At 45.8% G+C, this 287,213-nt stretch overlaps 4 protein-coding genes and 1 long non-coding RNA gene across 13 annotated transcripts; 3 read left to right on the plus strand and 2 right to left on the minus strand.

Annotated features, from left to right (window-relative positions):
• Positions 1–423: 423 nt before the first annotated feature.
• Positions 424–46,036, minus strand: KCNJ5 (potassium inwardly rectifying channel subfamily J member 5). Of its 2 annotated transcripts, none has more exons than XM_075774538.1 (4): positions 45,360–46,036; positions 20,252–20,426; positions 11,548–12,494; positions 424–1,251 (listed from the first exon to the last, which is right to left on the minus strand). In XM_075774538.1, exons 3-4 carry the CDS (start codon positions 12,485–12,487, stop codon positions 905–907), a joined length of 1,287 nt encoding a protein of 428 aa, XP_075630653.1. In that variant the 5' UTR covers positions 12,488–12,494; positions 20,252–20,426; positions 45,360–46,036; the 3' UTR covers positions 424–904. The 2 variants fall into 2 exon arrangements, with proteins under 2 accessions (XP_075630653.1, XP_010309543.2); XM_010311241.2 differs by lacking the exon at positions 45,360–46,036 and adding an exon at positions 20,545–20,999 and having other exon boundaries at positions 434–1,251.
• Positions 37,145–54,859, plus strand: KCNJ1 (potassium inwardly rectifying channel subfamily J member 1). Its single transcript, XM_075774540.1, has 4 exons — positions 37,145–37,279; positions 39,235–39,315; positions 39,749–39,816; positions 52,054–54,859. The coding sequence occupies exon 4, from the start codon at positions 52,073–52,075 to the stop codon at positions 53,186–53,188; it is 1,116 nt and encodes a 371-aa protein (XP_075630655.1). The 5' UTR covers positions 37,145–37,279; positions 39,235–39,315; positions 39,749–39,816; positions 52,054–52,072; the 3' UTR covers positions 53,189–54,859.
• Positions 54,860–63,155: 8,296 nt separating this feature from the next.
• On the minus strand, positions 63,156–151,833 carry FLI1 (Fli-1 proto-oncogene, ETS transcription factor). 6 transcript variants are annotated; one of them, XM_075774361.1, is made up of 9 exons: positions 151,736–151,833; positions 148,993–149,101; positions 101,365–101,576; positions 92,554–92,708; positions 88,906–89,109; positions 82,272–82,340; positions 67,730–67,792; positions 66,397–66,444; positions 63,156–65,747 (listed from the first exon to the last, which is right to left on the minus strand). In XM_075774361.1, the coding sequence occupies exons 2-9, from the start codon at positions 149,056–149,058 to the stop codon at positions 65,218–65,220; spliced, it is 1,347 nt and encodes a 448-aa protein (XP_075630476.1). In that variant the 5' UTR covers positions 149,059–149,101; positions 151,736–151,833; the 3' UTR covers positions 63,156–65,217. The 6 variants fall into 6 exon arrangements, with proteins under 6 accessions (XP_075630476.1, XP_075630478.1, XP_075630475.1 ...); XM_075774363.1 differs by lacking the exon at positions 151,736–151,833 and adding an exon at positions 151,141–151,500 and having other exon boundaries at positions 149,020–149,101; XM_075774360.1 differs by lacking the exon at positions 151,736–151,833 and adding an exon at positions 151,141–151,500.
• Positions 74,077–75,315, plus strand: LOC142604881 (uncharacterized). Its single transcript, XR_012838719.1, has 2 exons — positions 74,077–74,537; positions 74,575–75,315. It is a non-coding gene; the product is annotated as an uncharacterized LOC142604881 (long non-coding RNA).
• Positions 151,834–190,921: 39,088 nt separating the features above from the next.
• On the plus strand, positions 190,922–267,327 carry ETS1 (ETS proto-oncogene 1, transcription factor). Of its 3 annotated transcripts, XM_075774767.1 has the most exons (10): positions 190,922–191,043; positions 197,500–197,582; positions 199,590–199,734; positions 242,729–242,848; positions 243,470–243,670; positions 247,051–247,128; positions 248,035–248,283; positions 251,723–251,983; positions 261,766–261,884; positions 262,345–267,327. In XM_075774767.1, exons 2-10 carry the CDS (start codon positions 197,511–197,513, stop codon positions 262,558–262,560), a joined length of 1,461 nt encoding a protein of 486 aa, XP_075630882.1. In that variant the 5' UTR covers positions 190,922–191,043; positions 197,500–197,510; the 3' UTR covers positions 262,561–267,327. The 3 variants fall into 3 exon arrangements, with proteins under 3 accessions (XP_075630882.1, XP_075630881.1, XP_075630883.1); XM_075774766.1 differs by lacking the exon at positions 190,922–191,043 and having other exon boundaries at positions 199,593–199,734; XM_075774768.1 differs by lacking the exons at positions 190,922–191,043; positions 197,500–197,582; positions 199,590–199,734 and adding an exon at positions 219,312–219,694.
• Positions 267,328–287,213: the final 19,886 nt, after the last annotated feature.

The raw sequence follows: 287,213 nt of genomic DNA on the forward strand, positions 1-287,213 counted from the left end.
AGAGCAGAGAATTTTGCAAACTGTTACTTACCCAGTCTACCTACTCCAGGGACTCTGTCTGAAATTCCAGAACATTTCAAACTCCCAGATGGCTACTTACTTTGTTTTAAATCATCAGCTGGAACTGAAACTGGGACATCCAGGCCAGAAAAAAACCTTCACAGATCACTGGCAAGATCTAAACTTTCTCTGGTCATGGATAGCCTATGAAATGAGTCAGAGATTCCATGAAGAGAGTACACAAAGATAGCACTTCAGTTCGCAAAGACAGTCAAAACCACTGGATAAACATGCTACAGGTTTGAGGGAAAGTTGTCCTCTTAGTAGCAGACATTTTGCTGGAAATAAATCACAATGACTGTGATCCTGGAGGAAAACACTAAAATCTATTAATAAAAATCATGAAGGCAAAACACTTCACTACATACAAGAGAGGGTTTTTTTTCCTCTTCTTTTAATTTAGCAGTAACAATGTCTACAATACATCGACTCACAAATTAAGTGAAGGTATGAAACCACATTCTTCATACTGAGAAGGGACATTCTGGAGTTTTACTTTTTAAATACTCTCTCAAGGGGGAAAGGTTCTGAACGTCCAATGAACATCTTTTGAAACAACCAGTAGTGGGAATTTCAATTTTAACAGTGATTATATTTAGTGAGCCTTGTCCACAGAGATCAAAATGCTTTGCAAGCAAGTGCAAAGCTCAGAACCTCACTGTACAGCTAAAAGGGTAGGGAAACTGAGGCACAGTGCTGTGCAGTGACTTGCCAGGACCAAGCAGCAGGCAGCAGAAATCTGGACATAAATTTCAGCTCTCTGACTCCCAGTCAGTTCCTGACTCGCCAGGCCACAGCCTCCCAGTATGTGTACATGGGTATCTACTGTCCAGCAGTTCACGTGTTATACAGGTATATCTTCTTTCACCTCTCCTGCTGTCCCATTGGCTCCATTCAATCCTACTGGTTCCCTATTTTCTTCCTCTTCTTCTTCTTCCCCTTTTGCCATCACTGTTTCTCTGCCTCCGCTCAGGAGGGTGGCACTGGAGAGGTGGCTGAGGAGCTGGCCTTCCCGGCGAGATTCAGCCAGCTCTTTGGCACAGCACACAGGAGTGTTGGTCTCGTAAGTGCTATGGAAGCTGTTATAGTCGACTTCGTAAAAATCCTTCTCCAGAGTGAGGACAGGAGTGAAGCGATGTCCCCACAGCACCTCAGTGTCCATGTAGGAGCTGCGAGCTTGGCAAGTCATCCCTGGGTAGAAACAGAAGGATGTTAAATGCAAAGCTTCCTTACATGCTCACCCAACCACTTCTTTCATTTAAAAGCACTTTCATGTTAGCTCCATACCTGATTGCTCTGGGACACAGAAAAGGTCTTTGCTTAATAAGCCTCACAAAAGCCTCTATCATGAAAAAGCTGAGCACTCAAAGGAAAAGGGATGGATTCATCACCGCATCTTCAGGCTGTTTCCTGAACCTTGTGCTTATGAGTTTGAAGTCTGGCACAACTAAGCAACTTCTCTCTGTCCTCACATTGCTCTGTTGAGGTGTTGCTTGCACGGCTGATACTAACAGCACTTCTGCTGAACCGTGCTAGAATGACATCCAACCCTGGTAGTGCTCCTCAAATCCCGACCCACACAGCCCCTAAGTCGAATGAACCACTGCCCTGCACTCCAGCTGCATCTGACTCCAGCCCTCTTCACCTAAAGCACTATCAGCAACTTCCTCCTGCACTTAGGCCAAGGCATCAAGACGTATAGCCCAAAAGGTGGAGAGGGGCACAACTCCTGGTGATTTATATGGCAAGCTGGCTTTTAAGTATCTCTGGAGGGTTCAGTCCAACTGTATTGGGTTGGCAGAAACAAAACCCACAACGCCACACAGTCAGGCTCATAAGCATATTGAATTCCGTGTATTAGTGGATTGGGGATTGAATGAACAGTGGGCAATATGAAACTGGTATTTGTCAAGCTGCTTCTCAGCCCCAAGGATCAGAGTTTATTTATTTACTCTGAAAAAGTTTAAAGAGAAGCTTTGCAGAGCAGGGATAAGAGTTCAGCATTGGCATAACTGCGAACAAATTCTCTTGGAATCACCTGCCGACTTCTCTTCCAAATATTTGTCTTCTCTTTGTCCTAGTTATGTTATGAGTTTGGAATTAATTCTGGTGAAATTTGGAAAACCTGACCTCACAAAGTCCACCCACTGTTTTCTTTTGGAGAGTGAGAGATAAGCCTGACTGGAATACACTCAAAACATGCACTTAATCCAGTTCCTGGCCAATACTTCCAAGTCTAACCCCTGCAGCCCAAAGTACACAAACAGAAATCTAAAGCAACGCATAGGGGGAAAAATATCAGTGTCAGATGCTTCAGGGAAGAGCGCATCATCTATTTTCACCATGTGAGCTCAACTAAGTGACTGAAATCTGAGAGTAATCAGAAAACTCCTTTCCTTAAAAAAAAAAAAAAAAAGGCACCTTTGTGAAAAGACAAATATTTTGTTTTCATAATTGCTACAGTCCGTTAAAAGACACCTACACGAGCGAGTTCTCTGGAAAGTTTTATTTGCCTCATATTGCTTTCCTTAGTTTAAAGCTATCAGGCCAGGAGTATATTAGTTGCTTTTGGTTCTTGAAAAGGGAAAAGAGGGACAGTGATACGGGCAACACTGAGAAATTTCCAGTTCTGTATCACAGACTGAAAAGCCAATTTTTCCCCCCAAGAAAATCTGCAGGAGTATTTACTTCTGGGCAGGAACAACAAGTACAGAGTTAGTCATAGTGTTCTAGTGTGCCTGCTTCCTGGACCGGAAGGAACTGGGAAGTGCAGAGGCTGCTATGAAAAATACAGTAATGGAAGAAAAAATTCCCCCAAGTATTTTTACCTTAAGGAGAAGCTCCATTCAGGTACAGTGTCTTTTTCAGGAAACTTCTGCTTTTGCTTTACAAGTAAAAAACAGTGTGGAGACCACTCTTGACTATACAGTGACACTACATCACCTGCCCTGGACTCCTCAGTCCTTGAAGCAAAGACTGGTTAATCTTCACGCCCTTGTTTCAGCTAACAAAGAGCATCTCAATGCGTAGGCAGCTCCTTGACTCCTCCTAATTTCTGAGTCCTGCTATGGTTTTTCTCAGGAGAGCTGTGTCACTGACACTTGCCATAGTGTTGACCTCCCTGGGCTCTTATTACAGGCTGGTTTGAGGGTCAGTAATGCAGGGCTGCAGGGCTAATCCCATTTTCTGATCCTCCCGCATGCTGGGAGGCCAGGCAACCAGCAGCATGTGCATGTACGGTAAGGAGACAGTTAAAATGAACTAGCCCTTTTTCCTTTAGACTAAGCTGGTTTTGCACCAGAAATCATGAAGGCCTTCAAGTGCCTCCTCCACGCTTTGAGCGCTTTCAAAGCCCTGCAAAGACAGCAGGAGAGCAGACCACTCAGGCTCTCAGGCTTAGGTCCTGTGAATGAGCTGGTTGATTCTTACCATGGCTTTCCATGTGCTGCATAAAGGTACCGTGTAGCTGTCCCCAAGGCCAAGATGGGGTGTGCCTGGTAAATGTGGGGGCCTGAGGCATCCTAAAGGAACTCCTGCCTTATAATCAGGACCTGAAATAGCTCCTTCCCTGGGGGCAGTACCTGACAGTGAACCTGAGCTCCAGAGACACAATCATAGTTATCTCCTGCTGTAAGTATTCAATTAAGGAAGGAACAATAGAAAGCTTTCAACAACCAAATATTGCACACTGCCAGCTTCCTGCAGTAGCTGCTTTCTGTAACCCCAGGGGTACACAGAGCCAGCACAATAAGACAACTTGTAATTGCTCCATAATCCCGTTCAAATATTTCTTTTTATCACATGTGCAGTGGTGTTTTAATTGCGTGGGGACATACTGCTTGGCAACTCCTACATTACCCAGTAAACAACAGCATTGTCTCTGCTTCAAATTCCATTAAGTGCCTGCTTTGCAGGCTGCCCTGTGCTCTCCAGCCTGGTTAATTAATGCATCTGTAATGTCCCTAGCTAATTATTGCCTCTGTAACTGTAAAAAGATGACAGAAGAGGTGTGGAAACAATAAACCTTACTTTTATTAAGAGCACATGGATGCAGCCACTTTCCCCTTGCACGCAATGTGCGCTGTGCCCTCTGTGTAACACCTTTCCGACATGGCTGTGGGCTCTCTGCAAAAACCAGTGGTTTCATTTCCCATGCCTTGCTCATCCGAGTCCATGGGACATCTTGGGTGTAGTGAATTGCTCCGTGGCATGCTCGTACCCATCAAGAACCACACCAACTTTGCTGTTCTACTTCAGTGCAGTAGCACCATCATTTGGAATCCTACTACGGCTGCCCGAAGCACTGACACTTCGGAGAGTACAAGAAACTGAGGAATATTTCAAACTCTCAGAATTTCTTGCAAAAATAATGATAGTATTTATGGCCCTGATAAAAGCTGCTAATCCTTTTCTTAAAGTAGATATAACTACACATTTTGGATTTAAATGGTACAGATATTTGGTATAGAAAAGTGATGTTTGGTGACTTGGGTATTTCATTTAAATAAGTTCATGTCAAAATAATATCCTCATTGCCCCTTTGGCAGTCTAAGTCAATGTGCTTCAAAGCTTCTTTAAAAATAAAGTCATTGAGATTTTTATTTTTCAAGTGTATTGTATTTTCTGGATAGTAAGACCATTAGAAGTTTAATTTTCTCCTAAATGGTTTAAAAAATGAAAAAGTATGTTTAATATAAATTTGTAGAATCTGTCAATTGTGGAAAATGTGAAATGGCATGTGAAATCTTCAGCTTTCAAGTTTTAGTTACAGCTTCCTCGTCTCTTAATTCAGCAGCTTAGCTTTCAGTTGCAAACAAAACTCAGTTTGAATTGAAACCAGAAAAAGGTTTGTACAAAGTTATAAGCAGATGCACCAAATTTTCCATAAAGCTGGAACCAGTTCCAGGCTTTTTAGAAAGCTGGAGACCAGAGGACTGTCTCCTGGTTTCAAGTTCTGCAATAAACATTTCATAGAATTTTAACGATAATTTCATTATAGCAGAATCCTAAGAAGTGGATTTTTTTGTCTGTCGGCTGGAGTCACTACATCACAGGATCAATAACAAAGTTTGTGCATGTTCCTGTTTAAGGCAGCCATAGATGCCTTCCTAAAAGCTCGTTTCTGGTTTCCAGTAGATGAAAAGATGCAAAATATATTGCTATGTGTATTAAACCAGGTGTTTCATTACATTCGAGACCTGAGAGAGTCACTGAGGAAAGACTGGTGTGTAAAATAGGTGTTAGGGAACTCTACCAATAAGGCACTTTTCTGTCATCAAAATCAGTTGGGATCAAGCAGCTTACATTTTATCAAAGGCAAAGGAATGTTAATGCGTGCCGACAAAAAGCAGTTATTTGATGGCTCACTCAGTAAGGAGCTTGCTTTTTCTGCAGTGTACTCAATGGGAGTTGCGGATTTTAGAACATTTCATCGCTTGCAATGCCCCTGATTATGCAACTGGAGCAGACGCTTCTGGCTCTGCCACACTGCTAGGAAAAGTGGCGATTGCTCCTCATTTCCAGGTCTTGTATACCCTTAGGTTACCAGTTAAAATCAAACTTGATTATCACAAGCCAAATCTAAAGTGCATTTGCAGCTGTTTGGTTATCCAGAGATGAACCAGCAATCTCTCCAACTGTTGGAGGATGCAGATTTTCGTCAAACATACCGGCATAGCCAGTACCTTTGCTGGCAGTTTAATGGGAGAGGGCAAGGGGACCACAAAGCATGATCTACCAGCCCAAGAAACTGCCCCAGGCTTCAATTTGATCATATCAGCAGTATAGTTGAATCTTTCAGTACTGCTACGCGGCCTGAACTTTCTTAGCGGGTAGAGATATCCCAGCCCCTGGGGCTGTCAAGACAACATTTTTCATCAGCCTAAAATTAACTCTCCTCATTTAAATGCCACAGAGCTCAGTGATTATCTGCTGGCAAAATGTCATGTGGATGTTGACTGTATGTCTGCCATATTTCCTAGGCTCTCTCTGCAGTTCAGACACAGATACTGCTGCAAGTGATTTCACTTCTCTGTCCTTGTTTTCATACACTATTGTATGCAGAGTGAGTTTTCCCCTTGTACTGGATGCACTAAAGCTGCATAATACATACTCTGCTCCTTGAGCTGAGCTCCACCTACGCTACAAGAGTACAGAGAAAGAACTGATGGACTCGGAGGTATAGTGACAGACTGATGTAAGTTAGAATGGCAAGGAGTAGTTATAAAAATTTTAAGTTCTATCACTCTAATTAGGCAATACATATCTTCAGATTAACATCAGCATTTGGATAGTTATAAAATTTATTAGTCCCTTTACATTAATTAGACCAAAGAACACTGTAACCTCCAAAAAGTCAATATACCTCCAACTTGAAAAGGAATATTAGAAGGTAGGAGCATGGTCCTCCAATTATTTGTGCTTGTCTCCATGTCTGGGCTTGATTCACTTTGATTTTTATACCAGAGGAGAGTAATAGGATTTTAATTTATCTGAATCCTCTCCAGGCATGCAAAAGCTCCTGGGCACTAGAAATATATATATATATATATATATAAAGGACCTTATGATTTAAAGACCTTGGATTCAATTGCCACGTCTCTACCAGACAGAACCTGAACACCAAGCTCACACCGTGTAACTTTAAGCCCCTCACAAAGGCATTTACAGCGACTGCAGAGGCACCTAAGATGACTAGCCTGCCAACATCTACCTCCGGAGGACGACTCAGCTCATGAAAAGAATGACTTGAGATGTCTCTCTCTTCCCCATAATTATATAAACAGTTTCTGTAACAGTTCTGCAAGGTCCTTCTTACAGAAAACTTATTTATATGCAAAATGCAAAACAAAACGACAACCCAAACCAGATGATGAATGCACAAAAACCCCATTTAGTAATGTCACCCTTCCTTTGTTCTCCCATGAAAATCATTATTACTTTCAGGATATCTTATGTTGTGACTACTTCTTTTGGTCCTGTTTTTACAGTCAGGAAATTTTACTATGTCCTCTGTAAAGGTAGATAAATTGAGGTGCAAAAAAGCTGCTGTTTGCTGCACTCTCACAGGGACAGGATGAGGTAAATTACTTGTAATCATTAAACCACCTTTTATCACACACAGAAATCTGCATGTCTATTCTTTCCTAAGAGTTTATTAAAACTTCATTTAGTGACTGGACTAATCAGGCATCTGGACTGTCTCTTGTGGCTTATTTAATGGTGGTGCAAAAAAGAGGTAATGAAAACCAGTGAGGACCAAAAGTAAAGTAACCACTGCTATCTGTATGCCTGGACAATAGCAATGCTGGACACGGTAAGTACAGAATGAGGCTTGCAGGACCGCTACTGATAAATCAGGTTTTGGTTAATTGTCTGTAAATAGCAGTAGAAGGGTAAAGTTGGAAGAGTGATGGCTTACAGAAAAAAAAAAATTAAAAATAAAAATCGGACTCTCCAATGTTCTCTCATTGAATCAGCCAAATTCTTCATCATAACCCAGCTGACTCTCCATGCACATAGAAGGGGGATCTGAGTCTCCACTGCTCTCCTAGGTTCCAGCAGCCTTGCTTTATACACCACGTTCAATTCAGGATCAGGAGGATAAGGGCAAGAGGTTTGGCCAACAACAGCCTAGACCTAGTCTGTCGACAGGACGGCTCGCATTTTTTGTTGCCACTGTGGGAAGCAGAAAGGCAGTGAAAGCAAAAATGCATTCACTTTGCAAACAGATTTTCCACCTTCACTTCTTCCCTTTTGCTGCAGGTCAAATTTGGGCCAGCTGATCTTGACAAGTATCCCTTTCAGATAAGGCAAAAGAGAATTAATTCCCTAAAGTAATCTCTGTGACCAATTCATTAAGTAGGCACTGTGAGTGCTGCTGCTGCTTCAAGATGCCCACGAAGCAGCACTGGAAGTCAGTGTCATCTATATTGATTTTGCCTTTACAGTGGTCATTATACTCAGCAATGATCTCACCGGATCTGCCCAGAAACTTAGTCTCCCTTTGGCATTTTTTAATTTCTCGTGGAGCCACAGTGCCTCAACCAAAATATTGATTGGCAAGACCGGTGTCACTGGGCTTTCTGCCGCAGCTGGCTCTGTGGGTTCGTTAGGAGAATAGCTGTGGAACCCTGGAGAGCTCTCAATACAATAATACAATGTTTATTTTCTTTCTCGGCAAAATAAAAACATTGCATTTTAGGCTGGCTGGTATGTTTCTTGTGTGGTGCTATTCTTCAGTGTGCTGTTATTTATCCTTTTAAAAATTCAAGTCAACTTGAAAACAAAAACATGGTTTTAAACCACAATGTTTCATTTTGTAAAAAAACCAATGACTTGCAGTGTTTCAGCTCTTCAGAATGTATTCTACACTTTTCATTTGAAACTATTTACCATCTTTGTCTTCCACTGGATCAGAATTAAACTTAAATGTCAGGGGTAAGAGTTACTTGTTTGAGAGGAGACAATACATTTGTAATGTGTGTGTGGTTGGTTAAAGCTCCTGGAAATAGCTATAAAATTGCTCTCCCAAATGTTTCAGTGAAAAATATTCACGCTTTTAGTCAAGATATTACATTTAAATTTCTTTAGTCATTTGTATGTTGACAATCGCCATTTTGACCTGCTTTCAAAATACCTTATGAAAATACATAGCTGTCTTTCCCCCCCCAGTGCAGGGTGCATTCATGGTATGATTTGCTGTTGTCTGTAAAGGCGGAATAAGTTTCCATTAATTTTTACTCCTGACAACTGCAGAGCTGAGCCACCGCTGAGCCAGCACAAAGGACTCGCTTGCCTCTTGTGCACCATGAACAGGGCTATATATGCTGACCAGTTGTACGTCTGGACACCGAGACGGTGGTTCCTAGTTTCTCATAGGGGTTACACTAAGGGAACAAATGGCCTGTTGCATTTTTATACTGCCCTGAACCTGACCAGGTTGTAACAGTGTCATGATTTAATAGAAGTCATGCTGCAAGTAAATTATACCATTCCTGAAAGCAGCTGGGGCTGGAACAATACAATAGGAAGGAAAGAACCTAAAGAATTTGCTTGGAGCAAATTTTAAGGTATGGAGGTAGGCATAAAATCCCTCAAACTGCTTTATCAACATTAGGAAGTGTGAGGACAAAGCAGGAAAGCACAAACACTGTGCTTCTGCAAGCCACTCTCATTGTGGCAAAATATCACACCTCCCCCTGCCCGGTTGCCATATGTCATTCAGAAAATCATCTCAGCCTCCGAATTAGCTAACAACGTCATCTGAGGTCCACTCTGCTCTAAGTTCAATGCAAACTGGCTCTTCTAGCTCCAATTTTGGAATTTCACAGCCTGTCTTCCAAGACCAGAATAATTCATTTCCACAGATGTATGCTCCTTAATATCATTACACACTGGCCTGTACAACCCCTCTGGGAGAGGAGCCCATTTGTAAAGCAGTATTATTCCTATGCCATGCTTTTAATTTTGAGGTTGTTATTGATAATGACTTCCTCTCACACATATCTAGCAGAGGCTGAGCTTTCATAAGAGGAAGGCAGTGCAGTAGCAGTTCTAACAGAATTCGATAGTGTCACTGTGTGAGGAGGAAAGAGGCTTTGGACAAACAAGGAACTGCATTCCATGTTCAGATTAGGAGGTTCTAGTGTCTAGTAAATGTTTAGGCTACAAAGTAAGCTTCCATTACAAATCTTTGCCTTTTCCACCTACCCTTCTTTTGCCACATCTCTACAATACTCTGCTGGGAAAGAGATCTGCCTAGTAATGCCAAATGAATTCCATTTGTACAATACAGTACTCCAACCTAGGTACAGTGCAATCTATACATAACCTCCCATTAGCTCTGCCTGGAAAAGTCAGCTATTTCTACTCAGCTAATGACTAAAGGGAAATACTGGGAAACTGAATTAGCTCTCTAGAGAGCTGTCTTTAAGAGCGATGGTCTGGGATGCAGGAATTTGAGAGACTATTTACCCTTACATCTGGCTGTTAGGAGACTAACAAGGACGAATCTCTAGAGGGGGATGATATTAATAGTAAGCAAGGGCCAGAATGTGAGACAGGGTGCCCATACCACTGAGTACTCCTATCAAGCCAAAAACTCTTGCAAGTGTTTCAGAGAGAACCCATGCCTCATCAAGATGGAAAAATCCCCAAATACCACCAACAGAAAAAACCTGGGTTCACAGTGCCATCTCATAACTAAAATCCTTAAAGACCAAAGTGCAAAACTACTTATAAAAGCTTTTTTGCATCTCTGACCCTTTCTGTGGTTCCACATCTCCAGACAGCAATTCTCTCCTCAGTGCTGCCTGTAGTCCCATTCCCCTTAAATGCCCCGATTTGACATGCTGCCAACCCCAGACTCAGACAGCCTGCCTGAAGGGAGTGTCAGCATCTCAGGGTGCTTAAACATGCTTGCTGTTTAGCAAGAAGCACAGCAGATAGAGCCTGCCAGCTCCTCCTCAAAGCCTGGAATAAATGAATTAGCTGCAAGTGGTAAAATGACCCCACGGTGCCATGTCTTGTAGGTGAGACTCCACAGTAAACGCATCCTCCTCACTAGCCAGACCCCTAGGAGATACACTGCATCCCACCTGGGAATGGAGCCTGGAGGCTGTCATGGCCATCCATTGACTCAGCTTGAGAGGTACACTACCACCTCCCTTTTCTGCACTTTGGAAATCTGAGGCAAACAACTTTTCCAGATTTATTATGACGTATGTAGGCTTCTTTCACCAACTGCCACAAATATACCCAGAGGAGGAAATTGGGAATCAGCTGAGTATATCTCCTAATCTACCCATTACACAGCATTGTTTTATGCTGTTAAACAGCTGCTGGGTTGCAAGAGTCACAAAAGCAGTTTCTGTATTTTTCCTCTTTGAGCTTCTTTTGAAAAATATATGTCCTGCATCACGTGCAAGTCATTCAGTTTCAGCACATGCTGTTTTATGGGACATAGTAATACTTGGGCACTTCCTTCATAGCCTCCGCACCACAGCCATACCTACAATAGCACAGTTACTGCCAATTTTTTATACAGAGGAGAAACGGAAAAAGATTTGTGCCATGAATTTTGATCTCAGAAAACAGGACCACGAGAGACCTCACAATTTCTTTTAGCCATTCCTTTTTTCCCATGGATCAGTTCTAAGTGTTTATGGATAGCTTCTCGACTAACCCCTTTGTCTGAATGCCGGACTTATAAAAAGAGCATGAAACACTACAACATGAGCTAAAGGACCTGTCTTTTAATTGTTAGCTATCTCAGACCACAATATCCCACCTGAATCAGGCACTAGAGAAGGACAAATAACCAACCTGTTCTCAGTCCAGGTGACATTGACAGCAAAATTTTAATGCCAAACTCCATTTTTCCCCTTTCCCTCTCTACAGTTGGACTCGATGATCTTAAAGGTCCTTTCCAATCTAAATGATTCTATGATTCTATGAAAATTGTGCTCATTTTTGACAAGTCCTTACCTGTTGCTTCCACCATTCCTTCAAGGATGACCACAATTTCAAACTCCTCCTTCTCCAGTTGGGTGCGGGACATCTCCCAGAAGGGGCTCTTCTCATTGATTTCATGCGAGATGATAAGAGGTGACACCAGGAACAATCTGTCATCTCCAGTGTCAAATCCCACGTTGATGTCCGTTTGGTTCAAGGGGATGAACTCTCCTTCTTTGGTCTGTTTGGACTTAATCAGTTTGGCTCTAATGGAAGCCTCAACAATGTGGGAATTTCGGAGGTCTCCAACCCGGAACATGAGACAGAGCTTCTCATCCCTCATGGAAATCACTGCGTTGTTGGAAAACATGAGGGTTTCAGCCCTCTTCTTTGGTTGGCTGATCTTGACAAACATACATCCCACCATGAACGCATTGACAATGGAGCCCAGAATAGCCTGGATCAGGAGCAATACGATGCCTTCTGGGCACTTCTCCGTTATGACCCTATAGCCATACCCAATTGTTGTCTCAGTCTCGATAGAAAACAGAAATGCAGAAACAAATCCACTGAGATTTTCAACACAGGGAATCCAGTTCTCATCTTCAAGATGGTCCAGGTCTCCCCGGATATAGGCAATAAGCCACCATATGAACCCAAAAAACAACCAAGTGATGGTATAGACCATAGTGAAGACAAGAAGATTAAACCGCCACTTGAGGTCCACCAGAGTAGTGAAGAGGTCACTAAGGTATCGATAGGTTTCTTGGACATTTCCATGGTGAACATTGCACTTGCCACTTTTCTCCATGTAACGCTGACGTGGCTTCTTACCTTCTGCTGATATGAGGCGGGTTCGGTCAGTGGCAATGGGGACATCATCCCGAGCCTGTTTGGGAATCTTCTTAGGGTCTCTGGATGTAACTCCGATGTCCATGTCCTGGTTCATGAAGATCCTAGAATCTCTGGCCATGGCTGGGCTGTGGGAGAACAAAGAAATAAAGTTTAAGATAGGAGGGAAAGAGCTGAGACAAAAGCCTGTCTGAACCATTACGACAGACCAGGACAACAGACATTGCAAATATTAATGCTACACTGACAAACTTTGCTCCATGCTGGTACAGGGCTGGAGACAGGCTGATTCTACATCAGGAATGTTCTTCACTAGGGCCATGTCTTTCCTCCTAGTATTGTTTTGGGAAACATTTTGAAAGGCTTCAGCACTTCTCTTGCAACAGCCACTTGCTAAATATAATGCTGCATTGAACTGGATGTTAAATACTGATTCATAATACACAGTCTCTTCAAACATGAACCAGCTACCAGTCATTCTGCTTAATGCACTACTGGAACCTCAGAAAATAGGGTGATGAGCACAGTCTGGGAGTTATGAAATAGGCAAACCTTGTTACGGTGTTTTGGTTTGGGGTTTGAGTTGGGTTTTTTTTTTTTTGGTCCTTAGATTTTTTTTTACACCCAAAATTTGCTTGAGATCACAACTAGAAGCAAAGTAAAGACACATCAACATATATTTTCAAGAGGGACTGGAGATTTTTGGAGCCTCAGGTTTTGGGTATGTACCAAGAGAAACCATAGAAATGAAAAGAAAATGCTGAGCACCACTGTCTACCTAAATCTCACATAAGTCTAAATTATGCATGAAAGTTTCCCTTGCAGTCAGCAGAGAAAGGCACCTTGAGGGATAATTCAGATTTCAGGTGTGCTGAATCACCTTCTGGAAGTACCCACCCCTTCCACAAATTATTCTGGGAGCCTGGGCTCCAAATGTGAAATGGGCTTTTAATGTAGCATCTTGAATTATGTGTCTGAAGGTGGGATGAATCCAGGCCTACTGTTAATCAGATATATCATAACCCACCCCTTTACTTCATCTGACATTAAACAAAAACTCCAGACACTTTTAGAAACGTAACAGACAGCTATTAAAAAGCCCACTGTCGACATGCAAAACTATGCTTAACAAGATACAAATAAATAACACAAAATGATGGCTGCAATGATTTTTGCAGATTAGAATGTAACATCCTGTTTACCGAGATGATTAGATACTCCTTTAAAAAAACCCCACACATGCTCTACTGAAAAATGAGAATCTTGACTCTGAATGCAAGGCACAGACAAAATCTCTGTGAAAGACTACCTAAGAAGCCTTAGGGATATCAAAGATAGAGTAGCAATATTCTCTATGGCGTTCATTCTCTGCATTGTCCTCTGCAAATCCTATTAAAACCTAACTAAATCTATTACTGCTCCCTCTATCTTTAATCTTCTTATGCGTCTGTGAATGAGAAAAGGTGTAGAGATACAATTAAGAGTATCTTGGGAAAGACAATTTTAAGATTGAGCAAAGTAGCTTCATCTTTTCGGTATTAAAAAGCACAAAGGGTGGGCGGGAAGGAAGCAGAGGCAGGATGAATAAATGAAGCAACAAATTTCCACTTCCATTCTGCTGTAGCCAAGTCTGGTTAACAGCAAAGAATTACTCTTAGCCCTTGTATAAGTCACCATCAATCATTACTCCAATGAAGCAGCCAGAGCCTGTTGCTGGAACCATACCCGCTGGCTCTGTTCACTAGGGAGCCCAGCCATCTGTCCACGCCGCAGTCCCAAAGCTTCTTCGTGCTGGCAAATTTGCCTGGTTTGAAGGGTTTGGGCCAGGGCTGAGGCAGTGCAGCCACAGGAAGGGGTAAATAATAGGGATTAATGATGCTGGGATGGGAAGTTAGGAGGAATCAGGTTTGCTGCCCTCACTGCATGTGATCCTGGACATGGGCTAGATAACCCCAGCGCTGTGCTGTTCCCTTCCTCAAACAGCAACATCAAGGATTTGGGCAGAATATTAATCCTTACCTCTATTTCTTTCACTTCTGAAGGTAGGACTCCTGAGAGCCGGCTCGTGGTATATTTAGATATATCTTCAGTCACTTTCTACTCCTTGTGGCAAATTCAAGTCTCCCGGACCGGCTCTCTGCTGCCTGACGGTGTATGTCTATTTACATGCATGCAAAGTGTCTGCTAGATGCTGTCAAATTATAAGGGTACATGTTGATTCTCACTTCACAACATGTGAAAGCATGTGCCAAGTCAGAACAATCACACACTTTTTTTTCCCCCCCCTCTTTAATAGGGAAAGAAGCATCCCATCCACTGACTTAAAGAGAATTAGGTACAGAGGAGAACCTCTTCACTTCCTTCTTATGAATATTACTTTTGATCTTTGTTTGCGTTGTTTGATTAAGTTAAAATTACTGCATTTGGACTAAAAAGCTTTTGAACAATCTATGTGTAGAAATGTAAAAACAGGTAAGTGTTGCATGTTTTCAATTTTAAAATAATTGTTTTAAAGATAATTTTGTTATAAAAGTTACATTTGAAGCTGAGTTTCACTTCCGCTGACACTACGTAAGAGAAAACAATCAATTCCAAGACATTAATCTATAGTGTAAGGTTTCATATTTTAGATTCATACCAAAGAGACCAAAAGGATCTTGAAACATATTAAAAAGAACAGAATAGAATAAAAACAACCAAAAGCCTAAATCCCTAGAAATACCACTCTGGTGAAGCAGAGGGACTGCCCATTAATGAAAGTACAGGAAAACCTGCTTTAACTAAAACTCAAGAGACTGGCAACATCACTTTTCTAATGCTACTGCTCTTTAACAATAGGTCAAGTGAAATCTTTCTGGAAAGCTTCAGGAACACCTTACAAGTGGTCCATTAAGGCAGAAAAATTCCTGCTGTCTATGAACTTTACTGACGGTTTCAGTGGCATTACAATTTGTAATACTTCATCTTAAGCTCTCCCATTGTATTATAAGCATAACCTCAGTATGTGGTTATTGAAAATAATTAAGCACATGAATCTTTGCATTAGACTCTTTAAAAGCAATAATACTGGTTAGCAGTTTGAGCACTGGTTTGCATGTCTGAAGACTAGCCAGCTTTCTGTTCAAAATTATTTCAGTATTTTTTCTCTAATTCTGAGCAAATCGCTGAGTGTCCTTCTGCCTTCATTCCTCAACCGTAAAATTTGTGATATGGATATGAATGGTCTGTGAGATCCTAGGCACAAGAATCTTCTAGGAAATTTGCTATCATTCCCTTAGTAGTTTAACTGCTCTGGGAAACTTTAGCACAAATGACAAGATACTATAAAAGGAGTACTGTACCTATGTAAGGATTTGGTTAACTCCTTCATCGTATAATATACTGCTACTGCTATCAAGCATACACATCTTTTCCAGATAATGGTAATTATGTGCAAGCATCTCACAGAGATTTAGACTTCAGTTTGTAAATCACTGTTCCCTCCAGCAAAGAGATCTGTGAGATGAAATTGCCTCTTATAGTCACACGCACCCTCCTGTTTCACTGGCATTTACCATCTTTGGTTAACCAAGGCCGGGATAATAAAAATGTCACTTTTGTACAAAGCTGCTTTCCTTTTGGACAGGCTACTGCAAAAGGAGATGTGAGTCAGTGTATTATCAACCTTGCAAAGAGGCTTTTCATCAGACTTGCTCTTGCCCAGCTTTTGCCCAGATGACAGTCTCGGGGCAGGTGGTGACATTTAGGGCTCTTAGATTTGATGAAGAAGAGTCAAGGTGGGGTTAGCTAAGTACCTTCAGGAAGCATTGTTTTGCAGAGCTGTCTACAAGCCCTGCCTGACAGAGCTGATGTACCTCCTGATAGCTCCAAGTCTTCAAGACAGAAATTTGTTGAAGACATCGCAGAAGGTAAAACAAGAAAAGTTTGCAAGAGACACTTTCACCTGATGGTGACTTTTTCAATTTAAATAACTGCTGATCTCGCTTAAGTACATGCAAGTTTCAGTGCGGATAGGATTTGCTTCTGGAGAGCTCTAAACTGGCAGGCAGGAGGATTTTGAAGACATGAATTTGTCATTAAGTTTGTGTAAAAGAATACTCCTTTTCGTTTGTTTCAAACCTGATGCCCGTGTTTTCTTGCATTATGAGAATAAATGAGCAACTGTTCTTTAGTAAACTTGCCCCTCTCCCCAAAATAGAACAAATTAAAGTAGTAGCAGGCAAAGAGAACAAAAGCATTGATGGCTGAACACTGAGTGCTAGTGCATAGAGGAAGAAGAAATATTAGGAAAAGATGGCCTTTGACAATCTGGAGATAAACAGCTATTAGATAAGCACTGACTGACAGGCAGGGCTTTGATTTCCCTGGGAAAGGCATCTTTCCCACTATCCTTTTATTTACTGCCTGTGCACAACTGAGACTGAACAGTCAACAATGCCAACAGGAGATTACCTTTCGAGGCATACATATGCACGCGAGAAAAAGAGAGGCACGTAGGTTTTGTGCAAATCATGTCATGCTTCAGTGTTCTGACTTATGAATAGAGATTGTGGTGGCTGCCTCTTTGGAAAGTGCCTGGAGATCCATGGGTGGAGGGAAAGAGGCAAAAGAGTTACGCTATTCAAAACCAGAGCAAAACATTTAAGGAAACTGCAGAAGAAAGGAGACTTGTGGCATTTCACTAACAAACATGTGGTTCAAAAGCTCCCTCATCCAAATAATTGCTTTTCAAAGTGCAATCTCACTCAGCCCTGAAGTAGGAAGATGCCTCTCATGTCCTCTTTGAGTTTTCATTAAGTGGCAGCACTGCTTTTCTAGCATGCTGACAGGAATGATTTTACAAGGGAGTTCCTCTGGGGCTAGAGGAGACACCCACCCACCAGAACACAAAACCGAGTGACTGATGATTAACTAGGCAGCTACGAAGGAAGCAGGATGACTTTGTGCCAGAGCTGGGCTGATGACGGCGCCTGTCTGCTTAGAGTTCATTAGGCTCAGAAATACTGAAACAGAAGTTGTCCAGTCTTTCAAAAGAAAATACCTTGTAAGAAAATATCTCTGGGTAGGAAGTCAATATGACACAAAGACAGACAGAGCTTATGGACATTTGCACTTTTATCCCAGTCTATCCTTCTCCCCAGCAGTGCTGGATAATCACAGTTCTAATATCCCTGAGCCCTTTCATTGTCAGTTGTGAGGCAGCAATGTGGTCCCCCATTCCCAGAGTATCCAAGTGTTTCACAGTGTTCAACACTGGTATCACATGCTTTAACATTTTATTTATTTATCAAGATCTATGGAACAAGGAAGTGCTCTATTTCCCGTATTTCAAGATGGGGAAGTGAGTCACAAAGACACTTGCTTCTTCCACGCTCACATTGGGAGTCTGTGGCAGGGAATTAAACCCAGAGTTTCCAAAATCCTAAACGAGTGTCTGTAATTACTAGACCACTGTTCTTACCTTGCACCAATCCAGCAGCAGTGAATAAATACAGTCCCTATTTGTTTCAGGTGTGTCTAAAGAGTACTCTGAAAGCCTGCATAGCCTGACCTATCAGCATGAATAACCTACCCAGACTGTTTCCAATGCCAAGAAATAATGTTTCTGTTCACTCACGTAGCTACGGGTTTCAAATAGATTTCCCCCCAACTATGGATTAAAGTATAAAAAATCCCATACCTAACACAAGTTTGCAGTTGCTTAAATATATTGACTTCAGAAACCAAACTGCAATGAGAATAAAGACTGGGGTGGCTTTGAAGTTTTTTTCCACAAAAAAAAAGATGAAAACTAGAAAATGCCTTATGAGACGTCATAATGACTCCAGCGTACAGGCTGTAACAATTTGTTACAGAACAAGGACTGGAGAACGTGCAGTATCCACAACACAGGGGATATCTACTACTTGCTATAATCACAGTTCCAATCCGTAGGGTGGATGGGAGGATATAATCTGTGTAACTTTCAACCTTATACTTCATTGAATTAAAGACGTTGAGCATGAAAAGTCCACGTGCAAAGGAGGCAATCACAATATTATGCTCTTAGGTGTTTTTCTTAATTTTGAACAGTCATGGTATTTTCTTTACCAACAAATAAAGCCTGAAAATAAATCAATTTGATCCTTCCACCTCCAGGGAAGTGACTCTGCCTGAGACACTCTGCAGCCTCTCTGTCTCTGTCCTTTTACCCCAGACTCTATTTTTAGGGGGACCTTATGGCATCATTGAAAATTTGACCATTATCTGTCAACCAACACAACTGAACAAAGAAAAAGAGACACTTTTGTTCTAATAAGATACTGCTGTTTCTCCTGCTACTGGCTTTTTACACACAGCACACACTGAATATTGGGGAAAGCAAAACCTCAGTTCTAAGAGAAAATCCTGCCCCAAGAGGGCACGTTCCTGTTCTCCATTGTTTAGATATTTCACCATTATAGCAACTGGGAATCACTATACAGACCTGCAGCTGGCTTAAAAATAAAAAAATAAAAAAATTGAAGGATGTTCACACTTCTCCAGTGACTTGCATCCGAACAGTTCAAAGCTGAACTGACCAAATGCAGGCTCGTTCTGCCCCAAGACGTTCAACAATGCTATTGAACCCACTGTGCAGACAAGAGAAGATGAATCACAGAGAGCCAAAGTGACCTACCTAATACCAAACCGACGGTTAAGTGCCAGTGCTCACCCCAAATGTCCAAGTGGCTCTCTTGACCTCAAACTGAATAGGAAGTGGGTGACATATAAAAGAGCACAGAGATTTGTCTCAGAACATGACTCCAAAACTCTGCCTTTTTCCAGGTCTGTAAATAATTGGGCTGGAACCTTCCAGAGATGGAGAACCAGAAATGATCCTGATCCTTTATCTCCAACTGAGTGGGAACAGCGGGGAAAGAACTGAACCCCAGAAGTGAAATAACTCCCCCAACACAACCACAGCCAGACACACTTCCCACATACTATAGAAAATACTGTTTGCTTGGATTGGTCAGAGAACTAGTGGGAGAAGCCAGTTCTGCTTCCCTCTGAGCTACTCCCCTATAAATCTAAGGTAGTTATCAACTTAAAAGTAAAAGGGTGCAGGAGGAAGGACCTGCTTGACTACAGAATCCCAGAAAGTCAGAGAGCAAGCTTTTTGGGACAGGGACAGTTTCTTCCTGAAACTCTCAGGTCAAAACCAACTGAGACATATGCTGTATAAAAGTTAGCATACTAGTCCCAACCACCTTATGCTAATACAAAAAAGGAAAACTTGGGGTGCCTTTTCAACCGATGCAGCAGGACATCAATAAAAAAATGAGTCACACTTTTACCTCCCAGAAAAATAAACACCCCTAGGGATTCCCAATGCATTAAATTACTTGTCCCCTCCAAGGGCTGAACATGCCACTTTATCGTCTGGAGACTATACTGCAAGGGCTCTTTAAACCCTAAGCTGACTAGTAAGTATTCTAATTATAAAAGAATTTAATCTTTGACTCTAGGTAAGGATTATGGGCTCAGTCCATGCATTTCAGGGCTGCTTACTGATCAGTCTCCCCCTGCCCATTGTATTCCAGTGATCTCCACTAATCTGGTATCTGAGCAGTTCTGCATTTTTAGTGTCTTTTCCTGCATAACACCTTTACTAGATCCAACAATGCTTTTGCCCAAGATCAACATCTAATCCCCAGCTTCCCAAAGAGTTCCCTAGCAGGTGGCGAGTTAGACAACAGCACATCTACTAGCTGTCATCCTGGCAGGTTTGGGGATAGAAACCTGCTGTTCAGCTGACCTAATACCTCAGCCGCTTGTCCTCCTGCCTTCTGGGCTCCTGATCCTTTGCAACCAGAGAAGAAAAGCCGCGAACTGGGAAAACAAACAAAATCAGGTAACTTACTTGCTAAGAGCGGCTGTGCATCAGTCTTGTGCCTTGGCACTTCGGGGAGACTGGATGGTGACAGGGCTGAGAGGTAGGCAAAACAGCTGCTGGAAAAGTGTCCGATCCATGCCATCACCAGAGCACTGGGGTCGTCTTCTGATGCCTGGGCTGTCTCCTTCCTTCTTCCCTCTGCCTGTTACTAGAAAACATTTATGTGGCACTGAAGATTTAAACGCACACGCCCCTGTCCCTAGGTATCCCTGATTTCCCTTGTTCTGTCGGAGCTGCCACGGGGTCCTCCAAACCCTCACCCTCCACTGCTGCAGTGCTACTTTTGCCTATTAAATGCCTGCTTTCCTTGTTCCTGCTCCCTCCCGTACAAATGAATTCTTGGTGTTATAAAGCTTTTTAAAGGGCTGGGGCAGAGGGGAGGGAGAGAAGAGGACTGCATGTGACGGGGAGCATCATCTGTTCTGAATGAGCAGCACAGAGAAAGGTGGCGGGAGTGAAAGCAAAGGGGGGAGGGGTTTAAGCCGCTGCTTTGCACAGAAAGGGCTGCCTGGGGAGGGGGGGAGAGAGGCGTATTCCGTGCCTTGAGAAAATGCAAGGCACTGTGCTCCCCTGGCACCACATGCTCTTCGCCCTCCTTGCCAGTTCCCCAAGTGCCGTGTGTTTACTCCAGCTCTCCCCTTGCCTGGGTTCTCCTTCCCCGGTTACTGGATGGGCTTTCATTTTTTTAGGGGGTGGGGGCTGACGTTCTTGTTTTAAAATCGCACAAAGAGTACCTAAAAAAAAGGAGGACAGGGAATGCAGAAGCTGAATATTTAACAGGGAGCCCATGCGTACGCGTTCATCGGCATTGTGGAAATGCCAGCTCTTCCAGGCTGGACCAAAGATTTGGGAAAAGTGGGGAGAAGGAGGGAGAGCGTGATTCCTCTGGCACTCTTCCCTTGCCTGTCAACCATCAAGCTGCTGAAATGGTGTTTGCTGACTGAGTTGTGGTGTTTGCCTGCAATCCAGCTAGTCCCAGGCAATGCTCTCAAAGCGCTTTGGTGGTTTGCTGTATTTTTTGTCTTTCTCTTTTTTAATTCTTTTTTTTATCATTGATAATACCATGCTATCTCCCTAGCTTAGTAAAATATTTCCTCTTCTGAACAGCAAATGTCAGGCCAGCTGCATATATGAGGAAGATCTGCCTAGCGACTGCAGGTTACCTTCAGGCTTTGTTGCCCGGTTCCCCTAATCCTGTCGCTCTGTCCTCCCCAAATCTCTATTCTAGGACCACAAGGCATTGCAGCCCATCAGAAATGCTTTCACAGAAGATTTTATGGTCAGGAAAAGAGAACTTGTCAAAACCAAAGCACTGTACAGGAATGTGTCAGTATTGCTGGAATCTGAAAGCAGTATTTTCCATGTTCTGCTTTGAATGACTTTCAATTTTTTTTATTTTTTTAAAGTTACACCATCACTAATTAAATATGTCAGCATTGGAATGACATTTTTATTTTACTGTATTGCAATGTATTATTTGCATTGTTGTTTTGGAACAGGAAAAAAATTGAACTAGTGGAACTTCCTGTAGATCAGAAAATCTCATTCCTAATCATCTTAAATCTTGGATATGTAACACCTTATTATGGAAGCTAGACTGGAAAAATAGCTGTTGGAAAATTCAAAGACAGCCACGCTAAAGAGAGGGAAATAACCACAGCTTTGAATATCATTAATAATCATATTGCACAGGGGACTGGGTTAAGAAAGCACATCTCTGTGCACATACCACTTTTTCCCAGTGTTCTTGTTCTCTGATCTGTACATGCAGGTTGGATCTGGCCCACTGGGATAGGAATCTGGAGCCAGACCAAGCACTTAGGCCATTAAAAATGAGTTTTGCAATGTTATTTTGCTTTTCCACTTGTTGTTAGTTTATATTTCCCACTTCACGACAGCATGGGCAATGAGATCAGACTAGCCAGTTTGGCTCCTGTTTCGCATGCATTAGAACAGTGCTACCCCATCTTGGTTGCAAACAGCACAGAGGACTACATTCAAATCAGCAGTAAAACTATTTTCAATTAAAGTAAAAGACATGGTAATAAACTGTTGCTTAAATCCTATGAAATTATGTTAGATCTGCCTGTGCATAACTGTTAGGAGTGCTCCTTTCAGCAATAGTTATTTTACCTTGTAGGAGTATGTCTATGATACATGAAGTATCCTTATTAAAGTGCTATTTGGGGAGTACATGAACAGTTTTGTTTTGGTTTTTAATAAGCATTCAAACGTACTTAAAAAGTACTAAACAGTAATTCATACCGCATGAGAGTTAGTCCCCCCAAAATCATAACGTTGGCTTTCAGAGCAGGTTAAGTCCCCGGATGCTGCTTCACCAGCACTAAGGAGAGTGTCACCTTCATAAAGACATCAACTCTGCTGCTTCTTTTATTTAATTTCTTTTAACAAGACTTGGAATAAATTTTTGTGCTAGGAAAAGCTGTCCAGCCAGCAGCCCTAGAGGAACAGAGTCTCTGCAAGTCTGCAAAGCAACCTGGTCAACGTTAGGAGAAGCCTTCATTCCCACCTCCTGCACAGGTTTACCCAATGCATATTAACTATGAACTATGAACCCAGTCAACAGCCTCGAAGCAGACAGAGGTCTCCCAGGTATGCTGAGGAGTGGGCTCACAGTATAGTTATTTCTGTGGTGTTTGCCTACCTCAAGCTACGCCATTGCATTGCTCACATGCGAGAAATGGCACCGTGTTTCATGCAATGTAAATAAAAACGTTTTCGTGTTTTGAGCAGGCTCCTATTTCTCCTGACACGAGTGGAACTCTGCTAACAGGCACTGCCATCTGCCGGCACCACGTCCTTCCACCGATTTCCCTACAAACAGTGAAAAAAGTGGGGCACGTTGAGTGTTTAAAGTGGAGGCTGGATTTTCAAAGCGCCCATTAATTCGTGAGGCTGCAGAAAGCCCTGTTTCCCCAACATCTCACATGTATTATTCAGCTAGAAAAAAAGAGACCTCTCCGCTAACGAGATTTGTCAGTTCATGAGCAGGCATATAATTTTGACACTCTTCTCGCTTTGCCACAGCTCTGCCAATACCTTATGCAATTACACAGCGCTGTGCTCGCCCCTCTGTCCAGATGTCAGCTCAGAGGAGAGAGTGGGATTGCAGATGCTGCCCAGTGCACGCCGTAAGTGCATTTGTGTGCTGTGGCTGCTGTTTGTCACAGGACCTGAGGCATCAGACGCATTGCAAAGCACAGCAAAGGCCACAGAGAAGGGGGCACTTGAGGGGTATGTACTTCAATCACTGTGATAGGACTTTTAGGAGCCATTTATTTAATCCCCAGAGAGGTAGCACCTTTTGCATGGGTCCATGAGGGCATGCATCTTGGTAGACTTTTGCTTCCTTGTTCCTACACTGTAAACTACTGCATTGTTTCATGTATCATTTCAACAGACATCTTGCAATTTGTACTGATTAAATACCAGCCAGATGTGAAAACAGTTTTCCAGTTGGAAACTACACTTCAGTGAGTCAGTGGCATCAATGTGCTCTTGCTAAGGTGGTTAAGAAGTTGTCAATGGCCTCACAAGTTTGCAATACGTTAAAGAACTCCGGGTATCAGCTTGGTGCAGAAGGGCAGATCTAATAGAAAATGGCAGTACAGTTTGGGTAGACTCTCAGGCTAGTATGTAAACAAGGAAATGCAGAAAGATTGCTTCTCTGTGTCAGTAATAACACAAAGTTCTCTTGGTGTTTGGGATGAAACTCACCTTAGGTAATGCCATTTAGGATGCACTAGTCCAAGACTAAACAGTCATGCTATTTCCTAACTGATGCAGAGAGACAGGTAGTTACCAGAAGGCATCTAAATTAGACCCTTACACAAGAATGGGATGAATGATCCAATTCCCGGAGTGTGTGGATACAAATTTCACTTCAGTGCAACATCTTGATTTTCCTGGGGTTGCTCACAAGCTCTAACAGCTGTGCTTCACTGTTCAAAGGATGTACAAGGCTATTCACAGGGGTGAAATTATGGCAACTGCGGAATGTTTAGCGCCTGGATTTGTAAACAGAACAAGATGTGGAAGAACAAACTTTAATCTCATTTTGGTATAACTAAATAGCTTTCTGAGTACATTATGTATATAAAAAGCTTTCATAAAACAAACAGTTTGGATTTTTGCTGGTTCCTACAGAATGCAGCAGGACAGTCCAATTCTTGAGCTGTCATGAACCAAACAGGGAGTAACCTCCATTTCCCTGAGGTTCCACCGCACATAAATGAGCCATCCCCATCGATGAGCACAGACTGCCCTGTGACATCTATTACCCAAAAGGACAATCTTCAATCTGAGCACCAGTGACAGAATCCGTAGCTCGCTCTGAAATCAGTGGAGGCTGTCATCGGCTTTACATGTATTGAGAGGAGAGGGAGCAACAGTGCCTTCAGGGAGCATTTTAATTTGTTGTGCAATTTGATCTCTGGAATGAGAGCTGTCTCTTTACGTTTGTCAACCATTAACCTACCATCCCACTAGAAGAAAACAGAGTTGTAAAAGCCAGAGCTGGAAACAGCTTCTAAGATAGCCTCATCCACCTCCACTCTTTCCTGGTGCACTCTACTGAACGGGAGCTGAGCTTTCAAGTAAAGCTCTGAAATCTAGATGTGACAGTCACCCACTCCGTCTCGACTTCCTTTTGTGTATTGGGGCTTATTCAAACCCCAAACTCCAAATGAAACTTAAGAAGTAGGAACGGAGGCAGACAAGGGGAAGGAAAAGTTTCTGCAATAAACCCAAACACCCCCGCCTCTGTGAAGCATGTGTGGAGGAGTCTGCTTGCCATTTCTTTTGATGTGATAATGAGGAGCTAATGCTAACCTAGGGAAAGAGACAGCTCTTCTCACAGCTATGTGGAGCTACGGCCTAGCACTGATTTGCGCCAGCCAACGCACATCCCAAGCCTTTGCTATCTTTTAACTTCTGGATTGCCCGCAAGTGTGTTAGTCCAGTTCTTAGTGAGCTGCTGTTATAATTAATACTAATTAAGCTCTTGTTTTGCAGGTGCAGCAGCAGAACCTAAGGCTGAAGGGCACCCAGAAACTAAACTTCCCACTGAAGCTGATTGTAGCTACAGGGCTAGAAAACACTGGTGAGGAGCACTGTTTGAATGTGTGTGAACTTGCACGCGCATGACATCGCTTCGGTGAATAAACTACCACTGCAGCTTCCAGAGCGCCTGGCTTTCGCTGCCTGTGAGCTCAGCAACAACAACAAAAATGCAGTAGTCATAGCACAGTGCTAATAATGGTGAATTTATGAAAAGAATTTCCTTGCTAGGCTGTCAGAATTCAGAAAGGTTCCTGACAAAAGTAGATGCCTTGGTTCTTTCAGGTGGGAATCTTGTTGCATTAACTTCTCTCCTAAAAACATACAGCCTTCCCTTTCCAGAGAGAGATGGGTGCATACAGGGTGTAGTACAGTCTGCCTCTCAAACTCAGCCATTACATAGCCCTTTCACTGAAACAGGATCTTACCTCTATCTTGTGTTTTTCCCAGCAATTGAAAGAGATAGGCAAGAGGTAGAGCCAGCAACTCCTTCATTTAACTACAAGGAATGATATTTAGTTGATTCCAAGGGATTCCACAAATGGTTTTGCATGAGAGTGCTCCAGACAGAGCTCAACCAAAGCCCGGCATGCACACTTGAAGTCCTGGGTTGTGGCCCTCTATGAAACAACAATCCACTGAACATCACAGATCAGCGCAACATAAAACAGTCACTTCCAGCATCTTCTGTGATTACTTTGCAGAAAGCACAATCTACGGGACAAAAATAATATCCTGAAGATAGAGTTTAGGCAATGCACATCAGCATGCTAGTTTATTTAACTGGCATATTTTAATACTATTTGCAATCCACTCTTAGGAATGAAAAGCAACTCAGCATTTGTTAGAGCAGGTCATTGCTCCGAGTTCACTTCAGGACTCTTTTCAGCTCTATTCTGGCTGCAGAAAAAGTGACCCCCACTGACTCTAATGAAGTCTTTTTATTACTGTTTAATGTCGTGTGTGTGTGCCTGGCAGCAGACTAGCAGCCCTGGGGACAAAAGGCCTCTATTTAGCCACAAACGGGTACTGTATGGACAGCCTTCCCCCAGTGCTGCTCTTTTGTTACACCCCAAGGGTATTCAGGTGACTGGAGAGGAGCCAGAATGGTGACTGGCCAGGGAGCCAGAAGGGGTCTGTCAGAGAGGCTCACCAGCACAGTGCACGATAGATTAGTGGTAATACCCTGGCAAATAACCCTTGGCTTCTCTATTTCAGTTAGTGTCGGCTGTAGTGGAGCTTAGAGCCTGGTCCCTTAGCATCTGACTGATGTCACCTGGGACTTGACGCTTCAGTCGTGGCTAACCTAGGCTAGATTTGAACTAGAGATCTAAAGGTGAAAAACCATCAAACCTCATTTTAAATTCACAACATACATGGCTCTGAGTTTTAGTAAACCTTGCAGTAGAATCCTTTTGGTGTGAGAAGGGTAGTGGGAGGGTCCATAAAAGAACCAAAACGTGAATTCCTGCTGCCATAACAAGTAGCATAGTGGTTGCTGACCACACATGACTATAGCAGACCCTGTCTGCGCACTCTTTTCCCCTGCAAGGGCTAGAACTGCTCTACCAGGGGAATTTTTTGCTTTGCCAAAATTCCAGTGCTTAAGCGGAGCAGTGGATCTCCTCTGCAATTAAGTTTTGTTCTTTTATATGCAACAGCCCTTCAAGCCAATTTCTGAGATGCATCTTACTACAACAACTTCTAGGGAGTCTTTAAGAATAAAACCAATTGTTCCATTTCCCCCCAAAGTGTCTATGTCCAGTAAGTAATCTGCATGGACTGGTAAATTCAAGAACTATAACTTAACTTCTGAGCTCTTGGATTTCCACATAATTTACTAACATTAGGAAGATTTTCAGCAGTTTTTCAGTCATTTGGGAGCTTAAGAGAACCATTTCTAGATTATTTTTTTTTTCCCAGACCTTGCAGCAGGATTCAATATTTATAAGGAATTCCCTGCCTCAGTAGCAACAACTGACAGTTATGAAAAATAAGTACACTATAAAATGCATTAATATTTTAAGTCTGCCAAAGACTGCTAGATGAAGATATTTCCAGCTTGTGCCTGACTGGTTGATATTTAGTTCAAGCAAATATCTGACAAAAGGAAACATATCTAGGAGGGAAAGGAGAGGGTGTATGGGAACTCGCAACAGTAAAAGATTTTTCTATGTTTACACAATAAATCAGCAGCAGAATCAGGAAAAGAACCAGTCTTCTGGTTTCTACTCCAGCCACTTATTCAAGGAAGCAACTGTCTATTATGCATTCAGATATTGCTATAGGATTCTGTAGTACATGAATAAAACCTTTCCCCATCCTCCAAATAAAATTTTGAGATTGTGCTGAATCTAGGCTTTTCCACAAAAATGCAAATAATTCATGTTTAATGATGCAATGGAGAGAAAGATAAATCTTGGTATCACTGTAATAAAGTGCCTTTTTATGAACACTCCTGTGTGCTCGCTGCCTGATGATACTGGACATCATCCAGGTCTGTTTACAGTGCCAGCATGTCTGTGTCCCTGACTCCTGGCGCATCTGTACATTTTGTTCTTGGCTTATGTGTATCTATGGAACCAGCTGACCTTGAAACTCTCATCAGAGGGGAAAAAAAAAATAAAAATCAGCAGCCAGAAAGCCTACCACCCCCCATATATTTCACAGTTATCAGAATATTTTTCCCCTGTTCAGTTTGCACAGAGATGACATTCAATAACACTGAAAACGTTCTTACTGTCCCTAGAGAGGCCTGTTCAGACTAAACCCACAGGTAATTAAAGACCTATCAAGCAATACCCCAATACAGGATCATAAATATAAAACTGCAGGCAGTGACTGGCTAAAGCACTAAGGACAAAATGTGCTAAAACTCTCTGACTTGGGTGCCTCCATTCCTGCCACCCCTGTATTCCCTACTCTGCAAGGAGATGGGGAGGGTTCCCCATCGCTCGTTATTACTGCGTGCTGACATAAAACAGAGAGGATGAAGCATTTGCTGTGGGACTAATGTGCCATAGTGCACCGCTTCTGTGACAGCAAGGCTTTGCAGCCATTGCTAAAAATACACACCTCTTTCAGACCACACTAGAGTGCCTCCCTTACATGCTGTAATTTGTGCAGCAACAGCTCACTAAATTTGCAGCAAAACTGTCGGATTTACCCTGCAGTCATCGAGTGAAGCTTCCCTTTCTGGTTGGATTTGCCTGGGGCTTATTCTTTGGCCACTCAATGCACTAACTCAAAACTTCAGATCTGCCTAGTGCTAAAACTGTACAAGAAAAGATGCTTTACCCAGACAGATGAAATTTACTTCACTTTTCTGGTAGTCATGAAATTCGTCCACTGTTTGATATATCTGAGCTTGAGATTAAGGAGATCAGTGTAAACTCAGGCCATTATAAAACTTTCTCAGCAGGCCATACAACCATAGAAATAACTCAGATGACTACACGAGTCACACTGCTCTCTGTTGTAACAGCAGACATAAGGAATTATTGACTAGATCTCCAAGAATGTACCAGTGTAAATGAGGCATAACACCAGAACTGTAGGCATGTCAAAAAGCATAAAAATAAGTTTTCCCAGGAAATATGATGCCATATGGACATGGTCTTTGTTCTGGTTCAGTTCCCCAGGCTCTTCTATGTCATAATGTTTTCTAGCAAGATGACTGGGTTATGTCATCTCAGCACTTAAACTGCCTTGGGCTGTGGTGTTTCCACACTAACGATACCACTGGAACCTGCAGATTCCATACTGTCCCACTCACAGAGAATGGATTCATTTGTGCTGACAGCTTACATACACCTTGTCATACAATAGAGTTATTGAAACTGAATTGCCAGAAAGGCTACGATCATTGCTTTGGATGATTTATCTAGGACTTATTCAGAGCTCTGAGTCAATGCCAAGAAAACTCCCTCATGTGCCTAGACCAGATGTTGTTGTCATCTGAACTATGTTAAATGTGAGATAAAACTACTAAAGCCAACACACGTGTAGTGCTACTATCACCTTCGTGTTGACTCAGAACTACACTCCCCTCTGTGTCGACCCCATCCCCAAAAAATCAGCAAAACAGCCACAGCTGGACAAAAAGTTCAGTTTCTCTGATTTCACCTGTTGCTCTGCAAAATGGTTTTGGCAAGTAAGAAAACGTTGACTATTTATTTTTAATTGATGACAGTAGCCCTAATTTTAAAAGGAAGATGAAGCCTTGTGGTACTCAGCCACAAAAAGGGTAACAGAAGTGCTTAATGCCAAAAGCTTCACCTCCCCCCACACCTTTCTTTCATCTTTTTAAGAGAATTTCCCATCATACACAGAGCCAGCATTCCCTCAAGCAGTCCCTGCATAGGCCAGTAGAGGGTGGTGGGCAGCCACATTGTTTTTTTACTCTCGGGATAAAGCCACACATCTCTCTGAAACTTTATTTAACCATGCATCCTATTTGCAAGAAAGTACACAAGGTGTACGCCGAGGTTCATCTCAGTGTGGATGATAGAGACCTACGGCAAATCTTGCTACAACAGATGAAGGTGCCTGCCTGGGCATAAATAAAGCTCCTCTTCAGAAAGCACCTCATGGCTCTGTGGAACTGGATGTGACAAAAACACATTGTAAAGGGGAAACTTCAGCACAAAAAGACTTCAGTGTATGGATGCATTGTAAGAGGAAGGGCTTACAAGATTATGTCTTCAGCTACGTAATCTTGTCATTGAATCTGTTATGGCATTATCAGGTCAAGAGAGATAAGGACATAACCTTATTCAGAGTTGCCTAAATTCCTGTTCCCTATTCCAGCTCTAAAGCCAGCTGCCTCTTGAAGGAAGCTGTTTATCGCCCAGAGCAACTGATTCAAAACGTAATTCAGAACAGTCCAACCAGAGCTGTGCCCACTATATCACTGCCCCTCAGAGACCATGTTTTTTCCAGCCTGCACATTAAGCCTTACATACATGAAGACACACCACTGACCATTTTCATTGCTCACGCAAAACTAGCAGGCTACAGCTGATACTTCAGGCTGCTTTCTACTACCAAACGTGGTAACAGCTCTCTGCTATCAAGCCTGTTCATATTGCTCTGCCGAGTGACTCGTTTTGATGGGTTCACTCATCTGTAAAACAGTCGTTCTTTACATGGCTATTTCTAACGTCCTGACCTTCAAAAGCAAGGCCTAGGGTTTTTGCGTGATCGTCCAGTAAATGTACTTCTGTAAAGAGAGCATGTAGCCAAAGTACCTGCAGTTCTTTGCTGGGAGAAAAAAACCCCAGAATGGTTCATATTTTTTTTCTTTTGATAACAGCAACCACACACAAAATCAATGGCAACTTTTATGGGTACAATGCTGCCATTAGAAACAAGGACAAAGTTACCACCCAGCTGTTATTACTAGTGGTAAAGAGTCAACAGTGGTTTTACCAGAGGGAGGGCAGGAACTACAGGGGCTATAGTTCCCATTAGCAATGCCCCCGTGGCATACATACTCTTCAGTCATGCTTGCAGCTGCTCAGAAGTACAAACTTGGCTCCTGGATCCAGCCCTCCCTATAGAGACATTGCCTGAATTTCACAAGGCCGGGCTCCATGGGACTGTGAGCTAAACTCAGACAACAATCAATCATAACCCTTTTCCTAGTGAAAGAACAGAACAAAGAGCATAATACATGTAAAGAGGATGTGCTGATTTCTTTACTACCCTGTCCTATGTCTGTGCTGCCACTGGGACCATATTCCTACTCTTGGGAAATAACTAAATAAACTCACTCCACACAACTTGCTCACTTCCTTACTATGCCTAACACTGTGAGCTCCATCCAACCCATTAGCTGCAACGGGAATTCAACAGAGCTCTAACTCTTTCAAGCGATATGCTCTCAGCTTTCTTCATGACTCCCATGAGATCAATGTCTGACTTCAGTGGGTCAGGATATCAAACCAGGCTTTCTACCTTGCTTTGCTTTTCTCTGCCTTGGTTATCATCTGTAAAAAATAGAATGATGACTGCTTCCTGTGTCTTCCTCTCCCTCCCCTGCATTCCAAAAGAGAGGGTGAATTTCATTTATCAATGCTGATAGAGTCCATGGAGACTTGCAGATAAAAAGACTCAATGTGAAGCAGAATATAATGTTCTACCTTGCAGACAGCTTATGCTTTCCTATTTCTTTTCAAAGCACCTACTGACATTGCTAGGCAACTGGGACACTGGCCAAAATAAAACCAGTAATAATAATTAAACAAACAAAACCTGAGTCTAACAGTCTATAAAATGCAGCTGAGGGCTGTCAGGTAAACAGACAACAGATGGAATCAATTCCTAAAGCTGGAAGAAAGAGAAGGCTAAAATAGTCAATTGTCAGTCGAACCAAAAAGTAACCTTAGAGATACATCCCAAGGGGGATGTGACCACCATCCAGAAGGTCCTGCCTCAGAGGACACTAGAGGCATGGTAATATTTAGGAGCTTTTGAGATGCAGCAAGATCAACTCGTCAGATTGTCAAGGAACCTGAAAGAATGGCAGTACAAGGGATGGCGACTGTTGTGCAAAGAATAATGCAGTGCTGAATCCATACAGAACTTTTCCAGTCTTCATCTGCGAAGTACAAAGGGTGGAAAAACTGAGGCACAGACAACAGACTTACCTGAAGTTCATATTCAGTTCTCCAGAACCCTGTTCTTGGTTCTCCAGAACTAAAGTTTGTATTCTATTCTCCGAAAACTGAATTTTGCTGGTGATATTTAACATAGCCCCAGAAAGGCAACTGCAAGTAAGTACAATTTACCCTAATCTGCTTATTCCTGTTCATATAGCTGCTTTCTGGCAGACAGGAGACAGTCCCCGTGCAGGTATGCCACCCCACTCCTTATCAGGCTATCAGGTTTGCTCAAGCAAGCAGGATATCATGTGCACCAGAAAAAGCCTTTGGCTAGACACATCTGTGCTCACAGCAAACCTGGACCTGATGGCCTCAGGGGTTCTCAGAGGTTGATGTAAGGACAACACCTTGAGACCAGCATTTTAGAAACATCTCATGCCCTTGAGAACAACTTAAACGTCCATAAATACCTTTTGAGAGCTTACAGAAGCATGTGTATTTGGCAAACAATGAGAGAGGAAACACACAGAGGATGAAACAAAGTGTGATCTCATTTTAAGGCTTCATACCATTTGATCAATTGCAGCTTAAAACCTCCTTGTTAGAGCACAAGACCCGAGACATCTGTGCTCCTTCTTTTACCAAATTAATAAACATTGTCACTGAGTTGCAGCTAGTTACCACTTTTAATACCATCATATATAACAGAGGGATGAGAGCTCTAATATCTAATACAGAAGCCTGATGCTACTAGACAAACCTAATTGAAAATCTAGAAACAAAACTTCAGTAGGTGTTAACTGGTGACACCAGTTAGTCAATGACTTCACTTTCCTACATACAGTGTTTTAAAGTTCTGTTTTCCTAGCTTCAAGTAGAAAAAAGTATTTCAGACACCCCTGAGTCAGGTGCCAATGTCATTGTTCAGAGCAATCACCAGGTTTGTAGCATCACACGCTCATATTTTCATCACAGATTGCTTTGCTTCGGAGTGCTGAAGAGAAGGGACACGGTGACAAGGACACAGCTGCCAACAGAAGAATACGGTGCTTTCTATCAATACGAGCCTTATCTTTTCCTCTGTACTTTTTAAAAGGAGGGTTCACTGACTAGAAAAAGGGAAGTGACTCATGACTTCACAGCCCTCACTGTATTCTGCACAGGTGATTACACACCCTCTATGCAGCTAAGGACTCCTCAGAGGTGCTGTTAGCTCCCTGAGCCCTCTGTCCTGCTCCCCGTGCTTTACTGTGCAGCAGGCTCGCTCCCCAGCAGCGAAACAGCCTTGTGCTAAACACTCGGCTCACTACAACCAGGAAGGAAAGAAGTGCCTTTGTTGCAGTCCACCCATGCCCTACATTTTCAGGGGAAGTAAGGACTTCTCGGGCACTAACCTCCTCTGCCAAGCAGCTGAATTACAAGTAAATACAAGTAATGAGCTTTACGCCTTCCAGTGAGAAGTCGGCATAATTTCCTCCATGAACAGAGTTGCATAAACCCCACTTTCCCCACATGGCATTATCAGCAGAGGTGTTCCACCTTGCGGGTTTGCCAGGGGACTGGGGGGATTCTAGGCCACACTGCGTCAGGAAATCTTTAGTGCAGCTACGCTCTTCTAGCGCAACAACTTAAAGACAGTGCTAAATTCTCATCCCCCAATTCTCTGTGCTTCCTGAAAAGTTACAGAAAAATTAAGCGTGTGAATGTGTCTAAAAGACACAAAACAACTCATCAGTAGGCAGCCAAGTTTCTATCTCATGCTATGAAGTCACAAGTACTGTTTTCCCCTCTCCCAAGCCCACCCTCACTGCTCTGTAAAGAAGAGGGCAGATGATACGAGGCCTCTGTTGCTGTTCCACTACTGACTACGACTTCAAGGAGTTAAATAACATAGGTCTCTGCCTCTCTGGATTTCCACATGCATTGCCAAGCCAGCGCGACAGCCAGCTTTGCTCTTGAATTTAAATAGCCTATGCATTTAAATTTCATCATTACAGTTAGCAGAGGAGGCCAAGGGCTCCAACTACCTGCTGTCTAAGAATAAGGAAGGCTGAAGTGATTAGGAACCTTTTACTGCTATTAGTAGCAAAGCTTGAAGGTGCTGGAAGGGATGAGGGATATAATCAGCTTCATCTGTTACACTGTTCTTCCATTTCAGATACTTGCCGTCCTAGAGTTTTACACTTTCTTCAAGTTTATCTCCATGCTGGCATGCATGGCTATTTATTTAAGGCAGGGTGTCGGTTAACGCTCCCTGCTAAGAGGAGCAGAAACCCGGTTCTTGTATTTCTCTCAGTTATGATGTTGCTCGTTCCCAGAAAAGGAAGTTTTGGCAATGAATCACAACAGTACCTACATCAGACTGAAGATTCAGTCTCCCCTTACTGCAATATTCATTGCTACACTGCTAACTAGAATATGCTCAGCATTTTACTCATACGAAATGAGACATGACTGGAAGGACAGAATCATCTCTCCTGGGACTCAGAATAAAATTGCACTGGATTTCAAATCCCTCCCCACGGTAAGCACAAAGTAAATAAATACTGTGAGGCTGCCAGCCTAGCTACAGTGAGGTTAATGAATAAACAACCGCCCGCAGTTTGACTTGCCTACTATACTTAAAATATGTGTCTGTGATCACATCTTAGGGAGACCTCCTCTTCTATAAATAATCATTCCAAAAGATAAAGGCATTAAATCTTTTTTCCTTTGACAAAACAGAGATTATCAACATTTATACATAAAAACTGCTATTAGGCAAACCAGCTCTTCATAGAGGGCTTGCTTTTTATAGAAAATGTTGACTTTATTGTGGAAAACAGAACACTGAAAAACAAGGAAAAAATTGCAAATATAGCAAAGGACATTCTGAAAATGTTAGCTCAGTCATACCTTGTTTTCCTCCCCATTTCTTCTTTATAGGAGATGCTCTCAAAACATACATTCCCAGGAAAACAATAGGGCAAGCTCAGGAAAGGGAAGATCACTGGTAATTAGAGGAGCTGCTGGCATACTGAGGTCACTTCTGAAAATGGGATTTAATTGCTCGGTTATGGATGCATTTTTGGAAATGTTACCCTAGGTGAATAAAGTAATCACTTTAACAAACACAATAGCCTAGATTTCCAAGAGTGTCTCAGGTGATTTTTGAATGTCCCAACATAAGAGACAATAAAGAGAAGTCATTTTGCAGTGTACTTTGTGGGAATCTCTTGCATTTAAGAGGTCTCAGAGCACCTAGGAGTCATTTGTCACTTGTGAAAATCTAGGTCATTTACTCCCCCCCTCCTCCTGCTCTTTTTCATGCCAAATATAGAAAGAATTTTCTGGCTTCAGACTGAATAAAGTTGTTAATTACACTCTTTCCTAAAAACCTGCAATTGAAATTCACTTGGGGAGTTTCTGAAAGCTGTGGAAAGCTATTCTTTTTTATAATATTCTTTTGACATGTCTTAGAGGAAAAAGGAAGAAAGCCCATTTGCTTTTAATTTCTCAGTTTTGAGGATAATATTTAACAGAAGTAAATCCCTTTAAGGGCTCAACTACGCTCTTTGAAGCTAGTGGGAAAAAATCCCATTGAGTTTCACTGCAGGAGAACTAGCTTGCTTCTTTGAAAATTTATGTTAAACAATCTGCAGTATGTTGTGTGATGCAAGAAAATTAATTTGTGCCATCGTGAACTGTCAATAGGTGAAAAGAATAGGATTCCTGCACGTACTAGGCCCAGTATAAAAATAACCAGATTATTTCAGAGTATGCCACATCAATTAGCTCCTGGTAAAAGTATCTGGAGCAATTCCATCATGAATTCCTGGTGCTATAAAAGCCTGTATGTGTTGGTATCACTAACAGCATACCTGCCTCACAGGAATGTTAAGGGGTGTAACAGATGGATTAACATGCTTTGGAGATGAAAAGTGCTGCTTGAGTATTATCACATTTATTATTAATGACAGAGCTATTAAAATAATGGGGTGGCTAATAACTGAGATTAATTCCTTATATCAGCGCTTTTTGTCTTCAGAACACTCTGGGGCAAACGCTTGCGTCACTGAGTCACAAAGCTCCTGTTGGTTTCAACTGTGTGAACAAATCTGGCTTTGCCCAAGCATTAAATAACTTTAACACACAAATCCTGTTTCCAGCCTCCTCTAAGACTCAGAATCCTGCCTGCAGGATGTCCTCCACCTGTCCCTGGTAGGTGGCTAGAAGCACTGGGTTCTTATTGCTGTATAACCAAGGGAATATCAGCTTCCAGTCTGGGGATCATAATGCTGAGGGTAGAACTCATTTATTTACAGCAGGTCTCCAAAAGATATGTACATAAACTGCTCCAGCCATCTAAGTCCTCTCACTACTGATGGAGAAGGATGGGCACCTCTAGAAGGCAATGCATCCTTAGATGCCTGTCAGAGTGAGAAGTTCAGAGTTCCTTCTGAACACAAGAGGGAAACAGAAGAATTAGCTTTATTAGGCATTTAATTTTTGTATGCCTATAGGTAAGCGGGATGATTCCAGGCTTACATCACTTGATCCCTTATCAACAGGATGCAAAGGCACTCTACCAAAGGATTGAGAAATACAAGGGATGCACATTTCTTTAAGCTCCAAGACGACAGCAGTGCAGAGAGAGTAACAGCAACTTTACAGTAATGAGTTAACTCCTGCAGTCAGTCCTCTGCAAAGAGTTCAGATGGACTCTGAGTTTCAGCTGAAATCTAGGAAGGAAAGTCTAAGCAGGAATTTGGGCAAGGACACACGCGTCTAATATAGCACAGACCAAATAAATCAAACGGCAAAGGGTTCTGCAGAATATGGGAGGCATCAAGAGGAATCTGGTTCTTTCCAAACCCACACTGCCCACGCAAAGAAAAGGCCTGACCCTCACAACTAGCCAAGACACTTCTGTTGTGCTTGTACTCATGGGACGGGACAAGAGATTCTTGTTGGGTGTCAGTAAGAGTAATGTCAGCTTCTTCACGTAATATCGAACTACTTTCCCTAACTTTGGCAGCTCAACACATCTGCTGTGTTTTTTATCCATCCAGCAGCCATTCCTCTGCCTTTCACATACAATATATAAACCAAGCCACAATGTTAATGAGCCATTGCATATAGATGAGCTGGCAACCAGTCTGAGCTGACACAGCCACACATAAAAGCCAAAGAGGGCCTTGGGCTGTCTTCCTTTGATACAGAGGCTGTTGGACCAAAGTCCTGTGGAAATTGCATGGTTAGAGGACATGAAGCCAGGCAGCTTTTTCTCCCACCTCCCTACTGCAGTCACCTTTACTGCTTAAGACACAAGGTAAGAGGCTCAGTGCCATATTGTTTTCTTGATAGCTGTCTGAGAAAATCCACGGTATTTCCAGATAGACTGTCCCTTCTGTTTCCTTGCACAAAATTGTCACCTAATGACTACAGCATGGGAACAGAGAGTCCTTTTTTGTGGAACAGGATGTTTGGATTCTAGTCTGCTTACTCACTGGCTTACCTTTTCCTTGGGCAACCCTCCTGTTGGTTCTCTGCTTCAGTTTCTGCTCCTATACAACAGGCTACTGAGGCTTAAGAAAATATCGTCAAAGAAAAAAAATCTGCATCTGCTGTAGTCACCTCAGATACAGAAGGCAGAAGATGGCAGTTCAGGAATTACCCTTCTCAGGGAATGCTGAGTGGTATTTCTGACAGTGACTTAGGGCTGGAAGGGCCTTAAGGCATGGCTATGCAAGCAAACTAGGGTGGGATAAGCTGATACAAGTTTACAGCATATTAGCTGCTGCGTGGTAACTGCCAGTACTGTTGTTTTAACCCTCCGTTAGTACCAGCCAGCCTGTCTTCACCTCATAGTTACTTATAGGCTGAGCATGTACACCCGGACAGTTAACAAGTAGCAGCTTACGATTTGTTCAACGTGTTTCAGTTTCACAGCAGTAACGTGCACATAGCACAAGTCCCCTACATTCAGATTCACCGAGATGCTCAGAGGCTATGGTAACAAGTTTCTCAAAACTAGTTAAAAAAAGTAACCACCCTTAAATTATCTTCCATTTTGGGCATGACAACATGTAGTGCATGGTTCACTTCCTTAATCTCACAGTCAATTACATCAGCAGGGAAAAAAGAAAAATCTGCATATGTGTTAGTAATAAATTTAAAAATCTGAGCATACCACTTAAGGGTTGACTTGTCAGAAAATGGTAATTAGCGTTCCAGCTGACAGTGCCCCTTTAATGAATTATTAGTAAAGTTCTCTGAGAGCATTTGATGAACAACACCATAAGAGTTCTTACTTAAACAAACCTATTTTCTGCATGATGCAATTTCACTGCACAAGAGGGCAAAAAAATTCTCCATTTTAGAATCAAATTACAAAAACAACAAAGTAATGGTTTGAATGATCAGGATGTAACAGGTGCCTCTCCTGTACCGACTGCCTTTATTTCCTATACTAAAGCTTTTTTCCATAGGTGCTTATCTAATAATCACCACTACTTTCTGAAATTCTGTTAAAAAAGCCCAATAAGGTGTAGCATTAAAGAGATTTGGTCATCAGCTAACTGTTAACAAGCATTACGCATACATACTACAGTGACTGACCAGCTCAGTTTTAATGCAGATACAGCAGTGCCCAGGGACTGATCCTTTCGGCTAATACCGAATTACACCAGAGGCTTCTGAGCAGTGGCACGTGCATTACACAAACTTCAAATAGTCGGCTCGTGCTGGGCAGTGTCAGCAGCAGCAAGCACACTCCCCTTCTATGCACAGTCTTATAGGTGCCTTTGCATAAGAGCCTCAGCACATGCCGATACATCTGATTAGACATAATTTGCTGTTGTAATGTACCAGCACAGTTCAGGCTGCTGGATCCTGACACTGCTTTGCTGTGCTCCTGATTGAGGACAGGGGAGCTCGATAAGGCAGCACAAAGCACATGGGTGAGGAGGGGTATGCTTGAGATGGATGAGCAGAGGGCACTGGACTCTTGGGCTAGGCTCTCAGGTGGAAAAGCAGATGACAAGCAGCTGGAGGGGTACACGAGGACTTGGAAACACAGCCCTATTTAGTGGGAGCAATGTGTGGAATGGGGAAGGAGGAGGGCAAAGGGCACTAAGTCTTAATCATGGATTTGTATTTGGGTGTGAAGGAGACAGGGGGCTGGGAAGCAGGAAGACAGGTGGTAGAAAGAGGCTCCCGTGCATCATTTCCTTTCACTGGTTTCCAGCTCCCTCCAGGTCTGTTGTTTGTCTTTGACTGTTTCAGGAGAAATGTAACAGAGAGCAGCCCTGGGAATTCACGTTTCTTGCAGAAGCTCTGTGGACCCACCCCTATAGCTGGTAAGCAGTGATATTCGGGTGGTTCTTGAAGGGGGGTGGTCATGGTGAAAGCATTTTCGAGCCATGCAGTTCAGAGCATCCTGCACCTGAAAGCTACTCTTGCATTTCAACTGTAATCAGCAGCTCACCTTAACACTCGATTACTAAGGTGCATCCTTAAGTCTCGGGACGACAGTGTGAATGAGGGAAGTTTGACACAGGAATGTAGATTTACCTTCCAAGCCAAGTTGTTACAGAAGTGCTGGTTGTCTGTTCCCTCAGCAGCACAATCCATCAGAAGATGTACTAGCAGTATATACCTGAGGCTCTATTTCCTGTCTGCAAAACAGGACTGTAGTTCAGCCTCCATACTGGAGAAAAGGAGCTTTATAGTTAAGATTCAGAGTTTTCTGTTAGCCCATCCTGAATATCTTCACAAGTCTTTTCTACAGAACAGGTAGAAAAGAACCCACATTCAGGCTGTGGGTGGCTGATGAGTTTGCACACTTCATACTGAGTGCTCACAGAGGTAAGATGGTTTTATTTGTTTCTTGATTTTACAAGGCAGGGGTTTGACATGTGAACATGCTTTCTCTGCAGTATCCCATGATAAACGGAAAGTAATTTAAGTTGGCTTACACTTCAATAAACTCTTTCAACTACCTTCTGCACTATAGGGAGAAATGTGCACACAGTAACCATGGAACAGGTAACAAACAGCAAGATATTATTTGAAGCCCTAGGAATTTCTGTCCCAAAGAGAAAACCAAGCAGTTATACAAGTGATGCTTGCATCATAGATACAGCTACTGCGGTCTGAATGGCCACCCTGTATGTGAATGTTTCTAATATCAAGAGATAAAACAAGGAAGTTGTTCTGTCTTCCTTTATTCATCTAAGATTTGGAGGTTATGTCTAATCTTGTCACCCAGGTTGCTCATGCAACCTCATGGTGGGCAGGTGAGAAGAGATGCCATAAGGAACAGCTCTGCCAGTCCTCACATACACTCTAGTGTCTCTCTTCAGTTAGGGCTTTTCTAACATTGAAAGTAAAGTGAGGTGAGAGTAAATCTTTCACAGGGTTTACACCACTTCACTAGGACTCTGGAAATCTCAAATCACATCCCAAGGTCTGCTGCATAATTGAATTCTGCAGGAACTAGAGCAGCCGATACAAGATTTTTTGAAAGCTTGTTAATAACTAAGAGTCTCATTTTTGGAAGTAACTTCGTCACACATTCAAATCAGGCACTTAACAGAAGCAGAAACTTAACTCAAAATAGGAGTCCTGGTACCTAGAGCTGCTTGTGTAACTGGTGACACAGGTAAGTTCAAGAGGAGTAATGGGATGGAAGCGATTCACTGAGAGATGCCAGTTTCTCATGAATCTGAGGCACCTGAGCTACTAATGTGGGCACCCGATAAGGTCCCTCAGGTTGGTGGAATGGATCGACACCACAGAAAATAATTCCAGCAAGGCTTAAGCTCCTAAATAAATGGGACAGATGCAAGATGCCTGTGCAGGTTAAACTATATTTTCCACGGGAAACGAGACAGTAATCTATTTGTAAAGGGTATCTAAGAATGCAACATTCTTCTCACCTTTCTGTCTGGTTTTGTCTGGAATATGAGGACCTTCTGCAGGAAATGCATTAGATGCTGAACAATAAGAGGCAGAAAGAGCCACCGGGCAGTTGGTGATAGTGTAATTTAAATACAAAGACTGGGAACTCATAATAAATCTAAACTTGAGACTTTCATTTGCAAAAGTATCTGCAAATCGGCTTAATATTTGTCCATCTCAAAAAGCCATAGTATATTCCCCTCTGTTTCACTTCTTGCTGAGAATATTAAGATCTTATGCAGGCAGAAGCTTTACTTCTTAGATAATAAACAAGTTTCTGCCAAGATAGCAATTGGGCATCTCTCACTTATATTCTCCTAAAATCTGAGCCCCATTAAAATTCTGACTCCAGCAAGCTGATGCCGTGTTGCCAGTCCATGGCAACAGATTCACGAGGTCTCAAAGCTTTTTGCAATCATTGAATTTATGCAAGTTTTGCTTCCATCTTATGAGTAGATGAGGAAACAGACACAAAGGGGAGAACGCTTGTCCCATAGTACACAAAAAAAATCGTTAAAAGCCAGGAACTGAGCTCAGATATTTGGACTGTCTGGGGAATGCTTTACCACTTGACCCTGCGTCCTAGGTCCTGCAGCCAAAAACCTTCTTACTAGGGCAGATTAGTTTGTTTACAGGTTGACACACAATATGTTCACTAAGTTTACTCTTTGCTGCAAAATAGCAAGGAATAGAATGTGCTGAATACTGGTCTCTGACCTTGGTAATAAGTTGATTTAATTGGATTTGATTTTTCAAATGTAACATCTCAAGTCAGCCGTAAACTCTAGAATTAGCATATCACATCTCAACACGGGAGAGATTTTAAAGCAGCATAAGGAGATGAAGTCCATGCCCAATGAATTTCAAATTACACTGAGGATGAACTCAGCCATATGCATGTCAAACCAAAACTGTGCAGGCTCTGAGTGCATCAAGCAAAGTTATTAATGGCTTACATTTGCTATTAAGAATGCAGAGTAGCTATTTTGCACCCAGTTTGTTCATACATCTCTTCACATCAATGACCCATGTGATGGGTCAATAATTCACTCAATGCATACTGAAAGCCAAGAATGTCTTGCAAGTCAATTACACTTATATAAATAATTAGGAACGCAAAAGTAACTGAAGGATTAGAATAGAAAAAGCTCTGCGAGTGACATACTGCATGCCCCAGGGATAGCAGACCCTGTTCCTGTCTTTAGATTTGCAGCTGGTGTTCCCCAATACCTTCAAAGGACACCGTGCATGTCCCTGAAAGCAGAAATTAGCCTTAAAAGGGGCAACTTTGAGTTTTAGCATTTCAGGGAATAATCAGGTACTCATGTAACTAAAAGCTATTTGCTTCCTGCAGGAGTTGTGAAAAAAAAGTAGGACAGTAGGCAAATAGCTGCCTACTGAGATTTGATCCTCAAGATTTGCTCCTGAAATTTGTTTAGCTTTCATGGCATTCAATTGTAATAAATCACAGGAACGTTTTAACCAATCTACTAGGCACAAGCGGAGTCTAATTCAGACAGACAAAATTTGCTTCATCAGACCTCATATGAAAAAGCACCAAATGCCTTTAATACCTCTGACTTCAGCTGGAAATCTCTGAAGTCAGACTTTTTCACAACCCAGGTCTTGGGACCACAAACTGACCTTAAAAGCCATGGCAGGGGCTGCAGGCTATGCTATACATCCCTAAAAAGGCATTGGAACAACATCACGATGCAGCAGCCAAGAAGTGCTGAGGGAAGGAAACTCTTGAGATGAGACTGTAATGGAACAAGATGTATCTAGACAGCTTGGTTGAACATCACAGAAATCAGGCTTCAGAAAACAGAGGTAGGACAAAAATCTGTCAATCACAGTCTGCAGTGCTGCCAACACTTGTGATCGGAGCACTATATGATGAAATCTTCCAAACTACTGATGTCTGATGCTCTTATTGTTTAATCTTATTGATTAAACATGCAGCACCAGTCAGAAAGTGCCAATCTACCTTGCAGCTGCTATATGACAGACTTGCAGGCCCAGTGAGCAGAAAAAGGAGCATGGAAAAATCAACAGGTAGCAGATGATGTGCTTCAATATAAGCTCAGCATGTCAGATGAACAGATACATAAAGGACCTCCTATAGGAGAGAACCTATATTATCCAAAATGGTACAAGAAAATGTGCATCTGTTCACAATGCAATGAATCCTTTCCCTTTTTAACAATTCTATGGTTTTATTGGTTTACTTGCTTTTTTAGATGTACAGTAAGAATTAAGAGGCTACATTCTCCCTCCCAGATGCTCCCATTCCCCATGTTACCAGCTGTAGCCCACCTGACTGATTACAGCAATCAGAGTATTTATACTTCTGAGGTAAAAAGCCAGTTCAAGAAAATTAAGTCCAAAATGCCTATTAGTGGAGAACAAGTCTGGAATGATACTACATTCAACACATCTGCTGGAAAACTTCTGAATGACAGGACACAGTCATTCAAAGGAACCTAACACATGCTCATGAAAGAAATGGTCTGTTAATATTCCTGTCTAAGAGAAACTATAATCGTCAGTAGAGAAATTCAAGAAACAAGGACAAGTCGATTGCAAAACGATGCCAAATCAAAGCAACTAACAGAGAATCAATGGACAGAAAAATAGCAAAAGAACTAATAGTAGAAAAGACCTCTGTAAACTGTACATGTGGGATGCTTACAAGAGTACTAGTTATTAAAGGAAGGGGGGTGAGAAGTGCTATGTAATAAGCAGCACAGAACTCATGCTGCAATGTAGCATGCCTTTAATCTTTGGCAACTGAGACACGCAAAGACGGAAAACTAATTTACACACAGCTCAGTGAGATAAACTATCCAAGGAGAGAGCTACGCACATACACACACTTTCATCTTGAGAGAAAGCCTTCCTCACTTTGTACTTTGTTTATCTTAAGATATGCAATGGAATAAATATGAAAGATGTGCCTTCTATATGGAAAAAATAGTGATGATTTGTATTTATAGCACACCATTGCTCCTGTAAGATTTCAGAATACTTTAAGTGACAGCTGTGTTCAGGGATCATTTCAGTTACTACTGAAGCAACGTGCTACTCTAACAGGGCAGGGCAGTCCAAAAGTTGCTTTGTAATAAAATAACACTCTACAGCATGAAAAATCTTTATCAATATTAAAATAGCCTCACAGTCGCATGTAAAGTAGTGGAATTATTCTTATTTCCTTTGCAGACAGGGAACATGAGTTAGAAAGCAGTGGAAACAGTCTGCGACCACAGAGTCAGGACTACAGCTCAACAACTGCCTATTTCCAGACCAACGAATCCAACTTTCTCCTTTTCACATCCTTAACCATTTCAGGTGAAGCTGCAGAATGCAGCTACCACCTATCATGTCATCTGGTACCTCTCCAATTCTTTTCTCTCCTACTATCTGAGAAACACTTGGGCCTGGGGTTCCCAATGGGAACCTGGCAAAGCAGGGATTTGAATCTGGCTTATCAATACCAAAGTGATAGTCCTATATACGCTGCTATGGTTAGCTTACTGGCAACAAACCACCACAGCATAGTGGGGTTTTGCCAGTTTAGAAATCAGTCACCTTGATAACCACAAAAGACTGGGATACTGAAATGACAGCCTAGCTGAAGGTAAGGACTGCAATAGGGCAGTGCTCTTAACACTGAAAATATTCCCAAACTGCTGACAAGGATAACCACCCACTACACTGTTTACCCTGGTGCTGTAAGCAGGTGAAAGATGGCAGGTGAAAGATGGCAGCTGAGCAATACTACTGCAGTGTGCAATTCATACCATGACTTACATCTGATTGGAGCACCAACAAGCCTGTATCTTAGTGCTTATAGATCAAAGTCTATATCATAAAAACAAAGTGGTTGAATTCAAAGGAACTCTTCCTACTGCAATATGATCCAGGTTAGGTGCTCATTTCCCCTTCCCTCATCTTCCTCAGGGTCACACAGAGGGAGTATTACAGACCTGACAAATAATACATCAAATCCTGTCCATAAGGCTGACTGAGCGTGCAGCGTATGACCACACAGCAGGGCTAGCAAGGCTGCTGAAGCCTGTTCTGAGCATTCTTTTACTGTGTCTTTACTCTGGAGCAGGAATTAGCAACTCCCTCCGATATGAACTACTGTAAGAAGACTTTATATCATGGCAACACTTACTCTCTTGCTTTTGTTCCTTTAACACTGCGCAGAGAGAGCAACTTCATGCTTATCTTGTGCATTGAGTAAGCAAGAACCTTTTTCCAACCACATTGAAAGCTGTTGCAACAGTGCTAAATGTTTTCTGTCAGCGATCCTCCCCACGCCCAGAGCTGGGTCCGGGTGGTATGAAGCCACTATCAGCTTAAATTTACCAACACTTTGGAAAGAAAGAGTGTACATGAATGGAAGCTTTTATGTGACAAGGTAATGCTGAGTACTGAGATACCTTGAGATTAGATGCCGAAGCAGGGTCAGAACTGTCATGGTATTCAGAGGTGGTTTTGCTTTGGGTAATGGCTGGCTTCTAGCTGTGTCACTGATGCCCGAAAGTCAGCTGCCTCTCAGCCATGGGGGCTCCCACAGAAAGCCCTTTTGCCGCACCTTGCTGGTGACTGAGACTTGACATTGCCGATCTGTAGAAACAAATTGCGAGTTAATGATTCAACCCCTTAAATGCTTCAGCAAAGAACAACAAAACAAGAGAACACGCAGAATTGGCTCACATGACACCATCCATTTTCCCTGTGGCTTTTATAGTTGGTGTTTATGCAGTATTGCCTCCCCAGCCCACATCTTACTGCAATATAGTTCTGGTTATAAAGAGCTTCTGCTCTCAGCCATGCAGGTGAGAACTTACTACAGCCTGCCTTTCCCACACATTTAGAGTGTAATGCCTTTTTCTAGCAACAGAGAGGAAAAGTGACTAGACAAAACCTGCCCTTCTCCTTTAGGAAGCTTCAATAAAAAGCAAAATATGTTATTTTCAAGACTTCTCAGCAAATCAAAATGAATTATCTTAAAGCAGATACACAATTGGCATAACATTATTGAATTAAATCCCTAACTTTCTTCTCTTGCAACCACAACAACACATTACATAGAAATCCATAGCAATGAGAATTCTTGTTTCTGACCAAAGAAAAATCCCAAAAGATACAATTTGCTTGAGAAGTAATTTCTCCCAGAAAACAACTTCCTATTGAAAATTTAATATTTTCAGTGGAAACCTAATTGTCTGAAAACAGATATAGTTCTGTGGGGAAATCCTGCTGTATAGTAAAGACAGCTTAGCTCCCAGTTTGCTGTTCCCCAGGGGCAAGATACCCAGCATGACTGCACACCTCATGGTGCACTCTGAAGGTGAAGCGGATCATCTGCTGCATGGGCATTCTCTGTCACAGTAGAAGGTGCTATGGGAGATACAATCCAGCTGTGGAATTAGTTTGGCACTGGAAAAATATCAAATAATGAAGTTTTCTTTAGTCCCTATGAAGTGCTCATTGCTGGAGAGTGCTGGCAAACATTTTCATCTAGACAGAGCTCTTTTACAAATGCCATGTTTCTAGCAGTAGTGGAAAGGGATGACCGTGGGCCAGGGCTGGCCTCTTGCCCCTGCGGCACATAGGGCAGGATAAAATGCTACTTCTGTAAATTTACCAAAGCGGTAATGGTGTTTGCATATATGAGATGTCATTTGCTCTCCAGTCAGCCAAAGTCTTTAGACTCTCTCCCCCAGTAACTCTGATAATGGATTAATTTTGTGTGCAGCACTAATTACAATATTATTAATTGCTAACAATGACAGTAATGGCTTTATTGCTGTAAATCTTTTATTTATACACCTGAAGTAAGTATTTTAACCTTTGAGGACCCCAAACTCTCTTAAGCTTTCAGAAAACATGATTTGCTCAAGTCTCCACTGCTGTGGTGCCTGTTCCTTCACTTATTCATTTGCCTGTGTTCTCATGAATGAATTATTTCTTCAAGTCAGCTATGTGAGGGGAAACTGCAGCCTATCTTTTCAAACCACGTATATACAGCATTGTGTGAGCAATATTCCTGGCTGCAAATTAGCTACTGTTTGTTATCACTGAAACCTTATTGGAAGGGTGACTCCAAGGTGCACCGAAGTGACACTGGGGCTGCTCAGCAGCAGACCACATCAGGTAGCAAACTCTACAAAACACATACAAAGCATAATGAGAAGGAAGACCAAATTTTCAGGCAGAGGTTTGGAAACTCCCTGCTATAGGCTGGCAAGGTATTACAGCAGTCTTCCTGAAGTGACTTATTCCGTTAAGTAACCAATGGCCCCTATAGAGTCCATACATTCCATACATGTCAGAGCACACGTTTCCTTCCCTTAAAAATCAGGACAGTATATATCACTGTTGGGGTGGCTAGGACAAACCTGGTTCACCCAGTTTAAAAGGCAGAAGGATGAAACCTCCCTCCCGTCCTATCTAAAGGAAGAAAGTTAGGCACTTAAGAGGACTTCTTCATTAGGTACTCACATAAAGCTGGCTAGATCATACCTGTGTGCTTACAGAAATCTGAAATGAAAGATATCTGTTCTAAAGATATTTCATATTCACAGTGGATATCATAAATTAATGCACAACCCACAGGTAGGCAGGTACCACTTTGCCTCTCTTGCTGAAAAATGGCCGTCATTGCACCAGAAAAGGGCAGTTTTAACATCTTGCAGTAATTCCACTCAGCAGGGAAGAGGGCAAGGCAGGTGGTAAGATCCTTTGGTGTATCCACTAGAAACTCCAGTTGGACTTCAGGTTGGCAAAACGTAGTCACTTGGACTGGAGCTGTGACAAGACTCCCAGATTAGCGTGCTGAGCTGGACCGAAGGATCACATTTCCCAGATGGCAATGGCATTTTAGGCAAGGCTTTGGAGGTATAGCCACTGTGTTCAGTGCTGAGATCTGCTATCAGGAATAAACACTTAATGACGACATTGCCAGGTCCAAGAAAGGTTACCTGTGTCAGCTTGCCAGTACCAGCAGGTCTGGTCCCTTTGCCAACATGCCCTGTCCCTTTGCCAACATGCCCATCAAAGATACAGGGGGCACAAAGGATGGTGTAAATCAGATTTTTTTTAAAACATACACTTAGAACTAACTGGCTGCTTCAGGCAAGCTTATGTTCTTGCTATACTTACAATTGATTCAGTAGAGGGCTAGTTCTTTTTGGCAGGCCTTGATTCTGATATAATTTTGATGTAAGCAGCAAGACAGGGAGACAAGATGCTGCAACTGTCATCCCATCACAACAGGCATATTCCTGCTCTACCCAGGGCAGCTAGTGAAGAGCAAATGAGCTATACTCTCCAAAGGTCTCAATAGTAAAGCAGCCAGCAGATAATATACCATAAGACTAAGTGTTATGGTTTGCTTTTCTAATAAAAAAGGATTTTATAAGGTATTAGGAATTGGATATTTCACATACTTTGTTCAGAGAAAGTTCAACAAAAAACACAGAAAGTACTGAAAGAAGATCTGAATTTTGAAAAGACCTCATCAGGACTGAAAAAAATAATCCTTTAACTCTGTATCCCCCTTTCTTCTACCTAAGCTTCTTAGAACTTCATCTGAATCCCTAACAAAGATGTATTTCTAACAAAAGCTACAGGTTCAGTGGGCTGCTTTTCATTTATGCTGTCTCCCTCTAATGATTCAGTTCTGCCAACTTTGCTCATACATCCATTGCTGTGAGGGAAGACAGACATGTGAAGCCACAGATATCAGAACTTCAGTGAAATAGCAGGTGACAGAACTTCGTTCTTGTCAGGCCCCCAAATGTTAAACACCTTCTCCTTCCTTCACTCACTGATCTCCTCAAGTGCTGCACGTGGCTGAGATTAAAGCCATTTCCCTGGATTAATGTACTCTGCACAAAGTGTTGCACAAAGGATTTACCCAAAGAACAATTAAAGCGCCTGGTCATTATCCCCCCCCCCCCCGCCCTTCAAAATTTTTCGGAACAAAACAATTGAAAACAAGTAAGAACAGAGGACTGCTCTGACATTTCTGGGTGAGCAAAGGAACTCCAGCTGGAATGTAGCAATCAGGAACTCTAATGTTGTTACCTACTTGCAGAAATAGGAAAAGGTAGAAACGCATCTTTTCAGAACTAATTTTCTGGGCATTTATCAAATATTCTGGGTAGAGGGACCGCTAGATTAGCTAGGAAAGATCAGGAATTTGAGAACAGAAATCTAATAAGTTTCTGCTTACTCTAGTGATCACTGTGAAATACAAGACTGGAACAGGAGACATTGTTTTCATAGCTAACCTTGACATGTCATCTTTATTCATTGAATAGTTTTATTAGTAAATTCCCCACTGTTTAAGAATACAAGCAGTGCAATGCACTTTCGATAAACATACTATGCTTGAGGACAGCGGCAACTTTGCTAACTGCTGCAACAAGGAATTTCACATGCGAGGCAGCCAGCAATACCGTGTTTATTTGGGCCCAACAGGAAATGTATCCTGGTAAATATTAGCTAAGACATAGTTGGGTTACCTTTGCCGATTTAAACTGAAAGGACTTTAAGTGCTGTATTCTACAAGTTGCTTTATATAATCTCCTCTAGACAGTCTGTGATATACTTGCAGTGTGCTTACACAGGAGGGAATTTTTCTCCTGCTGAAGCAAATCAACACACTTAGTTGTGCGTGGGAGCACGAAAGATTTGTTGAAGGGAGAATTCCTTTGTCATCCTGCCTGAAGAAGGGTGTAATTCTTCTGCCTTTGATCTACTTGGGGGTAGCTTAAGCAGGGCTTGTAAAAGAGCCTCTGAAGAAGGCACATAAGATTTAAGGAGGCAGGAAAAAAATGGTGAAGTTTCTCCCCTTCGCATCTATTCACGAGGCTAAGGAGCAAGTCTGCTGTAGCTCACCCATGCCAAAGGTACGCACGTGCAGCTTACGATGCACAGAGTGTGGCATCCCAGCATTTCACACACTGTCTATTCTGGTAATGACAGTAAATACATTATTGCAGAAAAGGACAAAATGAATGCAAATGACAGCTGAAGCTACACATTTTTGCAAAATAAACAGGGGTGTTAAGTTAAATACTGGTAAATTTCTTGGAATAGTATGTTGCACAGGAACATTTTATTTTTTCTCAAACTGTGCATTAACATGAACATATTAAAACTGCCTCAGGAAAATAAAACTTGAGGACTGTTCAGAAAGTGATCTCATTCCCCCTCTTCCTTGGATACGTGCTTAAAGTTTAACCTTTGTCAGCTACATTCTCAACCCATAAATTCAACAGCAAAAGCTTAAAACAGTGAAAAGGTACAACAAAAGTGACGTTCATTTTTTCATTCTAATTTCAATGAGCAGAGGAAAAAGGTGATTTCAGTCTAAGTGAAGGCAGCAACCGTATGAGACACAGAACAAACTCATTCTCAGGGCTGTTGATACAAACAAGGACATTAAATCACAGAATTTACCTCTGGCTTTACAAAATGTAATTAATTTGCACTTAGGCTCCATCATTGATAATTTAATATTTTCCCTTTCCTGCTGATTATCATATCTAAAGGTTTTCTGTGGCCCCCATAACTATGTCTAATGGAAGGATTTCTGTGTCAGCCAACTAAAACATTAGGCAGCTTCTCTAAGTTAATCTAGTTCCCTACAGGGTAAAGGAAAGACTTTGCCAAACAGCAGTTCGTTCCTTCATAAAACAATTGTGGTGACAAGTGGACCCTCAGAGGGTGCATATGGTCCCTTTACTGTCTATTAGTAGTCAGCTGTACAACTGGCATAGGCAATTATCTAACGTATAAATGGCTGAAGTTAAACAAGATGAATTTCACACTAATAACTCACATCAGTATATCTAATCCACTACATGCCAAAGAATTATCCTCATTTTGGATATATGAAATGAGGGCTTAAGGGAGCTAAACAACTCTTGCCACAGATATTTAAGCACATTACTCCCCCTGATATCAAGTGAAATTTGGGCAGTCCATTTGACAACAATTTGAGCACAAGCATTTTGCTCCTAGCCAAAAAAGGAAGCCTGGGTGGGACAGTGATATGACGCAGGGTTTCAGGAGTGTGTTGCAGCATCTTCTGCTTGCGTCTAAAAAACATAAATCACTCTTAAGGGTTGTTTTAGTGTCACCCTCTATGGGGAAGGGTAATGTGGCAGCAAAGTAACAACAGTAAACAATTACAAAGCCCCCAGCACCTCCTGATCTGAGATGCACTCTTCAAGTCCAGGTCCTTCAAAAGAAAACATCCATAGCAGCTGCAGGTCCCTAAAACATTCAGGTCTCTGTGCGGCTGGCGACACTAGAACACCCTTGGTGTGAGTCAGCAGTAAGAATATTTACCCCTCAAGTTCTTAATTTATTTCAGTTGGTTTTAAGCTGAAGCTTTTTGCCCCCAGGAAGTATGATTACAGTGCACAGTTAAATTTGGCTACGTGAGAATTTTGTTTAACAGAGTCTAAACAGGCAGACAGGGGTACGCTTTCAGGTGGGTTAGCACGGAGCAGTAATCAAACATCCTCTCTTGCAAGGAAACACATTTTATGCTTGAAGGGTGATCAACTGTGAAATCAATTATTTCTAAGACCATTCCTAAGTTTTGGGTCAAAATCTGACCCTAGATCTATGAACATAACGGGCAATCTCTAACTCTACAGTGGATCAACCTGTCCCCACACCTGCATGTCTGAATAACTGAAAGACTGGGAACTTTCCAAATGTAGGTTAATCCAAATTTGAGTCTGAACACATCTGGAGTTTTCTCCATCAGTGACTCTTATTCCCTGTGTCTCCTCTTAAGAAGTTACCTGCTTCTCTATGCCTCCACTTACTCAACTGAGCAGAGGACAATATTAACAGTTGACTGATTCAAAGTTTACTGAGCAAGCCAAAATGATTATTCTTTGCTGGAATGCTCCTTAGGCAAGAATCTGTTACTTACCTCATATACTTACTGGAACTTTTCCCCACCAGCTGAGGGGAAAATATGCAAATTATATAACTTTTTCCTAAACAAGTGTCTTGATACTTTGTCAGAATTTACTTCTTGCCTGCAGGTATAAATGAAACCTGCGTTACCCATAATGTTTATTATTTCTTATTCTCCAGAACACTATCGGCAGAGGGAATGTTCAACTACCTCCGGAAACGCTTTACCAGCCACATTAGAGAACGAAGCCGGCGGAGGGCAAGGCTCGTCTCTAAAGATGGAAGGTGTAACATAGAGTTTGGCAATGTAGAACAGTCAAGGTTTGTCTTTTTGATTGATATATGGACAACTATCCTGGATCTCAAATGGCGATACAAAATGACTATCTTCATTTCAGCATTCTTAGGCAGCTGGTTTCTATTTGGTCTCCTCTGGTATGTTGTGGCATACATACACAAAGATCTTCCAGAATTCAATCCTTCCATAAATCACACCCCCTGTGTTGAGAATATCAACGGCCTGACTTCAGCTTTCCTGTTCTCCTTGGAGACCCAGGTAACCATCGGCTACGGCTTCAGATGTGTCACAGAACAGTGTGCCACTGCCATTTTCCTGCTGATCTTCCAGTCTATCTTGGGGGTAATCATCAATTCTTTTATGTGTGGTGCCATCTTGGCCAAGATATCAAGGTCCAAAAACCGGGCTAAGACTATCACCTTCAGCAAGAATGCTGTCATCAGCAAACGTGGTGGGAAGCTCTGCCTCCTTATTCGGGTGGCAAACCTCAGGAAGAGTCTGCTGATTGGGAGTCACATCTATGGAAAACTTCTGAAGACCACCATCACTCCAGAAGGAGAGACAATCATTTTGGACCAGGTCAATATAGAATTTGTAGTTGATGCTGGCAATGAGAATCTCTTCTTCATTTCCCCATTAACTATTTATCATATCATAGATAAGAATAGCCCATTCTTCCACATGGCAGCAGAAACCATTCTGCAGCAAGATTTTGAACTGGTGGTGTTTTTAGACGGCACTGTTGAAGCCACTAGCGCTACCTGTCAGGTGAGGACATCCTACATCCCAGAAGAGGTGCTCTGGGGTTATCGCTTTGCTCCCATTGTGTCCAAGACCAAAGAAGGGAAATACAGAGTAGACTTCCAGAACTTCAGCAAGACAGTGGCGGTGGAGACTCCCCACTGTGCCTTCTGTCTCTACAATGAGAAAGAAGCTAAAGCCAAAGAGAAGAAAGGTTATGACAATCCTGGTTTTGTCTTGTCAGAAGTTAGTGAAACCAGTGACACAAAAATGTAGTTCCAGATATTCATGGAACCATATCTTTTCTCATAATGAATTCAATCTTGAGAGGATTAATAATTTAGTAAAACAAAACAGAAACACAAGTTTGTTTTTACTCTAAAACAGCATTTATCTTCTCAAAAGCCTCAAATCAAAAAGGAACAGAATGCAAATACCAGTGATCTCCAGAACACTATTTAACTACACTATATATATATATTTCATAGAATTTCTATTTCATAGAATTTATATTTTTATACCTATGGGACATTTTATGAAGCTGCTATGTTGGAATGTCCAACTCACTTAAGTTCCCAGAGGCATGCAAGTCTGAAAAAACCCAAAAAGAATGGGATGAAAACATGAAAAGGGGAGACAGAAGACAAAGCTAAAGAAACCTAAGGGACTTAGGAGCCAAAAACCTCAAAAAAGTGTGTTTCTGGTGCCAAAGTCCTCTATGAAAGCAGATTCTCTAGCTCCAGAACACTTGAGCACTTTTGAACATTTTGAAACAATTCCTTCTTTCTTTGAGGTTGGCACATCTACAGAAATGGAGCATTAAGATACAGCTTAGGAACGTAGAAAAGACAAAGTTGGGCCATCCTGCTGCATCTAGAACTCTGTAAAATGCAACTTCTCTCCTGTGAAAGCCTTTGATTCCTTTCAGGGACAAATAGCCAAGTGGAAATGAAAAGTGAAAAAAAAACCCAGAGAAACAGAGACCCACTATGGGAGAAGAGGAATTTTGAGCTTATTCCTAACTGTCTCCATCCTTCAGATACTCTTCTCTCCGCTTCCCCAGGAGCCGGCTAACTGTGAAATTAGGAAACATCTGAAGACAACTGTCCAGAAAGAAGGTAAGCCACAGTGGGGAGATGAAGAACACATTGATTGCTTCACACCTGGCAGAAAAGCAATCCACTGGGAGAAGAGAGGAAATTCCCAGCTCTAGATGTATCCTTCAATGAAATCCACAATGCAAACAGAGATTATCTTTTCCTTTGAAGCATGAAAGTCTTGTTAAAACAAAAACACAGCACAGGAGCCTCCCACCAACAGTGGGCTTCAGATTTAGTTCCAAACCATTCATCTCATCACAGCAAAATGTTTATCCCTATAGGAAACAAGTTCAGCTCAGTGGTAGAGAAGTAGTAGTGAACATTTTCCAGGTATGATTTTTGACATTTACGTTTCAAATGCAATAAGAAGTGTCAGTAACTTTGGTGAATTTCCACTTCCTCACAGCTTTTTTTTTTTCCCCCCCAACTACTTCTTTTGCTGAGAGTTCAAGTGGCAGACCAAAGAGAGAGGTTTTTTGGGAACTCTTCCCAGTGATGTAATTCAGCTCATCTATTTTCAACACTGTGATAAAATGGAAGCATCTTTTCAAAAGCTGCTGAACTGAGCAGTTTTAAAAGAAGGGGAGAATTAAGCAGGTCAAATGATGACAAGACAAAGTTATTTTGCAAAGGAACATAATGTGAGTATGGAAATCAAACTCTGGGAACCAAGAGTGTTCAGGTCTCAGTCCCAGTGTAGTATCAACTCCTTTGTTGGATCAGAACAAATCACTTTAGTACGTGTCTCAGATTTACCATCTGTAACACGGGACAAAGACTTATGCTGTACAAAGAACAATGTTATGAACAATTATGTCACTAAAGCACTTTAAAAGCCAATCCTCAACCGTCTCAATCTTTCCTCTCTTTAACGCACCACTGTTACACCCTTCTTCACTTCTAGATGGTAAAGGTCAGCACAGAAAGTTCTGTTCTCACCACACATCAGAATTACTAAAAATGGCTGCACTATGGCTAGAACTATGGAATGGTAGAACTGCCAGCCAAAATCTTCAAGGTAATTCAGAAAGATTAACCGATATCTTAAGTGTACTGGTTTTGCAACCTTGCAAAATAACATTGTCAACTGTAAAAATATTTTTACAGTCCAAATCACCACAGCGTCTGAGCCACCCCAACCATTTGTGCATCTCAGATTGTCTGCTTGGAGGGATGGTTGGTTTATCCTCCACTCTGAAGGGCACACCATAGCTGCTGCTACGTTTCCTTTATAGGCTTCCTGTACAGTTGCCCTGTAGTCTCCCTGTCAGCATTCAAGGCTTACAAGTTATACCTCTTACCCCTAAGAGAAGAGGTGCACCAAGATGCCCTTAATAGAAGTAGGCTTCACTGTACAAAAAAGCATGTTAATAGGAAATCCATTTAAAATATCAGCCCCAGCTATGCAGTGAGGAGACAGGAACGATTCCTATTTTCTTTAAAGCTGGTTTGGGATGTTAGTTTTTTTTGGGGGAAAAAGAACCCAATACTACTCCAGTGCCCGTCCAAGAGGTGCTGTACATCCTCCAAAGTTTAAAGGGTCCCTAAACAATGCACTTGCAGGCACTGCCCTTGGAAAGCCATCTCAAAATCCTAAACCTCTAAGTTCATCACAGTTTTTCAAACCTCTCACCCTGTCCCTCCACAGCACAAGTATGAGGAGGCATTATTCACATCTAGAAGTATTAAGCACTACCAAGACTCAAATAGAAGGTATTTGATCTCACTGTGAGGATGATTACTTGTTGTTCAGTCTGTTCTAACTGTTACCCCTGCCTCAAAAGCTAGCTATGCTGCCAACAGTAAGGGAAGGGTGACGGTTATTCTTTTGCATGTTTTGGCATTACAGGGGGGGGGAACTGGCTACTCTGCACAAACAGAGAAGATACGAGGGGGACATAGCCAAAGTTGGCAGGGCCATGGTTGAGCTATCAAGCTTACTTAGAGGGGGATCATACTGGCACCTAACTGGGAACCTAGGAGTGAAACCTCCTCCCATGAGCCTGCTGCTGATTGTCACTTCAGGAAGCCAGTCCCCCCCTGCCAGCGGTGCACCAGCAGGAGATAGAGCACTGTAGTCAGAGCCCAGCAGCGGGACAACAATGAGTGGAATTTCCTCTTTCTGTCCGGAGAGAGCTGTTTGTCACCAGAGAGATAAAGGCCCAGGGCAGGGAAAAAGGGTTATCGGGAGACATGCCACACACAGTGCCACTCTGGACAGACTCCATAGGAAATCTATTTTGGGGGCTGTCACCCCTACTGCCATTAAAAGAAAGTTCAGTTAAGAGGATGAAAATAAATTTAATCTTGCTGAGCAGAAGTGGCTGGAGGGAACCACAGACCTGATACTGGAAAACAAAGACTGGCTTCTTTACCCATGACACTGTTTCATTTTTACATCTTCACAGCACTCTCCTCAAGCCTTACGGTTCTCTTCTCCCCCCGACCATCCACTCTGCAGGCTGCCCATACTGCTGCGGCAACAAGGAGTCCTTTCCACAAAGTGGAACATGCAGCGGAGGCCAACAGCCTGGCCAACACAAAGCAAAGGACTGCAGAGAAAGTCTTGTCTCTTCAGGAGAAGAAATCAGACCATGTACTTACTATTGGATTAAGGCCTAAAGAATTTAGCTGTGAAACCATTAGCCAAGCAGCTAGGCTTGGGAATAACGTGTCTGCACTAAACTTAATTTATCTTCTCATTTCACAAACAACATGTTTCTTCCACTGTATTTATTTTACACATTCATTCAAGCTGTGCATAATATTTCAATCGTTTTGAAACAGATTTACCCTCCTGCTGGCAAATGAATAAGGCATCCTGCTGACTGCTGGAGAAAGGGCCATGAATTAAAATAACTGCTTTTAGTAAACTGACATGTGCTAGTTAGCTGTCTCCACACACTCTTTAGTAGTAACTGGTGAACAGAGACCCCTAAATAATAATAAAAAACCCAAACCCGGCAAACCGTTAAGATACTCACACTGACTTGCGTGGTTGGAATGTGGCAGACCACTGCTAACTAGCTCACAGCAACTGCCTGGATAACTTCTGCATGTACACACTTCCTTGTATACTCAACTACTCACCCATAAACAAGTCAGCAGCGTGCAAAGCCCCAACACAAGTGAGAGCAGCTGAGGTGTCATATCCTCTCTTTCCTCTTCCCAGGCAGCAAACTGATGTGGTTAGACCCATGCAAATTCAGCTGGGAAGAGCCTTTATTTCCCCTTCCCTTTTATTTTGCCCCCTTCAATTCACCCCCACCTTGAACTGTCACAGTGCTGGCCCAATTCCTGCGCCCCACACAAACAGGGAGAAACTACAGGGGATGTGAGCAGGGGCCCTGCCATGGCAGGGATGGGGGAAGCTGAGCAAGTTCCTAAATCCTCTGGCGAATCTGTGCCTACAGCTTCTTGCTGCAGCCTGGGAAACTTCCACGACAACATTGTCACTGGCCCTAGACCACATAACACTGTGACAATGTCACTGGCACAAGAAGCGAGGAAGGCAAAAGCCGTTGCTCCACGGCTGCTAGAATACACAAAATGTTTCCTGAGGCCAAGTTGACATTCCTGTGGTGGAAGCATCTGCCTGGGGAAGCTTATGACTTGAACAAACTGCTGCACCAGACAGATATAAATTCTCCCTGCTCCAGGGAGCTGGACAAGCAAGGGGAGGCTGGAAATGAGACAATCTCACTCCGCATCTCAATTTGCATACTGCTAGCCAAGTTTAAGCACAGAAGGTACTGAAGCTCTTGCTGTCCTGGGCGATCGCATCCCAAGCAAGCTCTGCAGAGACGAAGTTACCACATTATTCTGTATATGACAACCCACTACAGAGGCAGGCTGGGATGCTAGAGACCACGCAGGGCTGCTGTCAGAGGGATCCGAGCGAGTTCCGAAGCGTCTTCTGCCTTGCTGCCGCTGGATGGCAGCCCTTACCTCCAGATCCATGCACAGCCAGCTCCATACAAGCAGCCACCCTACCCTTCGCATTGGCAGCGCAGCAAACTTAACACTGCGAACTACGGCAATCTTGAAAGCGCAAAGCAAGAATTTATTGGGACTGTTCCTTATTTTATTACACAAAGTTTAATGCATTTAGTGACTTATTTTTGGCGTGAGCTCTGCTGGCTGGATATATTTAGCCACTTCACAGAAGTGTTGGGAGACTTAACTCACGGCAATGAATTCACAGGTGACGTCTAAGTCGAGGGCTGGGGGCTGTAAACATCACGTCTGCAGCGACATCTAAAGCACCTTTCACAGAGTCTGCAGTAGGTGGGGCGGCTTAGTAACAGCGAGGCTGGGTCTGGCGAGACCTATATTCCATATGCAACTCTGGTCTGTAACTTCAAGCAAGTCACCGCTCCCTGCCTCAGTTTCCCCAGCTGTTAAAGCATTAACACCACAGGCCACCTCGGGAAAGCACCGAGTTCTAGCTCTGTTAGTTTTGCAACAGTGCCTAAAAGAGTCTGTTCAGCTGAAGCCCCCCTCTGATTTGGAAGCGTTCCTCGTACATTACAGAGCCTACAGAAACTCACGCAAAGGATTCACGGCCATTGTAGCGGTGTTACATGTATCGAAATCCAAACGACAACCCTTCCCGCTCTGGCGCCAGGAGCTTTGCAAATACCACCAGAGGCTCCTTAGCCCGTTAATCCCTACGAAGCTACTCTTCCAAAACACTGCGGGCAGACCCCCCAGCCCGGCGCACCTCACGCTGCCGGGTGGGCTCCTTCACCTCGAGGCGCCTGAGGAGAGAGAGGCTCGGGCGGGGGCTTAGAGGGGACCGGTCACCCCCCCACAGCAGGTGGGGGCAGGAGGGGGGGGGATAAACCCAGCCGTCCGGGGGCGCAATACCGACTCAGCGGGAACGGGGCGGGGAGGTGCGCGACGGCGCCTTAGCGCGGCGGTTGGCCGGGCTCTGAGGGAGGGAGGGAGAGAGCGACCGTTAACGGCTCGCGTGCCCGCCCCAACCGCGTGCCGGCCCCACGCGCAAGAGGCCCGCTCTGCATCCCTGCTTATTTACCGCTGTGGTGATGAACGCTGCCGGTGACGGGGGTGACAGAAAAACGCGCGGGGTTCAGGGTATTCGAGGTACCACCGGCCAACGCTCCGGCCACAACCTCCTCCCGCAACTTCTCCACCCTCAAAAGGGCTGGGGATGCTTCTTCGCCACACGCGACAAGCCTGCAGCAGAGGAGGTTCCTCTGGCCTGTGCACAGGGCTTTGCAGCAACAGGGAAGGTAATACGGATCCAGCGTTGGGCTTCACAGCTCCAGGAGACAGAAAGTTAAGGAAAAGCCAAAGCAAATAACAAGTTTGCAGCAGTTCCTGGAAAGGAAAAAGCAAGCTCTTGTGCTGAAATAGCTGCACATCAAACTGCCAGAATCCCTGGGTTATTCCTTCTCCTTCAGCAACTACAACTTACAATAAGAAATACAGATCTTCATCCTCTTCTGCCTTCTCCTAGGTAAAGAGCAGCTAGGTCCCCTCCTCTGAGAAAACCTCCCCAACCAAGAAACCTTATGTTTGCTGCAGTCATTTATACTGGTTGAAGCAGCTGCTCAGCTGCAAACAGCCCCGGTCGTCACTACACACCTGCTCACAAAGCGTTTCGTTAAGGGCAGCTCATTCCCCACTGTGGATCTGCGAGGTTGAAGGATATTGCTGTGGTGGCCTAAAACTGCTTTTCTTTCTTGTCTTTCTTTTTGTAGGTTTAGCGTCGGGGTCTGTTTGCTACTCTTGGAGCCTGAAGAGTTGAATTTTGCCAAGGATCTCTTATTCTCTTCTGGTATAACAGAAGAATCGGAGCTTTACGTGCACAGATTTCTACCTCTGTATATGAAAAAAATCATACCTCACAAACTAAATGATGTGTTATGTGTCATTCTTTGTATGACCTTAGTTGAGGTCTTTTAATTCTTTTATAATATGACAGAAAAGTCTGAGTTTTATTTGCAACAAGTTCTGCTTTTACAGATGAAAATCATAATATATATTATGCTAGGTATTGTGCAGAAGTGTACAAACAGGGTCTTTGAAGTGAATTTATACACCGCAGCCCCTGATGTGTCTCTAGACCACAGCTCTAATTAACACCAAATGCAGCAACACCCAGTCTGGTGTGGGAGAACCTACTTGGTTAGGAAGCGGGCTGAAGTCTAACATACTAATTTCACAGGGGTCATTAAAAATATTGTATTAGCACAGCAGCCTGTAAAAAAATCTATTATTGTAATAGTATAATAAAGACAATTATTCTGGCTCCTTTAACCCAGAATTTACAGACCGATGGCTCTTTTCTTCTGACAGTAGGGGTGGGAAGCAGTAGCTGTGTTCATCAGTGTTTTTATGACAAAGTTTCAGGCATAGTCATTTACTGTCATTGTGAACAGTAAGAACCCACATGAAATATTACCGGCTAAGACCAGCTTCACATCAAATATTTGCACCAACAGAAGTTATGGCAAATTTCCCACGTAGTTAACATCTCACTAGGACTGGAATATGCTTGTTGGGCGGTAGTATGAGAAATACTTCCTTCTCTTTACTAATGGGAAGGTCTTAGCACGGGGAAATCCCTCTCCCTTGCCATAGAATTAGGTGCATGTTAGAAATCCACAGTTGTTTTGGAAATTCATCGTCAGGGTTGAAATACAATTCTTTGGTATGTAAAAGCAGTAAGCCACTCGTGTATATAGAGGATGGGTTCTGGCACGTGAGGATTATGGATAGGAGTAATCTCAGAAGCTTTACACTAGAAGGATTTGGCATCTCCTAATTCAGCGCAGCTAACGAGCGCGTAAGCTGGGAGATCCACCCGCTAGGCTCGTGATTTAGTGGGGATAAAGAGCCTTCTTCAAAATAGAGTTGAAAACAGGTTCTAAACGTGATGTCTGTAATTATGCAGTAAGAATACCTTCGTGTTCTCCCGTTCTCTGATACGCAGGCACTGAGGCAAGTACATCTCAAATAGAAACAGTCATAGAAATCCCAGCTAAAGGAGCTGGAGCTCAGAGACTGTAAAGCCATCGCCAATTCTACTTAATATACAATGTAAAACTAATTCTAGTTTAGCATATTTAAGCTAGATCCTCTGCAGTGTTTGAACTTGGGAAGTGGAACAGAAATACTGGGTGAATACTAGATCCCTAGAAGTGAATAGCTGTTACCACTGATTTCAATGGGAGAGGGGTTTCCTGGTGAGGTTTGAATTCTGAACTTCAACACAGAGAAGATTTTCTGCTATCCCTGTTGACTCTCAGCTCACAACCATGTGATCGCAACCAGCTGTTTGGTAAACTTTCTGATTTAAGCCTGAAATACTTGAATTCCATCTGCCTTGTCCTCCTGGGAAAAGCAAAAAGTAGCATTAGTACTGTCAAATTCCTTGTTTATTTTCACAGAATCATAGAATTGTTTAGGTTGGAAAAGACTGTTAAGATCACCAAGTCCAACTGTTAACCTAGCACTGCCAAGTTCTCTCGGTGTGTCGCAGAAATTTGGTCTGGGAGGGGGGATCTCCCTGCTCTCACCCCTTGAGCTCCCAACATGGCAGTCAGGCTGATATTGGGAGGTACAAATGGGCCACTCCACTCTGTATGTTATATCTTTTGCTTTACCTCAGGAATTTAAACTATTAAGATCTTACGAAAACACTACAAGGTGCCTGGGAAGTGCCGCGCCAGTCTGAGGTTGTCTGGCACACTGGTGTGAGATCTCTTTACTCCAAGATCTCCTTATTCCAAGGCACTGCAGCCTGCAGTGGGTGGCAAACTCTGTCTAAACCTAAATGTTAGCAAATACAAGCAAAGATTAATATCAGGAAGTACCCTGAAGAGAAGGACAAAGAGATGCTGAAAGGACCTGAGCTGTGGATGCTGCTGATCACCTTTCAGATACTGCGAGTTGGACAGCCAGAAATAGATTCTTCTTAAATCGCTGATTGTTTTCAAAAGCCTTTTTTTTCCCAAGGATCCTGCTGGCCAAATTTTGCTATCAAAGACATCTTTGCACTCTGATAACCTTCAGATTCTGCCTTTAGACGTTTTTGTGCAATCTCAGTCTTCACATTTTCCTATTAGTGGCAACTGGGCAGACACGCTGTATCAAAAGAAAATACTTGATATTTCTACTGACGATGCATAGCCAGAATGAATCTGGATTGCACTAAAGTGAAAAACAATAGAGATAAGCAAAAAAACACTCGCTCTTATGACTAAATTGAGGAACTATGGTTGAACACACAAAGGGAACAGCCGTGTGGTGATTGAACACACTAACATCGCTCATTTTCAGAGCCCAGGCTTGCTAATCAAGCTGGTGAAAGCTATTGTACTAGAAACTCAGCAACAAAAGGCTGCGTGTGGAGGAAGGAAATGGTGTTACTTATGCAGTTATGTATTTCTAAGGGTTTATCAAATCAGCAGAAAGATCAAGCTATCTCTCAGGACCACCGTGTGTCTGCAAAAATACAGGAAGTGCCTTTGCCTGACCTTTATACACAATCAGAAGATTCCTTGGCAGTGCTTGTTTTTGCAGCCTCTTACTCCATCTCAGGAATGCTTTGGAGCACTGGCTTTCCCTGGGGTTTGGGGATAGGTGAGAAACATGAGCAGGCAGGCGGGTAATACATACAGCATTGCACATATACATTCTGTCAATGATTTCTCGAGTACCCTAAAGAGCAAACAGACGGAGACGTCTGTTAGGTTGGAGACGGCTCTCGGAGGGAGGCTGCATGTCCTGGCGCTCAGCACGGTGCTGTGACCCCATCGCTGGGGTACCGGGCAAGGGTCTGCTCCCAGCTCTGCCACCGTCCTCGTGCAAGACACTTCACCTCCTCGAGCTTTGGCTGCTCTACCACTTTCTCTCTCTCTCTCTCTCTCTCCATGGACAAAAGATGGAGCCTAGGTTTCTGATTTAGACACTTCAATAACTAAATTAGGTCTGATAAACACAGGCTCCAGAGACACAAATTGAGATCAATATTGGTTTACAGTGATAAGGATTATGATTGCCACTACTGTGGAGTGGCTTTGGTTTCCTTTTTTAGCTAAATTTAATGTAGAGGCAAATCTCATGCTTTATCTGCAGGTATGAGAGGGGAGGGAGAGAGTGGGACAATATGATGCCTTACAGAAGAAAACCACCATTTATTTTGTCACATTTTTATACATCATCCTCTTCATACAACAGTTTCATTGTAACACAATACATTTAAAAAAAAAAAAAAGATTACTTGCAAAATTATATATATTTTCATATCCAAATAGTACATTGCATATATATAGTAGCAAAAGCCCCATTTCCGTGGGTAATTTCTTCATACTTAAATTTTGCGATTATTGCAGTAACGTTACTTATAAACATCCTGAAAGCACTAAGACCTAAACTGATTAGCTTGATCTTATTTTTCCATTTTGTTAAATAATGGCATCAGTGCTTCTGTTTAAAGTTATGAGCAGACTATAATGTTCTGGTTTTGGGCTCTCATCCTGCAATCAGATGCACATGGACCAAATCTTGCACCCACGCAGAGTCCCAGAGGTTATGTCTAGACTAGATATTTGTGATCCTGTTAATTGGTTGCCAGTTAATACAAGTTAGCTAATAGATTGTACATGTAAGTCTCACCCCCCTATAGACATCTGTTCTAAAACACAAATGCTTGTGGTTTACCCTTCTGTTTATGGCACCAAACCACCATTTGTGGATCATCAAATTAACATGTGCAAAATTAAAGAGAGATGGTTGAGAATTTTTGAAAGTTTAAAATTTAAATGAAAACCCCTAGCAAAAGTTTTTCGAAAAGATGTCAAGAGAAGTATTCGATAATTTTCTCTAGGAAGTGGCTAAGATCTTTCCAAGGTTCAAGATTTTGGGGAAAAATAATCACAAAATATTTAAATAGTTGCTTTAAAATGCTGGTGCATGTTTTCAATCAGCTTCAATGCAAATATGTTAGCTAAATGGAGTTAATTTGCAGACAACTATGACAGGCAAATACAAGAAAAAACTCTACTCTAGACAAACCCAGGGAAATCTGGAAGAATTCTGGCTACTTTGGGGGTCAAGTATGGATCCAATTGCAGGACCAAGGCTATCTCCAGCAGATACATTACTCATGTCTTATTTTTAATTTTCTTTTAGCAAAAAGTACAAAGCTACAGCCCAAATGTACAGATTGAAAAAGATGTACAAATTACATTAAAAAAAAAACAAAAACAACCCACAAACAACTGAGCTGATAGTAAAAAAACAAACCTGCATTTGTGACCGAGGTCAACTCGTTTTATTTAATCTTTCTTTTAAAACTGTGAGATATAGGGAAAAATAACTCTGCATAATTTATACAGTAATTTGCCTTCTGATTTGTTGACCACTTTGGATGACGGTCTGACAAACGCACAGCGTTCGCGAATCGGTAGCATTTAGCGATCTCTAAGACTCTGGCAGAGCTCAGGGGCCTGCTGTCATTTCTTTTACTTCACGTTTGCTTTCAAGGAATGTCTGTCCTTGACATTAGGTTACTTTTTGTTCTGGTTTCTGATGTTTCTGGAGTTAATACACAGTCTAATGAAGTTGTACACTCTAGAAAAAGTCCCTTCAATGCCCTTTACTTCTTAAAATATACATGTACATATATATATATGAATATATATATTTTTTTTTAATTTCCAGTTGGGTGAAAATCCTCATCTGCCTTAAAGCTAAGATTCCAGTTGTGGTCCCCTGCAGCCCAACGTCCTCCGTTTAATGGTCAAATTGCCTAACCTCTCCACAGCGAGAAAAAAACCCCATGTAGTCATCTTTTCCTATGACACAGAGTTGGATCTATGTCTTGTCAAAAGCCTTTGAATCCTTAAAAACTTCTCTCATCAGAAAGCTAATAACCATCCCAGGTAATGGAGAGCAATCTTCATAGTCAATTCCTACAGAGGATATAAGCGTGAAAAACCAAAGAAAATGCAGAGTACTGGCCCAAAGAAGCATCCATCTCTCAGTTCAAGACACAAGAGGCAAAGTTACAAAAGTAAAAGGTTTGATCCAGGAATAACCAATATCCAGTTTTAATTCTTCCCCAGAAAGGCCACAATTATCCATTAAAGGTCCCCCCAAAAACCATAAAAATCCCAGAAGTGAAGGAAAAGTCCAACCAGACTGATAAAGGCCACTTGAAGATAAAAGCATCTAGTAATAGCTGCCCAAGTGTGGTGATACATGGGCGTTGGGATGCCGAGGGACGTTGGGGTTTGGATAAATGCTTCCTGCAGGGGAGGTCCAATAAGGTGAGGCTGCTCCAAAGAAACTGGATGATGTGACAGGCATAGAAGAAGGGTGCGGGGGTACAAAGTTCACCTTCTGCTGATGGGCATGGTAAGACTGCATGTAGGAGAGATCTGATGGATACTTGTACATTGACGATTCAGTGGGATGAGGCTGAAGAGCCTGGGCAATGCCATGAAAGTCAAATTTGTAGGCATACCTTTTGCCATGCACTTTGGTCATAATGTTCTTATCATAGTAGTATCGGAGGGCTCGGCTCAGCTTGTCATAATTCATGTTGGGCTTGCTTTTGCGTTCTCCCCAGCGCCGTGCCACTTCATCAGGGTCCGTCATCTTGAATTCCCCATTGGTCCCTTCCCACGTGATACAGTTGGCGTTGGAACTGTCCGACAGCAACTCGAGGAGGAACTGCCACAGTTGGATCTGCCCGCTCCCTGCAAAAGCAAGTCAAAGAGGAAAGGAAATGACATTGTGTTTCCTGCTTAAAAGCATAGACAAAGGCAGGAAACAGAAGGACTATCTCGATCTTTACTGGGAACTGCTCCTTGAAGCCTTAGAAATTCTTACGTAGGAATGGATAAACTGTTCCCAGCAAACAAGTTAGTCAACCCTTTGTTCTGTTCATGAGTTTGAGGTCAGATTAGATTTCATAATGGTCGCCTTTGCCCTTAAGATCTTTGGGCTATTCATAAACAGGCTTTTTCCCGAGCATACCGTTCTGCAAAATTTTTCATTGAATAGTTAACACAGTATATTTCAACTCCCAATTGCTTACTGTTTACCATGGATATTGTTTTGGATACCAACAGTTTTCTTTCCAGTTGGTGATCTGAGTGATTATTTCTTCCCCAGACTACATGACTCCTAGTTTTATTCCGTGTGGTTATACTAATAGTAAAGAGCTTTATGAGGATGTTTCCTTACAAGCATTCAACGTAGACAATGTAGACATTCCATGGCTCTCACAGCAGACCCCAGTGGTAGGGGACAACAGCTACTCATCCAGTACAGACTGGAGCAGTAGATTGGAAGGAAAGCTAACCCCTTTGATAATGGTGGTCTGAAATTTAAAGATGAACTCACCTGGATTGGCAAGACGGCTACTAGTGGGCCCCAGGATTTGATAGGGATCTAAAAAAAAAAAAAACCACCCAGAAAAAGCTATTTTAAAAAATGTTTCATCAAAAAGAAACAAGAACTCATTATTGTTCATTCTAGAAACCAGTTCAAATTTTCCCTTTCTTTCTTTACTCATGCTGACTCTCCTCCTAGGGCCTGAAACAGACTCGATGTGTTCCTTATTTCTTTTTTAGCAAACCACCACCAATTATTTATGGAATCCAAAATGGCACAGTGGTTCTGGCATTGGTTTCAGACTTGTCTGCTTTCAAAGATTGTAATCTCTTTGGAGATACCCTGCACTTATGTGTCATCTAGAAAACATGAAACGTGAAAAAAGAAGTGTGGGATAGTAGAGCAGTAACAAATCAGGAGGATATATATTTCTCCTAATAAAAAGACCTGGAGAGCAGAAGATGTTTTCAAATTCACTTGTTAGCTGTCCAGCTTGCTTCCCTCTGAGGTCAATGAAATGTTCACCCAACTCTCCCTTACTGAAGCAAGCACAGCGTTAAACAAATGGGAGTATGGGGAGTTTTGTCACTGGTTCCAATGAGGCTGAGTGTTTCTTGAAAATCCCACAATGCATTTATTAGGAATGAATTCCTTCCCTTTTTGTGGGGCCTCCTCAGCCCTAATCTCTACACTTCTCCTTTGCTTCTCTCTGGTTTTGGCAATTTGGATCTATAGCATTTGCTCGTGGATTGAATCGATGCCAAAAGAACCAACCCCCTAAAAAAAAAGGGGGGATAGAAAGCAGCTGTGCAAAGCAGAGAAGGTGGTATTTAGCTTTTCACAGGCCCCTTGGGAAACTAGCAGGAAACACTACTGCTTGCTGCCCAACAGGATTTGCTTTTCTTATTTGGTTTTCTTTGACGCAGGGGAAGCCCTGTTGATTCTGTTTGGAGATACTTCCATTGAACATCCCTGCAGCAGAGGTGAAGAGGTAACGAGCAGACACTCCACCGCTGCAGCATAAAGAGCTCCCTGCCGCTAACTGCTTCGTGACCTATTGCACGGCGTGACACCATGCTTCAAAGGAGGTGCAACTGATGCTAGGCACTGCTAGGTTCAGCTGAAACAAGGATGTTGCTTCTGAATGGGGAAGGACAATGCAGTAAAATAGAAACCGTTTGCAACAATTGCTGTCACTGCTCAGTCACAGTTGACTCATTATACTGAGACTTCCCTGTAAGGCTCTGCCTCTTTGTCCTGTGCCCACAGTTGGTGCTGCTTGACACATTTAGTACAAATCTAATTACTTAGCAAATGCAGCAAGGACAAAATCATCAGTTACCTGGCTGGGGCCGTTGCTGGTCTGTTGTCTTATTCACATTTTGCGTTCCTGCAACAGGAAGGCCTGCAAGGACAGGGAAAGATCTTATATGTACTAGAACAGAAGAGGAGTGAACAGAAAACAAGACAAGATACCTTGAACAGGAATAACAGCGATCAGGATGGGAAAAATTTTCTAATCCTAAGAACTGATATTTTTGAAATTGCACTATAAAAGCAAGAGAATTCACTAGAAATTAAAAATGTCACTGTAAAATGAAAATATGCAGATAAGACAAGAAAAAATACTATGTCTTTTCTTGTCACTTAGCTTCCATTCTAGTTTACATCCATCTTTTGAACAGAAAATTGGATATTTTAAAATGTATAAATTCTGATCTTCTTCCATGTTGGAACTTTTTTCAATATTTTTTGGAAATGAGAATTCTTTTTTTAAACCAACCTTTTTATGCCAAAAAGTTTTGGTTTTATCAAATCAAACGTTTTGTTGAAAATATCACGGCCATTTCCATAAATCACTTCAACATTAACATCTGTTCCTCCTCTTCATATCATTTCTCATAACAGAAAACTGTAACTCAAAGAACAGTCTTCACATTTAGAGTGCGCGTAATTCAGAAAGCTGCAAAGCAAAAGGAATTATAATCTGACAGCCAGGTTCTGCCACATTTATTTGCACCCGGTAGTATCTTGTTGAGAGTCAAATGTGTCCATCTTGCACTGCTGCACAGGAAAATGCCCCAGCAGTGGAAGCAGGGGAGAGCATGGCTCGGTATCAGCTGGTTAATTAGCTAGAATATGGTCTTTAGGGCCAGGGAACTGATATTTCTAACAAGACGTCACCTAGAGTGTACTGTGAATTCAAGGACAGACACTATAAAACCAGGAAGAAACAAGAACAGTTGCCTGAGCAGGGCTCATGCAGTAGGGGCCCTATCTGCCTGCTAGGCTTTGTGTAGAATCTGACTTTCTGAAAAGTAGTAAGAAGCTCTCAGAATCTGCCCAAGCTGCCTCTGTCTGTCCCTAAAAAAAATGACACTGGACTACAGGCAGGTGGTTAGCATGGGGTCTATGTTTGTATGGAGGATCTGCTCCTGGCCCCTTCGCAAAACCCTGGAAGTATTAGAGGTTCAATAATCAAAGTATTTGTGCCAATTTCTATTTCTTTTCATAACTTAATTCTAGCACTTATCTTACTGACTGTCCCCAAACTTCCACTGTTCTGATGCTCATAAGACAAACCAGCCATGCCCGTCTTCTCCCACAGTCTCATTTTGATCTTCCATTGCAGAATTTGTGGTTCCCAGGGGGACAACTTACTTTTGGTGAGGCCAGAATTCATATATTACTGCCCCATCCCATTTTCCTGACTGCATCACAGGAGGGATATAATGACAAAAGACAACAGGCACGCAGGGGTTGAGATCAACTCTTCCCAGGAAAAAACCTTGTGTCCAACTGACTTGGTATTACGCAGATCTATTATTTTTCCTCTCCTGTGCTCCTTTGGCCCGCTCACAAAGGCAACAGGGTGTAAATGTAGCGGTTGGGACTAAGTGTTGGGCAATCCTCGAGCCTGACACATTCTGATCCCGAAGTATAGTCATTGCACTCTACGGAATTTAGAGTGCGACTCATCCCATCCAAAAGGAGAATCACTTTCTCTTATCCCAAGATGACAGAAGGCAGAAAAGAAGGATGAGATGAAACCTTTTGTTATTTCACCAAAAATAAATGGCGACTTTAAAACCCAGGGAGGCCAAGGACTTGACACGCACAATAAGGAAGCTATTTTAAGGATAAGGAAAGGAGGAAAAGCATCCTCTCAAGTGAAATTCAAAATGCCCCTCCGGCCACACCGCTGGAAAGGAGTGGGCACTGCCCCAAGCCCTGTTGGGCTGCACAGTGCAGTGGGGCTGCACAGCTCCCTGCGGAAACGTCCTAGGCACTTGCACATTCCTCCCGGCGCTGGGAAAGCTGCTGCAGCTTTGAAATTACAGCCTTCTAGTTATTGGCATGAAAAGGAAAACAGAGAAGGGACGGGAGAGGGAAGGGGAGGGGAAGAGAGGGAGAGACAGAGGAGGAGAGAAGAGAGTGGAATGGGGGAAACAGCTCATGTAATCTGCCTGGTTTTATTTTTATTTTACTTATTTGTTTTTTCCCTTTTTACTAGAAACCGCAAACCCCACTGCAAATAGATCAGACTGAAAAACAAACCACTACAGTTTCAGCCTGGTACAAAGAGCGCGACAGGACATTTCTGAGAGGGGGGAGCAGCAGCCCCAGCCACGCTGTCCCCAGAAAAGACCCCTGTCCCCGCTTCCATGGCCGGGCAAGGGTGGCAGGGCTGGAAACTGGCTCGCAGCCTGGTCCTGCTGGGGAACTTCATCCCCAAGCTCAGTCCTCAGCAGCTGTCATTGTTTTAAATAATCTGCTGTTTGCACGGGCGGTTATTTTCCTTGCTGAAAACCCGTCGTGCAAATCCTAACTTCATCTGAGTGCACCCAGAGCTTGGGCTGCTGTGCTATCAGTGACTGAAATCAGGAGAGCAGAGATGAGGTCTGAAGTAACCGCTGGCTTTTCCCATGTCCTCTTTGCAGCCAGTCTCTGACTTTCATTTCTCCCCTGGGATATCCTTCAGAAGTATTACAACTAGAGCTATTAAAGCAATGTTTTGGGAAATATTTTGAAAAAAACATAAGAGTTCTGCATTGAGAGAGAAAGGCAAAAACCTCAGAAATTTCCACCGATCGAGATGCTAATGTACAGTTTGGTTAGCTCAATCAGAAATGGTTTGCCATTATGGAATTTTAATGGAAATGCCACTCCCATGGTGATCCTGCTATAAAGAAAGGTAGCCATTCATTTTCCAACAGAAAAATTCTCTTCAAAGTGGGAAAAATATTCCTTTCCAAAAAGTAGCAGAACTCATTGGAAATTTTTAATTTTCTCTGATTCTTTTGGGTCAGATAATTGACCAGAGTGAATCAACTTCTACACATGGGTTGGTTGATTCAGATGCATCAGCATGTTTTGAGTAAACAAATAGGCCATCATCTGGATAGATGATCATCCTCCTCCTCTTCCTCCAGATGGAGAAACTTTGTCACAGAGGAGGAGCCTGCTTTGCTCACAGCGTCACAGAAAGAGTGTAAAACGCATCTCCTGAGGGTTATTTTAACCAAAAAAAAATGACACTATTACAATCAGATGTGCTGATCAGCGAGTATTGCTGCAGCTCCTTGGGCTTTACAGGATCAAGGCTCAGTTGTCCAGATAAGTTTGGCTAAGTCTGGTCAAAATTATCATTCAAAACCTCTCTGAATGGGTTTCCTTGTAGTGTACATTTTAGGATGTAAAGCAACAGCTTGGAAGGATGGTGTGCATGTTTAATCCAGGTTTAGCATACCTCAGATGTGTCCCTTTGCTTCAGTTTCCCCTATATAGTACGGATTATAGAGTACAGTGTGGGCATATATAGGGACAGCTACGTTTGTGTTGTTAGGATGAGACACTGCTCCGACTGTGATTTTGCAATGGTAAGAAGGATTAAAAATGATAGTTAGCTATACAGGCATTGCTATTGAAACGTGTTCACTCAGCTTGTGCAAGTTTCCAACTCTTTCTCTCCCTCTCAAAAAAAAAAAAAAAAGGTCCAAATCCACTAAGCTATTTTTGTTTTGTTTTCACAAAAATCCGTGCAACGTGAAAGAACCACACCAGCCCTCCCGGCTTCCAAGCCCAGACTCTAAAGCTGAATGTGTTTAAAACAAAATGGAAAAGGCAGAGCCAGGGAACCTATCCAGAGACTTGAGTTTCTGCAAAAACAATATCGTTCCCAGGACCTGACGCCCAGTGGCTCGAAGAGATCCTACAGAACTCCAGCCAGACAGTTAGTTACAGGGAGAGTCTTATCTGTCATTAAAACCACTTGGATTTTACACCAAAACTTGCCGCGCTATGGAAATTCAATTAAAAGACTTGGACCGAGGTCCTCTTCTGGTGTAAATCAGCAAATAGCTACAGTGAAGTTAGGGGCAAATTTGTACCAGCTAAGGATCAGGTCCCCAAGTCTGTTTTAGACTTAAAAGGCCCAGTGGAGCAACAGTCCTATGACAAATGTGTGTTCAATACAAAATGGAATTAAAGAGCAGAAAATAAATCATAGATGCTTTCAAGAAATGTCATTCTGCAGCTGTCTGGTTTATGTCCAGAAATTCCCCAGAATGAATGCATACTCTATTATGAGTAAGGTAAAGGATATTAATAATGCTTTGCACTTTCACAGCACCTTTCAACTAAGGATCTCACAGCTTTGCAAACATTCGCACTCACAGCGCGCCTGGGAAGAAGGTTAAATATAATTTTATTTATTTACATGCATAAATGCACTTTTCTTAGGCTTTAGCTGCCTTTTCCAGATGAAGCGGCTTTCCCAGAAATCAGCCTGTGTGGAACACTGTGTAGCATTGCTCTCTGGACCTTGGTCTATACTTTCTCACCTCAAATCTCCCTCGGCTCCTACCTCACCACCCTCTGTGCCATTTCAGAGTTCTCATCCTCTGCTGTGTGACTCCCCTTTCAAAGTCTGTTGGTTCCTTGGGAATTAGATATAAATCAGAAATAACACAGTAGTGAAACAGCCTGCTAGGCTACGCAGAAGGCTGAGAAAAGGCTTAGAACATGGCAAAATTAGCAAGATCAAGTCTGGGCATTAGGCAGGCTGTCCTGTAAAGTTCAAGAGATGAGCTAAATTATCCAAACCTCTGCAGTTTCTTCTCGTCAGACTGTCTGATGCAACAAAGAAAGGGCTTGATGGGGGGAAGAAACTGAGGAGTGTGTCCTCTGGTTGAGATTGTGGGACATGGAGGAGGAGGAGGGCTGCCCAATGTGCTCTGTAAGCGTAGGAGGTATGGCATTGCAGTCCAGAAGATAAGGCAGGCTCCACTGAACCGCCAGCCCACCTTTACAGACACCCCCTGCCCCTCATCTCACAGCTTGAGTGCTGCTTCGCTCCTGTACCCCATACCTATGGATGATATTTAGAATAAACAGACTAACAAACCAGCTCAAATATTGCTGGGGGCAGATGGACAGAGACGCACAGACTCTCTTCCCTAGGAAACCGGACTTAAAATCCCCCAGCAGATTTCCACACCACAGCGAAGATGCCTAGCGGTCCTTTCAGCTTCAACGCAGTCCAATGAACAAGCCATTAGGGAATCTGTGTTTAAGATAAGATGTATTAGAGAGCAAACCCTCTCTGATAAGCTTTAAAAAGTTCTTAAAAGTTTTAAAAAATAATGGTGGTTTATAAATCTGAGAGCTTGGGGCAGAGGGGAGAAGCAAGGCGGGGGGGATTTCAAATGAACAATAGGCTCACAGTCCCTGTGCTTCCTGAGCTGCTCGGTAAGTGCTGACAGCCCCTTCATCCTGCTCTCTCCCTAGGAGCTTTTTCAGTCAAACCAGATCCAGGCACTATTTTGTGCTACCAGCCTTGATAAGGCTTTCCAGGATGGGCACTGGGCCGGTAATATCCTCATTTTTCAGGCCTTTTTGTTGTAGGATGGATACAGTGGGGCTGGGTCATTTCTGGACTAAATGCTTTATAGGCACTATAGGGGAATCTTATTTGAAATGCTGTCTATGCTGGAACAGTGCTCTTAATTGCAAGCAGGGCTGGGAAGGAATAGCATGGCATATTTACCGTATTCATGGCATCACTGGCAGCAGCAACAGCTCTTTTCCAGCCAGGCACTGTGTGCTTTATGAACTGCTGGGGCCTCTGACCAAGTCTGACTTGCTAACACAGATGAATAATAACAACAGTAACGACTGCAGCCATTTAGCCATCTTCTAGTGGATTCCTTACCACAGCATCTTGGGGTGCTTTACAAAAAAAAGTCAGATGACCCCAGTTCACATGACGGGAAAAAAAGCCCAAACCTGAAATACAGAAGGAACTGTTCCTGAATATCCTGGTTTATTTGGTTAGGGAGCACAGGCACTGTATTTCCAGACAGGACTTGGCCTTACAGATTTCAATGAAGCAAATCAGGGGAAGGAGAAGGCTGCAAATTTGAAGCGGGCTATGGGATCCACAGGATTCTCCACGCAGAACACAGTCTGGTTTTTGCAATGAGTCCTTCTGCTTCAGTAGGAAGAAAGGATCCAGGCTTGGTGGCTGGAATTTAAATTAGCTTCTCTAAATGGGGAAAGCAGAACCAGGTGTCCTAGGGGATCCAGACTTGTGATTAATCTAAGTGGTCCCTTGGGGTCTATTTTGCAGCAACTGCTTTACAGGGAGAGAGAGAGAAAGGAGGGCACAGGACCTCACCACTTTTCCTCCCAAAGTGAGGTTGTGTGTAGTGGCACTATTCTGGTATCTTGGAAGAGTCCCAATGTAGGCGCATGGGAACAAAAAACACTACTGCTGTAAACCAAACATGTAAGCAAGGTCTGCCAAGCTGCTGAGCATCCAGCCCTCACACTCCCGTCATTTAACCTCCTGGAGATCACATTGAAGAGGTGGGGTTGTGCTTAAAGCCAGTTGGAGAGAAGAAACCTAGACTGTGGGTTTCTGGAGGGTCAAGGAAGCCAAAACCACCTCCAACTCCTCCTAGAAACATTAGACACATTGTTTTAAATGATGGCAGCAAACATAAAAGTTGTAGAGTCTGTAAGGTTCTTCCCAGGCCCACTCTGGCTCCAAGTATATGTACTAAATGCTCGATACACATGGTGCAAAACCTTACGACGTCAGCAGCAAGAGTTTTTCTCAGCAGAAAGCTGTGAAGGCTCTGGATGCTGTCGTTTGTCTGTAGGACGTTTGACAGTGCGAGGCAGAGATGGTGGAACAGAACTAGAAAGCAGAGTATGAGGAGTCCTCTGGCCTTTTCAAATGGATACAAGAAGTGACTCATGCAAGTCGGCAGTAAGCTTCCTGTAACATCTAGCCCTACGGCACACAATCAGGTATGAGTTACACGTGTGTCATAACTGCTTAGACTGAGGCCTCAAAACTCAGCCACAGTATCATTTGTTTTGCAATGGATTACTTTTCAATTTGCTATTTCTGCTAATTAAAACCATTATCACTTAGCACATATGCCATATGTCATGCTGTATGTCATTCACGGCCAGTATTACTATGGCTGTTCTCATGAACATGTTCTCATGATCATTCCTACAGGAAAGATGGTGAGGGACTGTTTATCAGGGGGTGTAGTGACAGGACAAGGGGTAATGGGTTTAAGCTGCAGGAGGGTCGATTTAGATTAGATATTAGACAGAAGTTCTTTACTGTTAGAGTGGTGAGGCACTGGAACAGGTTGCCCAGAGAGGTTGTGGGTGCCCCATCCCTGGAAGTGTTTAAGACCAGGTTGGATGAGGCTTTGGGCAACATGGTCTAGTGGAAGGTGTCCCTGCCCGCAGCAGGGGGGTTGGAAATAGATGATCTTTAAGGTCCCTTCCAACCCATACCATTCTATGATTCTATGATTTTGTAAGACTTTCCAGAGCCTTCCAGCACCAAACTCATTTAGTTCTGCTTCAAGACCACAATGTCCCGCTCCTTGTGCTAAAGAATCTCCAGAACAGGGATGATATGTGGAATTAAGTCATTCTAAGGCTCTCCACTAAGAGGAAGCAACTAGCAGAGTGCGGAATAATTGCAAAATAACTTCTATTCTATATTATCAGACTACTTGATTATTTCACAATTAGAAAAAAAAAATTATCAAACATCTTTACATTGCTATTAACCTGGTTTACAGACAAACTGGCATGGAGACCAAAGTCCAGGCTTGGAACAACATTGGGTTTCGACCTGAAGTCAACTCAAACCAAGAGAGAAGGGACTGTCTGCTGGATTTACATAAGAAATCTGTTGCAGAGCATGGACAGGTTGGGGAATCTCTGCAAGTAGTTGAGAGCCCAGTTATGCATTGAATGAATGAGTAAACATTTCCGATCTAACTCCTATTCTAGATCCAGTGTTGGATGAAAGTACTGTGGCTGAACCCCACTTATTTCCAGTGTCGCACAGGGACCTGGAGCTTAACGTAGTGCGTGCACAGAACTAGGATTCAGGATTTTCAAAGGGGGACTCCTTCAGCTTAGAGTAGTCCTGCTGAAGCAGGTCACTCCGGCTTGAGCTCTGTGATCCCTCTCCCTCGTCAGACTTGGCCTGGCGGGGGGGACATGAAGGAGCTCCTACGCACTGCAGCTCTAGAGCCTGGGGCTCTGCTCCCCTGCTCAGAGGAGGGATCTGGCCTCCAAACTTTGGAGTCGCTCCCTGTTTGCTTTGAGCCACAGGCGACAGCCCCCAGTTGTGCGAGTGTGGCTAGAAAAACATCCCAGAGCCGTGCAGCGGTGGAACTTCCTGATTCACGTCTGAGTTACCCTGTGCAACGCTTACAAAGACACATTATGAAGAAAAGGAGGAAGTAATGAGAATTTTTTTTGTTGTTGTTGCTTTTTTTAATAGCAGCAGCAGAAGTCCCAATGCACAATGCATGAAGACTGAAGTATGTGTCCTAAGAATCCCTCCCAGAGCCAGCTTTGAAAAGCAGTCACTCTCCAGTCAACATACACGTTAACTGAGCTACACAGGGCCGCAGACACGAGCAGCCACATGCAGACAGGCGTGCTACTGAGCAAAAACACAATCGCATACGCTGAAAGGCGCGTTTCTGAGCACGCTTCGCACACGTATATAAGCATTCATCCAAAACACACATATGAGCGTGTACAAATATGCAAGCAGCACTGTGCAGACACAGAAGCGCACGGAGGGGGGGGAAAAACAAACAGCTAACGTGCTTGCAGTATGCACTTACTGAAAAATACACAAATGCAGAAGTAAAGAAAAAGAAACGCATATTCACAGAGAAAAAAGCTAGACGCAGCAAGACATACGTAAGAGAAAAGGGAAGACATGCACGCGCACACATCGCAGCTAGAATTTTTTACAGCATTTGCCCATTTAACTCATTATCAGGAAACAAATTTACTTTTGTCTGAGGAAACGGCCAAAGCGCTTCCAAGACCTTTTCACGGGAGGGACTGCACCCCAGCAAACGTGTAACCCACACACACATGTGCAATAACATTGCTTGCAGTGCACCCTAGGCAAAAAAATAATAGCTCTTTTGCTGGGAGAAAAGGAAGGATAATGGTTACTTAGAAAGTGCTCCAGACAAGCTGTCAGGTTGAATTCAGAGAACTGGAGTCTACTCTGGGACAGCGCTGGCTCAGGGTGATCCCTTGTGAGTTGGGTTTCCTGCCTGCTACAGCTTAAAGACAACGATTCTTTGTTTCCAGTTTTTCTGGTGAAAAAACACACGCCTGCCTCCGAAGAGGGTCAGGGAGAAAGCAGACAAAACACTAACTCTGGAATTTCAAAGGAAAACAATTAAAAAAAAAAAAAAAAGAAAAAAAGAAAAAAATCCAAGAGCGCTAGCTACTGTCTCTCCTGAAATCATAAATCCCTGGTTTGTCCACACAGTCACAATAAAAGAAGCACCAAAAAAGCCTCCTCTTTTCCAGCTACAGAGCTAAAAATGGGATATTTCATCACCAGGCACACAAATATCATCGACAAATGTTTTAGTCTGTACAGACAATTGAGAGGGCATAAAGCTGCAACTGCTTTTTCTTTGACACCACCAAGACCAGAGGGTTTATAACCTTTGCTGTGAACAAGGGGCCTTACTGACACTCGAAAGAAGGGTTTACTGAAACTGGTCAATATTTTTCACATGACAACCTTTTAGACCTGAAAAACAGCCTTTTCAAGAGAAGAATTTTATGCAGGAATTTGAGATTATTTTCCTGTGGGAACCCTGCTTATGCAACCATGCTGCCTGTCGTCTCCTTGCCCCTCTCTTCCCAGTCCCCAAAAACTTTTGAACCTGTCACCCAAAATTGTCACTGAATTTGACAAGCAGGAGAGATGAGTTTTAAAGAGTTCCTAACAATTTAAAGAAAACTGCTGGGGAAAGAGGAAAGAGATTGCGGCCCTGACGGCGAGAAAAGCAGCTGCACGGACTCATATTTTGTACCAGGGAATGTGCGTGAGAGAGATTTTATTAATGCTCCAACAGGGAGCATTAATAAATTAATCCGAAGAAAACATACAAGCAAACACACCTTATACCCAAACATCCTTATTGTTCACACAAATGTTTCTATAATGCAAACAGAAACATGGGACAGCCACAGACTAAATCCTTAAAATTCATCTCCTACATCTGTATTCATGGATTCACATACAAATTTCTTCCCTCTTTGAAAATGCAGGTACCACATCATTTTTTTCCTGTGTTCTGCTTGAACTTAGGTTGGATTTATGCAACTCTGGGCTAGTGCTGGTTTAGCACCATTCTAAGCTAACCATATTGCCTTAGGCTGAGCCTGACATACACAGATGACAGTGCCGGAGTATAAAGACCTGTGCTGAATCCAGCCTTTTAACCAAGATCATACATAACCTGTATCCACTAAATTCTCAGGTGTGATGCGCGGGTGTAGCCTTTATCAGCCAAACCTTCCTTCATCCCACTTTGCCACCTCACTGCACAAACAGCCACTGCACTGTGCAGCAGCACATACTGCAAAGCACCGCTTATACCACACCAGATACTCCTACGTGCCTGTTTAGTCACGCAGTTTTGCACATCAACACGTCATGATTCTGCCTCTTTGGAAACTGCCAGCACTATCCTGCTTGGGTTCAAATCCTGCGCAGCGATTAGGCTTGTGTATTAAACACGCGAGTTATGCAGACCCCGACATACTTAAAAGTAAGCATGGACTTTAAAAATGTGTTGGATTGAGGCCAGAATGCTCACAACCGTACGGGACGTAGCCCTTTGGCCTCCTAAATGTTGTTGTATGTGAATATACTTTCCATTTCCCTGTGGAAACCTACTTAAATGACACCATTTCGAAGGCAAGCAATTTAAAATCTGCATGGACTTGGGCAGATAATGTGGTCTCAGATTCTTCTCCCATGTCTCCGGTACCTACAGTAGGTCAGTCATTGCTCCAAACAGTCACGGAAAATGAAACAGACCATCTCTCCAGTGGAGCACTGGGAGTGGGACACAAATCTTTCCATTCAGCAATGAGAGAGCAACCTCATTTCATTTTCCAGAAAACTGTTCTCTAGCCAAAAAATACTGGTGATTTTCATTAGAGCAATTTATTTCTCAAAGGCAGCTGAAGACAATTTGTACCAATGATGCTAAATACTGTACTTTTGAGTGTTTATGAGGCTGAGAAGCAAAGCAGCTCAGGCAACAAGAGTCCTTCGAACACAACAAGGTTTCTACCTGTCTGATCTGAGAACAAAACGCAAATGCTTTCCGCACCAGCTGTATGAGTTTATAGTATCCGTTTCTGCCATGAAAGCAGTTTAACTCTCCTAAAGCAGCGCTACAGGTTCCTCTGTATGCAGAGCTGGCATTGCAGAAGAGAAGTGAGAGGGCAGAAAATAGAAGGGAAAAAGGGAGCAAAGGCTGCAGCTGCAATCAGCCAAGGCAGTTCTGTCTCCAGAGCCACGGCACAAAACCCAGTCTTGGCCAGCTTGGGCCACAAGTCAAGAGGTGCCCTGTGCTCCTGGGTGACACTGTCCTTGCTATGGCTACAGAACATGCCCTGCTATGTCAGTAACAAGTTAAGGAGAGAGTGGAGCCATATGCTGCATCTGAAACATCTGCATCCCTCTGTGTTGCAGCCATACCTTTTTTTTTTTGCCCTGTAGGTTCTTTTTTTACAGTATGTACATGGAATACGTTGTATAAAGCATAGTCTAAGCATATGCAAAGAGTATGCATTTCTCCATGGAATTTGCACAAGCGTTACCTTTGCGATCTTAGAGAACGTGCAAGAAAAATTACAGGAGGAGTGAAGAAAATAGTATTTTTTTCCTGTCTCTGACATGTATTGTGCTATTTCATCACCTCCTCCTGCTTGCGAATCCTCAAGAGAAGGTGGTTAGATAAATTTGTCTGTTTTTATTCACAGGCACAGAGAGAAGAAGTATTTACAGGATTAGTGGATTCAAGATGCATTAACATAAAGAAAAATGTTCCGTCATTTGAGAAGTTACAGAGACAAGAAAACACCTATAAAAAATCATTATTTTTAACCTGAAATTCCTTTTCCAAAAGAATATCATCATCTTGAAGCAAGCCCATTAAAAAGCCTTAAAATGAAGCAAGGAAAATCCTGTTGTCTAACAGACTACACTGAGGCCGAAGAATTCCACGTCCAGTTTTATGTCCATCACGAGTTTCTTCTGTGATATTAGACAAGACACTTCACACTGCTCCCCCAATTCCTTATCTGTCAGCCTGACATGTTCACGTGTCTCTTATCTCTCGAGTAGTATTTGGAGCATCAATCAGTTACAGTACATTGAAATGGGTATCCGAGAACAGTATTCAGACATCAAACGAACGCAGAGGAAATGTATGCATTGCAGGAAGAAATGGAAGAGGAATAGATGAGATTTCAACATTTCTATGCTAGTTCTTAATTTTTATTTGACTGTCCCATGGGGATGTTTAGTCCTTTATTGACACATGATGAAAGTACCATGTAAAGTAAAAACGCCTAGCTGACAGAAATCAAATGCAAACTTCTGTCAGCTGCACTAAAGAAACACACTTGGGGGCAGTAAAAATGGAGCGGGAGGAACATTTTTTCCCTCAAATTTCTTTCCGCCTGAGTGACTGTAGGCCCAACTTGCAAAGATAAAGGGTATAAAAAAAATCAGAGAAGTGCAATTTTACACAGAGCATTTCTCTTTAATAAAAAAAATCGCAGCTTTCTTCCCTTTATTTTTAGCAACCACCTGGTCTGAGACAGAAGGAGCAGAGTCTTGGATGTGCGTGTATGTTTATGGGGGAGGTTGCGTAGGAACACGTGCGGGTGCGTCTGCTTTAGTCAAATAGGAGCAAGCCTAGCTTTTATTAATTTTAAATAGATGACTGTTAGCGTCAAAGCAGTCAGTCACAGAAAAGCCTGAATGGCATTGTCTCTGTAATCTACCACGGTTTATCAACTAACGCCTGTCTCATAAAGAGAGAACAGCGTGGCAGGGAACAGACAGCTCAAGTGGATAGTTACATGCTGGACAAAAGAAGCTGCTGTAAAAACCAGCACTGATATTGTGTCCAGGGTCCAAGACAGATGTTGGAGATGAAATGCAGCGTGGTGCAAGGAGAAAGAAGTGCTGGCTCTAAGAGCAGCGCTAGTCAATGAAGCAGCCAGACACACCATGCAGAAGCTTGCTAAATGTGTGATCTCAGTTTGCTGTAGCCTTTCAGTGAAACGGGGTTTTTGTCTCTCCCTCTCCAGCTGCTTAAATAAAAGACTTTCTGGCTTTCTCCACTATACTTTGAAATGCAAACTTGTGGCTCATCAATGAAGCCACCTTCTCCTGAAAAGCATAGAAATGTTTCTATAGGAGTTGAGGAAACTATCTAAAAAAGAGAGCAGACTGCTTCTAGGTGGGTTATCTCATATGGCAGATGTGAGATTTCACACTTTTCCCGGAAGCTTTTCAAATAGAGGAGCTGAACACAGTTCAGTGAACAAAACCAATGTTCCTGCAGTTACACAAGGGGAAAGGAAGACCAAACTCAAGGCTCCCAGTCCTACACAGCAAGTTATAGAGCACAGGACCAGATTTTTGCTTTTTAGCACTCTATTTAGCCTTTAGCAATTCAACTGTCTGACTGTGACTTACTGTCTTATGCAGGTAAGGGATGTGCATCATACCCATCACGCCAACTCTCATAATTTTATCTGACTGAGAATCCAGTTTTTCATTAAAAATAAGAAAAAGGAATAGGCCTGTAACTGCAGAAGGAAACCTAAAAAACCTGTCTGAAGGATATACCAACAACTCAAAAGCCTGAAGGAGCCTCAAGTACGTTATTAACTTTTAAACTTCAAGGTGTCTAAGCCCCATCTACATGATCAGAATTTCTAATAGATTAAAAAATTGGAGTTATTTGAAAAAGAAAATCAAAATGTTCCAAAATGAAAGTGTCAAAAAAATACAGTTGGTCTTCTTTGCTGGTTGACACTAGCTGACAGATTCATGAATGGTTTTGGCAGACCTGAAAAGCCTTTATTCAGTAATGGAATTTATGGTGGGAAAATTTTATCTTTTCAACTATGAACTCATTCGGAGAGAAATAGTGTCACAGTCCTTGCTATATATCTGAGATTTCAAACTGTTTCACATAAAGAACAGAAAATGTGCCATCAGTTCATCAGCTCAGTAATGCACAAGTGTGAAAATGACAGACATTTTATGCCACGATGTTGGCTGGAGAAGCAGAGATGTGATTTTTAGGATGGACGGAGCTGCAAATTGTGAATTATTCCTTTTAACCATGCTGTGCATGCATAGCAGATCAGAACACTTTCATCCCAAGGATATTATACAAAAGGTCTAGTTTTAACCCAATCAAAAACATTGTGAGAGCAGAGGAAGCCAGGACATTTATACACAAAAGACTGACCTTCTTTGGTGGCAAGACGTGAGGAAGCTTCTGTGTGGGATGGAGGATTGTAGACCAGCAGTGAGCTACCTATAATGAAAAGAAAAGGAGTTATTACACTTTGAACATTCTCTGCCAGTGGGGAACCATGCAGACAGGCAGAAAATGCTATCGCTAGGATCTAAAGACCAAATTTTTCAGACAATTAGGCACATATTTTCTATGATGGATATGAAACTCTTTTAAAAGCTTGGTAGCTGTATGTCACATATGTGCTACTGTTTCTCCACTTGCAAATCAAAATAAAGACATTTAATACAACTCATATAAAAGGGTGAGCTTGTAAAGTACATTTATAAAGGTACAATACCTATCACAGCAGAACCTCTAGCAATTACTGTGGCACAGATTGTATTACAGGATAAGGAAGAAGCTTTTCTCTCTCTAGCTGTGATAGAGAAATTTTCTGTTTGAGGAACATACAGAGAAGTGACATGAGTTGCACTGTCAGGATCTGAACATTTTTAGAGTGTCACATGCTTGGGTTTGGGCCAACAGCTGCAAAAATCTCACTGGTATTCCAGTGTCTCCCATGCTTTGTGGAGTTTGACAGTAGCTTTCTTGGCTCAGAGTGGCCTTTCCATCCAGCCCCACTTGAAGCAAAAAAGTTTTGCATAGTCTATGGTGGAAATGTTCCTTTCAAAGCATTTTACTTTGGTTCTCCTGCAAACTGTTCTGGAAATGGAGGGAGAGGCCCTGTGAGTTCTTGGAAGCCAGCACATAATACACATTTCATGGTTGTCCAGTTATATGTGTTTACCCCACATAATCTTCTAGGCTTACCTTTCCTACAGCTCTTTGAAAAAGTTTCCACTGCACCAGGCAGTGACATTCCTAACAAGGCAGAAGGCCCTTCTTTGCAGGGACTGAGGATGTGAACTGGAGCAGGCACCAGTCTTGCCATGAGTGGGTATGGCTGCGAAGTGCTTTTACAGACACTTTCTGCTATTCCTATCTACACAACCCTCTAGTCCATGAGATTCTGTGTCATTTAAGGTACTTGGTCCTAAGCAACACACAGCAAACAGTATAGATTTCTGTATGTGCTACGCTGAGCATCCCCAGATTCTCTGGCAGGGCTAAGAATACGTCTTTTGCAGGTACTATAACACTAACTGATTAGGATCTTGTGATTAAGCCATGCAGTCTCCACATTCCTCTAATCCACATGATCCCAAATAATGCTGACCTCACTTGCCCCTCAGTAGTATTCGCAGTATGTCTCACTTTCCTGGGAGAGCTGAGGATTAGGCAGTTCACTGCCAGAAGTAATAGCCATTACAGGTGCTGGATCTTATTGGCATGTGTTCCTATGGATTTCTTCTCTTCCCCAAATGCAAACAAAGCCAAAGACGGGCCAAGCCAGCATGTACACAGAGGTAGAAGGTGTTGGAAAACAAAGCCTGCTCATAGGGAGGGGAGGATGGATGTTACCAGATGCTGCAGGACAGGGGATGTTTCAAAAGACCAGGATGGATAACGTGGTAAACTAGGAGGTAAAGAGTTCAAAGGGATCCCAAGGGTACCTTGACTGTGAAAGCTGCAGATGGCCAAAGTGATTGGCTTAAATATTGAGAGAGATTGGCTGGTCTTTTGCTGCTACTGAAGGAGGGATTGCAACAGCTTTGTCCGCCTAAGTCGTGTTTTCATCAGAGGGTTTCTGGCTTTGGCATTTCTTTCCTGAATATCTGTGGGGAACCTCCTGTCCTCTGCTCTCTCCTTTTCAGGTTATTGGAAGTAGATCCTGAATGCAACACCCAGCCTAGCTTGCCCGCGCCAGACAAGGAAGTGCTGGGGAATTCAGAAACACGGTTTTCTATGACTAAATAGGCTGCAAATGCCTGGGTGCACTGACGGGCTCAGGAGGTGGGGGTGGGGTGATGAATAGCACTGAACAAGCCTGTATGATCAACCTATAGCTACTTTATGCTAAAAAATGCAGCCCAAGCCACTGGAAAGGGACGGCGCCTCCCCCAGTTTAATTGCTATAAGTTCTCACCTTTGCCCGACAGTCTGAGGTTTCTGGTGGGAACACCACAGAAAAGGAAATGTGTTTCCTATTAAGGGTTTTCAATGAAGGAGGAAAAGAGAGAAAGCCAGAGACACAGATCAGGACAGAGAGAAGCAGACAGACAGACAGACAGAGCCCAGGCTGCTCCCTCCCTTACTCGTTCTCGGGCAAAACTTTGGCTGCGATGAATTTTTGTTTTGTTCTTATTCCCCCTACCCCTCACTGGGTCAGTGACACTTTAGATTAAATCAGCTCTTTCTGGAAGCACTGGTAATATTAATAAAGTGCAGGGCTATTCTCCTGTAATTAATATTAAACATGTTATCTTATGGTTCCCCCCACCTTTTCCTTTCTTCTTTTATTTCTGTTGCAGTAATTAAAGAGGAAGATGGAAAAGGACTGAAAAACAGAGCAGAAGAGATTTTTCCCCCATGAAGCCTTCCTTTTCAAAAGGCAGCTCATCCTTCTGCGATGCAGGAACATCTCGGTTTCGCAATCCTGAAGTCTGTTTAATCTGGAAGTCTTTTTTATCCTCACCTTCTGAAGGTTACATGGCCTTCCCTCCATATCTCCTGGTAGAATCAGGGTTCTGCTGCATTTAGCAGTATAGTTTTGTTTGGCATTAATATATAGCTCGAAACCACAAAGCAGTTTTCTGCGTCTGCTTTTCACCACAGCCTCATTCTTTCCCCTTCAGGCTCTTTTAATTTGTACACACCACACACAACCGACCCCCCCGTAACAAGAGAGGAAAAGGACGAGAGGTGACAGTTCAGGCTTCTTTTGATGTTCTTCCCAAACATAGCAGGAAAACATTCAAATCTCCCTTCTCACTGCCCACTGGCTGACTGGAGAAGATTCACCAGGAAAACTGTGTTTGAAAAAGACATCGGCACAGCAGTCAGTCGGTCTGGAGTCCGAAGGTGCAGGGGGATGAACGAGAAGAAGAAAAAGCCACGGCATGGCTTTACAATTTTGGAGAGGAAACTGGAAGAAACACTTAAAGAAAGGTGATTGTTTTGGGGAAGTGGAGAGTAAATTCCCTGAAAAAAACTACCGGAGGGGTGTTTTGAGAGACTCCAAAGGATAGAGTGTGCTGCAGAACTGGGTTCTGCAAGTCTGAAATCCCCTAAAGATCAGAGACATCTGAATTCCCGACTGCTTCAATAGGTTACGACAACAGGAAACAACTGCACAATGCTGATCTGGACCTAAGTTTTACCCAAAGACTAAAGGTGCTGTGATATGAGCTAGGTTTAGTCTCAACTATATTAAATAGCTCAACTAAACCTTCTATCTCCAAAACTAAGATCAAGCTTTTGTTGAGGTCTTTCAGATGTTACCAGTTTATTTTTTCAATCTGGAATCAGATGTGACAAAATAACGTACTTCATGGGCAGTTTTAAGAATGTTTTCACCCTAATCAGGAGTATAAAATGTTGAAAACCTTGTGAGGAAGCTAATTTTCAGGGGATCTCCTTGCCTGGCTAGCAAACAAGCTCAGAAAGTTCAGATCAGCTTTGTTTCTTGGAAGACAAACACCAAAGTTGAGGATTCACTAGTCATCACATATCCAGCTTAACATCCTGAGAGGACAAACACCTTTCAAGAGAGAGACTAGGCAGATGTAATCTAGCCTGTAGATCTGCAATTCCCCAAAGTTTTCCTGTGTTTTGTTGCCATCGTGTATTCTCTACCCTGAGCAGGAGCAAAGCTGGATGTCTCTGAAACAACCAACCTTAGGAAGGGGAAAAATACATGAAAAAAGACCATCTCCCCATGGCACTGAGCTCAGAGGCTTGGCACTAAACATCCGCTGGAAATCAGTCTGGAAAAACAATAAGCTCCTTTCGAAGGCGTTACTCCGTCAGGGAGTTAACCAGCAATCCAGAAACCAGACTGTCATTAGGCAGCGCTAGGAACAGCTGCATGGAAAAGAATGCTCTTCAGAGGCTGCCCGACCTCCACTCAGACAGGAGCTTGCTTTAATAAGGACAGCACTCGCATGACGTCTTAGAACAGCCCAAGGGGCTGAACAGAGAGGAGTTTATAATCTTAAAAGCTGGGGATGAACCAGGATTGAATTCTCCTTTCGTATGCATCCATGTAAAACTGGAATAACTGATTTGTCTGAATCCAGCAAAGTTGTTTGGGTTTTGCATTAGCTTAATAGCACAGAAATCATTGTAGGCATTCCCCTGGCAGAACATTATATTTTTATTATTATTATTCAGCATGTATTGCAGCAGTACTTCTTAAATGCTGCAACTGCATTAGGACTCCTTCGTGCTGGGTCTTGAGAGACATGAGACACAACCCCTGCTCCACGGATTTGCCATCTCCACAGACAAGACCAACAAGAAGGCAGGATTACTAGCTCCATTTTACTGAAAGTAAAACTGAAGCACAGAGGAACGGAGGCAAAGGTTTGTTCCTCCTAATTTCAGGCATCAAAAGGCAGTGTGTGAATTAGGGGACTACTATCCTGAATTTCAACATGCCCTGTTGCTTCTTTTCTATAAACGGAGACCAGTGTGACCAGACTTCTAATTTAGGGACTTCAGGTATGTAAAGGTAGGTAGGCTCAATCAGGAATTTGCTCCTGAACAAATGGACAGCAGCAAATGGTAAAGGTGGCAATTGAATCCAGGTCTTTCAGGCTTATGCCATGAGAGCAAGGCTGCAATTCCTCTGATATTCTCTTTGAACATCCTAAGAAATGGGATACCTAACTCTTGAGACTATCACTGGAGATGCTGTCTGGAGCTAAAGCAACAGAAGAATTCAACTCTTCTGCCAAACTTTTCATATTCAGCCTGGTTCTTTGATTCAAAAACCACACAACTCCTTCTTCGTCTCTTTCTGTCAATTCTCAAGTCTTATCAATGAGACAATTCAAATGTCTCACTTGAGTATTTATCTTGTGGGAATTTAAAACCATTTCCGATTACAAAGTGTCTGATTTGCCCAGCCAAAGTCAGCAGGTTTGGCCAAAGCAACACTGGCCTCACAGAACTGCCTTATGATTTCCCATAAAAGTGTGTCATTCTGTATGCAAACCTTAGTTAGAAAGCTATTCTGTGTCTGCAATAATCTTGAGACATTCTGTGAACCAGCAGCTCTTTGCTGATGAAACAGGATGAAATTTGCAAATTATTTTGGATAGGAAATTATTTTATTGTGAAGTCACAAGGGACAAAAAACTGTTCAAATCCAACAATTCAGTTATTTGTTGTGAATCATTCCTTTGGCTCATCTTCTCAAACAAAATAAAGGTGGGGCTTACAGAGGCACCCATCTGTGATCTAACTCTTGTCTCACTGTAATCTGTAAAACTCCCACTGATTTTAGCAGAGACAGGGAGAGACCAGCGCTGGACAGCTTTGAAGAAACACCCCAAATAAATGCGGTCTCGCTGCTTTATTGCACTCGCCAGATGGAGACATCTTCAGCTCTCTTTACATCACAATTTGATTTCCCAGTGGAGAAAATATACTTTTTTTCTTTCTCTCCCTGCCCTCCCACCTTGCTTTATGGCACCTTGTCCTGATTTTTCAGTCCTCAAATAATTATACTCCGATAAAAGCTGTTTCACTTGAAAAAATATTGGAGCATGTGGGATTTAGTTCCAGTTCTCTGGCCTGATCATACCACAATTATCCTTAGCACACCTTTGTGGAGAAAGGAAATGCTTTTACCTCCATTTTATAGATGATGAGGAGACATTTGGAAGCTACGGACATGCTCGTGGTTGCACAGGAAGTCTTAGAAAGGTCTGAATCTAGACTCCCAGCCTCAAGAGGGTGTGCTAGCCATAAGGTGATCACTCCTGTTTGGGCTGCTATGGCATGCTTTTCCAGAAGAGCTCAGAAGACTGCTCACAGCTTTTGTCTTAGGGGGTTAATACAGCTAAATATAATAAATATAGTTAAAAAGGAGTATTGGATCCACCACATACTCTAGTGTGGGACAGACAGTGGCAATAAAGATGTTCAGCAAAACTTGTTGTTCTTTGAGTACTGGATCATTTGCACTGCGTCTGCTTCAGTGCGTTTACATTTGTGGAATCAGTCTTGGATTTTTTCCTCTTTCCAACAAATCTGGGCCTCCAGGAACATAGAAAATCTCTCGCTCTGGCAGGTTGTGGGTCCTATTTTGAAGCAGTCTTTACCAGAAGCCTTAGGGGAAAGGGCACAGCCCTCTTAAATGCAAAATTATGGAATAATTTGCCCGTAACCCATCAGTTAATGTTTGGTTTAATCTCCACAGCAAATTTTGTATTTTTATCATATAGCCACAGATGTTTTTATTATCTGTAAGATTATCTAATCTTCTTAAGAGTCCTGCTCAGTTCTTCACCTCCCTGATAGCACCACTAACTCCATCTAAGTTAAATTAACTTTCCAACCCACTTGTTATTCCCCTCTTCCTTCTTTGCTCTCTCTGCTTGCCTTTCTCTGTTCTTTTCCCTTCATCCTTGCTGCTGTTTATCCTGCAAGAAGAGCCCTAGAAGTTCAATACCCATGGCAGCTTATCCTATCAGCATGTCACGCTAGGGCTGGGATGAGTCAGGGCAACACTTACTTTCCCTGAGGTAACTGAGGTGAGACAACAGAACTTCTGTGTTGTACATGGAGGTGGTTCGGAGGAAGTCATCCTTGCTCATTTTGCAGAGCTCCTTGCCGTCCATGTTCTGGAAGATGGTGGTGTCAATCTCCATTAATCCATACTCCTTTATAGCCCATTCCAGCCACTGGCGCACATGTTCCTGGGTCCATAGGGTGGGATCTGGTAGGAAAGCACAAAGGATGGTAATACTATATGCAAGCCTCGAGTCTAGCACTCACTGTAGCCCAGTCAAAGCATTAACCATTGTTTCCACAACCAAATCGATTTAATTTACTGATGCAAATGCATTTTGCCAAGATGAACAAGTACTGTGCTATCACAGGGCTCAAGGCCCATAAACTGATCACACTGACCCTCTGGCAGGGTAAGTTCTCTTGGTTGTCTCCCACCTGCCTGAATCTTACACCTATGCTTGGGAACAATATTAGTGACATCTGACTGTGACTTTTCTCCCTCTGGAAAAAAGCTTCCAAAAGCAAACTCATCCATTTGAAATGGTATGCTTGTCACAGCTTCGGTTCTGCAATGCTGTATAATTACATCAGTGCTGTATAAGTCACACTATCCTTCGCAAGTGCATTACGAAGTCCCAGCAGATGGCATTTTAAAGTCTGAGGATGGTGGTATTTACGGTCAGCAAAGGGACTCTGAAAAAAAAATATTATTGCTTAAACAGAACAGCTTGCCATGTATCTCTGAGTCACATTTGTTCACCCCGCTGACAAGAACACAACTCTACCTCCGCAAGCCCTGTAAAACCAACACAGCTATTGGAGGGCAATGTGGATTTTATACTGTCTCATGCATCATTATCAACTGTCAGCAAAGCTCCAGCTGTGGAATCTTTATTACTGGTGATGACGTAAGAGAGAGATTGAACCCGGCTGGAGTTTCAGACCCCATGGTGATGGTTTGCTGCATCAGTAGTTAAAAAAAGAAACCATCCTTTGAGTTTTGAAAAGAGCATCAGATCAGAAAGTCCCAGCAAGAATTTTTGCCACGATACCATTTTTACAGAGTCATTTTCAGAGCATATCTGCATTTTCAGATGTTTCCTGTGCTGCTTCTCCCCATGTATCCCATTTGAAAATTTAAGCTGCAAATTCATGTTCCATTGCAGCTGGAGAGGATTGTGAAGTCAAGCCTTAACTTTGGAGACATTTGATCTGCCTATCACAGCTGGTACACTCCTCTAAGATAAACCTCAAACACTTCAGGTCCTGAGGCAGAAAACGGATCAGAAATACGTAGCCAGCATGCAGCTGGTAGCTTGTGCTTTGGGTAGGGACAAGAAATGCCTCTGCCACATATTTTATAGTGTATAAAAAAAATGCCTTTGCCCAGGACTGTAAACTTGGGCTGCAGGGATTCCTTGACACAAAAGGTCAGGTAGTGGCTGTACCTGGTACATTCCTGGGAAGCTGAGTTCCAGAATAACAGCATGAAATGGAGAAGTAAGACCAAGGCATATTGAAATTATAACTGTGACATTTCCTCACTGAATTTCTAGAAAAAAAAGATTTCTTAAAGTTGAATTTTAAACATGGAACTTACAACTCCGTATCTTTGCAAGTCTGTTTTGGGAAAGAAAGATGGATTTCCTTTAAATTTTGGCAATAGTTAATTTAAATTCTGCTTTCTAAGCACAGGCAAAAGACTGCGAATTTTACAATGCAAGTATTCAATGGAGGATTCTTTTTTTTTTTTTTTAATTGAAAGAGTTATTTGTCTTGAGTTTTGAAAAAAAACAACCCCAACATTTAGAGGACATAGTGAATTTGTGGTCTCCCTTTAAACAAACACTTTTGAATTTTAGATATTCATTCAGCCTATTTATCACTGCCAAAGACATTGAATGGTCTCTTAAAAACTGCCTTCTTCAAACATGGCTTAGAGTTCATTATTATTACTACTGCAGCCCTAATGTGACATTATTCTTGCCTATCTTCACCCTAATGCGCTATAAATCTTTACTCTGGATTATATTAAAATTTCCAAGTGCCTGTCTTGGATGAATTTGGCCTCATATCCTGCAGCCAGAGATCTGGGATGATGTTCATTATTGTCTTCCAAAGTCTGGTAACTCACTGCTATTTCACAAGTATCTCAAGGTTTTGATTTGTGGATGCTTATGAGGGGAAAAAAGTCCTCTTTTCACTTTCCTTCAAAGAGGAAATTTTAAACCTTCTCTTCCATTGAGGGCATGAAAGGTAATTTCCCCTATTTCTACAACAGTGCTAAACTTTAGCTCACCCTTGGTCTTTTCAAAAATGCATAAATAGCATGGTGAAGGGCAGGATAAATGTTCTCTCTTGAATATTTTTAATAATATAATGACTAGTTGGTATCAGCTAACACCTTTCTAGGCAACGTTGATGCTGAAAATCTATCTGACGCTGTCCCCAATTAGGTTAGCCAGTCTCTCTAAGCAGATCCTAACAACGGCTTAAATGGTGCTTTGAGATTTGCTGTCAGTCTTTTATTGGCTTCCCTTCACTACATTCAGTTCAAGCTTTTCCGTTTCATCCTAAATGGCAAACAAATGCTTGAGAATTGTCATCTGTTTGTGGTCAAGCCACAATCAGAAAACAGAGCTAAATTCCATGAGTACATTTCTTTCTGCCGACAGTTCATCCACTTGAATCGGCTACAACCCTTGTGAAACCCTCACAACCCCTTGAAATCAGTGAAACTTTTGGTACCTAAGTGGGGCCAGGACTTGGCTTATAATATCTCCCTTGCTGGAAAGCTCCTGGGCTAACCTGTTTATATCTCTGGTGTTTATAAACTTTGCAGGGAAAAGATTCCCTCTCATTCCAGGTTCAGACTTCACCAGTTGCCTGCCACAGCAGATCTCATCCTTGACTGTCCAAATGCATCTAGTGCATCCTGCCAATTTCAGACAGCAGATGTGGATATCAGATACAAACAGAGAACTGGACAGGAATGTTTCTGTGCAACAATTTTTGGAAGGTTAATGTAGTTCCTGCAAAATAGAATTTTTCTGGTTTTCTACTTCTAACAAAAAAATGAAAACAAAATAGCTCATTTTGAATCAATATGACATGAAAGTGCATCTGGATCCTGCAGAGCGTCATGGGAGTTATAATTTGAGTCCACTTCACGCTTATTCTTGCCTATGAACTGCACTCTTTGATCACACCATGCATGTCCCAGGAAGCACTGCAGATTCTCCTCTAACACATGACAGGAGATGGATTTGGTTCAACACATGAAAACAGCACTTCATTCCAGAAAAAAGAAAAAAAGAAAAAGAAAAAAAGGAAAAGGAAAAGAAAAGGAAAAGGAAAAGGAAAAGAAGGAAAAGAAGGCAAAGAAGGCAAAGAAGGAAAAAAAGAGGAAAAGAAAAAAGAAAAAAAAAGAAGCACTAATAATCCACTTCTTATTCTGATTCAAGGTAGAACATATACCAGGACATGGGCAATTCCCACTAGCCAGAAACTCATTTTTTTTCCTTACTTTTTACATGGCTTGTAAGAAAGAGAATTCCTTAGAGAGCAGATAAACAAGCCTTATCTGTTCAGCTGGATATTTAAGACAGTGCAAGGAAATATGACACAAAGAGTTTGATGGTGGTGGTACCTGCTGGGACAATGACTCTCCTCTCATTGGTGGTCATGTTGGGAGGAGGCCCATTCTTCTCATCCATGTAGGTGCTGTAACTCATTGGGTTGGACTCTGTCCCTGCTCCGACGAGTTTGCTGCATTTGTTCACGCTACAGTCTACGGGGGACTCCCTGAAATGCGAAAGGAAACAGATGACTTGTCATTATTATGCACCTTTAATCCCTGCTGTAGCAGAAGGAGGTTTGGGTTATGGAAATGGCAAGTATCCCGAAGGTGAAAAGTTAAGGGGAGTTTCTTTACATGCGGGAGAGGCCATTCATGGCCTGTCACATGAATGTCATAAAGTGATCTCTGAATCACAAGTCTCACGGAGGGGATCTCTGATAACGAAACCAGTTGGAGGAAAGAGACTTGGATGTGCAAAGAAGAGTGACTTTCAGACAAAGGCAACGGTAGCTGTAAGATCGCAGTCAATACCTCTGAAATATCAAAATGCAGGAACCAGATAAAAAGCAAGTGCCTACCACGTCGGTCTGTCCATGGGTTACACTCCATGCCCTCCTGCATCCTTTATTGCTCAGCTGCATTTTAGCAGTCTTTCAGATACAGCTTGATGCTTCTAGGAGCCCTTGTTGGACTGTTTCACTCTTGCACTGTTAAAAACAACCCTGCACACCATCTTTCTGTTATAGTGGAGTCTATCAATTGACAGGCTGTACTTCTCACCTCATGACCCAAGGCATTTCTGCAGAGCTAATCAGAAATACAGATACACCCCCCTTCTTTTCATTAACGAAGACCACAAAATACCCAGGCCACGACGACAGGATAGTCACAGGACAATACTACAATATTAGCATGGTATCTGAAGAGTCTTATTTATACAGGGCTGAATGTAACTGATCTTGTCTGTTCTTAACAGTGAAACAGTCCCAGGCTTGTCTACTGCTTGGATAGGAAATCTAGAAATCTTAGGTGCCTTAGGCATGAGTCAAGAACTTCAGACCACAGAAACGGTGTGCGAAAAAAGGCTCTGGCCCCAGTTTTACTTCTGAGGTGATGGAGTGATGAGGAGGGAACATTCAGCAACTCAGGTGGCACTGTGCTAAGACCTGAACTACAAGCAGACCCTTGGCAAGCAATAGGCTTTCTCTGTCCTGCTCTGGGAGAATTACGAGCCTCCAAACCACAGATAGGGAGTACAGATTTTGTTTTTCTCCGGCTGCAGTAGTAACTCATGCTTTTAGCTCCAGAGGTCACTTAAAATACCAGTCCCCAGCCTGTCGCATGCACACAGCACATCCCAGCTCTGAAGAACATACCAGGGAAGGGCAGCGTTATTGCCCTCACCTTTACAAGGGTGTATTAGCGTGCAACCTCTATGCAAAGCGAGCACAGAGCCCACATCCAGTGCAGTTTAGTCCACTGCTTTAATCACACAGACGTCCTTCTTCTCTGCCAGAAGCAAAGTGGCTTGGGAGGAAACCATTTGCTGAAGGGTAAGAACTATGACAGTGCACCAAATCCCACCCTCTGAGTTCAGCTGGCAAGACTTCCAAGTTTGGACACTAAACAAATTTGTTTCTTAATCTGAATGGGGGGGGAGGGAGAAATTACTGAAATTCAGTTATCATGGCTGGGAGATAAATGCTCCACCGAGATATTCTAAGGCAGATGGTAATTTTTTCCTCATGTCTTACTGGGGGAATGTTGCTTGAAAATGGAAATAAGATGTATAACTTACACATGTTCGAATTTAAGGTTTTACTATTTCGCCTACTGTTTTTCCAGGCAGGGAACCAAAATCCGCCTTCAGAGAGGCAAACTGCTGAAGGTTTAATGTCCCCGTGGCAGTCAGAGGAGAGTCTGAGCAACTGCAGGGACACCAGGGTTTTCACAGGGAATGTGATCATTTCTAACTTTCTGTTGAAAATACTCTGTGTCAGGTGTTAAATGCTGCCTGTACTGGCAGAGAAAAAGCCCTGAAGCACCACAAAGGATCTTACTCTTTCCCGAAGTACAGCCTGTCCTGAGAAGACTCAGTGAAACGGTGCGAGCATCTGTACTTCAGGGTGTCAAAGCCTGTTCAGCTCCGTGCTGACCGTCCCTGAGAGGTGACTGGTCTCCTCACCTGCCCTGTCTGGAGACCAGGTGCTGACTTTAAATGGTACGGGCGGACCTGAACACACACATCCCCATGTATGGATTCCCACCTGCCTTTGGGATGAAGTTCTCCCTCCTTCAGACACAACAGCAAAATTTTCTCTGCATTCCCTGCAGTCAGCAGTGCTGGCACAACTACCTGCTGCCTAAGCTCCTTCTAAGGGCTTGACTCTCACCCCTCTGCTCCGTAGTTAAGTTTCCCTGGAAAATAACCCCTGCAGTTGAGATACGCACTATTTATGATAAAATAGGTCCATATGTAATACTCATACAGAACTACAGGATATATCCAGACTCTCAGATAACGTCTTCTAAAAAGCTTATCAGCCTAGGAGCGTACATGCTTTCCACTGGCACGAAATGACACACATGAAAAGACCACAGGGTCCTTGGCTGTCTCTACTTTCTGCTAAGTATCATTCACATGACCAATACAGCAAAGTAACAAAAATAACACCAGCACTGTAAGATATCTCCTTGGTGGTTTTGTGATGATTTTTTTACTTTTTAGACTCTCGGTTTGTCAGTCAGTACCTTGCCTATCCTCTGCCTTGCTCTGTATGTCTCAGTGGCCAAAACCGGACAACCAAGTATCAGAGACAGGTCTGAAAAGAAGTTTAAGGGACTGAGGGGTCCTTACCAAGCACTGATTTACCACCGTGGGAGGAGAAGCCACTCTGTTAATCCTGCAGGACATTAAATGTGCTCCATGCACCTGACAGGGTTATGTCCGTGTGGCTGTACAGATGCCTCCCTTCCTTCTGAGGAAGTTTTCAGGATGGTTGGATCCAGAGCTAAGCTCAGTGGAAGTCTGATAGGATAGACATAACTGGGAATGGCATTACCAAAACTTAACCAGGTGGGAGATTGAACTGCCCTTCCCTTCACAAAAATACCGTGAAATCTTTAATGACAGCAAGCAGGACGGCCCTTGCCTTTGTGTCCTCTGTAATCCAGCATTTCCTACCAGATCCAAACAGAGCCTTTCACTGGGAAATGAGACAGCACTACCAGACCGAATCAACTTTGCAGCTCCTGGACACCCCAGCCTAAGATGAGGGATTTAACAGTACCCCAGCAGAAGGTAGGTGTAGCTGTGGGCAACACAAAGAATTCAGTGTGGGGAACAACTACAGTATCAAATGAGAACAGGGAACTGTGAGCCATGAATAGTGTATTCATTGAATATAGCTCCTTTCTTAGTTCATGCATTACCCACAAGCAGACTTGGATTTATACAAAGATTTCCTCATTATTTGAAATGGTTTGTGCGAGGTGATTTCACATGCCAGATTAATCCTTGACTTTTCACAGAGACTTCAGACTTTCAAGTGGCTATACATGCTGGAGTTGCTCAGGTTCTGGGCAGAAAACATTGTAGATCTACTAAGGTAAATGGATATAGGCTGCTCGTACAAGATCTCTTAAGTACATTCACTGTGGCAGTGACAGAGTCCAAGGAATATGAAGCAGTACTCATGCCCACTGTCTGTCCAAAGACTCTTCGTTCCAGCAGCTCCAGTAGCAGTCTCTAGGGATGCCAAAAGCTTGGTGTTTTGGGAAAGTTTATGCTAGACTGGCCAAAATGGACAAGTAGCTAGCCTGGCATTGACTAATAAATTCTCTGTACAGCTTCAGCCTGTGTTCCAGATACCTGGAAATAAAGCAATTACTGTCCCAGGGCCTCTGTCTAGGAATCACCTTTGGCTTTCATTCGAAAGAGCAAAATAAGGGATTTCAGTGATTTCTGAACCTGACTCAGCTGTGGTCAGTGGGATATTTCCTCCTTCTTTCTATCCCTTTCTTCCTATCCTTTCATTCCTCGCCTCTTCCCATCTTTTTTTCTTTTAAATTTGCTTCTTTTTGGTGTAAGTCCCCATTTGGTAATCTCAGCTTTAATCTTTACATTTGAAATTAGATTTTAATTTATTTTTTTTTCTTTTCTTCAGTGAAGGATGTAAGAACAGACACACTGCGATTCTGCTTGTGGTTCCCTCTTGCAGGCAGGGAACAGAGCTACCAGGGCAGAATCATGGCTCCTCCAAACTTGCATCTAACTGCACTTTAACCCTGCCTCTCATCCTGCTCTCAGGAATGCCTCAGGAGGAGGTTCCCACTGAAAAAGACCATAAATCTGCAGAAAGAAGAGACAGCTGTAAAAAGGATGGAAAAAAGACATAGAGGTTACTGCACAAGGAAAGCACAGAAACTCAGTAGGGTCCAAAAGAATCATGCGTATCACGTACAGGTAGAACACAGACAGCAGGTAATGGCACAGTCTGCTGCTAGAACAACACAGCGAATCCCACTAGAGGGCTCACATGCTGCTTAAAGGGGATTGTTATTCCTATAGACATCATAGATGGTCCTTTGTTTTGTTGTGAGAAAATTATTGTGGCATTAAAACGTTCTGAGGTCCCTGAACCGTAGCATTATTTTAATATCCTGAAGCAAGAGAACGTCTCCAAAGCATTTTCAAAGCGCTGACTTCATTATTTTAGCTAGACAAAATTCGTAACATCAGTTGGAGTTACACAGCAAAGTTTGCCTGCATCCATGCATGTTAGAATATTCTTTCACATTTGAAGAGCATACAAATTTTGCAACATCTTTTTAAAAATCACTGAGTTTAGCTACAAGTGCAGATCTGCAGCAGCTCAGTAAATACAGTCAAAATTTGAAAAGTATATTGTTCAGTTCACCCTTTGCATTTGGAATTTATGTAAAACATAAGGAAAAATGTATTATTAAAATGGACAGTAAATCAGGTTAAAGTTCACCCAGTGTTTTTTAACAATCCTCCTCCTTTATTCATTGGATTTTAAAATGTGAAAGATTTTTTTGTTTTTAAAAATACAAATGATCGTATTTATATCACAAAAGCATCTAAAGGTCCCAACAGAAATCCAAGCCTATTATCATGGGAACTGTACAAGTCCATTGTAGAAGACAGATCTTTCCCTGAATGGGCTATGAACTAAAAAACAAAAAAAACACAAACCCATCAGAGAACAAAGATTGCAAGCTATGCTTCCAGTCCCCAAATGGATGCAAAGAGAGATGAACACATACACAACATCTTGCAGTACACTCATGGAAAAGCTGGACCTCTATTTTTTCATGTGCAACAGGTCAGTGCTACAAATACAAGATCATTTCCCTTTCCCAGTGCCTAAGGCAGTGTAAGAAGCACGAGAATTTTAATTTTTCTGTGTTGGATTTTAAACCGCCTTGTGCTTGGACACTAATCACTGTGAAACACAAGTGTAGCACGGGGTTTTGTTCTGAGCAAGCAGCTGCCTGTGAAGGCAAGGAGAGATGTTGAGGCCATATACTGCATCCAGGTCTGATAATACTAGAAACTGTCACAAAATTTCTACTTCTGAATCTTGCGGTAACACAGAAGTCCCATCTTCTCCCCTAAAACACAGATCCCTGCCACTGCCTGAATATCCCAGTTAGTATGCAGTCGTCTGGGAAATCCTTTCCAGTTTGGGAGTAAACCAGGAAAACCTGACACATGGTAGAGAGCTGGTCAGGGTTTCCATGTTGTTCAGCACTTGGAGGCACGGCTCTGCCAAACAGGCTTGAAGAGATTCTTCAAAGACCCCTTCTCCCACCCTGCTGAGGACCAAACCAACTCATCACACTACACCTCACGGCAGTCAGATCTGCTTCTGGTTGCTAAGAAAAAGAAGAAAAGCTGGACGCTGTCCCCTACCACCATTCAGCAACCTTCACTGTCAGGTTTCCTATAGCTTTATCACTGTCTAGAGTACATAAACCACTCTCTCAACAAGCAGAAAACACAAGCGCTTCAAATACAGGTGAAACACAGAATAAAGGCTGCTCCCTCTTATGAGGCAGCTGGAACCCGGTAAGAGAGTGTGCTTGAAAAACAAGAGAGAGAAGGAGAGGCAGAGAGGGTTATTCAGTCCACAGTTCAAGTTAATTTATATTGAGATTGGTGTTTGCCGCTCAGATGGTGTGTCAGTTTTGCCAGGCAGCTGATGGGCAGAGGAACAAGCAACTGGAGTGGCCTGACCCGTAACAATGAACTGTGATGGGCTGGGGGGAAAGGGTAAATTTTTAGCTGTGAATAAGAGAGGACAGATCGGTCAGACGAATGTTCTCATTTCTTGGGTGGATTGGAGCTCTTGTGCCAAGAAGTTATCAAAAGGCAAGGCTGGAAGCTATTTCAGTGCTTAGTTCTCACATTCAAAACAGTCGTCTTTTTTTCTAACAGGTTGGGAAGTTGTTTTACCCCTTTTTCAGAAAGACTGAGGACACTTAGTTTCTGCCTAAGAATCTTGTAGTGTTGAGGAAGCCCATAAAGAAGGATTTCCTTTTTGCCCAGAATAAACACACTTCTAGAGGGCCTTTCTCTATGGGTGTCAGAGCACTTACAGTTGTTAATGAATCAGTTTGTCAATGCAGTATTATTTCCTCTTTTTTCTGAACAGATGAGGAAATGGTAGCACAAAGATCACAATGGAAGGACAGCCCAATACATCTGCTCCCAAGACATGCAATGGGACGTGCAAGGAGCATGTTACATAGACTTTTGGACACACAAGTACACGCACATGCAGAATCTATACAGAGCATGTGCGTACAGGATCTGAAAAGCACAAATATGTGCTGCCTGTGTTAGCTCAGCAGATGCGACAGGACTACTTGCTCCCTTGGCCCTCCAAAATTTGCTAGAGAGACAGACAAGTAGCGTACTGGGAGGAAACACTCTCTGTGTGTTGGTCTGACGCTATGGGTGTGAGCAACTGATGCAACGCTTCCTCACGTGATCATGGGAGCATGTTGCCATGCCGTACGCGAGGCTGATTTGCCACCTCACTTCTCATGACTGGTTCACCTCTCCGCAGGACGGAGAGGTCAGCCCTGCACAGCACCATGCACAAGCTTCATTCGGTCAGGATCCCACTCTGCATTGCCCTCTTGAAGATTTTAGGGATGGCTTAAGAAGACTAGCCTTGGTAACCAAAGGCAGTCCTTGGGATCATCAAAAACCCCAACCTGCTGGTATTTTCAAGATCCACCCCTTTGCCTGTGTTATCCAGAGATGGTGTTTTTCAGGAAATAACTCATTTTCCTATGTTTCAACCTTGATTCACAGACTGGAAACAGTAGTGCAAAAATCCATGTAAGTTCTTCTGAAGTCCAGAAACGATATTAAGGTACAACCAGGGCAAGATCAAATTCAGTCTACAAATGATCACCATCAAAGACCAACTGACGCAAAGACCTTTATCTTATAGTAAAATCAGCATCTACTGTATACTTACGAGGAAAAAAAAAAACACACGGCTGTTTGAAGTCTTTTAACACCATCGTCTCACTATACAAGTCTGAAAGTGCAAGGCTGCTTTCTGTTTCAAACTCTAGACTTTGCTAGGTTCTCAGAAACCAGGAAAATAGGCTGCTAAAGAAGCCCTAATCTAACCCTAAAGAAGAAAAACTCTTGCTTGTTTAACTGTCCTGTTTTAACATTGCACAAATGTTAGAGATGATAGAATCATAGAATCATTTAGGTTGGAAAAGACCTTTAAGATCATCGAGTCCAACCGTAAGATCCTTCTGTAGAGCCTTCCTACACTCAAGCAGATCAATGCTCCCGCCCAACTTGATGTTTGTGAATTTGAAATTAAAATAAAATTAAAAATTAATATGAACTCTAAAATCTAATGCTAAAAAATAAAAAAGTTTTTCTTTATTGTATATATTTAAAACTGAAACAATTTGAAAATTTTACACCTACAGTTTCTGTCCAAGAGGGTGCAATTTTTTCCTAGGCTTTTGACTTGTAGAAATGTTTTTTAAGAAGGGCAATCTGAGCTGTGATGATAAAATATTTTCAAGTCTTTGACTTTCTCATTGAACAGGGAAATGATCCATCTCCCCCAGCTCTAACTACAAATGGTGGGGGGCAGGCCTCCTACCTCTGGCTAAAAGCTGTAGAGGATACCTCATAACCAGTGTCCCTTTGATGGTTAACATCATTCCTCAAAGCTACTCAACTGTCTTTTTGACAAGTGGTTGCATATGCTGACACAGAAGACATGGATATATGAGGTTTTGTTTTGTTACACCTTATAGACTGCTATAAAGGACCTCAGTCTCCTCTTTTCCCCTTCTCCATCAAACAGCTCTCCAGTTTCATATGGTTGCTTCTGCCCTGGCAGAGCACAAATCTAGTTGTAGATGGAAAGAGAAGTGCCCTCTGGTGAAGCCCATACAGTCCATTAGTGCAGCTGTCACTAGCGTCACTCTGGAGCACTGGTATAAACACCGACTGTTACTGCATGACCGACTCCATCTTCAGGAGCCCCTTGAACCATGGCACATTTGTGGGATGCTGAACTAAGTGATGAAATGTGTCATTTACAACAGCATTTGCAGCATGAACTCTGTCTTGGCAGTCTCATGTCCCAGTCTGTACAGCGTTCATGGAGACTGGTAGAGTCTGGCAGAACTGCAAGACCAAGATCCTCAGGCCATTAACAATGACAAAGGAACTCCAGGGGGAGCGGGACATGGTCCTACACAAAGAGCGGAGTTTGATGATATCCAGGACAACAGCACAAATGGACAATACATGCTTTGCTTTTATTTAAGATTCAGCAGATGGGTAAAGGGTCTTTTCCTTACCTTGATCCATTCATGTGGTCATATTCCCTTTTTACATTCACCCGGACGGGCTGATTAATCCACTCCTGCTGAGGAGGCAAAGGGTTGATTTTGTGCGGCTGGCCATAGTCAGGGTTCCCTGAGGCTGTCATATCTGCCTTGGGGAGGTGAGTGGCAGCGCCGTACGTGGAGTCAAAGAGGGACTGGTCGTCGCTCACCACCGACAGAGCCTCCTGAGGAGAAAAAAAACCAAGTGCTCAGAGTCATGACTAAACTAGTAACTCCACTCTTATTCTCTCTTTGAGCTGGTGAGCACCTGCAAGGGCCTCACAGCTGCCCAGCACTGTCTGAAATTGCCATCTGCCAGGATTGCAGATTGAATCAGATTCTTTGGGGTCCATTAACCCGTATGCAAAACCAGTGGGTTGCTTTTCTAGCTGCTGTGTTGTTCTGGGTGGGGCAAGAGTTAAGGTTAACTTGACTTCTGCAAACAGTAAAGGTGGCTGCTGGGTGCTATATCGTTCTCACTGCTTGTTGTAAGCCGCTTCATCCGCTATTTCATATAGTTACCTGCCCACCTGCCTGCACTTGCTGGTCCAAAACCAACCAGAGAGATATGTAGCATGTAACATTTCTGGAGTGTCATTTGAAGGTCTATACATCTTCTTTCAAAGGGTTTTGTGTGGTGTTTATATTTTGAGGTTACTAGTGAAGGAGAAGCAGTCAGTGCAGGTCAGAGTTATGGGTGTTAGTGGTGGGATAAAAAATGCATTACTTTACACTTTTTGTTTATTTTGTGGGAAATGTAGGACTGGTGAGTTACCAAACTCTGCATTTCTAGAAATGCTTAAAAACAGGAAATTGTTATCCTTTTTTTTTTTTCCTCCTGAAACTCCAAATGTTGACAAAAAGTTTTGACTATCAATTTCCTTGCGTTGATGCGCTTGGGTTTTCTAAATGAAGCATGCCAGGCTCATAAAGGCTTTGGCACAGTCCTGCCTTATTCAAAGTGCATCTGACAGGGTCTGCATGTTCTTTATGGAGCTAAGTTAACCGCACCTAACACAGCTGCCATTATGGCTGGCAAGCCAGAAACTGAACGAGGAACCTCCCGAACTAAAAGCACACACTACTTTAATGTGAGTTAATGGAGCACACCTCTGAAACAAAGGCAGCAACAGACTCACCTACTCGGTGGACCCAGCATTCAAAAGACCCGTAACATCGGTGGGTACGCAGCAGTGGGTTACCCCTGAACACACAGACACTGTCTTTGCTTTGAAAGCTGGTGTGTTGCTAAACCCTCAGTGCTCCAAATTCACCGGACACAGTCCAAATCATGAGCTTTTAAAAAATAATAAATTATTGCTCTCTCGCCGCCTCCCCCCAAGTAGTCGTTTCTGAGGTTAGTTTTGCAAACTTTTTCCACAACCAGGGAGGGAAACAGAAATTCTGAAAACTTAGAAAAGTGCAGCTGCTGGAATCCTCCGATTACATGAGAATCTAAGGGCAAATCAGATATTACCAGGCTCATGAGATCATTACAAAAAATGTCAATAGTTAAGGGTCTACTGGGTAAATATGAGAATCCCTCTCAGCTTGAAATTAGCTCACTTAGAAAGAGTCAGGCTAGTGCTCTGCATTTACAAATATCAGCACTTTTCTATCTCAGATCTCAGATCACGTAACAAAACCAAATAAACCTGAGTAGCCTAGAATTTAAGTGGGCCTGACTAAGCTTGAATTAGGAGGAACCCTCAAACATCTGCATAAGTCCTGCTGAAGTTACAGTATTCACTGTAAAAATTTTGTAAGCAACCTCTCACACTGATCAGCTGTGATGCCTACAGCCTTTAAACAGCAAAAATGAGAGCTTTTACCCCACACTGCCTAATGCTGTGTGTCGGAAGGAGCTCAGAGCATGTTTATTCTTTCCAGCAGCTTTTTCTTGGTGATGCACAACCTTTCAAAAATACCCCCTCCCTTTTTCTGCTTTAATTAGAGTAAGCTAGGGAGTGGAAGGTGCCCCTCGGAAGAATTTCCTTGTGGTGCAATCCTGCCTGATCACAGCCTTGTGTCAGAAACTCCTTAAAGGGATCAAGACGATCTCCAGGCTACAAACTTTGCCTGTGTAGAAAGGTACATGAACACGAGATCTTCTGGTCACAGCTCTTAAAAGACAGCAAGCCATTCTGTCAGAGGCAAGAATATGACTTGCTGCTTCTCTGATTTACTGAAATCAGGATGTCAGGCACGGTTCCTAAATGACACATTTTCTGTAAGTCTCTGCTTCCTCTCAGCACAAAAAAAAAATCGGGTTTCCCTACAATATAACCTGAGGTGGTAGGGGAACCCCAAATACCTGGGGTGCTGGATTGACTTACGACTGTCTAGACCCAGTCTCAGCTATGCTTCTTACTGGTCAGAGGCAGGGAAACCATGAGTACCACTGTGAATTCACGAAATAAAATATTTAAATGCTTGCTTTTGGAGGTTTCTAGTTTAAAAACATACACAAAGGTGGGGTTTTTAGGGAAACAATATCTGGGAAAATGCTTTCTCTGCCTAAAGCCATTTTCCTTCTCAAGAAAGGTTCTGACGGAAAAAAATTGGAAAGCAGGGATCTCTACACACGCACACACATGCACGCACGCACACCACCACCACCACCCACCCACCCACCCACACAAAAACACACAAAAACACCAAACAAAACCACCCCAAAGAACAGCCCTGGAGCAGGATCAATGATTAGGACTACATCCAAGTACAACTATCTTTACATACACAGGCAAGTACACACTTTTCTCTGATATACAGAATATCTGATGGAGAAGCCTGCCTCCTCAGATAAGGATCTTCCTTGAAAGACAAAGCGGCTGCTGGGCCCTGCCTACAGCAGCAACTGGCGTTAACGGGGATAATGATAATCTCACGGGCAGGCAGCAGTTGCACGGAGCAGCTCTGCATTTTGCTGCTTGAATGCATACAGGCTGCAAACTCTACCGTCTTCAAAACTCTGCCGCACACAGGAAAAGAAATTCAAATGCGATGGCAGGCCCAAGCAGTTACTGAACCAGGAATCGTTTGAGCTAAAACCCCGAGTTAGTTACAGCCACAAAAGCTACAGACTCAAGGCTTTGGGGGAACTGAAGATACACAGAGCAGATCAGGCAGAGATAGCGGCTTGTAACACCTGCTTACGATGCGGGTCGTGACAAGTATTGCTGATTGCATGGAAGGGAAGTTGGGTGTCACACCGCCAACTCCTGGTGCAATCAGCTTCTCCGTGGTGTGTTCATCTGCAGCTTAAGAGAAAAACAAAAGTGTGGAAGCAACAGGTAGCCTTTAGCTGGCAGGGTCAGAGACAGGGACCGCTCAGATAACGTCCTAGCAGTGAGGATGACCTAGGACTTGGTTTAACCCTCTTGGAAGAGGACAGGGCTCTGCTGACCCTGCCAGAGTTTCAGGCTACAGACCCAGATGGGGAATGTGTACAACCTTCCTTGTACTCACTATCAGAGGCTCTGCTTGGCTGGATTCAGTTTTGAAGGACTAGTCTGTTTAGGAAGTGTTTGGCTTCAGTTCTGGCTGAGGAAGAGATCAACAGTTAAATTGAATACCAGAGGACAAATTTCTGTCCCCTGGAATGGAGAGCTACTTAGTGTTTGGTGATGGGCAACTGGGAAAACACATCAAGGCGTTAAAGGTGCTAACATAACCTAACCAGACAGGCCACAGCTCGCCAGGGTTCCCCCCATGCTGTTGCCTCCCGGGCTGTGTCCTTGAGCTGGCCAGACTGAGTCTGAGAAAGGGGTCTTGTGTGTATTATTCTGGCGTATATGTTACATTATACTGCCTCTGGGAATAGGCTAGCTTCAGTTTTTCCAGTTTTTAATCACATTCCTGGCATAAATGTGGCAAGTCCTGTCTACGGCAGCTTGCAGCGCAGCGATAGGCAAGTTCAACTCCCTGTAAAGCGCAGCCCCAGCCTCTGCAAGGCAGCCCACCGCTGAACTGCCACAAAGGAAAGGTTCCCACTGCTACGGCTGCTGAAACAGCTTTGCATAGAGCTGGCACACACTTCTGGATCCCTTAGACATGAATATGTGATATGGCTATTTTTAATAAGTTTATAGTTGTAAGAGGTCAAATTTGCAGTTTTTCCTTTTTTTTAGATGAGCCATCCAAGACCCAGGACCCAGGTCTAAGTGCTTCAGTAAGGTGAGGTTTGATTTTGTCCCTGTGTGCTGCAGGAAAAGCAGTCTGTTCTTCAGGTCACACAGGTAGCACGCTGGGGAGGGCTGACACTCCACCAACGCTTCAAACAAGTTATCCCGAAATGGACATGGCATGCAAGCCTCAGTAAAAATTTTCACTTAGTTAATTAATTGAGCAGAACATTTGAGGCAATATATGAACAGAATGGGTCTGACGAAACAACCCCTAGGTAAAAATCAGGGGCAAGTGTGCAATGTAGACATATGATGTGAAACACCATCATTTACCTCGATGGTCTTCCATTCGCAGTCCCTGACACCGTCTTTGCTGCACTGATGACTGCACCAGGATATCCTAACGTCCTCGCTAACCTCTAGAGGTTTGCCTTGGACAAGGCTCCTGAAAGTTCAGGTTTTTAACCTTATCCAAAGTTCACTGGAAAGGAAAGTTCGCTAAAGGTTACCAGTTCCCTGGGTTCAGCTCTGGGAGAGAGCTCATGAAATCAAGAGCTGGTGAGGCGACAGCAGTCAGTGCTTTCGTCCCAGGTATAACTCAGCGTCTACAATAACGGCTCTTTCCAGGTGCATGCAATGCATTTTCACTGAATATTGACTTTGTGCTCTTTACATTCACTTTTCTGGCCATAACCACATTTAAAAGACATTGCTAAAGATCAAAGGTTCATCCTCCTCCACAAAGTCTGACTTAGAAGAAAATGCTGAGTACTTGAACCATCATGCCATTCATGGAAAGATTACTTCCATCTCTGGAGGGGTGACTTTTTTCCTTTTTCTTTTTTTCTTTTTTTTTTTTTGCAATAATATATCTTCACCACTCATAGTCCTGCAGGAAAATCACACCTGAAATATTTTTATAAAGAAAATGTTACCAACACAGACCCACTGTCTGAACAGCCCAGATGTACAATGAAAAGCACCAAAATATTAGGCACCAGCAGCGACTAGCCTTACACATGGCTTGAGGTTAGCACAGAGGATCTATTCCTTGAATAGAAATTACTTTGGCACTGCAGTTTTACAAGTCAGCACTTCTGCTGCCAACATCTCATACAAGCAGAAAAGAGATAACATCAGACTTACAAGAAAATGAGTCAAATATAAAATTTAAAAAGGAGCAGAGGCTGTGCTGATCTTGGGGCAGCAAATTTGGATGGATTGGGTGCTGAATTAGGAGGCAGGAAGGCAGAGTATTATGCTTATCCCTGCCCTTGATCTTTGGTATAACCTTTAGCGAATCAGCCTCCTGTCGGTGCCTTTTTTCTCCCTTCAGTCCTGTGTTGCCCGGATCCGTGCACACTCTGGGGCACAGAGCCTCGTCCTGTGCTGTTACTGGAACACAAACAGGAACCTTTTGGATAATTCCAAGCAAGGCCTGGACTGCAATCCCACACTCTAATATACCTAGTCTTCACAATACACCTAACCAAAACAAAAAGAAAGACCTCTGCAGCTTTTTTCAGCACACTTTTCTTGAGGTTTGCTCACGCCACTCCACCTTCCTTACACGATATTATGTGACTGGTGCAAGGACTCCACATAACTCCCCCTGGAAAATTATAGTCATAGGCATTTTATTGCTAACAACCACAATCCAATCTTGTGCCCTTCACAATCAATTTAAGGGCTGCCCCTACAGTGGAGGATTTGCGGGCTGCAGCTAGCACCAGAGATCCATCATCATGCTGTAGTGAAAACAGCAGGCAGAGCGCCGTCACTGCCAAAGCGCGTTGCCGTATACCTCTTCTATCTACTTGCAGCATCGCACAATGACCAACAAACCCTTCTGTTCACAGTATTTTCCAGCTGAGCTGATGACATTCGGGTTGTGGCAACCCAAATGCTGGTAATCCATGCCACAGAGCTGTCCCTGCCCTGAGGAGGAGGGGCAGGAGGAGGTGCAGTCTTGCTTTCTCTGCTGCTGCAGGACTAAGAATTAAGAAGGCCCCATACCTTTAACACTGTGCTGAAGTTCCTGCAGATTTGAGGCTTTCTTTGTGTATAAAGGAGGGCTTTCATTTAACTATTTCGATGATATCGCACAGCGCAGTAAGTTTGCTCTTAGTCTGCACTGGAGACTTGCTCAAAACTGCAAACCGAGACAAACTGCGACGCAAGTTTTCCTCTGCAGCCCAGGCTGCCTTTCTTTCACTTTCCACCCAGAGTACTACATCGGAGAGTAACTTGGCAGTCTTAGAACACAGCATCGTTTCTTCACAATTCAAATAAACGGGAAACCACAACTTAATAACTCAGCTAGGAGGAAACAAAGCAGGAATAAGATAGGCATAAATAGCAAAAAAATAGGGATCACACGAAGCCACCTAAAAAATGAGGCAAAATTATTTTGCAAAATTTCTCATAAGGAAATATATCCCTTTTTTTTATTTTCGCATTCACTATTTCCACGAAATTCCATGTCAAGTGGATAAAAGCAGGCTACTAAAATGAACGTCTTATTGTCTTGATCTCAAAATCCCCAAAACCTGACTCAAAAAGGAAAAAAAAACCCAACCTTAAAGCATGCTTCTGTATTTCACTTTTCAGAAGAGCACTTGACATTTATAGGATCTGGACCAAAGACTTTTTCTCTCAGCCTAAACTTCACATAAATTGGTTCAGAGCCTATTTTGGTTTGTTTCCAACAGGCTGAATACCAAGCAGGAATAACCAGGTCCCATACTCCTCCCCAGCAAGATGCTGCATTGGGGCTGATGAGGAGGATGCTTATGGGCACCAGCTCCAGCCCCATGGGAAATCTCCAGGAGATCCCTCTGTGCAGTATCAGCACAGGACCAGGAGAGGAAGTGGGGAAAAAAAAAAAGAAAGAACCTGCCCAAATTACTGCTGTGCCCTCTTGATCTCTTGAAAGTAATATGGTGAAATCTGAAGCTAAAGAGACTGGGCATGTCTGATAGGCGATCACATCTCCATCGTCTAAGTTCCTAAAGCCTGGAGGTGTTCTGCAGCTCTTCCTTTAAAGAGAATGGCAGCTGTGCTTTGGAGCATGCAACATCCCCATCAGTCTCCAGCTGGCTTACCTGCATCCCTGGGCCTATAAATAGGGATTTCCCTAAGCACTCCTACCCGTCTGGGGTGCTTCACACCCTGCTGGTACCAAATACACGGTGGGAGCAGCGGAGGAGGTGGATGAGGTCTCTGCCCATTAGCAGACGAGGGACAAATCACAGTTTCTGGCTTCTGTTCCCAGAAGGTTTGGGAGAATTCCTGCCCAGTTCTGCCAACCAAGACATGTGAGATGATTTAGGATCAGTACTGAACCTTGGGGGTAAAACTTTAAGCCTGTTAAAAGTGCTGGAAGCTTTGCCATTGGCATAGCTTGAGCCAGGTTTCATTTTTTTGGCAGCTCATTTAACTACAAAGGGATTTGCCTCCATGAATTAATCAGCATAACTCTGCTGTGGCAGGAGGACTATATGATCTCTCAAAATGTTTTCCAAGCCATGTCACGTTTCCAGAAAATCAATCAGCCTTTGCCACGTATTAACACTCTCCTTGGCCAGTTTACTGTGCTTACATCATCACTGATCTCTGCCCACAGCTTTTCTGCTCCCAAGTTGCCCATGCTCACAAAGGATACCTTGACACTGCATGGGTGATTGCTTTCCAGAGCTGGGCAGTCAAATCCACCTAGCTCTAGTTCACCTTCCTTTTTTTTCTCACCCTTGTAAAATAATTGATTTGCACTGAGCAGATGCGTTTGTAAACAGAGACACATGAATATAACTGTGAACATACACACTTCAGTAAATATTATTGTAGCATTTTTATGGTCTTTTCTGCTGAAGACACATGGAGGGAAACTGCAAGATGGTTTCAGAGTCTGGCTTCCTGACAAACCCAAACTATCCTGAAGAATAAATGCAGTCTACTGCTACGCAGAAATTCTGTGCTGACCTCAGCTTTGTCCTGAAGCCCCTGCTGCCTGACTCCTCTCCTTGATGTAGTGCCAGAGGCTGCTTTTCAGTGGCAAGTATTTCATCAGGAGTTTGCAGACTGACCAAGCACTTTGCTTCAGAAAACTTGAGCTCACTTTAAACTGCATTTGCCTGTCACAGTAGTGCCGCCATTTCTCTGAAAGGAGAGCTTTTTGGTGGTATTTTTACTCATACCAGAAACTGAGACTATATAACGATCCTGCTGGTTTTGTTTTCCACATGCAAAGAGCAATCGAATCTTTTCAATGTAAATGTTTCACCCTAGAAAGGAAAACAATAAAGTACTGGGGGGGGGGGGGGGGTGTGTGTCATGAGAGAGGGTATGTCACACCTATGTGCTTCCTCTTTCAGGCTGCCTTAGAAAAGGACATAAAGCGGAGTCTTAAAAGCATGAAGGAATAGGTGCAAACCACCAAAATCTTATCTTTTCAGTTTGGCTTCCTATTGCCAAAGCATTGGAAACTGTAAAAAGTGTTCTCCCTGGAATTCGAGATCTGGGAGGTGGCAGTTTAGAGACACACAAATATTTCAGGTTCCTCTGAGCTCTGACTCACCGCTACACCAATGCCCATTCATTATTTTTTATTTCACTTTGATACCATTGTCCCAGTTACATTCACAAACACCGCAATCGTATCCTGTTTTGTTCTCTGACACCATTCCCTTCACAATCGCAGGAAGCCCATCAGGAAACATTCATCGGGTGCTGTTATGTTTCCATCCGCAGAGAACAAAACATGCACTTTCAGCCCAAGATGACTTATTCCAGACTAAGGAAAAACAACAGCATGAAGGAATCAAAGCAGAGTCTCCAGGAGAGAGCGCAGTATGTGCTTCTCCCGTGAAACAGGGGTAGGAGTCCTGAGCAATGCTCAACGCCTCTTACCTAGGGAATGCTTCGCAATGGAAAGGTTCAGCCAAAAGGAAATAAAAGGCATAATCCATCACTGACATCTACAGTGCATATTGCAGGGTCTGGACACTGTATCAGAGGGGGCAAATACAAGTCCAACACAGTCCTGCAGCTGAATCCTAAACCAGATGTGGCTTGAGATTTCAAGCGTTAGGGCTCGAGTCTATTTGCGTTCTGGGTTTGGCCCCGGTCCCTGGGCTATGTTGGGATTAAATCTGTGTTCAGGGTCTCAGTGCTCATGATATTCAGAACATAAATTCAGTGTTTCAGTTAGGTTTGTTGTCAGCTGTAAGTACAGAGATAAGAGGAAAAGGGGGACGTGGTTCAGGACTCATAGGAACCGACTTCTTCCCAAAAAGCATATGGTTGATAGAGCACTGTGAAAGTGTTATCTGCCTCTTAACCAGAAAAATGGCATTTACTGGGATGAACAAGTCCCAAGGTTGAGATTTTCAAAAGAGCCTGGAGTTACACAAATCACATTCACATTTAGCAGGAGTTGGGAGCCACAGTCCCTTGAATCCCTCTAAAATATTTGGCTTAAACCTCGTGAGACTGCCCAGTCAAAAGACGAGCAGTTAGCAACAATACTGGGACCAGGTTTTCCATCTCCTTCGCCCACCGATCCTGGCTGCAAACGGAGGTGCCATCATTGCCCAGCTAAGTGCTTAATAAAGCCGTGCATTGATGCCTTCTGCAGAATACCCAGTCTCTGCTGGCTCCTTATCCAGTTCCCAACTGGTCTCCTCCACTTGGCAGCGGAACTGACGGCTGCCACCCCGCTGGGATGGCATGGATCTGTGTTTTTCTTGTGCACCGAGCCCAGCCCCTGCGGCTCCAGTGACGAGATTGTTTCTGCATACGCCTATAGGAAAAGCAGAGATTTTGTGAACAAGCCTGCTCGTGGCATTCCAAGGAAAATAGCTCAGCGGGATTACACTGAGATATGTTCTTTGTCAATCTCAATCGAGATATTTGAACAGGAAAACCCAGTTTACACCACTGGAAGTTCCCAGGGGCTTTTCATTTCTTTACAAAGAAACACTGATGTTTTGATTTTGGTGCAAGAGAAAGGTCCTGGAAGGATTCAGGGATAGCCATCACTCTTACATCTTGGACAAAAAGTTATGGGTCCAAATCCCCTACTGGCACCTGGGCTAGAGCCCAAAGTTAACATTACAATACAAGGAGGAGTTGACAAGGTGCTATTCTTCCTAGCGATACCAAACATCACAGAGAAAAGACTACCCTACCAACACTCCTGTTTCAGGAAACTGAAATACTAAAATAACTTCTGATGCCTAATGCTATAGCAAAGCTATTGCTGAAGACAAACAAACAGCCTAAATACATACATCTAACTCCATCTCTGGTGTCCCTTCTACTGGAATCTGCCAGTGAATGCTGCCTTCTGGCTAACTCAACAGCAGAAGATGGGAGAGTAAAAATGAAAAATATTGGCTCTGTTTACAGCTGTGTTAATATCCCCGTGTCTTGGTTTCCCTATTTGTATGATGACTGCCCCCAAAAGAGCTCAGATTTTGTAGAATGTTCCAATGTGCTCAGAAGAAGGAGGTCATAGAAGTGACAAGTGTTATCCTAGGACTAGAACTGCTAGACAAAAGTAAAACTTACTCTCCTCTGAGGCTGAGCAAAAAACTTACCAATATCTCTTATCTGTAACCATTAACAGAAAGTCTGTTGGTTTTATCAGCATGGTACTGAGCCTTGCATAGATAAACAAGGTCTCTTGCTACTGCTGCCTCAAGAACTCTGCACCCAGGGATAGTTTTCCACACCTGTAAGATCTAATGGCTTCTTCTGCCGGCTCCCCTTGGCCCCGGTGAAGCAGACGAGGGAGGCAGAGACCATGAATGAATTAATGGCAGGGAGTTTCAAATGTTTTGCTGCAGGGAAAGCAGGCAAGAAGCGGAGCACAGGCTTACAATATGTTTGGGGGGCAGAGGGCTGGGAGCCAAGGCTGGCAGTAGTCATATCCCGGCACTGAGGCAGATTCAGTGCTAGGGCTTTCGGTCGCTCGCTCTGCATCCCGGCATTCTCCTCTACCGGAGGTGATGCTAAAAACACATACACCCAAGGGGCTGATTCTGTCAGGTTTCTGTCATCTCTAGGACCTTTGCTCAGACCTCCACATGATCCATGCAATCCCTTAGCTCAGGTGCAAATCCCCACCTGTAGCAATGAATTTCATGGTTTGGTTTGGGCTTAATGAAAATCATTAGCTCTGGCCTGATAACTGTGACGTACGGAGCTGTCAGGCTCCTACTTTCATAGCAATATGTCTAATAGACAAAGCCAGTATCTCAGGGGTGCCATGCAGACAGACATGAGGTTGTTACATTAATTTTACCGCACGGGAACCAATGCAGAGCAACCAAACACTCTGCACAAAGTCATTTGGTAGAGTGTAGCTAAACTAAGAATAAAACCCAGTCCCCCCAAAAGAGCTTACTTTCCTATAGAGAAGAGGATTACCTTTACATGCAACACTTTGTGATGTTTTCTGAGATGACTGCGGCGTGTTTTCCTTTTGCTGAAGAGTTTCTTACACTCAAATCATGCTAACTTAAATAAGAAGCAGGCCTCTCGGCACATCTCCATGTTCTTAGCAGAGCTGATACGGCTGGTCTTATCTCTAACAGGGCAAGTCCCCTGAGCTGTGTTGAAAAGCCTTTTATCAGATGCAATTTAAAGAGAGCTTTTTCTGAGATGTAGTTCTGCAGCTCTGGCAGGAAAGTGGGGCTTCTGACTAAATCTCCTCTGGTTTTGTTTAGCATTGGGGTGAGGGAGTAGGACAAGGTCCTATTTGTGGGGTCGGCAAGACAGAGCCGCTCCTTGCGCCTTCCCTAAAACAACGCTCTACTCCCTCAGTCAGAGGAAAACCCTGTCAAAAATGGCTTAACGATCTTCTAATATTTCCATGCAATTAAAGGCCACATCTGTCTCACAGACCCCGTCCTCCTTTGCTAATGTACAGACATGAACTAAACAGTCTGTCTTGTCGATTCGCAGGGTAACAAAGGGGCCTATTCATAACACAGGCACTTTGGCTATTTTGTGTGTGTGAAATGAAATAGAGTTTGCATTTGGAGAATAACCTGTGTCGGAGCTAGCAAGAGATTTCTGCTCTAATAAATCAATCAGCTTTCCCAGCTAATAAAATAGCCCCCCTCCTAATTCTGACTGTGCTAACCAGACAGCCACCCTACAGAGAGGCAACTACGGTTTCTGTGCAAAAGCGAGAACCTACGCTAGCGTGCTATTAAAACTCTTAGGAGGAATTTTTTTTTTTTTTTAAAAAAAAAGGTATTGGCTTGGCTGGAAGTTTTGAAGCAGCTCAAGAGAAGGAGTTCTCCCTGGCCCAAGGAATTTGGGTGTCATCCCTGTGGCCTCAGCTGCAGTAGTCAGCGGGTATGTGTTTTACCACTGCCTTTAGCTGGCTGAAAGCCAGGTATGGTTCTGCTCTTTCTTGTCTTTGCTCAGTTCTTTCTGAAGAAAATTGCAGAGGAAAGAAAAAAAGCCAATAACCAACCACCCTTCAAAGACCCATTTCTGATTTGTTAGTGAAATTGAGGGCTTAAAAAAAGAAAACAAATTGACACACACATTGGCATAGTCCCAAACCAATACCAACGTTATGTTTTGCCCTGACTAAGAGTTTCATGCAATACCTGCACGTATATCCACACGGAGAGGGCAGTGTAAGGAATATATTACTGCTTGTTTAACACTTTGCTTGTAAATGCCTTGGGGAAATGGGCTGTTAGAGGGGTTTTTTTCTCTTTTCTGAGCCCAGCACCTTGGCATGCTGGTCCATATTTAGTCATCTGTATCTCTGTATCTCTGCTGTCTTAGTGCTTTCACAATACAAACAAATACACTAATAATGTTCACACCTCAAGATACCTCATTTCCTCAGCTTTCAAGTGAGCAGGAAGTGTACAGGAAGCATAGAAAAGATAGTCCTGTGGTTTCAATATTAGAGTGATATTTGGGAGAGGCAGGCTCCATCTAGACAGCAAAATTGTTTGTTCAACTCAAGTGAAAGTTCTCTGCGTAAAATGAGGGGCAAAAATGGGTGTCAAGGCCTCAGGGTAAGAGATGGGCAAACCTAGAATGTGGCGACACGCTGTTTTCCAATCCTGAGAAAATTATGGATGCTGTGAGACAGTTTCCAGTCCTGACGTTGGACAAAATGTCAAAATGATTATCCAGAGAAGTCCACCTTAAGTTAACTGAAATATTTTGTTTCAGATATTTTGAATGTTTCGTTGCAGTTTTAGCCTTTTCAGTTTTCTTAAAATATTGCAATTGGCTTATGTTTCTAAATAAAGAGTAGTTTCAAAACAAAAATGGAAAACTTGAGAAAGCACGAAGTAGGGCTTTCAGCAAATGAGAAAACTGTCAAAAATCAGCCTTTACAGTGAATAGGTGGGGCTTTGTTAAATTTGCATCTTTCTAATGAAAAGACACTAAGTTGAAAAAGGTCAGACCGTATCTAACATGCATCTTCTTGTATATGTCCCTGATACAAACACAGGGTGAATTCTGTTACAGTTTTGGAGACTGGGCCAAGTAAGCCTTTTCAGGTTTGCTACCATGCCATCAAAGCCAGCAGAAGTTTTGCCTTTATCTTTAGGGTGATGATCAAATATTCCTTGTAGGTGTTTGCATATTTGTGCATTTAAATGTGAATGCATGAATGACTGACTCAAACACACAAAATATGCACTATCTGTCCTGGGAAAATTTCAATATCTAAGCAGTTGTAGCCTGTAGACTTTTAATGATATTTTTAAGACTTTATACAGACACCTAAAGAAGTAATTAGATGCTTAGAAATGGTTTAAGAAAATCTATGAAGTTCTTAACTCTGGCTGATTTCATTTGCCTGCGCAGGTACCTCCATATCTTTAAGATTTGGCATTTTGATAGCATGGTGAATAAAACTACACCAGATTCCTATCCTGGAGGGAAGCAGAGGTCTCCAAGGGTCACACGTAAGGACCAAATAAAAAGTGGAGCCCCTGTCTGGGATACCTGACACAGACTGGGCTGACCAGCTCTTGCAAGCCTGAGCTGCATCCTCAGGGGGTCTGATCCTCCTCCCGGCACAATGGTCATCCCCACAACGCACAGGTTCTTACTGGTTTGGAAACATGAACATCCAAGGGAAGAAGTGTGTCTTCCTCATGGCAGGTCTAACAGTCGCTTTCCTCATCAGCATCCTTTTAAGAGCAAGTATTTGGCTGGCCAATACTCAGTAATTCAGCGGGGCCTCTTTGTTAGCTGCCCTGTCTGTTCCTGTTAGTTTGTGATGATGATGAAGACAATTTCTCTTCAATGGGGACAACAAAGAGATTTGAAACATTGCTTCAGATGATGTTTATAGGATGAACAGTAAGAAAGACAAATCAGCTCCTCACGCACAATATAGCTTTGAGGGTACCTGGGGTCTGTGGGTGACTGGGTGACAAAACACCTTATAGAGCTGCTACAAAATAGGGGTAATAGTGAAAGTGACCTTTTGGGTAAAGCACTTCAAAATTAATGGATGCAAAACACTGCGTAAGAGCTAGGTATGAACAATCCAGAAAACACAGGAAGAAAGAGCTCGTATTAAAATGCACACGCTTACTCACACAGCAATGGCAGTTCTCAGAAGAAAGCTATAAAGTGGGGACGGTGGAATTACAGCAGCACTTTGAGAGATTTTGAGAGATATTAGGGTCTCTCTTGTACCTTGGTGCTGTACGCATTCAACTCTCCCCCCAGACTCGCTCCTTTTGGTTGGGAATGAGAAGGTAACACAGGCAGAAAAAGCAGAGGCTGGCTTGCAATATTCACTGACTGAAGACATGGGCATCTACTATTTGGCTACACCATAAAAGCTGACAGAAAAATTTTTGCTTCCGAGGTACCTGTTAATAAACCACAAAAAACTATACAACTGGAAGTCTGGCACGCACCAGTTAATACAGCTAATGAAGGATCAAAAATAAATATTCATGTTGCCAAACCCCTACGTGCAGGTGTGAGAATAGACTGGCCTACCTGGAAATATGAATCATTTCCCAACAGGAGCTGGCAGGGCAAAAGCTTATATGTGGTAATGTGCTAATGATACAGATAAATGTAGGTGTGGGGAAGCAGAGATGGTGGAGCACCCTCTCTTTTTTTGCAGGAGAGGTAGGTAGTCTCCATCAGCTTCCAAGGGCTACAGATCAGATCAGACCATCAGACCCCATCTCTCACTTTAGAAAAACAATGAAGTTTAGGGGAAGCAGCTGAAAAAATGAAATGGCAATGGTTTAATCTCCCTCTTTGGTTGTCCCTTCCGAGCACTTGGTGCCCAAATGGTCTGTCTCACCGTCCTAGGGTGTCCCATAGCTCCCCTGCCAGGTATCTAGGTTGGAAAGGACCTCACGGCAAGATATGTTTTACATATCTTACATTGATGTAATTACAAATGTGCTACTCCCTCCTACTACTTCTTCATGTCACAGTAGACGTAACATGTTTAGGAATGCCAGAGGACCTCAGGGTTAATCACCAGGAAAAGAATTTTCTGAGTATCATCAAAGAAAAGTGTTAGGTGGGTGGTGTTAAACATGTCAAAATATTGCCTTGCTTTATTTCACATACTAAAGGTTGCGTTTAGGGGTGGATTTCACACCACTTTTCTCATCCATGAAAACCTTTTCTTTAGTATACAATCAAACAAGACACAAAGACATCATTCAGTGAAGGTCAAACAGCACAACTGTAGTAAAATCAGGCTGAGCACCTAATTATTTGGATTCTTATGACACTGCTTTAGATGCTGAGCCATAGTGTGAGATGTAAGTAAGGCGTTTTCTTTAGGGATATCTTCAAAGGCATAAGTATGAATCAAGCAAAATACATTTTCTCCTTCATTCAAAGCTTTTGAAAATCCCACTCTCTGCCTTAACTCAGTCAACATAAAAATTGCATGGAGGTAAAAATCTCAGTAAGCAGGGGCAGGAACAGAGCATTCTGTCTCTGTTTCATTCATCAGGCCTTTTTTCCCCTCAAGCTTGCCTGCTATTCCCATTTCCTTCCTTGCCTTTCACATGAAACATATCCATTGCACACACCCACTCTGCCTCATTTGTTCATATTCACAGGCAAATTGTTTTACAATGATCTTTTTAAAAAATACACTTCTTCTGAGCATTTTTTTTCTGTTTTCTCATGGACAGCAGCAAATGGATTAGCTATTGGGTCCTGGTTCCTTTCACAAACAGGGCAGTTTCTCTTGTATTTGTCCGTCTCGTGCTATATTGGCCAAATTCTCTTCTTTAACCATTTTCTTATATAAACTAAAGGAACTATTTCTAATTGCTTTTGTTGAATGAAGATGGGATTGACTATCTGATAAAAACTGGCCACCTAACTTAAAAGTTAGATCCAAGCTTAGTAAATCTGGGTAATGTAAATCCAGGTTTGTTTTTTACTTTAGGAGGGAAATTTTTAAGACTTAAGCAGTACAGTATCTTCTTTGGACGTGCCCACATTCTTTTTTCATATATGACCCTAAGTTTTTGGCTTAATTTAGATGGAAAGTAAGCCGTTCAGCAACTATTCATAATCCAGGCTTTTAGCTTGTTCTGTGCAGTAAAAAGCACATTGCCAACACTATTTAAAAAAAAAAATTATCCATTTGAATGAAATTGCTGAGTTAAAAATTGTATAGTTACAGGAACATTCAGTCTAGTCCTCTAGACTTAATTCATACATCAGAAGTCAGGGGCCTCCCTCTGCAATTTGTTTGCTTTCTTCTCATTACATTTATGTAATTAACAAGCAGATGTAAGTGTAACTTGTGCTTCTGTTTTCACTGAAGTAACAAATCCACTTAAACAAAATATACAATTCAGTAAATATTGAGTATAAAACATTCAGGAAAGATGTTGCCTTTTTGCTCATCTCAAGTCATGGTTTAAGGTGTGTTTAATTGCCTTTAAGTATGACAGTCAAAATTAAGAATGTGCATAAATTGAAACAACCTCGGATGAGAAATGTATATGACCATGACTCATTATATTCAGGTCAACTCATCGATTCACTAGCATAAGAGTTTACCATTTTGCTGCCCTAAATTCTCTACATAAAGAAAAGAGTATTGCTCGATTCATTAATGATGAATGTTAGCTCAGTGGAACAAGCCACAGGTTAACTGACAAATAATGCATTTGTTTAGAAAGAAAAACACATTTTTATTCAAACCCAGAACACAATCGGCGAGAGAAGCGGAGAAGGAGGTTAATGTATGTGTTACTATGTGGATTATAGTCACACCCTCATGCAGATGCAAACCCTGCGCAAGCTGCAGTGAGAACAACAGGAAATGGCCTGGGGTATTTATAGCATTATTGTGTTTATCCTGAAGTGATGTTCTGCACAGATTATTATGAAGTTTTTCGTGGGAGAGGATACAGCTTGTGTCAGCTGGAGATTTGCATGCACTTTACCCAATATGCTCGCTGCTAAACTTGCATCGTCCCCCCTTTACCCTTCTTTGCTTTTTAAAGGTTTGCTGTATACTAGGACTTCTCTGCAGCTGACATGATAGGCCACCTCCCTCAGTGCAAACAGGAACCCTGGTAAACAGTATGTTTGGCCTAAATCTATTTGTTTTCACCAGATTTACAAATCCACAGTGAAATGTCATGAGAAAAAAACCAAAACCCACACACGTCAGTGGTCCTGAATGCAGTCTACACTACACCGAGTCAAAAATTCTGTGCATTTTGAGTCCTGTTGAGAAAGAAACTGATGATACCAAAAACTTCTTTTACCAGAACCCAGGGCTCACTCTTCAGGACAGATTAGTCCATTCCTGGGATTCTCTTTGTTTGGAAAATCATTTCCATGTCCTTTATTTTCAGGTGGGATAATGAAATACCTTTATCCCATTTATCCCTTTCTCCTGGGGAGGCATTCAGCAAAAAGTAATAATTTTCATGGAAAGATCATCTACCTATTCCCAGCCTCGCCATCTTTCTGCTGATTTGAACACTGTAAAGAGACTTTTTCTAATTCATTCCCATAGTCTAAATTTGGCCTGAAGTTTGATAGAGAAAAAACCCCCACATATGGGAGATAAATAGATAGTATAACAACTTATATCTCTGTAGGGTAAAAAGCCCTCCACCCACTCACAAAACCTATGCAAGCATATATCCATCTATGCAGACCAGTTTATCTCAGTGAAAGATACAGAATAAGGAACATTAAAATAATAATGATAAAAAAGTGTAACTCAGGAAGCAAAGAACTTGTTATTACTTCATTGTCAGAACAGTTTTTTCTTATCTTAGTCACATCTCCTGAGGTTTGTTCAACTCATGAACGGCTTATGAACGTTCATTTCTTTGTTTATACCCCATGATCTCCAAAAACCTCGATTAAAAGCAATCAGAAAAATCCATCATATGACACTTAGGCCATTTACAGCCTGTGACAGTTATTAGCAAATGTTAACCTTTCCTTTGAGAAAACAGAAGGAAATCCTGCTTTAATTTAAGCTTTCAAACATCATCCCTCTCTATCTTTGCAGTAAATCAGAGCATCTCCATGATGCCATTGTTTGCAAATATAATAAGTCCTGGGTTTGTCTGTTTAAAAAACAAACAGCAACAGAAAAGCATCAGGAAGTCCCTGTGAATGGGAGCAACGCTGCATTTCTGTCTGTACGCATTAATTAATGCAATTGAGCCAATATCCGAGCAAAGCCTGTTCCTATGAATACTGTTCAAATCATTATCAGTTCTATTAGCACTTCATTATGGTTGCACTGATCAAGACCAGATTTCCTGGGCTAATTTGCATCATATTCTGACAGGTGCTAGTCCAGGTGTCCTATTGTCATTCTGAATTAATAAACATGATTCAACCCCCTCCTTTTATCGTTTGTGTGATAGAAGGAATAATAGAAATGAAATGGGCTGGGGGCGCACAAAACAACTTCTCTGACTCCATCTCCCAAAAAGGCCTTTCCTGGGGTTTTGCCAGGTTTAATTTTAAAACGACGAGCTCACGCACCACTTGCTGTGCATCACCTACCTGTCAAATGACTTCCATACCCTCACCTCACTGGTTTATGTCTTACCCTTTAGGCAGGGCTGCCCACAGGCCAAGTTGGCACAACACACCATATTAATGACAGCCCTGCTCAAAGGTAGAAACTTTCTTGGATCTCCCTGCAGCCTTAAAGTCATCGTTGCGCATCCTTGACATTTAGACCCTGTTGGTATCTACAGATTCTACCTGTCCCCTTCCTTGCCAATCCATCCCTCACAGCCTAAAATTAGACCCCTAAAGCCATTCTTTTTCTTTTTTTTCCTTCTTTTAAAGATGATCATGATCATTAGGAGGATGTATAGAGCAAGCAATGAAGGGCTTCGGTTTGCAGCCACATGCTTCGCAGTTGTGCCACCTCAACTTGCCACCTTAGCTCTGCAAGCAGCACAGTCCCTGTTCGTGCAGTTTTCCTGCTTTGTAATAGACCCAGCGCAAGCGTCTCTGCATCATGCTTCACGCTTTTCTGGTTCAGAGCAGCTGGGAGTGCAGCAAGGGCCTTTTAATTGAACATAATCTTCATTAAAAGTCTAATTGTATTTATAAATGGGGTTTTAATCTTTTCAGGACATAATTTCTCGCTTTTCCCTGCGATCCTAAGAAATTAACTTTTATTAAATAAATGCGGATATTCTTATGTAATTAGAATCCAATTCAGGCTTTCCAGATGAAAACTGAATACCAGAAGAGCTGGTAACAGCATTGCCATGTCATCCAGCATTTCTCTTGCAGTCATTCTGCAGAAGTCAAACAGCCCCACACTGTCCTGTTTCTTGCTTCTCTTCCGTACGCTCTTACTTCTCAAAGCCTCTCAGGCCATGTGGTATGCAGAACCAAAACCCTTCTGACACGTGCGCTCGTATCATACAGAGTGTTTATTATGAGCCCAGCTTGGTGACATGAGAGTATTAACGCAGAGGCAGCTCACAACTGCACTAGCCTTGTTTGCTGTTCTCACCTGCCTGATAACTCTCGTCGGCTGCATGCTCCTCAGATTTCTTAGGTCTTTTCTGGCAGAAAGGAAATGCATTTAAACCTAATACCAGGGCTGCCCTCTTAGCCTTTGGGTGGGTGCAGAAGGTTCCCTCTTGCTTTCTGCAGGGTTATCTCACTTGTTTCTTTGTGTTTCTCAAGTCACATGCCTCTTTCTCTGCATTTTGTTATATCAGGTCTCTGCTCTCCATTGCTCATCTAATCCGCAATGTAATTGTCCATCTAAAAATACAGGAGGCAAACGCCAGACGTTCTTCATTACCTTCACTAGAATGGGTTTACAACAATTGAATCTCCAGCTGTTTGCGTGCAAGGAATATATGTGAATTTCTTAATATTTCTAGAAATTCATTCCATCCTGCCTCACTCTGCTAAGGTACGACTAGGGAGAGAAAACCTAGAGTTCATGGTACATTTCTCAGCTCCTGCACTAAGGTCCTGTGTGCCTTGACCAAGTAAGACAAGGAGCACTCGTCTAACGCCGCTGCCCAGAATGACCATATCAGGGACCAGGCCTTCTATGCCTCAGGTTGCCCATCTGGCTTACCTTGTGCATCTTTTTATTTACCTTGTGCATCTTTTTTATTAGGATGAGTGAAGAACCAGCCTCTAAGTGAAATGTTCGCATCTGTGATCAGGGTTTCCACTCCTGCAACGCCCCCGCACCCAACCGCACTCTAGAGTTCCATGAAGCGGGGGAAGGCTCTGAGCTTGCTCAAAAGGCAAAACTCATTTTAACTGCATTTTCTGTCCCCTTTGTTTTTTAATAATCAGCTTGCAACAAATGGCACTTGCTAAATGACTAACGAGACAAAATGGTGCAAACATCCCAGCGTGCCCCCCCCCCAGCTGGAAAGCACTTCTCCTTAGCAAGCCAGGCACTGTGCCCCTGCTCGCAGACACTGTCAGGTGCATGCAGAAGAGGTTCCCAGTTCTATAGAGCATTGAGAGACAAGAGCCGTGTCTTGTTATTGCAGCCTTTAATGAAAATTTGCCTGCCACATATCCAAGTGGGATCTGGAAGCAGATTTGCACCTGTCTCAGCAGGCCGAAATCAAACAATGATAGCGCTGAGAGAGCAAGTTGGTTAGCAAGCAGCAAGGGCGAAGCGAGTGGGTGAGAGCCCCCTTGGTACGCCTCTGCTCTGCTGCTGCTGCTCATCAGATCCTTTTAATCAGATCATCAGAGCAAGGATTTTGTTGTGCTTCACGTGCATGTTCTATACCTTTCTGCTCAGGAAAAGCAACCCACAGTTAACGTGACCTTTGCATCTTTGATTATCAGGGCTGGAAAGAAAAAAGTGCCCATAAGAGTGTGTAGTACTGGGCAGACAATAGCCACTGCTCTCACATCGGCTTCTAGAAACACAGTTGTGGGGTGCAGCTACCACCCCTCCTGCTCATGCTGAGGGGCTGTGACTATACAAGCTCAATACAACAACATGAGATTTCTGTTAATGCAATTGTTTTAGGTTATACAGGCTTCAGAGCCTGTGTTTCATAAGTGACTAGAACATTTTGGGTACTATAAATAGTGTTTTTCCTTTCCTAGTTGCAAAAACCCCCATCTCTTGCATCCAGCTGCTTTGAACTTTATTTCAGCGAGGATTTTCTATCGATGTTTTAGGCCTACAGCATTCTTTATCCAGGCCTTACAAAGCTCTTTGTGAAGATCTGTCAGTTTTCAGCCTTACCCATCATTATTTTTGCAATTAGGATAAATCAAGGCACAGAAAGCTCTAATGATTTGCTCAGGGTCTCTGGGTAAGAAAGAGAAATAAAGCCAAGGAGACTCCACTTGCAGGCTTTTGCTCTAATGACTGAACAGCATTCTTCAAAAAAGTCTAGCTTCTTCGAAAGAAAGGGACATGTGAGCATGATTGTTTTCTGCTGAGCAGAGTAGATACCAGATGACAGATCTTTCCTCTTTATCTTTTTTACTAAATAATAGATGACTGATTATGATCTTAGATGCTAAGATAATTTCAGGTTTCTGAACATGTTTCTCTTCTAGAAATATTCTTATTTATATAGCCCACTAAGTTAGTCATAACAAAGAGTGAATAACCAAATACACGTCGTGGACACAATTCCTGGTGAAATACTCCACTGCCCGACTCCGGATGAGTAAACCTCAAGTTTCCCCTGTGCTAGTGCTGGGCAAATACACTCTGGAGGATGACTCCTATGCCAAACAGCTCAGGGTCTGGGTAGGCAAAATAGAAAACCAGGCAGTTCAGTGGCTTCCTGTGGTTGCACAGAAAGTCACTGGCAGAGCCAGGAAGGGAAATCAAGTGTCCTGGATTGTAATCTCATGTTTTAAGCACAAACCAGCTTTTTTTCTTCTAAGATAGTTGTTACAGCAAAACTATCTTTCAGAGCTCCTTTGCAGGATTCCCCCAGGGTGTGGGAGCCGGCCATCCTGCCCCGCTTCAACCCCTCATCATTTCCAGATGAAATATCCTGCACATAAGCAGGTATGTAGCTGCATGAACCCATATCACCACAGTACTGAGTTTAGTAAAAGAGAGATTCAGATGAAAGACTAGAGTCAAGGACTTGTCCCGCAAAATTACTTTTGAAGCATTTTATGTGTGCAATGCTACGGAAGTCAACAGTGACGGTTATTTAGACCTGCTCACCCCACTGACCCTAATTTGAATCCAGGTCAGTTCTGATGGAGTTAATGGAACAGCAAAGGTGTAACATACATATATAAATAAAAATGATATATATATATTAAAAAAATTAGCATTGCCTGAGACAGATCCATTTTTCAACTGTTTGCTTAACTCCACCAGTTTAACCTGCAATTTACACTGAGTAAGAGAAGAACCGTGCTCCTTTTATCCACTGTCGCTGATGATACTCAAAAGCACTTTGTTTACTCAGTATATTGCACATTCATTGAGCCTTGCGTCAATAAACACTGCATGTGCTGACACCATCTGTATCAAATACTGCTTCGTGGACAAAACTCGTTTGCAGATACACCTAACACTCAGGTATGGACCATTCCACACAGCTAAATTCCTTACAGCTTTTGGACTTGCTACCTGATTTAAAACTACAGCTGGCCTACTAATGTACGTTAAAAAAATCACATACACACACTTGTACTTGCTGTTAAAGACTTAAGGTCGCAGAGGCAGAGTGTCTGCGAGCACTTGTGTATTTGTGAATGGGTGGAGGAGGGCTTGGAAAGACGCATCTCAAAGCAGTGATGTAAATGTGAGGAAACCAGAGGGTTGTTCTTAGTGTGGTAGAAGAGGCTGTGAAGAGCATGCGCCTTCCTGCCGTGGAGGTTCATCTCAGCAAGGGAGAACTGTCCTTGCAGAGCTGAGCCCTCAGGACCTGAAAACAGCTGGTGTCACTTGTGTCATGACCTGGGCAAAACCTCGGTAAAGAAGGACCTGGGCAGCATTTGGGAGAATGGTCTGTCAGGGCTTGGAGGGATTTCTTTTCACAGCGTGCTCTCTTTCCGCTCCTTTGTACACAGACCTGTTACATACAGGTTTCACCTCTCTGCTGGTGTACCTTCCACATCACGAAGTTCCAAACACGTTTGCATGGCACGTCAGCTCTCCTCCTTTGGGCTGGCACAGAGCAGTGCGTGGTGAGAAAAGTACTACTCACAAGATAGAGCTTCTGTGGTTTAGGGTTATGTTAATTAATTAATTCTTATTTATTTTTGGAAGTTTGCAGCTGCAAGTTTTGAAACAACCAATCGTAGAGCTGCGAAAGTGTGAAAGAAAGGGTAAGAAATCAATGGAAGAAATAGACAATCAGAATGGGGTCCTGACCATGTACTGGCTGCTACTTTTTAAAACACATAAAAGTTTGGCTTATGTAAGAAACCATCTGGTATTTAGGCCTAGTTGAAATTTTAGCTGCGTGCGTGTGCTCTGTGTATGAATCAATGGAGCCGCTTCACAGGCGCACGCACGTACTCTGCTGGACTCCTTCACCAGGCAGGCCAGGGCACTTGCTGCAAAAATCTGGAAAACCTATTGGACTTCACACCCTTCTTACTCCTTCTGGACAGCTCGGAATGGTCTTTGATCTAAGGGAAAACATGCCTGCCTGTCACAGCTGCAATGCTACAAACCCACGTTACAAATAAGTACATGACTCAAAAGATTGCTAGCTATACCCACATCTGAGGAACATGGTAGAAGGTTGTTGAATAAAGAATATAATGGCAAGAAGTGCTGGTTTTTCTGTTCAGTACATTGCGTTGCAGGATGTGCCCACACTGAGATCGTTGTAGCTGCTGCTCACGAACAGAAATGCCGTCAGTGCCACCACGTAAGAGCATCAACTCCAAATCGACCAGACATGAAAGGAAAGAAGGCATTTGCTTACTTCTACAGATGAGAAACTGAGATACAGAAAGATGAAGTGAAATGCCTGAACTCATACAGGAAACCTGTGGCGGAACAACTAACTGAACCAGGTTGGCACTGCTGAGGACAAAGACTGGAGTGAATTAACTGCTCATGGATTTTTTATAACCAGAAGTTATTAAAAAAAAAAAAAAAGGAGAAAAAGAAAAAGCATTGCAATCCTAGAATTGCATCAGGGAGGTTTCTTCCAGTGCGTGTTAATGCCAGGCACTAAGAACAGCGTGTGCCACTCCAGTGACTCATGCTGAAGGAAAGACAAATTCAAGCGGGAACAGGTGCAGCTGAGGGCTAAGGAATAACTGGGAGAATGGGGTTTATGAAAGAGATTAGAAGATATTTGTTTATCCCGGCAAAACAGAGAGAGGTACGGCAGTGGTCTGTAAATGCACTGGGGGCATAACGTCAGGGAAGGGAAAGTGCTGTTTAAGGTAGTAGTGCTGGCGTGAGAAAGGTATGAATCAGTCATAAGCAAATGTCAGTCCAAAATCAGAAGAAAGTATTCAAACCTCAGAATGAAGAAGTTACAGAAGTCCTTTTCAATGGGGAGCAGTGGTGGTGGAAAGAAAATCCATCTGTCCTTTACAGAAACCTTGAAGAGTTTGGGAAAGGAATGATAGAGCATGGTCATGTCTGACAGCAGAGAATGGAGCTCAAGAATTGCTTCCACTCTGGAGTTCAAATTAAGTGCCCTTTCTTCATTCCTAAGGAATTTAGAAGAAGAATCTCTTCTTACATACGGTGCTTAGCACAACAGAGACTGCTCTGGTCTCTAGGCACTACTGTAGCACAAATAATTCATAACACTAACGATCAACCGTAATTACATCCTTCCTGAAGTAGAGATGACATATGAGAATACCAAAAATGAAGAGCAGGGAACTAACTGCAAGCTTGTTCCATCCATTAATGACCACCCCACATTCTGCGAGAAGGAGAAAACATCTGCTCTCAGATGCAGTGGTGCAGATCCAGAGGATTCATTGCAAGCAAGCTTGAACTTCAGCGCATTGCTTTCTCTTTCTAAAGGGGATGAACTCTATCCATTTGTCAAAACCTTTGCCCACTGCTCTGGAAGTGCTGTGAAGGCAAAGGATTCCTATAACTGTAAAGGTCAGTTTCAGATGCCCTGCAGAAACCAGCAAAGTGGACAGAGACCAGTGACATCTTTAATAGCGACGTGCAGACACCGCGTGTCCCGGGCATGAGTTTGTTGGGGCTCAGAGTTAAAAGTGGACACACCTTTTTCCTACCAAAAAAGTTATGTGGTGATGCATATTGGGTATATTTTTTACACAGCCTTCCATACAGCATTACTCAAAATCCAGAGGATCCAGGATCAAGAAGGAGAAGGAGTAGAAGGTACCATGGCAAAATCCTGTTCCGTATCTTCCTCTGTAAAATTTCTGCATGGTAAGAAGTAACACTTTTCAGACTGGGCCTGTCTGTGCTCCTTCTTCCACTTTGTGCAATGCAGAAGGCAGATTGCAGCACAAAAACAATGTACCGTGAGATTCTGCACAGACACTCGATCTGCGGCAGGATGGCGAGGAGCTGGAGCTTGGGCCACACGCCATTGCAATGGTAGCAGTTTCCCTTCAGCTTTACTAGAGACATCTCAGATTTCAAGTACAATCTTAATGTCACGAGAGAATTCATGATCACTCGGATAAAATGTAGCACACACAAAATTTGCACGCACACTTGTCTGGTAGAAAATGGGATTCAGAAAAAATATGTGCAATTGAAAACACCCCAGATCCTGATAAGACACATTGGTTTTCTCTGTGCGTCAGTTCCTCACTTAACATAAGATCATTATTTCTCTTGTCACAGTGGAGCTCTTACAATTTTGGTAATATTTGCAGGATGATACCGAGAGTTCTTGCCTAACAAATCACTTCAGCGCATGCTTATTTTAAAGCCTGGTTGGTTCTAATGAAGTCAGATGTATTAGTTTATGGCTTTTAGAAATATCATCAAAATATAAACATTTGTGCTGTGGAAAGATATACATGTGCATATTAGATCTAATTAAGGAAGGACGTTAGCATGCATGTCACATGAAGTTTGCGAGCAAGTTCGGATTAGGAGTGTCATCATCAGAAAAATTATTCTTGCTGCAGGAAACCACCTCTGAAGGTGACTTGCTGAGTGACCAGTTGCTTCCTGCGGTTCACCTTCTAGGGTTTTTTTTTTTCTTTGCCTGCTTAGATTATAGGGTTTTATTCCATCTACGTGCCATGCTTTGTCTTAGTGGGAGCCTCTAGGGACAAACACCATAATACAATGAATTAATCATACAAGTCACGACTTCTGGTTCTAATCAGGAGTCAGTCCGAAAAGCTGATCTGCAATACAACCCTCATAGACAAATCCTCAGAATTTAATAGGGATTAAATCAATGGAGTTTTTATGGAAATTGAATTATACCGTACAGAAATTGTTCCATAAACACAACACAGCAGAAAAGGCAAAACTTCCTTGATTTTCCCCTGGATTTTGCAGAAGGGATATAATTTTCTGCTACCTTTCCCTAGGTAATCCAAATTTATTTGATAAAAACTGACATTTTTCAATGTAAAGGCATACGATTTTGTTATTACAGGAGAAAACCTCAACTCAGCCCACTGAAACCTGCAAAAAGGCAATTCTGTATGCTGGCAATGATGTCAGTTCTTTTCCTTGAGTAAAGTAACACAGCTCCTGCTCCTCCCTTAGGCTTGGGTGAGCAGGGCTCCCCGGAAACTCTGCCTTCAGTCTGCTCTAATCACTGCCTATCTCTGGCCACCCTTTCCAGGTTACACACCACATACATACATTGAGGCACAAACAGAAAACAGATCAGGTCCAGAATCTTTTATCCTACTCCATGTTCTGCTGTTCCTGAATTTGGTAGTTTGGAGAAATGAACCTTGGATAGAAGATTCTGGAGAGGCTGAACTTGCAAATTCACTTTGCCTCCACAGCAGATGGCCAGGAGGCAGTGCAGCTTGCGGTTTCCCCTCTCCTTTCTCATCCTGCTGAGCTCTGGTGTTTCGGATAAATGGATAAACTCTAAGCATGAACAAATTGCACTGATTGCAGTGGGAGTTTGCAGATATCCAGTGTATATTTCTCAGAATCAGGCCCATGTTTGCACTTACGTCTGTGCTAACATGTAACTCCATACTTCTGTACTTGCTGTGAGTTGTGTTCAGAAGCACTTGTATAGGCATCTGCTCAGTCCTGATTCGAGATCGCATTCCTCTATCTGAACAAGTGATTCTCGTTGTTCAAGTGAATGAGAACTTGTGATTCTTATAAAGAAAAAGCATCAGCTCTGACATTTGGAGATTATGAAGGGAGAGTGCATCTCAGCAAAACCAGTGTGCTTGTCAGCTGGGTGGGGGGCAGTAGCTGGGGACAAGCGGTGCTTTCCCAAGGGACAGGCTCCTCACTGCATGGCTTAATTTGGATTTTGCATTGAATCTTTCATATCCTTAGCATGTTGCTAATGTGACTGGCCAGACTGAAACAGAACTGCAGACCCGTAACAGCTAAGGGGAAAATAGTTGTAAGAAGAGAGTAACTGCCCTTCAGTGTGGTGGTTTAAGAGAATCATTCCTGTTAAAATGTATACGGCTGCCAGTTCCAGTATGTACTAGGGCAATGCCATTTGTTCTGTGTGTGTGTAAACCATTTTGGGGAGCATTTCTGCCACTGGCCTACGTATTTCAGGACACAAAGTTCCAGCCCCAAGTTCAAATACCAAATAAGCATAGAAGCCTGTGCAAATCGATGACATCTGATTATTTGTTTTAGCAGAACATTAAAAATCCTGTATCTTTAGTAACAGGCAGAGTCTTTGGCCAAGAATTTCCTTTTCTGCTTTACTTTGGTAGACTAGAGCACGGTGGCTGCACACTGCTCTGGAAGTGGCTTCATTTCACCACCACCACAGTTCTTGCCCCTCTGCAGCTGGCAATGCAAAACTCAATTAGATATGAAGAGGGCACTATCACTCTAGGCAGCCTGACTCAGAGACTGGGCACGAAAAAAAAAAAAAAAGGCAAATGCTCGATGCTAACATTATATGAAGTCCCAAGGAGATTTGGAACAGGAGCAGCAGAGGAGTTACAGTTTCCTTTGTTCTGTTAAAAGGAAAAAGGAAACACATCAGGAAACCAGACTGTGGAGCACAGGAAGTCTCACTTTGGCTGATAAAAAGGAACTGATGTGAGGTTGGTTCAGATGCAGTTATAAGTCAATCAAGCTTGGAACAACAAGAAGAGCTATTCAGAAGAAACCAGAGCGCCAAATTCTGCTTTTAGCTTTAAAAAGGGTATTTTAACCTCTCCTAATCTTTTATCTTCTTTTTTTAAAAAAAAAAAAAAAAGGCTGCTAAAAGAACGTTTAAGAATTTTCTCATTGTACAAAAATTGGTTTCCTGAACTCACCACACCTTCCACTGACCCCACCATACCTTACTCCAGTTTCTTTTTTTCACTCATCAACCAACTTAAAAAACTGTATTCTTGCTGATTTATCTCCTCCCCTCAGATCAAAACCAGCATTAGTTAAGAAGGGCAGGTTTTTTGCTGAGTGAGAAATCGGCAAATGACTAATTAAAGGCTGTCCTGCCCGTTAAGTTATTTTCAGTCCCTCTGCGTGATTGACAAGCGTGGACCAGTACGCTAACGTTCAATTCCTGGGTGTGCAGCTTTGTCAGGCTGTGGAGATTATATCTTTTTTTTTAATTGTTTCTTGCTCCTTTAAGCCCTGCGGTCAGTTGAGCTCTGGGCTAGTCTACACTGGAAGAACAGCAAATAAACCAGTAAGCTTAGCTATATCCATGGCGTTTACTACAGGATTCTCTACTGAGCTGCATTTCTGACTGTATTTTAGGAAAAAATCAGGAAAAGAAAGAACGCTTGAAACACATGAAGAGCCAGGGTCATTTTCTGTACAGCATCATACCAATGCTGAAGAGAAGCAAAGGCTGAGATTTTTGTAAGATGCCTGGGGGATTTAGCCTTACTTCTCCCATCTACTTCCAGTGAGAATTGTATATTCAATGCTCCTTAGCCAGTTTTTCAAATCTTAATCAACATGTTTACATACAGAATCTAAATACTTTATAAAGTGCCTAGAAAACAGCCTGGGTTTCAGAGGGAACGGTTACCTTCAAAAGCTAATGAGAGTTACAGGCTGCCAGTACCTTTACAAATCAAGCTGCTTGCTTAGTTAGATAAATATGCACTCACATATCTATTTTTAGGGCTCTTGCTTCAAAACATGGAAGCAAAACAGAATGAGATGCATCAAATTGTCTCTGGCATCAAACACTGATGGTCCCTGTCAGGTCATTATTTCAAAGTTTTGCCTTTGGTGCTATTTGATAAACAGAAGGTTTATCAGGACATACTTAAATGTCTTCAGCAGTAACATACAGTAACATACAGCCCTTTTGTTTAGGTCTCTGTCTTATAGCTAAAAGAAAAGCTTTTGGTAGCGGAGGTGGGGGAGGAGGGAGGTAACGTTTGTGGCTTTACTACAAGAGACAGGTTTCTAGATCAGTGTTACTAGCTGTGTAGATACACATCAGTAATTATGTGGCCTGGGTAATGAGAAAGAAAATTAGCAGTAGATGCATTAACATTTTGAAAGCTTTGATATTTGGCACTGAGTAGATTATACATTGTCCTGTCTGTACATTGCTGTTCATACCGGCACAATTTAGGTTGGTGATGTTACTTGATCGGCACCCTGCCGGGTGTCTGTGATGATGCAGCACGCAGGTTAGCAAAGACTTGGGTCCACCATCAGGCGAACTATTTCCAGAAGGAGGCAGAAAACCACATTTTCGTGGCGATATTTTAGTCTGTATTTTCAAAAACAGCTATAAATATGCGCTCACAGCCTTGTAAGGAACATTTGTTCACTCGGATAGTGTTGTTAGGCATCTCCCATGGACGTGTAACGAGAAGTGCACTGCAGGCAGCTCTTTTTACACCCCAGTGCTACATATGCATTGTGCACTCATGTTCACATGTGCATGAGAGCACGAGAGGCGCAGACACTGGAAATTGCTCTTCAATTCAGAACAAAAGATCTAAAGAGATTTTTACATTTGAGGGGAAAGTTGGCTTCAAACCAAGTTGTAGAGCTAAGCTTAATGTATTAGACCATTTTTTCTAGGCGAGCCATGTACACATTCATGCACGCTGTAGTACTAACACCATGCTTCTGCAGCGTTAGGTGTTTAGCAAACCCACAAATATCTGAAAATCTGAAGTTAAGGCTCCCTTGGCTCCTTTAATTTTCCTGCTTGTGCATGTTTGCAGTGAGATGGGACTTAGGGTCTTTCTTTAACTGGTCAAGTAAACTCAAGCAGAATGAGAACTTTCATTTTTCAAAGGCAGCTTAGGAGGTGCTGTAAAAGAACTTCACACACTGATGTTTTATGGGGAGAAAAAGAATGGAAGATACTCTGTGTCACAAGCGTGTACGTTCCTAAGTTCTAGGCCTGCTCCTTCTGAGAAGGTGTGAACTGAAATCAAGAGGAAAGCCTTCTGTAAGACTAGTAAGGAGAGATCTTAAGAGAATAAACTCTGCTTCCTGCAAAAATTGCTATAAATGCCCCTCCCTCAGCATATCTCACCTTATCAGCATGTCCTCTAAGACCTCACTTCAAGGTACAACCCTCCTTTTTGCTTCTCTTGATTTCAGTCCCTTTCTCATAATTCTCCAATGAATAGTTCCACTCTTACACTTCAGGACTCCAGCAAAACTCTCTTTAGAAGAAATGCTGCAAGGAGTGATAGAAGCTGGGCCTCCCCCCCCACCCCCCACCCCATCTTGCAGCAGGAGTATCACAAAATTAAAAAACTAAAATAAAAGCACAAAATCCTCAAGACATGCATGCTACTACTCAAAGTGACCACATCCTGTTAGGGTAAAATCTACAGTAGTAGAGAGAAACTATACAAGGCTCCCAGCACCTCTTTAAAGCCGCTGAGTGAAACCCCAAGTGCCTGAAATCTAAGCAGTTGGTACTGGTTTGTTGTGTATTAGGTTTGCTTCAGATTAATCTTCCTTCCCGTAGCAGGAATAATTCTACTACAGAGCAGCAGATTCTACTACAGAGCAGCAGAGCTACTCAGTTTACTGATTCTAAGAAGACTTTCCCAACATTTTACTTGCGTAGCAAATGGGAGTTAGTGCTGAACACCTCGAGTCGACAGCACCCAGCGCTACAGCGTGATTGTAAGTTCATGCTATGGCAAAAGGCGCACATTTGCATACAGATCTTGGAGGGAAAATGAAGGAGCATTATAAAAATATCCCAATTACAAACCATTTCTAACAGGTGTTTGCTGTTGCATGTTAGAAAGCCATTATGCAATGTGAAGATCACCTGAATAGGGACTAGGGTATCTGGGAATATCATCATTTATGCCTTGGAAATTTCAGGTGGTTTTGTTCAAATAGCTTTTGAGGGACAGCAATGTGGAAAGTCTCCAGTGAGCAAACATCTTTGTGATTTTATTTTTCTTCAATCTGGAGGTTAAGAGTCTTGCCCTAGGAGTCAATGCCTTTTTGCCAGGAAAGGCTATCTCTAAAGGGCCAAAGCCAGCACAATTTAGAAATGGCAGAACAGACATTTAAACTTGCTCAAAAAGGAAACGTTCTTAGTTCGAGATATTGATGGCCAAATTTCAGGACAAGAGCGGACGCCTACAGTTCACAAATGACAAGAAACAGTGATTGCAATAGAAACCCTACCCCACCCTTTGCTACAGCAACACCAACATACAAGTTGTCTTCTCGTGGAAGGAGACAAGTATGGTTGTCATCTACTTGAGTAATGCAAAATTTTCATTCAATGTCCTTCAGATGGTCTATCTCTTATGTCCAGAACATAAGGATAAATATGTTTTCACAGAATGAAGGCAGCAGTTACACAAAATGTGCTTTTTTTACTAACAGTCAGGCTTTGGCAAGTATATTTACTTTAATTATTGTCCACATGTGAAGTGGAACCGAAACAATTAAACCAGTTTGAAACCACACCATTTGTTATTGTGAGGAAGTCCACGCATGGGCATCTTGCTAAGATTAGATGTACCCTTTTTTGATTTAATTTGAAGCGATAAAAACCAAATCCCCCAAACACAATGTCAATTAAGTCAAAGTGGGATGTTAACCCGAAGAAGACGTGATTTGAAATATCTGGAGGCATACAATAAAAATGTTACTATTTAAAATTAGTGCCAACATAAGCCATCATGAGTTTCACTGGCTCCCAATCATCTTCTGCAAGTGCTATGCACAGAATATGAACTAACTATGGAAATGAAGTCATAAAGATAAAGATTTGCTGCACTTCTTTCTCTATAAAAGACCTTAGGGCATTGCTCTAGGGGTCACTTTTTCAAGCCAACCAGTCCACCTCCTGTGTCGGGTATTAAACGGATTATTTGAAGGATGCAGCAAGAATCGCTTCCCATTGCCTCAGTAAGTGATCTAATTCTCCTCAAGGTAAATAATTATTTACGAAGAAATAAAGACATTGTAGACCCGGTGTGTTGGCTCAGCAATATCACACGCGATGGAAGTCAGTGCATGATGGGGAAAGATGACTTATAGTCCTGAACTGATCCCATAATATACATTTATATGCATAAACATATTCCCTGAACTTTGGGTTAAAAAAAACCCTCTGAAAACAACTTCATTACACACTTGCACACAGTGTCCACAGAAGATGCAAATACGTCACCCTGACCACACTCCATTTCCCCAGGAGCATGCAACTGTCAGCCCTTAGGCTCAAGGCTACCATGGATTTACTCCTTTACTGCAACGTTACCCTGCAGTTGGGCAGGTTTGCAGTTAAATTATTCTACGCAGGCAAAACCAGCCATCAGAGTCTGTCGTCAAAACTCTGAGTGGCATAAAAAGAGGAAAGTACAAGCCAAATATTGGAAATTGCAGGGTGAAGGGAGAGATTTTTACAGTAGACTGGACTCAGACTCCTTCTGCATCTGCCAAGTGTGCAGTTAAATGTCTGGCTCAATTAAAACAATTAGTCCATGGAATAGTTTTGCATAGACTTGACAAAACAGTCACTTGCATTGTTTAAATTGAAGACAATCACCTGGAATGAGCAACCCTCTCCCATATCTGTTCTGCACTGCATAGCGCTTATCTTCTACACAGACACATATATTTCTGAGTTTACAGAGGGAAGCGCTTCTTAACCCTGCCAGCACACAGATTTCATCTGGTCAGTCACCGTGTTCTTGCTCTAGATAATGAAAGAGCCGCCTTCTGTGTTTTTCTTGCTCTCTAGTCACATGTGTCTTTCTGCCACATTATTTTCCAACCTAAAGGCACAGCTTTGAGATAAATCGATGCATACAACCTACAGGAGAGCAGACCTAAGGGTACGATTGCTTTTAAATTGCTTTCCTCTGGATACAGTACAGGTTGCTTTACTGTGTCCTAGAATTTAGAAAATCTACCCTGAAGCACAGATTATATAGAGCCTAGCACATTAAAAACATTTAAGCATCTCAAGCCACATCCTCTCCCATTGCCCTTCACCTGAGACAACCCCTTCCTTTTAGTGGTGAACTGCAGCAAATCTGTCAGTGCATGGGTCTGATATTCCTTGGGAACCTACTTTTTTTTTTTCTCCCTGGGAAGAAAATTTGCAAGAAATCTCAGATAATCCTGAGGGCACTACAGGAGCATTGATCTAAATGCATGGTACAGAAAAGGGATAAATTATAGGAGGAGGCAAACAGGACCTGGGGACCTGCAGCAACTTGCTGATGGTCCTGGCATTGCTCAGTAAACGAACCCAAGAGGAGACTTTGCTGTATCTGGATCCCACTTCTCTTAGCTCGAACAGCCAAATTATTTCTGGACTACAAGTGAAGCAGGACAATATAAGAACAGGCTGCAGAGCAGTCAGCGAACAGATCCAGGAGCTGGGGCAGTGACCTGGGATGCGGCCGAGTTCCTCCTTTCACCACAGCCTCCCCAACGTGACTGTAGGCCTAGCTGCTAAGTGTCACAGTTCCTCATCTCCAAACCGAGGGGGGTTGCGGGGAGTGAGCAATAATAGTTTGCAACACAGGGTGACTGGGGAGAGGATGAGCTCCCGGTAGGCACCATGGGCTACGTGGGTCATGGGAATACTTCAGCACCTTTCAGAGAATGGTGCAGGGGGGGCTCATGGCCTGTGCAGAAAAGCAAGTCCATGTGTGCACTGCAGCAAATGTACAGATGGGAAATTTCTGCACTTTCACTGCACAATATTTAGGGCTCCACAAATCAAAGAAGGTTGTGGTGCACTAAACATATCCTGAATGAGGCCTCGGTTACTTTTGCTACAGAGCTGAGGGTGTAGGGGGGAAACACCTCGTATTCTTGCCACATCTCCCAAATTTTGTGCTTTCAGTGCTCCTGCTTTCTTTCCTCCTTTCTGACATTCACTCTTTCATTCCTTCTTTCTTTCCTCTTTCCATTTTCTCTTCCTGCCCATCTCCTTCCCTCCCCCTTCTTTTGAGACCCTTCCAAACAGTGCACTTGTCACAAGCTGCAGTCTAAGGGAGAAAGTTTCAGTTCCTGCCAGTGTGCAGCTTCTTTCTCCCCAGGTCAGCAAAAAAAAAAAAACACAAAAAACAACCAAAAAAAAAAAAACAGACTACTTTTAAGAAGAGATCAACACCCCACCCAGGCGATAGGCATCTTTCGAAATCCTCCAACCCAAACACACCCACAGCGTCTCTCGCTTCAAGGCTCTTCTGTTCAAGCTGCTTCTGTGCTATAGCGCTCCCTCAAGAAGAGCCCGTAAGAATTGCACAAGGGTCCCCCAAAGCAAGAAAGCCAACCCTCTGCTGCATAGGCTTTGAGAAACAGCGTGAGCCACCTCAAGGGGCTTGGAAAAGGCTTGGTTTATCTCTGCAGAGGCTGAAGGACCGGCCGGTGGGATGGGGGGGAAAGGAGGGGGAACCACTCTCCAAGTCCCAGCAGCGTCCTGGTTGCTCAAGGCCACCAGAGGTTGGTTATGTTCGTGGGTTTTTTGCCACACTCTTTGCTTCCCCTTCCCTCTGCCTCGCCCCAAGCTAGGGGTGATGTTTCTCCTCCAAACCGCCCCGTCCCTCGCTTTCTCCCTCAAAAAAAAAACCACCAAAAAACTGCTGGAGGAAACGCACGGGCGACCACCAGAACCAGCAGCGCATTTCAGCCAAGGGCAGGGCGAGGAAATCGGAGCTCAGGAGCTCACATCTGGGGGCCGGCTCGGAGCCACTCTCTCACCTTTGCCGTCTCCGGGCTGCTCTCGCCGCCGGCCCGAACCGGCTCCCCCCCCAACCCCGCCGCTCTCTGCGGCGCCTCGCAGCCCCGGGCGGCGCCGAGTCCCGGGGGCAGGAGCTGTCACTGCCTTTCCGCCGCAGGCCGCCGAGCCAGGCAGGTCCCCGGGGCCCCTCCTCGACCCCGCTCCGCCGGGGCAGGAAGGCGGCTGGCCCCGCACCGCCCCGCCAAGCGGGGGACGAGCGGGTCGGCCGGCTCCTTGCCGGCTGCGAAGCTTCCCCGGAGCACCGGGGAGGCGAAGGGGAGAGCCCCGACGCGCAGCGGCGGAGGAGGAGGAGGAGGAGGAGAGACCGGACGCTCCGGGGAGGAGGAACGGAGCCGGACCCCAGCCCCCGCGCCCCTTCCCAGCTCCCTCCCGGCCGGAGGGGTCCCCCAGCCCCTCCTGCCCCCTTTACCTTAATAGTGCCGTCCATCTAGAATAACTTCCAGCCGGTACCAGCAATATTCCACACATTGACCCGGTTTAGCCTGCAACCGCAGCCTCCTGAAGTTTTTTATCCTTCTCTCTCTTTTCGCTTTTCTCTCTGCCCTTCCAGCGGTTTTGCTTTTCTCTCTGTATCCCCTCTCCTCCTCTCTCCCTCTCCCTCCCTCTCTCTCTGTCTGTCTCTTTTTTTAACTTTGGTTGTTGCAGCAGAGCGAAAAAGAGACAGTTAACCGGATGAAACGTTTTTTTCTGCTAATTTTGGGAAGTGAAGTCACTCGAGGAGGAAACTTTCGTCTCTCCACTGGTCCTGCCTTCTTGATGAAAATATATATATTTTACATACAGGATATTTGCTCCATTTAGATAAGAAGGGGCAGAACAATAGCTACCTCTGTCAGCTCTTGTTTGTCGCTAGGGCAGCCAGTCCAACGCAGACCTTGCCTTGCACCCCAGACCGTATTAGCGAACGCCGTGTGTCATCCCACAGTTTAGTTTAACATGGGGTTTTTTTGCAATTTTTTTTTTTCTTTTGGCTGGAGCGGCTTTAGCCTGACTCACTGAATTTCCGTCTCTTCCCACAGATTTTTTTATTAATGCGTTTTCCAGGCACAGGCAAAAATTAAGGGGAGAAAACCGTAAATACAATTCTGTCGCAGCAGGCAGAAAGAGAAAATAAAAAAAATCTGCGATTAAAACGTATTTAAAACATACTTCGGCCCCTCTCCTTCACGCCTTCCAGCAAGGAGCATGAGACCAGGGTCCAGTCCCTGCCAGAAATGAGCGGTAAGTGCAATAATGCAAGACAGACAAACGACTCCAGCAATTAAACACAGGCTGGAAATGGGGCTGCAGGGAAGTGGAGGCTCTTTTCCACTTTCACCCCTTCCCTTCACTCCCAATATCTCGAGGGTTGGGATATCGGGCTCTGAATCAGGGATACTGAGGTGGATGGAAGTCCATCCATTTCACCTCCTCTCACATTGCAAGTTTCTCGCTAAAAACTCCCCCCAGACAGGGAAGAAAAAACCCAACCAACCAACAAAAAAAAAAAAAAAAACCAAAACAACCAAACTTTATAAGCTAAAAATGACCAAAATTTACAATAATTGTCAGATCAGCTGAATTTTCCGTTCCCGGATGCCGTGTCAGAATGGGCACTGCAAAAACCCAACCGCCCGCCTTTAAATCTCATTTTAGACCCGGCGAGCCCCTGACGTGCAATTCTCTCTTTCATTCAAACGGGAGCGATCACCAGAAAAGAAACGCGCTTTCCTTTTTCCGGGAAAAGCTGAAACCCTCCCAAGGACCCGAGGAAAGTAGACAATACCCGCCTGTCCAGCTCACCCGCTTCTCGGCCCCCCCCCCCCCCCCCGCAAAAATAACAAGCAGCTAACAGCGGAACACATCATGCAACGCTTTGGGCGTCCTTTATTCCCCACTTCTGCAAACTGCTGCAGCCCGAGGAAAAGAGCAGAGGGTGGAATAAAGGGAGGCTGAAGCCAAGAGAGAAAAGTGTCAAGGCAGAAGGACACTCCTGCACGTCAGATCTCTCGGGGGAGAGGATTACCTTGTCCAATGCCAGTTGTGTCCAGTCTTTTTGTTTCCCCCTGTCTTTAGTCCAACCACGGGGAGGGGAAAGGGGGGGGGGGGGAATAAAAATTATATCCAAAGTTATTCTGCGCTCGCCCCTTCCAAAAGGGAAATGCAATAATGCCACTAGTGTTTCTACTCGGCTGCGGCAGAGATGCCTTATTAATACTTTATTTCTCCAAGACCGAAGCTGGCAGGAGAGCGCTGTAGATCCCCCTTGCCCCTCCCTCCCTCCCCTCCCTCCCCCCTCCTCTGAAATTAGCCTCATCAATTCAGCTACAATTTTTTAGTTTAGATGCAGACACGGGACTGAACGTGACCAGACCTGGAGGTTTTGGCTTGCTGCTTGCCAGCGATTGAGGCCGTCTGCAGCCGGGAGGTGAAGCGGGGAAAGGGGGGGGGGGGGGGGGGGGGGGGGAGCAGAGGGGACAGCCCGACCGCCTTCCCTCTCCCCCCACCCCCGTCCTCCCCCTGTCTGCTTTACAATCCAGGGGTCTGCGCTGGGGTCCCCGGAGAGCAGCACATCTGGATGCTGCTAGCGGGGTCAGGTCCCCCCTTGCCTAGGGCCACAAGAACTGGAGTTCAATTAAAAGAAATCACGGTTAACCCTTTGCTTTCCTCATTACTCTTTCTTTTTCCCTGCCCTCTTCGCCCCCCGCCCCGCAAATACTCTCTTCTCCACTCCCCCTTCAGCGCTACCACATGGCAGGCTGCTGCAGCAACCAGAAAAGCAAGAGGTTAAAGGGAAGAGTGAAACGCATCCTTTCAAAACCCAAATGGTTTCCTCTCTAGACAACACTTTCTACTAACCCCGAAAAACAATGGGGGTGGGGGGTGAGGGAGAGGACAGGCTGAGGATCTTAACCTCGAAAGGAAGGGAAGAAAAAAAATACCCTGGAAGGAGCCTCTGTCACCCACGGACCTCACAGAGCATTTTGGTTTTAGGCTGCGTGACCGACAGGTCTTGGACGGGCTGGCGGTGGGGAAGAGCCGGGGAGCTGAAACCACCTGAAAACCTGCCCAGCTTGTGCGAGGGGAGCCCAATATTTGCGAAAAAAAACCAAACCAAACCAACAACCAACCAAAAATCAAAAACCAAACCCTTTCCCCAGCTCCGGGCTGAAGCGACAAACAAATCCGGCACCCCAAAGGCTGGAAGATGTCAAACAGACCCCCTCTCCATCCCACCTAGAGATATTTTAGGAACCCAAGTCTGCATTTAATTGCCAGACGGGCATCATGACCCCTAAAGGCTTATTTTGCATGTCTGAGGACGACTCGAAATGAAGCCTGTTCGGGTCATTTATTAGATCGGGTCCATTGGGGTGGATCCCTGCTTTACCTCTTGTGTTTGGTCTACAGTAAGATTTGCGAAAAGTCCAAGAGATAAGGTAATGAGCGAAGTTGTTAAACATTCTAACAGACAAGTCGAACAATCTACTCTTTTCCTCCCAAATAATGCAACAATAGAACCTTTGCTTATTTTTTTTTCCTCCCCCTGAAAAAAACCAACCCAAAAACAAACAACAAAAAAACCACCAAACACCAAAAAACCACCCTTAAAGTTATCTCAAACTTTTTGGAAAAGGCTGGAATATTCATAAACTCCGTGCGCCAAGCTCTGAATCATCCTAGGTGATTGTTCAGTGTCTTTGGGTATTTAACTGTTTGAGAGGAAAGGAGCAAAGAAAGGCAGAGGCAAGCACAGCCATCGCTGATCAATGCGCGCAACTTTTAATCTGATGCTCAACTGTTGGATGTAAATGTATATACAGTAAAGGAATTATGATCTGTTTAATGTGGTTACCACCAGACATCTGGAAAATCATTTGATCTTGGCAACCACGGAAGATTTCAAATGCTTACATTGGGACAGGCTGGTAGAAATCGGTTACTCCTCAATTTTTATTTTTTTTTTTCACTCCACTTATGAATGAAACGAAATTCGCGACCCAAGTTTTTAATTAGTTCAATATTGATCTCAAGCACTTGGCATGTCCCCACCTCCTCTCTTCGTCCTTATAGTTGGGTTACACCGACTGCAGCCTCGCACAGAGGAGGTGAAAACGCAGGTTTTGGCGTGATCCGATTAAAATTCATAAGGACATGCTGGGGGGAATTTGGCCCAGGACTATTTCACGTCCAGTATCAAAGGAGTTAACCCCTCGGTGTAGTTCAATGCCAGTCCTTCGCGGGACTACATAACCTCCAAGATACGGATTTTCTGTCTGTAATTCACGCGGGATTAGTGGTCATCACTCCATAATTAAAACCGTCTAGTTATTCTATAGGGATAAACATAATGAAAACCGTCCCGGGCCTCAGTTGCAGGTCAGAAATATTCTTTTCGGAGGATGGGAGAGGGGGTTGGCTTATTTCACCCTCTCTTACCCAAACAGCATCAGCTGAGCTCTCGTTAAGCCCAGCCTAGGACTGTTGCTTTGAACTAAGGCAGTAAATAGGGGAGGGGAGCCCCAGAAACCAGCAGCCACGCCCTGACTTTGTCGCTAGAAAGTGGCTCATTTCCCACTAACGGTGACAAAGTGTCCTCTTTTAACTAGGTTTCCTCTATACATGTATTTACATACCTTGCGCTAGGTATATTGTGTGTATATATTTTATATATATAAAACTTTTCATCTATTCTATCCTCTAGAAACTTATTTACAATATTTACCGTCATTCTTTGCCCGGAGCTGTATTTGCAGAAGGCCAGGCTCTATTCTTCTTCAGTCTTTACCAGAGGGAAAATCTCCACCAACTTCAGTGAATGTTTAAAATTTCCGGGTCTGAGTTTCCTCTGGCACCGACTCCGTTGCGGAATGAAAAACGCAACGTGTTTTGTGTATTTTCTTAACCCACATTCTTACAAGCAAAAAGCCCAAACTACAGCCCTGGGATTTGATCCCCAGAAACGAATCCCAATTCTAAACTAAACTAATTGGGCAAACCTCTGCTTTTCAGCTACAGCAATAAAAAGGAATCAGAGTTTTCCAGCCCCACAAATGAAGGATCGGGTCCCTTCTACCTCTTGGTCTACAGGAACAGCCCATGGGATTTGGGAACTTGAAGCCGGAAAGTTATTCACTGCTAATCGGTACTAAATAAAACATAATGTCTTAAAAGTGGTGTGGAGAAGATGCAATAGCTTTGAAGCTCATCGCAATTAAGCAAAGAGTTGGGTAAGCAATGTCCTGGCTAGTTTTATTTGAGCTCCATGTCCCAATAAAGCAGCCCCCGCCCTCCCTTCCTCCCCCAGCCCGCAATTATTGAAAAGCTAAGGCACAAAAACCCCAAAATACTGAAGGCCAAAAAAACAGACTGCAGTGCACTAGCTCCAAACGTCTGGCCCCTCGCTTGAGGCCATAATTAATTTGAGATTTATTTTTATTGGAGAACCCAGTCTCGTCTGACCTTAGCCAAACAAGACTTCAGCTAGACCCTTGATGCGCTTGAATGGAACAGAATATTTCTCTCTAACTTCTCTTCAGGCGTCCGTGCCTGCTTTGAATTTGTTCCTCAGACTTCATATATTTGGAGATTTGCAGGAAAAGATTTAAAGCATTTTCGCCCCTTAGCATTCACTTTTTTTCTCCCCTTTCCCTCCACATCTTCTCTCTTTCTAAACACAGGGCTGGGAGAGCATAGGAAAAGCTGGAATATAAAATTCCCTGCATCCAGCATATTGGTGGGGGGCGTTTTTCTGCAAATTGTGAAAGAATGGAGCCATTAGAAGGTCGCAGAGTTGGGGAGGGGGATTGGCTGCTTGAATGCCGCTGTCTAAAGGCAGGAGTTACTGTAAAAGCTTGTCCCTTGTGCCCGAGAGCCTGGCTTATTTTAGAAAGTTCCAACAAGCTCCATTTCCAGGAGAGAAACAACATCTCTCCCACCTTCTCGACCTAAATTCAAACCGTGTCTTGAAGGTAAAGCGGGAAAGAAACAATGCCAGCCCTTCCCCACGCACGGGGAAAACGTCAGGCGGGATCCGCCGGACACCGGGAAGTAGAAAGGGATTTTTCCATTTAAAATAGAGAGGTAGGTGCAAACAAGAACTAAATCCTTAAGCACCAAGTTGTCATAAGGCATTAATCATCGACTTGCTAAAGTCTATCAACTTAGCAGCGTTTCTGCCTCAAGAAATGAGCGTAAAAAAAAAAAAAAAAAAAAAAAAGTGTGTGATTCAGTGTATACGTAGATTAATCATCACGAAGTGCGAGAATGACGTAAGAGCTCACGGCGGCTTCTGCCCGCTCTACCCCTGCCGACAAAGCTCCTGCAATTCCCACCTTCTCTGGAGGTGCCTGGTCCCCGTCCTCCCGAGCCCGGGTGGGAGGAACTGAAATTCTGCGGGATGCTAGGAATTGAGAAATTAAAAAAAAAAAGCAAAACCGGGTAGCGCGCTAGAGGATGCTCTCAGTAGGAACAATACTACCTGAACGGGGAAAAAACTAGTCCGTGAAGGGGATGGTTTTCCCTTTTCTGCCAGGCTAAGGCTCTCTAGCTGTCGTTAAGAGCGCGGTGCAGGTTTCTCCCTGCTCCACACAGCCGCATTTCCAGCATCCACGCGTCCCTAAGCACCTGTGGGATGATCCCTCTGCAGCGCCTTCCCCTCCGTTGATTCATCAAGCATCACCCCCGCTGCGAGATTTCTGTTGTAAATAAATGAAATAACGGAGCATTCTTTCCCTGCAACCTGTCCCCGAGCAGCCTCTGGCTGCTGCTGGTCAGCGGGAAAGATAACGTGTCCGTGTCAGGGTCTGTCAGCAGCCTCTGTATTGCCCGCTCCAAAGAAAATCTCACTGTTTTGTCCTTTGAAAAAAAATTAAAACCCCCTCTCTCTTTAGGGCTTCTGTAAACTTTCCAGGCAGAGTGAAAGCCAGAACAAACCAAATATTGTTTCCAGCCACCCGGACTATTTTGCCCCCATGAATATGCTGCTTTGTACGGTACCACAAACGTTATGGCTGCATGAAATCCATTTTTAAAGCGAGAAGTCCCGCGCTTGCACGGTGCCTCCTCTCTGGAGGAAAGTCCATCTTCGTGCCTGTTCAAAGGTCTGGGCTGGAGACTATTTTCCACACAAGCCCGCAAAGGACAGCATGCAGTTGCTTTTTGGCTTTTCCCCAAAACTCCCCAGGGGTCGGAGTGGGGTGCGAGCACCCTGCCTCTCCCAGGAGCACCGGATTTGCGCGGGTCCAAGGCGTCCCAGCACGTTACCTGAGCTATTTCTGGGGAACTGCCTTAAATATCTCCCCTGGGGAGGCTATTTTAAAGTATCATCACCAGGCAGGGCAGAGGAAAGAAGGGAAAAAGCAGGGCTGATGCCAGGATACCACCCGCTCCTGTGTGATGGGGAGCGTTACCGCCCTCTGCTTTGACTTCTGCACAGGCCAAGGGGCTTCACCCAGAGGGTCCTGCCTCAAGCTAGAAGGGCCGGTACCTGGAGAAGGGCCGGTACCTGGAGGGAGAAGGGCCGGTACCTGGAGGGAGAAGGGCCGGTACCTGGAGGGAGAAGGGCCGGTACCTGGAGGGAGAAGGGCCTCCGGGAGAAGGGATGCTCCCCCGGCCCCGGGATGCTCTGCAGAGCCCCGAGAGCTTCAGGCGCTGCCTCGGGGAGGACAGGAGCTGTGTTTACAGGCTGGGGAACCGAAAGCAGAAGCGATGACTCTCTGTGCAAGGGGGGGGGGGAGTGATAAAAGAGGAGATAAGCGTTGGGATGTTGCCAAAGGGCATAAGAAAAGCGCGGGTGAGTAACATACCCCCAAAATTATTCTTGTACCGCCTTTACACACTTATTAAACCACAAACTGGCAGTGCGGAAGGGGAGTGAAGACGGCTGTGGCCCGGAGTAGCTCGTGGCAATGGTAGTAATTAAAAATTCAGCATTGAGAGGTCATGTTGCTTTGCTTATAGCCCTAATTCTTTCCATATCTCTACAGTCAGGATTCCAGTGCTGTCTTTTAAAATTTAATTTCCCAATTATATTATATGTTTCATTCTCTAAAGTCAAATACTCATGTTTAGATGAGATTAGCACCCTCTGATATACTGCAAATTATTAAGTACTTGCAGATCAGTAAGTCCCATAATGGTATAAGGAATAGAAATACTTTCAGGTACATAGAATAAACCAGTAAGGATAAAAATGATTTTTTTTTTTTTATATTTGTGATTTCCTACCCCTCTATTGTGTTAAGGCCCATACAAGAAGCGTGTATGACAGATAATGGGTAGTTCTGTCATGAGGTTATATAGGATCTTTTATCAGTGCTTTAGATACAGATCCATATGTCCTATATGGTCGTGATGTAAATCAAGGTTACAACACTGAGAAGCTGAACTTTGCCAGTATGACTCAACATAAACCATCCTTGTTAAAACAAACCATTTTAAAATTGAAATCCTCCTTTTCCTCCTCCAGCTACCTAGCCCCAACCCTCCCTTTTGCATTTTGAAAGCCATGACAAGAAAAACAGCGTGGCCTGAAGGCAGTCATAGGGTGTTTTGTACCCCAGGGGTACGACAGCAAATTTGTTCCTCCTGGGAACTCCTGGGGAACACCCTGCCAGCAACCCCGTCTCAGTTACAACATAGAGAAATGAGGCATTTTTCTATACAAAGCACAGAATAAACAAAGTTTATACATATGATGCATTTGTTGAAGAGGATTTATAGAAGACATTGATCCCAATCTTGCTTTTTTCTGCTGTGTAATGGGGCTAATGTACACATCATCAGCTGAGATCCCGCAAAGGTAATAAATAAAATATTTCTCTCTTCCACAAGACAAGCAAATAAGTTTTTTTCTGGAGAAGGAATGACATGAAAGAAAATAATAATAATAATAGAAAAAACAAACTGGGAAGATAGAGGAATTAGAACTCAACCTCCTTCTTTTCAAACTCCTTGCTCACCGTAACTTTGGAAGTCCTCAAAGATCAGCATGGCAAATCAGGCAAGAGAAGGCAGCATGTCTAAATCTGAACAGTGCCTTGTTCTTACGCAGCACTTCCATCCACATTTTACAGATGGAGAAACAGAGGCACAGAGAGTTGAAGTGTCTTGCTCAGAAGCAGCAAGCCCACTCTGGCAGGGCTCGGATCCATACCCACATTTCCTGACTATCTGCCTAGATCATTAGTCAATCCCACCTCTTCTACAAATTGTTAGAATCTCTCTGCTGGCCCTGGATGTATTTGAGTCAGTGGAAATTGTCACCAAACTCAGAGGGACCAGAGATTGACCTAACCTGGGTGTTTAGGGCTGTGATTGTCCTGAATTTAAGCATGTTCCTACTTTTAAGAAGAGCCTTGCTGATCTGTGTGAGCTACCCAGGTACCATTTTGCACCACTGATACTGGGCTGCCCAACTTAAAACTTTTAGAAGTCAACGGGAGATATTTCCTTCATCTTCAGAGGACTTTGGATCAGTCCTAAGAGACTTCTGTCGAAACCCTGTTGAGTTTTTTAAGCACAGGAACAAGTCATTTCCCCAATGACATTGGTGTGAATGAAGCTTTACAGACAAAATACCAAAGACAAGGTCCTTGCCCAAAATAACGGCAGCCGATGATGAAGGGTTGTAATAAAAAGCAGAGAGACCAGCTCAGTTATCCTTCCACTGCTGAAACCCTGGGTATAAGTCCAGCCTGAGGAGTTCTTCCTGGTGGATAAAACACATACTTATGCAGAGAACTTTGTCCAAGCACTTTGCCTGCAGGATTGTACTCCATGAGAAGGCTATCCCGACACAGTTACGGACAGACTCACTCAATCCTGCTGGAATGTTAAATTATTTAGGCCTGGATCTCGGTTCCACTTAATTCAAAAGGAATTTTGCTACTAACTGGAGTGGCAGCTGGATCTAGCCTCCCAACAAAAGGCAATGATACCATAATATAGGATGTCAAAGGGCCTTCATCTCTTCATTGTAAACAGAACACATCTCAGATCATTTCCCACATACAGGAACTCCAAAGAGAAATTAATGCTAAAGCCAGGCACAGACTACGTAACGTGTTTCTTTACTTGAGCTTTGAGTCAATTTGCTTTCAGCTTTTCAACTTTAATTTCAGTTGTTTTCCACAGAATTTCTATTCTTCCCAAATCTGGTCCAAAGCTATATGAATTTAATAAGCAAAATTAAATCAGCTACATTCCCTGAAATGCTGAGCTATGACTGTGATTTTTGGGATATATCAACTGAATGAGGAGTCTTGACCATTCCCAGACAGATTTTCTCTAGGAACCTGGTCCAGAAAGCTGCACAAGTTCACCCAATCAGAGAATACAAGTAATGCCACATGACCTGGGAGTCATCCCACCAACCTGCATTTCAAATACTAATACTCCTAACAAACTGCCCATGAAATGAGCCATAGCCTAGGGATTATATACAGAAATCATTCAGTGAATTATTTCCAGTAATATTTATGTACATTACAATCACAATTGGTACATGGATTGTTGACCAAGAGGAGAGAGAAAAAAAAGATATTAAATTCCTGTAATAAATTATTCATTACAAATTATCCACCCAGCTCTAGTTAACACCCTTCTGTGTTTCTTCAGCCTGGGAGAGAAGAGGCTTGTGTTTTAGATTTTCCCTAAGTGCTGTTGCATGCAGGGTTTGCCTTAAACGTGTAACCCAGATGTCCCAGGCTTGGTTTATTTACATTCTTGGGAACTGTTGTGGAAAAAAACCTATATGATGTCAAATATAATATAATACTCAATTGAGTTATAAAGGGACAAGGCTGTGCCAACTCATCTTTGGTATTTGTTTTAATCTTATGAAAAAGAAAGAGGCAGAAGTGGCCCATCAAAATACATTCTAAGATTATTTTTTTTTAACTTTAAAAAAAAAAGGATGTACAAACAACTATTTAGAGTGCAAGATCTAGTAGTATCTGGCATTAGCCATTATCAATAAAACCAACTGAAGTCAGTTGCCTACTGAATCATATAGAAGCATTGCTCAAGGAAAATCATAAATAACATTGTGAAAGAAATCCCAGTATTATACAGTGTTGCCTGGTGTGACAATCCATTTCTTCAGTAACTGCAAGAGATGTTTTGGTTTAACTCATTAAATATTTTTCTCCTTCTAAATCCGTTTTGAAATATACCTTTCAAAAAACATAACTTCACGTATCATCTTTCATATTGAATTCAGTAGTTGGTGCAGCAAGGAAGTAGAGGGATATTAAATGAAATTTAGCTCTGGTTCAAGACTAAATGGTATCTAGGAAATCAGAAAATTGGAAGCCAATTTAAGAAACCACTATGATATAACATTGGTAGCACAGCACCACTATCATATTAGTTTCAGAGCAACAAACCACTACTATAATGTAATTCAGGACACCCTCGCTGTAATACTAGTTATAGTATAAGCCACCAAACCAAGCATCAATTATAAAAGACAAGACTGCTTTAAGATATTGTTGGTCCCTGATGATACTTCCAGAACCATAACTGTGATAATTGAGACTCTAACCCCTCTCCCACTGAAGGCAGAGGGTTTTGGGAATTGTTTGGTTTTTTTTTTTTCTGCTAAATTCAGTGAGAATGGGAACGAGATTTTCAACTAATATAAATGATTGTGAATTTTGGAGGATTGTAATTTTTGACATTACCTGTTTAAAGATGCTGTCATGTCTTACCTTGACGTAAGACGAAGTGTCTGGTACAGTCTGAAACATCCTTACTTGTTTAATAGATATATTTAAAGGTCCTAAAATCGACCTGAAATTAAAAGAAAATAATCAAATCATAGAAAGTAAAGAAACAAAGCATTGTTTAAAAAGTAAGATTAGTAATAATATTTCAAGAGAAGTGATCAAGCATTTAAGTGTACCCTTTAAAGGACACAGAAAACCATCCACCACAGTAACTAAAAGTCAACTAATAGACAGGACTTCAAAAAGCAGGGTTTTATTTCTATGCTTTAACAACAGTTTGGTTTTGCTTTTGGATTCCCGCCCCTCCTCAGGAAAAGAAACTTCTTCCCTTTTGACCAGAGGGAAATGTTTGACATTTGATTAACTGAATTTCTTAGCCAACAATTAAAAGCCAGCTGAAATACTCATGTTTTCATGTCGAGACTAGTTAACCCTATTGACTTGTATCCAAGGGTTTCTCTTGGCTAAATGAAGGGCAGTTGGTTTTCGTGACTCATTGAAACCATTCCGAGCCATTAGCCTGCCGGCCTCTATTGATTTAAAGAGCCTTTCTCACCAATAATAATTAAACAATAAATTAAAAAAAAAAACAAACCGGAAATATCATTCCAAATAACAATAAAAAAACCCCTCCAGACTTGTCAATCTCAGCCCTTCTATTTCGGATGGTGCCGTTACTCAGTCAAACATAGCGGTGCTTTATCTCAGGCTTGCATCAATGCAGTGCATCTGTTTTTCTGTACTTCTAAGACTTGATGATCTCCTGATGAACAGGGGTTTTTTGCCTCTCCCCCTGCCCAAGTCATCACTACAGAGATGCAGAGATTAACAACGATCGTGCAAAATGTAATGGCGTGTGGGAAAATAAATCTGCAGTCACTAAAACATCCGACAACTATTTTTTCTATCCGGTCCTCTCAGGATCTTTAGTCCCCTTGAAAAGCGCCAGAAAGCGATTAACTTACTGTAATTAGTGCATCGTCAAGAAGTCCGAGCCCGAGCCCCCTCCCCTTAGCATGCAGCTCTTAAGTGCTGCTATTCTGACGGTCCCATTTGCCCGGGATGGGAAGGAGAAAGTCAGAAATTTAGCCAGAATTTACTACAGGAAAATCACACTACAGAATCAGAAATATACATAACGAGTTGCGTACAAGTGGTCAATTCTCCTGTTGGTGGTGGTGGTGGTGGGGGGTTGTGGGTTTTTTTGTTTTGGTTTTTTTTTTTTTTTGCAAGCTCTCCAGGAAAAGCTATGGGATCCTAACTTTCCAGCTAGTCCAGTTTGTCCAGATCTAATACAACCCAGACACCGCTGGTTAATCACAAAATATCCTTCGTTTGATTAATGAAGGAGCCCGCGCCGCGCTGGAGCTGTCTGCTCCCTACTCCCGGAGCTGCCAGCCCGTCGGGGCAAGCCCCCGTGAACACAATTCCTCGCCCCCAGCAATGCCAAACACCTCCGTGCCCCCAAATCCAGCGCCCCTGGCTTGCTTTGAAACATCTGCTTATTTAAAAAAAAAAAAAAAAAAAAAAAAAAAAAAAAGCAAGCAAGCAAAAAAAACCCACAGCCCAACAACTCTGGAAAATAAAAGTTCGCTATCTGCACGTAACCCCCCCTTTTATTGATTTTTAAAGCATTTATTACGCGGCCAGCTGGCACAGAAGGGCAACCGATTATAAAATCGACAATGTGTTTCTGATAAGTACAATTCTTTTTTCTGTCGTCCTCCCTCCTAACACATTCCAGTTTCTTTTGCTTCTGAACTTGCAACAGGGGGTGGGGGTAGCCAGAGTCGATGGACAAGGTAATTTTGCTTAGCCAGTAAATTTTCTAGGGTCAAGGATTCACATATCGGTTTCCCCCGCTCCCCTCTTTACCCCTGATTAGCGCTCCCCCCCCACCCCCGCTTACCTCCCTCTTATAATTACGCGTGTTCATATAAATAAATACATCTGCATATTTGGAGCCAGTCTTAAGAAGTCTGCTGTGGATTATTTATCAATCGTACTGCCCTGCCAGCATCAGTCGCAATATAAAAGGGCCTCTAAAACTACTTTTAGATTCGCCTCTTGCTTATTCTTATTACTATTATTTAAATGACTCACCTTTTATACCCTTTCCCCTCAACCAGTGGCAGACCAGTTTGTAAAGATCCAGGTTGAGACCAAAAATAAAACTCCCCACCAGTTCTGGATTACTACCCTCCCGCTGCAGTTTTGCAAAAGAGGAGAGATTAAACTTGTTAGATCCAAAGCAGCGCTGAAGTTAAAATTCCCAGCCCATCCAGACAGGCTGCATCAACCAGGCATTTCCTCAGGGGGCTTCTGTAATGCTCGCAGCTCCAGGACGTGCTTTCCTTTCCCTCTCTTCTATGCCCTCTACTTTTCATTTGATTTCCGTTTTCCTCCTTATCAATATTTCAGCTGCTCCCTCAGATTAATCATGGCTATGTGACATCTTTGCCCAATGAGCCCGGCTGGCGCTACTCGCAACTTTAAAGGGGAAAAAAAAAAAAAAAAGAAAAAAAAAAAGAAAAAAATTCACAACTTTCTTAAAAAATATTGCTGAGGAGTCAAGCCCAAAAGAGACGCTGAGTGGAGCTCAAGTGCTACTTTAAATCCCTTTTTAAAATAAGGAAGTTTCAAATATCCGTTTAAAAATCATCTTTCCTTACTTTGAGCTTTTTTTCCTGACTCTTACCTTGAAAATAGTTAACCCATTTCCCCCTGAAGCAGAACTGAAAATATGACATACAACGCTGGAAAAAAAGATGAAACTGTCTCTATTGGATCAAGAATTCAGCTTCTCTCTCTGCAAGCGAAACCTCCAGATCCTTTTAGCTATTTAATAATTTCCTATCAAACAATAACGCATTTAAGGAGGGAAAGGAAACACAGCTTCAATTCAGGGATTTTTTTTTTTTCTTTCTCTCTAACAAGATCACGTTTCTGGTGCATATTGTCATCTCAGAAGGCTTCACAGATAATATTTTGCACTAACCTGGGGAAGAAACTTCCAGGGATTTTAGTACGACATCAATTTTAAATGTAACCCTCAGAAGGGTTACCAAAACTATTTGGAAAATGTCCTTCTACTCTCTATTCTTTTTCTCTCCTTCCCGGCTTTGCCCCAAATTCCAACATATTGAAACATTTTTCTCCTTAATAAGAGGAACATATAAAGTGAAGGGGTGAAAGGGCAACTTGGGAGCCGTGCCTAGAGCTCCGCACACAATTTACTCTCTGGTAGACGAGGCGTTTAGCATTCCTCCCAATTTCCAAGGAAAACAGACTCAGACCTGTACCCAGTGACCAGGGACCTCGCCAGAGCCACTTTTTAATATATAAATTCTTCGGATTCTTTGTTGTTATTATTGTTGTTGTTGTTTGTGTTAAGAGAGAGAGTTTCCTAGGCAAGGTAAAGCCAATCCCAAAAAGGGATTTTAGGGATAACTTCCGATGGAAGGAAAATATCAAAGCGACAGGTCGGACTTGCGAGGTGCGTAGGAGAGAAATGAGATCGGGGGAAAAAAAAAAAATAAATCAGCGTTGTCATTTTAAAATGGCTTTAAAAAAAGAATCGCCTGCAGCGGGGTTAAAAATGCTGTTTACTAGTCTTAATCTCATTATTCTGTGGGGATGTGAACGACTCTTCCTGAACACTCACAACCGAGCTAGCTAGTGACCGATTCAGATCACACTTCAAAGTAATTTTTCATTCTTTTCTCACGTTTCCACGTGTGAATTACACAGAACACGTAGCTGAAGAGGAACCCCGAGGGCTTACTATTGTGTTAACAAAACCCTCTTCCCCTTACTTTCGTTGAGGTGCAGCTAACAGGCGTTTGCATCTCTTCCCCCCTGAGTTTCCTTTATTTTTTAAGCAAACATGCCCAAAAGTCTCAGACTAGCTCTGACAGGGACCACTGAGCACACGCACCTAATAAGCTGCAATGAAATAAACTTTAAAGGCTGGCGTTAACAAAAACTTAGGACATAAAGCACTTACAAGTTCAGGGGAAATGCTTGAATCCTGAGCTGGGTTTGCTACCCCTTGTAATCAAACCCCACAGTCGAGTCGAGAAACCCATGTGGCTAGTTGCAGTCATCTTGGGAGCTTTACTAGCCCAAAAGAAAATTGCTGGCAAATTGGAAACAGCTGTAGCATTGGAGACACACGCACACACACACACACACACAAATCACTAACCCCCTACTCCTGAGCAGAGAAAGTTACAGAAGTTTTGTTTACACGAATAGCTCCCACGCAGACATGACATTTCAAGTTTTCATCAACAAACCGTAGGTGACTTGTATGTAAGCAACATTTCAACATTCATCACTGGCAGTGATTTTTTAAAGATGCCTATGAAATCTCTCCCTCTTGCACATAGGTGCTTCCAGTTCGCTCCTGTGGCAGCTGCTCTTGCCTATGTCCCCTTTAACAGGGTGCTAGCAACACAAACAGTGACTTAAAACCCACAAAGAATTTTATCCAAGGGTGGGGGGGAACCTGACAAGTGCTCGATTCTCATAAGCCTGTCAGACAATTGCTAGAACAAATGAAACGGTGGAAAGCTCGGAGTCCTGCAAAATGTGCTCTTTTCATGTTTTCTATTTATTAGATACGTTAAGAGAAAACAGACTCATATGAGTCCCAAATGTAGGCAGAGTATTAAAAGAGGCATGTGTATGCTCCAGCAATTACAGCTGAATTTGATTAAAAACGTCATGAGGACTGCGAAAGCAGGAGTTACCTGATACACTAACCCTGAGGTTGCTTTAGGATGAATTATAACACAATTCATTTTATTTTAATAGGTCACTATAAGATTAACTGTTTAAGGATGGAGCTGTGCTATAAATGTTTACATCAAACCAGAAATAAGCAAGCTTTACTTTCTGGTTGTTTAGAAATAATGTTTATTACATTTTAAAATTCCTCAACATGTTAATTAGAAATAAGGGAAAAGTATGTGAAGTCAAAAGGAGTTCCAGTGCTTGACATGTAACCACACACACACTTCTGTGCTTCAGTTTCTCTTTCCTAGGAGGAAAATGTGGTGATTTTTAACTCGCCATCATTGTTTCCACATGCTATGGGTAAATAATGACAACAACGTTTTCCCCCCCTGCTCCTCTCATGGTCCTGGTCCAAAATTTGAAGGCACCTTGTAGCCAGGGCCCATGGTCAAGAAGACCAGGCAAAGCCTGGGGTGATGACTGTCTGAGTAGCCCGGTGAAATCAGCCACCGCAACAGCCAAATCTGTGTCTTTGTGAGGGAGAAAGCTCGAAAACCCATCTGTGACTGAGGGGCAAAATTGCATGGGCATGAAGGACTTCAACGCACCTTCCCACTTTCTGTTCCCAAAGCAGGGACTGTGTCTTTGAACTTGCTTTAGCTGGTACAAACATATCTTGCAGACAGGTCTGAGAGACTGTATAAAAATAGCCTCATAAATTTCCCCCTCAAGAAAGAAAGGGTGAAACAGAGAAGTACCATGGAGAGATGTTCATCTGATTTTTCATCTGGTGTACTGCTGGGGAGTTTTTGGATGAGATAAGAACCCCACTGTGGCTATGCTATCTTTAAGCAACATCTAATACAATAGGTTACCTGTGCATGGCTGGAATTTTAAGGAGCAGTTGAATTTAATTATCATTAATGATAATAGTACCATATTGCTGAAATTAAAAAATTCATTCCATAGGAAACTCTGACCTGTTAAAATTTTCATTTATAATTGATAAGAAAGGCAAATTCAGAATTTTAGCATGAAGTGAAATTTCTGTAATGTTTACTTCAAGGAAAACTGAAGTGATCATCTCAAAAAGGTTTCGTTCAAAGAAATCAGAAAGAACCATTTCAGTGAAGATAGGCTGCGAAGATAGGCTGTTTCATTTTCACTAGTCAATGTAACTAAAAGCACTTTGATAAATTCCACTGAAAATCAGCAAAACTGCTATAAATATTTTTGGGAAAAACATTTCAGCTTTCCTAAATCACTGTCTAACCATAAAAAACACCTTTGAAATAGAATATGTTTCACCCTGGTCTAACTTTAATGATGAATGTGATTAGTATATTAAAATAAATAATCATAAATTATTGATAAAATCATTACCACAACAAAAGAAAAGCTTTAGTTACAGAGATAAAATGAGGGGATAGGAAAAAAGGAATTGCCATTATTGTTAGGCTCTATATTATTCTTGAAAAAGGAATGTTAGGTGAAGGTTCATGTATGTCTCAGGAATTCTACTTAATGGCAACAAGAATCTTTAGCTTTTGCTGAACTGTTTTGATTTGAGGACATGTTACTGTCTGGACTATTTATTTTGACTACTGTTTACTGGCAAGTTAGAAAGCGTGTGGATTTTGTTTTTGTTTTTAAAGACATGATTATTTACAAAACAGTGAAGTTTCCACTCCCCGTTGTTTATAAATGTTTGAGGAAATGATTTACTGTCCATAGGATTTCATGTAACTCTCCTGTTAAACCCAGTTTTGGTTTGTAACTGGACTCATGTGTTTCTCAGCTCGTGTCTTTCGTTTTTCTTTAGTTTTCTTACCAGACTGCAGAGACATCCTCCTGCAGGTTAGGTTGGGCAGAATATAAATGTTACAATGAAGGGTATTTCCTGACCCAAATACAGTTTAAGAGACAAAAGGGGAGGAAGGAAAGTTTAATGGTAAGACCTTAGGCCCCATGAGAGCATCTTGGTGGCAGAAGCAGGACAGAAATCATTGCAAACCCTTTACACCTTGCAAGCTCTGATCATCCTGAGTGGTCCCCAGCAGCCTCCGCTCTCCTGGGACTTCACTACTGTAGATGTGTGCTTGGTGACGCCTTTTTTACCAGGATTTTTGTGTTTGGCCCCTTCAATGTTCGTTTGGTGACAAAATGCCTGTAGGCCATGCCATACCTTGCAGCTGCACATGCAGAGGCTTACCAGAGCAGCCATGGCCACCAGTGACAGGGCTGCCACCCGCTCTGAGGTCCCCAAATTAAGACAGGTCACACCGAGGTCCCCTTCGTGGCAGAGATGCCTGAGGTGAATGCCTCAGCCATGGGTCGTGCCTCTTCATGCCCCTGGGGGGTCTTCAAGCTTGCTGAGGGGCAAGGGGACCTGCTGGGGGGGTACATGGCCCCTGAGGGGGGAAGGGTCTGTGCTGTGGGGGACCCTGCAGCCCTTGGGGGGTGAGGGGAGAGGGAATGGGGCCATGAAGGGGGGCCTCTCGTCCCTCTCCACACCAGACAAAATGGCGAGACATGTCATGAGGAGCACCCTGCCCTGTCAGCTTCAGCAAGGCAGGGGAGAGTGGCCTTCTGTGATTGGCTGTTCTGCCCCAGAGGGCGGGTCAAGGACCATGGGCAGCCAATGGGAAGCGTGGGGCACCTCACACCTCTTGGCCGTCATGTGGCTCCCCTCAGCCGCCATGGTGGCCACGGCATTCGGTGTGTTCCTCCCCCAAATCCCTGTGCTCCCACCTCTTTTGCCCCCCTTTTTTCAGAAGAGGGTTCCTCTTCCTCACCCTTTTTGCCCAATACATCTACTGTGCCCCTTTACGTAAATAACACCAACATTTATCATCCCAAATGAGCCCCTACCACTCTCTTTTGCTTTCACACAGCAGCATAAACACCTGCCTAGCTGATGCTAACTAGAAAAACAGAAGAAAAAAGTAAAAGAAATTAAAAGCAAGCCTCTTCCTCTGGCAGAGTTTTGCCTCTTAAGAAAAGAGAAGTAGCGGTGACCCAAGTTCACAGCAAGATTTTCTGTTACTTTGCTTTTTCGTCATTGATCTTACATGAGGTGCCTCTTCCAGGAGCAGAGAAGATCAAAATCTTATTTCGAAATATAAAACTTGAGGATGCCCTTGTCTCCTGCATCCGTCTGCTCTGGTGTCCCCCCAAAAAAACCAAACAACCAAGCAAACATGTCAATTATTTCTTTCCAGAGGTTAATTTCTTGACAACATCTCACCTTGTATTTGAGCCAGTGTGAATAGTAACGGAGGTGAATGGGAGGGAAGAGAGTGAGAAGGAAGTTGGCTTCACCAAAAAGCAGCATAAACAGCTGAATGCATGAAAAGGGGAAAAAAAAAAAAAGCCCCGAGGTGAATTAAAGAAAAATAAATGGCTAAAACAGGAGCTTGACGTGATTCCAAGTGTTTTGACATGGAAGCATGTTTCCCATTCCACTTCTCTGCAGAGAAGGTTTCTCTTCGAATTAGATGAACCATAAAATAAAAAGGAAATTTAGAACAACACTGTAAAATGGTGTTTTACAGCCCTTTCCACAAAAAGCTTTCCCTTGAAGAGCTCTTATACCTTGGGCCTTGTCTACGCACTATCATCAGACAGCTTGGAGTATACCAGTCAAATTAAAGCATTTCAGTGCCCGCTCCTCCCGAGCGAGGCTGCAGCTTTTTCGATATAAAGGTGCTTTATGCAAGAATAACTATTCCCATATGGAAAGCAGCGATGATTTGGGAAATCTCTGTGGTTAAATATTATAGAGTGCTCGCTGTGAGCGTTTGCTGTATCATGAAATGGCTCGATGTCAGGGTATATCCCTGTTCGCTGCGAGGGCCTCCGGGACATCCCTACCAGAATAGAGACAACAGAAAGTACCAAGCAAAACAGATTTTATTTTGATCAGTGGTTTATGGGCCAAAGAAATTGTCTGGGACAAGAAGAAAGTAATGTTCTCTATGTAAGGAAAGGAGATGGGAGGAATGCAGATTTGCTTCAGACAACAAAAACGTGGGGGGATGAAACAGGGATTTGAAGGAGCTTCACAGGGAAAGGTGTGCGGGTGAAAGAGGAATCTGTGTGAAGGAGAAGGGAAAGCTTGGTTTCCTTTTGTGCCAAGGATGGAGAGCACTTGAGGAATATGCTCAGAGGTGCCTGGCCCAGGGGCACTGCCTAGAGCATTGGTTAGGCTCTGGCGGCCTGAGCACATGAACCCTGGGACGCTGGATCTCAGTACTGAAGCTGGATGTGGGCTAGGACTGTGACAACTAGGGGAGGAAGACTGAAGGTGCTGGAGCAAGTTAACTACAGAATAGCTGCATCCAAATGAAAGGCTATACCAGTACTTGAGGAAAAAAACAACCAGCAAACATATAAAGGAGAATACCATTAACTCAGTTAGCTAAATCAGTACAAAATCTGTGGTGGTCTGGGCTTCTGCAGCTGGTGGCTGTTGGAAATCAATGTCACTATAGTCTCCATAAGGTGCTCTTCCCGCTCAGCAGCTAAGATATGAAATGTATGTCATAAATTACAGATTTTAAGGTAAAACCAAACCATCTCCCCTGAAGAACATAGTCTGCAAAATTTTTTCCTGTTTAGAAACAACCCTCAGAGCATGAAGACTTCATCCACTTGGGCTTTCAGAGGAAGAGTATACAACCTCACTTTTTCATTCCACAGCCGTGCTTAGAGACAGTTTTTTGAGCTGTCTGGAACAATGTGAATTACTGTTCTCTGATATAACTAGCCCAGATATTTTTGTCTTTGAAATACATTACAGATGAAGCCTACACGCTTCTCCAGTTATTATTAAAAACTTTGTCCACATGGGGGTAAAAGGTGATTATAAAAATATCCTAGTGACCATGTGAACAGCTACTACCTCGTCCTGTTGGTACAAAGCCACATTGCTCTAGGTGGCATATGAACAAAGACCAGATGATGCTCCAGGCCCCAGAGAGCTTCTAGATTTACACAACACATTATAAAACCCTGTAGTGTGATAGACTGACCCGTGAGCTGCTGTTGAAGCCAGCACATGCTCTGCAATCCTTGAAAATCAAGCAGTTTATTTTAGGAGCCTGCCTATGGATTGAGGAGCTTAAATTTGGGCTCCTAATTGGAAAATATTCCAAGTCTATAAAGAGATCAAGATGTTTCCCTTTTCCATCCCAGAAACAACCCCTTCCCTGAAGAATTACAAGCGAATCCCCTCTAAGCACTTCTGTTTGCTGCGGGAACCGAAGTTGAAGTCGTGACACTGAGTCACACATCCTTGGGTCTTTAGAGGTGTCCGGTTGCTCGCTCAACTTGTTGACTCTGCTCCAGTCACTAGCCCTATTTCCTGGACTTATCTCACCGACCAGATTTCCCCTCCTCTCTCTCCCTCCTGTGGCTCATAAACACTTGAAATCTACTGTAAACCCAATCTAGGCTCACAGCTTGTTGTGAGTACAAGCAGCAGCAGATAGCAGGAGATAAGGAGCGAGGCCACATTGTCTTTTTCCAGCCTGCACTGAGAATTCACTTTTAAATCTGAAAATTGTTTGCTTAAGGAAAAGGAAATGTGCATGTGTGGAGGGCAGGGAGAGAGGGGAGGGAAAAAGAGGAAGGGAGCTGTTTTAGAGACCAAATTGGGTCGTACGAAAGGGAGGATTGATGGAGATTGATGAAGGAAGTTCAGTGAGGGTCCCGGTGCAACAGGCACTTGTAAACCCTGTGCTCCTCTTATCCTGCCCTGTTCCTAAACATCAGACTATTCCCAAAGGGGAGGTGGCGTTTCCGCAGTGGAGCCCTTGGATGACCATCTCCCTCCAAGCACTCTGAGGCCAAGTTTTGCTGGAGTGACACCCAGTGGGAAGTTGCTCAAGCCATGGGGAAGGGCTCCAGGCTGTGTCCACATGAGAGAAAAGCTACCATGCCAATGGTGTGACTTAATCACTGAACCAGTAAAAATCCCGGTGAAAACACACTTATACCCAGTGCTTAAACTGGAATGGCAGAACAGTAGGAAATCTCTATCTCCTCCCTCCTGCGTGCATGAAAAGCGCTATATATTTCATGTCCCAGCAGTGCAGGATGACATATTGTCACTTGTCCGTGTCAGCTACTGCTCACATCAGCAGAACTAAGTTATTTCACCTCCCAGATCAAGAGGAGGTCAGGTCTAACTGCAGGCTTTGGTAAGCACTGCTCTGTTGATGCCTGTGAAGCAGCGTGATTCCTGCCTGACAGCGCTCTGCCAGCAGCATTACGGTGCTGGGGTGGTTACAGTGACAAAAAAATGTACTTTCACAGGTGCAGCTGACTTTGCTCACGTGGTGGTTTTATTGCACTGCTCCGTCTGTGCTAGGGGTGTTGTGTGGTACGTGAATACTCCTGTGCTGGTAAAATGCTCAGGGTGAAGGAAAACTCTGGAGCTACGGGGCTATAAACACTTTTATACAAGTGTTTCTGTACAAGGCAAGGATGGTCCTTTTAGCTGTATCACGACAGTTAACGCAGCAAAGCTCTCTAGCACAGATTTTGATCATGGTGATGAAGCTCTCACGGGCTCCTGCAGGAAGAGAAATCTGCTCAAAGTAAGCACATCCAGCAGCCACAGAGCGCTTCTCTCTGAACCGTGCAAAATTTCCTTTTGATCTTTGAGGTACCAAGATATCCCAACTTCCAGAGATCAGATAATGACTCAGGGCCTGAGGCAGCCCAGGTCTGAAGGGAATGATAAAGAGAGTTTGTGATCCTTGCATGGAAAGTGCTATGTAAATTTATGAATTGATCTCCTGATGGTGCTGAAGTCAATAAAACCCGCTGTTGACTCCACTGGGTGGAAGATTCAGACCTTTTGTGATAAATTTTGGAGTCCTTGGTAGGTGTTCCTTGAGAAGCTGGGATACAGCAGGGATACACCCAATGCAGGGAAATTTGAGGGGCTAATCCTTCTCTCTGTGCACACCTAAGATCCAGGCAGCTTTAAGGTGCACGTGTAGGAAGCATCCACATTTTTACATCTGCTTTCAGACTAGCTACCTCTCAAGAATTGTCTTTGGGAACAAACATATTGGAAACAACCAGAAAGAAGGCGAAATTATGAGGCATAAGAAAGAAAAGAAGAAATTGGACCAGCCATTGGCACCTTCTTTATCAACGGAGCAGGGATGTCTCATTTGGAAAACTCGATTTATTTTCTGGGATCAGAGAGGCTCTGATGAAGCTCCAGGAGCTGAAAGAGGAGGATGAGCTGCTGATTCGGCTGGTGACCAAGCGCTCTATGGAGGCAGGTCCTCATCTTCCAGCCAGTCAACTGCAAAAAAAAAAAAAAAAAAAAAAGTCTCTACCTATAGATATTTATGGGTCCTAGCGGGACTTACAAAACTCTCTGGCCCCAGGAAATGGTGGTGGGAATTAAGTACTAATGTGCTTTATCACGTGCAGTTTTAAGAGTCTACTTTGCAGACCTGTCCTTCATTTTTTTCTGTATTTTGGTTCCCCATCTGCAAAATAAAGATAATAGCATGGCTCCATTACACAAAATCTTTGCGGCGACAACTATGCTGAGATGCTATGGCAACGAGGGCTGTGTAATACTGAAGATAGCAAGGGATGCGAAGGGCAGAGAGCTGGCTTGTGTCAAGCATGTCCTTTTGCTGGGAAAGGATGGAGCAAATCAGCAAAGCCTCCCTCCATCGGTCCTTTCCCAGAGAAACTGTGTGCAGGTCTCACACGTGGGGAGTGGCTGAAATATCAGATGAGTTTATTTTAGGAAGGAAGAAAGCGGACATCTATCTCCTATTTGTGGATTCTCCACTCCATCACATCCTCTCACCTCCCCACACCACTGCCTCCGACCTCCCTCAGCAAAGTCCTTCATCTTGCTCGTGTTTACGCATTGCCACTGAAGTAGAAGGGCAATGAAAGCAGATGGCAGCTGCAGAACCACAGCTTTTATGGCTGTCAAAAAACAGCCTCAAAAATATGAGGTGGAAATCTGAGGGCCTGGGGAGCTGCTAAAATACCATCCCTGAGTCCCTAGCTGAAGTCAGGTAAGGTCTTTTTGGGCTTTCCCTTGCCTGGACCCTTCGTGGAAGAGTGGTTTCAGCTTCTGTTCTCCATCCTTGCCCATTTCCTGGCTCCTGCTGCGACACTTTGATTCATATGGCCCAGCCACCCGTAACCACCCAGGGAAACAGAAGCTAAGCCAGGCAGCTATGGTCATTCATTTTCCCCTCAGGGGGAGGAAAAGAAGCCAAAGATAAGATCGCTTCATTTAAGCCAGAATCCATTTTTCACTGGCCAGTTCTCGCAAGTGTGATCCCTCCAGCAGGAACGGTATGACTGCTGCTGTCTTCAATAGAGTCAAGACCTAAACTATCTGGGAGAAGATCCTTTGTCCTCAGAGCCACATTTCCTTGGCTGGTCCCCACCGCTACACAATGCAGACATTTCCTGGGAATTGGGACATTTAGCTCTGCCACAGGCACACCAAATGGCCCTGTGTCTCAGTTTCCCCATCCCTGTTTATCAGGAATTTTGACATAAAAAACCACTGGGCATCTCTACTCATCTGAAGAGCCCTGGTGATGGTTCCTTATTATCTTGGGAGGATATGGGGATTCAGACACGTTTCTCTCTCCCATTTCCCATCCCATTATCCTCTTCATAAAAATCAACTTTCATCAGGCCTATTTTAAAATGTTTGGGGTTTATTTGCTACTGTAATCATTAGCTAGCCGCCAGATGGCAAGGCAACACAAGCCAGCAAGCTTTCCAAGTTTTTGGTTAAGACAATGACACAATCGAGGACAAATAAACAGAAACAGAAGAGCAGAATGTAAGCGAACGCAGAGCACCAGGACGAGGGAGCAGGAGGGGGCCAGACCCAGAGAGAGGATCAAAAGGCACCCGTGCCAATGGGGGAGTCCGGGTCATTGTTGCAGCCTTGTCCTGGTCCTTATCTGCCCCAGCACCCATCGGCAAGTGCTTCAGTGGAAGGTGCAAGGAGCGTCCTGGAGAAGGATGCAACAGCATCGCATGGCTATTGCCTTTTTTTTTTTTTTCCCTTCCTCTCTTTCTTTGTTACAAGATGTTCTGCGGACAGCAAAATTAATAAAGCCTGGTTTCCTGTGGGCTCGTGTTCCTTGTCCCCTAACTCATCACATTCCTCCCACTGTGTCCTCTCTGACAGGCGAAGATTAGGTCAGGGCTGGGCTGGTGCTGATGAGCACTGGCAGAATGTGTAACATCAGAGCCCTGCCTGTCTCTTCCTTGTTGGGGGGGCTCATCTGGGTCTCTCCCCTCCACCCAGCTGCTGATTTTTGCAAAATCTGTAGAAATTTAATTATGATTGGGACATCTAGCCTTTCAGAGTCTGTTTGGTCAGAGTTGGTCAAGGAGGTAGAGAGAAGAGGGGAGATTGCTCAAGCTTCCTTTCGTTGGGAGCCCGGCTAACCCTCCCTGCTGCGCAGGTTCAGCAGCACTGAAATACTTCACAAACACCTCTTCAATTGAGACTTTCTTGCGAGTGTTTTCAGATTTGAAGTGCTTTGTTTTGGTATTTGTCAAATGCTTATTATTTTTTTTTTTCCATCCTGAGAAACATTTGGTTAGAAAGAGCCCTTTGATTCTATTTCAAACAGCATGAAAGCTCAATATTTAGGTGTTTCAATTCTATTCCTATTTTCATGATTCCTTCCCTCCTTTTTCTTTTTAAACATATTTTAGCTGGAATAGTCAAAGCTTCAAAATCATGAATCAGAAAGTGCATTTTTGCACTGCTTGGTGGAGTTGCCTGTCCTGGAGGACCTGGCTCATCGCTGGCTGTTCCTCATCGTGCTCTCCCTGTGATGTTGCTGTTGACTTCAATGGGACCAAGATACAACCAGGCAATGGGAAACTTAGCCTGGTTTTACGTCTGAAAGCTAAAAGGTGCTTACGCCGCTACCATAAATAAAATGATTTGCCAAATGTAAGCTTGTTCTTAATGCATCTTCAGTACCAGTGCACTTGGCAAGTGTTGGGATGAAGGATTGAGGATCGCCGCAGCCCCGAGGCTGAGCTGTGCAGGCTGTGGCTGAGCTGCAGGCAGGGCAGAGCGGAGCGTGTAGGCTTCCTGCCCAGGCTATATCTGCCTGGTAATTATAGAGACAGCCGTGATGTCACCCAGGGTGGAGGTTTACATTCACCAGCATGAAATTTCGCATGAGCAGCCTGTAAAGCAACATGGTGATCGTCCCTCTCCAGCATGCACACAGATTAATGGGTCTGCAAAGGAAACCATTGCCCTTGTGCCTTCTCCCCCCCGTATGCCTCCGGCAAATGGAAAGCTGCTGTTTCGCCTCAGGAGAGGGTGACAACGCGAAACACCACAGCTTTGCCTCCAAGGGGGGAATTCTTTCCATTCCTCTCCAAAGCCGTGCCCCAGATTTTGTCCTGGAATAAAATCAGATCCTCTGAGGATTTACTGTGGTGCTTATTAAATTTTCCAGTGTGCTCTGTGTGTCTCCTAAACACCTGAGCAAGACGAGCCTTACCCTAGAAAGCTCGCCATCCAAAACACCTCCTCACCCAGCAGAAACGTTGTCTCTGGGCAGACGGCCACGTCACAAGCTGAGTAGCTGGAGGAGGGCGAATTATTCCTATTGCTTAACATTCTACGAAAGTAACAGCCAGACCACTTACTCAGGGGCCCTGTGAGAGTCTGGGCACAAGTTGAGTCACGAGCGGGTGCCACCACCCACCATGAGTAGACCACTGTGAAGTTACTTGCATACCTTGAGCAGTATGTGTGCCCGTCAAGTGGCTCCTGACACTGAAAAGTCCCTTGTGCTGGGTGTTGTGATTGCTGGCTGATTCGGAAAGTGGTAATTTCGGCTACCCCATGAATTTGTGGAGCCTGGATGTTCTCGTTCCCTGTCTGCATCAGAAAAACGGCCAGAGCTTCCAGCTGAGCTGGCTTGAATGATTGCAAGTTGAAACAGCAACACTTAGGAAAAAAGTATCGCCCCCCCGAAAAAATCTGGGGCTACCTGAAATATTTCAAAATCCCAGGTTTCCCAATGTACAAGTGTAACTGGGATCACAGCTCTTTTGTTTTTAAAATTCCCCACCCCCACCCATGCTTTTTCTCTGCTAACTTCAGATCACCTGCCAATGGCATGATGATCATCCCAGCTCCAGAGACAGTCCTGCCCCCACACAAGGGCACAGCCAGTTCCTCTATAATTAGTTGCATTTTTCTTCATACTGAATGTCACCTAGAGAAAGCTGCTGCACTTGGTGGCATGTGGAAATACCGGCAAATATTTTCACTGAGGCCAGGACCTTACTGTTCTTTGCTTTAGTCAGAATCCTTCTTTCACTCATGGTAGTTTCACAAGGCACAGAAAGATTTCCACTTTTCAAGGCTTGAGATTATTCACTGCCCCGATGCATCTCAAAATTGCCAAGGAAAGATATACATCATGGTATTTTCCACATGGCTGGGCAACGAGATGGACTCAGTTGGAGGCAAGCAACCTTGGCAGACAATGAGAAGGATGCTGAAGCTTCCCATGCTGGCTGGAGACAGGACAGCACCACCCAGAGAAAGAAATGTTATTTGTGCAAAGAAGCCAGTTTCTGCTCCCTGAGCTTTAGGGCTTTCATTTTCCTTATTTATTTTACTTAACCCCTTGCTCCAGGGAAATTAAATGATGTGGATGGTAGAGCTCAAACCTGGGCAGAGCAGCAAGTAAACCAGGTTTGCTGCTGTAGAGAAATCTCTCTGCATTTCTGCATGGGCCTTTTTAAAATGACTGTGGAGGAATGAGCATAGGCGCACTCCAGAAAGGATGATTGAAAGGCACTCAGTGGAATATCTGTCTTTATTTAACTTGGAAGCAACGCTGCTATTGCCTTTCTATTGCCTACTGAGGTCACCGCTGCAGCCCATCATGCTCGCTGGCTCCTGGCTGCTGGGACGCGCTGCCCAGGACCCGCTGGCTTCTCTATCCGACAGCCGGCCACCGTCAGAGGTGTTTTTCTTTGCACCGCTGGTTCCCAGTCTCGCCGGGAGACCTGCTCACGAGCCAGCGCCTGTCACCAAACCAGAGCTCCACCTCTGCCAAATGATTCATTTCTTCTGGCTTCAGATTTTATATATATATATGTACACACACGTATATATTTACATATGTAAAACCTACCACAGCGGTGTCTGGGAGATGAAAGTGCCCTCTTGTGGCATGCTGTCCCCTGACTTTGCTCCCAGGGATCCCTGTCCCCAGCCAGGAGGAGTGGGATGGGGGGTCACATTCTTGGTGGGACGCAGCAGGGGGCAGCCGATTTGAACAGGGTTCAACTCTCAGCTGCGACAAGGCTTAGACCAAGCAAGACAAAATATCCCGCTGTCTGCCTCCAGCATCACAGCACGGTGCGCAGATGAGCAGATCTGAAAGCTCAACCAAGGTACGAACGTCACGGAAGATGATCCAGACCCAGTCACAACCTTTCAGCTGTGATTACTGGGCTTTCTTTAAGAAACCACATGCACTGACATGAAAATTGTAAGCAGAGTCAGGGCCATTGGGTGGCTGGTGCTGCTGTGAGCACTTGGAGGCATGGGACAGGTTGGGGTCTGATGTCCTTGGATCTGGCATTGACTTGCAAAGTCAGGATAGGGAAAAGATGGATGTTTTTGCATGGGTTTACACCTGGAGAGCTCAGTGTCTGAGCTTAAATCAATGACATTAAATTGCTTTTATGTCTTGTGTTACTGCAGAAGGTGGGCTAGAGCACTGGGTGTAAGCTGAGAACTGGCCCCACTTCGGTACAGCTGAGGTTAACCAGAGCAGAAAACCAGATCAGGATGTCCCTGGGCAGGATTGCACCAGCCTAGGGGTGCTGGTGTAACCCAACAAGCTTCCCTTTCTGCAGGCACGTGGCCTCCTGCCCTCTGAAATGGCCATTTGTCCTTTTTAGGTATGCTAACGCAGCAGCATTTCCGTGCCGGGCTGTCTGCAGATCCAAGGACACCCTACAACATTGGCTTATGCTCAGACCACCAAGCAAAGATGATCTGAGCAAGAACTCAAGCCTTGGCTTGAAAGACTTGGGTTTCTGACCCCATGTGCTCTTCGTGGGTGATCTCGGGCAAGGTGCTGCGCTGGGAGCCATGAATGCCCTGTGGTGCCTCGCTCCTGTTGACTTTCCAAATCTCATCTCTGTGGAGCTGCGGAGTCCTGACCACAGCCGGTGGCGGTGCCTGGTTGCACTTTGGGATGAGTTTGCAGAAGGGGGATGAGAACACTTCCTTACCACACAGGGATGCTATAAATACAGTAAAGATTATGTCATGAGCAGATGAAACAGGCTGTAAATGTCCATCAGAGACACCCATACAGCGGGAGGGCTACAGATCTGCACGGAGTTGCCCTTGGGAGGCGAGTGTCCAAAGTCCTCAGGCTTTCATGGCTTGGTGACCAGGGATGTGAGTGTTTTTCCCTGGGAGCAGGGATGTTGCTCACACCTGTGTTGTCGACCTGCCATGAGGCTTTCATGGAAGGTCCCATCATGTCATGTCAAAAAGAAAGCTGCAGCCTGCAGGCTTCATGAATATGCCTTCTTTCCCCTTTTTTTTTTCCACAGTTATTTTTTGTTGTTGTTTTTGCTTTATTGGTCTGACCAGATGTTCTAAACATCTGGCAATGGCATGTTTATTTTTTAGGCTCTTCTGCTTTATGTTAGTGACATAGCAGTGGAGAAAGGAGCAGGAACACCTTTTGCCTTGCGACCCAGATATTTTGGCATCTTCACTGCTGGTCCACTGGTGCCCAGCATGCCATCCCCTGCCATGGCCCCAGTTAAACTGGTCAACCTCCAGTACTTCCCAGGTCCAGGAAGCCTAGTTTTGAGGCGTGGTACAGAAGGAGATGAATAATCAATGGGGCTAGGTCTGAGGTTTGGCTTTGGTAGGGCTCTGCTTCATGACCTAGGGAAAGTGCCTCACTAACATGCTATAAGTGCCAGGTAATAAGTCACACGTAAAGTTCTGGCTGGAAGTTTTCCCTGAAGAAAGGTAATGCTAAAATACTATTTTATTTTCTAAGTGAAAAGATTTCACAGACTTGCCTCAACTGCAGAAGGGAAATATTATTAGGAAACTACAATTTAATATTTTTTAGTTATTTAAAGATAAGAGATAATCCATTCTTTAACAAAAATAAATTAGGGGCATAAGGTAAAACATTTGTTTTTCCACTTTTGAGCTGAGAGGTCCATTTTATATGTGTGTGGGGAAAAAAGCCGTGCACACGTTTTGGACAAGCTCCATTTATGAGCATCCCCCGTCTGTCGCAAGAAAGCACACACACTGTCAGCTCTCCAGCTGTGGTTTTGAACTGCCGGCCTGTGGTGAGCAGGAAAGTAATTACTCTATAGCGCCGTTTTCACAGCTCTCTTTTATGGAGACAGTATTGTCTGGAAGCAAGGTCTCTCGCTAAATATTCACTGATAAAACTGCGGCTTGCTGCTCCAGAAGTGAAACAGGAAATTTATCCAACACCTCTGTGGAGCCACAGAAAGCAGAATGATGGAAGACTGGAAAGCATAAAAATTATTTCAAGGTACAGAAGTCCTTGGCCTGGGCTTTGGGTTGTGAAAATTGAGGTTGCTCTGCTGACATCAATACAGATTTGCTGCAGTGAGGTGAGGAATTTCATGATTGCAAAGGCATATTCCCAAGCAAAATTGTCTTCCCATCTTGTGGTCTTAATAATAAAGCTCCAAACCAGCTGGCTGCTCTCTCTTACCTGAAACCAAAAGGGGATTTGTGTTTTTTACTGTATTACCTATCAACTTCAATTATCTTCTTTTTCCCTCTGTATGGGAAAGAAGATCGATGAAAAGAGCTAGAAGGAAAAGAAATACATTTTTCTAGAAACAAATGTGTTAATTCTCCCATCCTCCCATCTCCAAGGGAGTGGTTAGAGAAGTGGGGGGCTGTGAATCAGGACTGCTGGATCTTATTTTAGAGAGAGCTTTCGAGGGACACCGAGGGGATGTCTTGCGGCTCATCAGCCACTGTGGATGGTGCTTTTTAGGAGTTACAGAAGAAACATGGAGCCACCGATGGTTTCAGCTGCTGTGGCAGGTTGCTGTGTCCCTTCTCCCAGGTGTCTCAGCTCCGTGCGGAAGGGATGGACTATTTTAGTGCCTATCGGGATGTATTGAGGATTAGAGGAATTACCAAAGGCTTGCAGGGGATTGCCAGCATGCTAGCAAGGGGTCAGAAGGTTATCAGCATGATGGAGAAGCTATATTTCTTGTATGTCTTTCCATGAGAGGAAAAAAACCTCAGCTGAGTTGGAAAAACCCCATCAACTGCTCCTTCTTGGTGGCACTGCCATCTAAGACTTAGGGCACATCAAAGAGGCTCCGTGTGCCCCAGAGCCGTGAGTCCTGAAGGAGGATTGGGTCCACAAAGTAGTTCTTCTCGTGCTGGGACCTGATGGAGGGCACAGGGTGGAGAGCGGTCAGTCAGATGGGGCATGAACAGAACTGAAAGAGATCTGTGAGCTCCCCAGGGCTGGCCTGGGGAACGTCCCCCGGCAGCAGCGGTAACTGATACAAGAAAATGGAGAACTGCTTTGTCTTTCTCTCTCTCAGTTTGGGGAAGTGAGAGGGAAATCTCCTACTGCAAAGTGCCTGCAGATGCTGATGAAGAGTTCCAACAGCAGTGTTTGCACGCCTCCGGAGAAGGATGATGAGTGTGGAAAGAGGCAGCCCTCAGCCCAGCCGGAGCAGCCGTGGTCCTCACCGGCACAGGGTGCCCTTTCTTACATCAGTGAGCACCAGGATGTGCCTCATAACGCGGTAGCGATGGGTTGATCACCACGATGCAGCCCCAAAGCTGGTGAACCGACCGTTGTCTGCAGCCTAGACAGTGACAATTTCCACCTCCTCACGAAGATGCTTTCTTCCACCTTCCCCATCTTTGCCCTCTAGCGAACACAACCCATGGGGTTAGACAGAGGGGTCCATGAGAGCCTGGGCAGGGCTGGAAGGGAGCTGGTGGAGCAGAAGACCTCATGCTGTATGTGCTCCCTCAGCCTGGCTCCCAGCACGGTAACACTGAAATGCTGGCACCTTGTGGCAGCTTGGGAAAATAGCATTTACAGCAAGGCCAAACCTGCGCTTGAAATCCCTTGCTGTTTCAGATCCGGTTGGATGGGGAGGAAATTCTGATAAGCAGAGAGAGAAATTGGGCACATTTGTTTGGAGAGAAGGTCTGAGGCTGCCAAGAAGGGATGTGGAAGTTCTGCTCCTCCCACCGTGCTATTTCTGCAGCAGCCCTGTCCTGGCTGTGCGAGCATTACATAGGATGTGGTCTTTCAAACAGCAAACTTCCCAGATGCATTTTGATCCTAATTCTTCCTCCATGCCATAATTTGCCTTCCCTGTGGTATCTGGGTTGGGAGCCTGTGTCAATCAGCTGAGGAACTGAGACCACATGAGACATTTTCCCTCATCCTGGTGATCTCTCTCATCTCATTTTGGAAGATCTAAGAGACCTGGGATGTGATGGCAGTTCTGTCCTCACTGGCCAGCAGCACTAGATATATTGTGAGGGTGAAAAATGTCTGTGGATTTGGATGAGATCTGGTCCAACTCTTTTTGGCAGGTGGACTATCAGCTGAGCTCGGTTGCAATCCTTATCCAGCAAAGGAAGGGTTATTTAAACCATATAAACATGTGAGTTCCCACGGATGCAGTTTAAGGTTAATTCATATAGGTGCTCAGCGGGTGCCAAATCTCTTCACTAAGAGTCTGGACAGCTGTCCTATGGAAGCACAAATTTTTATCTCAGTGTATTAAATTGTCAAGATACTGCAGAGCACTTCCCATCCCTCCCTCCTGCTCCTGCACTGCTCTCCCACTGCTGCTTTTCCACGCATGCTGCTCCTGGTGTGGAGACACTGTCTGAGATGCTCCAGGAGCTCCAATGACCATCACTGCTTTACTGCTTTGAAACCATCCTGGGGACCTGGAGCCTTTTAATAGAACAGGAAACGTCAAATATTACATGGATATAAATAACTCGGTAAAAGCGGATTACAGGAACATCTGGTTTTGCACACTCCCGTACGGTGTGATGGCACGGGGAGAGAAACAGAAATAACTCACAATTATTGTCCATAGCAAGACACTTTTGGGTGTCAGCAGGGCCGTGCCCTAGTCATCCAAATCTGCCCAAGAACAAGTCCCCTGTCAGCTATGATGGGAATCCAGGATTATGGATGAGTCCAAGTCAGTAGCATAATGAGTGGACATATGTCCTACCTCCAAAGCACAGTCCTGCTTGTCATCAGCTCTCCCAAATACTTCCTCCTGCTTACCCGTGTTGACTGTCCTGTCCGGGCTGTGGCTCAGCCGGCTGGCCCGTGGCCAAGGGCCGTCTTGCTCAGGCGCTGGGAGATGTGAACTCAAAAAACCTGGAAAGGATGATGCAGAGCCAGGTGTCCATATAACTGTCCTGATAACCTGGCTTCCCTGCTCCCCGTGGCTTCATGCCTTAGCTTAGAGGCGGGAGGATGGGAAGGTGTCACGGAGGTGTTTTCTGCAGAGCATCTGCTTGTCTCGCAGCCCATGGAGGCTGGAAGGACCAGGGTGGCTACACGCTTCCAGGGAGGACTTCTTGTGAAACATGTGCTGGGTTGCTTCTGAGAAAGAAAACCAACTTATAACGAATGTGCAGACTTGCCGAAGTGATGTTTTTACAGCCATGATGGGCTATGGAAGATGATGCTTGTAGAGAAAAGACCAACTTAAGATAGATCAACTGCAACAGTGGGAAAGAATAGACACACTTTTGGAGGTAAAATCCTTCTTCAGTGAGTGCTTTGTGCTTTTATTTTACTGGTGAGGCAGCCTGCGAGCATTTCTTTACCCAGAGAGGCTTCTGACATGTAAGCCCAGCTCTAAATAGCTTTCTACTGTATTAGAAATAACCATTGGCACACGCTGCCACGGGAAGTGATGGTTTCTCCATCTCTTGAAGTCTTTAAATCAAGACCGGATGCCTTTTTGGAAGAGATGCATAGCCAAACAGAAATTACTGGGCTCACTGTAGGAATGAAGGGATGGACTCATATGGCCTGCGTTAGAAAGGAAGTCAGCCTGGATAAATCTATGGTCCTTTCTGGCTTTAAGATCTATGAAAGTTCAGATCTGCAGCCAAAGTATGGGGCTCTTCACGTGCCTTTACAAGAAAAGCACCCCAGGGTATGGGAAAGCCTCTGAACTGCTTGGAAAGCTACCAGTACCTACGGATTTATTTTCACTGGTACCTGAAGCAATGCCATTTCCCAGTCAATTATCTGTTCTCTGGACTTTAGATGAGGAAAAGAGCTCAGAGGGCCAGATGGGGACCTGGGAGGCAGGCAGGACACTGTAGGATTTGGGTTGCATGCCTACTTGGGGGGATATTGCTGCTGGAGGGACCACGTACCACACAGAGCATGAAGAAATGCTCTGGCATGGCTGGTCCAGGCTGCTGAGTTTGGCTGCCCAGATCTGCTGCTATGAGATAACCCGGTGGAGAGTGGAAGAAGGGCTGGGGAGGATTTTGGGCATCACCTCAACTATTGAATTGTGTTGGATTTGGCTCCTTCACACTTACTGGCTTGGCATGAATGAACCCCCCCACTCGAGGGGACCTCTTCCCCAGGAGGAAAATGAGAGACATGGCTGCTCAGTCTGCTGCAGTGAAATAATAAGGAAACCAAGGCTTCATTGATCAGAAAAAGGAGGGTAGACAGGCAGGTTCAGAGTTCAGGAATGAGTCAGTGCGAGCTAGCTTTCCCCCGGCCCATGCACCCTGAGCTGTGCACGCTGGCCGGCGCCTGTGGCGTGCAGTCGGGTATGTCACCGCACGGGGAGGCTTTGTCTCTGGGACCACCCTCCCCGTGGCTTTCGTTGCCCCACACCTGCCTCTTTAGCCCAGGTGCTGGTTGTGGTGGTTTGAACTGGAAGCAGACTGAGCCTCCGCCAACCTTGTTTCATGCTACCCGCCAAAAAATCCTCCAAATGATCATGGCTTTTGGTTCCCAGGGATGGTTGGGCACTCAAGCCACGATTGCAAATGCATCTTCTCCACCATCCATCCCCTTCCCAATCCTTCAGCATTTGGGGGTGCCCCCTTTTTTGCCCTCTCCTCCCAAGTGAACTCATGTCAGTAATTCCAGCAGCAGGAAAACTGGTGCAAGCTCCCTGCCCCTGCAAGCTGAGCAGCCAAAACAAGTGGAGCTCGGAGGATATATTTTTGGCTCCATCTCCTCTTTTCAGCACTTGGGAGATGAATGTGGAAAGCAAGCCAGAAAAGCCAGTAGTGAATGAATCCACTGGGTGCAAAATTAAGATGAAAAGCACGATCCAGATCTGTTAACAGCAATGTTGCACTTCAGATTTGACAAAGGTGAACTGAAAAGAACAGAGACCAGAGAGGAGTTTACGAGTTTATAACGCTCGTGCACGTTTTCCAGCTGATCTAATAAGAAAAGAGCGTGTTGCCCTATAACTTTTGCCTCCCTGAAGGAGAAAAAGGGACAGAAAAGGAGTCTTTCTCAGCTACGAGCCTGTCTGCACCTACCAGATCTTGTGACCTCGGCCAAGAGGAAGGTGGGTTTGCGCTACACTTCGCTGGAGCTCACTCATCTCTAACCCTTCTCGGAGTGTTTGCTGGCTCCAGCCCAGGGCTTGCAGTGCCGGCCGGCCGGCGCCAGGCGGCTCCCAATGATGCTTTTCAGGCCACAGGGTTAAAACAAGTCCAGAAAGACAGGGAAGCTGAGAGTGTCACTTCAGAGAAAAGCAAAATGTAAAGTATATGCGCGCGTTTAGTCCTGTAGGAAAGACAAAAAAAAACCCCCAAAACAACCCAAAATAATGAGAGGTGTCGGGAAATGTGTGCGAGTCTTCAGAGGTGAGATGCACCCACAGCGCACCTGGCCTTCGCTGCAGCTCAGATGCCATTTCGTGTAGTGTTAAGTCTTTTAAGTGAAGCTGACAGTTCAGAAACTGTCTTAAAGAGTTCAGATCCACCTTAACCTTAAAAACAAGCTGCTTTATTACTGGAGAAATGCCTCTACCATTCCCTCCTCTTTTTTGATTTAAACGAAAACATTATAATGTTGCAACCCAAACACTTGTGCTAATAGATGAGAATTTATAAGTGACATTGAGTTGCTGCTGATAGTAAAAGGAAGTGAAACTGGTTAAAATGTTTTCTTTCATTACCCAAGCAGAAAGAAAGAAAGAGGGAAAGAAAGAAAGAGAGAAAGAAAGAAAAGGAAAGAAACAGGGAAACAAGGAAAGAGAGAAGGAAAGAAGGAAAGAAAGCAGGAAAACAAGAAGAAAAGCAAGCAGGAAAGCAGGAAAGCAAGCAAGCAAGAAAGCAAGCAAGCAAACAAGCAAGAAAGCAAGAAAGCAAGCAAGCAAGTAATACATTATGATTTTTAGTTGTAGGAATGGAAGGGCTTCACTACAACACCAGTGAGGATTTTACTTGCTCTTACGTCTAATTGGAAAATGTGCTTTTAATGGAACTAAAATAAATATAAGAAATACGTGTGTGCTTGCTGAAGCGGAAGCACGAGAAGCATGTTGCACTGAGCCTGGGTAGGTTTGTTGAGCCTGGGAGACTTGGCAGCGGCTGTGCCAAGGAATGGGTTTCTGCTCGGTGATGGTGGGCAAATCCTCTCTTTCCTTGTGCTTCGGTTTCCAGCTGTATAATGAGGATTAGAAAATCTTCCTCCTGTGTAAGGAGCACTGAAACGGGGCTTTATCCTATGGATAAAGTATGTCCCTGTGGACATACATTCTCCAGATGCCCTGTGTGGACCTTACCAAGTCCGTTAATCCTGCTGTGGGGTAGGATTGCTTGGCGTCCCGCGATGCTCCGGCATTGCTCCGCAGAGGTGCCTGCACTGGCACTGCTGTTTTCAGAGCCAAGTCACTTGACCTCTCACTATAGCTCAGCTCCCGACCGTTTCGAAAGTAAATACGCTCCTTTCCTATGGCGGGGGTGACAGCACTTCCCTGCCCTACAGATGTGCGGCGAAGATAAACAGCCTGCAGACTGTGAGCTTCTCCAGATGCTGCGATGGGGGCGACCGGAGGCAGAAATAACCCAGCAAAGCAGGATAACACCCCATCTGGGTGCTCCAGACCTCATTCCCGTGAGCACAAACCTCACAATGGCACAGCAAGGATTTGCCTGCATGCAATAACCCTCTTTTATCAGAGGACCCTGCACCCCTTTTGCTTTGCCCCCCCCCCCAAGGGGAGTTTGTGGGGTTCGGGGGGAGCCCCGGTTGAGGATTGCCTTCAGGAGGCGTGCTTGTGCTTTCTTAGGCGCTTGCTGCCCTAGAAGGGAGAGGCGAAGCAGAGATGCAATCCCTCCTGTTTATAGCAAACCGTCTCTGGAATACACAGAGCCTTCGCTGCAGGAGATGCAGCTTTCTGAGAAGGTGCTGCCTGCCACCTCCATGAATTAAAGAAAAAAAAATTAAAAAAAAAAAAAGTGCTTTTAATGGTGAACTACAAAGGTTTGGGGTTTTGAAGAAGCAAAAACAACTTCTAGGATGCTGGGGTGGGAGCAAAGAAAGAAAGAAAGAAATGGGTTACAGATAATTGCAGGGAGGAAGAGCAGAGACATGGAGATACTCCAAAGAGGTCTTACGTAGGAAGGTGTCCGGAAACAGGCGTTCCTTTCTCGTTCGGGTGGAGGCTGTGGCCATCTCCACTTCCCACATGGGGTGGTTTGCCAAAGCTCTTTGTCATGCTGTGTGTGCCCCAGAAGTGGCTGCCCTGTCCTAACCTGCACCATGACCTCCGCGGGGAAGAAATACAGTGGTCTGAGAGGAGGGAGGGGGAATCAGAGGTTCCCGAGGAGGACTGGAGGAAAAATAAAAATAATTTGGGGAAAGATAAAATCTCAACCTCAAATCCCCTTACCCCTTCCCCCGGGGCCGCATCCCCTCTTTGCATCCCCTCCTCCAGCTTGGGAACTGGCTCTGGCAGCACTTGCTCCCTGCTCAAGTCTTGGAAATCCGTGATGTTTCTGAGCAGGATCACCGTAAAAGCACTCAGACGAAGCCGGGGGGGACATGGTTGCTCGTTGAGGCTCTCCTTTTGATGAACACCAGTGGGATTTTTCACCAATAAGGCAAGAGTGAAAGCAGGGCCTCAGCGTTTGGCTCCTTGTTATTAAATTGCTTGTAATTCTAGGCAATGTCCCAAGGCTTGCTGAAAGGGCTGTGTTCATCATACAACAAAATAATAGCAATCATAATTAATAAACTCTAATGGGAAAACACAGAAGCCAGAGCGCAGGTAAATGACAGGGCAGAGGAGCCTTTTAACATCTACAGGACTAACCTTCGCACTTCCCTCGCAGCTGAATGTGCTTCAAATATTTTCCAACCGTTTACACATCCTTTTCTCATAACTTGCATTGCATCCCTTCGCAGACAGAGTCACTGAGATTTCCAGGGCTGCGATGCTCAGAGCACCCATGGACTGCTGTGGTCCCTGGTTGTCCTCTCCTTTCCCCCGCCAGTCCCTGCATAAGCACGACTGGAGGAGATGGAGAGGATGGGAGGGTTCGGAGTCGCTGGGGCTGGGAGAAAAGCGGGGAGCGGGGATGCTTAAAATAAACCCGGTTCGCACATGAGTGTTATTGCAGCCGTGCTGGGTAAGGCCAGGTCTGTCCTCCCGAGAGGAGTGCTGGCTGCCAGCAAAAATCCTCTTAACAACAATTAATGGCATCTAATTACTCTTTCTTTTGTCTTTTATTTAGCAATAGGGCTCAGCCCAGGAAGTCCTGCCTTCCACTGTTGGAGTGTTTTGACTCAGGGACTGCAAATGGCCTCATTTCTTGGACAAACACGACCATGAAGGTCCCCAAGCTCCTGCTGGTCCTCTCCTGCCCACCACGTACGCCCAAGGGCCCTGGGTGTCATGGCGAGATAACCTGCACCATCAGCATCCTGGAAAAATGTCCCTCCTTCCCTCCCCAGGTCCCTTTGTCCCCAGCGTCCCCTCGAGGGCTGAGTCTGTCCCAGGGAAGAAAGCCACCAGCTCAGAGGTGTGTGATGAAATGGTTGCCATTAAGCCAAACCAGCGGCTCCACTGTTGGCTCATACTGGGAGCCAAAGGGGGAAATATCCTCTCTGAGCACTGACAGCCACAGCATTGGGATTTCCTGACCCAAAAATGGTTTCTTTAGTAGCCCACAATGGATTTTTCTTCCTTGAATTTCTTGAGCTGGTTCTTGGCCCCGTGTCAGCCTTTCATCTCTTCTGGCAGTTTCTGATGGCATCCGTTTCGTTGTCCTCCTGCGGTGGACAAACGGGCTTGAAGGCGGGATGCAGCAGGACCTTGGCACAGCATCTCTGCAGATGCAGGAGATGAAGCAGTGGGACCATCTCTGCGGGGGGAATTGTGAGGACAGAGGACCACAAGGATCAATTTTAAGCTCTTGGAAAGAACACCCCAGTGCTGAGCGCCAGTGTAGGTGTCTGGGCTGCAGAAGCAACTCATTGCAGATGGTTTTTTGGGGAAATGGTGGGGGATAAGCACAAGCCGGTCCCTGCCAGAGTTAAAGGGTGCAAGGACACCCCCTCCCCGTGCCCTGCAGGGTGCATGGAAAGGGGGCAGGAGGTCCTGCTCCTGAGTGGGGATGGGGAGGTGAAGCCACAGGTGTGCAGCAGGGTGGCAGAATGGGGATCTACCTCCATCGTTTGGAAAACATGAAAATGGGGCAAAAGTCTCCCCGTGAGCTGAGGGCAGGGGAGTGACCCCTTTTCTGCCATGGAGGGGGCACAGGAGGGGACGGGCAACAGCCACGCGTGCAGGCAGGAAGAGGCAGCTAAAATAAGCAGATGGGTGGAAAAGGGAGGAGAGAGTATTAAGGAGATAACATAAAGGTTAGAGAGGGAAGTCAGAGGAAGTGAGCTGAAAACAGCCTGAATGTCATGAAAAGGCGAAGCTGAGCCTCACGACCGGCACCGAGCATCGAGATTAGCAAAGCCGTGTCGTGATGCACAAGGCTGCATCGAGATACACCGAAAGCTGCCGCCCCCCTCCTGCCCCGCATCCTCCTCCCTCCAGCACAGACCCAGGGGGTCACTTGGAAATCATCCCTAAAGTCATGCGTGGGCTCCCGAGGGCAGCGTGCAGGCAGGGCACTGCCTGTGCAGGCAGCAGGGTGGGCAGGCTGCCTCTTCCCTCATGGGGTTATTTTTTTTATTCTCTCCAGAAGTCGCTGTTTTGTAGCGTGCAATATGTCATTGGCATTTGGGAACGAAGCCCAGATAAATGATCGTTTCTGACTTGGGATGGTTTTTATTTCAATGGCTCATCCACGTGTGGGAACGGAGCCGGTGTAACACTTTGCTGCTGCTTCAATGTTATCGTGAGCCAAACTGAAATTCTTGGGGGCTTTGTGTTTTCCAAATGCAGAGCAAGCTTACGACTAAGCCCCCAGGTGCCATTACCTCATGTTTGTTTGCACGGGTTGGGAATAACACCAGCAGCATTTGGTGTCAAAGCCCTGCCAGACACCTTTTCGCTTGATGTAATTCTTGCGGCAGCCACCCCAGCACTGAGGGTGCTCTTTGGCCCTTACGGTTTACTCCCATTTCCTGACTGCCAATCTTCATTTAACTCATTGAGCTCTGCATCACGACACGGCCAGGGAGATGAGCCTTGTGGCCTCGGCGGAGGAGCTGGGGCTGTAGCAGCTGGAGAAAAAGGAAGAGGAGCGGACCGGGGAGATAAAGCCCCCTCCCCAGCAAGCCTGCACTGCAGCTGATAAGAGCCCTCACGGGTTGTAATGGGAGCCCTGGCTGCCTGTTTCCTCACAAAGTCATGACTCAGGGATAATGTTCACATCCTCCGAACGGCGAGGGAGCTAAAAATACAGCCAGGAAAATGAGAATGAGCGAGCGAGCATGAATGAGAGCGTGAGTGAGAAATGCACTGGGGAAAAGAGAGAGGAAGCATGAATGAAAGAGCCTGGGAGAGAGAGAGTGAAAATAGCTGGACCCTTCCAAGTTTCCAAGCTGCAAACCTTTGCTTGCAAGCAACGCTCTGACAAAGGCATGCTTGCGAGAATACAAACCCATCCCATCAATTTGTCTTTGCAAGCAAACCTCCTGGCATCACCCCCCGGCAGCGGGAGGGCAGGACACCCTGCTCCGGAGGGGCTGCATCCCCCAGGGGACACTGCGGGGGCTTCCCCCATGCCGCAGCGTCACCCGCAAAGGAGGGCGTCCTGCCTTCTCGGGCTTCCTTGAAGATACAAAGACATGCTTATCCCTGCCCGTGTGCAGACCCAAACGCACAAGCAAGTTGTCCCGTGGATGCACGTGCCGTATGTAGTCTCTCCTGGAAGGAGGGATGTGCCTCTGCCCTCGGCGTGGGTCCTTGCCAGGGTGGAGTGGGCCTTGGGGAGCCCCACTGCTCCCCCAGACCCTGTTTCTCCAGCATTTCCCAGTGTTTCTTTTTTTTAATGAGCACTGTTGCTGTGAGTTACTGCCTTCCCTCTCTCCGAGCCCCAGGCACCTGCACGCACACAAGAGCTCATTCTCCTGAAAAAAGAAATGATTTTGCCCCCCGCCGTAGCCCCCCTGTGTCGCAAATGGCCCCTTGGAGCTGAAATGTGTTTTTTACACATTTATCGTGGCACTGAGGTTTCACCCGCAGCCCCCTTGGCACCAGGCACTGCACCAGCACAGAGGAAAGGATGCTCCCTGTCCCCCATCCTCTACAGCTCCCCTCCTGCAAAACCGGGGTGGATAAACGGGCCTTAGAGCAGGTCTTTAGGGCTGGGAGACCCTCCCCACCCCGGATGGGAGGTATATTGCAGAGCGGGATGATGAAAAGTGGCTCTGAGTGCTTGGGAAAGGCCTGCAGCATCATTTTCTCTCTGGCCTTGGCAGGACTGAGGGGAACCTCCTGTGGAAAGCAAAGCCCCTTCCCTGCAAACTGCAGGAGTACAATTACAGAGAGGTTTTTCTACCAAAATGCCATTTTTTGATGTCTCCCCTCCCTCACCATCTCGGCCGGCAGCACCGAATACGCAGGGTCGGGCTGGCGAGCGGCTGGTCCCTGCCTGCAGCGCCCAGAGAGGGCTGGCAGGGAGAGATCTCCCCGACACATCCCATCTCCCGGCACGAGCTGGAGCCTTGTTTCAATTATTTCCTCCTGGGGATCCGGCTGATCTGACACAGTCCCTCGCCTGCCACTTCCCCGCTCCTGGTTTTTGTTCTGAGTTTCTTTTGTCCGAGGTTTTTTCCGAGCGATCGGGCCCAGAGAGGGATGCTGGAAGGATGCTGCTGCGCATGGGAGGGAGAAAAGAGTTTTCACAGCCCTGGGAGGAGCCCGTAGGTCTTTAAGACTCATTAGACACAGACCGACACATTTAATACATCCTCTGGAGCATCTCTGGAGTGTTCAGGTGTTGCAGAGGCACTGGGATCAGGACGATGCTGAGACCAAGCCACGGGATAAAAGATGGGGAAAGAGGTTCATGGCTGGATGGGGACACGTTACTGTCCTGGCCTCGGTCCCTGGTGCTCATGGCAGTGGCTTTTTCAGAAGACCCCAATGCCAAGGACCAAAGGTGCTAAGAAACCCCTATGAACCAGAGGATCCCTGCCACTGCCTGAGATTTACCTAAAAAGAGCAAATCCAGCCCAACACGTGCTAAAGTTGCGAAAAAGAACAATTCTTGTACCCCCACCCTCCTGAGCTGCCCGGGAAGTGGGCTATGGAGGGGACACACGTTCCTAAGCAACTTTTTTCTAGGAAATAAATAAAAAGGGATTGCTGAATCCTGAGTCACATAGGTCCTATAGGTGCTGCAGGGTTTCTGACAGCGGGAAGTCGCTCCTGGCCCCGTCGCTGTCTGGGTGCCTGGATGCCAGTGGGTCACGGAGGGACGAGACCAGCCAGCAAAGCCTGAATTTAGCCAGCAGGCTAAATTCGACCCCGTATCACAGATAGGAAGTGAGATTAGGTCCTTGTCCGTCATGGCTGCTGAGCCCAGCTCTCCTGACAAAGGCCCCAGGGGTGAGCCTGGTGCTAATCCAAGGAGCCAATTTTAGAGCCTGCTCCCCGCAGACAATCTCTGATTGTTTGGGCTGTTTTGAAGTTTTCCCAGCCGCACCATCATCGCATCCTGTGACTTGGCAGGAAAGACTTTTGCGCAGGCACCGCTGCCAAAAAACCCAAGAGGTGTGACAGTGTGGGCTGCACATCCCCCCCCCCGCCCCTTCCCTGGGTGTCGGTGGCCTCGGTGGAGGTGGCGGGTGGCTCCGGGCAGCGGCTTGTCTGCGACGTGATGGCTGTGCCAAGGGGACCCAACACAGATGTGGTGGCTCAGGACCACCCACCCTGGTGCTGGGGACCCCTCCGGCCGCTGCAGGTGGGTGGAGGTGGCTGCAGCTGCAGGATGCCCCGAGAAGCTCCGATGGGGCCATGAGATGCTGAAAGGAGCAGGGGATTTTCTCCTGGGCTGGGGGAAAAGCCATTATAACTGCAGCACAGCTTCTCCCCTTCTTTCTCCTGCTCAATAACGTCTTTTTCCTCCCAGCAAACTACCAGCCCCATGCGCTTTCCCATGCACCCCCAGCACCGGTGCATCCCTCCGGCTTTTCTGTGCCCGCAGGACCCGCAGCCCATCGGCACTGGCTGGCTCTGCCCGTGAGTTTTCCCTTTCGGCTGTCAGCAGTTTTGCCAGCTCTCTCTTGAAGTGGGAAGTGGCCAAAGCAAGCCGAGATACCTGAACCTGCCATCCACCCACTTCTTGTCTGGATTCAAGATGTTTCAAAGCTCTCCCCTTTCTATTTCTATCCTTATTGTCATCCTGCTTTGAGAGGAAGGTCTATTATTCCCCTCCTCCTTTTCTCTCTACAAAAATGGGACATTGTTTCTTCTTTCTTTGATTTAAAAGCCAAAAACAGTTATAGGAAACTGTTCAGCAGATGTTTTACAGTATGAACCTAGAAAAAAAAATTTAAAAAAAAATAAAAGCTCTCTGATTTTGCTTGAGGATCTATATTTAGCCTAATGCTTCCTCCGATTCAGGGTTTGTGTTGGCATAGACGAGGCATAGGTTTAAGCACTTTGATTGTAGTATTTATTTTATTTCTCCCATTTGCTGCATCCATTAAAATCTGGAGCTGACTGCACCAGCTAATGAAGCTCATTCAGGGAGGAGGTAAATTCAGCTTGCTCTGTGTTTCAGCAAGGTCCCTTTCAGCCCACAGATGCTCAAGGCAGCATTGAAAAAAAATAATTTCCCATCCTATTTGCATTAGGATAAGTGAGGCTGCATCCGTGTTCACGGCAGTGCCCTGTGCTTGTGCCCAGGGTGGCCAAAATAAAACGAAACTCCCGGCTGAGATTTATAAAGTTGCAGAGGGAGATTTATAGGCACTGAATGAACCGATGCTGCGAGCCTTGGTTCCTTGCGACGTGCTGAAAATTGTATTTGCTGATTTTTGGAAACAGCTTCAATCAGGACAGCCAAAACTCATCCCGTAAACCTTCCCCAGGCCAGACTCCTGCTGACTTCAAAAAACCAAGGGCTCAGTACCAGCTGAGCGAGATCTTCCGGATAAGGATGAGGGTCAACGTCGCCAGCCATGTGTGTTCCTCCCTCGACCAGAAGCACTGGGAGAAACCCCATCTTTGCACGGTGAGATTATACTGTGGGTGGGAAAAAAAAAGCCATCTGCTACCTGCAGGTCTGGGAAAGGCTGGGCAGCGATGGCATCTCACCCCCTGTGAAATCCCTCTGCTGTCACCATGTGTACCCTGGTCCCAAATGTTTGCAATGCCACTCGATGAGGCAGACTGAGGAGATGTTTGCTGGTGGAAAATTGAGGCTTGGAGCTTGCCCAAGGGACTGAGAGGAAGCCAACACCATGTTATCACTGCCTGGCGAAGGTTGAGGTGTTCCCCATCTAGGAAAAGCGTCTGGAGCAGGAGTGCCAGCCTGGTGACGCTCTGCCACAGTGCTCCCCACCAGCCCTTCCTGCAAGCCAGGCTTCCCTTCTCACCCACTCTCAGATGGAGCCAAAATTTCTGTATCCTGCTGCAGGGCATCTGGCTGGAGCTGCCAGCTGTGCCCCGAGGACACCAAGGGAAAACCTTAGGGAAAACCTGCTGGGATGCAGATTCCCACAGGCTGGCACTCCGGCCACGTGTGCAGGTGGCCACCCAGCGATGGGAGCAGGAGCAAGAGGCTCAGAGGTACCTTTGGGATGTAGTTTCTTCTGGACTTTTTGCTGAAGGCCCATATGTTTGCACCTTATGAAGGCTAGAGATACCAGGACTTCGTGCTGGGTCTCCTCAGGAGTGTCTGCAGCAGGACAAGACCAAGTAGAGACCCTGTAGATGATAGTAAAAAATGGATAATCATCAGCAGAACAAACCAGGTTTTAATCAAGTGCACAGAAGTTGCATGTTAACGAAGATTTGAATGCAGCTGATCCAGCAACTAGCCCAGGGATCCCTTGCAAACCTCCTTATCCTAGTGGAGAGCCAAATCTAGGACCAAAAGCAAAGCCAATACTAGCTTACTATTGGAAGTTTTCACTCAGATAAAGCTGTGCTGTGGTCTTATTTCCAGGGCTGTAAATCCAAAGATGGGAGGAGCACGTGGGCACTCAGGTATAAGGGCAGGGAGGAATTAATCAGCGCTGGGACATGGGCTGGCCTTAAATGTGACACTGGGCATCACTGGCAGTGATCCGGGCTGTGGTTCCGAAGTTGAAATCAAAGCTGTGTTTCCAGACATTAATGGCTTGTTTGTTGTCTAAGATGGTGGAAAACCAGATAAAAACTGTAGCCCAAATGACCTGTTTGATTTCCAATAGGGCATTGTTCATGCAGTTTCGAAATAGCCTGCATTAGAAAGACAGAGCAATTAAAAAGGCAAACTCACCCAAATTCATGGGTTGAGCTCTGGGATGCCAGAAGGATAAAGGTCTAATTCATAGAAACATCTTTGGCTCCTTTATTTAGGATTTCTGTATATTATATATGCAGACAACCAGGAATGTCATTTTTTCCAGACTGCTTTTTGCATAAATTGGGATTGTTTGCTGTTCATCAGCTAACCCCGCCATGACCCCCCCTCCCCTCCATCCCCCTCTTGCTCTGCTTAAAACCCGAGGGCCCACACTGGCTCCTGCAGACTTCTGCGAGCGCGGGGAAGGGGTAAGGCAGGCTGGGGCATCTTTTTTTTCGGAGAGCTGTGGAGCTGCAATAAGGATGGGCAGGTTAACGAAGCACCTAGAGCAGGTCGTAGGACGCTGGGGTAGGTGTGCCTGCCTCACCCAGCTGCGGAGGATGGATGCTGAGATGTGGTCATGCCCTCGGGGTCTCATGGGAGATGTGAAGCGTTCCTTAACGCAGCCTGGGTCCGGGTGGAAACCCGCTTGGCCCCAGGAGCGCTGATAAATGAGATGCTGCTGCTTCCCCTCCCACCCACACACTTCCACTTTCACTTCACATGTGGGACCCAGCACTGCGATCCCCAGCCTGGCCATAAATAACCCCTCCATCACCAGCCAGTCCTGGTGATGGCATGTATTAAGCCTGACGGTACAAGCGTTATTTTTCCTCCCTCTTCCTCCTGGAGCTCTTGGCGTCCTTCACAGAGGGAACATCACACCTCTCTGGGGATGTCACCTGTGTCCTGTTATCCCACCTGATAATCGATGGAGGAGACAAAAGAGAATCTGTCGAAACATGCTCAGTGGAGCTCAGGAATTAAATATGAAAAGACGCAGCTGTTCCGAAAGCCTGATCTTTGTCACAGACAAACTTTCCTTGACCTGGAACCATGTGGAAAATAAACAGAGAGGTAAAGGACATGTTAATAACTCATTTCCACAGAACCAAGCCTCACATTTCTGCTACCGTATTTTTTTCCCCTCCTGCTCACTCTCATAACAAAAAGTTATTTTGTAAGAGACATATATTTTTGTGTTGGTTTAGATGTGCAATTAGAGCACCGTGCTGAAATGTCTCCAGCCTACGTTCAGCTGCTGGGCATTCCACAACTTCCCTGCCCTATGGTTCCTCCTACAGAAACACAGGATGGTAATATTTTCTTTGCTGAGCAGGTAACTCATTTCTGGCTGGATGGTGGTACCCAGGAGGGCACAGATTTCAGCTCAGACCTCCTGGGATTATTGTAAAAACCACCAAACCCTTGTTGTCCTCTGTTGCATGTCTGCCAGCTGAAGGAGAACAAAAAGGTCTGTTTGATATTGGAAAAAGGCCTCAGGAAAAAGAGAGTTTCCCAGGTTTATCAGCTACCCATATAACCCAAATGCAATGAAATCTCTTAATTCTTGCGTCATTCGAGGTTTTTTTCCTCCTCTTCACCCTCAGCACAGTGGCATTTCTGACACTGAAGAGATGTGAGCCATGAAAGGAGAAGCCCAACGACTTCAAAGGATGTGCTGTGTTGGTTCTGAGTCAAGTGATGAGTCACGAAATGATGGTGATGGAAAGCTAACCGCTCCTTTCTCCAGGCCTGGGATCACGCACAGAGACCACGAGCTGATTTATGGATGCAGCAGAGACGCCGTGCTCGGCAGTGCTGCTGAGGTGTCCCTCTCTCAGGGAGAAAACAGACCTTCCGAGGTCTCCAGGACCACCTTGAGTGGAGCCAAATGGAAAACATGGGCTCTCCCTTTGCAGCCCCTTCTCCAGATGCTGCTTCCAGCCCTGCTGACAGTCCTTAGGGGCAGAGCAGGAGCCTTTTCACCACTCAACCCTTCCCCAACGTTTTTTGGAGGCATTGCTTGCCAGGAGGGAGGTCTTCCAAGCCCAGGACACCAAAGCCACCACATCCTGCTCTCCAGGCAAGGCCACCTACGCTACAGAAACCGGTCGCTAAAGAGAGCAGGCGGCACGAGAGGACCCAGCTTTCAGATTTCAGCCAGTGTCCTCAGACAACAGCAACAGCATTAACAATAATTACAGCTTCTCATTCGTTATCATCATAGTTTAATCATAATAAGTGCTTATTATTGTCAGAATGGGTTTTATATGACATTTTCTCTGAGGTGCTATCCTTAATTTTTTTAAAAGAAGATGCAAAGGGAAGCAGTTAAATGATCTCGATTCATTGTCTATATTTTTATACTGACTTTTGAAAAATGGCCACATTTTTATCAATGTTTTGAATTTCCCTACAGCAAGATGTGGGGAATATTTTAACAGACAAAAGAAAATAAAAATATCTCTCTTTTTTTACCCCCATGCTAATAGTAAGTTAAGTAATAAAGAGCAAGTGATTAACTGGCTGCTGAATTGGTTTTGAAATCTGGCCAGATGTGTTTGAGCAGGAATTGTTAGTTGATAGCATTTTGGTAAATCTGATCTTTATTTATATGCTTGCCTGGGAAAAGAGCACTTCTGAAATCTGGCTTTATAGTCCTAGATTAAATGATTTTGGATGAGGATTTTAATTTACAGATTTGAAGTGGGTATGTGTGATGAAATCCTATCTGTTTTGTTTTTCTTTTTTTCTGAGCATACCAGATTGTCTAATAAAAGATGCCCCTCCCAGCCGAACAGGCCTAATTTTTCTTGAAATGAGAGAAGCGGTAAATAGTGACTGATTTTCCAGTTAACATTTTCATAAATGATAATTGATTTACCTTTTTCTTACAGCTTTCAGGAGTTCCTGGGCATCCTTCCCCTGTGGTGTGAGTGGGGCAGGCACCTGCAGAAAGGAGATTACAATGACAATATTTACGCTGGCTTTTAGAAAAGAGATTATTTTTTGTGCTTACAAAGGAAAATTCACAGATTTGCATCTTGAGGGCTCAGATTGGCAATGTTATGGCTAGAAATTCCTTGGAGATGTTGTTTAACATCAGAGTTAGAGCTGAGTGGAAATTTCTCACTTCCTCTTCCAGAATGAAAATATGGATGGGACTTTATTTTGGGTTTTTATCGTATATATACACGTATATGTATTTATAGTCGTGCGTATAGACTAAAAATGAAACCTCAAAGTTGAAGGAAGGCATTTTTCTGCACTTTGTATCACACCCAAGCCAGTCTAACATCTTCAGGCACCAACATTATTTAAAGCCCATTTCTGCATGCTTCTCGTACCCCTTATAAAAGTGAGATAAACCACATATGAGCAAGTTTATAGCAATTAACTCAATCCATATGAAGGATTCTAATCTAATATAGCCTCACGTAAGTCATGTGTGGACCAGTTTTAAGCATTCGGGATGGTCCCATACACCCGGAACTGCTTCTTTTCTCCGTGTATATCCTGTATCCATCACACCGTATTGGAGATGATGGATGGGAGCTCCTGCCTGCCCCCAGGATGGAAAAACCCTATTCGCCTGTTTTTGAGGACGGATATTTCCCCTCGACTTGGTCAGAGTGCGCAGCATCCTTGAGCTCCAAACGAGGAGGCAATTAACGGGGTGTTTGTCCCTGGCCTGTTGGGTAGAAGGGATGGTGGTGCCTCTGGTTTTCTTTCGAGGCCAGGCAGTGATGGAAAGCCTCAGCACCTGGAGACCAGATGTGCACGGCTCTTGGTGGACCACTGCTGAAGCATCTGGGGCACAGGCTGTGTGTCATTGCCTTGATTTTTGAGGAGGGGCAGGAGGGAATGCTGCTGCAGCCTGGGCAAACCTGCCACAATATTTACAAGCATGGGCAGCTCCGTCATCTGGCTGTATCACATCCTCCCAGGGCAAACAGTGCCTGGGAAGGTGACCCTCCAAAAGCCCCTTTCTTTGCTCCCTTGTACTGGGGTCAGCATGTAACACCAACTGAAAGCAGACTTGGGGGTCATTTTATCAGTTCCTGCTCTGTTTTTCCAGCGTAATATGGAAATGAGGATAGTTACAGATCCATAAAGGGCTGTGGAAGTTTATTACGTGCAGCTTTTCACCCTTAGTGGCTTAGGATCCTCAAGCAGGAGCAGAAGTCTGTAGGATCTCTCTCTGAAAAGTAATCTGGGGGCTGCAAAGGGGTGAATTGTGGTAGGTGACAGTCGGGGAAACTCAGAGCACTCTGGCTGTGATGAATTCTACCCAGGCGATGTGTTCATTCCCCAGCTCCAGGATACAAACCGTGACCCTCTCCAGTTGTAGTGTATGATGTTACTCTCATTTTCCATCCATTCCTCTAGCTGCAAAATGGACATAAGGATTTCTTAGGTTCTTGGGAAAGGGACTTTTTCTGCTGACACCTTTTTCAGCACCTTCCAGAAGGCGCCTGTGTGCCCGTGTGCCCCTAAATTTAAGCAGCCTACCAGTGAGCAACCCATGAAACATCCAGGACGCATCTCGGATTCAGTAAAAACACTAATAACTACTTCAGTTAAACATTAAGGAATCATTTTATTTTTTTACGAGTACAAAGAAAATCCAAACCATCTGAAATGGAAAGTACTTCTTGATGCACAATGGCTTTATGATAAATTCCATGAACTACCCGAAATTTAACCCAACTTTATGTTGCGAGCTGAAGCAACTAGCTTAGGTGACTGATGTAACAGCAGTGACCCCGAAACCAGGCGACCATGTGCAAGCCGAGTGAGGTGATCTTGCACGCAGCAGACATCATGCTGCTTTGTATGAAACAGCCGAAACCAGAAGCCTCTCCGTTTTGCAGACACACAGTTGATTGGACAGCCATAATACAGAGGCTATTAATATATAGATTACTGTATCAGAAGAACCGTCTGCTGCAGAGAAAAGCATCCAGGCCAGGGAAAGACATCTTGTTTGCAGCTGCCAGCGGGGTTATCCTGCAGCCTTAGGAAGAGTTGCCCGGATAAAAATTGATTGCTGGATGCATTCCACTCCTTTGGCGTTCAGACGTGACCGAGCCTTTGTAGCAAAGCCCAGGAGGCTGGAAACCTTCCCGAGAAGATGGGAACCCTGTAAATAATTTCCTGCGTTAAAATAGCTACAAGAGCGATTCCATGCCTTACGGCTCCGAGTTCAACAGGTAACGTATATTCGGGTCACCTGTAGCTGTGTGTTTATATGCTAAGGCAAGGGCTAAAGGAGAAATTCCTTCTTCATTTAGGAGGTTGAGAAAATCCTCGAAGGATCTGTTAATAGTTTTATGTGCATAAATATTGGGGTTTTCTTGTTATTTGTCACTATGTGCATCTGAGCAATCTCCTGGACTGGGGGGTGAAGAACAGGAGAGACCTTTACACCTGTGAACACTAGTTTTGCACATTTGATTTCTCTGGGAAGCGTTTGGCAGCAGTAGATGCCGCAGAAGCCCTGTGCAGGCAGAAATTATCCATGTGACGACAACAAATACAGTTTTGGTCTGGAGTTTGCAAATGTCCACTTAGCAGAGAGTATCCAAAATACCCGGTTTTGGACTGGGAAAGGGTGTCCCCAGGAGTTATTTCTCTCCCCAGACTGATCAGTGCTTCAGCCTGGATTTCCAGTGACAGTACTTAGATGTACACGCTGCATTTTTTGATTGTGAGGATGCTGCAAACTTCCCTGAAAACCAGCCGCTTCTGCAAATATTCAGGCAAGCAGAATATCACGATATCAGTGCATCGAGGCAATAAGGGCTGAGTCCCATGGCTGTGTCCTCTTTTTTGCTGTTATATTACAGTTTGCTATTAGGATTTCTGGGGAAAATCACAGCAGCTCTTCCCAGCCTCTCATTTTGCCCATAAACAAAATGTCCCAGAACAGCACATATGTAACTCTTGGTGTCTGGGCTTTGCCCCACTCCTGGGGCTGCTGGCAGGGGCCCAGCTGGAGCGGTGGCTCACGAAGACGGCATGACGGAGATCTGTGCCGGGGATCTGTGCAGGAGCTGGAGAGGATTTTTTCAGCCTGGAGCCCTCTCCTGGAGGAAAAATCAGCTTTGCTGCCTGGAGAGGCAGGATGGGCACGTCCTCCTGCATCCAGGATCTGGGGGGTAATGCTGGGGCTTTGGGGGTCCCCAGCCAGGATGGAAGGGTCGGGCAGGCTGGGCAGGGGGAGGCAGAGGCATTAGAAGAGGGCAGACCCAGGTCCTGCTCTCCCAGAGCGCAGTGGGTAATTTACACCGAGGTGTTTGGAAGTGAGCCTGCTGCAACCTGTGTTTCTGCCCCCTTCCCTTTTCCTGCCCAGCCAGGAAAACACTCGCCTGTCCTTCTCATTCCGGCAGCCTTCTCCTCTCCGGAGAGCCCGTGGCCTCCTTTAGCATCTGAGTTAAAAGCAGTCTTTGGGGTGATGCAGGTTGGCACCATCCACTTCTATCAGAGGAGGGGGCTGCACCAGTGGCTCCCAGCACTGCCCGAGCGTCTCCCCACTCTGGTGCATGTGTAAGGGGAGATTACTGCAGCCTTTATGCTTTCAAAAGCAAGCAGCAGCTACTATGGCTTTTTTTGGGCACCAGAGGCACGTGATAAAGGGTTTTAGGGTATGCTACCAGGCTGGATCCTTCCCAGGGATGGGGGTAAGGCAGGCACCAGAAAGTGCAGCCCTCTGGAGCCAGCGATGCCCCGGGATATACACGGGGAGCAGGAAGCTGGAGGTGCCCAGGGGACTTTTTAGGAGGAAACAGTAGTTTCTGCCATTAGGCACCTCCAGGCAGAGGCAGCAGCTGAGCTGAGGTTTGGGGACCAGGGCTGGATAAACCTCACCCTGGTCATGCTCTGTGTGCCTTTTTTTTTTTTTAGTCACTGTGCAAGAATAAGCTCCACTTCACAGGGACTTTGGGGGGCCTGAGTAACACTCCCAAAGCACTCTGGAGCCCTCGGATCCCTTTACAGGACACAGGAACAGCACGGACCTGAAGGCCACCACCGCAGCCCAGCACGTCGCACCGGGGTGGGGGGGTGGGTGACGACTGTCAGGAGGTGTCCCCCCCCATAACCACCTCCAACCAACATTAGTTTTTGTTCCCACCGGCGTGACATCTAGCAGAGGTGGCTTCTTCCTGGCTGGCGGTGGCTGCAGAAGCGTGAGCGGCGTGAAACTCGCCTTTCCCACCGCCCTGGATGCGGGGCTGACCACTCCCCCTCCCTTTGAATAGGCGGCCCTGCTGCAAACACTATGGTATTTCCATCCTCTCCAGCTCCAGCGCGGAGGATAGCACCAGGTAGTTGGAAAGAGATCGGAGACAAGTGTGGGAAGCCGTGGAGGACATAAGCTTTTCCCTTGGTCTTTCAGCTAAGTAGTAAGTGGCGGTGGGGAGAGAGTTGCTTTAAACTCTTTCGTGGGTTGTAGGTACCTGTGTTCGTTTTCAGGACATTTATGATTTCTTTTGCCAGCGATTTACTTTAACTCCCTCCATTTCCAGTTTCACCCAGTAACTGATTCATGTGTTTGCTAACAGTACTGCAGGGTCTTATATAAACGTCTGAGCTGATGCTACCCTTAAAAACTACCTTTATTTTTATAGTGAGTATATAAATTTTATATGTATGTTTAGGAGAACATTATTATTTTCATCGTCTAGGTAGAAGGCTACGCCTTGGCATTATTACAGTGAATTCAATTTGCAATTCCTTTTATGTTTTGAGTTGCATTTTAGTTTCGATGGGGGGGTTGGTTTGGTTTTTGTTTCAAGGCAGAGGGAGAAGTGAAGTGCCCGGGTTGGGATGCTCACTCGGCTCCCTCCGGCCCTGGCACAGACAGACAGACAAGGAGTGGGCCTCTCAGACCGGGGCTGATTCCTGTCTTTGGGGGGGATGCTTGTAAGGGGTTTGCTGTCACACCCCTGCACGTTTTCAATAGCAATGGCATCCCCCAAAGGGCAGAAAGTGCCAGAGGTGCCAGCATTTGCTTTTGGGAGGAATCGGAGCCCTGAGTGTGACAGCCACAGGGATGTGCTGCCACGCCGCTGCCATTCCTTGGGAGGGGCACAATCCTGCACCCCTCAGCCCTCCAAAAAAGAGCCAGAGGGGGTTACGAGTCCCTGAGGAACACAGCCAAGGCCTTCCCCCTTTCCATTAGTCTCTAAATCATTGCTTTGCATGCGGCCACTCATTTGGTATTACAGTTACCATCAACTTCCCATCCTGTGCTGTCAACTGACACCTTTGGGGGCTGCAGGCTGGGTCCAGAGCGATTTCCTGCTTACAGGCTGTTCATGCCGCCTCTAATTCAGCTGGTTTTTTAAACTCGCCCCTGCCTGTTGTGTAAACAGAATTTTTGGGCTACGCAGACATTTTCGCCTTGGGCAGCAGGGAATGGCACCACTCACGCAGTGGCTAGGATTTGTGTGGAAGCCCGCTGTGCATTTTGTACACCCGGCACTGGGACATGTGTGTCCCCTGTCCTCAGCTTCACCGCTGAGCTTCGGGGTACCACGTGTCCCTCCAAAGTCAGAAAACACCCCAGTGCTATTTTCCTCTGGCAAGCCAAGGCACAGAGCAACGAAAGGTAACCTAACTTTCTAAAGTGGTTTGGATGAAGAGGGGTGCTTAGTGGGGTTTTCAAAGCACCAGCAGATCTGGGCAGGCTGGTCTAAAGCGTCCTGCCAGGGGTCAGACGAGGAGTCTGGAGCAAAACTCAGACTTACAGCTGGGCTGTCAATTCCTGACCAAGTCCCCTTTGCCACGGGGCGGATTGGGCTCTCTGAAATGGGGAACGTGTGCTCCTCGTGGGGCCAGATCCTTCCCTGGTGCAGGGGATCCCTCGCTGAACAGTGGGAAATGCATCTAGTTCTTTTTCCTTTTGCTTTGCCCTAGCTGAGGATCTGGCCCGTGACGTTGTGCTGTAAGTCTATTATTTCAAGGAGGGAAATTCATGAGTGAAAGAACAGATGACCTAATTAACCCCCACCCCCCCACCCCCCCATTCACATCTTCCTGCGATTGCAAGTAGCTGCTAGGATCCAAGAGAGAGCAGCGTGATTTAATGGCAACAGCCTCTCTCGTTCCATATCCCACCTAAACCCCTCTCCTTGCCATGACCTGCGCCATCAGCTCGCTGTAGATTTGGTGGGGCCAAAATTTTGGTTGGCAGTGGCATTATTTTGGCTTAATTATAAAATAGCAACTGAGTAATAGAGGAATGAACCAGGTAAAGGAGAAGTCTATTCTAAAGCAGAAAGCAATTTACTCACACAGAGAACAGGGGCTCGTGGGTGTGTGTGTATATAAGACTGGTCCAAACCTTAACTGTCCCGGTGCTATCATCTCATGAACACTGTCATCCATGCCAGCTAGAGTTCGTCCAGCCAAATGGGAAATGGTCTTAAGGTATCATCATATTTCCTTCAGATCTGACAGCTACTGAAAAAAGAAAGGGCACAGCATTAAAGCAGAAAGTGATCTGCTAACAAACAGCCCCCCCTGCCCCTGTTAGCCGCATCGTTCCCAGAAACAGCGTGGACAGCCTTCTTAGGGCAACGCTAATCCGACTGCAATCACCACTGTGTAGTTAAGATAGTGGGCTCAGATACTCGGCCACTGACCCTCACTTTCTCCCTGTGACCTCAGCCGAGTCATTTAATCTCTTGGAATATTTACTGAGGGTGCAGTTATATTGCTGTATTTATCATAGCATCATTATTTACTACCCTGCCCAGCCTCCCTTTGGTAAATCAGGTATTATCTTTGAGAACACTGCAAAGTTTTAAAATCATAACAAATGTGGGATCTCCTGATACGGAACAGAGGCAGGAGGTGGCCGATCGGTTAAAAAGCATGGTTTGTAAATAGGCAGCAGGAAAAGCATGCTTATTCCTATTCCTCATATCCCTGCATTAGGGATGCTCCTTTTATTTTAAGCTGGTGCCAGGGTTTGATGAATTGAATGAGGTTTTTAACATGCCAACAGATCAACAAATACTCTTTCCCCTGAGAATTGAATTGGCAGGCAGCCTGGAAAGTGCCAGGATTTCAAGGGTTAAAGCCTTGCGGAAGAATGTCATTTCCACGAGCTATTTTCCCCACCCCCTCAAAGATGATAAATTATTACTTGATGCAAAAATAAAATGGCTATCACTAAGCAGCTTTGGGTCAGCGAGCTGCCAGCACAGCAGCCCATGGAGGATGGTCGTGTTGAAGGTGCTGCTTCTCGTTTTTAAAGTCTTCATTCACGTTCTTGAAGTCAGAAATATTTCGATGGGGTTGCTGATGTTGCCCCATCCTCCTGGCTTCCCATCTAACCCTCAAGCACTAAACTGGGAGACAGAGATGGGAGCTGCTGGTCTTGATCTGCCATGGGAAAGTCACTGTTGTCTCACTCCACTTCCCTTTCCCCATCCTTAAAACAATAAAATACTAAACCACTATATAAGAATATTGTAAAGGGTCTTCATATACCCAATAGACAAAGTTTGCTTTGTTTTAACATACATTTTTAACTCCTTCCTAACTTCTGCATGGGGGTGTGTGTTAATCATGAGGACAAACAGCTTTTCCCTTTTTAAACTAAGCTTGGTAATTCATTTAAAAAACCCCCACACTCTTGTAAAAGAGGAGGGATGGATGTTGAAATGAAATTAAAATTTTCATTTGGTTTAGAAATGACCCAAGAGTCTAATAGCTTGATCAAGTCCCAAAATAAATGCTGTTTCTCCCACACATGTTTTCACAATAAGACAGGAATAATAAGAGCAAACAATAAGACTGAAGTCAAGCTGTTAAGTCATTAAGGATTTTACCAAATGGCTCTGATTCCCCTCTATTTATTAACAGCTCTCAGCAAGCTGTGGATCTTGATTATCTTGGTGTAAATCTGCAGTGATTTCCTTAATATCGGCCAAGTTACCTGCCACGAAGAGTGCTATCATTGAATTCAGTTCAGCTGCAAGCTCCTGAGCAGTCATTAAAGCTATCTAATGGCGTCCAAGGGGAGGAGAGGAACTATTTAGGCTCTTATTAGAGGAAGCTAAAGAGAAGAAAAATATTGCTCAAACATCAGGGAAACTTGCTGACAGTGAGAGATGTATTGGGCTGTGAAGTAGTTTCCTATGGGAAGTGGTGGAAGTTCTGTTAAAATTAGCCTGGACAAAGCACAGCAGAGCTCCTTTTCTGCTGTCGTCTTTTCTCCTGTTGCTGGCTCATACTTGTTTTTCCAGAGCACAATTATTTTGTGCACAGAATCTGCTCACCTGCCTTTTTCAAGCAGGGCTTGTCTTCCAGGTCCCTTTCACAGCCCAAAGCCTGCGCGTCTCTGTTGTTTAACTGTGGTCACCCACAAAACCTGCATCAGGTTGGGGGACTGATTTAATTTGCATTTCAGTTGGACTTGCCTTGGACAGGGATAGGGGTGCAAATGGTTGCTGAGGTTGCTTTGTATTTTTTGTGCTTTTTAACAGTACAGCTTGCAGGGGTAGAGAAACTGAAAAGCAAACTGCTAGAAATCTTTTGGAGCTGCTGTCTAGAGATGATAATTCCCCTTTTCCAGTCCAGGGCTCGGGAGGGGGCTGCTGGTGCTGCTTTATATCCAGTCTTATGGATGGTCTTTACTGCACGAAGCCTTGTCCTGGGTGTCAGGATGGGTTTAGTGCTTCTCCTGTGACCCAAGCACATGCTGCTTCGAGCATCGACCTGTGGTGCTTTGCTGGAAGGTTCAACTGAGAAAGATGCAAATGACATTCAGCGAGGCATGAAAGCAGTTCTCGAGAACCAGTGCGACTTAGGTGTCTTGATCAAAGGGGAAAAAAAACCCAAACAAAACCAAACCCCAACTGCCTATTGCACAAGCTGCAAAGCAGGAAAAAGAGCTGCTCGCGGGGACTGCTGTTTTAACTGCTGTTTTAACGCCATAACTCCATACTTTTGGACACACGTGTCATTGAAATAGCTGGATCAGCCTGGAGATTTCTCTCTTTCGCAGTGTCTGTCTTGCTTTCATACAGTTTGGCAGCATTAGTCTTTACTCCAGAGCAAGAAGGAGATCAGTTCGTGTTTATGTGAGATGGTTTACACTTGTTCAAGATTAGGATCAGGGGATGGGTGTGTGATGGACTGGAACCGGGTGCCTTACCCTTCATTAGCTGAGTTACAGAAATGGGTTCCATACACTCTCTTTTTTTTCAACCCAGCTGCCATGAGATTGAAGAAAATGTGTTTTAACGCCCAGTCAGAGCAGGCTGGCAGGGTGTGCAGAGATGCTGAGATTAGTTAAGGCTTCTTAGCCACAGTAACTTGCAATATGCATGTTTTGGGGTTGCTCTAAGCGCAAAGAGAAATAAGCTTGTTGTTCTTTCACCACATAGGTCGCTTTCAGTTTTGTGAATTAAAAAGAGAAGTTAAAAAAAAATAATAGTGGTGTTAGAGCACAAGTTAGTAATAACAAGCAGGAAATAATGATAATAATTTAATACACATACACATGCAGGTGTTTCACATTTGGCCGTTCCTGTTAGTCACAGAGCGCGGTGGGAGACGCTATCGGGAGTCCCTGTTTGCTGAAGTGGTGAGTGAGGCACAGCTGAAGCAGGCTCTGCCCTTTGCCTGGATGTTTGCTAACTGCTGGCTGGCCCCAGGAGCAGGGGAGGAGTGGAGGGGAGGCTGGGAGCCTCCAGGAGATATTTGGGGGTACGGTGCAGAAACAGAGTCTGAAGGTAACATGGTTGCGCTGGTTCCGGCTGGAAGACGGCTCGGACAAGTGCTTGCATCTGCAGCAGTTACAGTCAGTAGCACTGAGGTCTGCAGAAATCAAAAGGGAGGTGTTTCAGAGGAGCCGGAGCTGCCGTGTCCTCAGAGAGGTTAAAGCAGTGGCAGCTCTTCCGTCTCACAGGCTGTGCCGTGTATCAGCAGGATGAAAATAGCCATTCCCCTTGGCTCCAAGTCATATCCTGCCTGAGTGAGCCCTTCTGAGCCCAGGCGTTACTCTTTCCTCCCGCCTTTCCTCTAAGTCATATTCCCCAAAACACAGAAGGTGCATTGGCCCTGTGTTTTCCTTTAAAAAAGAGGGGAAGAAACATCTCTGTATTTGAAACCAGAGCCAGATTGCAGCTCCTTCACCTCAGCAACACAAATGGGCTCATCGATGATTAAAAATCACAGCTAATGAGCAGGACCGGTAGAGCTTGCTCAGAGGAGTGCATCCCGTGCTAGGAATGACATGGGAAACCATGACATGCTCCTGTGGGCTGAGATGAATGATTGCTGCGCTGCTAATTACTCGGGAATATGAACCTGGGTCTCGGAGAGCTTTAGCAAGGGGGATGGAAGCTAATGCGGAAAACACAAGATGTCTCTTGAAAACAGAGAAGTTCTTTGTGAAACACACTGTTTTTGATGAAACTTTGACAGGAAAGGTGTTGATCACAACAAACTAGCTTTTTTTTCCCCTTTTTTTTCTTTTTTTTTGACAAAAGAAAAAAAATTGGCAGTAATTTCCCACCGATTCTATAGCAAAGGAAATATGATCTCATCTTCCCCCAGAGCAGCTCCATCAGCTTCCAGGTGATAATTCATTCACCATTGTCAAGCTCTCATCAGTTTACACTAATGGATCCCTGTGTTTGCATTGTTGGTACAACACATCTAATCACAATATCTGCTATTAATACAGATATTTTTCCTCTTAACTTTTCCAGCTTAAACTCATTAAGATGCTAGTCTGATCCTAGCTTTACATGGCTGGGAGAGAGCACAGGTTTAGCTGATGCTACCAATTTTTAGGCTTTCTGCAGCAGGGCATCTAATGTCCATCTCCATTCCTGCAGGCACCTCTGAGATGATGAGTTACTATATGGACACAACCATCGGCAACACAGCGCCTTATCCTTTGGCTCGCCCTGGAGTGATGGTAAGAAAAGAGTTTGGGTTATTTTTCTCTCCCTAGCAGTGGGTTTTTTCTTTGGTTGCTGTGACTTTGCCGGCCAATTCACTGACACGGCTTGGTGTCGATTGCTAAATCGTTCCGAGGTTTCATGTAGTTCAGAGCAGTGTCCGAATACCGAGTGTTTACCCAGAGCTTATCTCAATGTCTCGAGCTTGCAAACCTCAACTGGAAATAGGATGGCTGCATCGGATTTCCTGCGCTTGTGTTCGGAGGAGGATTGTTAGGGTAACCATTGTCCCGGTGCCTCCACTCCTGGTGCTGGCCTTCACCTGCCGGGGATGAAAGAAGCACAAAGCAGATCAGGCATCGTTTGGTTTGGTTGGAGTTTTTGGAAAATTTTGGTGCTCCCTCTCCTGAGCCAGCTCCTTTCTGTCTGCGTGGCTGATGGGTGCTTATGTATAATATATGTTAGGGTGTGATCCTGAGCATGCCCATGCCACCAGCTATGGGACAGGTTTGACAGTGCTCCGACCGTTATTTAGGAAAATCACATTAATAGACATTTGAGCAGTGTTCAAGATCCCAGGCAAGGTCAGATGAAAGCTGTAACTCCGAGCTGAGACAGCAGGCTGCACAGAAGGCTTGCTAGAAAGCAAAATTTTCACCAAATTAGGAAGAAAAGACCACTTTGACACATGAAATATTTCTAACGCAGCTTGATATTTTCCCTTTAAATGGTTCCAAGCATGCATTCATCTTTTAAACATTGACTGGAAACGAAGCAAAACTATTTCCCTGAAGGGAAATAATAAAATAATAATAACAACAACAATAACAATAAATTAAAACAACCTGATTTTATCTATATGTATGTATATGTTGTTATCCTCTTAAATGGAGATATACACCTATATGTACCATTTATATATTATATGATATGTATATACACCTATGTATATATGGTAAATCTGTAGATAAGGTATATACATTTATGTACACATATTTATAAATATGTATGTAAAAAAATAGGTATATGTAAAATAAAATTAAGATTACATCCTGGGATTATTTCCATATATCTATATATGCTTGTATATATAATACATATGTTTTATATATAAAGTCTAAATATAACTTTATATACAATAAAACCAACATGCGTAACATGACAGTTATAACCTAGGATTACACATGTGTGTGGATATACATGCCTATATCACGCATAGAACCAATACATGTATATACATATATAATGTATTGTGTGTAAGCATATAATAAAACAGTCTGATATGTAATATATATGTAATAATACATAAGTTAACATAAATATACACACATGCATATGTACTTCATGTGTGCATACCACATATGTACGTGTACACCATATATCTGTCTATGGATACATAAATATAAATACAACTAACATAAATGTAAATACAAATAAAGCAAATCTAAAGATAAATGTACATATGAACCTAATAATCACAAATAATATCAATATAAATAGGAATATGCACATAAATGTGACGGCTTGCCCCAGGTCCTGCCAGCGTGGGGCCGGGCTCCCCCATGGTGCCAGGCCTGTGACCTGGGCAGGGCCATGACCTCTCTGCCACCTCAGAGACCCCCCCCCACATTTTTTTGGGGGCTGTGGGATTTCCTGCCTCACACTCCCAAAAAATAGCAGTTCTGGCTGGCAGGGCTGAAGTGAGCCCCCTCTCATGGAGGGTGTCCTACCCGCAGCTGGCCCTGAGGAGAGCCACTTCCCCACTGCCATCTTGCTGAGCACAGCCTCTCTGTGCACCTTTATTTTTTTCCCTCATGTTTGTTTGAAAAAGGGCCTTTTTGGCCTCGTCGTGACGCTCCTCAGCCAGGTGAGTTTGGTTGACATTGTTTCTCCTAAGCAAACCCTGCCAGCCCTGGGCTTCGTGCCTGATTTGTTGGGGGGGAGGAAAGGTGCTCTGCCACCTAGCACAGGGCAGCCATTTCGGGGTTCCGCTCCCCTGATGCTTTTCCCTCTCCTGCTCCCAGAAGCAAGGTGCTGCCAGCCCCTGCGAGGATCCCTGGGTGACCTGCGGCTTTCAGTCTGCCTGCTGCCAGCCGAGGACATGCTGCTCGCTCTGGGACGAGCCTGCCACACAAGAAGTGCCCACCGGCCTGGAGCACTACAGCACAGGTAGGACACCATTTTGCGGGTGGGTTTGCGAGACACGATGGTGCCTTTTTCCTCTGTGCTGTGGAGCCTGGCAGCGTGCTCAGGAGAGAAGACGAGCCTTAAAGGCCTGCCATGTTCTTGTTGTCCAGCATGTCCCCCTTGTCTCCTTTCTCCTGTATTTGCTTTCTGTCCCAGTCCTGACTTAATTTATTGGGGTGTTTTGCCCTTAATGCAGCCAGAGGGCACCTACCACAGCTTTGTCAGGTTGGTATGCACCTTGCTGGCTGTCAAGAGTCTTCCTTCAGTGGAGATGGGGCCAGAACGCAGATAAAAACCTTAAAGCTGCTTTGTTTAACTATTGCCCTCTTGGAGTGATGCTGAAGGATGGGAGTTTCCTTCTTCCCCGCCACTGATTGGGTGCCCAGCTCAGAAAATCTCTCTCCTCTTTTGGGATGGTGATTTTGATGACATTTGGGGACTGCAGACCTGGTTTTTGATGACATTTTGATGACTTTTAGGGACAGTAGCTCCCTGGAGTCTTGACAGACATGGAGATCTCCAGGGAAGGTTTCATCTTCAGCATTTCCAACTTTTCTCACGGTGTTTGCAGGACTGATGTCCTCACCAGTGGCTTTGGAAAGGCAATGTGGCCTCCATGGAGGGTTGTAAGGAGCTGGAGACTTCTCAGTTTTAATTCCACTGTGGTAGTAATTTTGGGTCTCTTGCTCTCATCGCCTTGCTGCTTGGGTGGGTGGTGGCATGGTCTTCAGGTAACCACAACTAGAGATGTGTGGTCACGCTGGGCTGCGAGGCTGCAAAATGCTGCACAGCTAAAGCAATTCACTGAGTGGGACTAGACAATCATCTTCTCTAACACATCCGCAATTTGAAAGTCATTACAAAATCGCCGGTGCCTTGATTCTTGCTCCATACGTTGTTCAACCCTGAATCTTCAAGCTGAGCTTGCAGTTTGGGCTGCTGCTTGTATAACGGACTGGCAGCTCAGAGGTGGGGCAGGCAGTGGGTGGTGAGGCAACAACAAAGAGCCCATGTGCCGTGGCAGAGGAGAGGGCTCAGGTATGCCGTGGCACAGGCCAGCTGTGGAACTAAGCGAAAGAGCTCAAGTTGCACGAATGTGACCTTTGCAAAGGGCCAATATGAAGTTTATGTTTCACTTAAGTCCCACATAAGCCTATCGTGAAGCACTTAAATCCCATGTAAGCTTTTGCATGGCATGTGCTGGTCTTCTGTGACTTGTTCCCGGCTCGTTAGTTATGCACATTGGCCCCTTGGGAGGGGAAAAGCCCTGATGTTTAGAGACTTTTTGCAGCTAAAGAGTTCAGCAGAACCAGTGACTGTTGCAGTCAAATGTACAGTTTGAAATCTCTCCTTGGCAAATATTCAGGCATTTCACTTTTTTACTTTTTTTTTTTTTCCTCCTTTGGTGAGCACTTGTGTGTGAGCAGGAGATGGACGCAGAGCGCTGTGCCTGTGTCTGGAGCAAAACTCTGCTGCCTATTCCCAGCCGTTCCTATTTCAGCTATTTGCTCAACTCCTGTGGGTGACCTCTCTCAGCATGATGTCAACTCTGCTCTGATGAAATCTGCCCTTGCAGCATTTGGATTTACTCAAACATTTTGCAAATCTGTGCCTGGAAAGTTTTCTTTGTGGTTTTTTCCCCTACCCTCTCCCCTTTTCTGTGAAAGTGCTCTCTCCAGGGACCATCATATCTGCAACCCAGATCTTCATTACCCCATGCTGGATCTGTGAAATTTCTTGCTGCAAAGGCTGGAGCCTGGTTCAAACCCCAGCGAAGCCAGGAAAAAAAAAAACCAAACCAAAACTGTCATTGTCTTCAACAGGTTTTGATCAAACTTTTGGTACATTGGGACGGGTAGGACAGGCCTCTGATTCTCTTGCAATTCTTAAGAATTACTTTTCAGTTCTACGTGTTGCAGTGCAAGGTACTCTTTCTCTGATTTTATTTTTTTTATACTACTGTTTCTTCAGTCTAGAGCAGTTGCTAATTTTAAATGAGAGGAAACTCTCATTTGTATATACTGCTAGGAACGGTCTTTCATTTCTCCTTTGTGTTTCGGGTGCATATTAGAACCATTTGTCATCTATTCTTCTGGTGTACTAGTGACTATTTTGGTTTTCATGGTCTTGATGTTGGTGAAAGAAACAAGTCAACAAGGAAAATGCAAGTGTGAATATATCCTCTTGCAATAGAAACCCACAACATTTCTAAAAGTTTTAGAGCTGCTTGTGTTTAGAGAAGATACTTTGCCTTTGAACCTTCAGTGAGTTTATTTACATTGTGCTTGAAGTCTGATTAGATTATTCAGTGATATGGATAAAGGAAAGCCTGATGGGGATTTAGCTTGTTGATAAAGACAAGTTGAGGGAGGTGGTGTGTTTTGGGTTTTTTGTTTAAAAAGCAAAAAAATTGGAAATGGTATAGAGTCAGTTTTATTTGCTAGCTTGCTACCACAGTCTGCAGTGTATATGTCGGGACCATTATTTCCCAAAGAATCAACCCAAATTGGGTCCACAGCAAGCAAAGGGCACGTCCCAAAGGTGGTGGAAAATAACAGGCAAGAAGGGAGCTGCTGCCTGTTTCTGAAAAGTAGCTCTGCTCCTTGGACAGGTGGGAACAGGGGTGTAGAGCCCGTTGCACCTCAGCTGAACCCTCTGGCAGCCCAAAATTAAGGGTGCCATGTGTCTGCCTGAAGCGGCAGGATTGCTGAAAGGATGCTGAAAGCCACACTTAGCACGGTATGTTTAATTCCTAAGGTAACAGTATCCTAATATTACCCTCTGGTAATATTGTTTTGGTTGAGACAAGGTTAGGCACAAAACTGGAGTGGAGGAAGAGATTTGATAGCAGTATTACCCTTTCAGCACGGACACAGTCCTGGCTGCTCTGCCTTTTTGAGCCAAGGCCACTTTGACAACCCCTTCCACTCTGAACTGGTTTGTTTTCCTTTGTGATAGGGGAGATAAAACTGTTGTTAATGGCAAGCGAGGGATGAAATTACTCTGGCTGAAGAAGTTGTGCTGAATTAGCATGCTGGGACTGAAGGTGCTCCCTGCCTTTTGGTCACTACAGGAGCAACCCTGCTTTCACTGAGGCAACTGGATTTGACTTTGGGATTTTGCAAGGCAAGAAATGAAATGAAAGCCTTTTCTAGGGGAGAAATTAGAACTGCAGATATGATGCCACTGTGAAAGCAATCCAGCTGATTTCGGTCAAGCTTCCCGCGCTGAGACACTGTCACAAAATAAAAGGTATCACCTTAGGCTCATCCCCGACACCCAGCGCTATTCAGGCTGCTGTGGGACACCGGCCTTACCCAACCTGTTGCTGATGCTGTCTGGCCATACTAGCTTCGTGCCACCTCTCAACACACAATATTTTGGGTTTATTAGCTCTGGGGGTGGCATGTCCCTAATGCAGCAAACCTGCATCCGACTCCCTGGTGCTTCATGGACATCGGGTCCCTGCAGCCTGGGTGGTAGCGGTGTTTTGCTGGGTTTGGCAGGAAAGCAAAGCCCTTGGAGCCGGAGCAACACATCGCAGCGTGCCGCATTGCCCCACGCAGACGAAAGAGGGATGCCCTCCCTTTGCCACCACGCTGCTAACTCTGGCTGTGATCTTCCTTTAAGCCAAGCTCTCAGCTCAGCCTGGACTGCAGGCAGTAGTCCCATGGGGAGCGCCTGCATCCATGGTGAACTCTCTCTGCTATTCCCCACATTGCCCCCTCCTTTGCTGCGAGACCTGCTCTTTCCCTGGTGGAGATCCCCGGAGGAAAGTTCTTTCTGTGAGCAGTTTCTGGGCCGTTTTCCAGGCCCACGCTTGGAGGAAGGGGGCTTGGGGAGGAGGAGGAGAGAGGGGGGGGAAGGTGAAAGCTGACCAGGCTCAGCCCGATGGCTTCTCCAGCTGCAGCACATTTTCCGAGCGAAGCTTTTTTTTTTAAAAAAAAAAAAAATCTGCATTTTTTTTCATGTCCTTTTATCCTATTTTTAACTGCGGCCTCTTTCCTTTTCTCAGCCTCCTCCAACACTTCCCCCCTCCCCTGCGCTGTTGCTGCCTCCCCCGCACGCTCTCCGCAGAGATGAATGGGTGTCTTTTCACAGGGCATGCACATCTGCTTGTGGCTGCGAGACCTAGCAGGACTTCTCAGGCAGCTCTCCTGGACCAGCCAGTCTGTCCTCTCCCTCCTTAATAAGTGAGGAGCAGGCAAGAGAGGACATGGAGGAAGGGGAAGGGAAACAGAACAGGGAGAGAGAAAAAAAGGGGTGAGCCACCTCAGGGAGGAACGAGCGAGAGCGGAGGCGATGGTGCTAGTTTGTTCCAGTGCTTGACAGAAGCTGTGCACAAAATCCTGCCTTTTCCCAACCTGCTGCCGGTCATTCTCTCAGATCTGCAGCCCTCCCTGGCCATTTGCTCCATCCCGAGAGATGAATGAGCTCTTTCTGCTGGGTTTTGTTGTCATCCTCTGACTAGCAAGGCAGCACAGCTTCTTGCAAGCCTTGGGGTCTGGTGCTGTTTATAGTCTGATTAGAGTGGGTTTTATTTTGACCCTTTTTCTTCCTGGAAGTCTGTGGGTGCTTCATTGGCTCCGGTTAAAGGCATCTCACACCTACTATACTTGGGCCCTCTGGGTTTGTTGAAGGACATGCATCATTTTCTCCATTAAGAGCACTTACTCCAATCTGTCGGTGGAGAGAAAAGATCCCTCTACGCCTTATGAATGAATTGTAGAGCTGTGGGCTGCCTGTGGTATCCAAGTCTCTCCTGGCCCTTTTGCAAGGGCCCTGTGAAGGATGCTGAGCAGTTACTGGTTAGCTCTTCAGTGTTTGATTTGTGCAGATGCTTGTTTCAGAAACACAGGCAGGCGACCCTCTGATACCTCATGATGCTCCCTCTGCATCCCTCGCTGTAACCTGCTGCAAGTCAGCACTTGGAGAGGTTTATTTGCGCTGAAGCAATAGAATGACAAAAATCCAGGCTTTTGCTTTTCCATTTGTTTCCTGCCTGACTCTGGAAAAATCCCTGTCTCGCCTCTCAAAGACAAAACCCAAGGGAGCTCCCTGTGTATTGGGTCATCACCAGAGAATGAGTGCTGAGCTCTTTTCCCACTTGAGCTGCAGACTGGTGTCAGCTGGGGATCAGCTGCTGCGCAGGGAGGAATTGTGCTCCAAACAGGGTGTTAGTCCCCTGGATGAGGCTGAGTGAAAGCTGGAAGGTTGTTGCTTGGGTTTTGGGTGATGCTTGCAGATTTTCTGAGGGCCTCCAGTATAACAGGAGGATGGGAGCTCCGCAAGAAGCAAAACTCAAGTCAGTGCGCTGCACCAGGACCATTGCAAAAATGAGCAGCGGCACTGGCAGCTCTGGTATGCCATGGGGAAGGAATAACTTGATGTGGAGTCGAGGAGGAAAGGGACTAAGAAACAGGCTATCCAGGTGGTGCCTTGAAGATGCCTGCAGCAGATGCCTTCTTTTGGCTTGGTCTTGGAGTCGGATTGTCCCCTCTGTAGGGATGGAGTGAGGTGGATGTACCTGTTTCTTCTTCCAGAGGAGGCGGCTATCCTGCGCCATCAAACATTTGCTTCAGACAGGCCACACAAAGCACAGCTGCTCTTTTTTTTTGTGCTTTCCCAAACTCCTCTGCCTACAGACCCATGAGCACTTGTCTCTGGGGATCATGGGCAGCAGAGCACCCTCGGGTTTGGTTGCACGTGGCCAGCCCTTCTTGTAGCAGCACCTAGGTTGGCTTTGCTGCGCTGGCATGGAGCAGGGAGGGCAGCGTGAGGCCAGCTACTATTTTCTCTCTGGATGGACAGCGTTGGCTGGGTGATTTCAGGAGAGCTATGTGCAGGGCAGGCAGAGGGGAGACATGGGGAACACGGGGGGCTGGGACCCTGAAAACAGCCTGTTTCTTTTTGTTCCTGGCAGCACGAAGCACCTCTCTCTCCCTCCAGATGTTCGCTGTGTTTATAGCTGCTGAAGCAAGAGACTGAACTCTCTCATTAATACATTTCTCTCTCCCTTTTTCTCTCTCTCTCTCACATTGAAGCCAGAAGTCTCAGCTCAGAGGTTGCAGCTGGAAAGGAGCTGGGGGTGAGGGGTGGGAGAGAGAAGGGAGGTGTATGCAAGCCTCCCATCCCATTCAACTCCCCCTCTCCACTTTCCTCCCCCCGAATCCTCCCAAAATACACATGCCCCGAAAAAAGAAAAACACTAGCAGATTTTTTATTTCAGAAAGTAAACACTTAGGCCATGGGGGTCTGGAGGTTATGGGAAAAGAGGAAACCATTGGGCTAATCAGGCCGGGACACACTTCCCCTGCTGAAATAAACCAGAAATCATTGCATTACAGGGCGCCGCCGCGGTTAACCCTGGTGCTGCCAACACAGCTGAGCGCTGGGGAGCTGTGGAGAGCCTGTAGCCTGCCCACGCATTTTCCCCAGCTCCCTGGTTTTTAGCCAGGGTGAAGCGCCGATGCGGAAGGGGAGCCAGCACTCTGCAGCAGTCCTTTGGCATGTAGTCCCTTTGGGAACGAGCCGTTGGGAATTTTTTAGTAGGAAATGAAACCTTTTTTTCTATGGTTTATGAGCCATCCTATAGAATTTCATAGTTATTCTTGCCTGAGAACTCTGCCTGACGGTTGCAAACCTCTACAGAGAGGAAATCTTTCTCTGCTTGAATCGGCGAGATTTGGGGGTAGTTTCTGCAGAGCTTTGAACGGTTTTCAGAAAGCTCTTTTTTTCATCCTTGCTCGATTTACATTAGGTGTATAAATGATTAGATTACAGATTATTTGGTTGCAAACCCTTCAGAGAGGAATCTTTCCTGCTGTCTTTTACTCCTGTGTTTGTAGAGCACCCAGCATATGGGATCTGGCTGCAGGACAGGGGACCTTTGATGCTCCTGCAGGACAAAGAATAACTGTAGTCCAGGTGTAAGTGAGCTAATGGGCCCTTCGTACCAACTTTAAAAAGAGATCTCAGTTTACCCTCTCTGAGCCTGGCCTTGGACTTCCCCTGGCTCCTTTCACACTCTGAGTTGCATACTATAAATGGATGCTTGCTACCAGGTCTCACACATTTTGAGACTGCTGCAGCTATCTGTGTTTCAGAAAGGCTGGATGTTTAAGCATGAATGTTTATCACCGTAAATGAATATTGGAGATTGTCCATTATTGTGAGCCTGGTCTGTTTGATCAGAGCTCCTCACCGTGATTGCTGACTCCCTTTCTATCCTGCTAGGCTGAGATTTTCAGAGAAGCCTGGATGGGTTTTGCACCCACCTCCTTGTTGCATCCAGACTGCATTGGAAACCCCAAATCTTTGCACAATTCCCGTGCTAACATGATCTGTGCTCTCTCACAAGCCCTCCCTCTGCTAGCAATTACTGAGAGGGAACACGGCTGAAAGGAAAAGCCAGCATGGAGCACTTGTTAGCCAAGGGAAAGTGATCTTTCCATTGACACCACCGAAGCAGGTTTTACCTCATCTGTTACAGTGTAAGCGCTGGTGGTGAAAGGTGCCGTCACCGGTTCCTTGAGCCATCAGCCCGGCTCTTGCAACGTTCCCACCAGAAGGCAAATCCCCAGATAGCACATGATAGGGGAGCTGCAGACCTGCTGTGTCCCACCCTGCTATCTCAAGAATGCATTTGAACAGTAGCTGTTACTGCAGCCTCTGGAGGTTGAGGCTTCAGATGGAAATCAAGCTCTAAGGAGATAGTCCCACAGAGCAAATTTCAGAATTTTTGGAGTTGGTGTTCAGCTCAGATAAGCCCTTGAGAGCTCAGATACTTTATCTGAACCTTATCTGAGCTATTTGCATCACTTCAGTCTGAGAAACAAGGCTGTCAGACATTTGGGGAGGGGGCCAAGTTGTATTAGGATGGTCTGTCTTTCTTTTTTTAATTATTTTTTCTAACACACAGAACCTCCAGGAGGATTTGACTGCCCCATGCCCCAGGCAGCTCAAGGAGCTTATAGATGAAGAGCAGGAAGGAGAAATACCATGCTTAGAGCCACACAAGAGTAAGGACAGGATTAGGACGAATATTCCTTGAAAGCCCTGTAAGGGATTGCATTTCTCTGCTCTTTCTAAAATTGAATAGAAATAAGCTCGAGCTGCCACTGTTGTTAATTGTGGATGGAAGTGATTTCCCCTTTTCAGACCAGACTCAGGTCTGAGCTTTCTCAAATGCGGTGTGCTTTCTGTGCCTTGTTTACTAGACTCTGTTTTATGCATGTGAAGTTTCTCACCTTGTCTGGAGCTCCTGGGGGGAAATATGTGGTCTGTGCCATCTCGCTGCTCTCTTAGCATTCCTCCTCTTCATTCCTGCTTTGCAGCAATCAACTGGTTGACTGAAAGGACCCTGCAGTGCCTGGTCTGTATAATGCAACATCCTCTTCCCAGACTGCGGTATGGTTTCATTCACCTGATCCCTAGGTCCTGGTGGCTCTTCCCCAGCATCCATGGTCTTTTTATGGAGGAAGGTTTCTCAGGGGTAAGAACAGCAGATTTAGGAGATCTGGCTGAGATTATGGGCTCTTCCAGCTGGAATTTGGAAAACCTTGGCTACATCACTTAACAGAAAGTCTTTAGGCATCTAAAGCTCACTGACTTCTATTGGAGTGAGATGCTTAAATAATTCAAAAGGCTGCCTGTGAGCCACTGCGTAGCAGTTTCTCATGTTGGAGATGATGATGATTAATTCATTGCACATTTTATTGCGACGCTTAATTCATTGAGGTCAGGCGAATGGCTGGAAGTCCCTGGAGAATGGTGTTGTACAAATGCTTGATATTGTAAGAAAAAATAAAAATACGTGTCTTAAGCCATACTGCGCTGCTAGCATGGCTTTCCCCTTGAAGCTGCCTGCAGTCTGCTGAACACGTGCTGAAGTTTACACAGCCCACCGGACGACCTTCCCCTGTGGGGTTTTGTATCAATAGGCTTTGAAAAAGTTGCAGCAGGTCAATTGTTGGCTGTTTCACAATAGATGAAATACAATTTTTGTCTCTGCAGCTGGTTCCTGGGAAGGGAGGTCGCCTCTCTGGCAGCAGGCAGGGCTTATGAGGTTGTGTGTGTACGTCGGGAAGATGGTTTCTCTGCAGAAGAGCCATGGGAGAGTTGCAGCGGGTGGCTTGCCGGCTTCCATATGACTCGAGTGAGGTGTGGGAAAAGCTTGGGATGAAGGGTGGAATTTGCATGCGGGCTTATTTTCGGCGTTATGAAAGGAGATTCTCAGCTGGTGCGAGGCGGCACACGTCCATCCTTTGGGAGCTGCCTTCAGAGACCTCTGATGCCCTCTTAGAGGCAGGGCTCCTCTTTCGGTGTTTTTTCTTCCCCCACAAAGCTGCAAGGGCAGGTTAGGATTCAAGGCCAGGATCTAGCCTTTTAACCCTTGAAGCCTGCGGTGAGCCTGCGGGAAAACAGGGTTGGCTTCAACCCACTCAAGCGGGAATGCTGCCATCAATTTTGGCAAGGGTGAGTGGATGGGCGCACGCACCAAAAAGCATTATAATAAAGTTCATGACAGGACTTCCCTTCCTGGAAAGGGAAACAAGGCCGCTGACACGGCATATGCTGCCTGAGCAGGGGTACACAGGGCGGCAAAACCACTTGCAGATATTTGTGCTTCCCATAGCACAAATGGGATGGAACAAAAGAAACTGCTCCACCAAAGTGGAGATTTGATTTCTAAGAAGAGCTAGCCTAAACTACTTCTCCCTAACTCATCAGCAAGTATTTTTCAGGAGTCAGAAATGCCTTTCTCCCCTGGTTTGCATGATTCACTCTCCACATCCTAAGTTTAAGGGAGGCCAGAGGGCATTCATTTTGGCCAGACTGATGTCATCATTGAGGTAGAGTAGAAAAAAAGGAGGAGATGCCCCAAGGGAGCCTGTTCATGGAAAATTTCTAATTTGGTCAGTTCCAGGCATCTCACAGAAGAGCCTACGCTTGGGAGATTTCAACCCAGTTTTGCAGGCTCAAGAGGTATGAATAATTATGGAAGGTAGTGATGGAAATAAAGCTGGCATCTCTGCCCTGCCCTGGACCAGCTCTTTGCCATGCTGCAACCTTGGGGTATCCACATCTCCTGTGAAATGTCTCCAGAGATGATAAGACCTTCTCTTACCCTGCTTTGCATCTAGTTACTGCCTAACCCCAGGAGGCCAGATGCTTCCTTTGTCTGGCAGCTTTGGTTGTGTTTCTATCCAGGCAAACAGCTACTACATGAAAGTAGTAGCAGTTTCCCTTGCTTTACAGTAATCAAAATGACAGGATAACGAGGCAACCCAGTAGCCTGCTTTGCCTTCCACTTGTGCTGAGTTCCAGGCTGGGTGTCAGGTCAGTCCCCCATCTAGATGAAATATGGCTTTTTGACTTTTCTTCTCCTTGCTGCCAAAAGTGACAGATTGTTCTGTGGAAAACATCAATATTTTGTCAAAATGAAATCCAAACATTTCCAGCCAAAACTCAGCGTTTTCTGGTGCTGGCTGTGTTGATGCAAAAACAAATCTCCGTGGGAAATGCCAACATGGAAAAAAAATGGAGAATTAGGTTGGACTATTCTGCAGAATACTTCTCCTGGCTCTCTGATTCAGATGTGTGTCTGAGGGGCTGCAAGGCAAAGGGTGGTTGAACCCAAGTGCTTAATCTGGACCACTGGTATGTTTATTTAGACCAGATTGGTGTAAACAGACGTGCTCTGTTGACATGCACAAGGAGCCCTGTCTGTGCAGTTTGTGCCACGAAACGTGCGTGCACAGTAAGTACGGATACTCGGCTCCTTGCTTTCCAGTATCAGGACGTGATGCTTCATCTGTGCTACAGCTTCAGGTTAAGGGAACTGATTTTTAAGGTTTCATCCATCTGCTCTTGCCTCATTCATGTCGTCCTGTCTTCCTTCCCCCCACATTTGCACCTAGTAAGGCTGTCGGTTTGCCTCTGTATTTAGCATAGCAGATACTTCCATAACCATCCGTCTTCCAAAATCCCTCCCCAGGGGCCTCGCAGCACTGTAGTCAGCAGCCTACAGTGGCACCGAACCGCAGTGGGAAGACTTTCCACTCCACACCCACCTGAAACGAAATGGTTTTATCGGGGCTCTCCCACGCCTGCCAAGTGCATCTCGACGCTCCCCTCCCCGTTGCTGCCGCTCCTCACTTCATTAGCGCCGAAGATGTTTATAAATGGAAGAGATAATATTTTTCGTTTCCAGTTTGGGTTTCCAGGGCAGCCACTTTCTAAAGCACTTAGGAAGTTTAGAGAAGACAAGGTTATATAAACGATTTTTCCCCCCTGGGCTCTTATTAATCAAGTGGCTTGTGGAGCCATTCCCATAGCTTTGGGATCAAGGGCACGAGCTGGGTGAGGGGAGGCAGGCAGTTAGTACAAGACATCTTTTTCTTGGCTCTTACCCTTTTTTTGGTAGGTTTGCGATGAATGAAGCAATCAGACCTGGCTGTTGGGGTTTGAAAGCAGCCAGAGAGAGGGCTGGCTAGCATGCTCCTAGGTTACATTCAAACTGTGTTTTGGGCTTGACTCTTGTATTAGCCCCTTCCAGGCCTTCAGGTGAGTCATGCAGCTTCTTTTAATGATGATTTGTGGCCCTGTTGATATGTCCCTGTAAAATTTGATTATTTGATGTAAAACACTTGCACTTCCTGAGCATAGGGTTCGTATGATTTTGATCACAATGGGCAATGAGTTGATCCTTGTTCTTTTACAATAAAAGCCTATGGACATACATACACATACACACTAATTAATATATTTCCTGGCAAGCTCTGATCCATATCTAAAGCTTCCCTGCATTTTCCCTGGCTATGAGCAGCACGGGTGGCTCGTGCATTTGGAAAACAGGAGCAAGCTTTTGTTCCCATTAGAACAAAACCAAGCTTTGCCTCCTCCTCCTCCGTGTCCTTTCTCCTGCTGTCTTCCCACCATGAGAGCTGAGGAATGGGGTATTTCTGTTTTCCTTGGGTGGATGGAGCTCCGTCTGTAGGGGCAGGTCCAGGCTGGAGCCGAAAGTCCACAGGAAATCAGCTCATTAGTCTGTTGACCCACCTTCCCAGTTTTCCACCCATGCTCTCTCAGCATGAAAATAATGATTTAAATAACCAAGGATGGAAAATAATGATTTAAAGGGGGTAAAGGGGATATTCTCAACTATTGCTGACTATAGACTTGGCAGAACGAAACTATTTCTTCCGGGTCTGGGGAGTGTGTTGAGAAAAGGTGTTGAACATCTGGAGTGATTTAGCAGTTTCGTGCTGTTGTGTGAGGCTGCGCACTCGTGGTGGTGCAAACCGAGCTCACCCTGAAGAACCAGGATGGGCTGATGGAGAGAAAAGCCACTCACTGTGTTTGGCTTGAGCAGGTACAGGTTGGGCATTGCAGAAGAGCTGCGTTGACCTCCTCCAGGAACAGATAATGGGTTTGTGGTGGCCCGAGTCTCCCTGAAGCATTGCTCAGGACACTTCAGACAGCTCCTGTGATGTTTAGTGTATCCTCTACATCTGCTTTTTTCCTTCAACTACCAGCAAAGCACCAAAAAAAAAAAAATTAAAAAAAATCAGCTGTTTTTACAACTTTTGCTGGAGGCAGTGGGGAAGTGGATAGGGAAGCAAAGCCGTTTGTGTGCTGAACCCCCTTATATCTCAAGATCTCTATTCAACAGCTTTCTTAAGATAATTAAAAAACCTGAAATAACTGGTGATGAAGATAGCTGTAGATGGGTGACCATACTTCCACTGGAGTCTCAGGCCCCTGCCGACCAGCTGTCTCTTCCCCATTTACACCAGCAAGGATTTAGGACCTAGGCGAACTAATCAGGAGACCCTCATGGGGAGAGAGGCGTGTTATTTAATTAGCTTTACAATGGACTGACTGGGAGGCACGTGGTGGCTCTAATAGAAGGAGATAGATGTCCTTTTAGCTGGGCTAATTGTTAGGAAATAGCAGAGTCTTTGTTCAGCCCCAGCATGTGGCCTGTGATCTCTCAGAGCCCAGGGGCTGCCTGCTTATAATTTTAGACAGATCTATTCAAGCCTGCTCTGTAGCGTGGGGCCGAACAAGACGGGTATTGTTGCAGAGCCAGGATTGCCGTCCAAGAAAACCACCCCGAAAAACCCAAACACGTGTAGAGCGGAATATTTCTCTGTCGTTTATTCACTATCAGGCCAGGTTGCCAAGTGGAGACAATTGCGAGGAGGTTTCCAGTGCTGGGCGAGGGTTTTTCCTCCTTGAAACACATACGCAGGCGAATCCTTCATCCCAGGAGCAGTGTGGTGGGTGAAAGGAGTGTCTCTGCCAGCAGAGCCTATCTGGGGCAGGTTAGCTTCAGAGCTTTAATTGCTAGTGTGGGTTTCATCGTGTAATTCCCTTGCTGTGGGCATGGTGTACGTGGGGTAATTGTGCCCATCACCAAATTATCTCTGTAGACTGGCTGTATGCACCTGTCATCTCATGATCCTGGTGGGACAGTGGTTTGGGCTGGAGGGATCTCGGCCATTGCGGATGCAGTATCCGTGCCCCCCCACCCGGGGTCATGCGTGACAAGGAATGGGAATCCCAGTTCTCTTTCCTGAGCTTTCCTCTCAAATCTCTCTTTGGCAGAGCCCATCACAGTCCCCAGCCCCACAGCTTTTCCTTCAGGACTGTCAAACCGATGCTCCCAGCCCCTTGTGAAGCAAGAAAGTGTCATTTCGTTAAAAAGGGGAATGGAGGCACAAAGGTTTCTAAGAGGTCATGTGGAAATATTGACCAGGAATTAGACTTCCATCTCTTGAAGCCCTCTGTCCTGGCCACAGTGTTAACCTGGGGATCATTCTACTTGACTGTTTTATTTCCCCACACTGACCACTTCCAACCGGCTGTAGGCAAGCATGTTCTTCTGATTGCTGCCATTTCTTAGGCTGTGAATTTGTATACTAGTTGGTGCTGGACTGACCTTTCTTGGGAGGTGCTTGTGTGGCTCTTGCCACCTTCATGAAAGCAAAATATGGCTGTTACTTGATATTTCTTGAAGCAGTGTTTATTGTTGTTGGGTTTTTTAAAAAGATTGAAAGGACAGGTAAGTGTTAGTGAATACCATCTAGCTGCCCAGTAGATCTGCTTTATTAGCAATGATCCCATTGCCTCTCCTTTGTGATCCCTCACCTGTTTCCCAGGGAAGGGGATCTCAAGGACCATCAGAAATCAGTTGAGTAAGCTCTGTCTGCAGAGGTCGGTGAATGCAAAGGGTGAAGCCGCAAGCAGAGATGCGTTGCTTAAGTCTGGGCTGGCTGCATTTGTTCCTGCTATGCAGGAGGCTGCCCAAGAGATCTGAGCAAAGATGAGAGGTCCTACAGGTGAGGTTTGATATATATTGTCTGTGCGCGCTCAGAGTAATTGCAAATATCAAGAGTTAAACTGCAAAAAATCCTCAGGTTATGTTTACCAAGAACTCAGTGCTGTTACTTGATGAGGAGAGGGAAAATGTACAAAGAGCAAACAGTGCTGTAGAACATCTTGCGAGGATTTTCCATCCAGCCAGGTAAGAAGTGAGTGACAGCACCCCCCGCCAACGAAATTCAGGGCAGAATTACATTGCTCAAGCCCAGATTAGCTAATCAAGTTATGAATCAGCATGGGACCTCTGCGAAACCAATAGCAGGAGGCACTTGAAGATGCTCAAGCAGCTTGCGGGACTGTTGATTGAGGCACCTACGGCGTGTCAACCGGAGCTGTCGCTCCCTCGCAGCCACGCGAGGATGCATGTGCGCTGGAGTCCTGACGCCTAGCTGGCCACAAAGATGCTTTTGTGAGCCATCTCCGCTGGGAAGTTAATGAGAGCAGGAGTCAGGGAGGCTCAGAGGCGGCTTCCTCTGCTCGCGCCTGGAGGGCAATCAGAGGACGGTATTGTGGCAGCGCTGTCTCGGGGCTGAGCTGGGGACTGAAGTCTGGATCTCCGCAGCATGAACAGAAACTTGCTTTTAATGCAGGCAGTGTAGAAGATGGGGACTTTCCGTGACTCCAGCCCTACAGTGCTGAGCAGTGAGGGGACCCCAGAGGCCACAGCCATCTGGGTCATGGAGGAGCCAACGCTTTCGTGATGGTCATCACCTCCTCGCCACAAATGCTAGATTTGAGAGCAGCCTGCCTTCCCTCCAGTCAGCCCGGGGGGCACACGCACTACGTGTTAATGAGCTCCATTTCCGCGCCTGCAGCTTAGCCAAAAAGGGTAGGCTGTAGTCACCAGGACTACTAATCCAGCCTCCTTTTACCAGCGTAAAACAACTCACTCAAATACTTCCCAACTATTATGGCACTTGAAATAATTTCTCATATCATTTTAAATTCCAGGAAAGGTATCTCCCTGGGGAACGGTCATGGCAGCTGCTTGCTCTTTCCTCTCATTGCAGCAGGCCACTTCCACACCCAGAGCCACCTCCCTGCTCTTTCCTTTCTTAGTGGTGGCTGCTGCTCTTTCCAACAATGTCCCCCTTATGATAAATCCTTTAATGTCTCCGTTTCTCCCTGGAATTGCACAACACTTTTTTTTCCCCCCTTTGCTCCTGATTTTTGTTTCATGCCCTCTGGATATTGTTTACTCGACAAAACATCAAACTGAAGCCCTGACCGCTTGCGGTCATTAAAAATCCTATGGCAGTTTTGGGGAAGGCTCCAATTTGGCTAATTACGTTCTGCCATAAATATCCCCCTGCAGTTTTAATTGGATATGGTGTTCTTCATTTCCTGTCCATAACAGCTGGGTGGTGTTGCTCCGCGTTATTACGTAGCTGTTGTATTTCACCCCAGAGGTGGCTGTGTTTTGGTAGCAGCGGTTCTAGGAAAAGCTCTTTCTCCAGACTACCGGTAACACCTAATCCTGAAGCTGCTGTAATGAGAATGGGTAAATCCAAGGGAGAGGAGAAGCCGTCCCAGCTCCATAGTAACATCTGGAGGAGAGCCAGCAGCTGCCCGTTTGCAAAAGGGCTGTGACAGGAGCGAATTTGGCCCTTCCGAAGGGGAAGAGCCAGCCCAGCTAGGAGAGAGGTCATGGAAAAGCAGTCCTGCCCACACTACGCATTCGGAAATCACAGCGAGGGCTCTGGTCCCGTAATACCTTTCCTCGACGCTAAATGAATAATGATTATTATTCTTTAAAACCAAGGTTAGTCAGCGTCCCTGGGAACAATGTGGCATTACTGCCCGTCCTTTCTTTGTTCCAAACTGTTGAAAAACAGTCAGGCTGCATTGTGGAGGGAGGGCAGATGGTTATCTCCAATCAACGGCAAAATCTTTTGGCTATATTAATGGCAGGAGGGCTGTTCTCCGCAACTAAGCATCCTCCCTCGACAGGAGAGAGCCTGAATAGATATTAATGTTGAATAACGACAGAATGGAAAAGGAGAGTGAGACTTGGATGTGGAAGAGGAAAGATTTTTCTAAAGCCTGTAAGCAGCAAATAGGAACCAGTTGCTGAGACAAAGTCATGTTTGGCAGGTCTTGGACTCCAAATGGTCACATCCCAGCTGAAGAAACTAATCAATGGATTCCTTCCATGCCTTCTGCGAACACTGAGCCATTGAGCGGCTCAGCTGGAGTTCAGAGCCAGGGCTTTCATGTTGCAGGCTCTGAAGTGAACACAAATTAAGGCGGCCGCTAGGATGGAGTCGAGTTCGAAGGAGAGATTCAGCTGCCCTGGGAGGAAATCTCTGTCCGCGGCCTCTCTGTTCTTTCCCTCCACTTTGGGGGTTTTTGCCCCAGTGCTACTTTGAGAAACATTTCTAATTTCCTGGCACATAGGGGCTGCTGTACATTGCATGAGCAAAATGAAACAGAAGTTTGGTGGGGCATGGAGGGGGAGGCGAGGCAGGGGAGTGGAGGAGCTCAAAGCTTCACTGCAACCAGGCTGCACCAAGCTGTGGCTTAGTGTCATCAGTTTTGCAGGATCAGGGCTGAGCCGGGATGCCAAGAGCGTGTGTATCTTTCCTAATAACAAAAACACAAGCTGCGAGAAAGATCTTTGTACTGGTCCAGAAGAGAAGGAACCCCATTACAGGTGCACTGGAGTTCAGCCAGTCCTTGAGACCGTAACACTCACACGAGAGGCCAAGCCAAATGCATCGGCCCACGGGAGCAAGGCTAAAGCACAGACACCGCAGGGGCAGCTGCTGCCTCCTCTGGTGCTGCTTTTGAATCCCACTGGCAGCTCCATCCGGGACCAGCTCTGCTCACGAGAGCCTTCTCCTATGTGGAGTTGACAGCCTGTCCCCATCAGCACTCACTTGGGCGAGCCCCAGCAGCCTCGCCGTGCACCTCCTCTTCTGTTTCAGTCTGGGGATTGTGGTTTGCTGCAGGAGGCTGCGCTCGCTCTGAGCAGGGTGGATTATCGAGCACCGCCGAATTGGGGGGGGAACGTTCAGGTCATTTCAATACAGTTGGGACCGCAGGTGCTCTCTGATGGCTTCATCGCCGCGGCCGAGAGCCTGCAGCCAGCTGCGTAAAGCAGTCCCCCCCACGCCAGCGCGCAGACACGCACACACTCTCCCACAGCCGCCCCGCCGCAGGATCGCAGCCTGCCTGCGCGCACACTCACCCGGGAGTGTGCAGCGCGCCAAGCGAAGTGTAGGAAGGGAAAGATTGTCAGGCTGCGATAACTGCATCAGGTTTCTCTTCCCAAGCCTGCTCTGGAAGGGATCATACAGAAAGGCAGCTGTTTTTTCTGAATCCCCTTTTCATTTTCAACTGGAAACATTCTGTTAAATCTCCTCTCTATAGCTTTCCCTTCAATTGTTGCTGTCCATCCTGTAAGAGAAGAGGGGAAAGAAAGCCAAAGTCAAAGGCAGGTGCCAACCCCATTATCCTGTACAGGGAGAGGCAATGGGGACCGAGTTCTATCCTTACAGCCATCCTCTTTTCACTTTTGGATTTCCAGGTTCATTCCTGTGGTAGGTTTCAAACCAAGAACCCACCACCCGAGGTTTCACACCTCGTGCCCTGCCCGAGCACAGCTCAGGTTCTCCAAAGTGCACGGGAATCAGTGGAGGGAGGTTATACACTGATCACACAGCAAATCGCTGGTCCTACTCCACTGCTGCAGGAATAGATTGCCCATAACTGAGTTTGCAAGTAAATTGGAAAGACGATTGGAAATGCGAGTGCTTTTTTATGGGTGAGGCGCCTGAAATATGAACTTTCGGCTGGAGCTAACTGCCTGCCCCGCTTTGCTAGCTCTCGAGCTTCCTGCTGGCTGCATCTTGAGCTATCTGCCTCGGTAAAACTGGCTGCTCCGGTGAGCCAGAATCAGGCTCACAATTTCTGGCCCCAGCACCTCGCAGCTTCTTTTAGTTACACAAACTTTTCTTCTATAAATACGCCTTAGGCGACTGAGAAAGGCACTGCTGAAGAAGCTAGAAATAATCCTGAGCTGTAACGTTTGCATCTGCAGCTCATCTTTCAGTCTGTTTGAAGGTTTCAATGGCATTTGCAAGCAGGACCCCGGTTCATCCTATGTGTTAGCAGGCAGCCTTGAACCCCGGCGGCTGACTGACGTGGCCGCCCTCTTCCCCCTGTTACAGCCGGGATGTTCATTTAGGCCCATCTTTGATCAGAGCAGCCTGGTCTCTGCCAGCGTGTCGGAGACTGTTAAGACTTTCGGAGTGAGAGAACCACAAGAGCTGGTTGCTAATGACTTTTTTTTTTTTTTTAACACTTGTACCGGTAAATTGACATCTGTGAGTCATAATCTCCCTTCTGCTCTGCCGTTTGTGGTCTGAAGTTTGTGCTACCTAAATATAATAAAACATATTTCATGTGAAAACCGATATTCTTCTGTTAACTTCATGCCATGCTGGCATGATAACCATTTTGCATCTTTAAGATGCTTTTTATCCAGTCAGTTCCCAAAGCTTTTTGGCCTCTCACCTGTACAAAGCAGGCCCTGAACGACCACCCCTAGCCATCACCCATCGCCACACGCCTGATCGTGCCTGTGCACACACGCTCTGCCCTGACCGTGCTTGTGGGTGGCAGTGGATCAGGCTGCTCCGAGCGGGCAGCAAGCGCCACTGATGCGAGCGTGAAAGGGGTGATGCGAGCGTGAAAGGGGTGATGCGAGCGTGAAAGGTGGCGGTTCGTGTCGAGACAGGCAGGGTGAAGGCAACTGGCCCGGTTTCAAGAAACACGGGTTTTCGGCAGGCCGCCGCGGCTGGAGCTCAGGGCTGCGTGCAGCCAGCGGCATTTTCCCGTGCTAAAACTGCAACTCTCTTTTTCCCTTCGCGTTTGGGGATGCAAGCAGAGCTTGGGGCAGAGGCGCAGCAGCACCCAACTTTGTGCTGGATGCGCTGACACCCCGCCCTCCCATCACCCCGTACCCCCCATCACCCCGTACCCCCCCATCACCCCGTATCCCGCATCCCCCCGGACATCTCCCATCCACGGGCCGCGCCGCTCCCCCGGACCCCGGGGCAACGCCGGCTCCGCTCCCCGCGGCGCCGGGTGCCGGGGCCGCCTCCGGGGCGGGGGCAGGCGGGTCCCTCCCCGCCGCTGTCACCGCTCGGGGCCGGCCCAGCGCCCTCCCCTCGGCGGCTGAGCCCGGGCCGGGGCGGCGGCGGCGGCGGGGGACGGGCGAGGCGGAGCGGCAGCGAGGGAGCGCGGAAGAGGCGGCGGAGGAGCGGAGCGGAGCAGGAGAGAGGAGCGAGGGTGCGCGGAAGGAAGGAGAGAGGAGGAGGAAGAGGAGAAAGAGGAGGAGGAAGGAGGCAAGGAGGGAGGCAGGCGCCCGGCCGCCGCTGCCCCGGGCGCCCCGCTCAGCGCACGGCGGGGCTCAGCAGCCGCCGCCGCCGCCGCCCCCCGGTCCCGGCGCGACGCCCCCGCGGCGCTGCCCCAGCCATGAAGGCGGCGGTGGACCTGACCATCATCAAGACGGAGAAGGTGGACATCGAGCTCTTCCCGTCCCCCGGTAAGCGCCCTGTCCTTCCCTCCCCGTCTCCCCCCTCCTCGCCGGGGAGCCCTGTGGATCGTTTCTTCCCCTCTTTCGCAGCGAGGGCGGTGGTGGGGAAATATCTGCCTGGTGAGGGTTGGAGGCTTTTGGTTTTTTTTTTTTTTTTGGGAGGGGGGGTGTGTGTTTGGGAAGGGAAAACGAGACGCACCCCCCGAGTTGCACTGGAGCCGGCGCCGCCCGGGCTCTGCCGCCCGGCCCTGCGCTCCCCGGCTCTGCCCCGCAGCACCGCGGGGGGAAGGCGAACTCGCTTTCCGAGCAGTTTTAAAGACTTTCCACCACTACCAGCCCCCCCCCGCCCCGCTTCTCTTTAAAAAACAACCCGCCGCCCCTCCAGCCTCCTTTTCTCATGCTTCTGGCATCCTTGCGGGGATGTAGGCAAGCACCTCCGGCTGGGAGGCAGGAGAGATGTACTCGGATGGTTTTTTTTTTTTATGAGCTCCCCGGCAGACCTTTTCCCGAGTGGGTGAGCCACGCCGGGACTGGTAGCCCTGCACAAACTCCTTCTCTGGGGTGTATGTCCCCCCCATCTCTCGCTGGAAATGTCTTGTGTGATCCAAGCACTCCTGGTATTTGGGAAACAAAACTCCAGCTGTACCTCCTCTAGATTTACCACGTTTAAACCAGGAAAACCTACTGCTTTGATTTTTTTTCCCCCTCCTCTCTGGAGCTGGGGAAATGGGTGGAGGAAGGGTGCAGAAGCTATCAGGGAAGATAGCAACATGTTACTGTGGTTTTTTTTTTTTTTTTTTTGTGTTGTAGCGATAAGTTTAGCTGCTGCTGGCTGTGGTTAACGCTAATAGTTGAGCCTTTACCATAATAAGGGCTGTTGTTCACATACTGATGTCGTCTGACTGCCTGCTGACCCTAGACACTCAACTGATTTCTGCCTTGTTCAGCCGAGGTAGAGGATGGGGTTTGGAGGGTCTTCAAGGAAAAAAAAAAAAAACCTTCTCTTTCTGGGTACAAGGGAGGGTGAAATGAGTCCTGTTGATTCACCTCTCCCTGCTGTAATTCCCACTGCACTGAAGTGGAAGTTTGCTGGATTTTGTGCAGCGCCAGTGCGGTGAAGAAAATCAAATTAAAGATAGAGTTGCGCGTTTCTTTGCCAGTTAGCAAGTTTCTAGGAAACCCAGAAAGGGGGCTCAGCTCCTGCCAGGCGATATGATTTCAGGCTGCATGTGGGAAATGACAGCTGACTGCTGGAGTGCAAGGGAGGCCGGAGAGGCACAAGGGTTGGTGCTTAGACTTAAAATAGGTGCTGGTGTAGGATCAGAGCTCCAGTCAGTCAGCACATGCCTGGGGGATCTGCCACCAATGGGCTACACGGTGTCTGATGCGAGGAGAGTCTTTCGCGTGATCCGTCTTCCTGCTCTACCTGCACGTAGAGAGGACAAGGTCTCTGGTGATAGCTATTTTGGTGCTCAGTGCCTCTGACAGCAAGGCTGAGCCTGGTTCTCAGGTTGGGCTTTGAACAGCCAGGCTTCAAAAGGCAAAGGGAACGCTAAGGATGATTTTCCAAGGCACCTATGCAGGTTAAATGGGAGGCTGTGGTGGAGTTGAGGACCTGGTCAGCCTATTTCCTAAAGCTTTGGTTAAAAGAACATTTACTGGATACTCATTCCTGCGCTTCAGGTCATGATGGCAGTCTGCTTGCTTGCAGGGGAAGAAAAGGGATAAGAAGAACACGTTGGGGCAGGGCTTGGGAGGATGTGGGGTTTATTTTTTGGTTCAGACCAAAGTGTCTGTTTAAATTTACACATCTCCCGGCATGGGTGAGAGCATGTTACAGAGGCGTCTGTGTTGTTCAGGTGTTTGAGCGTTGATCAATGTGATTACCTTGTGCCTAAAGTGAGGACTCGGTGTTTTGCGCTGCCTTAAGTTCATTTTCTTCTCTCTGTGAAAGCTCTGTTGCAGCTTGTGTCAGCAAGCAATTTTGAGAGTTGACTCAAAGTTTAAACTTTGGCAGGAAGAATGCTGAAAAACAAAAAACCAAAAAGGTAAAAAAGAGCTGACTCCCTATCGACTTCAGCTGCAGTTGCTTCTGTTTTGGTGGCTGCTCTAACACTGTGAGCCAAAAAGGTCACTGTTGTCAATTAGCTGGCTTAACCTCATTTCCCCTCGAACTTTTTAGAGAATGCTGAAGCTTTCTTGCTTGGGCGGACTGATGTTGAGAGAGGGAGTATGGATGCTTATGGTTCTGGGATCCAGCGATGCCCTGTGTAGGGGACATAACTTTTCTCTACTCCTGTCGTTTTTGGGCTGCGTTTAGGACTTAATTGCTCCCTGACTGTTCAGCCCTTGGTCTGGTTGCTGAATCTGCCACCAAATGTGCCCATTGCCCTTTTCAAAATGGGCATCGACCTGGCTGAGAAGGAGTGCAGCCCCTCATTCCTTTACATTCCAGCAAGCAGCAAAGCAGATTTGTTTCACGGTATCCATAGGGTTAACCTTACGCAGGGAGAGTCGTTACAGGCATAGGTTTTCAATTGTGCAAGATGTTTAATGTGCCAGGTGCTTGATGCCCCGTAAAACTGCAGAGATGCATTGGCCGCCCAGTACCATCCCCCTCTCACTCCCCTGAAATAAAACCCTGCTCCAAACCCACAAGTGCAGGCAGTGTCTGCGTGTAAAAGTTAGATGGGATTTGTAGTGTGTCCAAACAGTTTAAAAATAACCTGAAAGGGATGTGAAGTTGTACAAAGCTTCCAAAGCCAAATTCCCCCCACCGCTGTTGCCAGCAAGAATGTGTGAGTGAGATGAGTAGGTCAGGAGCCAAAAAAACCGTGGTGGTGGGCTTCTCCTTTAATGTAGTATTTATACGTGCATGGGTTTCCATGATAAGAATCTGATTGAGTAGATGGTAACATCACTTTTGATGGCAGATATATGACTGATCCACCAATGGGTTGGTGGGACTTAGTTTACCAGCTTTTTTCCAGGCAGTTAAAAACCCAAACCATGCGAAAATCAACCCTAACAGGAACTTAACCTTGCGACTGGTAAATGCTGCCCTCTGCAAATCAATTCGTTTCCTCCAATTCTGCAAAGCTCTGTTTGTTCTCTGCGGTCGGAGTTACAAGCAGCTCCGCAACCCTTGCTGGAAGCTGGCAGTGTGTAATTGGGATTCCCAGGTACTGAGAGATAACGACATTTCTTGCTAATGAAGCTGGTACTATAGACAGGTGGTGATGGTGGTGATGGTGGTGCCGTGATATAATGGCAGGTGGTGATGGTGGGCATCACAGGTGAGATGGAGATGCTGGACTCCCTGTCCTCCTGCATCCGTTCCCCCTCTTCCTTCCTTTCTCTGGAGGTGCGTCAGGGCACGGTGGTGGCTTTGTTCCTGCCTGGCATAGAGGACTCGGTCTGTGCACATGCAGCATAGAAATCCTGATTGCTGGGGGACGGAAGGACCCCGTGCGTTTCGACACTTCCCATGCCTCCCCTAAGGACAGCTGGGAAACAGACGCATTGTTTCCATCGGCCTGTGCGTGGGTGGCATCCCAGGGGTATATTTTTATCTGGCAAGAACCCTTCCCTCTGTTTAAGGTTTGGGACAACATCGAGGGCTGAAGCAAGATTTCTCCTGCTGTGGTTGCTGCAGGGTACAAGGAAGCGGACAGCTTCTATGCAGTATATGTTTGGGTGAGGATCTGCCTGCATCACGTTTCCCCTTCCCACAGCCAGGTCAATCTTGTCTTCTTGTCCTTTGCTTTCGCTTTCAATGCAGGCAAGGGAGTTAGCATTTAAAGTGAGTCTTCTGGCAAATGCATACCCCTCTCCGCTGCAGGGAAATGGCAAAGTGCTTTTTACGAGTCGGAATGTGTCTTCATTACCATCTGAGGATGGGATCCTTCATCCTTCCATCTATCTTGTCTAGGAAGGGCAAGTTTCCAGCCAGACCTTCGCTCCCAGCTCTTTATATATGTGCACAGAATGGGGGTCACAGCTGGATCAGCCTGTTCAAGGGGAGTCAGTTTGCTGAGCTGGTTGGGGATAAGAGTAGTGCACAGGGACTTGGAATGTCTTCTCTTCCAAAAAGGAAGGTTTGATCCTGCGTTATGCTTGCACAGCAGATCCAGGCTGTCCCTACAGCTGTATCAGCCACTGGGTGACTCAGTTTCCCTGCTGCTGTTAGGAAATGGGTCTCGCTGGTGGCTTGCATGGTCATGTTTTCGCATGTGGGATGAAACTTAGAGCAGCAGAACACCACCAGTATTTCCCTCTCTGCTTCGAGATGTCCTCTGTCCCTTCATCTGCATCAGTTGTACTGGAAGAGCATTTACCTGTCCTCACTGGAACACAAAATGCCAGAGTGTTTGCCTGGAAGCCCAGCAAAGCCCGAGGAAAGGAAACAAGCACTGAAAAGTGAAGTGATTTCAGGGATGCAGAGAATTGCATCCGGCATCTCTGTGAATGCTTTTGCTTCTGCATTAACAGCAAAGGTGAGAGCTGGGCTTTGGCTGTGCTTTGCTCTGTGTGGGCATGAATCATCAGCCAACAAGAGACTCTAATAAATTGAGGGCTTTGGGCTCCTCTGGCATTTTCGCTGCTGATTGCCTGTGGAGGAGGTGAGAATTTGAACTGAAAAAGAGCAATTATCTTTCTATGCACTTACAAAATGCCCATTACTGTGGTATCCAGCTAGGATGGGGGAATGAGAGTTTCCCAGGAGGGAGGGGTCTGGCTGCACCTGGCTACCACCAGCTCCTGCTTTTTTTAGTGTCAACTTCTGTCTACTTAAGGGACAAAACTGTGAAAAGAGGTGGAAAGAGGGCAAGTCTGTAGACCTTTCCTTCAGGGATACACCGACTAAAGCGCATTTTAAACCTGGGTAGAGGGAGGGAGATTTTCAGGAAAAAAGGAGCAAAGCCCCATTCCTTCCACTTTTTCATCATAAACTCTGCAAAGCATGTAACAACTGTGTAATTACAGTGTTGTTACACAAAGTGGCCGCTAATTTGCCATGTAATTACAGCGTGCCATGCTTTGATAGGCCTTATAAAATGAAGGGATAACACAGTCTCATGCTGGAATGCAGCGCTCCAGCTCTCCAAAGGGAGCTGACGAGCACGTCCTATGCCATCCCGCTCTCCCAAATCCATAGCAGATTGCTGGCAGACAGGCAGCAAGGAGCTAGGAGCATGCACGCTCTCCGGCGGGACTGTGGCACGCTGGGTTTTACCAAGGGAGCCAAGTTTTGAGTACGTTGCTGTGCAAAAGCAGGGAGACCATCCTCGTGAATGGATCGCGGCTGTGTGGCTGAACTAGGGGGGCAGCAGGGATGGGGTTTAGGGTGCAAAGGTTGTCCCGTGGCTAGACCTTGGCATTACAGTTTGATGCTGGAGGCAAAATGGCATGGCGTTCTTCACCAGTTGCTGTTTTGGTGAGAGCAGATACATCTCAGGCACTCAGGGAAGAGATAGGTGTGAGTAAGACCAGATTTCTGATCTTAGTTTCTGTCTGAATACAGTTTAGGGATGCAAACTTGGATGTGTCATCCCGAATGGCTGTTTTCAGTTGTGGTACCGATCAGATGGGATTTTGAGGAAGTGAGGATCTTTTCCTTTTTGCGCTCTCAGTTGCTCCTTGCATGGGTGCAAGGCGAGGAATTTACGTGACTTAGGAGAGCAAGTGTCATTGCTGTCCCTGGAATGGATCCAAAGGATGGAGCTGCTGGCATCTTCCAGGCTTACAAATTCTGCTTGGGGGAAGACCTGTGCTTGGTAGGATATGCCAGGGGACTAATTGAGGTGAAGAAGGAGGGAATGGTCTATGTTACTTGAACATTAAAATGCCCCTGGAGCCAGGGACTGACTCGTCATTGCACTGTGAGGTTGGGGGATCCCTACGGAAACTGGGGTCTTCCTTATGGGCACCAAATTGTGCCTCTGTAGGTCGAGACATGACTCCCTAGGTTTGCTTCTTGATGGCGAGTCACGGGCCGGTTTGCAGCTTGTCCAAATCAGTGTAGCTCCACTGAAGCTGGGGATATATGCTCTCATCCAGCATAAAGCCTCATCGCTGCAGAAGCCAGTGGGACAAATCTGTAGCAGATATAAATTGTACAGCTGTCTCACAGCCAAAAATTGGGCCTGCATCCCCCTTTTTGTTTTTTAACCCACGACATAGTTATGCATCTCAACTCTTTTGTTCCTCTTCCGTGACTAAGCTGCTTGCTGCCTGTGTTTCTTTTTTTTAAATCTTCATTGTGTAGTTTATAATCTTCCAACTAGATACAGAAAAAAATTTGTTTGCAGCGCTGGCCAAGAACGCTCTGGTTTTGCTGGCGTTGGGCCATGCTTACATCTCCAGTCAAAATACTGCTGGTTAAACAATAAATATTTATTGATTCTCCTACAAGCTCCTACATTTTTCCCAGGTGCAGTGGAATTTGAGGGAGGGCCACTTGAGTCCTTTGGATCACAAAATTGTGAGATGACTCAGGAGATAACGGCTCTCTAGTGGTCTCAGATGAGAAGGTGACCCTAGCAAAGCTGGGTTCAGTCCTGCTGTATGGCCACACACATCCAGCCTATAGATCTGTCTTCTATCTGATCCAGCTTCCTCAGGTTTGAGGATTTGTGCCTGTGACTCCTGCAGGTTTCGGTGGTAATTATGTGAAAACATGCAAATCTGCAGTTCGCTTTACCTGCCTGAATATCTTCTTAAACACAAGAGGGACTTAAGTCCAGAGGGGATACATAGTTTGATGTCAGGTCCAGAGAAGTGGCAGAAAATAAAAAAAAAACAGGGTGGTTTGTAATTTGGTTAAAAGGCTCAGCCTTCGTATCTAGATTGTAAATGCTTGCCGGATCTGAAAGCGTGTAACATTAACAGACTGCAAATGTTTGCACGCAAAGCCTGAGCTTCTGCAAGGCTACGTGTGTTTAGATGAAGGCAAAGCTCTTGGCGCTTGCGTTCAGAAGTGCTCTAAGTTGATCTGTTCCCTTGTTGAATGTGGTGGGAGGCTCTGAGTAACTTTTGGCTTCTTTAGCCCTGGATGGGGGGCAAACCCAGGGCTCTCCATCATTGCTCGCACCTTTCTGAACTGTGAGGTGAAACTGCACGTTTTTGTATTGAGGTTGTTGGGGTCTTTTTTCCACTCAACTGGCAAAAATCTGAGACCTGGTTTGCTTTTCAGTCCCGTGAGCATCATCAGGTCATTGGGGCAATATCTGTCCACGCAGGACCAGGCAGGTGATGCATTATTATGGACTTGCTGACCACGCACAATTTTTTGGCATGCTTCGAACGGCTGTCAGTGCCTGGCTCCCTCCGTCCAATGACCTGCTCTGTGCACTGTGCAGGTTGTTTGCAGGAAGCCAGGATGCTGTGATGGTGCAGCACAGCCGTTCAGTCCTGCATCTGGTTCTTGTAGCCACGCAGCCCGCAGAGAAATGTTACCCGCCAGAAAAATATTACAAATGCAAGGAAGAAATAGCAGCCCTCTTTCCCAGAGAGGAAAATCCCCTTGTTTCTGTGACTCCCTCTGGTTTGGGAATGAGAGCTGAAGGTCACCGTGAGCCCTCAGCTATTTGCCATGTGCTGGCGGCAGCCCCCGTTGTGGACTGGGATGTGCAAAGTGGCAGGGCTCTGTCTGCGTCTGAGCTGGTCGGGCTCTGGGGATGCAATTCGCATCCCCATCATCTTGCGGCTGGTGTTGGACCCAGCAGCAATCACCTGCTCCAGCAATCCTCTGTTTTGCAACTTTTTTACTCCTGTTAAACCTCTCCTATAAAGCTAGAAGAGGCAAAGACCTCCATCTCAGGTGGCTGCTGCAGAAAGCCCACCATTGTTTGGACTGTAACAAGTGTCTGGTGGGCTGAGCTGTGCTGACTCAGCATCTCCCAGCACCCAGGGTGGTTTTGCAGGAGGGATTGCTTTCCTGTAGGATGTGGCTGTGCATAGGAAACCTTGCTGGGGTGGCTGTGGAGCTACAGACCGACTCCTAACCCCAGCTAAGCATTCAGAGCTTGTTAATGAACAAAATGCATTTTCTTACACGGAGGGGATTTTAAATTGGCTCCACATGGATTATGTATGTTGTCGCACTTTCCCGGAGGGTGATGGCATGAGTAGGAATGTGGGTTTGATGAAGGAAGCCAGACACTGAGTCAAAAGCGGAGCGGCTCCCCCTGCGCTTCCCTCCCCATGCCCCCTCTCCCCGCCATCTCATTTCAAATATTTGACGTGATTCCAAGGCATTCTTCAGATGGCTGGTGGGGAGCACAGGAGAAGCCAGCCAGTGGGACCTTGCCTTTTTTTTTTTTTTTAAAATACACTATGCTTTTGAAGCCTCTGACCCCAAAAGATGTTGAAGAAAGGCTTGATGAGACCTAGTTTTAGGGGAAACTGAGGCACAGTGCCCCTATTACTCTGCAGCAGAGATGTGGAAGCATCCCCAGCCGTGTACTCCAGGTCTGCCTCTACTGTCAGTATTTAGGTTTAATGATGGTCTGCGTTAAGCCATTGTGCACCTCTCTGTCTCCTCTGCAGCACCAGGAAGGCCAGGACCACTCTGCTTCTTGGGACTTCCAGTTTGGGTGTACTGGTTGACTCTGATTTAGGCAGGGAGCTAGACTTGGGCGGGGGGAAGGCGAATGGCTCAGCCCTGTGTCCCTTTGGGAACCAAGTGTCCTGCGCAGCAGGATGAAGGCTGTGTGTCCTCGTGGTGGCTGGAGTCCTGGGCTGGGGTTTCCACTGGGATGCTGCCTCTGCTGGGATGCCCTTGGAGGTCTCTGGATAAAACTGCTGACTAAGGGAAAGCTGCCACTGATGTTGCAGCCAGTAGACAGCAGAAACTGGAGCAGAACACTGGGAAGCGCTTTGGGGTTTGTTTTCTGTTTCTTCCCCCTCCTCCCCCCAACACCATGTATCACAATAATCAAAATGTGGCTTTTTGACCCACATGAAAGTTTTTTTTTTTTTGGTAGGTGTCTGCATGTGTTTGTACAAAACCACTTGATTTTGGTCAGTGTTCTGGAAGCAGAAAGGCATTTTTGTTTAACCTTTTAGTTTTCAGGAATTGTTTACTGAAACCTGAACAGTCAGAAGAAACAACTTGCAAAAGCTGAGTATTCCTGGCTTTTTCCACTGGAAAATTAAAAAAAGATGTAGTGGGAACACGTGAACTTTGGATCTTTTTTCTTTCTTTTTTTACACATTATTGTTAAAAGCGGTTTTAAAATGCAATGCCAAGTGCTTTCTCTTTTAAAATGCTCAAGGCATGTTACCCAACCACTCCGTCTCTCCAGGCTGCTTTGTGAGGTCAGTAAACGCAATTCCTTCTCGTTTGCAGCTGGAGGTGGAGAAAAATTCATTTACTTGATCCCCAGCATTAGCCGCAGGCGGCAGATGAGTCTGGCAGGTTGGTAGCAGCATCGTGGCGGCTCCTCATCCTGTATCCTGACCCTGTGGCATTTCCCAGACCTGTCCTTTCGAAGGGATGCAGAGAAATTTGGGCTTGATGTCAGAGGGCTGTCCCCGGTTCTGGGAAGCCCAGTGCCACTGCGGCGCTGGGAAAGTTTCACTTTCCAGTGTCAGCAGTGGGGTTTCGGAGCTGTCACGGTAGCCGTGGCCCAGCGGGGTGGTTAGTCACTGGGGCTGGTTTCCATCCTTTTAAGCAGCTCCAGATTTGAAGCTGGCTCTAAAGCTTGCAACTTGAAAGGCCCCGGCCGTGCGCCTGTTTTGCCTTCGAGCTGGATGACTTTTGCGTGTTCCTGCTTTCAAATGGCCGAGCTCCAAGCAGCCGGGGACATATGGATCCTATAGAGTGACCTCGCTGCTTGTCGGACCAGCGTAATGCCAACAGGATGAGGAGGGAAGGGAGTGAGGGGCTGTCCCTGCTTTGAGCTGGTCCTGGGCTGGACCAGTCCTCTCGTCGCTAGCCCAAGCCATTTGGCATCTTCAGGCTGTGATCAAGGGCTGCCTCTTCCTTGGCTTCCCTGGGAGCTTGCTGGCTGCTGATCCCAAGCACTCATTGAAAACCGGAGTTAGGCCTGAAAAAAAAATTAAAATAAATTTAAAAAAAAAAAAGGGAAGAAGGGGGGAAAAAACCCCGGAGGAAAAGAAGAAAAGCTAAGGGGAGGGATAGTGTGCCTTTAAACAGCTGTGTGCCAGCGTGTGTAACTGCTGGTGACTAATTCGGTGCGTTGCAAAGCAGCAGCAAAGCCGGCTTGGAAGCCGGGCTGCATCCCCGGCTGAAGGCTCGAGGAGTCATCGAGTCCCCTCCCTCCTTTCATCCTGCGCCCCGCCGGGCGCCGGCCCCCCCCCAGCCACCCCACCACTCCCCATGGCAATTTATTTACTCATCTGGAGGGCACAGCCCCGGCGGTCTCTTGACTCAGCAGTCCAGGGCCGATGGGAGCCGCGGGAGCAAATTCCAGGCAAGAAATAATCTCATGACTTGTCTCGGAAAAGATTGCTCTGAAAAGATCCCCTTACGGTCACGGAGCACTCCGTGCCCGCCCCTCTGGCAGAGCCCTGATTTCCCAACCTCGGGGAGCCGGGGCAGCCAGCCCAGGCAGCCTGGGGGGACTGATTGGACCTTTCTGCCTTGGAAAAAGAGGGATGGATTCGGAGATGGGGGTGGCGTGGGGTCCCGAAGCCGGTGCCTGTTCCCGTCAGGGCACAAGGGTGTGGGGAGCTGGAGCTGGCTTGCCAGGGCAGGGAGCCCAGAGCTTGGGGTTGTGTTGATTTTTGGGTCATTCCTCCTTTTTCTTCCCCCACTTCCCAGGGAGGGGTTTAAACCTTCCTTTGGCCCCAGGCAGTTTTGGTTTTTGCTCAGGCACCAGCATTACCTTCAGCAGGGCTGGCACCATGGATGACTTAAAAATTGTATTTATGCTTTTTTGCCTGTTGGCTTTTTTTCATCCTATGTGTCTCGCTCGCCCTGGCCTTTTTTCCCCACCTCCTCCCCATCCAGAGTCACTTGAGTCCCATCCTCTTTTGAAGGCACTTTGGGAGGTCTGATCCCATGCCCAGTGTTGGGGATGGGGTGGGATTAGACCAGGTTGGGAATCAAAGATCTTCGGAAACTTGCATTTTTCTGGGAGGAAAGCTGGCCCCGTGGGCGGGCAGGGCTGCTGAGCTGACAGCTCTTGTACCTCCTTCGTACAACTGGGATCAAGGCTCGGGAGCACGCAGCTCCTGGGGCTGTGACCGCAGGGACGCGGGTCTTTGCAGGCATCCTGCTTCTCTGGAAATGTCCCCATCCACTGCGGTGGCCGTGCTGCCTTTTGAGATGAAGATGCCTGGGAAGAGGAACCAGCCTGTGGCTCCTGCACCCCATACACTTACGATTTCACCCCAGCCCCTAAGGAGCAGGAGCTTGGGGCTGAGATGCCAAGGGCAATGGGGAGGCTTGCACCCCTGAGCCACCCATCCAGGGCCCTGCTGAAGCTCCTCTAAGTTTGTTACAGTCAGTGGAGGATTCCCGGAGTTCCTGGCAAGGGCTCCCAGCTCCCGAGTCACCAAATGACACCCGGTCCACCCCCTCCTCCATTTACGTCTCCTCCTAATAGCCTCTTGGCCTGAGCAGCCGAATTCAATCAGCCCTTTCACCATCTGCTCCCAGGCACTTCTGCCGGGGAAGGCTCGGGGCCAGAGAGGCTGTAATTCCTTAATAGCTTCCGGATGCTGCACGCGGGGTGGATGCGAGGGCTGCGAGTGTCTCAGCTTCTCTCCCGCCAGCCTTTGCTGCAGTTTCCAAGCTCAGGCTTCCTCTGGGCAGATCCGAGCACCTCCAGCCGCTCTGATTTATCCAGCCCTTTGCTCTCCCATCTCTCCGGGCTGAGGCCAATAGGTGACATAATCCCTGTCCTGGACAACCCTTGGCTCTGGGATGCGGATGACTGAAGCTGATGGGGCAGCCCAGTTCATCTTTGGCTGCCTTCCCCAGCTCACTCCCACCTTCTTCATCTTCCCAGGGCTTTGTTCGGCCCAATCTCTGCGCTGGTCCCTTCCCCTGTGGGAAGTTTCCTAGAAGTCGGAGCTGGAAAAGAAGACCTTCCTGGGGTCGTTTGGGAAAACCCTTGCTCTCCTGCATGGGGATGCTTGATAACCTGGAGGTTGGATGGTGTAGCCTGGAAGGGTCAAAGGCCAGGAGATCTGTGGTCGCCCAGGGATGAAGGGGCCTTAATCTTGGGGCTCTTCAGCTGCCTGCTGTGCTTGGGAAAATTCTCTTGTTCTTCACCTTCATTTCCTTGTCTGCTTAAAAATAATAATACCAGGAGAATCATTCCTGGGACACTGTGAAAGGAAATAGGTTTGGCAGCGGTGTTTCTGAGGCACTCTCTCTGGCGTGGGCTGGAGAGTTTTGGTTCCCAGGTTTCTCCCAAGGCCCTTTCTATCCTCCATCACTGGAGCAGCTGAGCGGCTTGGTTCACTCTCCAGGGACAGGGAGGTGAAACAGTGTCAGGCTGAACAGCAGCATCCACGGATGGCCTTGTCCTTCGTCCCCTCCTGGCCCCAAGGCTGACGTGAAGCTGACCTTCATTCGCCTTGTCCCGGCGATACCTTTGCTTGCATGACTTTCAGCCCAGCCAGCAAAATCCTCCCCCGTTTGTGGCTACTGGGGTCTGCTGCCGCTGTGCGAAGCACGCCCGTCTCAGGGCTGGTGGGTGGAAACATTCAATGTGCAATGGGCGTAGAGCGCGAGTGGCTCTTGGTTGTGGGCTGGAACATGGATGGTGCTCACAGAGGTGTCATTTGGTGGCATTAGTGGAGCCATGACCCTGAGGGCTGCCAGAGGAACCAAGGAGATGGGGCTGGCTCAGGCAGCAAAGCAAAGAGAGCAGGTCCTTTGCTTTGAGCATCTTTTTTTTTCCTCTTCTGTTTGGTTGGTTCTTTCTCCCCTCCTGTTACATGATGCTGTGCTGAGAGATGCAGCTAGCGTAGGGAAGATGCTTGGAGTGTGCAGTGAATATTGCGACCTACTTTGGTTTTGATTTCAACTGCAGGGGGCTGTTGTGTGTATTTGTGAGCCACAGAGAGGGAGGAAGGATACCTTCAGAGAGGGGTCAAGGTACTTGCAAGTGCAAGTCTTCAGAGGCAGTAAATCCAGTGATGCAAAGATCTGTATCTAGCACAGGGGAATTAGAGGTATGTGGATCGTTACGCTACCTGCCATCTCTTGGCAGCTGCTAGCAGAGTTGGCTATTTGCTCTAAAGAATTATAAATAATTTTGTTGATTAAAATGATTGATTTTCCTTGGTCTAATATTATTTAGTCAGAGCAAACAGTGCTGAGATTTACCAGCTGCACTCTGACCTCCCAACCCTGATCTGTTTGCAAAAGCCTGTGCAGTTATTTGTTTGATTTCAAAGCTAATATCCTAATCTCTCCTCTTCTCCTTTGGTAACTGTGAAGACAACTGGACAGCTTGGCCTGATAAGGGAGGACAGACATGGAGTCCTCGTGTGTGGTGGCAGGTCCATGGGCAGAAAGGGTGGTAAGATGGGGACCTGATGGTCACCACGTGAGGACAGGGGCTTCTTCTCCTCCACACATATTTGCCTTGCTCATCGAGTGCTACCTGTGCTTCCTGGGCAGAGCTGAAATGCTCCCTGCTGTACGGAAAGAAAAAAAAAAAAATGTTATCAAAAGTCTAATGCCAGAAGAAGGGCTTTCTCTGGGTAAGGCAGCAGCAGCGATCCCTCTGCAATCCATGGGGGATGTGATACGCTGCAACTTGCACCCTCCCATTGAGCAATCGGCCACGGTTTATCGCTTGGCTGTACGTCTGGCTGGCGTTGCCCTGAAGGGAAGGGTTGGCCTGGGAGGCTGCGGAGTTGGGGGTGGGACGGGTGGCAGGAATCTGCAGCTGCAGAATGATGTGGCAAGCTTCGCCCCATAGCTTGCTGCCCCGGGGCAGCGTGCGTGCTCGGGAGGTGACCCGGAGCTGCCTAGCCTCTCTTCCTCCTCATCAGCTCAATCCCTTCTGCATGGCTGGTTCCATGCGCTCTGCAACGTATGGAGATATCTCAGGCTTGAGGAATGCTGTAGGAATATCTGTGGGCACCTTCCACTCATGAGTGATGGGCATTTTTACTGTGTGGACACCACCAACGTCCACAGCAGGTCCAACCCTTCCAGCTTTAACAAACATTCTTGGTGTATGAATGAGAGAGCTGGTGAGTGGAGGAGAGTGGCTTTGATGTGGAGAGAGATATTTTGGAGGTTGAACATCATCCTAGCTTGAGGGCACTTCAGTCTGTGTCCTGCCATGTGGTACCCTCGTGTCTGGCATGACGTGGCATTGATTCAGCCTAGGGGCAAGGGCTAAGGCTGGGACACAGAGAGATCAGTTTATGCAGGACTTGGGCTGAAAATTAAGTGAAAGTTGGGGAATTCCTTGGGACGGATGGGTCGGAGGTGTTTGGCTGAGTGTCTGCATGTCTGATCCCTTCCTGAGGCAAGGAGAATTGAGGCTCCTTTTTAGGACCAGTGGGCTGCCAGCAGCAGGGACATCTGTGGACTCTGTCTGCATCAGAAGTGTGTTGTATCATGGCGATGGGTAGCACAATAATTGGTTTTTCATTCTGGACACAGAGTCATTTCACGTGGCGGTGGATACGCAGTGAAACCATTCCAAGCTGTGAGGTCATGTGTAGCTGCTTACAAAAGCTGTTGGCACAGTGTGTTCCTCAGGTGTGTTTGAGCTGACTTAGAAGGGTTGGGATCTCGTTGTGGGTGATGAAAGAGCTCGACATGACTGAAGGTTCCTTGGCCCTTAGCCCTGCCGTGAGGGGACAGCCCTGCCAAGAGACCTCAGCCTTCCCTTTTCACACTTCCGATCCTGACAGCATCTTCCTCGCACAACGTACTGCTGATTAACCTCAACCCGGCCTTGCAAAGTCTCTGCTCTCCCTTTTCTGGGAGACTATCACACGTGGTTTGGCAGCCCCATCCTTCTTCGGAGCAAGCAGCTGGAGCTGGTGGAAATGAATCCCCATTAAGTGTCTGTCCGTATCCCTGGTTGATGAAGGAGAGGGAGATTACTATCTGGAGGAGAGAGCGAGGGGTTGTTTGGATAGAGAAATGCCCAATCCGAACTGCTCAGGTCTGATGACAGTAGCACCCTGTATGCGCTTTTGCACCCTAGGGTAAATCTATGTCAGGGTACTGGGGTGCATCCTCCTCTAGGGACAAATCCTCCGGTCGCATCACTTCTTCGTTGAAGATGCCAGAAATGGCATCATCAATCAGAGATCTGGGGTGAGAACAGCAGAAATCCTGGATTTAGCCTGGCTGGAAAGAAGTGGATGCTCTCGCGGATGGTGGGAAGCGCTGGGTGTGGACAACCTGAACCACTGTCTCCTCTGCGGAGTGCCGGAGCCCACCCATGGGTTTGCTTTGGGAGGGCTCAGGCCATGCTCTTGTGGCTGTGGAAACCATCAGGGCAGTGAAGCCGGCATGGCTGGCCTTGCAGGGCTCCCAGCCCAGCCCAAAGAGAGCGAGGAATTTCAAGAGGCTTCTGATCCCAGGCGTGAGCCATTTGAATACCTCGGGCACCCTTCCAAGAAGCAAATGAATATCTAGTTGTTTGTTCGGTGGGGACCGCTGGGTTTTTGTAGTGTTTTTTTGCTCTTGAGCAATTTGAGCTTTGCTGCTGAGACTTGGGGTGTGAGGAGCCAGGTTTTAGCCGCTTGTTTGCAGAGGAGCGTCTCCTGTAGCTGAAGCACTGATGCAGGGCAGCTGACACGGGCATGACCTGGACTTGCTATTTACACTTGACCTCCTTTCAGTCAGGGCTGGGTGTCCATTACAGGCTTTGCTGAGCCCACCCTGCACTCCCATTAGTGCGTGTGTGCCTGTGCATGGGGATTAGAGCTCTTTAGCAGCGTGGTTAGCGGGGATTAGAGCGAATTATCACAGGGGAAGCATGTCTCACAGGTTTGCACGAGGCAGGGAGTGTCCTCCCAGCCCTCCTAAGGAAGGATGGAAGGCAAACAAGCCTGAAAGTGAGACGCAAATCCTATCTTCAGAGGGGATGCCCCAGCTCATGTGATGTTTGATTGGGAAAGAGGGAGGGTGAAGGGCGATAAGGGCCTGACAGCTGGAAAAAGAGGTTTCGACTCCCGAGCAGGAGTGGTTTGGGCACGTGGAGGTTGTTCCTCGCTGCCTCTGTGTTGGCTGCATCCTCCTGGTCTGGCTGTCTCCAGAGCACTGACCTGTGAGCTCAGCCTCCGCACAGGTTTTGCGTGGGTTTAATTAACCCTGGACTCTGTCGTCAGGCCGGCGGGTTCAGAAAAGGCTTGCACAAGTTTTTAGTTGTGGTGCTGTTAAACGTAAAGCAACAGAAGGCGTTTCAAAGCTGATTCAAGAGTGTTTGCCTTTGCAGGGGGGACTTGTGTTGGATTAATGGCAGTGCTGGAGCTAAATGCTGCCATTCTCATAGCACAATCTCATTGCTTCATCTTGATGGAAAAATCTTTTTGCTGACTTCTTTGCATAGTTTAGACGAGTGTTGTTAAACCGTGGCCACGTTCCCCAACCTCAGAGGTGGCCACATCTCCCCGGTGCTTGCTTTTATCCATCTGTGCTCCTTCCAGCAGCCGAGATGAGGAGGACAGAGAGCGAAGCCCTCCACCGAGGGAAGCCCTGCTTCGACTTGCTGCAGGAAGACGAACCGTAGGTCCTGTCCCTGCCTGCTGAGGCTGGGGGAACTTTCCTGTAATTGCAGCCAGCATTGACTCAAGCCCTGTGGTTTTGCTTAGCTTCAGCCCAGGGGCTTCTCTAGCACTTCTTTCCCTCCTCTCCCCCACAAAAGTCGGGGAGGACCGGCTGAGCTGACCACCAGCCTGCAAGCTCCTGGGACTGCAGGGGATGCCGCTTTCCCAGGATCTCCATCCAACACCCACATTATAAAGCTGAGAGAGAGAGAGAGGGAGCGGAAAGGAGCCTGAACGAGGGCAGCAGGCAGGGTCCGGGGGTGAAGCCTGTGGCTCTGATAGCATCGGGATAGTGGGCGAAGCATCCTTTCACCTGCCAGTGCTGCTGCCTGGTTCCTGGCCAGCTGCAAGATACCCAGAGCCAAAGCAAACCCTCCCTCACCTTTTGGTTGCTCTGTGTCCAGTTTTGCTCCTGGGCTCCCCCAAGCATCCTCTTCTAGCAAGCTTGCACCCATGTGAGGGTGTCTCCATTTTACAGAGGGGATGAAGCAATTTACCCCAAAGCCTGAGGCCGAGCAGAGCATCCTGACATCTCACCCTCGTCTTAACCTTTCCCCTTCCTTGCTCCCTGTGATGCTCTAAGTACCGAGAGTCCAAACTGGGAAGAAATGCTTTTATCTGCATTTAGGGAAGACAGTTTTCAGGCCCTTTATTTAGGGGAAGAGCTCGCCCCCATGACACACCACATCTCCATAAGAAAGCTGCTGAATGCCGGAAGAAAGCTGGCTTTGTTGTGCTTTCTGCAGCGCTAAGCAGTGTGGGCTTTCGGTTTCCTCTCTTGTTTTTCTCTTGAAGCCCAGCTTTCATCTCAGAGTATTTATTTTTCACTGCTTGAAGGACAAAAAAAAAGAAGACTTATTTTTCTTTTTTCTTTTTACAAATATATTTATCTTAAATTAAAATAGCAAATGTCTGTGCCTTCTGTGCCACTCCTTGCAGAGGGAAACAGGGCTGGTCTCTGGCAAGTTCCTGCAGGAAGGGGGATCCAATCTCCCCTCCGTACTGCCCGCTCCTCTGCCTCTCTCCCCTGTCCTGTCTCCGCATCCCCAGCAAACGCCTCTCCCAGTGCTCACCCCATCTCCCCATCCATCCTTGCATCCCAGTTTTCCCTCTGTTCCCTTTTTTCCAGCTTTCTGTCCCGCTTTCCCTTTCCTCCCCTCTAAATTTCGCTGCCCTTTTGGTCCAAGGAGCCCTAATTGGAACAGGCCGGCTCCTCTCCTGCTTCCTGCGTGGGAGTGAGAGGCAACGCTTGTGAAAACAGTTCAAAAGTGCAGACAAATTTTTGCCTAATCCTGCCTAAATAACAGGGGGCTCAGCAGGGGTTATTTGCCCAGGCTTCCCCTCTCGAGAGCAGGGGGCACCTGGGAAAGGCAAAGCTGCCCCAGGGGGAGTGGAGGTGCCTGGTGGTGGAAACCTGAGATGGGGAGATGATGCCTCCACGGTGCCCGGGCTGCTTCATCGGGGAGCGTGGGAAGGGTCTCAGCTCCTGGCCCCCCTCTTCCCAGCCTCCTCTTATCCTGAGAAAGGTTTCTCGGCTGCTGAACCCTGCCAGCTGGGGAATATTGGGAAAACTGCCGTGTTTCAGCTTCCCCCATCCCTAACTCTGCCCTAGTTTTAGTCCTCGTGAAGGCTGGGATAGAGGGGACTTGGCGCAGTGGGGGGACAAGCTCGGGCAGTGTTGAGCTTGGTGTAGGCTAGAGATGGGAAGTCTTGTGGCTTGGTGGTTATGGGCTTACCGTGGGCACATGGGAACAGGGTGGGAGAGCAAACCCATGTCCCTCCTTGCAGAGCCTCTGAGAAATTCCTCCTGCTCCATCACAGACATCCAGCAGTGGGGGAATGTCCTGGACTGTGGACACCTTGAGGTGGGGCAGTGCAAGGGGGCTCAGAGGAGGATCTTGGCTAGCTCAGGGCTCAAGGACAGGTCTTTTGAAGGATACAAGCACAAATTTGTGCAGCCCTTGGATGCACAGTCCCAGCATGATGTTTTTTCTTGGCTCTCCGCAAATGATCTGGTTTGAAACGAACACGGATCTTCTCCCAAACTTATCCCCTGGCCTCTTTCAAGCCACCAAAGGGCGTGAAATCCTTGTGGTGTTGGCATGCTGTGGGGTTAGTCTCTGGTTAGGTCTGGGAAAGGGAGGATGAGGAGGCTGGGCAGAGAGCAGGCTTTTACCTGAGACAACAGAGCATTAGATTCCTGACCTTGGTGTCCATCCATCAGAGCAAGGGCAGGAGGAGGCCGCTGGGTCAGCTGGCTCCACTCTGACCTGCCATACATCCATTTACATGCAGGCTACTGGATAAAATAGCGGGGACCAGACAAGGACACACTGGGGCTTTTGATGGGAAAAAAAGTGAGTGGCTGAGGGGAGCTTTAAAGATGCATTGACCCCGAGTGGAAATTCGGGTGAAAAATTACTTTGCTCCCATCCTCCTGCTCAGAGCATCTTTTTTTCCTTTACTGCCATTTATTTTGCTTATGCAATCAGATGCTAATGCTTTGGCGTGCAGCAGAGTCGCTTGCATTTTAAGGTCAAAATCCCTAAAGTTTGTAAATCATAGTCCTTTAAAAAGATCGGATGCGTAGAAATAGTTTATACATGCAGAGCCTGGTGAGAGCAGAGTGGGAATTTGGGTGGGAGATGAACTTGGTGATCTTGGCCTCTTTGTCCGTTTGCTGGCTGTTTTTCTCCCAGGCTCCACGTCTGTTGGTGCAACACCTAATGCAAGTAGGGTAGTGGGTTTTGGACAGATCCCCCCTTAGCATAAAATCCATCTAGGGATGCAGTGCTGGCTTTCGGCCATGTCAGGGTTGTTGTTATCCTCTTGTCTTTCTGAAGTCCCATCCCCAGGGATGTCAGGGAGCTGGAGGAACAATAGAGGTTTGGTTTTGAGAAGCCTCCGGGGTCTCAAACAGAGCCCCCAGATCCCTGGCCTTGCTTTGGAAAGCTGCAGCCAGATGAATAGATGTCCCTCTCCGCCTTCCCACCGTGCAAGGCAAATCACTTCTCTCTGCTCTACAGATGCTGGAGATGCTGGTGACATAATTTTCCAGAGTGACTGCAACTCCTGTTAGCATTTAAAAATCAAACCATAACACCCTGCCTGGTCTCCCAGGAGGAAAATCAAATGCAGTTTCCTGTCAGTGCAGCGGCAGCAAGAGGAGGACATGGCATCTAGGCAGCAAACTGCACGTGGCAGCCGTGTCGATGAGGCTTTAATGGGTGTCATAAAAACGATACAGCAAACCGAGTCTGGGATGCAACGCCGTGGTTGGCTGGCCCCTGCTGCGGCGCTTGCTTTTTTGGATTAAACCCCTGAAATTTCTAAACTGAGCTTAGGTGTAACAGCTGGGTTTGGTGCTGGCTAATGCTCCTTCCCATACATTTCTTCCGAGCCCGTGTGTGTGCATGCATGCGTGTACTTTGTGGACAGCAGGAGGTACACAAAAGGAGACATTTTATTTGTGCAAGATTTGATTAAAATCTTGGAAACAGGTTTCAGATGGCAGTGAAAGCTGAAACCGGGGGAGCTAAGCTCGGCTTGCTTTTGTTACTGAGATTCTGCTTGGCTCTGACCTTTAGGCATCCCAAACTGAAGACGAAGGACTTGTCTGCAGGACATCATCAGGGCTTGATTCTCCTCTCTGCGAAGTAACTTCCCTGCACCCAGCTAAGTTGCATCGGGCAGAGCCGGGTAAAGCCCATTGTGCTCCCTGAACGCTCAGAGAGTAACAAAAAGAAAATGATATTTAAGTAAATTCAGTATCTCAAAACCATCAGTGGCAGAATTTAGATTAAAAACTGCCTGTGACCCCCCCATCTGTTTGAGATCACAAGACTAAGACTTGTCCACAAACACGTATGCAGAGCTTTACAAACACATTTAGTTTTACACATGTGAGCTTTTCTATAGATGTGGGATACTGCTGACTAAAATAAGGCTTCTGCAAGCGTTAGCAGGCTTGGGACTTTTTGGCTGTTTTGTCTTCTGAAGAAATTTTAGCTAGTAGCTATGGTCTAACAGGAAAAAAAAGTAGATGGTGTTTCAATCCTGAATCTGCTGAGTGCAAGGTATTTTGAAGGAGAAGCCTTGAAATGCACATTTTGGTTTATTTTGGTGTTAAAATAGAAACCCTCCTCTGACACTTTGCTTTTTAATTTTTATTTTTTTTTTAAATTTGAAAATAGACTGTTTGCTTCTCCGATGACCTCTCCCTTGGAATCACTTTTAAGTCTTTCCAGTTTTGACACGTTGTTTGTGCAGACCTCAGTGTTCACCTTACTAAACTGAAACCTTATCCCCCGCTACTGAAAAATTGATTCGCTGGATATGTGCAAACCCAACCCCATGAATCCTGCAGGAGAAAATAAGGGGATCGGTGGTAGGTACTCGCTTGTATTGCAGAGATGAAATAAGAATTTCGCACACACCTCTCCTTGCCCTGCTGCTCTTGGTGGCTTGCCTGAGGAGGTCATCTCTGCACAGGTTTTTGCGAATGATTCAGTGTAAAAATTGGGGTTAGAAACATTTTCTTAGCCTAACTCTGACTCATCTTCCCATAGCACGCAGGAGCAGTGAACTGCCGTTTAACCAGCCGGCGGAGGGGAGCGGATTCCTGGGTGGTCCCTGTAACCACAGAGCACAGAAAGCAAAGCATTAAAATGTAACATGAGGATGAAGGGAAAGGGGCACTGAACCACTTTCTCTCCCAGTGTTATCTCAAAGCAGCAGATGGAGAACAGAGATAGCGAGGGTGGCTGCTCATTTTTCCGTGCCCTCTCCAGCCAAATCCAGTAAATAATGAAGTGTAATTTGCCAAATAGCCTTTGAATGTATTATTTACTTTCGAAGGTCCCGATGTATCCACTGTGGCAGGGAATCCTTGATTTACATGGTGGGGTTAGGGAGAGGAATCGGGTCCCGAGAGGCTCGGTGTCAGGAATTTTAGTAGTCCTACCTGAGCAAAGAGTCGTGCAGATCATTACTTGAGTGCCTTGGGATGCACTCAACACTGCTTGAAATATGCACTTGCCAGCATTTTGCAGGTATAATGGCTTATTAAATCAGAACTTAAATTAACTTGGAACGATGGTGAGCTGAGGTGGCTAGGGTTTCCACAAAACAGAGAATTCTTTGACTTTTGATGTCTACATCCAGACATTCATGAAAACACCAAAAGAGCTTGCACATGTTGTCATTTTTCCACTGAGAACAGTTTTCATTGAAAAAATTCCAATAGGCTACAGTGCTAAACCATCCTCAGGTGCAAGATTTACATACGAGACCGATAAAGTTCAGTTGTTTGAGATGGTGGTTGCATGAGGCTTTCCTTCTCTGCGAAAGACTTTTTTTCAGGAATGCTTAAAATATATGAAAAAGAGCCAAACCTTTATTCAGATCGAGGAGTTTTGGGGTTTTTTTAAACGGTTGCTTTTGTTTATGAAACTCTTTGGCTACAAATATCCGCCTCCTTCCAAATAAATTAGAAAAAGAAAAAAAAAGGAAAGGAAGAGCTTTGCTTCTCATCAGGACTTACTCCAAGGCCTGGCTGTTGGCTTGGCCCCGTGCTCTCCCATGGGGGCGGCTGAGCATTGTTCAGTGACTCACCCGAATCGCGTCGCTCCCTGCTATGGGCTGCACATGATGTAACTCTGTGCTAATGTGGGATTTTCCAGCTCTTTGTTTTCCCTCCCTCCTCGAATGGGTTTTCTGCTGGTTCTTCATCCTGCCTCAGCCTGCTGTCAGCTTACTTCTTCCAGGATTGCCCGTGATTCTTTAAAATTAATTTTTTCCCTCTTGCTTTTCCTTGGACTGGGATGCCCAGAGGTGGAACAGTAATTCAGAGATGCTTTTCTCCCTGCTTTCTTGTTCACCCTGGTGTAGGACTCTATCTTCATTGGTGTCTGGAGCTGCTCAGCTGTCTCCCAGGCTCCAGATGCCACCTGGGGTGATGAAGCCCAGCAGGCTCATGTCTGGAAAGGTCTTAGATATCACCGTCAAATTTCCAGTAGTATGTTCATGGCTGGCTTGTAGGGAGACCATGTGCACTGTGTAACCTAGCTTACCAGACAAGGCTTGTCTATGGCCTTTTGGCGCAGGCTTACTATAAGCACACTTATTTTTCTTGTGTTTAAGAAGTCTGCTCATGGACTTACAGGGTATGGATTTATAGGTCTGGGTGTGAAAATTTCAGAAGAAAAAAATGAAATGGATTGCTCTGTTTTTCTGACAATTCAATGTTATGAGGACTTCTGTCGTCTTGCCCAGTCCCATGCCCTTGTGACCATTTATCTCTCCTGCTTCTTTCAGATATGGAATGTGCGGATGTGCCTTTATTAACTCCCAGCAGCAAAGAAATGATGTCTCAGGCATTGAAAGCCACCTTCAGCGGCTTCGCAAAAGAGCAACAGCGGCTGGGAATCCCCAAAGGTAAGATATGGTTTCCCAGTGAGCAACCGTGGTAGCCACAGAGATCATGTCCTCCTGCCAGGCTGCCCTTCTCTTTTCTTGATTCTCTTCATATAGTGTTGCCTTGTTTCTTGGCAGCTTTGGCTGGAAAAATCTGGATGTACAGGCAAAACCTTTCAGTACCGTTTGCAAACCATGTCCATGTGTTCTGCTAACTTCTGCTGCATGACTGCTCTTGTAACTTTGGGGACCTGCTCCTCTGGAGGCAGCTCTAGGGCTTCTTTTTGCAAGTTTCCACTACACAGAGAAACAGCGAGGTGCCTTTGGAAGAGGCTGATGACAGGGAGAAACCAAGTGAAATGGAGAAGTAGGTGGGAGGAAAGGGTCAGAGAACTGGTGGGATTGTTAAAAGTCCCAAACAAATCCAAAGCTTATTCCTTGTGTGAAATATAGGGCTGATCCAAATTGTAGGTAGGGTGTCCCCCCACCATGTTTTACCCTTATGCCAATGGACTGTCTATGGGATGAAGCTCTACAGGTGCTTATCTACTGGGACAGCTGTAGCACTGTTGGTGTCGTTTTCCTGGGGAAATGGTTTGTGATTGCACATTAATGGATCTCTTCTGCACCCCCTTGTTGCAGATCCCCAGCAGTGGACAGAGACGCACGTGCGGGACTGGGTGATGTGGGCAGTGAACGAGTTTAGTCTGAAAGGAGTGGATTTCCAGAAGTTTTGCATGAACGGAGCTGCCCTCTGCGCCCTGGGCAAGGAGTGCTTCCTGGAGCTAGCGCCTGACTTTGTGGGAGATATCCTTTGGGAACATCTGGAGATCTTGCAGAAAGGTGAGTCCTGGAGTCTCCAGGGTGAATGGCTCAGGCCGTCCTGGCCAGCCTGATTTTGGGTCTTTCCAAAGACCTTGGCTCACAGCCTAGCTGTGAACAAGGTGTTCACCTTGGGCTTTAATCCCAATAACAGAATTTTTAACTTTCCAGTAGGAATTCAGATGGGTATCCCAAGCGGTAGTGGGCAATGCAAATCCCACTTCTCCAAAGAGGAAGGGTGTTTGCGCCAGCAGCCCAGCAGGAATCCACAGCGGGCAGGGACGCTCTGCCTGCCTGGAAACGACGGTGGGATTTTCCAAAGCATTCTTCCTCAGCACATTCAGCTCCTGTTGTGAATTTTACTACTTCCTCTGGTAGAACTAGGTACACCAACACAACCAAAATTCCACCCTGATTTCCCAATTGTGATTGGAACCTGCTTTTCTTTGTTTCATGTCTCAAAAGGTGTAACGGCTTTTTTTTAAGAGTGGCTATGTCCCCCACAGGAGAAGCCATCTCTGCCAGTCCTTGCATGACAGCAGTAAAGGGCATTAATTCTCACTGATTGAGGACACACATACTGATTTTGGGTGTGGATTTTCATAGTGTCTGGGTGCCCAAGCAATGCTTAACCTGGGATGGTTTCTAAAGAGCGAGTGAAGAGCTTAACACCTTTAACTGAGCCACGAGCAGGAGCAGCAGCAAATCTGTGCTCTGTCCCTAGCTCGTTTTTGTGCAGAGCTATTTGCTTTCCTGGAATATCCCTTGTGCTGTCATACCAACCCTGCGTGCTGTAATGGTGGCAGGAAGGGGTGGGGGAGCAAAGTTACGCCTTCCAGGAAATCATTGACAAATGAATGTTAATTGCTGATTACTAATTTTAATGCTACCTGTGGTTTGCAAAAGGTAAACATGGCTCTTCCCAGGGTTTGTGTATGACAGGCTGTTTTTCTGCTCTTTGACTCTAGATCTGTTCTGTTCTTCTCGGTTTTGCATAATTTTTATTGAGTGCTTATATCAACAGCAAGCAGTTTAACCAAACAAAGCAAAACGCTGTGGTCAGTCCAATTTCTCCTTGCTATATGCCATCACTTGTAATGCAGCTCTGCCTTCCTGCAACCCTTCTTCATTTGTTTGGGCTGTAACCTTCCGGAGAGGGGTGCGATGTGCTCCAGGTACTGACTGAGGCATCAGAGCTGGGTTTGCAGCTCCTTCCCCAAGGAACGGAGATGAACTTGGTGCTGTAGTTTCATGGTAAAGTAGGGATCGTGTTTCCTTATAGCACTGACACACACGGGTGTTCAGATGCTGCGGTCATGAGGATGCAAAAGGTCTGAGAGAGAGAGGAGCCTTTATAAAGAAGCTGGAAATCTTTGTGCCTCTTGCAGCTTTTCTTCCAAAAGGATGAAAAAGATTAAAGCTGAATTTCTGTCTCAACACTGTTGGCATAGCCCTGGGAACCAAGAAATCTGTGTTCTGTGTTCAGTTTTACTTTGCAGCTTCTTGCATAAGCTATCTGAGCCTTAAGTTCTATGGTGGGTTCTTAACACATTTCCCAGAAGGGCAGTATCTGTGAAGTATTTGGAGAGTAACTAAGAAGAGTTTCCAAGAAATAACCAATCTCACCCCAAGGACTAATTTTTGTTCCCTGCAAGTCATGGGACTCGTCTTACTGGTAGTACATCTCCAAACCCCTGACAAGATCTGGGTTCTGTTGCGCTGGTGCTGTGCAAACATAATGTGCAAAATTGTCCTTGCCACATCTCTCCCCACGGAAGAGGAGGTGGTCGTCTGCACTTTGCAGCTGGGGATGTGAAGCATGAAGAGATTAAGGTTTTCCCAGGCTCACCCATAGAGTCAGGGTCCAACTTGCCAGTCCTTGTCTCCTCCATCTTCCCCAGCCGCCCACCATCATTTCTTGGGGGTGTTGATGCTGGGAGTGGTGGTTAACCGCAAAAAATTTGGCTTTACCTATAGCGGTGCGACCGCGGGCATTGGGTCACGCTGGGACAGGCTGTGACCTTGCTGTCCCTTCAGCTGATGTGCCTCCCTTGTGAGTGCTTTCTGAGAGTGACTCATGTACCACAGGCTGCTCAGGGTTTAAAAATGGCAGCAGATGGGTGACTTTTCCCTGCATGGATTTGGGTATTTTCAGGCATATTTTTCCAAATTTCTTCCTAAAATAACCTCTTCAGTTACCAGCAGTCAGCAGTGGCCTCCACTTGACTGTGAGCATAGCTGAAGGTTGCTCTCTTTCTCTGTGGTCACCCACCCTGCCCCTTGGCAGACACCGTGGGGAGAGGAAAAGAGCGTTTCTCATTAGGTCTCTCTGTTTGCACAAAACCTCCTTTTGTTAGAGAATATTTTCCACCCTGCAATCCCCAGGAGAGAGGGCCAAAATTAGACTCCTTGCAAGCGAACGTGTGTTATCTTCAGTTGGCTTCTCTTTAGCCTCAGCAGAAATAAACATAACCTGGAGTTGTCTGTGTGTTTTTTATTTTGGTTACCCTCTGCAAAGAAAATAAAATCTCCCATGCCGGTATCTCTACCCACATGCCGTGCTGGAATGAGTAAGGTGTTAATGGAAAAACTGGTCAGAGTAGGAGCAATGTGGCTTTTACATGGGAAAGCAAATTCAGCGCCAAGCCCAAGTGCTCGGAAAAAGCAATGGAAAGCAGAGAATCTATGCTTTGATGTGATATGTGCTCTTGCTCAGAGAATTATGCCTTTGGAAAGGCAAAAATTGTGCGCACTGCCCGTGTGTACACTGTGGAGTCTGTATCGAGTTGGGCGATGGACAGTGCCACAAAGCTTTTCTGAGCATGGCATTCTCTGCCTGCATCAGGTGCAAGGTGAAAGGTGCTGCGTAGGCTGGGAATTAGCATTAGTTTCAGGTTGTAGGAGCTGGTTTTGGTGTACATTACCCACTCACTTGCACACACCTACTGCTGGGCTAAAAATGGGGGCTTTTGCAGGAAGACAACTGCCCTTATATGGTGGGTTTTTTTTTCACGAGCTCATACATGTAAGCATGGTAAGCAATCCTCAAGAGAATGAAAGACGACAAAAATTAAGGCAAGCAAGGAAATTGTGCAAGTAGTATTTCAGAACCACCTGGAGCCTCTGATTGAGAAAGCTGTTGCTGTTCTGTTTTGTTTTGTTTTGTTTTGTTTTGTTTAAATTTGGGCATGCCGGCAGCAAGAATTCCTGAAGGAACTCATGCATCAAGCACTTGTTTCATTGGGATTTCAGCTCCTAGCTCATTTCTCTTCCTTTGAACATCCCAGTTTAACCCAGGGGCGAGCATTTTAGGAAGTTCAGACCTCTCTGCATTACAGCAAGTCTTGCAAAGCACGATATGCCTGTGAACATGTGACATTTCCTTCCTTTTCTCTTTGCAGAAGAGGTAAAACCGTACCCAGCAAATGGAGTGAATACAACATATCAAGAATCCCGCTATACTTCAGACTACTTCATTAGTAAGTCTCAATTATCAGTATCGTTCTGGTGCTTCCAGGCATGAAAGTGCCACCTATTAGAGGTTTGTCTGCATCACGAGGACTGCACCGTGCAGTTGTTGCTCTGTTGTGGCAGAGTGTGCAAAGTGTGTAATTCTGTCTTTCCTAATGTTTTGGGTTTATTTAGAAGCCATCTGTATTTTTTTGGTCACTGCCTTGAGATGCCGTAATCTGACTTTGCAAGCACTGTTTGAAGCTGTAGCTCAGCAGACCTGAAAAGCAACCTCAGCACTCCAGAAGATGGGGAATTTTTAAAAACTTATTAAAAAAAGAGAGGGAATGGGGGAAGAAAGTTTAATTCTGGATTGCTAGGTAGGAACCTAGCAAGAACAGGGATGAGTCATCGATCTGGACTCCTGCACTTCCCATTGCCATTGGTTTGGAGATGTTCTTTTAAGGGCGTTTGAAATCTGTGATGTCTTTCATGAACCAGCAAAAAAAAAATCAACTCACCTGAATTGGGATTCCAGGCTCTGGCCAGTGAGGAGAGATGACTGTGAAGTGACTCATCTATTACAATCATCAATGAAATTTCTTTGCCCTGTATCTCCTTTGCTGAGACTACACTCTTCATGATCTTCCAGCTTTTTCCCACTATCAGCTTGCTCAAAAGGATTTTGGCGTAATGCACATTGATGATGGTTGAGGACGTCTTATTTTTTCAAATTGCAGCAATTATAAGACACTATCTCGCTGTAGCTTTTAGAAACCTTACTCAAAATTACTGCTCAGTTGTGCCAGGTATTTTATATCCAGAGGCAGTCTCTTCTTGCACTGCAGCCCCCAAATCTCACTGTGCTGTAGGAGACTGGAGGGAGAGCGACCAGCACTCTGAGTTGCTTTCTAACGCTCCCATTCTGCTGGCAGGTTATGGCATCGAGCATGCACAGTGCGTGCCTCCCTCCGAGTTCTCTGAGCCCAGCTTCATCACAGAGTCCTACCAGACCCTCCATCCCATCAGCTCGGAAGAGCTCCTGTCCCTCAAGTACGAGAACGACTATCCCTCGGTCATCCTGCGTGACCCAGTCCAGACGGACTCCCTGCAGACAGACTACTTCACGATCAAGCAAGAAGTAGTAACGCCAGACAACATGTGCATGGGACGTGCCAGTCGAGGTAAAGTTGGGTATTTCTCATGGTTTCCTTGGGGTTCTTGCTGTCTACCTATATCAACGTAAGCGCTGCCTTCCCCTCTGTAGGAGATAGTGCTTTGGGGGGACCAAGGTCATCAGGGCACCGTGCGATGCTGGTAATGAAGCCGTATATCTGGGTTGAACTCCCAGATGGATTCCCTGATGGCTTTGAGCCCTCCCTGCCTTTCTGTCTGGGCAAAACATGAAGAAGGTCTTTCTGTTCTCTACTCTGCTGCCTGTTTTTACAACATCTGCAAAAATGTAGCATTTCTGGCTCTGTACTTTGATGTTGAACTTGAGGGAAGTTGAAATAGGCTTAAAGGTTATTAGGGAGGACAGACTGCTGTGTGGTTGTATAAATCTTATTTTCCTGGTCCACCAGGCAAAACCCCACAAATCCTTCACAAGTTCTCATCAGGAATTGCTGTCCAAGGCTCTGAAGGGTTTTACACTTGATGATCCAAAGTCTTTATCCATTATCTCCACTGATTTTGATGGCTGTTTGCTTGAACTGATAATCTGTTCTGATGAACCCAAGCCCTGTGCTTTGTTACGGGATGTAGATGTCCTGGGTTGAGTCAGTGACAAAGCCGAAGGACCCCTCAAATCCTTGTGCTACAACCCTACGTCTCCAAAGAGTTACAGGTGCATGATTCCTGTTTGAGATGATGGGATTTAAACACCTAAACACTTTTGAGGATCTGAGCCTAAATGCCTTTTCAATTAATATTATTAAATTCTGAACACATGGGGCCCAGATGCCTGACTACGTTGTAATTACATCACTTAACACCAGGCTGAGGATCTGGCTCACAGTATCTATTCAAAGCAAAAGTTTAATCCATAGAGCTCAAAGCCACTTACAAAGGGTTATCATTATCTCCTGATTCCAGGTAGGGAACCTGAGGCATGGGGAAGAGATCTGACCTGCCTGCGATCACGCCCTGAATAGAATCCAGGCATCCCCATGCCTAAAATTCATTATAGTAACGTGTCGCTGTGAGCCAGGTTTGATGTTGAACATTTAAACCCATTCATCCAGCTACGAGAGCTGAAGATGTGCTGGCTCTCTGTGAAAGCCAGAGCCCTTTTGCGGGTCTGCATCGCATATGCGTTGCTCATTTTAAGTTTCTCAGTCTTTTTCCAAGCTGGGAGAGCTAATGACAGGAAAGTTATTATTTGTATTATTACCTCTGCCTCTGCTGCTGGCTGAGCATTAATATGAGAGAGGTGTCTCGGACGATACAGTGAGCCAGAAGGGTAACGGTGTTATAATTTCAGGCAAGCTCCTCTTTTTGGGGTTGTTTTTCTGGCTATCTTTCATCAGTGTCTTTCCCTTTTCTTGACCTCTTCTGTAACACAGGTGATTTCATAATAGTTCTCATTGAAATGCAATGATTCGGGCGTGCTTTTGCAATTGTACCTTGAGCTTGTTCTCACTGGCAAGTCTAAAAAGGCTCCAGGGGAGGGAAGAAAGAGCCCTTAACTCAGCATTGAGGACCAAGGGCCCCTGGTGTTAGCAAACACTTCTACAGATTGCGAATTAAGAAATGCAACAGGCTATGGCTGTGCTTACACTAACGCTACATTTCAGCTATGTAGAAGGACCTTTGGGTGGCATAAATCGGCCCAGAGTGGTATAAAGAAGCCTTAATACAAAGCAGAGTCCAGCTAATTTATATTTACGTACGTCTTTACCTTCCACTGTATTAAAAGGTTAGTCTGTCACAAATTCAAGATGAAGGTTTTCCAGACTGTCGCCTTTTGCCTTTCTTTGTGTGGGCTTTAGGAGTTAATTTTATGATCCCATGGGAGTTTTTTCACTTTGCCTTATCAGTGAGGACGTCTGGTTGGAAAGCGTAGCTGCCAAACTCTTTAACAAGTTTCTCCTGAGTAGGTGCAAGGCGTGATTTTTCCAACAGCTCACATTTAGGTCAAATTTAGGTGAATTTTCAATGAAATTACCCAAGTCACATTTCCAACACTGTGGCTGTTCATCTGGCAGATTTTTAATTCCTTTTCTAAACGAGCTTGTGCCGCAGGACTTCTCAGGGAAGTGGTTACGCCAATTAATGAACATGCACAGAGCAGGGTTATTTTCCCCTTGCAGGATTCAGGAAGTGATTGAAGTGTATTCTGTGAAATTCTCAAAAAAAAAAACCCCAAAACCCTAGAAGAAAAAAAAAAAATAGTTTGAAGCATGGATATTACCAGCAGAATCAAACCAGTGGCTCCAAACTTCAAATGATTCTGGGCCAGCAATCAGGGCAGAGCCCACGGTAGTTGAATCTTTTCACAGCAAGTGCTTGTCAAACTACAACACAACAAATATTTGGGGGAGCGTGCCAGCGTCCTTCCACGTTCCTCTTCTCCTGGGATTTGCTATCTGGGCCCAAGCTGCGGGTAGCTCTGCCAGTGGAAATTTCTCCAGGAGTTCTTGCACAATCCCAGCAGCTGTTTTTAGCCTGGTTTGGGAAATTAGTGAACTTGAATGATCCTGTTACGCTCTTAGTTTGTCAGTAAAGATGTTGAGCAATCGGCAGCGTACGGGAGATCAGAGAGAGCAATTTCAGTTTGTTCTTTGGATCCTTTTTTAGCTCTCCATTTTAAATACAGAGGGTATACTTCTGCTGTCTCTAGTGGGTGTAAATCAGCATAGCACTGCTGAGGATCTGGCCTCTCGTGTTCTTGTCTTTACTAAAAATACCCCAGAGAGTAGCCTTGATACAACCCAGCTGTGCTCACCTTACCAGAACTGGAAAAATAGCTGTTTGAGCTCTCAGCCTTTTGCTCTCCTCCTCCATCAAATCTGCTGCTGTTTGGGGATTTGGGGCTGGAAGCTGGTTGTAACATATAGCAATAAAAGGCAGCTGTATAGTTTTGTAGGAAACATCAAAAGTAAAGAAGCTGGGTGTCCAGTGCCCTTGAATATGCCTGAGCAGCGTTTATATAGGACTGGCAGATATAATATGGGACATACTGGAGACCCCATATCTTTCAGCAACAGGAGCAAGAGGTCCTGGCACCTGAACTGAGCCTTGAATATCTGTGTAAAGTGGATTATTTCTCTGTCGTTGCTTTTTTGAAACAAAGAACAATTTCCAGTTAGCCCCAGGCATCAGTCTTGGGTAGAGAGTCAGGACTTTGAGTTTTTCCCCTGACTCTCTCTGCCTTGCTCTGCTGCCTGAACTTCTTGGGGGCTCAGATAGCCCTGCTCCGAATTGCGAAGACAACAAAAGTATCCCAGTTTCACGCCATATTTTTGAGTTTGTTCGAAGATGAGACATGGTGACACAGCATCATTTGCCCAGTTGCCTTCTGCCTGCACAGCGGGCAGGCAAAGCACCCTTCTCCCAGCCATGGCAAGCTAGAGAATCCCCGTGCTGGCCAAGCACATCTCACATGCCCTTCCTTCTCGCCAGGTAAACTGGGCGGCCAGGACTCCTTTGAGAGCATAGAGAGCTACGACAGCTGTGACCGCCTGACGCAGTCCTGGAGCAGCCAGTCCTCCTTCCAGAGCCTGCAGCGTGTCCCCTCCTATGACAGCTTTGACTCAGAGGACTACCCCGCCGCCCTGCCCAACCACAAGCCCAAGGGCACCTTCAAGGACTATGTTCGAGATCGGGCCGATATGAACAAGGACAAGCCTGTCATTCCTGCTGCTGCCCTTGCTGGCTACACAGGTAGGGTCACGCTCCTCAGGAAACCGCCTCTCTGCTGAAAGTCTTGGGTAGAACCTCTCTGTCAGTGGAGGACAGAGCCTCCGGGGTCTCTGGGTTACCCGACACCTGTGTCGGTGGTTCAGCGGTCTGTGAGTGAGGGGTTTGGGGTGCCTCTGGGCTCAGCCGTGTGAATGTGGGCACACCTTAGAGCATGCAGCCCCCCAAGGCTGCATGTCCTTCAAACGTGGGCCCTCCAAACCTCATGGAGGATGTAGGACCTGGCTGAGTGTGGGGCATTTGATCCCTTGTGTTTTCATTTTTGTATTGCTGAGAACACAAAGTAGTAGAGAGCCCTTGTTTCCCCCTCAGCCACTTTAATGCAACGTACTGGCCACTTGCTTGTGGTTTCCTTGGGCAGGAGCGGCTGCAGTTCTGGAATTGCCGCGTGTGATGTGAAATGATCTTCTCCCTATTTGGCATGGAGGAAGGAAGCACTTGGTTTTGCTTTTTACCTTGGTGCAAGGCAGGGATGGGATGGTGCCAAAGCAGACCCAAATATTTTCCATTCCCTGCACTGGAAGAGATGAGAAGGTGATAGGCCATGGAAACGCCGGCTTTTTATATGACAGCCCTTCAGCAATCTGGCATCTCCATGGAGAGAAACCTGGTGGGATGGGGCTTCCAGCTAAAACTGAGATAATCCTTTCCAGTCCTTCTGTGCCACGTCTTTTCCCTGTACTATAAGTAAAATTTGCAGGGTAGCCTCCTGCCAGTTCCCCTTTCCCTTGTACATACTGATCTCTCTTGCCCCAGCTGGTAGCAGCTGTGGCCCCGAGGAGCCAAGCGGTGGAAATAGTTTGTGCAGATAAAGATCACCAAAAGGTTCAGAGCAGATCCTGAGGTGTGACCGTCCCTGAAATCTCCTCCCACACACAGCTCATCTTGGGGCTGATATCTAGTTTTTTGTAAGGGGGGGGGAGAGATGCAGAGGGGAGGAGAGTTGGAGAGATAATTTTAGGAGCTATGTGTAAAAAAGGAAGTGGTTTTTTTGCTATAACTTTAGTTAGAAAGCTCAGCACTGCCTGCTGAATGAGCCTGTTTCGACCAAGTCTATGCAAAATAAAAGTGTGCTCTGCTATTCCTGAATGGTTTTTGGCTGGGGGACGTGGCGGGGAGAGGCATGAGGGGTAGGAGGGGCCTCCGCCGTGCCCCAGAAGTTGATGTTCCTAAGGAAAGAGATCAATGAGCACAACTTGCAATTTTTATTCCTATTTTCTCTTGATAATGCCTTTCACTACAGCCTGTGGAAGTGTTTTGGGTACCCAGTGCCTGGGCAGGAGCATTGATTGCTTTTTAACAGCTGAGGAAACTGAGGCACAGAGGCACTGACAGGACTAGGAGCTTTATTATCCAAGCTGGGTGTTTCCTCCCACGTTTTCTCTAGCTCATGGAAAAGAGCCACCCCCATAGAGAGGCGGCATTCCCAACTCCTTCCACGAGCGAGGAACTGAAGTCAGTGACTGGCCCCCGTGTTTTGCCAAGGAGTGTTAGCACCCCGAAGAGTGTCCTTGGATTCATGCCACCAGGAAGGGGAGACTTCGGTTAATGCAGTGCCAGAGCACACTTCCAAACGCTTTACGCTGCATAACATTTTCCCTTGCCTCGTTTCAAACCCCTTTTTGAGCCGGGAAGATAATCCCTTGGCCCAGGCATTTTGGTGTGATCAATAAGTGGGAGCGCTTGATTTCTTTTTGCATTGTTTCACTTGAGAAACTTTAAATGGGGAGAGGAAAATCAGAGGTTTCCAGAATCAGCAGTGACTTGAAAATCGTCAGGCTGGAGTGCTGCTTGCTTGCTTGCTCTGGAGGCTGCTAAGCAATAATTTAGTACTCGAACTGCCACAGCCTGCTTTTACCACTGGGAAAGATCTTTGGGCAGATGAACTTTGCAGGCATGTGACTCCAGATATGTCCTCTGTCCGTTTTTAAAGCCTCCTGACCTGTCAGCACCTTACATCTTCTGTGCAAAGGGAGCCCAGCGTGGGTGCAAAGTGAAGCGAGGTTGCTGTGAAAGCAGGTCACAGCGAGAGCAAGTGAGAATATGTTGCATTACAAACCGTAGGAGAACTGGGCACTCTCAAAACTGTTTTGTATTAGTGTATTTCTGAAAAAAATATATAAAAATAAATCCAAGCTGGCCAGAGAAGTGCCGGACCTCTGTCTTGGGCCAGCTGAGCAAGGAGCACGGGGAGTCTTAGGCAGAACTCCTAGGTCCTCCTTTTTTTTGCTTTGCTTTACATTACTTTTACTTTACTTGGGGGAGGAAGTGCTGTCTAGCAGCTAGAGCAGAGGAACTTGAAGTCTGGGATCCGTTTGCAGCTCTGGTGAGGAGGTGGAGCCTCCAAATGAGCAGAGCAGGGGATTACCAGCCCGGGCTCCCAAAGCAGCCAGGACCCCTGCTTTCCCTTTCTCACTCAGATGACACCTCGAGCTCAGGTCCAACACCAGTCATCGGCCAGTGGAGCACCCAACAGACATTCCATGGTGTGCACCTTTTAGAGCTGGAAGGGTGAAGCCTGGGAGATCACGTCCTTCATCTCCAGGGCTCTCTGGGTTGACTTTAAGAACCTGACAATATTGTTCAAGTTTTGTTACCAAGGGCCTGTTTTGCCGGTGGCCCAGGGAGGTGGCACAGTGCTTTATCGCAGCCGCAGCAGATCTCTGATGGTATCTGCCCTAGGAGGCGCATGCTTTGGTGAGAAGGTGCATTTTGGCGGAAGCTCCATTTGCGTTTGATGTGTTCTTCACCCAGCTCGCAAGCAGCTTTTCAAAGCTGCGTTATCTGCCCCCACATCTTGACCTAATTTAACAAGTTGCCATGGTTGCTCAGATAGAGGTTGATGCAATTTTCTTATCTTTTTTGAAGGAGAAATGTAACTGCTCAGGAGTTGGTGAACTTCAGTTTCCATAGCTGCAGGGAGGGCTGGCTCTGGCCACCGCTGGTTTTGGGGCCAGCTCTTTCAAAGCATGGCCAGCTTGAGTCTTACATTAAGCCAGATTTTTTTTTTTTTTTCCCCACATGACCTAGGAAATAAAGGCAGAACACATCTATTAAAATGAGGCAAGCGGTGTGTTAGGATGCATCTTTTCTGCAGGCAGATGTGCTAAACCTCACGTTGGCTTAGCTGAGCTCGGTTTAAGCGCCGTTGTTCATGCAGCAGTGCAGTGTTTGGTGTGGGCGTGCGGCTCGTGCTAGGTGCACGCTGGCACACAGGCACAGATCCCTCTGTACCTGAGCCCAGCTGGGCTAAACCGAGCTTGGCTTTGCCTCTGTGCCGCCTGCAGCCCTGCTGCGGCGTAGCTGGATCCTCCCATGGGTACCACGGCCGCCCGCATCCTTCGTGAGACCAAACATCACGTGGATCAACGTGGACGGTCGGTAGCGAAGTGTGCAGCCCATGCAGAGGGCAGGTGGTTTGGACCTGACCGCATTGGTCTTTGGCCTTTCTACCCTATATTCATTTTTCCGCTACGCTGACCTACTTGTGCTGCTGTCCTCTTGGTGACATGGGTCCAGCGGAGGTTCAGACCCTCCCTCTGCCCCTGTGGTTGGCAATAGCAACTCGGGGCTGAATTGTTTTCGGCTTTTCTTGAGCGCTCTGAAGCACCTGCATGGGTTTATAGTCAAGACGTGGTGTTTGTTTGCTTTGTGGTATGTAGGACCTCAGCATCGTTTGTGCAGGCCGGGGCTTTCCATCTCGCGGTGTTGTCTGCATTGCCACAACACCAGAGCTGTGATGTGATGAGCTGCTGCTCCACAGAGCTGAACAAACAGAGCAGAGTGATTCCCCTCATGTTTGAGGGGCAAAAGGAGGAAAGAGGGACAAGAAAGGTGAAGTGAGCACACACCAAACCCTGATCCCTCGTCTACAAGGCTGGTTTTGCATTTGTGATGCTGTCCTTTCTTACGGACCTGGTTAGGAAGTTGCTGATGCCTTTATAGACAATCTCAGCAGCACTTAAAGATTTAATGCCCCCTTCCCAGCTAATATTACACACAACCTGAGTGTCTCTCTCAGCGACAGATTGCTGCTTCATTATCATGCTGCCCTTAAAGAAGACAGAATGTAGTGCAGGGAATAGCCGACCTCTCGCTGATGCTATGTCATGCAGGCGCCCAGGAGCGCTTCTGTCTGCCAAACGGTTTTGCCCAGGCCAGATCCAGCCCTGATCCTCACTATCAGCATTCACAGTACCACATCGACAGGGCCCAAATTTGCCTGCTAAACCCATCTGCTCTGTCTGAATCGTCTGTGGTGCAGAGCCTGAAGCCTTCGACAAGCCTCTGTTTCTGAGTGATGCTTATCTGTGACACAGAAGTGAAAGCATGCAGCTGCTGTTTTGCAAGAAAGTCAAGTCTGTGCCAAAGAAAGTGGGTCTCTTTCAAGAGGGCTTGTGTGCTGCTTCCCCTCTTCTTCTTCTTCTCGCCTGTGCTGCTGGCCTGAGGCTTCCACCAGCGAGCTCCCTGGACATGGTGTTGTCATCGGCAGCCAGAAATCTGCCAGCAGTTGCCTTCCCAGCCCCTCTCCCACCACGGTCCAGCGATCCGGCTGTCCTTGACTTCCAGAGTCTGCAGTAGCTTTCCTAGAAACGTTGGCATCTTTCCTGCCTGCTTGCCTGCACTTCTGGAGAAGTGTGCCTGTGTGGGCATCCATAGCCGCTTGTATCTTGGGTTGGGGGAATTTGGAGATGCAATTTGCTGCCCCAGCAATTGGAAGAATCACAACAGCACCTCCGTCCCCTGTGGATGCAGGAGATGGTGTTAGCTTGCTTGTTCTGGGTCATACCCTTTACCTGCCCTTGCAGGGTGACTTCAAGTGTGACCAGCCAGTGGCTCCTGCCCACTTTCTGCCTTTGGTGCACAGCCTGCAGGGGCTTAACAGCCCTTTTCGCCTCCGCAAGGTGGGGAGCTCGAGGGTGGGGCTCAGGGCTGGTTCAGTGGCTCCTGCTCCACCTGCCAGACATGTGCAAATGACAGTGAAATCAGCCCCACGCAACGCTGCCCAACCGTGACGGCAGCTCAGCTCTCACCAGAGCTGCTGCAGCCGTTGGCAGCGGCTTCTCGGCAGCCTGGACGTGATGGCAAAGCAGCAACTGTGGCTTAGTCTCTCCTTCGAGCAACAAGCTGGAGCATTGCATGGCAGCTCTTGGCCTGCAGGACCACCTTTGGGGGGAGATGTGAAGCTCATGAAAGCCCATGTGCTTTGCCAGATGCCTCAGGAGTGAGACCAATCCTCCCAGTGCGTTCTTCCAGAGGAGATGCATCAGGAAAGCCAAACTGGCCCAGAGTGGGCCATCTGGCTACTCTCCTGCCTGTAAGCGTGGCCAAAAGCATGTGGCTCCCCAAGGCAGGTGCTTTCTGGGTCCTTCCCTTCTTTCTTCATGCCTGTTCTTTTGGAGATGCTTCCGTCCGAGCTCCACCACTGCCCTCCCACGCACGCAAAGCCGGCGCTGCCGTGGCGTGACTACCTGCGCCAATCTGGGCAAGAGCTGGGAAGGAGGTGGTTGAGCTTGGTCTGACAGAGGAGCGATGGGGATGAGCTCTGACATTCCCCCAGGGCGGTGGGGGAAGCTGGGGACCTCTGGTGCCACAATGCCATCGAATGAGGCTCGGGGAGAGCAGGCAGGCGAGCGAGGCAAAGGCTGTTTTGGAGACGTTGCTATGCCCAATTGTTTTGTTTGGTTGGAACCACAAACCACAGAACGAAAAGCATAGGTGTGCTGCTTTTTTTTTTTTAGTAGGATTTTTTTTTTTGTCTTCTTGTTGTTTGAAAGAAGGAAAACAAAACAGAGGCCGTTGAGAGGGGTGGGGGGTGTGAAACCGTTTCAAGAGAGAGTGGGGATGACGTGTTTTGGGCCGTGCTTTCCCAGCTACGGTGCTGATGCCTGTCTTCCCCAGCTGGGTCGTACCACCATCACCGTGCCAGTGAAAGTGGCCGTCATGCATATTTTGGTTTCAAACCCCCCCAGAGCCACTGGGTAGGAAGGTGGTAGGGAACCTCCAGCGCTGACCAAGGGAGGGTGGCACAGGGATGGCGTGGCACCAGATCCTTTGCTCTGGAGACACCCATGGGTGCCATCAGAGGACGGGTACTGAGGAGGCACCGCTCAGCCAGCGGTTCCCGCTGTAGCAGCTGGCTGTCGTCCGGCTTAAGAGGCATATTTTCCCCCTGACGCGGGAGAATTCCTGCGGTGTGACACTCCCTGCTGAAGGACCCCGTTGAGTGCCACCAAGGCCAGACAGGGCCTCCATTGTGGCCCTGGCGGGCAGGCGAGCCCCTCTGGTGGGCACTATTCTTAGCAGCCTCCGCGGGTGCTGGAGGTCATGGCGGGGCGGGAGGACATCCCACCACACTCTGAGTCCTCGCCTTGTTTTTTGGGGAGCGGGGGCTGTCCCCGTTCCCCAGCCAGGGCCGGGCTTGCTCTGGGAAGAGCTTGGATGTGCACGGCATGACCGGCACCATAAAAGGTGACCTGTGTCCCTCCACCCCACGCTTGTGGCTGCATCCAAAAAAAGGCTGCAAGAACACTCCAGCAGTGATTGTTTTTGGAGATAACCAAGGCAACGGGTCGCGTGGTGGGGTACACCCGCCGAGCTAGGCCGGCCTTGGGGCAGTCGGTGCAGCCGTGCGTGCTTGTACTGTGAGATGATCTGGACCAGGCGTCACGATGGGGATTTCCAGCCCCGGCTGGGGATGACTGGAAGGGTTGAAGCAGAAAGGATGGAAAATGGGCGCTGCTCCCAGCTCCTGCGGGGGTGGAGTGTTTGGGGTGCAGAGACAAGCCCGGCAGCTTCATGCTTGCCCTGATAGCTTTGGGGACGTGATGTGAGGGGGGTGGCATCTCTGCATGAGCCAAAGGTCACCTTGAAATCCTTTTAGGTGTTGGGAAAAAACCCTCCCTGCTCCTTACTGGTCTGCAGAGTGGGCAGAAGCAGCTTATTTCTGAAGGTAGCTCTCCCAGCACTAATTACAGCTGTACTGGCCCACCAGATGATGCACAGACCTCCAGCACCCCTTCCCTCATCATTTCACCTTCCTGCCCCGCCATCGCCTCAGAGCTGTTTTTGGGCACGCAGGCTCAGGCATGTGCCGGGGTTTGGTTCCTGCCACCTCATGCATCGCCCGCCTCGCTGACATTTCGGAGTCGTGCAGCAGCGGCACATCTGCAGGGCCTCCGTTGCCTTCGCCTCTGGCAGGGCGTGTGTTTATAGGAGCTGAGACATGCCTGCGAGCCCTGCAGTAAACACATTCTTGACATAATTGCTTGTCCAACACAGAGGAATTTGGGGTTTTACGCTCGTCCTGCAGGCAGCTCGGAATAGACCTTGGGAATCCCTGTTCCAAGGATGACACCGTTTCCTTCAAAATCCCAAAATACCCAGCAGAATGGCACTTGGCGCAGCAGCAGGAGCCCTACCTTGCTTGCTGGAGAGAGGGCGAGAAATCGCTGGGTTTCCCAGCACCTCTCCATGCCAGCTGGCAGCCGAGATGCAAGTACCAAGCGGCCGCTTGGCTTTGGGTTAGTGACACTTCAAACCTTGAGAAACTCCTGCAGAACCAGGGTGGCCCAGGGGGATTTTGAGGGCAGTTGCTTACCCAAGAACCTGGTCTCTAGGTGGTGGGTTTCCATCCGTCTTATTTTGGGGGAGGAATAAAAATATATCCTTGTTCTTTGGTTGGGCAGGAGAGAAATCAATGCGAGGCGATGAACCTGGTCTTGCTTCAGTCTTGTCTCCTAGGACTGTTTCTCAGTTAACCTGATTTGGGCTGCTGTCCGTATGTATGTAGGGAATTGGTGTAAAGTCAGGTGGGCTAAGAGAAACTGGTCCCATGTGCATTCACCTGCAATTCCCCATGGAGGACCTCATGAAGCTGAAATAACCTTTTTGCCCAATGTCTTCTCTGTATTTAAAGCTCACTGCTATAAATAGGTCTAAGCTTTGAGTTAAGGTGGCATTTCAGGCCAGGATTTTGGCTCTTCCCTGTGCGATGAGAGGCGAAGGCGTCATCTGAATTTCCTCCCACCTTTTGGCGTGGATAGCCCAACTCCATCCCTACCAGAGAGTGCGGTTGTGGAGTCAACGTCCTGGCAAGCTCCTGCCGAGGACAACAGGCTGGAGCCTTTCCCCACCGAGTGTCATCTTCCCGTTTATAAGCAGAGAGATGCTGTGAGCTCTGCTTTGTCCTGCCCAGGGCTATGCGATAACCCCCAGGGCTTGGCGAAGGACCTGGTGCCTGCAGAATCCTGGAGTGGTTCCTTAGGGAGAATGGGAGGGAAAGAATTTGGGGAGAGCTGGACAGGGCACAGTGATTCCCCTGTCCCGGAGCCAGCTGTCTCGTTTTCTCCTCCCCAGCGGCTTGTCTGCTTTTGAGTCGTTTTAAACCCTGTAGAAAAGGGGGAACATCCCTCTCTTCCCTCCGCAGGTTATCCCACAGCCACAGCTCTGACAGCCTTCATTGTCATTCCTGGAAATAGGCTGTTCTCCATCCCTTTTTCTGAGTACATAACTCTTTTTTCTCCTGCTTGAAGCTTGTGCTCATTGCTGTCAGCAGGCGGGTTTACCCCAGCCTGCCGTCCTAATCCAGCCTGCGCAGTTCTTTTTGCGATAAATCATTTCCTCTAACCTCTGGCTCTGTTTATTGTTATTATTATTATTATTATCGTCATTCATATTATTAGTGATATATTCTAAGCTGCATTTAAAACATGGCAAAATCTCTCCCAAAACATGTTGCCCAGAGCTAAGTGCAATATTTTGGGTGCGGCCACATTTGGAAGTTGCTCATCAAAGAGATTTTGGCTTGAGGGCTTCTCCTCTACCTTTGATTGGGACACAAGCAGAAAAAAGAGATAAGTATTTCAAAATCGCTCCACGTACACCATGAATCCAGCCAAAACCAGGCTGTGAAGCCTCAGGCTCTCAGTGGGGTGCACCAGGTACGGCAGGTTAGATGTGTTGGGTTCAGGACCCCAAAGCAAATTGCTGTTGGCCAAAATTAGCACCCAAGGGAAAGATGGAGAAGCTGAATGTACATGGCACGGGGTGGTGCGTGCTGCCTCGTGCCTCTCCAGCTGGATTAGGGGAACCAGCAGCCGCAGGGAGGTTTGCTTATGTCTTTGCTAAGACCGTGATGGGGAGATCCACCGGTCCTGAGCCAGTGAGATCCGCCTGCCAAGCCAGTCAGCCCCTGCCTTCCCCGTGCTCCAGCAGCCCGCTGAGCTCTGCGAGCCGATGTAGCCCATTCCTGCAGCAACACGCCCTGGAAAGAGGCCAAAATAATTTTCATACCTGGGTCCCTCCTTATCTCGTTAAACAGCGACGGAGCAAAGAGTCAAGGTCGGGAAGAGGGAGTCTGCTGGAGTTCATGAGATGGCCAGCAGCTTTTTGGCACGGAGAAAACGGTGGTGCTCTTGTGCCAAGACAATGACTCCTTGCTGTTTGGATGCCAGAAAAATAATCCTATTTATGTAACTCGAAGTGAAGCATTCCAGTGCACGAATATTCAGCTTTCATTGCAAATAGGAAGCTCTTCTACCTGCAGGATTTAACTCTCAAGCCATCATCTCGGCCCAGATCTTGCCCTGTGGCTGCTGATGCTTTTTTTTTTTTTTTTTTTTGATAGTAGAAGAAGGTTTTGGGTTTTTTTTTTCAGTGTGCATACAAATTTCCCCTCCTCCCCAGGATAGAAGTGGCTGTGTTTTTCCTGGCATTAATGTCTCATGTTTCCTTTGTCTTTCTAGGCAGTGGACCCATCCAACTGTGGCAATTCCTGCTGGAACTGCTCACTGACAAGTCCTGTCAGTCCTTCATCAGCTGGACAGGCGATGGCTGGGAATTCAAACTTTCCGACCCAGACGAGGTAGAGTGCCCTGGAATTAAGTGCACAGCCCAAATATCACTGAAATATTGGTGTGGACAACCCTTTCCTCCTCCCTTCTGGGCTGGGATTTGGGCAGTCATGTTGTTCTGGTCTTGGGTGTATGTAGGAAAAAACAATGAATTAGAGCCCAGCTGAAAACTTGTTAAAAATTGGGCTGCAGTTGTACCTAGGAAGCAGTAGTTTGTGCCCAAAGTTGGTGGAAAGTAGCTGAAACGCTGTAGAGAGAAGTGTGTTGCCAAAGCGAGGATGTGTACAGGTGAGAGGGGGGCTTCCAACTGATTTTGGGGAATAGATGGGACATTTGTTCCCTTCCGTGACTTACAGATCCTCGTAGAGTCATGTGAGATTGCTTTTCCCAAACTTTAATGCTCGTCACCCATCCGTGTCCATCTTAAAGACAAGGAAAGTCCCCCCTTGACTCTCCTCACCCTTCTCTCAGGTGGCCAGGCGATGGGGCAAGAGAAAAAACAAACCCAAGATGAACTACGAGAAGCTGAGCCGCGGTTTGCGCTACTACTACGACAAGAACATCATCCACAAGACGGCCGGGAAACGCTACGTCTACCGTTTCGTCTGCGACCTGCAGAGCCTGCTGGGCTACACGCCCGAGGAGCTCCACGCCATGCTGGACGTCAAGCCGGACGCCGATGAGTGAAGATGCCCGCGGCCGGGGGGGAGGATCACCCCGTGTCATTTTATGGAGAGTCGATGGGACATTTTCTGTTGGTTCTTTTTTTATTTTTTGCTGGGTTTTTTTATTTTTTATTTTTTTAAGAGCAACTCAGATTTGATGCTTTGAGGATGTTGGGAGAGAGGGTGGCGGAAGAGGCAAACTTTTGGCTGAAACCTAAAAAGTTTGGTTTGGAGAAGGATGGGCTTTTTTTTTTTTTTTTGGCCTGAAAGCTCTAAGACAGGCTTTTTTTGGGGTGAAATTCTGAGTTTTAAGAAAGCCAGAACAATGTAGCTCACTTTAAAAAAAACAACCCCCCCCCTCCCCATCCCTTGCTGTTTAGAAAAAAATATTATCTAATGGATCCCTTTGGTTTTTGTGTCATTCGCACATAAACTGACAGTTCAGGAAGTGACAGTATTCCCGAGGATTTGAGGATTTGAAACTTTTATTTTGGGAGCGGGGAGGGAAACCCAAAGTGGGTGAATATTCCTGCTTTGGGGAGGGGCAATATAGGAAAAAAACCAAGAACCGTTTCTCGTTCTTGTTACATCACCTTTCTGTTGGTTGTCTTCTTTTCTACAAAAGACACAATTTTTGCTAGGAGGGATCAAGACTTTTTTTTAATTTGTTAAAGTTTTATTTTATTAAATTTTGTGCCAGTATTTTCTTTTTAAAAATAGTCTTAAGCTCTAAGATGGTCTCAGTATTGCAATATTGTGTGTGTTTGTTTCTGTTATGCCAGCAGAGAGTTTTATCACAGTGAGGAAAAAGAAAAAAAAAACCAAACAAAAAACAAACAAAAAAAAATTAGTTTATGTAGACCCCACTGGAGAAGTTTAGCGCTACGACTCGGCATCTCCGAATCGTATGTGAAGGAAAATTAACTCCAAACTGGCTCCTAGTGATGCTGGCTGGGTGTGCTGCGCTTGCTTCCAGTCCCACTTGCTTTGCTCCACCATTTACTGATAAAGCTGGTTAAAATTTCTGCTTTTTTTTGTTTTGTTGTTGTTGTTGGTAAAAAGGGGCCTTTTCGTACGGCTGCGTTTTTGTGCACAAAACCTATCAAGATTTGCAGGGAAAATGTCTTTTTGCATTTTCCAAATGGCTTTTTTTTCTCAAGGAACATTTTGGTGCTTTCAGAAAATTTGGGTTTGGTTTTGACTTTTTTTTTTTTTTTTTGAGGGGAAATGGGAGAAATTCCTGTGTTTTGAATGTCATAAATGGAAAATATATAAGTTGATTGGGGGTAAAAAAATCAAGAAAAAGTTGAAAAACCAAAGGGAAATGTTTTTTCCTTCCTGTTTTGACCAGCTCTATCTTTATTGCTGTATGTTTTAATAAGCCTGGGCACATGCAGAAAGGAAATTGTCCTTGCAAATGGGTTCTTTACTGCTCTTTGTACACCCGATCCTGCAAACTCTGTCAGGGTGTGATTAACATGAAGCATATGACCGGTGTCGCCAGGGTAAACGAGAGGTCTCGTGTTTGCAGCATCAGTCCCGGGGGGGAGCTGCTCCCTCTGTCCTCCGAACCTTTTGCAACCGGTTCGCGTTCAGAGGGGTAAATCCCGCCGTACTGAGCATGTCCCAGGATGCTCTAAGCAGACCGAGGCCGACGACTGCCTTCGGCGTGGGCCTGGTGTGAGTTAGATGATCGGGTGGCGAGCGTTTCCATATCCAGATACAACCCCGAAGTCGGATCTGCGTGGAGCCGACTGTCGAACGGGGTCTTTCTCTGCCGCTTTTTTTTTTAAAGACAGTATTACGCGTTTGAACCAAAAGTACCTTCTTTTTGTGTTGTTTGTCTGTCCATCTGTGTGTTTTTAGGTAATTGCGTTATTACAGAGGCACTGTGAGACAGTAGTGGGGGCGAGATGAGGAGACACTTTCCACAGACGTTCGCCAGGCAATCCCAAAATATTCAGAAAGGAATATTTTATATCTGCAAATATTTATAGCTGAAATATTCGGGCATGTAACCTCCCCGTGCAGGAGCAGTGTCAGATGGGGAGCTTGACCCTGGGACAAGCTCAGGGGTGCTGGGCTCTCCTCCGCTTCCTCTGGAGCTGGGAGGACCCAGCACCTCTGCATCCCCAATTGGTCATTTTGGGGCAAATAAGCCTCAAAACTGCTGCGTGCTAAAAAGAAAAAAAGGTGATGGTGGAGGGGAAATGAGTGGGCCGAGAGGGAGCTCCAGCCAAGGGGGATGGTTTAGGTAAGGGAGGTGGTGGTTTAGGTGAGGGAGGTTATTAGTTCTGCTGTTACGCAGGGCTGGGGCTGCATATCATCCCGCTGAGCGTACGGAAAGGAAAGGATGGGATGGACAGAAAAGAAGGAAAAGGGGATGGAAGGAAGGTGGAAGGAGCATGCACCAAAGGAGGAAAGGGACGCTGCCTGCTGGGAAGTTAAATTTTAGCTCATCTCCTCTGGCAGACAGGGAGGATGGGAGAAAGCAGCTCGGCCGAGCTGGGGAGAGGAAAGGGAACCACAGGTCTGGTGGGTGAGGTCCCCACTGGCGAGGCAGAGCTCTGCCACAGAGCTGAGCTGGCCGCAGCCACTGAGCAGCCCGAAAAGGCAGTTGAGCGAGATGGGGGGGCACAGAAATGTGCAGGGCAGGAGGTGTTAAAGAGCATCCCAACCAGACAGGGTTGGATTTTCAGCCATCGGATGGGGTTTTTTTAAGGCGTTCAGGGTTGCTGTCTCCCATACGGCTGCAAAGTGCCCTTACTTACCCTTCACGGGCCACTTCCAGTAGTGCTTTGAAAAATCCCCCTTAGCCCCTTAGAAAGGGTGCTGCCAGGAGGCCAGGCGCCCATCTCCTGCCCTTGGCACCACGCCGTGCCCCAGGACACGTCTCCTGCTTCGCTCTGATGCTCCACTGCAGCTGAAGTGCCTTTTTTAAGCAGAAGACAGGGATACAATTTCCCTCCGACGGAAGGAACTGCAGGTTTGGGTGCCAACCCCATCCTTCAGCCAGGCTAAATCCCTCGTCCGCTCCACTGTGCTTTTTTTTTCCCAGGTTTCCGAGCTGAACCTGTGTGCTCCCAGTGATTTTGGGAATACGGTTTAAAGGTTAGAAAGGGAGAGTCGTGGAAAGCAGCTCTATTTATTGAAAGTAGCCCCTGGCTGGACCTTCTCTGTCATTTCTCACGGTTGTTTGTCATCCCAGATGCAAGCGCAGCGGGAAAAGGCCAGTACGGTCCTAGGGACATCAGGTTCATCATTTTCTGTTTTCTTTTACTTTTTATTCCCATTCTAGAGACCATCCCAGAGAGGACTGTGTGCTGTTTATACACTGGAAATTTGCAGATTTGTTTTTTGTTTCTTTTTTTTTTTCTTTTCTTCTTTTTTTCTGCCTTTCAATTGCCTGTCAACTTTTGGCGAGGGGTGTGCTGAACTAGATGTACTGGAACTCAAACCCTCTGCTCTCTTATTCTTCGAGACCATGAAAATTTGGTTCACCTACTCACATGTGTTAGACCAGGATGGGTTTGAGATGGATGATGGAGATCTACTGGGGATGAGAGTCGCTCCTGTGCTGGTTTCTCTGCATGGGGACGAGCTTCACCCTCAGCAGATACACGTGGCTTTTGGAAATTGGGTAATTTTGTCTTGGTTTGGAATGTCTCAGGTGCGTTTGGTGATTTTTTTTGGGATGTTTTCTGTGTTCTCCTTGCAATCTGCTGTTTCTCCATGTAGGGCCGTGTCCTCTTCACCCCCTTGGCAGAGCGTGAGCCCTGCCTCGGGAGCTTAGCTCTTACAAACAGCTTTCCAGGGCTTTGACACTCGATGTTTGAAACCTCAGTAGAAGGAAAAAAAAAAATCACCTAAAAAACAACCCTGATGAAAAATGCAAGCACTTTTTCTACTGCCTGTCTCTCTCCATCTGTGTGTGTAGGATGACCATAACCCATGGAAATAGAAGATCTTGTAAGATTTAACCTTCTCGCCTCTTTCCAACCCAACACCTACTCCAAAAAGGTCCCTGTAAGCACCGATAAATCCAGACCCTGCGGGAAACGTCTTCGTCTTCTGACTTTTGCTTTTCTGGAGAGGTTTTCTGCGAGGCTTGGTTGCTTGTTCTTCATTAATGTCGCAAAATTTGGATGCCTTGGCGTGCTCTGCTGTCTGGTAGGGTCTATATAACATCTGTGAGCTGTTGTCTACATTCCAAAGAGGTTTAAATAAATGATAAATCTATGTATACATATATGTTATAACGGAATATCTCCAGAAATTAACTGCCTCAGTAAAAAAAAGAAAAAAAAGAAAAAAAAAAAGGAAAAAAAAGAACTTTTTTTGGTTTTGTTTTGTTTTTACACGTGGGATTTTTTTTTAAGCTGATAAACACAGAAGAAGAAAAAAACAGAGATTGTTATATTGTGCTGTTCGACTATTTTCCAACTTGTATTTTCATATAATTTATATTTTTTAAAAGTGGAAAAAAATTTTAAAAGTGAGATTAAAAAAAAAAAGGAAAAAGCAGGTGCTTTTTAAAAAAACTGAGCTGAGGTAGCTTAGAGATGTAGCGATGTGTGTGTGTGTCCGTGTGTTGTGTTGTATTTTTTTTTTTTTTTAAGGATACAAAAAAAAGTCCCTCCTACATTGAATTCTTAAAGAAGGAGGGGATTGGTTTTGTTTTAATTGCTGATGCTGGCACATCATTTTGCTGGAGAGTTTTTTATATACTGTAGCCTTATTTCATATCGTATTTTAAACCATGTGAAATTAAAAGAAGAATAATTCATAACCCTCAGCGTCGGTGTGCTTATTCGTTGCCTTTAAATTCGAGGAGTGGAAAAAACAATGGAAAAACTTAGAAATCCCAGAAAGTTCTTTTTTGTTGTTGTTGTTATTAAACAAAATTGGGTGATTATAGGAGTTAAAAGTCTGGCTGGCATTGGGAGGGCCCGGAGGAGGGAGATCTTGCTGTCACAGGGGCAATTCCAGGGTTTCAAAATGATCTTTCATCCTGAATCATCACTGGGAGCTTGAGATATCTGTGGTTTACCACCCCAAATGATTTTTATAGTAGTATTTTCTTCTGCAGGTTCTTGCGAAATAAGGTGTAGCCAACTTGCCGACCCCCGTGGCCACCAGCTCGCCCTCGCTGCACCATGAAGATGTTGCTGGGCATCTGCTTCCCTGCTCAAGACCTTGGGTCCATTGAGAGGAGAACTCTTCCTCTGGGCTCCTAATAGATCAAATTGTACCATTGTGCTTCAGATCTTTGAAAAATACCGTTTATTTTTATACATTTTGTTTTTCCCCAGTGAGTTTTAACGCTGGCTTGGGTATCTTCTCATCCTCATCAAGCCAGGAGGAAATCTATGTTGTGCCTAATTAGACAGGGGGTTGATTGGAGCCTGTTAGCATGTAGGTCTGGAAGTGCTGATTAATGAGGCCATCATCTCGGAGAGGTTCACGGTCCAGGAGCCGACGCTTATTCATAGGGCTGGTGAGTTTGCGTGATGGGAAATTCCTGGAGGACAATATCATTGATGCTTGTTTGCTTGAATCAGCATGAAGTGGGTTAGACAAAGTGTTCAGAAACACAGCGTTCAGATTTGTTGAATGCCGAGAAGAGTGGACAAGTCATCGGTGTAAAGAGGATGCAACAGATGAATCCAGGATAAGAAATATTTAGAATAAGTCCATTTATAGAAACTCAGCTTGCAGCCAGGCAGGAAGCAAGAAGTCCTGGGGGAAGGACTGAAGGACGAGGGCTGGATAACTGTGATTGTCCTCATCGCAGCTGTAGCGTGGTCCTGGGGACACCCTTGTGTTTTAAAACCTCAGCTAACTGCCGAGCTTAATACCACCGGGGTGTGGCGGAGGGGCTGGGCAAGACTCCAAAATGGGGACAGCCCTGGGGGCACTGGCCAGGCGAGTGCCCAGCCTGCTCCATCCTTGGCTTGGAGACACGGAGCTCCAAGCAGGAGCAGAGCCCGCCGTCGCCGCCGGCCAAGCAGCCGTGGGACCTTGATCTTGCCGTAGGTCTTTTCATCGCAGCTGGAGCTGCCGGGCCAGGCAGCGTGGCCTCGTGCTCGGCAGAGCCCGGCCGCCCTGGGTAAATAAACAGCGAGCGCAGCTCCTTTCCCATCCGCCGCTTTCAAGTCTCTGTGCAGCCGCTCCACGCCGGAGGCTTTTTGGTGGGTGGGAGGGGGGAGAGCAGCTAAAAACCAAAGGGGTGACAGTGCCCCAGCTCTTTGAGGGGGTTTTGCCCCCCTTTGCAGAAGGGGAGCACACGGCCCTCTGCAAGCCCTTGCAAACCCAGAGGATGCTTGCTGGTCCTTGCAAGGGAGAGGGAAGGAGAGGAATTAAAAACCGAAGGGGAAGCTGAGCCACGCGCACCCAGCATCCCTCATCCCACCCCCCCCCTAGTAATTGCAGACGATTGCTTTAACGCTTGCACTAAAAATACCGGCTGGTGGCCTGCCAGGGGAAGCCCCCGCGCACCTGGGGTACCCGCTATGGAAATGACGGCCAGCAGTTAACGGCCCCGGCAGCCGAGCACCCCACCTACCCGCTCCCCCAAAGGAAGCACTGGGGGCGGTGAATGAAGCAAACTCTCCCTCCTCCATGCCTCTGCTCTGTCCCTGTATCTCCAGCACCTGGTGCAATAACCTGCTTAGGAAATTTGGGGAGGGAGACAGAGCTCTTCCTGCGGGAAAAGCATCGTCACCACAGCTCTGTACCCCCAAAGGCAGTCCCTGCCTGTTGCAGCCATGCATCCTATGCAAGCTGCTAATAAAAGAGCATCGAAATTGAGCTTAACGGGAGGGGGATTGCTGGAAGGGATTAGGTCCCCAGGAAGCAAAAACTGCCTCTGCGGGGAATTGCACCTTTAGAAGGATTTTGCACGGCTTCTTGGCCCCAGGTGCTGTTGTTTGGCTGCTCAGCCGCGTGATTTAAACAAAGCCAGAGCAGCAAGCAGGGTTTTTCCAGACTCCAGTGTATATGTGTCCAGGGATATATGCACCCAGGAGCGCAGCGGAGCAGGAGGCAGTGTGTCCTCGGGGTCGGGGGATGGCGCTTGTGGGATGGGGGGGGGGGTTTTGCACGCTCGAAAGCAGCCGCACGCGCCAAGAGCTGCTGCTCTAAATAGAGACCAGAGAGCAAACGGGTCTTTTTCAGGTCGGTGTCTTGAAATGAGACATCTAAACTGGCACTTGAGGGAAATAAAGAGAGATTGAAACAGGAACTGAAATTACTGAAGACTAAACTAAGGGAAGGGCTCTCTAGAAATCTCTGAGATAGAACAAGGGAGGTGGAAGGAGGCGGTGAAGGAGGAAAAACGTGAATATGGGGGAAAGCAGCAGCAGGACGGACAGGGAGAGGTGCGAGGAGGCGGACTGGGTGCTGCAGCGGCAAGGCAATGAGCTTTGCTCCTTCCCTTGGTGATACGGGGCCTGCAGATGCATGCACACACACACACACACACATGCAGATGCATGCACACCCTTGCACACCCTTGCTCACATGCTGTTCGTGGCTGGGCCGAGTACTTGCTGGGGACAGCAAGAGCCTTACACCAGAATAACTGGAGATTTAGGGCTGCTGGAAGGTATTTAGACACTTGGGCTCTATTTACCCCCCCAGGGCTCGCCGTGCCCGGGGTGGTGGTGCCAGGGGTGGTGGCGGGGGTGCCAGGGCTGCCTTTCGGAGTCAGCACTTTCCACTCCATGCGCTGTTTGCTTTCCGTGGCCGGCTCCCTCCCGCTGCGCCGAGGCCTCTGAACGCCATCCAACAGCAACTTCCCAGCTCCTCCAGCGGCCTTTCCCCCGCGCCGGCGAGAGCTGCCGTTCCCTGGCCTCGCTTGAAAGCTGGCCCCACAATGAGCTATTGTGCCAGGCTGCTCCGGCAGGGAGGCAGCAACCTGGGGCCAAAACCCAGCTGCTGGGGGGGGCCATGTGTCTGCCAGCACCCAGCTGCCTCATGGGGAGCCCAGGGCCAGGGATGCTCCCCAGGATGCTGCATCCCAGGGTGGGGATGCTCCCCAAGATGCTGGATCCCCCTCTTGCCTTCAGCATCCTTTCGGGGCTTGGGATGGGAGCAGGATGCTCGCAGCCCTGTCCATACTGACCTGAGCTTATTTATTCCTTAAGACAGCACTGTCTTTGCGTGGGGTAAACCCAGGATGTCCTAATTCCACCCTCCCAGCTTGAATTGCCCTTGATGGACCCAGAGTGATGAGACCTGCCGAGTCCACCTCCACGCCCCAGCCCAGCTCTGTGCTGTTTCCTAACTGCCTTCCTAAATCCCCCTCTCCCTCCCATCCCTTTCTCCTTCCCAAACCCGCTGTCTCCCACTGCCCTTTCTGCCAGAGGTCATCCCTGGCCCCATCCCGCTCCAGCACTGTGGAAAAGGCATCGCAGGAACGGTGCCATGTATTTTCAGCTTCAATTAATGACTTTTACCAGCTGGAAATGACGAGACGAAGCCAGAGCCATGCAACCCATTCGCTCGGTGCAGACCACCAGCGTGCCCGCCGCAGACCACCAGCAAGCCCGGGGCCCCGAGCCCAAACCCAAGCAGCCCTGGGGCTCACGGGGAGCTGGGTGCAGGTCCCTGCGTGGCCTGGGAGGGATGGAGGGGAGAGAAAAGTGCTGCTGAGCTCCAACCCTGGCAGAGGAAGGGGTTTCTTTTAGAGGGGGGGAAATCACCCTCTCAGGGACTAGACGCTCCAAGGAAAATGAAAAATAAAAATCCCCGCAATGGGGTTCATCTTTGGGGTTTTTACGTTCCTCCCCTTCCCCATCCTTGTTGCTCCTGCAAAAATCCCAGCGGCTGCTTTGTGCCAGTGATGCCATCACTGCCCCGGGACTCCACATGAACGGGGTGAACGCTTTGCTAAATGAGCTCAAGAAATCAGGCAGGGGAGGATCGGGCAGCAGGAAAGGGGTTTGCTGCTGGTCTGAAAGGGCAGGAGGGGTTGGCAGGTGTCCCACGGTGTAGATTTAGGAGGCAGAAGCTGTGACTTGGCCTCTTTCACCCTCCCTGCCTCAGTTTCCCCCAGTGCAAACCCATTTCTCAAGCCTTCGCTGCCCAGCTTAAAGGGACCACACGAGTGCTGGGGGTCCCTGTCTGGGAGTGAGATGGGATGGTGCTCCTGCCAACCCCACCACCTTGTTTCACTGAAGCCTTTTTCCAATTACCCGTATACCCGGCCAGAATAAACCCAGCGCTGCGGAATAAACCCATGCCCACACCTCCAGCAGCCTTTCCCCACCTCTACCCCAAATATCTCCCATGCAGGTGAGAGGGTAGTCACTGGGGGATGTTCTCCAAGGTTTCCCTGAGGACACTGTGCACAAAACCTGGGGTCTGGGACCTTGTGCACGAGGCTGCAGCGGTCAAGGTCCCATGAGCATCATCAGCATCTGTTTCCAATCTGCCTGCCAGCTTGTGCTCCTCTCCCCCCGACCCCCCTCCCCAAAATCCCCTCTCCTCTGCATGCCCCAAGTCTGGGCAAGCGGAAAGCCCTTGTTGGAGCAGAGTCCATGTAAATCACCAGGCTCCGCATCACCGGGGGCTTGTTTTTCATCAAGAAGGCACCAAAAATATAGCAAGTGAGGGAAATATATCGTGCTCGGCACAAAATTGGCACAGCCCTGGTTCGGCTTTTCCCTCCCCCGTGAGAACCAACCCTCAGCCTGGCTGGCTGGCACAGGGCAAAATGTATATTTATTTTTCCTTTTCCCCTTTTTGGGGTTGTGGTGTTGCTCCTGTGAGGTCCCACGCGATGGCTTTCATGGCAGATCCAATCCCCGCCGATAAAAATAGGAGCCGAGGGCTTCATGCCAGCAGGGGAAAGAGGAGAAAGAGGGGATGAAATGCAAAATAAATAGATAAAGGCAAGCGAGTGGCATTCGCTGGGCTGCAGGAGGGCTTGTGGATCCGAGGTATTGCTGGCTGCCATGGATATTCATACAGGAGAAAGTCTCAAATGGTGTGATTTTACCACCATCCTTGGGCGATGCAGGGGAAAACCCCTTTTTTGGGGTGCAAAGCAATAGATTTATGGCCTTAAGTGTAAATCTAAACCCTTCAGCTCATTTCCCGGTTGAATTTGGAAATCTGTAGCTCTTGACCTATTTAAAGGCAGTGCCAAGCTCTTGGCTGGGATGTGCCAAGGGGTTTAGATCCCACGGTGTCAAATCTGTTCTGGTTTCTCGGGGATGCCAGCAGCTCCTGCTGTGATTTCAGCCGCCCAGCACCTGCCCGAGCCCCCCTGGGACCCCCAGCACCAGGAGCACCCATAGGTGCCTTTGCAAAGGCCATCTGTGGGTGCTCTGTGCTGGCTGGGTAATTCAAAGTGGCTTCAGCATCTAAAGACACATAACCCAGCTGATAGTCTCAGATGTCATAGAAACGGCGATTTTTTTGCCACATTTTGTTTGTGGCTTTGCCTTACAAGATTTTTCTTGGTGCTGCCATAGGGTTTTGTAAGATCTGTCCTCAATTTTAACATCCGTGCATCCCTGTCCTCTGGTAGGATAAGGATAGCAACCAAAGACGAGTGCCCAGCCTAATCCCTCTGCCAGTATATGAATCTGATTTTGGGGTGAATAATCGGGGGAATACGAACCAGGAGCAGCAAGGAACATCCCCACAGTGTGACAGCTTTTGCGCTCCAGCAGCACCAATATTTACAGCTGGAGTTGGGGGAGCTGCAAAATTGGCCGCAATTCAGGGCAGAGCAAGGAAAATGATTGGAATGAGGCTCCGGGAGCTTCGTTTCTCTCCCCATGGGTAGGAAAGGGCTTATCTGGCTCGCAGGCTCCCTCCCTCCATGGGGAAGAGAAATTTGGCAGCAAAGGGCTGAGGGATCCGGAGGCAAAAACCGGGCAGTGAACAAATTGGAAGTGGAAATGAGGAAGATGTATTTAGCGGTGAGGTTCGTTAACCGCTGGAAGGACTCACGACTGCTGTGGCTTAAATGGAGCCTGGGGGGCTCTTGTTTTGCTTTGCCCCTGTCCCCGGCTATTTGCTCCAGCTCAGAGGAATGAATTCATGCTTTGTATAGCAAAGGGCAGAGCAGCTCCGCATGGAGATCCCATCAGGCTGCCAAGGCAGAGGTGCTGATGACAAGCCTGGGATTTTCCCATGAGTTTTGGGAGAGTTTTTGCCACCAGATCTTATTCTGAGCTGGAAACATAGCTCAGTGCCAATGGGAAGCAATGTTGCAGCAACAGCAAAAGGGCATTTTGTATCTTTTCCTTCCCAGCCACCCTTGGCTGCACCAACCCAGCTCAAAGCCAGTGCCCGTCCCCAAAACCTCACAATTCAAACCCAAAATGGTGGTTGCAACCAGACACGCAGGGAAGAAGCCAGAGCGACGAGTCCGCCTTTGCCTGGTTACGGTGAGTCATCAGCAACCTCGAGATCGGCGAGGCCATGCCAACTGCTTGCTCACCCACCAGCAAAGTGAAAAAACCCCAAGGCGAGCCCAACAACTCAACAAAAAGTCATTTTCAAGTCTCCGGAAGAGTCAACCAGTGCACACGCAACACGCTGGCAGGAATACGCAATGCAGTTTCCATAGGACCATTCCTGACGGCGGCCTGGGGATCTGTGCAATCCTCCTCTGTTAAAATTAGCAATGAGGAATGTGCGATTCCTACCGGGATGGCTTATGGAAATGATAAACAGAAACAGAACGAATAAAGTTTTATGTGTGGATTTAGAAATCTCGGCAGCTGGAGCGTTCGATTCCCCCACCGTGAGCATCAGGCTTGTGGGGGGACGGGGGGGAATAGAGCGCAGGCTGCTTCCAGAAGTTGCACATTTTAGCTAAATTAGTTTAATAAACAATTTGGTTTATGATTCAAACTTGCTTAACCACACAAGCAAAACTGATACAAATCAGCCGTAGGCTGGTGTGTGCTCGCTGGCCGGGTTTGCACGAATCTGCAAGCTGGTCCTCACTCCCCATGTGCACGTGTGGAGATGACCCATGGTACATAAGGGCTGGATTATTTCGGGAAAGTGGATAGAAGAAGGATTTGAAGAGTTTAGCCTCAAATGTTGCCTTGACCATGAGCAACATGAGGTGGCCCAGGAGGAGCACCAGCACAGAGCAGGTGATGTTCCTCCAGTCCTGCGTTGCATGAAGACCTGCATCCTTTTCTCTTTGCTGAGCACATCCCTCCTGTACCCGGATGGTTTTTCAGACTCGACAATTTTCTCAGACATTCTTTTTAAGCCGTAGAGATCTTCGTTTTGGGTTGCCGTAACTACAGAAATAAACACAGAAGTTTCTGGTGGTGGATAAAAATGACTTGTGGTTTTTGACTGACCAACTTCTGTGCATTCAGCTTCCAGATGCTTCGAAGGGGACGGCTTTTCAGAGAGCGCTGATGATGTTGGCTGGGAAAAGCAGGGCTGTTTAAAGCCCAAAATTTAGGGCGTGGTGTTATGAGTAGGACCTGATGGAGCTATGGAGAGGGGAGTCTGAGCTTAGCATGAGGGTGCAATGGGAAAAAATGCTGGTGCCTTCCTGTGTGCACTTCTTATGAATGATGAAGGTGGTCTGCAAGGGTTGATTTCTTCAAAAAGCACCGAGTAGATATGGTTCACATCCTAGCAGATATTAGAAGTGCTGACAAATGGGAACTCAGTTCTTACCTTCCCTGTTTTTCCCCAAAACACTGAGAGTCATCAGAGAAATACCCAAACTCAGCTGCTCATTCGCTTTTCTTGTCATGCTCTGGTGGCATGGAGAGGTCCAAGCCATGCCTGTCCCCACTTCTGCTGGACGAACCCTCTCTGTGAGCTTCACCTCATCCAACCGCAGCCACCAAAATCTCTGGCACAGTCCCTGACTCGTTCCTGAAGCCCCAGCACAGAGGTGTGATGGATGGTAGGAGCAAAGTCTTGGGAGAGTCCTGGTGTGGAGTCCCAAGGTGTCCTGTGGATGAAACCCCAGCCACCAGCAGATGCGTTTTTGGGATCATCCCTTGGAAAACCAGGCAGGGAGGAAGCCAATAGATCTCCTTTGGGAAAAGCATAGTCTGTAGCAGAAAAGCTGGTGGTAAATGAATGAAAGTCCAGCAAAGGAACTTGGAGCTGTGAAGATCTCAGCCTGCTAGCGGGGCTGCCTAACCTAAACCAGATTTCTGTAGGAAATAACTCTAGGACATTTCCACCACAAACTATGCACTGCTGCTGCTTGGATAAGTCCGTACACCGTCATCTCAGTCTATTTTTTCCCCATCTTCCCTTCCAAGCATTGTTCCAAGCCCGAAGATGTTGCCGCAGCCAGCTGGGTGCCCTGGGAAATAACTTTCCCACCACTTTCTCTCTCCCCATGAAGGACATGGGGGGGAAGCAGACAAGAGGTCTCGCCGAAGTCAGCGGGAAGTACGTGGTTGTGTGTGTTATTACTTAGGAATATGGTTGGGAGGAGGCAACTTTGGCTCTTCATCCCCATCACCAGCAGAGCAAAGCTGGGGTTGAGTTGGTTGCTCAGGCTCCACGCAGGAGAGCATGGGGCGGACTGGGAAGGAAGAAACCTGGCTTGAAAGTCAGGATGGAGAAGACAATATCCATCTGCTTTCCAGGAATGGGGGATGAACACAAGGGACCATGACCTCAAACAGAGTTGAACGGGCCAACGCAGCCCCAGCTTGCTCTCCAATTCTGTGACGGGTGCTCAGACGAGCAGGACATGTCTGCCCTGCAGCTCCATGGCTCTGCCAGCTTCTTGGTTGCTTGAATTGTTGAATGAAAGAAAAGCCTGAAAAGGATGTAATTTGCATTCCTGGAAAAGGCAATAATCCCTTGAGAAAATTTTCTAGGTGAAGAATGGGATTTCTGATAAATTGGTAGGTTTTTTTAAAAACATGTCTGCTCTCCATAGAAATTCTGGGATTGACATTAAGAAAGAGGGGAAGGAATCAACACAGATTTATACAGAAATACTCACTGTGTGGGAGTAAAGTGGGTAGAGTTTGACTTTTAGCTGAAAAATAACAATTTTATGGGGGTGGAGAGGAACCAAATTAAATCAAAACATGTTTTGACCATCTCTCCAAAAATTCCCAGCATCTTTCTCTCCCAAAGACTCCCAGGTACTGGACTCTGCAACCCAAGCAGCTTTCCCAGCATGGCACAGGGGCTCTTTCTTCCATCCTTCCATCTCGTAGCCCTTTCTGCCTGGAAAAGCAAGCCCTGATCTTGCTTTGAGAACTGTAACCCTCCAATAAGATGACTTCAAAAGCTCAGAAAGAGCTGACCATGGGCAGGTCTTCCGAGATGAAGCTGATAATGCAACACTGATAAGATTGAAGTGAGGGAGAAGTTACCCATCACCAGTAGGCAGAAGGATAAGCAGGTAAAGTAGTTAAAAGTTGGCTGGGAAAGTAAGTCAGATATGATTTGGTTGCTGGCATCTCCCCCCAGGTCTGAAAGCAACTCTGTGCTGATATTTTGGGGGACAGAAATCTCTGTCTCCAAAGACAGCCCAGCCCTGAAGGATCCTTTTGGAAGGGGCAGGGGATGGAGGTGAAAATGGAAACTGTTTAGAAAAAAATCAGTCAATGGGATTTATAAAGGGTTTGCAATCCATTGCAATGGCTGTCGGAGGTCAGGGCTGATGGCTGGAGTTTCTGGTGGCCATCCAAGGGTTTGGAGGCAACCGAGAGGGATGGATACCTCCATCTGCCTGTGTGGAGAGCCATGACCCAACCAACCTGCCAAGGTCTTGCTGGTGCATGGTGATGCCACTGATGTACCCCGAATAATTCATGCACCTCCAAGGTCACCTTATTTTTCTGGGCGGGGAGAAGTCTCATTGCCAGGAGCTGGAAATGGGGCAGCCCCATGGGATTGCAAGGCATTTGGGGTTTTTTCCCTCCATAGGTCCAAGATGGCTGGTGTGAGGGCAGCAAGAATTAACTCTCCGACCATCTATCGGCCCCTCAACAGCAGCTGCCTTGGCCTGAAGCCCAGGAAAGGATTTATACTGTCAAAAGGATAAACTTCACCTCAGCATCGCTGACAGCCAAAGCTACCTGGAAGAGGAAACTTGATTTTTTTAATGCGGTGTTATTTGAACATCTGTTGGAGAAGGAGTTTGGGGAGCCTGGGCATTTCCTCCTGGGGCTAATCCAATTAACCCAAGCGTGGGGAAAGCTTTATGAGCACTCCTGCCATTGCCATGGTTCCTCTGGGAGAGGGGAACGTGGGGTTTAACCCTCCCAGGGGAGATGTGGCTACACCTCTGAAGTCCAACCGCAGGAGCACAGGGGCTCCTGACCCCAAGCTGGCATGGACTGCTTTCATCCCATGGCCCTGAAGATCTTTCCAATTTTCCTGACTCCTCCTAAAATCCCCCAAATCATCTAGGATTTGGGAGTAGGCAGCTTCGGTCTTTGCAATTTGAACTAAGTAAAGCAAATACAACTATAAGGAATAAAGTAAAATTGAATTTAGTCATCCTTTAGATAGGGAAGAGACTGAAGTTAGCTGAAAATTGCTGGGGTTGAGGAAGATGCTGGTCCTGGAGGGTGATTTCTGGATGTTCCCAGGACTTTATTGGCAGCCAGTGGGACAGAGAAGGAGGAATACTGCTTTGATCTTCGTTTCATGACTGCCATTGCAAATCTCTTACCGCTGCTTGCTCCCGTTCCTCCCTGTATTGCACCACTGCGTTTCCCACGGAAGAAACTGGGACCTGAGCATGAAGAAATCCTCTGCAGAGAGAAGGGAAAGCAGGGGGTACCCCAAGACTGGGGGTCCCCTGCCCCACTGCCCTGCTCCCACCCTCCCAGGGAGCCGACTTCAAAATGCCGATCGGTAACGTGAACCCGGCCGCCCTGTAGGAATGAAGGGTTTTACCAGAGCTGGTACCAAAAATTCCCCAAGTCCCTGAGCAGCGTGTAAGCCCTGGGAGTCTAAACATGTTCCCTGGCATTAATCACTGGTAATAGAAACCAGAGCTGGCTCTTGTCCCCGCTGAGTCAATGCAACCCTGACAACGCGTTGGGAAATACGCACGCAGGCTGAGAACGGGGCATGAAAGAAATTCCAGGCAGGGCTTCTTTTTTTTTTTTTCTTTTTTTTTCTTTTTTTTTTTTTTTTAAGTGGAATTTTGAAATTGGAAAAATATAAAGGGAGTAAAAATAGAAACAGCGACAGCAAAAACCCCAGTGATCTGCTGGCCCTGAACCTCCCTCTTCTTCCTCTGTCTTCTACCTTCCTCTACCTCCCTGACTGTCTCTTCCCACTCCCTACGCAAACTTCAGCTGTGCTGGGGGGAGCAGGTAGGACTTTGGGGCAGAGAGAAGTGATCTACTTTTCTCTGAAACTATGATCCAGCTGGCGAGTGGTTTCACGGCGCCTTGGTGCAAAGGGTGTCGAGGTGGCATTGGAACCACACCATCCTATGAGACCTCCGCGAGTCCCACTGGTGTTTCAGGTGCTACCGCTTGATGTTACAACATCTCATCCCAACCTTTTTGCCATGAGAAGCAGAGATGTCCCTCAGGTCATTGGGTCTAAATCCTTGGTCCCGCCCCCTCTCCATCCCTGGGCATCTCATGTTTGGATCTTTCCCCCTTCTCCAGCTGTGTTATATGGGATGAGCTCAGCAAAAGATTGCCGCGAGACTAATTGCAGTTGCAGGGGCTGTACAAGCACTTAGGAGAGATGGACTCTCGAAACACTTAATGAGGTTTCACTGAAATGGCAGCTAAATGATCTCCTGCTCCCACTATTTAGGAAGCGATCGATAGAGGCTCCCGATAGGGAGATAAATCTCTCCATAACTCTATCAGATGGTGTCAAAAAGCAAAAGGATTCTTTTCAAGTTGGTGTCTGTAAGCATCTGGAGTCACTTGGTGTTTTGGAGCATTGGGGCTTGATGTCCATACAAAGAAAATTGCAATCAAGAAAAAACCCCCACCCCAAACCCTCTAAACAACCATCCTCCCTTGCTGCAGATTTTCCCACCAGAAGAAAACTTGGATGTTTTATAGAAATGTTAAAAAAATGTGATGACAATCCCAGCCCCTGCTGCAGCCTCATGCTGTTCCCTGGAGGGATGCTGAACTCCAAGCATCTTGAAACCCCCTCCCTGGTCCCTCATCTCTTGGGAGTTATCCCTCTAGCAGAGGTTTCGATGTGTAATGGGACCAGTTGCTCTTTCTCTTTAAATTCCTGCTGGTTTGACACTGGGCCGATGGAGGGAACATCATGCCTGAGGATGGCACGTGGAAATATTACCTTAAACATTGGGTTTTTTTGGTCAAAGCTCACATAGGCATGAGGTTTTAGCTTCTCCCTAAGATAAGCAGGAAAACTGAGGCACGCAGCCAGGCGCGGGAGTTGGCAGCAGGTACCTTTATCCCCCAGCGATGCTCCTGGGGGGAAAAGAAAAGCTGAGATTGCTCCCTCCTTTCTACCTTCAGCGTCTTCCCCCATTTCCCAAAAATATGAAGAAAATCGAATCAAAATTAGCTTTTTTATGACAACTTTTTTCTTAAAGGCTCCGTTGAAAGTACCGTAAGAATAATACCGTGTATTTGCACTACCACAGCATCTAAGAACCTCTCTGAGGGAAGAGGTCATGTTTGTCTGCGATCTGTGAGAAAAAATGGGGCAAAACCCGATGGTTCCTGCCCACGCACTGCGGCGTTGAAAGGGATACTCCGTCCCAGATGGATGCAATTAGGGGGAAGGCAGCAAGAAAAAATATTACGCAGGTGCCGTGGGACATTTCTGGAAACTTCAGACGCCGCTTTTCCCAATGCTTGAAATCCTGCTCCTATTTACTGAATTATTGCTGTTTTCCTGCGCGCGCAGCCTGGTCCGGGAGGCTTAGGAAACACTTGGATGGTGCTGGGGTTTTTTTACCTTTTTTTTTATTTTTCCTTTTGCTGCTTTTCCCAGTTTTATGCCCAACAACATCCCAAAAATGTGGTTCTTACAGGCTCACGACTATCTGCAGCCATGTTGGAAGGGCTCTTGGCACAGGTTACTCTTCATTGTGGGACTACTTGTGGCTTTGAAATAAGCCCTTTTTTTGTTCTGGTTATCCTACCAGGATAACCCCCAAGTTTTTCCAAGGAAAGCACCGTGAGGAGGCTCCTCGCTGCTGGCCATGAGAATTTGGGCTTTTAGGAGGGATTTTGGTGACTCGGTTTGTTTGATTTATTTATTTAGCCACTGGTAGAGAGAAAAGGGATGCGAACTGATTTGGGCAGCACAGCTTTGGGTGGCACTGCTTTGGGTGGAAGGCATCGCATGTGTCCACAGGGAGCCGAGCAGCGGCTTTTATTTTGCCCAGGATTGCATGAAAGCTTGCACAAAATGCCCCGTGTTATCCCCAGGATATAAAGAGGAGGGCAATATCCATCCCTGCTCCATGCCTCAGTTTCCCCACCTTAAAAATGATATAAAAAAAGCACTTCTCTGTGTTTTTTTTTTTTTTTTGGCAGAAGGGATCCCCAGGCTTTGCATTTCAGGTCGAGGGCACAAAGCTAAACATTAGCAGTGGAAGGGATGGAGGAAAAGGAAAAAAAAAAAACACAAACCAACCCCAAACTTGGGGAAGGTCTGACTTCCATTGCCATACAAACAGCGCAGCAAATTCCTGATGGCTCCGTTTTTTCGCAGCGACAGGAGGAGCCAGTTTTTCTGCCTCCTGGTATTTTTAGCAGCTGCTTCCCCTGGGCAGCTCACCCTAATCAGCTAGCCGCCATCTCATGTTAAGATCGGTGACAATGCATCTTACGCGGGGTCATTTCCTCTGGGGCAGGCTCCTGCGGGCCACAGCAACACTGCGAGCTTCTGTTTAACATCTGGTCTGACTTCTCCCGTGGCCTTTTGGGTCACTGGCTCTGCCCAGCACATCTCCCCTTTCACCCTGGCTCGCTTGATGGGGACGGGGAGAAGGAGCATCGTTCCCTCCCCATCTCCCGCTGTTGCTGCTTCCAACGCCCCCGTGATGAGTTTTGGCGTCTGGATGTGCTCCTCGCCCCCGCGTGAGGTCATCCGTGCGGGTCATATTTGGTGGCACTGGCCTTTGACCTGTTGCTTCCAAAGAAAGCAGTTTTCCCCATCAGATAACTCTGGCCGTGTTAGCAGGGCATCGTCGTTCCAGCTGTGCATCGCTGAGCCTGATGTTGTATGAGCACGCTGCCTGCTTTGGCATCCACCTTTCCACCCAGAATTTTGGGTCCAAATTTATCGTGAGTGTAGAGGTGCTGGGCTGCAGCACAAACTCAACCCCTTATCAGACATCAGAGCTTCTCCTCTGCACCTTCCACGAGCCTGTTGGAAACTCTGTGATTCCTGTCTGGTAAAATTCAGGGTTTGGCTCCCTACCAAAAGTGATGAGCCTTTTGCTTTCCAATAAAATGGCTTCGGTAAGGGAATGCGGTCCTCAGAGGAGCCATAGGGATGGAACAGCAAAGTTGATGGACCTGGAGCTTTGGTTTTTCATGAAACCCCACCAAATTTCTTCCCTGCTAGTTTTATAGCGCAGTGTCTCACCTGAGTGAAATGTCACCATCACCAGTGTGTGGGCTTCGCCTCTGGACTTATTCAGGTATTACGGGAAGGTCCCCAGGGCCACTTCTGTCCTTGGGCAGGAGGATGGGGCATCCCTGGGAAATCAAGCGCGTGGTTTTAATTTTCCTCTCGATCTGTTTAGAAAAGGAAAGCAAGAAGATTTACAGCCTCCCTTCTCCTCCTCCAGGTTTATAAATAGCATTTATCAGGTGCTGGGCACATGGTGGCTTTTGGGGGAACAGTGGAGAGGGATCAAAAGCAACATTGGGTTCCTCCTCCTCTCCCCTTTCAACATGTCTAATCTCTGCTCCCATCTATAAATGGCCACGTTAACCTCTCTGGTTCAAACTGGAGATTCGCTGGGGCGGGGAGGGGGGGGCAGAATTTCGCTGCCTGAAATCCCTGAAACCACCCCCTGGCTTCTGTGCACCAGCCCCAAATCCCCACGGCTTTGAAGTTTGCTCTTCTTTGCCCCGGGAAGCTCAGGTTACTGCTTTGCTGTGGAGGGGAGAGGGAGAAGCTCCAGGAGTCCACGCAAGGGGATCCCACTTCCACGAGCGCTTCGTGGCCATCACACCATTAAAAGGGTCCTTGGGGTGAAGGAAGGCGACTTGGGGAAAAGAAAAAAAACCACCAAAACCCCCAAAAATAAAATTGAGGAGGATGGTTGCATATTGTCATTGCACAGAAGTGGGTCAGTAAGTGGGCTGTCCATAACTTTGTTTTTTTACCGTTATTTTTCACTTAAGATGGTGATTTATATTGTTACTGTGCTATTTTCCTGGAACTGTTTTTTTTTTTTTTTTAATTGAAAATTTTGACTTCTAAAAGAAAAGTTCAATTTGAAAATGAAAAGGTGAGCCGCTCTTGCAACCAACCGCTCTGCAAAAGGAAAAGAAACAGATAAAAAAGGCTGAGGTGGCAGAGAGGAGAAAGGGGGTTTAAAAAAAGAGAAAAAGAAGGGTTTTTTTTTCCTCTTTTGCCTGAATTTCTGCAAACGTGTCTGTAGTGATGGGCAGCCAACCTCCTTGGGTTGGCTTTACCAAAGAGCTATTAATCTGAATTACCAGGAAAGGGAAAAGTGGATTTTTAATACCAAGAAGTAAGAGCCGTTAAGGAGACTTTATAGACAGAAAATAACAGCTTTCAAACCTGTGCAGCTCAATTTCTAAATCACTTTTCTAGCTAGAACTCCGGCTTTGAAACATCACCATGCTTCATCTGAAGTGCTTGGGGTCTCGGGGCCAAACCCGGCAGAGATGCCACTGTTTGCTGAAGCCGTCGCCTAAATACACCTCCCCGAAACTGCAACCCCATGATGAGAAGAAGCAAGCACTCAAAAATCCCCGTCAGAAGTCACGGGCTGCCCCTGGAAGGTGTTGTGCAAGAAAAAAGCCCAGCGACGGTTTTCCATCAACCTTTTTAATGCTTTTTTTTAGGGAAACGGGAGGGTTTTTTCTCCTAAGAGGCTTCTGCACAAGGCTGGAGCCCTACGAGAAGGCACAGAAACCATGAGCATTTATCTTTCCCTGCTCCGAGGCAATTATCACACGATCTTTATCTCCTGCTGTTAAAAGGAGTTACGGTGCAAATGCTGCGCAGGGGCTAATCCTCATCCCTCCCTGTAGCAGAGCACCCAGGGGCACCCCAACCCAACCAAAGATAATGAAGCCAACCCAAGATAACATTTTTTTCCGATGGGGGACTTTATTTCCAGAAGGGCTGATGGCAAAGTTGTGCCTGGATTAACCTTTTCAGACCCCTCTCTGAATTTGGAAAGTGGTTGGTTTTTTTGTTTTTTGTCTTTTTTTTTTTTTTTGGAGATGTCAGGCTCAGGAATAAATAGATGAGAGAAGTTTTCCAGCACTCGATGATTCAAATCTCCTTCCCCTTCCACTTACAAAGGGTTTTTTTTTTAAATTTTTTTTTTTTTTTTTGCAGATGGCTTTACTGATTTCAGCGTAGCTTTGCATCAGAGGAGCTGTAAATGGAGGTTTAAAAATCTTCAGTAAACAATGCCACTCGACACACATTTGGAGCAGATTTCCAGGTGATATAACTCCATGAACGTCAGCAGGAATGGACATGAGGTTGGAAAATCATTGTCAACAGAATTGCAAAACGACCAGCTGCTTGCTTAAAGTTGCACTCTTAAAGCAAAATGATGAAACAATGGCTTTTGAAATGATGTGTTTTTAAATATGTTTTTTAAACATCTTTTTGCCCAGGCACTGGAGTCCTGTGTCTGACCCGTCTTGGCAGCCCTCCCTTGCGTGCCCCACGCTCTTGGCTGAGGTGTTGATTTTGATGAGCAAAATTTGATTTTAGGGGTATCTTTCAGGCTCACAAATAAACGGATCGCAGACTTTCCTCTGCTGCTGTGTGCCCAGGGAAAACAGGCTCCGTAGGCCCACTGAGGAGTGGGACTTTCCAGCCCCTCTCTGAGAGGTGACCTTCTGGCCACCTGGATTTAAGGGATTTGAGCCCACTTGCATGACTCTTCCCCAACTCCTGTGGCCTTTGCATCTGCTCTTTTGCACAGTGTCTTCAGTGTTTAGTTTAGACGTTTTCCAGACCGAGATTATCTCCTGGGGCTGGCCATTCCCACCATTGCCGGTGCCCCCATCCAGCCAGGGCAGCTCTGTGTTCCTGTGGTGGAAGCAGTAGCTGAACCCTGCTACCAAACCCATCCATCCAGAGCACCGGGGAAGAGCTCGGCCGTGTGTTTGACATCACCTCAGCGGTCGACATGAGCCAGCAGATGCCAAATAAAAACTCCAGTGAGTAGTTTCAGTCCTGTCCATCCGTCCCAGAGGTCCAAGGCATCCTCACCAACAGCTTTGGGCTATGCAATCTCAGGCCATCGCCCCCAACAAGCTCCTTTGAACTCCAACCCGCTGGGCCACGGCGGCCACGAGCGAGTGTTGTTTGAACATGGTTTTAATCTGGTTGGATATATTTAATGCACCGACATGTCTTAAACTGGAGGAGATCTGAGCCCTGCCTGGCAGGTGTGATGGAAAGCAGACGCTGTCTTCGTTGAGTCTCTGGCTTTGGAGGTCCTGGTGGGAAAAGCATGATCAGAAGCACTTGCCCGGCCGTTTTGTGGTGTGCAAGCATCCACCAAAGCTGGGCGAGGTGAGGGGGGAAGGTAAAAAAAAACAACACAGAAAGCAGAAAGGAAGTGAAGGGGAAAGGGAAGGTAAAGAGAAAAGGGCATAGAAAGATGAGACGATGGGGACGAGGCAGGAGAAGGCACCAGCTTCTCAGCAAAAGACGAGGGTGGCGGAGCCAGCACTTTCCTGCTGTTTTCTTGTTGAGAAAGAAATTTGTGAAAGAAATTGGTGTTTTCTTTCTCTTCCCTGTTTCTCTTCAAAAAATGACTCGTTTCCAGCAAAAGCCAAAGCCAAACCTCCTTCCCATGTAGTGTGTATTGTAAACAGTGCAATTTTAAGGATAATTCTTATTTAATCTGAGCATCTTTGGGTTTTTTAAGTAAAAAAAGAATCTTACAAAAACGTGGTTTAGATAAATGGAAAGTACCATGGAAAGGGTTGTATATTCTGCATAATTTGCTGTGTTGCCAGTTTTTGTTGCCTTCCAGGACAGACTACAGATCCAGGGAGCTACTGCCCATTTCTACCCCCTGGCTCTCTCCAGCCCCAGTGAATTATCGCTGATTTATCCCAGCAGGAGACCCGGATTGTGGCCTGGAAATGGGGGAAGGAGCAGGTCTGGCCCCTGCAAAGGTTAGCAAGGAAAATCTCAGCTCCTTTTTCTGGCACTCCCACAGCTGCAGTTGTCTCTGCACAAAGTCTGTGTGATCTATTAAACATCTCAAATAAGGATTTAATTTAGTTTTAATAAGACAGTTTGGGAGATGTTAATTAAATTGAGTTATTAAAAACACATGGGCTGGACTTGGCTAATACATTTCCTTTTTTTATTAAGTGCATTAAAAAATAAGAGAAGATAGAAGGGGGAAAAAAAAAAAAAGAAGCTGTCTTTAGATGCAGAAACTCATTCAAAAGGCTTCTTTTTCCTTTGTTGAATTAAACATGTCTCAAATGTACTGGGAGATGAACAAATACTCCAAAACCAGCCAGGTGAACTTGAATCCTCCCAGGCTCAGCAAGACTTGGCTTAAGGATGAAGCCAAAATGATGAATCCCATCGAACCCAAGTGTCCAACGGGTCCCTGCACACTCGAAGCCAGAATTTCCTTGCATCTCCATCCCCGCTGCACGCCGCTGGATTATTGATGGGAGCGATATTGGAGTGATGCAGTCACTTCCATCTACTGCATTATGGTTCAGCCAGGAAAACTGCAGGAACGTACCTTTTCATCATCTCACGTAATCAGATTTTTCCTACCTCTGGCAAAAATGCTGCTGGGAATCTCTTTAGTTGAAGGAAGTGTCAGGGTGATTTGGTTAAGCTGAAGAAAAACTCCCCTGTGCTTTAAAAATGACAAATATTTTATTAGCTGGAAGTGTAACCAGCTGTAATTAGCTTAGCAGTCCTGAGTTAACAGATTTATAAGCTTTAGAGGATACAACGCACCGGTGAGACAATCCGAATTGACCTGTGTAGGAAATTCATCCCGTAGTTCCCAAATTAACCTATTCTTTATGTCTGGGCTATGCATATAGGACTTCTGGAGAGGCACGTGGTCCTGCCTGAAGGGCTGCAGAGGACTGAGAACCTACCGAGGCTTTATACCAGCTCTCTCCAACCTGTGACACAATTCGGGGCATTGCATTATCCTGCTTTACTCCTTAATTTCTCTGGAATTTCTTCTTTTTCTGAAGCATCTTTTGCTGTTATTGATGGTTTATTGATATTGGCAGGTCACGTCTCCCAGCTGCAGATCAGGCTTGGCAGATATGTGGCCCTTCTACCACCTTTTCTGCTCAACAACTGGATGGAAAGGGACTAAAACAACCAGGGAAAAAAAATCTGTTTATATTCACTGAAGTTTTTAAGTGCACTGGAAAACAAAAGAAAACACTGGAAACCAAAAGAAGACAACCTCCTCTCCATGCCTGTCCCCCTGCAAAGATCTTTGCAATGGATTTCTAATGGCTCGCAGTGCAGAGGTGCCTGTTTGCTGGCTCC

This window comes from Balearica regulorum, chromosome 23 (assembly GCF_011004875.1).
Source record: "Balearica regulorum gibbericeps isolate bBalReg1 chromosome 23, bBalReg1.pri, whole genome shotgun sequence".
NCBI lineage: Eukaryota > Metazoa > Chordata > Aves > Gruiformes > Gruidae > Balearica > Balearica regulorum.

Coding starts and splice junctions, on each gene's coding strand:
- ETS1 (XM_075774767.1), top strand. CDS start 197,511: ATGATGAGTTACTATATGGACACAACCATCGGCAACACAGCGCCTTAT. Junction 247,129..248,034: donor TACTTCAGACTACTTCATTA/GTAAGTCTCAAT, acceptor TTCTGCTGGCAG/GTTATGGCATCGAGCATGCA. Junction 251,984..261,765: donor TGCCCTTGCTGGCTACACAG/GTAGGGTCACGC, acceptor TTGTCTTTCTAG/GCAGTGGACCCATCCAACTG.
- KCNJ5 (XM_075774538.1), bottom strand. CDS start 12,487: ATGGCCAGAGATTCTAGGATCTTCATGAACCAGGACATGGACATCGGA. Junction 1,252..11,547: donor AGGAATGGTGGAAGCAACAG/GTAAGGACTTGT, acceptor GTTTCTACCCAG/GGATGACTTGCCAAGCTCGC.
- FLI1 (XM_075774361.1), bottom strand. CDS start 149,058: ATGTTTCAGACTGTACCAGACACTTCGTCTTACGTCAAGGTAAGACAT. Junction 67,793..82,271: donor ACGTCTTGCCACCAAAGAAG/GTCAGTCTTTTG, acceptor CTGTCCTTGCAG/GCCTTCCTGTTGCAGGAACG. Junction 65,748..66,396: donor TAGCCGTCTTGCCAATCCAG/GTGAGTTCATCT, acceptor TTGCTTTTGCAG/GGAGCGGGCAGATCCAACTG.
- KCNJ1 (XM_075774540.1), top strand. CDS start 52,073: ATGTTCAACTACCTCCGGAAACGCTTTACCAGCCACATTAGAGAACGA.